The following is a 245,145-nucleotide window of genomic DNA, read 5'->3' on the forward strand; positions in this document are numbered from 1 at the left end:
AAAAACAACAGCGCTGAAGGAAACTGAACAACAACATCGAAGGAAACCCCCAAATATACCACCTACAAAAAGGTATTCAAACTAAACGGCATACATAAACAGAAAAGCAATGCAGAAATTACAGATGAATTAGTATACCAAGAAGCGGACATTTTAAAGCTTGCAGACTCGAGAACAGCCAAGGTAACAATGCGGCATCAGTACTGGTGGAATTCCATGACAATTCCGCCACTGCTTGTCAGATTTGGTACAAACGGATATTTCTACAAACTGGAGTTATACATGAACAAATCAAGATTTTGCTAGGCATGGGAGCATGACGCTAGAAAATGACAATACAAACCGAGGTGTGACACCTGCGGTGACCAACATGCCGATATATTCACATACAAAGGACAGAGATGTGCTAACTGTCGGGAACTGCATCATCCCAAGTCAAGTGAATGAACTGTCGGGGATAGCATACTCTCACGTTTTGTGACTGCATTTACACCATAAGGGAAATAGACATAATTCGCCTAATGGAAAAATAACACTTAACTTACCAAAATGCAAGGACCGCAGTGAAGAAAATCAACCAAGGAAGAAAACCTTATCCTAAATAAATGTCCAACGACATGCTGCTTAAGAGTAAGTCTGCAGTAAGAACTACACCCCCTACAAAGAAATGACCCACAACAAGCTATAGCATCAACGAATATATGCAATGATCCACAGCAAGCTATAGCATCAACAAATATATGTAATGATCCACATCAAGCTATAGCATCAACGAATATATGTAATGATCCAACGCAAGCTATAGCATCAACGAATATATGCAATGATCCACAGCAAGCTATAGCATCAACCAATGAATGCAATGATCCACAGCAAGCTATAGCATCAACCAATGAATGCAATGATCCACAGCAAGCAACATTTACGACCCAGGAGAAAACAACCCAAATGTACACTCAACTTACAGACAACCAGACAGAATACATCATATGTGGAATTTTCAACGCCCGCAGTGAACAATGGGGAGGACACCACATTGATAAAAGAGGAAAATTAATAGAACAATGGGTCTATGAATCCAATTTAGTGATCCAAAGAGCCACTATCGATCACCTAATTAAACAAGAACAGAGCATAAAACTAGCCTTCAACGCAAAACGGAAAATGTGATCGCTATCTCGTAGCGATCTTCCTCGACCTAGAAAAGGTCATTGATCTAGTATGGACAAATGTCCTAATTGCGAAATTAAACCATTACGGAATTACCAGCCGCGTACACCAGTGGATATCCAAAAAGTAGAAAATGGCACATCACAGGGAAGTGTTTTAGTTCCCAATCTATTTGGGTACAGGTCAAAACGTACCAAACCGAAACGTACCCAAGTCAAAACGTACCCACATTAAAACATGACCCAAACTCGCTTTAAATAACTGTATTGTGTTTCACATGATAGAGACCGGCTTGATGAACATGACCTGCATGACTTTTAACATACATTTATAATTTGCAAATCAAATCCGTCAGCAGCGGGGGTGGGGGGGGGGACAGACCACTTGTCTGAAACCTCATTTGCTTAAAATATAAGCTTCTTCAGAAATAAAAAAATAGGTCACTGCTAACCTGACCGAGAGTTTTTATCGAAATTTGTGTTTACATACCGGATGTCCCGCCCCCTCTGCTGCTATCAATTTATCCAAAAATTTTAAATTTTATCAAGTCCAATACGATGTCTTGTTCTAGGATCATGCAAATGTATTGTTATAAACCCGTACTGGGCTGATTGTGCTTGTGAAAAGAAATTTCTGAATTTAATTATATCCATGTCACCGCTACACCAAGTTTGATGAATATTTCGCAACGTGTGCGTATCAACTCCATTAAACATAACTAAAATATTACAGTTATTTCTGATTACTTTTGGTATTTGTGTGTATCTCTGAGTAACATAAATCACATAAGTGTTTTTATGTCTGCAACGTGAAAAAATTCTGGCAGGATTTGATTGTTTGTCCAGCATCACATCATCGTATACAACTAAATTATTAATAAATCCGTCTAAAACATCAACGCTCGGAGCTTCATCAATATCGGTTATAAACTCTATAACATCATTATCTTCATCCAGTAATCTTGTGCTTTCATTGAAATCTTTAAGTACATCATAACATCGTTGATCATCTACAGACGGGGCTACTAAATACAACTTATTCCACTTTAACCATCTCATTATCAGATTAAGTAATAATTGCGTCTTACCCGATCCAGATGGACCTATTATTATCATTCTGATCGAATTGGGCAACGCAGGATGGTGTTTAACTGGCTCTTGTCTTCGTGTCCCTGAGAAATCAATTATATCCATATATAAATGATATCAATCTATATTGTTTACGTTGTAGAGTTAAAACTCCAACTAATGATCTATCTACGGTTACAACAAAAAATGCGAGAATAACACATGGTGGAAGGTGTGCAGTATGTAACAGAAAAGTTTTCTTTTTTGCCCCAAAAAGATGGTGGTGATATTGCTAAATTAATGTCAAATTTCCCAGGAACAGCAGCAGGGGGGGCGAATCGGACATTTTGTCCAATCGTTATTTTGCTTAATGATTACTTTCTGCACTCAACGATCTAGTGTCGTCAGCGCCTGGTAAAAAAAAAAATGACGTCGTCGTTGGGGGATCGTCCAAACGTCATTTGGTTTAATTAACACCTTCTGCGCGTCGATCCCCAGCGTCGTCAGCGTCCGGTAAGCACATCGACGACCGCGTCGATGTCATCGCCTCCTCTGCTGCTAAGTGGTTATTTACAACTAACCGAATATTTGGTCAAGTCCGATACGATATCGTGTCCGAGGATCATGTAAATTTATCGTTACAAATCCATGTGGGGTCGACTGAGCATGACTAAAAAAGTTTCGAAAACCATTAAAGTCCATGTCACCGCCACACCATGTCTGCCAAATATTTCGTAGCGTGTGTGTATCAACGCCGTTGAATACAGCAAGAATATTACAGTTGTCTCTAATTACTTTTGGAATCTGAGTGTATCGTTGAGTGACATATATCACGTCGGTGTTTTTATGCCTGCCTCTGGAAAATATCCTAGCTGGGTTTTTTTGATTGTCTAACATAACATCATCGTACACGACTAGATTGTTAACGTCGCCATCAATATCATCAATACCTGGTGCATCATTGATATCCGTAATAAACTCAATAACATTTTTTTTAGCGATCGCTGATGCATTCTCGTTGAAATCTTTCAACACCTCGTAGCATCGTTGATCATCTACGCTAGGGGCGATTAAATACAACTTATCCCACTTCATCCATCTCATTATTAAATTAAGTAACAATTGCGTCTTGCCGGATCCAGATGGTCCGATGATAATCATCCGGATCGAGTTTGGTAACGCTGCAACATGCTTAACTGGTTCTCTTGTTTTAGTCGCCGAAAAATCAATTATATTCATATCTCTATACATAAATTATGGATCTATATTGTGTGAAGTGTAGAGTGCGTACTGGCACAAATGATATGACAACCGCTACAACAAGAAATAACAGATCGGCGCTTACTGGTAAGTGTGTACAATGCGGTACAAAGAAATTTAGATTTATTTCTATTAGACCCGGAGATGTTTTAAAAAAAAGCGAGGAGGTGACATCGCAGCCAAATTGGCAAAACTCCCCGGAACACCGTGGGCAAAGTATCCAGGAGAAAAGCACCTCCCAGGATATAACTACTGTGGCCCCGGAACACGATTAGATATCAGACTCGATGATCAAAATCAGCCCAAACCCGGTGAGTATCCAATAAACGCTATCGATAAGGCGTGTCATGCTCATGATGTTGCTTACAAAAGTAGCGATCTGCAACAGCGTCATATCGCGGATGTAAAATTAATTCACGCGTTAAATGCTATTCCTGATAAATCCGTCAAAGAAAAATTAGCCTCATGGTTGGTAAAATCGGCTATGAAAGGTAAATTAATGATTGGAAGCGGAGCTTCTCGCGCTGGTAATTGAAAACGCTAGCGTTTATAATAACAACATGGAATCCATCTATTATTCTCCGAGAGGATACTGGAAAGGAAAGGCCGCAATTGGTAAACTCGCAAGCGCTGCAAAGGTAACAAAGGCCGTTGCGGCTAATTGGTTATCCAAACAGGCTATATGGCAAATCTATCTAGCACCGCCTAAACAAATCAACTTTTCGCGCTTTGATGTCAGCGTACCTAATGAAGTTCATCAAGCTGATATACTATTTCTGCCGCATGACAACGGTTACAAATACGCGCTAACCGTAGTTGATGTTGCGAGTCGATACAAACAAGCGGAGCCGTTAAAAACAAAGTCGGCAACTGAAGTAGCCGCTGCGTTTGAAAGAATTTATCGAAGAGGCCCTCTGCGCTGGCCAAATCTATTACAAGTTGATCCCGGTAGTGAATTTCGCGGCGCTGTTTTATCAACGCTGAAACATCATAGCGTCGCGATACGACGAGGTCATACTGCGCTACATCGTGATCAGGCAATTGTTGAACGATTCAATCGGACTCTTGCTGAACGGTTATTTGGATATCAATACGCGAAGGAATTCATCCAAGAAAAACGATCTCGTGAATGGGTTAAAAGGTTGCCAGGTGTAATTGCAGCGTTAAATAACGAGATTACCCGAGCAATCAACATGAAGCCCAGCGACGCGATTAAATACGAGTATATACCCGGAAAATCAAAAATAAATAGCGTTTCCAAGCCGATTCTCGGCGATGTCACTGTTAGATATCTGTATGAACCAGGAGAGCTTGAAGGCGGTAAAAAAAGGGCTACTGATCCTATTTGGAGTGTTACCACACATAACATATCAACGATAACACGATCAACTGGTAGATCACCGATCTATAGACTGGATTCAACTGCTCCTCAGCGCGGATTTACACGCGAGCAACTACAAGTGATACCTAACAATACTCAATTGCCACCACGTGGTCTTAACTAGCGCCGTTGCGTCTATTGCACTCAAGACAGGTCAACCTCACATTGTTTTTGACATGACCGAGACTGTTATCGATCCTATCCACGGTAAATTGGCGAGTGTCTTTATCCGAATAACGCCAACTCATTATACAATTGCAACTCGCGCAGTGATTATTCTGTTGTTGTCGTAACGCAATTATTAATTCGGCATCAATATCAAAACGCCGCTGTTTTTTTTTATCCTGTTGGCGGTAACCCGAGAGTTTTCTATCAATGACGCTTGCATCGATGGTGACTTTGTCGCCGGCTTCGTCAGTGACTCCGTCAATAACAATTCTTCGAAGCTGATTTATCCTTCGTACTCTGGACACTGCAAGATAGACTAGATTCGACCATTCGATGCGATTATCAACTATCCAAACAATTGTGTCCGTGATGGTTAGTCCCTGCGAGGAATGTATTGTTGTTGCGTATCCTAGCGTCCACGGGGGTTTATCAGCACGTAGCGCGTCCTCGACGACACCGATATCAACGAGCACGATATCATTCAGCACGAGAATTTGTTTTTTTGTCCCCGACGCTGTCGGGGCTGGAATTTCAACTTCAATGTTCTGCCGCCGTGTGTCCGCGGGTCTATAACATAATGGCACTGGACGCGTTGGAAACTTTTCCTTATGCAACGTAAACAACTTCCGCTGAAGTGTGTCTCTGACTATCTTTCTACTCGCTACAATCAAATCGTTTGGTCTCCATGTTTCCCAGAATTCATTTAACGGCGTTTCCGGAATCACCTCGCGGATTATTTCACACTGAACTCTATCCGGCTGTAATCTGATTAATTTTTTAACCTCGCGCAGTTGTTCATCAAGTGCTCGGTAATCAGTATCGGTTTCTTCATAATAGTCCACAAAACCCTTTAACCAATCATGTGGGCCCTCGCCGACAAATGGTGGTGGTTGACCATGGTCGCCACACATGATTACCGCTGTATTCGCGCGCAGCAACCACTCAAGAAACATTTGTAAAGTATCTAACGAAACAGTACATATCTCATCCCAAATGATAACCCCAGGAATAAATTTTTCCCCCATTCGATCAGGAGTCCACTCACCGCCGCTGTATCGAAAAAAGCTGTGATAAGTAACGGCGTCAACATTTCGTTGTTTTATCTCTCGCGCTAGTCTATGGGTCGGTGTAAGCACGATTATACTTGCCCGCGTTCGAAATAATTCAATTGCCCGAGTCGTCTTTCCTGACCCGCCACAGCCGCTTAAATAAACTGTTTTGTGTCTACAAATTGGATCAGAACACGGTGGTGCATTAGACCATTCTGATAAATTATCACCGCGTAAGTAATTATTTTCAACGGTGACATTTGCTGAAGGGGAATAATCGCGTCGTATTTCATTTTTAATTCTCCATATACCCCAACTCTCGTCCGGACTAGTAAACTCGGCTATGTTTTCCTTGTACTTTACGTCTATATAAAACGAATCAACTGCTACTCTAACCGCGGTATCGGGGAATCTATTTATCATCGAGAATAAATTGATAGCGGCATAACCCAGCATAGACGCCCTCAAATGCGGGTATGCTGGGCTGTCTCCATCGCTGTAGGTAACAACTGTACCCAACCTCGTTCCATTGGACAAGAAAGCTGTTTTGCAGTTCACGTATCTATTTTTTGCCACTGCGTCCTTGATTACGAAATCATATTCTGCGTCATCTATAATCAGCCGTGAGCAATATCGTTTGTAGTCGCAGTTTTTTCCACCTTGTGTGAACTTACCGATTATTCTTCTACCGAGATCTTTTGCCTCGCGGTTTCGTTGGTTAAATATCCTCCTGGACCATTCGATGATATATTCCTCGTCGGCATCAATGTTTTTTCTGGACTCGTCAATTATGCTATCTAGACGCTCCGGTTCTGGTAACCAGACTTCAGTCTGTGCCCGGTATGATATAATCGCGTCACTGACAATCAACGAAACTAGCATGCTACAATCAATCATATACCGTAGCAGCGCTATTGGCAGCCACTTCTTTTCAGCCATGTGTCTACCGATCCAAATATAGCAACAGCGATGGAGTCCTGCCGCGAATTCAAATGATACTATGCGAGCGAATCCGGTTAAATCAAAATCAGGCAGTGGTCCATTAATAGCAACACGAGTCATTTCATGACTGGGGTGTCCAAATCGTCTAAAGTACTCGGCGGCGGATCCATACCCGAGAAAACTCGCTGGATAACAGGCAACCATATCAACCGAGATCATAGCGTCGCGGTTGTATTTAGTGTTCCATAATCCACCGTGATAATACTCCAAACAACTGGATTGTACATCCGGCAGAAATTCCTTGCGCGTTGGTCTCCACGCATTTTTCCTTGCTGCAACATGAGCCGCAACCGATGGAATCGTAAAACAATTTGTTAGCAGTTGTTCATCATGCTCCTCAAATTCTATGGCGGTTTTTTTCATCCTGTTGTGAAATGCTTCAGTGCGATATAATTCACCGTTTGGCCTTACAAACTGATCAAAGGTATCCGCATCGTTTTCAGCGCTGCGAAGTAACCACACTGATACAGGGTCGTTTTTACACAAGTAGGCAATAGCATCAAATAGTTTCCTCTCCGCGAGAAAACCGTCCTTGGAGAATTGTTCTCCCAGGAATTCTTCGGGTATATACTTTACTGTTCTATTCCGTGGAAATATTGTGATCACGGGCGTCCATGCGTGTTCGTTATGATCGATAATTTTGATTGGGGCTCCCTTTGATTTGTACTTTGATTCGTGTAATACTTCACCGGTTATCGTTGTAACGGTTATTGGAAATCTCAGCGATGTTTCTAATCTCGCTATGTCGCTGATGGTCGCTCCACGCTCTTTTACGGTTAGTTCCCACTGGTTGATTTTGCTACGTCGTAAATCAGTCAATTTGTTTCCTCGACATGCATTTGTAAAATGCTCTATTATTCGTTCTGCTACACAATTTATCCCCGTTGACTGTTTCATCGGTTTCAGTTTTCCGATATCAGGTTTCTTATTTAACGGGTATATTCCATAAACAACTGCTGTTTCAGGATACGCTCGTTCATAGTATGGTCTGTCAATTCCGGTTAACAACCCCGGCTTGGAGTCGCGGCTGACAGTGACTGTTTTCTTGTCGCTGAAAACTGGTTCAAATTTATCACGTATGATCCAATCGCCTGATTCCACCCGGACAATGAATTTTACTCTGAAGAAATACCTTTTACCGTCAAGTTGTGATATTATCATTGCTGCGCGGTTGTCGTTCATGGTAGCATCAACAACACCATCAATTCGAAATGTTGACCAACTATGAGATGCACCATCACGTTTGAATTCATTGATACAATCGCGTATTTTATTCAACAGGGTTTTATCGTTTATTAACGCTTTTGGTGTGTCCTTGAGGACTCTATCGAGATTGAACTTAATATTTTTCCAGGGCTTAATTACTGCTAATCTCTCAAACTCATCCATATAATTAAAACAAGTATTTAAATAAAAGAATATAGTATAATGAATAAATGCAAATGGTTGATGATTGGGTCGACAACCCCGTGCAATAAATCATGTAGAGGTGAATTCTGCGGGTATCATTTACAAAGCGTTCGTAATGGTTCTCTTGGCCCCCTACCGTGCTTGGTTTGCCACGTCGGTGTAAGAGGAAAATCGCAGTTGTGTATCAATTGTGGCGGAAAGCGATACAGGGAACTAAAACGCTATTATGACAAGCGAATTAAAAACGCCGTCATTGACCCCACCGCCGACTTCGTCATCAAAACCCCCCAAGACTACGTTGAAAGATTCATAATTAAACCAAATAATAAATTAGACAAGTAGTATTATTATACAAATGGACCAAGAATTTCAGCCGCACCCCCTGCTCGTCAATTACGAGGCATCTCGCGACGGTATTGTTAGAAACCGCAGACTGAAGAAGCCGGTTGGATGGAAAAACAATCACGGGTATTTAATGTTTACTGCTGGAGGGAAAAAATATCTCTGTCACAGAATCATCTATGAATGTTTCCACGGATTGATCAAAGATAGTCTCGTTATTGATCACATTGATTCTAATTATCAAAATAACAGACTGTGTAATCTGCAAGCCATCTCTCAGAGTGAAAATAGTAAAAAAGGCCAAACTGGTAAATACTCAAAGAAAGCAAAACCCGTAAAGTCATTTGATACAACAACTCACGAGGAAAAAATATTTCAGTCGATGAATGAGGCAGGAAAATATTTTGACATTTGTATCGCCTCAATACAATTTGTTGCAGAACGAATATATCAAACAGCGATCTCAAAAAAGACGGGTCATAGAATTCGATTTTCATATATAACATCAAAGGGAGATAACTCGTTTTGTGATAGCGTCGCATGACAAGAGTTATGTCCCTTGAAGTCCAATTAATGTTGCGATTAATTAATCATTTTACGATGAAAACTAATGAAATACACGCTATTATCTAACAGCTGTATTCTTTTTTTTAATGTTTTATTCAAATATTTGGTTTCATTTAAATGCCGTGAAACACCATTAATAAGTATTTAAGGATTTAACGATTCAAGGGAATTCAAATTAACACACACCTTGTGACTGACGCCGCTGTATTAGTCACTTTATATACAAGATGACTCGTTATAAGCCTGGGGCTTTCGAAAGCCAATTCAACTAATCAAAACTAACCCACGCTCTTGACCCGGGCGTGTGGTTGTCTTTTGTTCACAATCATGCAACCGGGTTAATTTAATTGGGTTGCTTTTGATTGGTTGAATTGGCCGTAGAGTTCCGCCCCGCCGTTTTATGTTTGTGCTGTCTTGTGCCGTCCCATCATCCATCAATCATTTCATTGTAAATATATTCATCCATGTAGTGATGTCCCTAAGCATATCTTCTGGGAGGTCTACGATGACGTTTGTCACCCTAGGCCTCCCCTCCCGGAGATGTATGTTTAGGGTTCCAAGATGTGAATGTCCTTAATTAAGTATATGTGTATGCCTGTAATCTGCCACAACACTCGAGTGGAGATTTACGGCATTGTACCGTCCATGTATGCCTGTAATCTGCCACAACACTCGAGTGGAGATTTACGGCATTGTACTGTCCATACAAAAAACGGGGTCAAAAATGACCCCCAATAATTTTATTAAATTTTATTAAAATTTTTGATATTAGAAATAAGATGTTTTATAAGAATAATGAATATCGAAGACATCAATAATATATTAACTGAGATTTCAAAATTAAAAAATCAAGGAATTGAATTATCTGATGGTCTCGACAGTGAAAAAATATTATCCGATTATGAGATTATTAACGAACAGTCGAAACGGGGGCGTTTTACCCTGGCCCGCGAGTACTTTTTTATAAAACGATTACAACATACGATTAATGAGAACCTGTACCACAATGACGCAAATGCATTCATTGGACTATTCACTGCCGTTGAAATAATACGAAAAAAACTCGGACGTGTTTATGAACGACGCCGGGAGATTTCTAGTAAGATCAAAAACATTAGAAGGATTATAGACGAAAACTCCGTGGAGCCCCCGATGGTACACTCGGCGGAAAATTAGAAAATTGCGGATCAATTTACAATAATGGTAGGTGAATCACTTACTACTCGGCTAGCCAGAGAGCGGCTAGCAGCGCTTAAAAAGTTTATACCGTTACGAGACAGGGTGAGAGAGAAACTTCAAACGCGACAACAAATGCAAACCGATTTTACTGTTGGAAGCGAACAACTCTTTGCCCCGGTAACTAAAGCGACTAAGGATGTTACAGCGGCAACTGTACCCGTTCTTGGTGCGCTTGAAAAGATAGCGGCAGAGACAAAACAAACAAAAAGGTCTTTAGAAACACTCCCTGCAAAAATAGCGGCTGCTACAACACGGAGGCCACCACCACTCGCTATAACCGAACCACAAGAACCTTATGTTACAATGGCCGACGAGGAAGAATTAGGTGCTACTGCGAAAGAACCAGAAGAAGAAATACCCGAAGAAACACCCGAAGAAACATCGAAAGAAAAAAAGAAAGAGGGAAATATACCCCGTAATGTTCTTAAAAAGTCCGCAATAGATCAAATTAGAGACATCGACGACGATGAAGAATTAGTTAATTTTGTTGCTACAACATCAACTAAGAGCATTCGAGATGAGTATATCAATGAAGGTTACAAGAAAAAAATAACCTCGACGGAGAACTGGGCAAGAATAGTGTATTTAGCGAGTAAACATAGAGAAGCATTACCACATCGTGGTGATCCCGATTACGATAAATTCCTCGAGAAAGTTAAGAGTAGAACACCAAAAAAAGGAAAAGGATACCCTGTTGGTAAAGAATCATACGGCGTTACCTGCCCTAATAGTGTTCTCAGTGATATATCACGGCTGGAAGTACTAATTGGAGGAAAACGAGCCGGAAATAACTCTACGGAAATAATCAATGAGGCCGCTGATATTTGCAAGCGGTTATTTGCAGGCGGTATTATGGACATTAATGTATATCGAACGCTCATAGACGAACTCGTGGATGATTAATTGGAAAACTGGTGTTTTTAATAAGGATGATCATACACTACAACCATGATAAACCAGTACTCGTCTACGTGGTAAACTCGCGATTGCCTGTTTACCGCGCGTACTATGGAGATGGTCTCGGTAGCACCATTGCGGGGTTATTTACAAGAATGGCTCCAAAAGTAGCGCCGTTAGCCAAACAATTAGGAATGAAGGCTATTGATGTTATTCGTGATAAGGGTATTAGTGCCATTGGAGATGTTGCCGGAAGGGCGTTTTCTGCCGCACGAGACAAACTAATGTCGTTGGTGAAATCCAAGAGATTTTCAAAAAGAAAACAGAAACCACCGGTAATGCCATCAACGACAGTGATGCCTGCAAATGTCAGTAAAGTAATAAATAACGCCGTGGAAGAAAAACTAGAGTCGTTGGCGACGACTCAGTCGTTGGCGACTTCGCCATCCGCCGATGCGGCAACCAACGCGCTCATGAACGCGATAGCGGGGAGTGGTTTAAATTCAAAGAATTTACGACGAAAACGACGTTGATGGATTTCAATTGAAAACATCAACATGATAAATAATAGAATGTTTGCGCGTACCGCTGATCCCGCGTTTGATATGGACGCCCCAGTACGCAGGGATGATTCTGTCCGTGATTATCAATATTATTCTTATTATGCAGCGCAACCTGACCTACGATCGCGAATTGAACTTCAAGTCCAAGATACCAGTAAATATTTTTTGCCGTGTGAAGCGTTTATCGAAATCGAGGGAGAACTCGTGACAAATGCCGCCGATAATGCACCATACGCAGATGACCATCGTGTTCGAGTTGGCTTCGTCAACAACGGTATCATGGCGTTATTTGAGAGCGCCAGATATCTTATTGACGGGCGAGAAATTGAATCAATAGAACGCGAGGTTGATGTTGCAACGACGATAATTGGGTTAGCGAGATACTCGGATGATTATACAAGATCGGCGGGCCCATCTATGATGTTTGCGAAGGACACCGCTAATAGCGCTGATCATCTTCAGTACATCAACGTGCTGGCGAAAAAAGATATCGCAGGTGATCAGGCTGAAGCAGCCAATCCAGACCGCAGAGCAAAACCGGACGCTGATTTCACTGTTACAAAAAGTCTTAACGATAATTACAATATGGGATTCGCAGCACGAGTAGGAATGTTGCAAGGACCACGCCGACAGTTTTCATGCGCGATTCCACTCCATCACATATTTGGATTCTGCAGAAATGTCAGAAAAGTTGTCTATGGGGCTAAGCATACAATCGCGCTGACGCGAAGGGGCGATGATAACAATGCAATATGGCGTGCTGCTGGCGTCACTGCCGGTAAAGTCGTTTTAACTAAAATGGCATTGTGGATGCCGGTGCTGACTCCATCAGTTACCACGGAAGCACGATTGTTAGCATTTATGGAACAGGGAGGGAAATCGTTGTTGAGTTGGCTAGCGGTAACAACTGATGCTAAAGAGGATAACGTCGCCGATACGTTTACATGGCACCTGGCGTCAAAACAGGGTGTTTCAGCCCCGCGTCATATATTCATAGCGCTGCAGAATAGGGAACGATTGGGTAGTCAAGAACGCAGCCATATGATATTTGATCAATTAGGAGTCAGGGATGTTTCGCTGAGAATAAACGGACAACAGGAACCATCCGAGGATATACAGCTTAATTACGGCGACAACCATATCGCACGTGTGTATCATCGATTGCTGTCGTATATGGGTCGTGATCAAAACGTCGACACTGGTTTGCAAATATCACAACTTGATTTTAAAAACCTGTATCCGATTTATTATTTTTCGCTGGAACATCTTGATTTAACGAGACAATCCGTCGTTGATATACACTTCCGAGCTCGTATAGCCCCGGGTGGTGTTAATTATAGAGCGGTTGCTGTCATTCTCAGCGATAAATCAATGCTGCTAGAAGGCGTTGGTGGACGAATGAGAATCGTTGATGCGCCAGTGGAAAACATGTAATTGAAAGCACAAAACGCGTTTACAATAAATGTCGTATAGTGTCGTCAGTGTAGAGTTGACTGATGGTCAAGTCAAGAAATTACGATCAAAGTCGGCTAAACAATGCGGAACCACAATAACGCTGAAGCCGTCACAGATGGCAGGTGGTAATCATAAGATATCGTTGACGGCGCGTCAAATAAAACATTTCAATGATGCGATGAAGAATAAAAAGGGTGTTCAAATAGATTTTTCAGCCGCAGCAATTAAAAACATGGAAAGGACCGGTGGGATATTTCCACTGTTAGCTGCGATTCCAGCGTTGATTGCCGCGGCCGCACCAGCAGTGGCTAAGGCGGCGGCGTTAGGAGCCGTTGGTACCGCGGCGGGAATGGCATTGAAGAAGGCAACCGGGAAAGGCTACAAAAAAAAACGACCCGTGGCCGGAAAGGGTCTAAGACTACCGGGAACCCCGTATTCATGGTACTCGGGAAAGGGTCTAAGACTACCGGGAACCGTTTATTGACTCGGGAGTCTATGACTCCTGAGTCTATGACTCCCATGTCTAATTTTGATTTAATAGGCGCCGCAAACGCGTTAGCGATAAAAAACTTCAGAGGTGTTTTTATGAGGGATCAATTACCGGCGGCACCAAGGAATATTGAAACCGGCATAATTAACCTCGATGGATCCTCCGGAGCGGGAACTCATTGGGTTGCGTACGCGATTGATCCGCGTGCGATCGTCTATTTTGATTCATACGGGTTAGCCCCACCAAACGAATTCATGCGGTATATCCGGGCGTGTTCAGCCCGGGCGTGTTCAGCCCGGGTTTTTTATTCCACGCTGCCAACACAGCGATTAAGTGACCCACCGATATGTGGCCGTGAGGTATTGAACGTACTTGCGGCGATTTCATCATCGCGAAAACCACCTCATGTGGTTGTAAACGAATACACTAGTGGGGTCGTAGAAGCTCAACGGATTTTAGAGAATAACATTTACAATAATAATGATTGATATTTGGGGACGATCGGTTTCGGCGCTGAAAGAATCCACGGAAACAGCCGCCACCGATGACATAAAAAAACTAATTGAGGATGAAATCGCTGATACGTTGAACTTAACCAGTGTTGACCCAGATGAAATAGTTGTATTTCAAGACCGCCAGGGTAAATTGAAATCCGGTAATGTGTCACTGAATGATGTTTTAATACGACAGCGTGATGCCGACGAGAACACTATCGCGCTGTATACCAGCGACGGACGACTCAAACCGGGTCGAAATATAGTGGAGATAGAGAGAATGATAGAATTAATCCGAGACGGTGGTATAAGGTTGAATAGATCAATAATCGAACTCGAAGGGCATGTGAAAACAACTATCGATAGATTTTTTGGGTACCCGATAGTATTCGAACCAAATCTTGCAACAATAAAAAATACTATTTTGGAGTTTACGACGCTGTCGGGCCAATTTTACACGTTACGAAAAAATGTTAACAGGATCGATGACAACTTTGATAAATTCCTTGGTAAAAAAAATACCAAGCCGGATGAAATCACAATAACTATAAATGATATCACTGCGTATGGACAGGAAATAGAAACAATCAAAACTGATGTTGCAACAAACAAAAAGGGTGTAGACGCGCATGAACGGGAAATAGAAATAATCGGCGCTAATGTTGCAACGATCATAAATAATGTAGACTCGCATGGACGGAAAATAGAAACAATCAAAACTGATGTTACAACGATCATAAATAATATAGACGCGCATACACAGGAAATAGGAATAATCAAAACTGATATTGAAGCGAACAAAAAGGGTGTGGACGCGCATACACAGGAAATAGGAACAATCAAAACTGATGTTGAAGCGAACAAAAAAAATGTAGACGCGTATTGGCGGGGAATAGGATTAATCAAAACTGATGTTGCAGCGAACAAAAAAGGTATAGACGTGCATACATATGAAATAGAAACAATCAAACTTGATGTTGCGGCGAACAAAAAAAGTATGACCGAGAATACACGGGAAATAGAAACAATCAAAACTAATGTTGTAACGATCATAAATAATGTAGACGCGCATAGACAGAGAATAGAAACAATTAACACTAATGCTATAGCGAGCAAAAAAAGTATAGACGTGCATGAAGGGGAAATAGAAATACTCAAAATTAATGTTATAGCGAACAAAAAAAGTATAGACACGCATATACAGGAAATAAATACACTCATTACTAGGGTTGCAGCGAACAAAAAAGATGTGGACACGCATATACAGGAAATAGGAACGATTAAAACTGATGTTGAAGCGATTAAAGACGGACTACCGAGAGTAGCAGAGCAATTCGAAAAAATAAAAATCCCTCATGAGAACATCATCAACACAGTATACACAATTCGGCATGGATCATTCGATTGGACTCCTACACAGAATACAGTAAATATTACCGCAACTGTTAAGGGTATTTATCGATTGACACTGGTTTCAATGATGCAGTTTAATATATTATCGTCGAGTTCATCCGGGTTTAACAATACAATATCAACAATTATAGACAGGAACGCAACTGAACAGTTTACAATTTATGCCGTTGATAGAAATCTAGCCCGGGCAAACATTACATGGTATGTGGAATTTGCAGCGAATCTAAGTAATTAAAAACACTAGCCCTTTTAAAATAAAAATGACCACCAAGGAAGTTGAATCAGAGGTATCACCGACGTCACATCAATATCGATTCGATACCGCAAAAGAATTTTCCGCGAACTTGAAAACGCTTTCCGAACAATACCGTGTAAAAATAAAAAAATACCGTCGTAAAATAACCGCCATCGACGCGGTCGTGTACTCGGTGTCGGGTATAGTAGCTGGCGCCGGTGTTATTTTATCCACGGTGACCACGATAACCCCGATCGCTGTTCCAATCGCTGTCTCCGCGATGACAACAGTTGCTGGAATTGCCAACGCAATCACTAGGAAGATATCATCGTGTTTTCAGAAAAAACTCAACGAGTATACAGTAAAACATCAAATAGTATCCGACGCATACTCGAAATTATCCGGGTTGATCTCGTTATCGATTGATAATTTGTTCGTATCCGATGTTGAATTCTCCACGATGGTCCAGTTGTATAGCTCCGCGATGTCAAAAATCGAGGATTTTCAACTGGAAGCCGAAACCACCTGGTTGTTGAAATTAGACACTAAAGACAACGAATAATAATAATGTCGCTGAACCCCGAAGGGTCTCAATTACTTCAGCGGATCGCGGAGAACACCACTCCGGTACAAACAAGTATGATATCGATAACATCAACGAAACCCGAATTCAGTGTGAACTTCCCATCACCGGTTCCAGTAAAGGAAATAGCGCTGGCAAAATTGCGAGTATATCACAGTTGGCCTAATATCCGAGCGGACGCATTTAACGGACAACAACCTAATAACTCGCTGGTTTTTGCACGGACAAATAAACCCGATGGGACCCCAAACTGGGAGGAGGTTACAATACCAACTGGGTCATACCAAATAGAGCAAATCAATAAAGAATTTCAACGCAGAATAAAATCGATCACAGGAAAGGAATCAAAAATCGCTATTACGGTTCATGAACCGACGTTATCGTCGACGATTGAAATAAGCACACCGGGGTATATGGTTGATATTTATAACAGTTCAATAAGAACCATACTAGGATGGCCTAAGAATCCACCCGCGGACACCCCCCCATCAACTATCCTCAGACACGATAACGGAGATGGTGGTAGGCATATTGCCCCGTACAACGTAAATATCGCATCGGTGATAGCGATTAATCTAGTGTGTGATGCTATCGAAGGAAGTTACCAGGTGGATACCAAGCAATCAAATCAGGCTCAACAGGGATATATCCTTTATTCATTTTCACCAACAGCCCCTCCGGGATTTTTAATCGTTGAGAGTCCGATTAATCCGGTCTATATGCGATGCCATGATCGGTTTTTAACGAGAATTAATTTTAGAATTACCGATCAGTCAAATAACCTAATTGATCTGCAAGAGGAGGAGTTAGTGATCACTCTGTTTGTAAGATCATTGTAAATAACCACTTAGCAGCAGGGGGGGCGATGACATCGACGCGGTCGTCGATGTGCTTACCGGACGCTGACGACGCTGGGGATCGACGCGCAGAAGGTGTTAATTAAACCAAATGACGTTTGGACGATCCCCCAACGACGACGTCATTTTTTTTTTTTACCAGGCGCTGACGACACTAGATCGTTGAGTGCAGAAAGTAATCATTAAGCAAAATAACGATTGGACAAAATGTCCGATTCGCCCCCCCTGCTGCTGGAACCCCATGGGCTAAGTACCCTGGAGAAAAACATCTGCCAGGAGATAATTATTGTGGTCCTGGTACTCGACTTGATATCAGGCTTGACAATCAGGATCAACCAAAACCAGATGAGTATCCCATAAATGATATTGATAAAGCATGTCACGTTCATCATGTGGCTTATAAAAATAAAGATCTGCAACATAGGCATATTGCAGATGTGAAGTTGATTCGTTCGCTAGATTCCATAAAAAAATAAAAATATCAGAGAATCGTTAGCTAATTGGTCAGTGAAATCTGCGATGAAAGGTAAACTCATATTAGGAGCTGGTAATTAATTATAAATGGAATCAATTTATTATAGTCAAAGGGGATATTGGAGGGGTAAAGCAGCAATTAGTAAACTCGCTGATGCAGCAGCGGTTAAACAGTCTACTGCTAAAGCATGGTTATCCAAACAAGCAATATGGCAAATTTACATACCATCACCGAAACGAATTCAGTACGCGTATTTCGATGTTAATGTTCCTAATGAAGTTCATCAAGCAGATATTCTGTTCTTACCACATGATACTGTACGTAGAAAAACATATAAATACGCGTTAACTGTAGTTGATGTTGCAAGTAGATACAAAGAGGCAGAACCATTATCAACGAAAACATCATCTGAAGTAGCCGATGCGTTTGAACGAATTTATCAACGAGGACCATTACGATGGCCACAGCTGCTACAGGTTGGTCCTGGCAAGGAATTTCTTGGTCCAGTATCATCGTTGATGAAGCAACATAATATCAAAATCAGACGAGGACACACTGCAATTCATCGTGATCAGGCAATTGTTGAACGATTTAATCGAACACTTGCTGAGCGGTTATTTGGATATCAATACGCGAAGGAATTCATTCAAGATAAAAGATCTCGCGAATGGGTTGCAAGATTACCAAGTGTGATAGCCGCGTTAAATAATGAGATTACTCGAACAACAAATATGAAACCTATTAACGCAATTACCAAAAAAAATATACCTGTACAACGACGTCATTTTTCAGCCCAGTCAGTACTGGGTAATACCACTGTAAGATATTTATATGAGCCCGGTGAACTTTGAAGGTGGTAAAAAAGAGCGACTGATCCTATTTGGAGTATTACGACACACAAGATATCTAACATAACAAGATCCACTGGTAGACCAGCAATCTACAGACTAGATTCAACTGCTCCTCAACGTGGATTTGTACGTGAACAACTACAAATAATTCCCGAGGACACTCAATTACCACCGCAATCACTTAACTAGCACCCCTACGTCGATTACATTCAAGACAGGTCAAAATCGTGTTTTCTCGTGTATGGCCAAGATGGTTATCTTTCCTACTACGGTAAATTGTCTTGGATCATTTTTCGGATACCGCCATAACATTATGCAATTGCAACTCGCACAGTGATTATTCTGCTGCTGTTTCAGCGTATTAATAAATTCAACGTCAAGATCAAAGTCGCATTTATTTTTTTAATCACACTGTTTATAACCAGCTAATTTTTTTTCTTATTATATCGCTGTCAGTATCATCATCATTGATCACTGACTCGTTCATGATAATCCTTCGTAGTTGAGATATTCTTCTAACTCTAGATACAGCGAGATAAACCAAATTTGACCACTCGATACGATCATCGACGATCCAATCAAATGTATCAGTAAATAGTTAATCCCTGAGATGAATGAATCGTCATCGCGTACCCTAGCGTCCACGGGGATTTATTTGTTTTTAGCGCATCCTCAACAACATTGACATCAACTGTGACAATATCATTTAATACTAAATTCTGTTTCTCGATCTGTCCTGGTATATAAACATCAATATTTTGCCGCCGTGTATCTGCTGGTCGATAACATAACGGAACTGGCAACGTTGGAAACTTTTCTCGTTGTAACTGAAACAACCGCTGCTGAAGTGTGTCTCTGACTATCTTTCTACTTGCAACTATCAAATCGTTTGGTCTCCACGCTCGCAGAAAGTCTTTCATGGGTGTTTCTTAAATCACTTCACGCGTTACTTCACATTGAATTTTATTTGGTCGTAGTCTCATTAATTTCTTAAACTCCCTTAATTCTGGATCAAGTGCTCTATGATCATCAGTCACTTCTTCGAAGTGGTCAACAAAATCTTTCAGCCAATCATGTGGAGATGGTCCAACAAAAGGAGGTGGTTGACCGTGATCGCCATACATTATCACAGCAGTATTTCTTGTTAATAACCAATCAAGAAATCTTTTTAATATTTCTAGCGGTACTGTACATATTTCATCCCAAACGATAATCCTCGGAATATATTTTTCACCCATCCTCGAAGAAGTCCATGCATCACCCTTCCATCGGAGGAAGCTGTGATAAGTGCACGATTGTACTCCTCGTTGTTTCATCTCTCGCGCGAGTCCTGCGTGTAGGCGTTAAAACAATCATATCTGAATTCTGAAATAATTCGATTGCTCGAGTCGTCTTACCAGAACCCCTGGTCCGTTCAGATAAACCGTTTTATTTCTGGTTATTGGATCGTACACCGATGGTGCAGAAGATAGTTTTAATGTTTGATATTTTTTACAATAAATATCTTTAATCGTAACATCAGCTGATTCGGAATAATCGAGTATGTTTTCTTTTTTTATTCTCCACGAACCCCACTGTGCACAAGTATCGATATGTAGTTGTTCTAATAATCCTGAATATTCTTTATTGATATAAAACGAGTCCGTGGCAACTCTGAGAGCAAACTTAGAAACCTTATTTATCATCGATAACAGATTTATCGAAACATATGCGAGCATCGATGATCTTAAATGAGTATACTGAGGTGACTCACCATCCATGTAGCTCACGATTGTGCCTAGTTTAGTTCCATTTGACAAGAAAGCTATTTCTCGACTATAAACCTGTTTTTCTTCGTTGTATCAGCGATTATAAAATCTAACTCAGCATCGTCCATGATCAATCTTGTACAATGTCGTTTATGATCGTATGATCCTCCTTGAGTGAACTTGCCAATTGTTTTTCTGCCAAGATCTTTCGTAATTTTATTCTCGTAATCTGTTTTATCCGGGTTTTCATCATCAGAATACTCTTTTTGTTGTGGTAACCAAACTTCGGTTTGTTTACGATATGATATAATTGCTTCGTTTACAATCAACGATAATAACATCGCACAATCAAGCATATACCGTAACAGTACTATTGGTACCCACATTTGTTTCTGAAAAATTTTTTCCAAACCAAATATAACAAATTGGATGAAGTCCCATAGCAAACTCGAATGACTCGATACGAGCGAATCCAGTCAGGTCAAAATCCGGTAATGGTCCATTTATTGATACTCGTGTCATCTCGTGCGTCGGATGACCGAATCGCTCAAAGTACACAGAACAATCTCCGTATCCAAGAAAACTTCCAGGAAAACATGCAACCATATCAGCCGAAATAACTTCTCTGTGATCGTATTTAGTATTCCATAATCCACCGTGTCCGTATTCGACACAACTGGATATTATATCATTGAGAAAATCAAATCTAGTTGGCTTCCACGAATTTTTCTTTCTAGCAAAATGAGCCGCAACTGACGGAACAGTAAAACAGTTGCTCAATAGTTCATCAGTATCATCAGTATATTGCAGTGCAAGATTTTTCATTTTCTCGTGGGGCCCCGAGTGGTCGAGTGGTCTAAAGAGCTTACCGTTACGGATCACTGCCATCTCACCTCTGTCTGCGTGAGGTCGAGTCTCAGCCTCGGCTAACGTTGGTACGTGAGAAAGCCTGCCAGTAGCTTCTCGTGGGTCGGTGGTTCTTCCCGGGGTTTTCCAGGGTTCTTCCTCCACCAATTATACTGGCCGCCATGTATAGCCTATCTTGTGCTGAAAAATGGCGTTAAACCCTACAACAACAACAACATCATTTTCTCGTGGAGGAGATCTTTTCGATAAATAACGCCATTAGGTCGTACAAACTGATCAAATTTACTTTTTTCTTCGGTACAAATACTTCCATCTGATTCGTCGTTAGAACTGTGAAATAACCATACTGACACAGGATAGTTTTTACTTATTTCGTTAATAAAATCAAACATATCTCCGCGATAGTATTTAACAGTTCGATTTCGTAGAAACACTGTTACTGCGTTAGTCTACGCGTGTGCGTTATGATCAATAATTTCTATCGAAGCTCTTTTTGATTTATATTTTGATTCAAACAATATTTCTCCTGTTATCGTTGTAACAAGATAACCGGGTGGGATATTTCGGATTAACAACAGAACACGTAATGACGACACATATATATGATTTAATGTGGCGATTTGTATGAATAGTGGATTATGAAGATGTGTGCGTATTTATAATCCAAATATTGGATCTATTTAACATAAAAACGCACCGTTTCAAAGATGGAAAAAATATACAAATAAATTTAGTTCAGTAACCCTAAAATACAGGATAAATGATTTCACAAATGATTCAATAATGGAAAGATGAATATAGTTCACTCAAATAGTAAACAATGTAAGTCTTTACACATAGTAAAAAAAATGTATTCGCTCAGGTAGCGAAATTATGTCACTAAACAAGAACGGATATACAATCTATCCTTCCAGTCCTGAATACTACACTGGGTCTTACTAACCCACAAATAGCATAAAGCTAAAAATACATGTGTGGAGATGCACTCCGTCACCCGTGCACCATATCCGCTCCACAGCTCCTCCGAATCAATTTCACAACCAATATAGGCTCCGGACCCTCGGTATACTATGATCACTTGAAACATTAGACCCTCCGGATACTTGAAATATTAGACCCTCCGGACCCCCTGGTCCTTTGACGGCTCTACAGCTGGGTCACCTTAGTCCCTCTGGACACTCCGGACACTAGACATTAGACGCTCTGGCACCTTAAACGCTCCGGACACACGGACGTTTCTACCCTCTGACAACACCGGACACCCCGGATATTCCTACCATCAAAACACTCACTCAGCTGAAAATATACCCGATACAGTGTACTACACTTGATACAGACATAACGTAAGGACGTTATACATGGTAAGTTAAAAAGATTATATTATAATGGCAATTACAAAACAGGTTCAATAGTAAACCTAACCCTGCTTGATAAGACAATAGTAACAATTCTTTTAAAAAATGTAGCTTTACATTACCAATATAAGTCCTGCCCTATGTCGCAACAAGAATAAAAAATGCACGCATTATGGTATGTAAAGAAAACTATAACAAACATGCAAAGGCAAATATGGTAATACACTAGTTATCACTTAAAACCCAAAAATTACCTACCCCTACAGCTGGAGTTGTGCGAATCCTTTTAGCAGGCCGCTTGCTGACAAAACCATTAGTATTGTAAAGGTCCTTTACATGTAGTAACGTATTTATTCCTTTAGAATTTTCGTTATTCTTTATCAAAGGCACCTTGCACGTGTGGCACAGGACGAATCGTACTCACGATTTCGAAATACATAGACCATATTATAATCACCCTCGGGTATCGTTGTACAGAGAAAAGAAACGAAACCCGAGTACATGTATTTAATTAACAACCTTTACACCATTCCGTGACAATCGTCGCTACGGTTATTGGGAACTTTAGTTTTTTTTCTCCTAACTCAGCCACATCTTTGATTGACGCCCCGGTATCTTTAACCATTTCTCCCCACGTGTTTATTATTTTACGTCTTTTATCCGTTAAGCCGTTTCCACGAGTCGAAACTGTAAATTGTTCTGTTACTCGTTCAGCCACACAGGTTATTTTTGAAAATTTCATCAGCGCCAGTTTATCAACGTTGGTTTTTTTATTTATCACATAGATTCCATAAATAACCACGGTCACAGGATACGCTCGCTCATAATACGGTTTGTCAATGCCAGTCAATACACCTGATTTGGAATCTTTACTTAGTACGACAGTTTTTTCACCCTTGTGTACAGGATCATATTTGTCACGGATAATCCAATTACCTGTTTCTGTTAGCACGACAAATTTTATTCTGAAAAGATATTTGCGATTATCAATGTAGTTAATGATAGTTTCTGCTCGTTCGTCATTCATTGTAGCGTCGATGACACCGTTACGTATAATCTTGAACGTTGACCATACATGAGATGCACCATCTGTGTGAAATTCTTTCTTGGCGCCGTGAATTTTATTAATCAAGCTTTTATTTTTCGGATCATCCAGATCTTGCAGCGGTAGGTCGGGAGATATTCTGTCGAGATTAAATTTATCTGCGCTCCAAGGCTTGATTCGGGACAATCTATCAAAAACGCTCATATTATATTTCAAACAAGTATTTAAATGAATATATCATATATAATATCTCGATGCAAATGGTTGATGATCAGTTCATTAACTCCTTGTAATAAATCCTGTAAAAACGAATTCCGCGGACAACACCTGCAGTGCGTTCACCGTGGAAGCTTAGGACCAATACTTTGCCTGCGATGTGGTGTTGGAGTACGAGCAAAAACACAGTTGTGTGCACGCTGTGGTGGAAAAAGATACAGAGTACTTAAAAGATATTATGATAAAAAAATAATGACAGTGATAGATCTATAAAATCCGTAGAGGACTATCTAAATAAGTTTTCAGGCAAATTATCATTTAGACAAATACATTATATATAAATGAACCAAGAATTTGTCCCACATCCCATCATCAAAAATTATGAATCAAATCGTGATGGCGTGATCAGAAATTGCAGGTTGTAGAGACCAGTTGGTACTGTTAGTAATACTGGTTATCTCCAGTTTACTGTTGATGGGAAGAAAAAATTTCTCTGTCATCAATTCGTATTTGAGGTTTATCACGGAGAGATCAAAGATGGTCTTGTGATCGATCACACCGACGGAGATAAACTTAATAACTCCTTACAGAATCTTCAGGCTATTACACTAAGTGAGAATTCTGCACGAGGGAACGTTGGTCGGTTTAAGAGCATTGGAAAGAGAGTGATTAAATCTTTCAATGTGGAGACCGGCGACGAGATGATATTTCAGTCAATGAACGCGGCTGGCAAATATTTCGGTATTCACCGACGTTCAGTCCAACATGTTGCAGATAAGATGATCAAATCATCGTTTCATCGTTTTCATACCGGATGGGAAATTGGATTTCGTTCTCTTATATTCCATTGGTGTTAGATACAGATAACGGAGATAACTCTGCCGCGATTGTGCAAAAATTGATGATGGAGTTACTTTATTTATTAACTATTATTTAATTTTTGGGGGTCTGTATCGTACTCGTATACTACTGATTTTTCAACTTGAGCGAAAGGGAGATAATTCTGTAAACAATATATTTCTCCGTAGATTATGATTTTTATGGTCGTAATTAGTTAATTAACCATCTACGTCGTAATTAATATCAATAATGTAACGTAGAAAGACATTTATGGTTTCTAACTTACAAGCAGAAAAAATAACTGCAGTTACATTGTATACAATATAGCAAAACTATTTTTAGATCCGTTGCAGAGATACATATAATATATTTTATCATTTTGATACTTCTATCGTTGATACGGCAAAAACCCAGAAAACTCCCCATTTATGGAGTTTTCCCGTGTTCCTCCACTATATATACTGGCCTTATATGTTGTGTTTTGCCTCTAAGCTTGCTAGGCTGAGGTGGCAGACTAGAAGTTATGGGGTTTAATGTTGTGTTTTGCCTCTAAACTTGCTAGAATGCAATGGCAATCTAGGAGTTTATATGGGGATTATGCCCTTGAACTCGTAGAATGCGGTGGCAAGCTACGAGTTCTGAGTTGTATTGTCCTTAATTAAGTTTGTGTGTGCCATTGAACTCGTAGAATGCGGTGGCAAGCTACGAGTTCTGGATTGTGCTCTGTTCACTGAACTTCTAGAATACGATGGTAGGCTAGGCGTTCTGGGTTGTATTATCCTCACCAAATACACCCTCTTGAGCCTCTAGGTCGTTGTTTCACGGGTTAGGGGCTCTCATAGGAGGTTGTGTTTCGTGTGCCCGCTAAATTCGTAGAATGCGATGGCAAGCTTACGAGTTCTGGGTTGTGCTGTCCTTATATGTATCCCTGAACTTGCTGGAATGCGATGGCAAGCTAGAAGTTTATATGGGGATTATTTTGTTTTGTTAATATCAATGATATTTAAAAAAATAGAATAATAAATTACATATCAGAATAAAAAAATATTTCAGATTATAATAAAAAATATTTCTCAATAAGGATCGATTTGCATTTTTCGACACTGATAATTTTTACCATCGATGATAAAAATGTGGCGTATTATTAATATTAAATATGTTACTATCGCCATCAATAATTTTTATCATGGATGATAAAAATGTTGGCAAATTTACCCCCGTCAATTTCTGAATAAATGAAATATTTCAGAATATTTCAGATTATAATAATTATTGCAAAACTGATTGATTTACAAGATTTTCAGTACCATTTACCCCGTCAAAATTAACAAACTGATTGATTTACACGATTTTCAGTACCATTTACCCCATCAAAATCAACAATCTGATTTATTTACACGATTTTCAGTACCATTTACCCCGGCAATTTCTGAATAAATAAAATATTTTAGAATAAAATATTTCAGATTATAATAATTATTTCAGAATAAAATATTTCAAATTATAATAAATATTGCAATTTGCACAATTTTAAGTACCAACCACCCCATCAAAATCAACAATCTGATTGATTTGCACGATTTTGAGTACCATTTTACCCGTCAAGATTTAAAAAAATGATTGATTTACACGATTTTGCGAGTCATTTACCACATCGATTTCTGAATAAAAAAATATTTCTGAATAAAATATCTCAGATTATAATAATTATTTCAGAATAAAATATTTCAGATTATAATGATTATTGTAATTTGCACAATTTTAAGTACCATTTACCCCATCAAAACAAACAATCTGATTGATTTGCAAAATTTTAAATGCCAACCCTCCCATCAGAATTAACAATCTGATTGATTTACATGATTTTAAGTACCAACCACCCATCAATAATAAAATATTTCTGAATAAAATATTTCAGATTATAAAAATTATTTCAGAATAGAATATTTCAGATTATAATAATTATTGCATTTTGCACAATTTCAAGTACCAACCACCAGCAGCAGGGAAGTCGTACAGACCAGGTGGCTCAGATAAATTTAACCCTCCCACACAAACTTTATCCGTAGAAGCCTCATAAAGCAGAAATAACGCCTCCTGCGCAAATTAATCCGCAAAATTTCAACCCAAAGTGCATTTTTAGGCATAAAAAAATGGCAGCTTTTTTTGGGGGGGTATTGTAAAATTTGTTTGCCATAATTGAATTATGGTGCAAATTCCGGTTGCAATTTTATGAGTAAATTTGATCAAGACCAACTCGATACCTACTACGCGGATCATGAAGATTAATCGTGACAAAACCATGTGGTGTTGCTTGAGCGTGACTGAAGAAATTTTTAAACTTATTTATATCCATATCGCCATTACACCAAGTTTGATGGATATTCCTTAGCGTGTGAGTATCAACGCCGTTAAATACTGATAAAATATTACAATTATCTCTAATTACCTTCGGAATTTGCGTATATCGCTGCGTCACGTAAATCACATCGGTGTTCTTGTGTCGGCCACGCGAGAATATCCTGGCCGGATTAGTTTGCTTATCCAGCATCACATCATCGAAAACAACAAGATTATTAGTATCGCCGTCTAAACTTTCCACTGATGGAGCCTCATTGATATCCGTTATAAATTCTATTGTGCCATCCTCAGTTTTATCGCTAAATTCCTTTAGTACTTTATAACATCGCTGATCATCAACAGATGGTGCAATCAAATACAATTTATCCCATTTTAGCCATCGCATTATCAAATTTAGTAATAGTTGTGTTTTTCCAGATCCCGACGGGCCAATGATTATCATTCTTATCGAATTTGGTAATGCCTCGGTGTGCTTTACTTGCTCGCGTTTCTTTGTGGCTGAAAAATCAATTACATTCATGTTATTAGAATATTATGGATTCATATTGTGTTAAGTGTCGCACTCGAACTGCTACGATAAATCCAATCGAAGTCGTTACACGCAACAACAGAAATGCAATCAAGGGAGAATGTGAAGTTTGCAAGACAATTAAGTTTAGATTTGTAAAAAAAAAAGTAGAACCGGAGGAGACATCGCAACCTCCTTAACAAATCTACCTGGAACTCCCTGGGCGAAATATCCCGGAGAGAAACATTTACCAGGATATAATTACTGCGGACCTGGTACAAGGCTAGATATAAGACTTAACGATAATAATCAACCAAATCCTGGCGAGGATCCAGTAAACGCTATCGATAACGCATGCTACTATCACGATCTTGCATATCGCAGCGGAGATTTACAACAAAGACATCTCGCTGATATTAAATTAATTCACGCAATAGATGCTATTCCTGATAAAAATTTCAAAGAGAAATTGGCAACTTGGTTAATAAAAGGAGCAATGAAAGGTAAATTAGTACTAGGTGCTGGTAATTTATAATGGAGCAAATATATTATTCTCCGCGAGGATTTTGGCGAGGAAAATCAGCAATAGACAAACTTGCTAAGGCAGCAAAAGTAAAGCAATCTGTCGCTGAATCGTGGCTATCGAGACAAGCAGTTTGGCAAATTTATCTTCCTCCGCCTAAGAAAATATCATATGCGAGTTTCTCTGTCAGCGTCCCTAATGAAGTCCATCAGGCTGATCTTATGTTTCTTCCTTACGATACCGTTGACGGAGTTATATACAAATATGTTCTGACGGTTGTTGATATTGCAAGTAGATACAAGGAAGCGGAACCGTTATCGAATAAAACAGCAACAGATATTGCTAAGGCGTTTAGCGAAATTTATTCACGATCTCCATTAACATGGCCGAAGCTTCTCCAGGTTGATCCAGGTCGAGAATTTCTTGGCGCGGTTACTTCACTGATGAAAAAGAATAATGTTAAAATCCGTCGCGGTATTGTAGGTGTTCATCACAATCAAGCTATCGTTGAGAGATTCAATAAAACTCTTGCAGAACGATTATTCGGATATCAGTACGCGAGAGAATTTATCCAAGATAAACGATCTCACGATTGGGTAACAAGATTACCTCACGTGATTAACGCGCTAAATAACGAAGTAACACGAACAATATCAATGAAACCCGCAATTGCAATTACAAAAACAAAAATACCACTAAAGCGAGATTCTACTATTCCACCTGTGCTAGGTAGCGTTATTGTAAGGTATTTGTATAAGGAAGGAGAAGCCGAGGGTGGCAGAAAAAGAGCAACTGATCCAAACTGGAGTGTTACGACACATAAAATATCAGCTGTAACAAGATCATCAGGAAGGCCAGCGATTTATTTTCTAGATTCACTAGCGCCACAACGCGGATTTACCAAGGAGGAATTACAAATAATTCCAAATGATACTCAATTACCACCATCGTCGTTAATGTGAAATTTAATTCTACCTAACTGAGATAATTTTCTTACTCGAGACACGGCCAGATAAACTAAATTTGACCAGGAAATTCTATCATCGACAATCCAGACTTGACCATCTACTGTCAATCCCTGTGATGAGTGAATCGTTGTTGCGTACCCGAGTTTCCATGGTGATTTTTCGGTATTTATCGCATCATTGACAAGATTAATATCAACGAAAATAATATCATTTAAAACTAATATTTTTTCTTCTCCGCATGGCAAAATAACATTGATATTTTGTTTCCTAGTATCAGTTGGCCTATAACACAACGGCACCTGCAACGTTGGAAATTTCTCACAGTGAAGCTTAAATAGTATTTCCTGAATAGCATCGCGAATAATTTTTCTGCTAGCAACGATCAAATGATCAGGACGCCACAAATTTAGAAAATTATCCATCGAAGTTTCGTCGATTATTTTTCTCATCACATCACATTGAAACTTATTAGGTTGCAACCGAATCATTTTTTTAAACTCGGTCAGTAAAATATCATTAGATCTATAATCAGCGTCAATCTCTTCATAATAATCTACAAAATTTCTAAGCCACCTGTGAGGAGATTCACCATCAATAGGATCAGGTTGTCCATGATCGCCGCACATTATTACTGCAGTATTTTTTTCTTCTAGCCAACTCAGGAATAATTTTAACACAACTAAATTTACCGTGCAAATTTCATCAAATATTATAATCTTGTTGATATATTTATTTCCCATTCGAGCTGAATCCCACAATCCACCGCTGTACTTGAAATAACTATGATACGTACAAGAATTAACGCCACGTTGTTTTATTTCTCTCGCTAGTCTGTGAGTTGGAGTCAACACGATCATATCAGAGTTTGAAAATAAGTTTATTGCTCGTGTTGTTTTACCACTACCGCCAGGACCATTTAGGTAAACGAATTTGTTTCGTGAAATTGGATCAAAAACTGATACTGCTGTTGATACTTCATCGCATTTATCTTTATGAAATTTATCGCAATCTTCTACATCCGCGTCCTCACAATAATCTAGAATATCCTCGTTTTTTATTCTCCAAGTTCCCCAGGAACCATCGGTAATTAAATTCTCCAACCTACACTGGAATTTCTTATCGATATAAAATGAATCCGTTGCAACTCTTACCGCGATATCAGAAAATTTATTTATCATTGATAGCAGATTGATACTTACATAAGCGAGCATTGATGATCTTAAATGAGTATACTGCGCGGATTCTCCATCGAGATAAGTTATCACTGTTCCTAATTTTTCTCCATCAATAATAATATTTTCTCTGTTGCAAAATATTCCACGCGATACTGTATCGGCAATAATAAAATCCATCTCAGCATCATTGATAAATAACCTAGCGTGGCGATGTTTATGATCAACTGATCCTCCTTGAGTAAATTTACCAATTATTTTTCTTCCAATATCTTTCGCGTTTTCACAATCTGTCGGCAACCACACCTCGGTCTGCTTTCTATACGATATAATTGCTTCACTTACCGTCAATGATATCAACATCGACGAATCCAACATATATCTCAACAATACCGTAGGGACCCATCTGCGTTGAGATAAATGCCGACCAAACCAAATATAACAAATTTTATGCAAATTTTCAGCAAATTCGAATGAAGTAACATGAGCGAATCCGGTCATGACAAAATCGGGTAACGGTCCGTTAATTGCAACTCTAGTCATCTCGTTAGTAGGATGACCGAATTTAGCAAAGTAATTTGCACAATCGCCATACCCAAGGAAACTTCCAGGATAGCATGCGCTCATATCAACGGAAATCATATCTTCGAAATAATACTTGGTATTCCATAATCCTCCATGGCCGTATTCGATACAGCTAAGTTGAATATCATTAAGAAATTCATTTCTTGTAGGTTTCCACGAATTTCTTTCTCTAGCAGCATGAGCAGCAACAGACGAAATGGTAAAGCAATTTGTCAGTAATCGATCTGGATTTGACGAATACTTCTCCGCGATATTTTTCATCGCTTCGTGTAATATTTCATCTCGGTAAATATCTCCGCGTGGTAAGATAAATTGATCGTATCTTTCTTCGCTAGAAAATAACCAAATCGATATTGGATCGGACTTGGCTAATAGTTTGATATATCTAAACATTGCATCGGAACTATCTTTGGATTCCACGGGATAAAACTTAACAACACGATCTCGCGGGAATATCATTACCGACTGACTCCACGCATGTGAATTATGATCAACAATTTCGATTGGTGTTCCTCGAGAATTATACGGCGATGAATATAATATTTCACCCGATAGTGTTTTAACCGTAATAGGAAATTTAAGTTTCTTACTCAACGCAGCAACATCATCGATTGATGCGCCATCAACAACTGTCTTTGCCCACGTGTTAATTTTATCCAATCTCAATTGAGTTAGACCAGATCCGCGACGAGCATTTTTCATGTGCTCGATAACTCGCTCAGCCACGCAGTTTATTATCGGAGATTCCCTCATCGCAGGTAGATTTTTCACATCAGGATTATTATTCAGCCGATAAATTCCATAAACAACAGCACTAGAAGGATACGCCCTAGCATAATAAGGACCATCAATCCCTAGTAGCAATCCTGGTTTCGAATTTTTATCAAGAACAACATTTTTCTTACCGCCGCGTACCGGATCTCGTTTATCACGAATAATCCAAATGTCATCGGGCATTTGTGCAATAAATTTTATTCCGAAAATAAATCTCTCTTCTTTGTGTGAGTTTTTTATGTGTTCGATTATCTTTTTCGCTCGCTCCAAATTCATCGTAGCATTAACGAAGTTAGTTTTCCATGTCGACCAAACATGAATCGCTCCATCATCGAAAAATTCCTTCTTCGCACTATCAACTTCAGGAATGATATATTCTGCCTCATCAAGATCAAATATATCCATTATTATATTTTAGACAAATATCTAAATATAATGAAGCAATGCGCGTGGATAACAGTTGGATCAACAAAATCATGTAACAAATCCTGCAGAGGTGAATATTGTGGTGCTCACATATACGAAATTCGACGAGGCAACAAAGGACCACAACGATGTTTAGTTTGCCAAGTTGGTATTCGAGGAAAAACAAGATTATGTTTCTCTTGTGGAGGAAAGAAATATCGTGAGTTACGGAGATATTATGAAAAAAGATCTTCCTCAGTGATAAAATGCGAAGAAGATTATATTAATCGTTTCAGAGCAAATTACGATTTAAACAAACAGAATATTGTATATGAATCACAAATCAACGATCCCTGCAATGAAAATCTCACACGAGTATAGATCTCATCCTACCATTAAGAATTACGAAGCATCTGCCGATGGTAATATCAGAAATATCAAAACAAAGTATCATCTCGGTAATGTTTGTAATTCGGGGTATTTGGCGTGTAACTTCAACGAGAATAAAAAAATAAATTATCTTTCTCACAGATTTATATTCGAGTGTTTTCATGGAATCATCAAGGATAATTTGGTTATCGACCACATTGACGGAAATAAACTTAACAACAAACTTTCTAATCTTCGCGCGGTAACTCCGAGTGAAAATGCAAGATTTGGTAATACCAGTGGCGGACGGCGACCAGCTAAGGCGGTTAAATCGATAAATCGAGAAACAGGTGAGGAGATCGCTTTCGAATCGATGAAATCAGCTGCGAAATATTATAATATTAGTTCAGCATCGGTGCGGCGAGCGGCAGAAAAAATAATCCACGCTACATTTTCATATAATCTCGGCAATTGGATCGAATTCTCCTATGTACCAATAATATTTGATTCGGAGAGTGACGAAGAATAATTGAATATCTCCGCAAAACAAAAAAAAAATTAATTTTGAAAATTCTCCTGGGTTTTATTTATTTTTTTCCCCCAGAAATATTTCTGGGATACAGATTTGGAAAATCTCACTTGCGATTTAAAAATCAGAGATTCTCACGATTTCACCAAAAGATTGATACTTACAGTTTCTCCTCGTATATCAAGTAAATTTCCTTTCTGATCCGTTAGTTTGAAATTTATTCTTGACAAAAATCGATTATGACATCGCAGGTAAAACGGATTCATTGGTTCTTTTATTATCAAATAACCAGGAGATGCGCTAGGTGAAAATGAATATAAAATAAAACCCTGATGGGCTTGATTTGATTCTGACGAATCCACGTTGTAGCTACCCTCGACAACATCCGCGTGAAGATAAATCGCGATAACTTCCGTTATATTAACGATACCCGGCGATATGTGCCGTCCACCTTTGTCAGGATCGTTATTGTGTTTAAGAATCAATTCTGAATGTATTTTTTTGGTCCATGCGGCATGTAATTTCGGAAATAAATCATCGATGGTATCAGTGACGGATTTTCTCATCGCATCAAAATCAGAATTGGGAAATTTGAAATTTGGCAGTGTTTCCTCGGTTAATTCAAATACTCTCATGAATTTTTGTTTCTCACCCGAGTTCTTGATCAACTCGAATTTGCTAATAGGAAGAACATAGTCGGCAATTGATATATCGTCGACTATCGCCCGAATAAACATATCATGATAATATTCAATATCATTCGCAAGTTGATTTAAAATTTTCACGTGTTTTATAATTTCGTTACATGAACCAGATTTATTTAGGATGCATTCATGAAATGATCCTCGTAATAAATTTAATTGTAATTCGTGTTCTTGAATAAACTCGTCTAGTGTTCTTCTTACCAAGATACCGTCTATGGGGGCTATTATCCTGTTAATGTGGGTAGCGTCGAAGATTTTCACATCTGGGGGGATTTTAGGAAGAGGCAGCCATGAGAGAATTCTTTCGTTAATAAAAGTGAAAGCGAATATTACTAGGTTAATTTTGTGGTTATTCATGAGATTGATGGCGCTGTGGATCAGAGGTTTGTGTTTGATATCTCCATACCATCCTTCGTCGGTTGTAAAATCTTCCTTTTTTGGTTCCGGTAGTTCTGGAAGGGTTTCATCATACCAACCTGGAATAATAACATCCGATTTCTTTGGTTTTATCAGAGGTGCGACCTCGGGCCAACCTAATATATTTCTAATCGATGATTGGTAAATATCTACCACGTACGGTGATTTCACTTCTATCATTGACGATAGTGTTGGATCATGTGAAGATATTTTTATTCCCGGAGTAGCATCGCCGGTTAAATTTGATATTCTAGTGGTAAACTCATTATTCAGCTGATCAATTTCGTAACTACCGGTTGGTATACCAACGACGATCCAATCGGGTGTTCCATCGGGTTTATTTTTATTTGCAAAAACAAGTGAATTATTTGGCATCAAATTACCGAATGATTTCGATCTAACATTAGGCCAGCTGTTGTAGACACGCAACTGTGTTAATGCAATTTCGTTAACGTTAATTGGTGTTGAGAAATTAATACTAAACTCGGGTTTCGTTGAACTTAGCGATATTAACGTTGTTGTTGGCGGTGTCGTGTTTGTCACGATCTGGGCTAGCTCGGACATTATTAATATTCATTTGTTCAATCTCCGAGTAAATACTAATCATTGAAGAAAATTCTAGATCGGATATAATACCATCGTTGAGACTTTCAGAAAGTAACAATGATAACTTCGAGTACGCATCATTGATTTTAGCAAGTTTATTTTTATATGATGATAACTTTTCACTTGTGCACGAGGATATCTTTTTTGCAATGATATTAAGAACACCCGCGATTGCTGTTGTTGACGAGATTATTATTGTTGCTACGATTGGCGCTATCATTGTTACCGCGGATAAAACAATACCCGCACCAGCGACCACAGCAGATACCGCGTACACTGCAACATCAATGATAACTAATTTGCGCTGGTATTTATTTATTTTTATCTGATAATCGTCAAGTTGTTTTCGCAACGAATCCTGCCATGATCGCGCCTGATTGTAACGGTAATCAGATGCGGTCATTTATTAATCTACGATAACAATTACGGGATTACCATGTTTATCCTGGAATACCAACTGTTCCCAATCCCGATAAATATTCGAAAATTACAAAATAATCCACCGGTCCTGTGGTGGTTCTATCTGGCGGTTCCAGACGGCATGATGTACCGACATCTTTTTCTAGCGAAATAATAAAAAATCCAGGATGGAATTCATGAATTCTACTGCCACTTTCCATTATCACGCTGAATTTTATCTTGGAAATAACATATACTCGATATACGCCGGTAATTGGCACGGTGAAATAAAATCCGATACTACCGTTTTCAGGGTTCCAATCATAATTGTATGTCTTAAACACAAATGGCACATTGCAGACAATATTTTTTGTTTCTACTTCCTTTGGTATCGAAATTCGCGATAATCTTCCAAGGTTCATTGACGATATTTTTGTGGTTATTTCGATAATTTCTTTACCTAATTGCTTTACGTCAGTGGCGTGACCAGTTTTATCGACGGATTGGTCAATCTTTGCTATTGTAGCGAGAAGTTTCGTGTTTAAATCTTGAATTTTTTCGTCGTACGTTGATGTATCGACTTTTTGACGCGCTAATTCACGTACCACGTTAATTTCATCGTTGATGGATTTTATTTGTACTTGCATCGCGTTAATCCCCCTGGTAAATTCAGGAACAACAACATTACCGAGTTTAATAATTTCCTCGTTGATTTTTTTGTTGAGATCGTCGATCGATGGTTTCTGACCAATCGAGATATTTACTTCGTTAATTTTGGCAAGAATATTAGTAATTTCCTCGTTGATTTTTTTTATTTTTTTGTTGAGATCGTCGATTGATGTTTTATCGATTTTCTGACTCATCAAGATATTTACTTCGTTAATTTTGGCAAGAATACTAGTAATTTCCTCGTTGATTTTTTTTATTTTCTCGCTAAGATCGTCATGTGATGCTTGATCTGATGCGGAGGAAGTATCAGTTGATGTTTTTATATTCTCGTCAAATTTTTTGCTAAATTTAGCTAAAATATCGTCAAGTTTTTTAAGATCGTTATTTAGTTTGTTAAGTCTTTTTGTCATTCTATCTTGAAGTTCGTCGTGTAATGCTTTATCGGCCTTCAGGGGTAACTTTGCTATAATATCGGCGATATCAACAACAGATTTTAATACCATCTCCGATTGGCGAGTAAATTGACTAATGTGATCACGGTATTCGTCTCGCTTGATTATGTCAGTTATTTTAACGTTACTAGTTTGTAATCGCCCTTCTGTATTTTGAAATACAGCAACTTCGCCAGGATCCACCTCTGACAGCGATAAAAGATTATTAATATCACTCTTGGTTGCAAACTTTGATGTATCGATGTCGACTGCATCTTTTTTTTCTTTCCTAAAGAGAGACCTACCGTAAATGTCAACCATGATATTTATCTACGGTATATTCAAATAAAATTTTGCGAAAAGGACGAGATGATTTTGAAATTGCATCAAGGACGTTAATTGTCTCTGGACCGCATATTGGTGGATCTGCTAATGTTTGTGTTGGAAGTGTTGAATACCAAACCGGAAGTTTTAATTTTGACACGTATTTGATAAATTCATTTGGCGGTGCTAATCCGTATGAGTCGAAGTAAATAACTTCGCGAGGATTAATCGCGTAAGCAACCCAGTGAGTGCCAGGGCCGGAATTTTTATCGAGATTTATTATTCCTGTCTCGGTGGGATTTGGTTTATCTGGTAGTTGATCTCGCATAAATACGCCTCTGAAAAATTTTATTTTCTTTTTTTTTGCTTCACTGATTAAATCTAAATTTGAGGTTGGTAGGCTCGACTTAGACCGGATCCGTACGGGGGTCGTCTTAGGTAAAGGCCGGATCCTTGTTGCGTCTGCAGCACTTTTGCTAGAAGAGAGAAGGGGGAGATAAAACCTCCCTTTTTTTTACGATATCCTCTTCCAACAACTTTTCCTGCTATTGCGGAACCTATCCCACCAAGTGCACCTAATCCTAATGCTTTTGCACCTGCTATTATCCCAGGTATAAGCGCAGCCAATGGAAAAATACCACCTACTTTGATCATATCTCTGATTGCACCTATCGAGAGATTCAAGCGAATACCAGTATTTGCTGATCTGGCTCTGGTGAAATGTCCGTGTTGATTTTTAGTTAACGATAGTTTGTTAGGTCCACCGTGAAGTTGATTACTTTTTAAGGTTAAACTTAAACCTCGTCGCGCTGTTGTTGCTGCATGAAGTTTTTTCACCTGACCGGGGGTCAGAGTTACGCTGACGTGATCGTATGGCATATTAATAATCACTTAATCTAAATTTAGAATTTTGTTACATGTTCTCTACGGGTGCATCGATAACTCTCATTCTACCACTGATACCCTCCAGGATCATTGTTCTATCACTAAGAATAACCGCGATTGCTCTTGCTGGTCCTCCTGTGTTAATTCTGGCTTTGAAATGAATATCGACAACCGACTGCTTTACTAAATCGAGATGTTCCAGGGAAAAGTAATAGATAGGATATAATGTATTAAAATCTAGTTGTGATATTTGCAATCCGGTATCAATATTTTGATCGCGTCCCATAAAACTTAGTAATCGATGATACGCGCGTGCCGTGGAATAATTTTCAAAATCAATGGATATTTCCTCTGATGGCTCCTGTTGGCCATTTATTCTCAACGATACGTTTGTTGCCCCGAATTTATCAAATATCATATTACTGTGATTTTGATCGTCTCTGATCATGCTTTGCAGAGCAACAAAGATATGTCTGGGTGCGGAAGAGCCCTGCTGTGACGCAATTCGCCAGGTAAAAATTCCGTCCATATTAACATTTTCGTTGGAGTCAGTCATTGTTGTCAACCAAGACATGATGGATTTTCCTCCTTGATTCATAAATGATAATAATTTTTCTTCTATGATCATCGACGGTGTTATTGCTGGCATCCACAAGGTAATTTTTTCAAGGACAACTTTACCAGGATCACCAGGATCTCTCCAAATGGCTCTGTCATCATTGGCATCTCGAACGAAAGATATCGTATGCTTCGCTCCGTAAATAACTTTTCTGAAATGTCTGCAAAATCCAAAAATATGAGATAATGGAATTGCACAGGAGAATTTTCGTTCATCTCCCTTCAACATATTTTTTCTTATGGCAAATCCAAGATTGTAATTGCCATTGGGGGCAATCATCGCTGAACGAACATCAGCGGGGGCGCCAGCGAGGTCTACCGGTCTACCAATATCAAATGGTAAATGTTCAGGGTAGTTGGAATTATCCTTGGCAAACATCATACTAGGACCGGCTGATCTGGTAAAATCATCCGAGTATCTTGCTAGACCTATGATAGTCGTTGCTATATCAACGTTGTTCGTAATTGATTCAATCTCTCTTCCATCAATCATGTAAGTGGCATTCTTGAATAATGCCATGATACCATTATTGACAAACCCAACACCAAAATCCACATCGTAGTTGGTACCATCAGCTGCCTTTACAATTTTACCAACAAATTCGATATACGCCTCAGATGGAAGAAAATATCTTGTTGTATCGTGGACTTGAATTTCCTTCCGATTTCTTGAATCTGGCTCAACTACATCGTACGAGAAATACTGGAAATCTCGCACTGATGTGTCCCTACCTACTGGCTCGTCCATATCAAATACTTCATTTGACACTTGTGCGAACATTTATTATTAATAATATCGTCTAAAACGAAGACCACTACCTGAAACAAAACTTGTATTTGCTAAATTTGTATTAGCAACATTCTGTGCTGGATTTATATTAGCAACTTCCTGCGCTAGATTTGTTATAGCAGCTTCCTGTGCTAGATCATTTATTTTTTTATTTGCCGCATCATTTATGACCTTACTAACTTCGGGTGGCATTTCTCTGGTGCTAGGTAATTTAACAGGTTGCTTTTTACGTACTAAACTTAATATTTTATTTTTGATAGCGTTGAAGCCTTTACTGGCCAAATTACCGATACCAGAAACAGCAGTCTCACCTATCTTTCCTATCGCTTTCAATCCTAGTTGTTTGATCGCGGGACCAATTTTAGGTGCTATTCGCGTGACAAGACTTCCAATGATATCGCCGAATCCATTACCGTGAATATATTTGTATACTGGCAATCGAGAGTTTACTATGCGGACCTGATTAGGTCTGCGTTGATGTTTATGAATAATCATATTATTTCAATTGTGTTGATTTAATCGATGAGTTCATCGACAAACTCCTTGTAAATGTGAGAATCGATGATACCACCACGGAATAATCGCTGACAAATATCTGATGCTTCGTTGACTATCTCACGGGAGTTATTTCCTGCTCGCTTTCCTCCGATTAATACTTCAAGACGAGATACATCGTTGACAACACTATCGGGACAAACTGAATATCCACTTCCTGTTTTTTTTGTTTCTGGAGATTCCAATGGCGTTACGTAAAATAAATCGTCTGACGGTGTTGAAGATTTCTTCTCCTCTGATGGTGATCCCGGCGATGTCCCTGACGACGTCCGTGGTGAATATATTTCTGGTGGAGATGGGGGAGTCCCAGCCGGGTGTCTTTCTAGTTTTTTACCCTCAGGATCGTATAATAAATATTTCTCAGTGGGACCCCTGTAGTTTGAAGCTGTTGGTTCCGGAGGTGGGTCCATATACCAGGGGCGTTCTACGTGAGGATAAAACTTTTCACGTATTTCAGGAAGTTCAATGGAGTGGCGAATATCAAAGGAGGATGAATCAGAACTTTCATCTTTAGGTGACGAACTTTTACTTTTAGGTGACGAACTTTTACTTTTGGGTGGCGAATCCTCAAATTTGGGTAGTGAACCCTTAAATTTGGGTGTTGAAATTTTTACATCTTTCCTTACTTGATAATTAACAATATCCGACAAAAATTTTGAAAAATCATCATCTTTAAAATTTACTGGTTTTCCTAAACTACCAAAATAAACTATCGCATACCAAACAAGATCGTTGATTTTATCAACATTAATATCTTTTTTCAAATAAATTTTTTTAGTTTTCAAATCAGCTTTTGAAGCAATTACAACTCTCGCAACATCATCTTCACGAATTGCATGTATGTTATCTTCATCCAAATAATTATCAGCAGGTAAACTAGGATCAGGAATAAACCAACCAGATTCATCGTATATGTATTTAGGTACAATTATCGGTTCATCACTCTGATCTTTTTTCTTTTTCGATTTTCTCTCTTTTTTCTGTGGTAGAGTTCTCTCTTTTGGTCTAGCTCCTAATTCCTCTGGTTGAAATATTGGCTCCTGTGGTTGAATATCTTCCTGTGGTGCTGCTTTTCTTCCTCGTTTTTTAGGTGTTGGTCTAACTTCTAATTCCTCTGGTTGAAATATTGACTCCTGTGGTTGAATATCTTCCTGTAGTGTTTCTTTTCTCCCTCGTTTTTTAGTTTTTTCCTTCTTCTCCTGTTGTTTTCTTTCTTTCTCCTCTTGTTTTCTTTCGTCCGCTACTTGCTTATTAAATCTTTGTGTATCTCTTGCCGCTTCTAAAAATCTTCTGTAACGCGGATCCGTTACTACACTCACATGTGTTTTTCCCGTATAAACTTTATATACCATGCTGTACCAATTATCACGAGTTCCATATCTTTTTTTTCCTATTGGAGTCAAATATTCATTTCGATCGCTAAAATAATTTTCCGCAAAATCACCAATTTGTTCTATAGTATACAATGCCGAGAGAGGTCGCGATATCATATCCCATCCCTCCTCGGTAAAATTTTCTCTTAAATTCTCAATATTAAACTTTCCTTTTATCATTAAAGGTTTTCCTCCAGGTTTTTTTCCTCCAGGTTGTCCTCCATCATCAATTGCAAGTTGTTGCGCCGCTGCTGCTATTGCTAATCGCTCGGGTAATGTTCGTGATTGATCCTCAATACCTTTCAACATAGGAAATATTCCACGTTTTCTGGCATCTGGATCTTTTTCGTCGCCATATACAACCTGCTCAATTGTTCCGGTCACTGGCTTCAACCATTTTGCCGAAGTTTCTGAAATTCCATGCTGCATATCTTCGTAACCACGAACATTTCTCTTAAATAATTGTTTTGTCGGAATGAACTTCTTTAATGCCGCTAATTGCTCTCGCGCTAATCTGGCAGAATGAGGTTCTCCAACTGTGCTAACTTTTCGACTCATCTTATTTTCAACGATATTGTTTTAATGTGAAATAAAATTAGTATCCGCAGTCCGAATTTGCAATAACAAACAAATTTTACAATACCCCCCCCAAAAAATGCTGGTTTTTTTTATGCCTGAAAATGCACTTTGGGTTGAAATTTTGCGGATTAATTTGCGCAGGAGGCGTTATTTCTGCTTTCTGAGGCTTCTACGGATAAAGTTTGTGTGGGAGGGTTAAATTTATCTGAGCCACCTGGTCTGTACGACTTCCCTGCTGCTACCACCCCATCAAAATTAACAAACTGATTGATTTGCACAATTTTAAGTATCATTTACCACATCAAATTCAACAAACTGATTGATTTACACGATTTTGAGTACCAACCACCCCATCAGAATTAACAAACTGATTGATTTGTACCAAACCACCCCATCAATTTCTGAATAAATAAAATATTTCTGAAAAATCTACGATTTCACATACAGATTTACAATTAATTTCTCTCCCCGTAGGTTAATTAAGTGTCCTATGTGGTCAGTTAGTTTAAAATTTATTCGTGTTAACATATTAGCATGACACCACAGATAAACAGGGTTGGTTGGTACTTGCACGATCAAATCCCCAGGGGGTACTTGTGTGTGAACGTGTATAAAATGTATCCTTGTTGAGCCTGATTCGACTTTCCAAGATCTATTTGATAGCTGTCTTCGATCACATCACAAACGAGATTAACCGCGATTGTCGATGTTATATTAACGATTTCTGGTGAAATATGTCTGCCGCCGCCGTATGGATCATTGTCATATTTGAGAACAACCGGAGGTGGTGCTATTTTTCTCCATGATTTGATGAGGAAAGTTTTCGTTGATAATATCGTTGAGTGACTTTACTAGTTTGTCGGCATTAATCCCCGGTATTACAAATGTTGGTAATTGTTGTTCAATTATTTTGTAATGATTGAGAAACAACTGTTTAAGGGTCATTGTTGTACGTGGTTTTGTATAACGATCAAAGAAATCATCACCGTAGCGAATCATATTCCAAATGACAGTTTTATTGACGTATCTAAGATCTCATATAACCTGATTTAGATGTTTTATCGTCTCAATGATTTGTTGTTTCAAATCATCACTGTAGTATTTTGTGATGTCAGAAAAGAAATTTTGTAGTTTGTTGATTGATTGTCTAAATTCAGAATTAACAGGATCGAAATATGACTGAATAAATCCTTCATTGATGATTGGATTCATTTTATCATCATAGGTATACAAATGTTCTATTATTTCAGGAAGCTGTTCACCATCAGGAGCAACAGTAATTATGATAAATCTAACCTGTCTCCACGGGTATTTGCCTCGATATTTTGGAATTGTTATAAATTTCTTTTCATTTATTGTAAAATCATCCCGACGTGGTTCTGGTGGTCCATGATATTCTGGCGCAATATCAGGCCAACCTAGTACTGATCTTATCGATGATTGATAAATATCAACGGTGTAATCAGGAGAATGTATCTCAATCGCAGAAGATAGCGTTGGGTCGTGAACGTTAATTGATATTTTTGCTTCTTTTCCGGTTATTGATTTTATTCGACGCGCAAATTCTTCATTGATCTCTTCAATTTCATAATTGCCAGTGGGTATCCCAACAACGTTCCAGTCAGGTGTTCCATCATCTTTATTTTTATTAGCAAATACTAGCGAATTATTTGCTGGTGTACCATTAAATGATTTCGATCTGATATTTGGCCAACTGTAATATACTCGTAATTGTGCTAGTGCAATTTCTTTTACTGGAATCGCAGTTGGAAAACTAACATTAAAATCAGGGATTAGTCGAACTTACTGAGATCATCATTGTTTTCAGTGGAGTTGTGCTTGTCACGATCTGCTGGAATAGCTCTAGTGATGTCATTACTTAATATATTTGTGCCTTTAATGCCAGCATAGTTGTATATTTTAATCATTTCTGTAAACTCAAAATCATATATAATTCCATCATTAAGACCTGTTGATAACAACGAAGATAACTTCGAGTATGCTACCGTCGCCGTGTGCAACTTTATCATGTAATCGGATAATTGTTTATTCGTGCAAGTACTTATCTTTTTTGCAATGATATTGAGCACGCCTGCAATTGATGTTGTAGCTGAAATACAAATTGTTACGGCTTTTAGCGCCATCATTGTTATCGCTGATAATAATACGCCGGTGGACACAACAACAGCAGTAGTTAAGTGGGCCACTTTACCGTCAATGGGAATTAGCATTACAAGACCCCTTGGGCAACTCTAGCGTCAAGGGAAATTTAACATGGAGAAAAATCGTGGGCAACTCTAGGGACAATGGGAATTTAACATAGAGTTTGGGTCTGTCTAGGGACAAGGGAAATTAACATGGGGAATAGAGTTTGGGCTTTTGAGATTTTTTTTTTTTTTGAAAAGTTTTTTAAATTTAAATTTAAATTTAAATTTAAAAAAAGGGGTAGGCAATGGAAAGGCTATCTCTTTTCGAGAAATATGGCTGGCCCTGAAAAGGGCCTTTGGGTTTATGTTAATATTAATATTAACATAGATGGCATCTGTCACATCTTCTTCTTCTTCTTCTTAAACTCCTTCTAACTGCCGGTCCATACACAAGTACCCTCTTGAGACATCCTTGTCTTTCTATGTAAACTCTCCTCATCCATTGACTAGTATCTGTCCTATCATCAACAGTCCACTTGGACCGGACATACATGAGCATGTCCGTCCTAAACATCATGGAAGACACAAGGGTGGATGACTCAACTGTGGTCCACATCTTGAAGCGACGAGAACAGGTGAATCAATGCAGTGAACTGCGCTTATTTATAGGTTCAGGAAGTATTGAAACGGATTGAATTCATTCACCAATCCGAACACGCGTTACAAAATTCAGTCAACTCTCATCCAATCCGAAGAGAGCAGTCTGTGACGTCACGTGGTCTATATAGATTCGTTAGCGCTTGTGTGTAGTCAATCTATGCGACAGTGATTCAACATGACGGAAACTCAGAAAACGATCCATTGGGGTGCTCCAGCAGGGGAGACTGTCCAAGGGAACCCGGACTTACTTTCAGAAGAGGTACATTGGGATTTTGTGGATTTTCTTACCTCGCAAGAATTTGTTCCGGAACCTTCGTTACCTTCTTTATTACCGCAAGTGGAGAATTTTAGACAGAGACAGAAAGAAGAATTCGAGAAATTTATGCAACGACAAAAGGAAGCGGAACAAGCTTTTCTCCTACAGCAACAGCAACAGCAACAAGAAGAGGTAAGAAAAAAACAACAGCAACAACAGCAAGAAGAAGTAGCAGCAAAGAAACAAGAGGGTGAAAATCAAACGGCTACGGTACTGTTGGACATTTTAGCGGAGTTAAGAAGTCTGAAACAAATGTATCAGACTTCTTTATCACGACCGAAGAGAATACGACCTTCCCGAGCTAAACACGCCAACCCTGTGACTAAGCCTGTCGTACCACCCTTAGTGATTTCAACCCAATCATCAGAAGTAGGCCTTGGCCGTGGCAAAGGCTTAAGGCAGTTAAAGTTGATTGGTTAAACTCACTCCTACACCATAAAGAAAAAGGCCCTTTTCAGGGCCAGCTACATTTCTCGAAAAGAAATACAATTTCAATTTGCCAATAACTCAAAAATAAACCCACCAATTTTACCCTTATAGTACGTGTCTGTGTATGAGTGCGTGAGTGTAGCTTCTTATTTTACAATCAAAACTCAAAGACACTTACCTTATATCATTCATGAATTCTTTTATCCATTTTTTTACAATCCAATTCACAATTCACCACAGAACACTTTAAAAAGTTCGTACACTTCTTTTTCATTATTTAGTCTCTCTGTTTTTTGAATTTCTTCACCGTTTTTTCCTCATTTTCTTCCCTTCTTCTTTTCTTCTCCTGTTTCTTTGCCTCTTTTAAATAGAATTGTCTTCTTTCATCCTTTTCTTCCTCTGAAGAATCCCTCTCTTCTTCCGAAGAATCCCTCTCTTCTTCTGAAGAATCCTTCTTTTCTTCTGACTCCTCTTGTTTCTTTTTTGGGCAATCTGGAGACCAATGTCCTTTTTCTTTACAATAATAACAGGTATCTTGACTTTTGTCTTTTTTAGCCCCTGTTTTTGTTCTTTTTTGACGGTCTGGACACTCTGAAGACCAATGCCCTTTCTTCTGACAGATATAGCAAGTATCTTGACTTTTATCTCGAAAGGAAGGAGAGTAGTCTGTCGGCTGGTCTGAAGAGAATTTTCTAATGACCCCTCGCAAAGCTCTGACGAAACGTTCCATCTGGGTAGTCTCTTCCATCGTTGTGCTCAGCTTGAGAGTGAAATGAATAGTGAAAGGACAAGACACACACCCTTTTTATATACGCTGGTTTGCCAAGACTATAAATTAGTCTATGGTGTTTAAACTTGAGTCATTTGACGTTTTGCACTCAAGATGAAACGATCCCATTCATTCGAGAAGAAAGAAGAAGAAGAAAGTAAGAGGCAGAAACGTGATCTATCGCCTCGTACCAGGGCTGAAATCTTGGCACAAATTCATGCCAGTGATTTTGAAGAGGACATGAGTGAACCAGAATCCGAACCCTCTAAACCAAGTTCACCACCCTTAGTCAACCCTGAAAAGTACTATTCCATTCGAGAGACGGAAAAGCGCTCCTCTAGAAAATTTAGAACCACGGCTTACACCTACACGGTGAAGTTTAAAGTTTTCAAGTCCGACGTACCCTTGGAGAAAGCAGAAGGGTTTATCACCGAGATGTGGGATTCTTTGCTCACCGCACTCAAGCGACAATGTCAAGCCAAAGAAGACGATCGCTTGACACTATCCATAGATCACGACGGTTTGAAATCCCTTGTTTGGATCGAGTTTAGCAGACCCGCAGAACTGACCCCTTCCAAAGTCATGGACAAGATACAACACGTACAACAATCTAATGACCAGTTTGACATCACCGATGGTAAAGCCACACTGAAAATGGCCCACGTCTCTCCTCCTCAAGGGACAGGACGCAAAAAGATGTTATTGGTGGACGACCTTCGCAACACCAAAAAGAGTCTCGTCCGAATTGACAACCCTCAAGACCAGATGTGTTTAGCCAGGGCCATCGTGGTGGGACGAACCTATGCCAACAAGAACGACACGGTAGAATGGAAAAGAACCTGGAACACTATTCAACAATCCGACCGAGCCAAACAACGAAATGAAGCAGAACTCCTGTTGCAACAAGCTGGCCTGTCCAAAGACACACCCTGTGGCATTCCTGAGATGCAAAAATTGCAAGATGCCCTAGCTCCACGCTATACCTTGAAAGTGCACCCTCAAGAAATGCGCGGGTCTCTGTTGTTTCGAGGCCAAGACTTTAAGGACGGAAAATACATTCATGTTTATCATCACGATGACCATTTCGATACCATTACCAGTATCACCGGATTCCTGGTATACATATATTACTGTGAGAAATGTGACTATGGTTATAATAATCGAGAGCAACACAAGCATTGTGGATGGAAATGCCCAGGACGTTTGGCCTCTCCACCCTGTCTGAGCGAAGAACCAGTGCCTTGTTCGACTTGTCTGCGCCCGTTTGTCAGCCCTACCTATTACCAACAACATTTGAAAACACAAGGTTCACAGAAGAAATGTGCTTGTCAACTCCTGAGATTGTGCCCCACGTGTAGACAAGGCATACGTACAAACAATGCCAAGGCACACGTATGTCGAGGAAAGAAAAAATGTCACATTTGTCACCACATCGTGGAAGTGGAACACCAATGCTACGTGCAAAAATACCAACCCCCACCAGAGAAAGAGGACGGTCACAAGAAGAAAGGCAATTTCATCTTTTTCGATTTCGAATGCATGCAAGAGACTGGCATTCACATTCCTAATTTCTGCCTGGCTCATCGAGCGTGCGAGAAGTGCATTCAAGAACCTATCTTCAGTCATTGCTCTCACTGCAGCAAGATTCCCGGAGGGCGTGAAAAAATCTTTCGGGGACCAAACACGTCAGCCGATTTTGCCCAATGGGTCTTAGACCCCATCGACAAGACGTGGAGCCAAGAGGACATCGAACGTTACGGAGATTGTCATCGTCATGCCACAGTGATGGCTCACAATTTCTCCGGATACGATGGACAGTTTCTTTTGAGGTACTATACAGAACATGGCACCGAACGTCCTAAAGTGATTTTGAACGGAGCCAAAATCATTTTCATGCAAGTGGGACAAGTGCAGTTTAAAGATTCGATGAGTTACTTGGCCATGCCTTTGAGCCGAATGCCTAAAACGTTTGAATGACAGAAATGGCTAAAGGGTACTTTCCACACTTTTTCAATACGGAAGCCAATCAACATGCCGTTCTACCCCATTTACCTGAGGCTCACTATTACGACCCGGACAACATGCGTACCGAACAACGAGAAGCTTTCTACGCTTGGCACCAAGCTCACGCCTCGGACCCCTTCGACTTTCAGGAAGAAATGCTAAAGTATTGTCGTTCCGACGTGGACATTTTACGGCGTTGCTGTGGAAAATTTCGAGAACTGTTCATGGAACACGGAGGGGTCGATCCTTTGAAAGAAGCTTGCACCATTGCCAAAGCGTGTTCCTTAGTGTACCGCCAACGATTCATGCCTGAAAACACCGTGGCTGTCATCAGTCCTCAAACGACCCACTATGTCAAGCGTCAATACTCGGTCAAAGCCCTACGTTGGTTACATTACTTGTGCAAAAAGGAAGACAAATGGATTCAGCATGCCCGCAACGGAGGAGGCGAAAAGACCATCGGAACGTATTCGGTCGATGGCTGGGACTTAGAAAACCCCAAGATCGTGTACGAGTTTAACGGTTGCTTATTTCACGGATGTCCCGTCTGTTACCCTGACCGTGACACTAAAAATCAGTTTTTGCAACGAACCATGGAAGACTTGTACCAGGACACTTGTCAGCGACGCCTAAAGTTAGAACAGCAAGGATACCAAGTGGTGGAAATGTGGGAACACGAGTACGATCACCGTTTGAAAACCGATCCCAAGTTTAAACGCCTCGTGGAAAGTTACCAGTTCATGGACCCGCTGAACCCGAGGGATAGTTTGTACGGAGGAAGGACCAATGCCACCTGTTTGCTGTACCAAGCCGACGAAGAGAAAGGAGAAGAAATCAAATACTTGGACGTGTGTTCGCTGTATCCCTACGTGTGCAAATATTGTCGCTTTCCTGTAGGGCACCCGCAATTGTTCACGGAACACATCGACCTGAAAAACATTCGACAATACGAAGGCTTGATCAAGTGTAAAGTTTTGCCTCCCACGAACCTATACCATCCCGTCTTACCTCACCATTGTCAAGGCAAACTGATGTTTCCATTGTGCCGTACTTGTGCCGAAACGTGCAACCAGGACCAACCTTGCCATCACAGCCAGGAAGAACGTGCCTTGACGGGAACCTGGGTCAGCGTGGAATTGTTCAAAGCTCTGGACATGGGATACCAACTGTTAGAAGTGTACGAAATTTGCCACTTTCCCAAGACACAACAGTACCACAAGGGTGACCCTACTCAGAAAGGCATTTTCGCCGACTACGTGGATGCCTTTTTGAAACTGAAACAAGAAACCAGCGGCTATCCTTCCTGGTGTCACACTCCCGAAGACCAAATACAATTCAAAGAGAAATACTACGCACAAGAAGGCATCTCTTTAGACCACATCGAAAAAAACGAAGGCAGGCGATCGTTTGCCAAAGTGATATTAAATTGCTTGTGGGGTAAAATGGCACAACGACCGTGTTTACCCAAGACGGAATATTTGACAGAACCTTCCCGCTACTTCCAGATGATTCACGACAAAACCAAATACATGAAACACGTGGACGTCGTTCGAGAGGATTTGATCTTGGGCAATTACGAAGAAGATCTAGACTTTCTACGAGACGACCCTTTTGGAAATGTCATCATTGCGGCTTACGTGACAACTCATGCTCGCTTAAAATTGTACGAAGCTTTAGAACTGTTAGAAGAACGCGTCCTGTACTTTGACACGGACAGTTGCATTTACATCCATCACCCGATTCAACAGCACCCTGACATCGAAGGAGACCGTTTAGGAGCCTGGACAGACGAGCATCCCGACGACAAGATTCTAAGTTTCGTCAGTGGTGGTCCCAAAAATTACGGCTATGAATACCGGGACAAACAAGGAGAAGTGCACACGACGTGCAAAGTGAAAGGACTGACTCTGAATCATCGTACCAGTCGAGTGGTCAACTTTGGGGTATTGAAAGAAGCCTTGCAATCGGGAGAGGATGGAAACTTTAAAGTGACCACCTATCAACCGAACAAGATTGTACGTTTACCCACTCACCACATCGTCAGTCGACCCTTGGAAAAAGTCTATCAAATTGTATACCAGAAGCGAGTGCGACTTCCCAATCACTTCACCTTACCGTACGGTCACGTCGGTATTGGTCTGTATATAAAAAGGAACCCTAGGCAAGATCGATAGTTCATTGTTCATTGAAGTAACTTACCATGTCGTTGACGAAGAAGAAACCAGATTGGTTAGGAGTCAAATGTTGGACATCACCGAGACCAGGGTTTTGAGGCTTGGACACAAGAGGTGGCCCAGTATGCACGAGAGTTATTCAAGGAAAAAAGTTACTTTTCAACCTGTGTTAGTGACGGTGCCAGAAGAATCCGTCACCCAGGACAGGACTGTCGTGGACAGGCCTTAAAGACCCTTTCAGGAGGACACTTGTGTGACCTTACCCCTACTATAGAACTGGTTAGAACTTTACCCAAAACATGTTGTACAGACACTTGTGTTTATTCCACGTTCATGGTTATCATGTGCCTTTTATTCTTGTACTTAAGCCTTTGGCTTTTATGCATTTTTGTCTTTCGTATTCATGTTTGAAACATTCAATAAACGTGTTCTGAAAAAGAATATAAACTCTTGTCTTGTTTGTTTTCGTGTCACAAGTGACATTTCTCACACCATGGCTACCTCTGCTGTCTCTACTCCCTCTTCCTCTACTGTCAAAGTCATCGACGAACACTTAGATCGTGCCAGTTGGGAGGCTTTGTATCTTCGCCATCCCTTTAACATGCTCATTGCTGGACCTGGCGGTTCAGGCAAAACTGAATTCGTCAAACGTTTGATCGAACATAAACATCATTTGATCGATCGACCCCCTCAACGAATCGTGTGGTGTTACAAAGAGTGGCAATCGGCGTACAGCCTCTTGCGAGAAAGTCAAGGCGATTCCATCGTGTTTGTGGAAGGCATTCCTAAAGAAGACGACGGCATCGTCTCTGACTCCCGTCTAACCCATTTGGTCATTTTCGACGACATGTTAGGGGAAGACGAAGAAGAAATTAAACTGTGGTTCACGCGCAAAGGGCATCACCGTAATGCCAGTGTCGTTTACATCACCCAAAATTTGTTTCAACAAAGTAAAGCCCATCGCACCATCAGTCTCAATGCGCATTACGTGGTCTTGTTTAAAAGCCCTCGAGATAAATCGCAAGTGCAAGTCTTAGCCAAACAGTTAGGAACGCCTTGGCTGACTCAGGCGTACGACGATGCCATTCAAACGCCACACGCCTATTTACTCGTCGATTTGAAACCTACGACTCCCGAGGATTTGCGATTTCGTACCCACTTGTTTCACCACTGGTGCCAAGACGGAGGGCCTGTCCTGTACACGTCTCCGTCCTCGACTTCATTTCACTCCCCATGAAAAAAATCTATAAAAACCTCAGACCCTTTTTCGTCTGTCTCACTCTCAGTGCGAACATGACGTCCCTTCAGTCGCATCTTCCCGTCAAATTGATTCGTGCCTTGTATGGCATCAGTCGAGAAAAAGATCCACAAACACGAGCTCGTGTCTTAGAAGCTAGTCTCAAAGAAGTCTTACGATGGTTCACGGTGACGGCACGTGAATTACTCCAAGGAATCATTCAGATTCCTCATCAAACCAAACGCTTTTTCGATCGAAACAAAGTCGCTTTGGTCCAACTGGCCGATCCTCGCATCGACACTCAAACCAAAAAACAAATCATTTTGAAACCTGGAGGGAGCGGTACTCTAGGAGGGGTCATCATTCGCTCACTCTTAAGATGGGATCCTAATGCCCCCAAAGTTATACCCAAGACAAAAGTCCAACGAAGCCCCAAGAAGAAAAAGACCAGGTCCCCAAGGAGAACTTCTCCAGAGGCAGGACCCTCCTCTGACCAGACACCACCCCGGAAAAAGAAAAGAACCCCCCAGAAAAAGAAAAGTCCACAGAAAACTAGTCGCAAGAGAGGCACTTCGGCCAGGACGCAACCTTACACTCGCAAACCACGACCTGCCACAGCGGTGACTGCGTCTCCGGCAGCTTCACGTTTGTCCACTTCTCCGTTAATGACACCCAGAACTGAAGAGTACTTGGAGACGTTGATCACACCAAGAACTTCTCCGTTGATGACCCCCAAAAGAACTTCCCCAGTGGCAGGACCTTCCAATTTAGTGGCAGTGGCTGCTGCTTACAAAGTACCTTCTCCCAAAATCAAAGTTCAAGAAAGATCGGGCATGTTACAAAGTTTACTGGATTTGTCCAAGCAAGAACTGGCTCGATTTAGTCCGTTACGTACCCCTGCACGACGTGTCATGCCTGTCCTCAAACTAATACGACGTAAAGACAATCAGTGGCGACGCGTTCCAGTATAAAAAAGGCCTGTGACCAAGTAGGGTATCAGTGTTTTTTGGTGCTCCTGAAGACTCAAAGATGTCAACCTCCAGAAAACCCCAAGGAAAGAAAAGGAAAGGACTGCCACCACGTTTAGCCAAACATGGGGACATGTTATCTGTCCTGTCCAAAGGTTCTCCACCCCTACGAAAAAAACTCATTGAAACAGCCTCCAAAGAGGTCATCGATACCGTGTGCGAATGTTGTTTGAACGTTTTGAAAGGCACGATCCCTTTGTCCAAACACCAGAAACAATGCTTAGGCAAACATCGTCACGTTCTTCGCCAAATGGTTCAAAAGAAAATTCCCATTCGTCAAAAAAAGAAGATGTTAGTGCAACGTGGAGGTATTTTACCTCTCTTGTTAGGCCCCATACTGAAAGGAGTCTTGGGAACCATGTTGGGAGGACTAGTGGGAGCAAGATAAAAAGGCCTCGGAAGTTCCAAGATCTCAGAATCGACCCCTGACAACCCCATGGAAGGACGAAAACTAGCTTTAGTGCCTTACAAACGATGGATGGAATACCATCGGTGGCAAGAACAACACACCCCGCATTTACCTCCCAATCCCAATTTGAGCGAGATGTCCCAGTTACAACACGAATTGCAGTCCTTGATGGATCGCCAAGATTTGTCCGAAACAGAAAAATCGCAAAAGTACGGTCAACTCTTGCAACGACTGCAACTCTTTCACCAGAATGCTTTAGACGAAACAGCTCTACCCACTCTGAAAGATTTTAAGACCTTCATGAAAAGTCCAGCACCATCACCAGTACCAGTACCACTACCAGTACCACCAGTACCCGTGACCAAGACAGAAAAAGGAGAAGAAGAAGAAGGGTTTCAAACTCCACCAGAAAAAGTACTCAAGTTAACAACACCACCTACCTCCAGAATTGGATGGATTAAAAAGATGATGGCCACCCCTTCTTCCTCACAAGAGAAAAAGAAAGTGAAGACAGAAGTGAAGACAGAAGTGAAACAAGAACCGATATCCCCCACTCAGACATCCTTCTCCTCTTCGACACCTATTGCTGGCCGCACACGCAAAGCATTGCAATCCAAGAAAATACCCCAAGAGAAAAAGAGTAGCATCCTCCAAGGGTGGGTGTCTTATTAACACACCAACCAACACAAAAAAAGGAAAAAGTCTTAGCCAGCATTTACTACGATCCCTCCCATCCTGCAGGTTACGCAGGATTTCAAAAATTGTATCGTGCTGCCAAAACGCAACTGAAAAGTCTCCGTTTACCTCAAGTGCAACGATGGTTACAAGAACAAGCTACCTACACTTTACACAAACCCATTCGACGCAAGTTTGCCAGAAGTCGCACCCGAGTGGAAGGCATCGATCATCAATGGCAAGCCGATTTAGCCGATGTCTCTCATTTGGCCAGCTACAATCGTGGCTACAAATATTTGTTTTGTGTCATCGACGTCTTTTCCAAATTTGCCTGGGTCGTGCCCTTGACTTCCAAATCGAGCAGCGAGTTAGTGCGAGCCCTGCAACGGGTGTTGAAACAAAGCGGTCGTCACCCTCTTCGATGGCAAACGGACAAAAGCACCGAATTTCTGAACCAAGCTTTCCAAAAAGAATTAAAGAAACGTGACATTCATTTTTTTACCACCGAGAATCCCGAAACCAAAGCCAGCATCGTGGAACGTTTTCAACGCACTTTGAAAGAACGCATGTGGAAATATTTTACGCATCACCACACTCTGAAGTACATCGACATCTTACCGCACCTGGTGCAAGCGTACAACCAATCTTACCATCGAAGCATCGGACGTGCCCCGCAAGACGTGACTCCCGACAACGAAGTGTTGGTGTTTGAGCGTCTGTTTGGTACGTCCCCGACGAGGGCTGTCCCCGAGAAAAGTGGAATGTTGGCCGTAGGAGATTGGGTGCGCATTGGCAAAACCAAACGCACTTTCGACAAAGGTTACTTACCTAACTGGACGACCGAATTGTTTCGCGTCACTGGACGAGTGCATGGCCGTCATCCTGCCGTCTATAAATTGGAAGACATGAACGGAGAAGTGCTCAAAGGAACGTTTTATTTGCCCGAGTTACAACGTGTCACCAAAAAAGAAGACGACGTGTACGACATCGAAAGCATTCTCGAACGCAGAACCCGTAAAGTGGGAAAACGACGTGTCAAAGAAGTCAAAGTACGTTGGAAAGGATATCCACCCAGTTTTGATTCTTGGATCGACGCTTCGCAAGTCATCGACTATAAAAAGAAATGACCATCATGCCTTTTCACACAGACGCAGCTACGTCGACCACTCCTCCTTCACCCATTTCTTCTGTGCAAGATTTACAAAAACAACCCTTGTGGGTGTGGTGTGGAGAACGTGTGCCTAAAACGCAAATCGTCTCTTTTTGCCAAATCTTCGTGGTGTATTGTGTCATCGGGGCAGCCATCGCCAATTTGAGTTTGCAACAAGGAGACAAACAATTGTGGACCATTTTATTGAGCAGTTGCATCGGTTACCTGCTTCCTAATCCCTCCCTGAAATTCACCTCCAACGGGAACCACGGGAACCTTGTGTCCAGTGCCAGTGCCAGTCACCACTCCAACCACAACCAGAACCCCATTTTGGGCGGAGACACGCCTCTGCCGTCCACTAACCCCTCGGACAGCCACAGAACTCTGGAATTATGAGTCACCAAAACCAATTTTACTTAACCTTACCCAGTGACAGTTCCATGGAGGTGTTTCCCAAGAACACGTTGTGCTGTTACACGGCCAAATTACCTCATGCCATCCCCTTAGATCACGAAGCCCATTGGGAAGTGGCTTTAGTAGAAATGATTCACCCGACCCAAGTCCTCAATGTCCTTCCCAATCAAAATTTTTTTGATGTGGAAGTTCATGACGAACAATTGCAACAGTGGATGGATAGCAATGTCAAATATGACAAGAAAACCCGTACACAAAAGTACACCACCTATCACTTGTTCATTTCCCCAGGCTATTATTTTAGTGGTCAACATTTGGTCAGCACCATAGCCTCCAGGTTTAATGCCGTGTTTCTGAAAGCTTTGGAGCATGTTAACAAAAGTGTCACCATGGAGTACCACAAAACAGCTCGTCGCTTCTTGATGAAATTTGAACGGAGTAAAATCCTGTCCATTTTATTTTGTCCTGAATTGTATGACATGTTGGGCGGAGACATGAACCTGAGAATGAGAATGATGAAGAAAAGCGAATTACCCATCGTTTACGACAACGAGTCTTTTAGCAAGTTATTTCTGCCCCGGTAGAACTGAACCAAGGACTGAATTTGATGTTTGTGTACTCCGATGTGGTGGAGTATAACGTGGTGGGACACACCTCCGTACCGTTACTGCGTGTCATTCCTTTCAATGTTGATTCTGCCACGAGGAAGGTGGAAACACTTACCACGTCCACCGCGAATTTGTACATCCTCACTATTTGCCTGTCAGTAAATCGTATTTGGACACGGTCAACATTACTATAAAAGGAGATCTGGGACAAAATATTCCATTCACCAAAGGAAAAGTCACGGTGAAACTCCATTTTCGAAAACGGTTCTCTCACGACTCGTAAGTAAGTCATGTATCCAGTGTACCGACGGGTTGCTCGACAGCGAGGACACCGTTTAGGAGACATGTTAAAATCGGCCTTTCGTTCGGTGGCCCCAGTGTTGAAACCGATGGTGACACGCGGATTGCACGCCTTGAAAGATGCGGCACTGACGCAAGGCAAAGAATTTCTCCAAAATGTCATCATCGACAAACAAAACCCTAAAGAAGCCTTCATGAGGGCAGGCAAAAATGTCTTGCTGCAAACGGGCAAAGACATTTTAGGCCAACGAGAAACACCTATAAATGCCCTGCACGCTACCGAGTCAGGCATTCAGCAAGGACAAGGCAGAAAGAGACGACGAAGAAAACACCCTTTCACCAGACTTCAAGCTAGAAAGGCCAAGAAAAGAAGAACCGTTGGAGACTTAGACGTTTTCGATTATTGAGAAAAAAGAGACAAAAAAATGATGCACCGAGAATCTTGCGCTTGTTCCAAGACGGAACTGGATCTGTTTGCCATGCCCCCCACGATGATGACGATGCAAGAATCCCAGTGGGTGGAATTTCACCCCGTCTCCTCACTGACCGATTCCGCTCCCATCGAGTTTGAAATCAAAGGACAGCCCGAAGATTACATCGATCTGAATAGCAGTTACTTGTACCTGAAAGTCAAAATTCTAGATAAGACTGGAGGTGCTATAGACGATGAAGCAGTAGCTCCCGTCAACAATTTCATGCATTCCTTGTTCAGTGGAGTGGACTTGTACTTGAATAACAAACTGGTCAGTAGCAGCATGGATACTTACCCTTATCATGCCTACCTGGAAAATCTCTTGACGTACGGAATAGATGCCAAGAACACTCATCTCAATGCCTGTGTGGTATGGGAAGCTGACGAACCTACCAAGTTTGAAATATTGGAAACTGATGAAAAGAAAGACAACAATGATGGATTTCTAGAACGAAGAAAGAGAATCACGGGAGCCGACACAAGTTTAGAACTGATGGATCGTTTGCATTTGGACATGTGGTTGCAAGAAAAGTATTTGCTGAACGGGGTGGATGTCCGCCTGAGACTGAATCGTAGCAGTGCCGCTTTCCATTTGATGGCTGATAGTGACGGTTACAAAACCAAAATCCTAGAAGCCAGACTCTACGTACGCCGTGTGGAAGTGTTACCTAAAGTGGGAAACGACATCAGTCAGACGTTGAGCAGAACGACCGCCAAGTATCCCATACGACGCGTGGAAGTGAAAACCTTCACCATTCCCAAGGGACAGCGATCCATGATCGAAGATCATCTGTTCCAAGGACAGTTACCCAAACGTTTGATCGTTGGTATCGTCGAGAATACAGCCTTCAACGGAGCTGCCGAAAAAAATCCTTTCTACTTTCAACACTTTGGCGTGTCCAAAATCGAAGTCAGTCGCGATGGCAAGACCTTGTGTACCCGACCTTTCGAACCTGACTTTACCAAGAAGAATTACTTGAGATCGTACTTGTCCCTGTACGAAGCCACCGGACAGTTAGGAACCAATACCAGTCACGGTATTACGTACGAGGATTATGCAGGAGGCTACGCTTTGTGGGCTTTCGATTTCACTCCAGACCAAGGCAGCGACGAGGGACATTTCCACCCTATAAAATCCGGCCAGATTCGTGTGGAAATTCAGTTTAAAGACCGAGACCCTGATGAAACGGTGAACGTCATCCTGTATGCAGAATTCGATAATACCATAGAAATCAACAGTTTGAGAGAAGTCATCCTAGATTACTAGAAACCATGGAAGACTGTTATCCCTCTTTACCTAGTGGAGAAACTTTTAGTGTTGGATTATTGTTAAAAAATGTTAGAGTTGTTGTTGTTTAGTGTTAAGTGATTTTTGAATAAAAAATGTTGTGTTTTGAAAAAATTGTTTGATGTTATATTGTTGGATTATTGTTAAAAATGTTAGAGTTGTTGTTTAGTGTTAAGTGATTTTTGAATAAAAAATGTTGTGTTTTGAAAAAAATGCCTTTGTCTTTTGTTTAGCTATAAGAATGTTGGATTGATGCTCTTTCATTTCTTACTATCCCTCTCATGACACTCACTAAACGTTGCGACTCAAAAACCGTGTGGGGGATGTTTTCCTTCACGTCCGCCCTTTGACTTTAAGAACCGGGTTGTTTCCAGTCTAACCATCCATTGTCGACTCATCCTCCTAAGAAGATGTGCTCCAAACTAGCTAAACTCAACGAAGCCTACGTGAATTTGTATAGGGTCAGACACAGTCTGATACCGAAGCCAGAAGAAATAGAGAATGTGAGAATGTTAAAAATCACTGAAGACCTGATAGAAGAGCTCTTCAGAGAAGAAATGAACAGGGAAAAAGAAGAATGGACAGAGAAGTACAGACTTCAGAGACAGCAGCAACAACAACAACAACAAGAGCAGCAGCAGCAGCAACCTGAACCTGACAGAGGCTTTGTCGATTGCCGTATCGACACCAAAGAGTTCTTCTTTTCTTTCCGAAGAAGCAGACCTATCGCCAGAAAGTCTATCCTCAGAGGACATCGCATTCTTAGAAACTAAAAAAAGAATGCCATAGCAAACAAAAAAACAGCCCTTTTCAGGGCTACCCCAATACTCTAGAAAAGAAATAACGATCGATTTGCCAGTGTGTGTAGGTAGAGTAGTGTGAAAATAAACACTAACTCTTTTTTAAAAAATGTGAGGGTATGTGTTTGTGTGTTAGTAAGTGCTTAAGTAAGTTGGTATGAATAGTAGATTAAAATCATGTTTTTTTGGTGTTTGAGGTGTATATTTGGAGTTAGATTGGATTGCTTTGAGTATGTGGATAGTCTAATGAAGTGATTTATAAAAAATTTTAAAATAGTGATGGGTAGCATAAAAAAGTGAGTGAGTGTTTCTTTTAGGTCCGCGCGTTGTTGTTTTTGGTCATGATGTAGGTAACATCAATTTTATGTTTTTTAGGGGGATGTTTTCCTTCACGTCCGCGCTTTCACTATAAATTGAAACTCGCTGGGCAGTCTAGCTACCCTTGTTGATTGATCAACACCAAAAATGAACACGAGACTGTCTAAACTGTTGGAACTTCATGTGCATCTGGAATATGCCAGGCGCCTGTTGAATGAACTGGCCGCGGAAGCCATTGTGGAGGAGGGAAGGATAAGAGAGGAGGAGGAAAGAAGAAGAAAAGAAGAGGAGGAGAGAAGATATAAAGAAGAAGAAGAAGAGGAAAGAAGATACAAAGAGGAGGAGAGCAGAAACAAAGAAGAGGAGGAGGAGAAGGAAAAGAAGAGAAGAAGAATAAATTTCAGAATCCCAGAGAGCGAAAATTGGGATTCTGAAGCGACATATCCTGCCTCTGCTCTCTCCCCCAAAAAAGTAAAAAGTAACTGGGGGATAAGATGTGTATGTGGCGCCAGGCCTGGAAGGTGCCACCATTAACCAGGTGTCCATGAAGTTCCAAAAAAACAGCCCTTTTCAGGGCTACCCAATACTCTAGAAAAGAAATAACCATCAATTTGCCAATGTGTAGGTAGAGTAGTGTGAATATAAACACTAACTCTTTTCTAAGATAGTGTGAGGGTATGTGTTTGTGTGTTGGTGCTTGTAAGAGCTAAGGTATGTTTGTGGGAATAGTAGATTATGGGTTTCTTTATTGTTTCTTAGCGTAGGTGAAGAGTATAGTTAGGGTTCTGTAACCGCTCACGTACGATTGTGTGGATAGTAGATTATGGATTTTGTTTATTGTTTCTTAGCGTATGTGGAGAGTATAGTTTGGGTTTTGTAACCGCTCACGTACGATTGTGTGGATAGTAGATTATGGATTTGTTTATTGTTTCTTAGCGTATGTGTTTGTGTGTTTGTGTTTGTGTGTTTGTGTTTGTACCCGCTCACGTACGATTGTGTGGATAGTAGATTATGGATTTGTTTATTGTTTCTTAGCGTATGTGAAGAGTATAGTTTGGGTTTTGTAAGCGCTCACGTACGATTGTGAGGATAGCAGATTATGGATTTTGTTTATTGTTTCTTAGCGTATTTGTTTGTGTGTTTGTGTTTGTGTGTTTGTGTTTGTACCCGCTCACGTACGATTGTGTGGATAGTAGATTATGGATTTGTTTATTGTTTCTTAGCGTATGTGAAGAGTATAGTTTGGGTTTTGTAAGCGCTCACGTACGATTGTGAGGATAGTAGATTATGGATTTTGTTTATTGTTTCTTAGCGTATGTGTTTGTGTGTTTGTGTTTGTACCCGCTCACGTACGATTGTGTGGATAGTAGATTATGGATTTGTTTATTGTTTCTTAGCGTATGTGAAGAGTATAGTTTGGGTTTTGTAAGCGCTCACGTACGATTGTGTGGATAGTAGTAGATTATGGATTTGTTTATTGTTTCTTAGCGTATGTGGAGAGTATAGTTTGGGTTTTGTAAGCGCTCACGTACGATTGTGAGGATAGTAGATTATGGATTTTGTTTATTGTTTCTTAGCGTATGTGTTTCTGTGTTTGTGTTTGTGTGTTTGTGTTTGTACCCGCTCACGTACGATTGTGTGGATAGTAGATTATGGATTTGTTTATTGTTTCTTAGCGTATGTGGAGAGTATAGTTTGGGTTTTATTATATGAAATGAAAAAGTAGGGGATGTTTTCCTTCACGTCCGCGCGTTGTTTGGCCATGATCTAGGTAAGATCAATTTTACGTTTTAGGGGGATGTTTTTCCTTCACGTACGCGCTTTAAGTATAAGAACCCACAGTATTCGTCATTCAAACCATTCTGCAAAGAATAAAAAAGAAGATGGCTTCTAACCAAATGGACAAAATACAAACATTACAAGACGTTTTAGACAACTTAGGAATGATGGAGCAGATGTTGATAAGACTGGTTGAAGACCATTATTCCTATAGTCCCCATCGTGTAAAGATGGAAATTAATAACTTAAAAAAGGTAAAGGACAAGATTAGTGGTGTCATGAAAGAGATAAAGGAGGAGAAGGAGGATGAAGAGGAAAGAATAAGAATAAGCAAATGGAACGAAAAGATTGAAAAAGAAGAAGAAAATGAGAAGAGGAAGAAAGAAGAGGAGGAAGAGAAGAAGAAAGAAGAGCAGGAAAAAAAAGAAAGAAAAGAAGAGAAAGAGTGTTGGAGATAAAATAAGAACTTGGTGGAGAAAAAGAAGAAACTAGAAGCAGAAGAAAACCCAAAGGCCCTTTTCAGGGCCAGCCATATTTCTCGAAAAGAGATAGCCTTTCCATTGCCTACCCCTTTTTTTAAATTTAAATTTAAATTTAAATTTAAAAAAAACTTTTTAAAAAAAAAAAAAAAAAACATCCCAAAAGCCCAATCTCTATTCCCCATGTTAATTTCCCTTGTCCCTAGACAGACCCAAACTCTATGTTAAATTCCCATTGTCCCTAGAGTTGCCCACGATTTTTCTCCATGTTAAATTTCCCTTGACGCTAGAGTTGCCCAAGGGCTCTTGTAATGCTAATTCCCATTGACGGTAAAGTGGCCCACTTAACTACTAACAGCGGATAACTAGTCGTCTTCGATATTTCTTTATTTTTACCGTGTATTGTTCAACTCGATTTTTTAAGTTCGTTTGCCATTCACGTGCTTGATTGTACCTGTAATGTTGCGATGCTGAGGTACTCATTATATTTTATACAGTAACCAATTGAGGTGTTTCAGCTACAAATTCTAGACACCACCAGAAAGATGTTGCGGTTAATTTCTTATCAGCTGCTTTCAGAAAAAATACTTCTTCGCTTTCTTTATTTAATATGATAGACACAACTCCAGAAAACTTGTCGGTGGAATGATGCCATGGGTACGTTGTAAATATCTCGAATTTTGCAGCACTGAACACAGACAGCCTGTACACACCAGTGACTGTTGCAGTATATTTAATAGTTTTATTTTGCTGTGACCATGTTGCGAATCCAGATGATACTGTGCATACAATATTGGTAATATGCCCGGGAGTTATTCCGGCTCGAATTTTAATCAGACTAATTTTGCTAACGATATCAGGAATTCCACTTACGACATCTTCTAGTGTTTTTTTAGTTGTGTCTAGGTTAGTTTTGATATCAGAAAGTTTTATGTCAACGGCGTGCGGAGTGCCGAAGAATTTATCGATGGCTTCATCGGTTTTTTGAAAATTTCTTCGAAATCTTCCAAAAGCGCCTACGTGCACATCATACTCGGCCCGCAACGTGGATAATTTACCATCTACGGTGCTGTACTCAGCCCGCAACGTGGATAATTTACCGTCAACGGTATTGTAGTTAACGTCCACATATTTTTTCGTCGCGGCATCTTCGTCGGATGTTGGATCTCTTAACACTGTTATCTTGTTTCCGTTCATGCTGAGTTCACCTGTCATTGTGTCGCCGGTGTTTTTTAAGCGATTAGCAACACTTTTTGCAATGTCATCTCTGATGGTTGTAAACGATATACTTGAATCCCTGATTCTACAACCGTCAGTAAACACAGGGATGTTATCCGTGACCGCACCGAGTACTCGTCGAACTATATCATTCCATTTGATGTTGCTCGTTTTTAGTTTTCCGTATCGTTCCTGAAAAATAACAACCTCATCTGGATCAACTCCAGCCAGGTTCATAATATCAGCAAGTTCATCTTTAGTCGCGTACTTCGACAAATTAATGTCGGAATTTTTTTTTCTTACTGGTAGAAGATCTTCCGTAGATATCAACCATTATAATTTAAGATCTTTAAAACGAAGCGGTTACTTGTGTAATCATGCACGACTTTATGAGGTGCCGCGGAGACTTTGATATAGCGTCGAGTACATTAATTACTTCACTGCCGCATATTGGCGGATCCGTCATTGTTTGTGTTGGTAGCGTTGAATACCAAACCGCTGCGTCAAGTGGCGCGACATGCTCACGAGGTGGAGCTAACCCGTACGAATCGAAATAAACAATTCCACGTGGATCAATTGCGTATGCGGTCCAATGAGTACCAGGTCCTGAATTATCATCGAGATTAATAATACCTGTTTCAGCGCTGTTTGGTCGGTCCGGCAATTGATCTAGCATAAAAACACCTCTGAAGTTTTTTATTTTTAGTTGTTTAACAGCATCAAGTAAATCAAAATTTAATGCTGCAATAATTAACGAAGTGTTCCTGGAAGCCTCAGACATCTTCCCGAACGAGATCCCGGTAATCTTAATCCGGTCCCTCTTTTTTTTAATCCTCGCCTTGTTGCTTTCTTTAATACCATTCCAGCAGCGGTTCCAACAGCACCTAATGCGGCTGCTTTTGCTACGGCAGGTGCCGCTGCGGCAATTAATGGTGGAATAGCCGCGAGAAGTGGAAAAGTACAGCCTGTTTTAATTGAGTCTTTAACCGCACACGCAGAGAGATTAAGTTTGACGCCTGTTTTTGATTCTTTAGCGCTGTTGAAATGTTTAAGTTGACGTTCTGATAATTATAATTTATTTTGACCACACGTGATCTGATCTCGCTTTAGTGATAATTTCATTCCGCAGGTTTTTGCTGAATTTGATTGAAGGTTTTTAATCTGACCAGGAGTCAGACTGACACTAACGTGATGATATGGCATTTTATGATAATACTCGTGTTTTTAAATAACGTGATTAAAGATTTTCAACTGGTGCATCAATAACCCTCATTCGTCCACTACCACCTTCAAGTAACATCGCTTTGTCACTGAGTATAACCGTGATTCCTTTGTAGGCGGCACCACCACCTGGCGGGTCACTAACACGAGCTCGAAAGTGTATATCAACAACAGATTGCTTGGATAAATCAAGATGCTCCAGCGAAAAGTAATAAATCGGATACAGATTTATAAACTCTAACTGTGATATTTGCAGCCCAGTATCCACGTTTTGATCACGTCCCATAAATGACATCAAACGATGATATGCACGCGCTAAATGATTTTGACCAAAATTTAACAATATATCTTCAGCTGGTTCTTGATGTCCATTTATCCGCAAGGAAACTTCATCAACTCCAAGTTTGTCAAATATCATATGTGAACGTTCTTGACTATTCGTCCGATTATTATTTTGCAGCGCAATAAAAATATGTCGTGGCGCAGAAACACCTTGCTGTGATGCTATATTCCATGTAAATATACCTCCAACGGTACTTTGAACTGCATCTGTGGTTACTGTTAACCATGATAGCAATGATTTACCGCCTTGATCCGTAAAAGAGAGTCATTTTTGTTCTTCAGCAATAGATTTAATCATTACAGGCATCCACAATGAAAGTTTCGTTATATTTACTTTACCAGCATCAGCAACACCAACACCTCGCCAGACTGCATCATTATCATCACCTTTTCTTACGAGCACAACTGTGTGTTTAGCTCCAAAGATGACCTTTCTAACATTTCTGCAAAATCCAAAGATGTGAGACAGTGGAATTGCACATGAAAAATTTCTATTATTTCCTGACAACGCTGCTCGGCGTGTTGCAAATCCTAAGTTGTAAGTTGCATTAACACTTCCTATAATATCAAAAACATCAGCTGGTCTAGCTGCATATTCAGGACCATCAGCAACTGGTTGTGGATCAGATGCAGTATTTCGTGGTGTCCGTATTTTAGTATATTGAACAAGATCAGCGTGGTTAGCAATATCCTTAGCAAACATCATTGTTGGACCGGCTGATCTTGTGTAATCATCAGAATATCTCGCTAGACCAATTATTGTTGTAGCAATATCGACATCCTTCTGAATTGATTCAATATTTTTTCCATCAATCATGTATGTGGCGCTATCAAACAGAGCCATAATCCCGTTGTTGACAAAACCAACTCGCAAATTGGCATCATATGGCGTATTAGCCGCAACATTCGTTACAAGTTCACCTTCTACTTCAATAAATGCCTCAGCGGGCAAGAAATATCTACTTGTATCCTGATCCTTTAATTCGATTCTCCCCCGCTGATTTGGTTGTCTTGCGTCATAGGAATAAAACTGATAATCACGTACTGATTCATCTTTGAGAACCGGTGCATCCATGTAAAATGCTGGGTCGGACATACGCTTGAACATTTTATTATAATTACCAATTTTCCAAATGGTGATCTAAACTATCGTTGTCTGACATGAAGAACACTTCCCGCCATTAAATTTGCAGTTATATTTCTTTCTGCTTCTTCAGATAATTCCGGTAGTTTTTGATTTGCGGCTTGATTTATTATTTTACTGACATTTGCGGGCATAACTTCAGTGCTGGCCAGTTTCATTGGGTTGCTGTGGTTTTCTTCGTACTAATCGAGATAGTCTGTCCTTGACTGTCGAAAACGCTTTACTGGCAAGATTGCCAATGGCGCCAGGAATTTTATCACGAACAGCCTCAATAGCCTTCATCTCTAATTGTTTTGCAATCGGTATTGCTTTTGGAGCCATCCTTCTAAACAGACCCTGAACAACATCACCAAGTCCATCTCCGTAAATTGTTTTGTAATTTGGCAGTCGTGAGTTTACTACCCTGACCATGATTGGTACGCGTTGAGCAGTGTGCACAATCATTTTTACATACTGATTAATTAATTGTTTAGTCGCTGTGATAATCATCAGTAATTTCATCAATAAGGGAACGATAAATGCTGCGATCCATAATACCGCCTTGAAATAATCTTCGACAAATATCAGATATTACATTAACAATTTCTGAAGAATTGTTTCCAACTCGTTTTCCTCCAATCAGTATTTCTAGTCGTTCTACGTCAGAAAGAACACTGTTATGACAGGCAATAAGACCACTTCCCTGAGTAACCAAAGGAAAACCGCTTCCAGTGGCACCTGATTCATCTGGAGGTTTTGATAGTTTTAGCGTTCTTTTTACATCCTGTAAAAAAAATCTTTATACTCGGGATCATTAGTATTAATACTTGAATTTTTTGATGCAAAATATAATGTGGGAACCCAAAGTCTAGGAGCTATTGATTTAACATATTCAGGTTTCACACATTTTTCTCTGATTTTATAATGAAACGCAGCAATATTAACTAATTTATCTCGGTCAGTAAAAGTATTAAGAGCTTCATCAGTAAATATATCTACAGGTTGAATATCTTTGTTTGGTTTTTCTGTCTGTTGTAGAGGTGGAGGAAGCTGATAAGAAGATTCTGGTCGGGAGGATTGCGATGGAGAAGATTGTTGTTGTTCTGCTTGTTTCAGTGCCTCTTTATAAAGTCTCTTTACTCTTTCATCAAGACTTCTGTATTCTAAATCATCATCTCTGGCTTGTTTTTTGTTTTTATATACACGATATATCCATTTAATAAATTTATCATCAGTTACTTTTTCAAAACTGGGTTTTAAAACATCAGATTTATTAAAAATACTAATTAATATTTTTTCAGGTAAGTAGTAAATGGGGGCACCCTAGCGTCAAGGGGAATTAGCATTACAAGACCCCTTGGGCAACTCTAGCGTCAAGGGAAAATTAACATGGAGAAAAATCGTGGGTCAGATTAGCGTCAAGGGAAATTAACATCGAGAAAAATCGTGGGTCACTCTAACGACAAGGGGAATTTAACATGGAACTATAGTGTGGGTCTGTCTAGCGACAAGGGGAAATTAACATGGGAATAGAGTTTGGGTTTGTCTAGGGACAAGGGGAATTGAATATGGGATTTTTTTTTTAAATTTAAATTTAAATTTAAATTTAAAAAAAGGGGTAGGCAATGGAAAGGCTATCTCTTTTCGAGAAATATGGCTGGCCCTGAAAAGGGCCTTTGGGTTTTCTTCTTCTTCTGCTTCTAATTTCTTCTTTTTCTCCACCAAGTTCTTATTTTATCTCCAACACTCTTTCTCTTCTTCTCTTTCTTTTTCTCCTGCTCTTCTTTCTTCTTCTCTTCCTCCTCTTCTTTCTTCCTCTTCTCATTTTCTTCTTCTTTTTCAATCTTTTCGTTCCATTTGCTTATTCTTATTCTTTCCTCTTCATCCTCCTTCTCCTCCTTTATCTCTTTCATGACACCACTAATCTTGTCCTTTACCTTTTTTAAGTTATTAATTTCCATCTTTACACGATGGGGACTATAGGAATAATGGTCTTCAACCAGTCTTATCAACATCTGCTCCATCATTCCTAAGTTGTCTAAAACGTCTTGTAATGTTTGTATTTTGTCCATTTGGTTAGAAGCCATCTTCTTTTTTATTCTTTGCAGAATGGTTTGAACGACGAATACTATGGGTTCTTATACTTAAAGCGCGTACGTGAAGGAAAACATCCCCCTAAAACGTAAAATTGATCTTACCTAGATCATGACCAAACAACGCGCGAACGTGAAGGAAAACATCCCCCTACTTTTTCATTTCATATAATAAAACCCAAACTATACTTTCTCATTTCATATAACAAAAAGCCAAACTATACTCTCCACATACGCTAAGAAACAATAAACAAAATCCATAATCTACTATCCACACAATCTTACGTGAGCGCTTACAAAACCCAAACTATACTCTTCACATACGCTAAGAACAATAAACAAATCCATAATCTACTATTCACACAATCGTACGTGAGCGGGTACAAACACAAACACAAACACACAAACACAAACACACAAACACAAACACACAAACACAAACACACAAACACATACGCTAAGAACAATAAACAAATCCATAATCTACTATTCACACAATCGTACGTGAGCGGGTACAAACACAAACACAAACACACAAACACAAACACACAAACACATACGCTAAGAACAATAAACTAATCCATAATCTACTATCCACACAATCGTACGTGAGCGCTTACAGAACCCTAACTATACTCTTCACCTACGCTAAGAAACAATAAAGAAACCCATAATCTACTATTCCCACAAACATACCTGAGCTCTTACAAGCACCAACACACAAACACATACCCTCACACTATCTTAAAAAAGAGTTAGTGTTTATAATCACACTACTCTACCTACGCACATTGGCAAATAAATCGTTATTTCTTTTCTAGAGTATTGGGTAGCCCTGAAAAGGGCTGCTTTTTTTTTTTTTGGAACTTCATGGACACCTGGTTAATGGTGGCACCTTCCAGGCCTAGCGCCACATACACATCTTGTCCCCCAGTTACTTTTTACCTTTTTGGGGGAGAGAGCAGAGGCAGGATATGTCGCTTCAGAATCCCAATTTTCGCTCTCTGGGATTCTGAAATTTCTTCTTCTTCTCTCCTTTTCTTCCTCCTCCTCTTCTTTGTATCTTCTCTCCTCCTCTTTGTATCTTCTTTCCTCTTCTTCTTTATATCTTCTCTCCTCCTCTTCTTTGTTTCTTCTTTCCTCCTCCTCTCTTATCTTTCCCTCCTCCACAATGGCTTCCGCGGCCAGTTCATTTAATATGCGCCTGGCATATTCCAGATGCACATGAAGTTCCGACAGTTTCTCCAGTCTCGTGTTCATTTTTGGTCTTGATCAATCAACAAGGGTAGCTGGACTGCCGAACGAGTTTCAATTTATAGTGAAAGCGCGGACGTGAACGAAAACATCCCCTAAAAACATAAAATTGATCTTACCTAGATCATGACCATAAAACAACGCGCCGACCTAAAAGAAACACTCACTCACTTTTTATGCTACCCATCACTATTTTAAATTTTTTTATAAATCACTTCAATAGACTATCCACATAAGCAAAGCAATCCAATCTAACCCCAAATTTACACCTCAAACACCACAAAAAAAAAAAGACATCATTTTAATCTACTATCCATACCAACTTACTTAACCACTTACAAACACAAACACACAAACACATACCCTTACATTTTTTTAAAAAAGAGTTAGTGTTTATTTTCACACTAATCTACCTACACACATTGGCAAATCGATTGTTATTTCTTTTCTAGAGTATTGGGTAGCCCTGAAAAAGGCTGGGTTTTTTTTTGTTTGCTATGGCATTCTTTTTTAGTTTCTAAGAATGCGATGTCCTCTGAGGATAGACTTTCTGGCGATAGGTCTGCTTCTTCGGAAAGAGAAGAAGAACTCTTTGGTGTCGATACGACAACCGACAAAGCCTCTGTCACCTTCAGGCTGCTGCTGCTGCTCTTGTTGTTGTTGTTGCTGCTGTCTCTGAAGTCTGTACTTCTCTGTCCATTCTTCTTTTTCCCTGTTCATTTCTTCTCTGAAGAGCTCTTCTATCAGGTCTTCAGTGATTTTTAACATTCTCACATTCTCTATTTCTTCTGGCTTCGGTATCAGACTGTGTCTGACCCTATACAAATTCACGTAGGCTTCGTTGAGTTTAGCTAGTTTGGAGCACATCTTCTTAGGAGGATGAGTCGACAATGGATGGTTAGACTGGAAACAACCCGGTTCTTAAAGTCAAAGCGCGGACGTGAAGGAAAACATCCCCCACACGGTTTTTGAGTCGCAACGTTTAGTGAGTGTCATGAGAGGGATAGTAAGAAATGAAAGAGCATCAATCCAACATTCTTATAGCTAAACAAAAGACAAAGGCATTTTTTTCAAAACACAACATTTTTTATTCAAAAATCACTTAACACTAAACAACAACTCTAACATTTTTAACAATAATCCAACAATATAACATCAAACAATTTTTTCAAAACACAACATTTTTTATTCAAAAATCACTTAACACTAAACAACAACTCTAACATTTTTTAACAACAATGCAACACTAAAAGTTTCTCCACTAGGTAAAGAGGGATAACAGTCTTCCATGGTTTCTAGTAATCTAGGATGACTTCTCTCAAACTGTTGATTTCTATGGTATTATCGAATTCTGCATACAGGATGACGTTCACCGTTTCATCAGGGTCTCGGTCTTTAAACTGAATTTCCACACGAATCTGGCCGGATTTTATAGGGTGGAAATGTCCCTCGTCGCTGCCTTGGTCTGGAGTGAAATCGAAAGCCCACAAAGCGTAGCCTCCTGCATAATCCTCGTACGTAATACCGTGACTGGTATTGGTTCCTAACTGTCCGGTGGCTTCGTACAGGGACAAGTACGATCTCAAGTAATTCTTCTTGGTAAAGTCAGGTTCGAAAGGTCGGGTACACAAGGTCTTGCCATCGCGACTGACTTCGATTTTGGACACGCCAAAGTGTTGAAAGTAGAAAGGATTTTTTTCGGCAGCTCCGTTGAAGGCTGCATTCTCGACGATACCAACGATCAAACGTTTGGGTAACTGTCCTTGGAACAGATGATCTTCGATCATGGATCGCTGTCCCTTGGGAATGGTGAAGGTTTTCACTTCCACGCGTCGTATGGGATACTTGGCGGTCGTTCTGCTCAACGTCTGATTGATGTCGTTTCCCACTTTAGGTAACACTTCCACACGGCGTACGTAGAGTCTGGCTTCTAGGATTTTGGTTTTGTAACCGTCACTATCAGCCATCAAATGGAAAGCGGCACTGCTACGATTCAGTCTCAGGCGGACATCCACCCCGTTCAGCAAATACTTTTCTTGCAACCACATGTCCAAATGCAAACGATCCATCAGTTCTAAACTTGTGTCGGCTCCCGTGATTCTCTTTCTTCGTTCTAGAAATCCATCATTGTTGTCTTTCTTTTCATCAGTTTCCAATATTTCAAACTTGGTAGGTTCGTCAGCTTCCCATACCACACAGGCATTGAGATGAGTGTTCTTGGCATCTATTCCGTACGTCAAGAGATTTTCCAGGTAGGCACGATAAGGGTAAGTATCCATGCTGCTACTGACCAGTTTGTTATTCAAATACAAGTCCACTCTACTGAACAAGGAATGCATGAAATTGTTGACGGGAGCTAATGCTTCATTGTCTATAGCACCTCCAGTCTTATCTAGAATTTTAACTTTCAGGTACAAGTAACTGCTATTCAGATCGATGTAATCTTCGGGCTGTCCTTTGATTTCAAACTCGATGGGAGCGGAATCGGTCAGTGAGGAGACGGGGTGAAATTCCACCCACTGGGATTCTTGCATCGTCATCATCGTGGGGGGCATGGCAAACAGATCCAGTTCCGTCTTGGAACAAGCGCAAGATTCTCGGTGCATCATTTTTTTGTCTCTTTTCTCAATAATCGAAAACGTCTAAGTCTCCAACGGTTCTTCTTTTCTTGGCCTTTCTCGCTTGAAGTCTGGTGAAAGGGTGTTTTCTTCGTCGTCTCTTTCTGCCTTGTCCTTGCTGAATGCCTGACTCGGTAGCGTGCAGGGCATTTATAGGTGTTTCTCGTTGGCCTAAAATATCTTTTCCCGTTTGCAGCAAGACATTTTTGCCTGCCCTCATGAAGGCTTCTTTAGGGTTTTGTTTGTCGATGATGACATTTTGGAGAAATTCTTTGCCTTGCGTCAGTGCCGCTTCTTTCAAGGCGTGCAATCCGCGTGTCACCATGGGTTTCAACACCGGGGCCACCGAACGAAAGGCCGATTTTAACATATCTCCTAAGCCGTGTCCTCGCTGTTGAGCAACCCGTCGGTACACTGGATACATGACTTAAGAGTCGTGAGAGAACCGTTTTCGAAAATGGAGTTTCACCGTGACTTTTCCTTTGGTGAATGGAATATTTTGTCCCAGATCTCCTTTTATAGCAATGTTCACCGTGTCCAAATACGACTTACTGACAGGCAAATAGTGAGGATGGACAAATTCGCGGTGGACGTGGTAAGTGTTTCCACCTTCCTCGTCAGTGTTCGTGGCAGAATCAACTTTGAAAGGAATGACACGCAGTAACGGTACGGAGGTGTGTCCCACCACGTTGTACTCCACCACATCGGAATACACGAACATCAAATTCAGTCCTTGGTTCAGTTCTACCGGGGCACGAAATAACTTGCTAAAAGACTCGTTGTCGTAAACGATGGGTAATTCGTTTTTCTTGATTATGGTCTTTCTCATGTCCATGTCTCCGCCCAACATGTCATACAATTCAGGACAAAATAAAATGGACAGGATTTTACTCCGTTCAAATTTCATCAAGAAGCGACGAGCTGCTTTGTGGTACTCCATGGTGACATTTTTGTTGACATGCTCCAAAGCTTTCAGAAACACGACATTAAACCTGGAGGTTATGGTGCTGACCAAATGTTGAACACTAAAATAATAGCCTGGGGGAATGAACAAGTGATAGGTGGTGTACTTTTGTGTACGGGTTTTCTTGTCATATTTGACATTGCTATCCATCCACTGTTGCATTTGCTCGTCATGAACTTCCACATCAAAAAAATTTTGATTGGGAAGGACATTGAGGACTTGGGTCGGGTGAATCATTTCTACTAAAGCCACTTCCCAATGGGCTTCGTGATCTAACTGCGTTCATTTAATATAATTTATTGTGACAGTGCTGTCATTGATGATGATGCCGTTGGAAACGCTAGCGTTTCCCACAGTGCTATCATCGTCATCGTTGTCACTGTCAATAAAATCACTGTCAGAGACATCTTCATCTTCATCACTGACAACAAAATCACTGTCAGAGACATCCTCGTCATCATCATACTTCTGGTAATTCGAAGATTTTTTGGACATTATTATGATATGATATTATTCATTGAAAGTCCTTGAAAAATACTTTGTATTTTTACGATGGAAATCGTTTCACGATGAAAATCTTAAGATTTTACCAGCAGATTAATACTAACAGTCTCCCCACGCAGGTCCAAAAGTCTACCCTGCTGGTCAGTGACTTTAAAATTTATCCTTGTCAGCGTAGGGTTATGACACCGCAACGATACCGGATTGATTGGCTCTTGCACAATCAAAAATCCAGGTGGCTCTCTAGGAGTAAATGAATACAGTATAAACCCTTGCTGGGCTTGATTTGATATTGTTGTGTCTATGTTGTAGCTGCCATCGATTACGTCACATACAAGATTGACCGCGACAACATCAGTGACTGCTACGATGCCCGGAGAAATATGCCGGCCATCGCTCGCTGTGGAATTATTGTGTGCTAAGATAACGGGTTCTGGTAGTATTCGTTTGTGTTGTGCAAGTATGTCATCGAAGTATTCATCGACGATATCAGTGACGAATTTTCGCAAGATGACCGGGGAAACATATCCTGGTAATTTAAAATTCGGCAGTTCAGCTTCGGTCAGCGAGTACTTATCCAAAAATTGTTGTTTAATGATGGAGCTACTGTCGGTTACTACCTGAATCATTCGTTGGTTAATATATTCCATATCTGCGGCAATCTGATTTAATATTTCGATTTGCTTAATAATTTCTCCACGTGAACCTGTTACATCAGAAAGATGTTCTTGGAAGCGTTGCCGTAGATGCGCTAGTTGCGCACGGTGCTCCACATTAATAGTTTTAAAAAATTCAGTAATTTCGCTCAGATAAACACGAAATCCTAATCCTCCCACTCCCGTTGAATATGTTGCACGAGTAAAAGTCCACACAATATCGCCGCCGTCACTAAGAGGCGGGATCCACCTATCCACCGTTGCACCTTTTATATCATCCAGACGCGGCCTATAACCGGGTGTAATTCCGTGATATGACTTCGCGTCAGTGATATAATCGGATTTTTCGGGTGCAACGGGTGGTGTCAGTGGTGCTGGTGGTGGATTTCGAGGCCATCCTAATACTGTTCTGATTGAACTGTTATAGATATCAACGGCGTAACCCGGTATTGAGAATTCGATGATCGTGGACAGCGTTGGCTCGTGTGCAGTGATTGATATTTTTGCTTCTTTTCCGGTGATACGTTTTATTTGACGCTGTATTTCTTCGTTGATTTCCTCTATCTGATAACTCCCAGTGGATAACGCAATGACGTTCCAATCTGGGGTTCCATCAGCGTTATTCTGATACGAGAAAACAAATGAGTTATTCGGCAACTGTCTGTGAAATGATGTCGACCTGATATTGGGCCAACTGTGATATACTCGTAATTGTGCCAACGCGATTTCACTTACTGGAATTGCAGTTGGAAAATTAATGCTGAACTCTGGTTGCGTCGAGGACACTGATATCATTGTGGTCCTTACCGGAGTTGTATTCGCGGCTATGTCGAGCAACGCTTGGCGCTGAATTATCTCCATCGTTATTATGATTGTTGGTTTTCAAATGAAAACCGTTTGCGGTTTCAGTATTTACCGCGCGCTCATAGTCGTTATATATACCGGATATCAGCGTGAATTCAGAATCTGATATGTTGTTGTCGTCTACGCTGGATGATATCAACGAGGACAATTTCGAGTAGGCGCTGTTGGCCGCGTTGGCTAGTTGTTGATACTCGTGTAATTTTGTTGTCGCGCACGAGGATATTTCTTTTGCGATGATGTTGGCGACTCCCGCAATCGTCGTTGAGGCTGAAATTGTGATTGTGATAGCGATTGCAGCAGTTACTGGTGTCAGCGCAGACAATAGCACACCCGTGGATGCAACTACCGCGGATACCGAATACACTGTTATGTCCAGCGCGGTCACACGGCGTTTATATTTTTTTATTTTTGTTGCGCATCTGTCAATGGCATTTTTCAAAGTTGATTGCCATTCGCGTACCTGATCATACCGGTATTGCTGAGCGCTTGATGACAGTGTTGTCGTTGATGCTGATTTCATTTTTATTATTATTTACGTAACCAACTGAGGCGTTTCTGCGACGAATTCCAAACATCACCAGTAAGATGTTGCAGTTAATTTCTCGTCTGCGGCTTCAAGTATAAATATTTCTTCGGTTCCGCTGTTTAGTATTACAGTTACAACCCCGGAATACTTATCGGTGGAATGTCTCCAAGGATATGTTGTGAAGATTTCAAACTTAGCGGCGGAAAACACAGACAACCTGTACAGGCCAGTGGCTGTTGCTGTGTATTTGATAGTATTATTTTGTCGGGACCATGTTGCGAATCCCGATGATACCGTGAATACGATGTTGGTGATATGCCCGGGAGTAACTGTAACGGGGACTTTAATCAAACTGGTTTTGTTAACGATCTCAGGAATTCCCTATATGATATCCTGCTGTGTTCGTTTGATCGTGTCAATGTCGGTCTTGATATCAATGAGTTTCATATCGACGACTGGAGGAGTTCCAAAGAACTTATCAACGGTCTCACCAGTTTTTTGATATTTCTGCAAAATCTTGTAAACGCGCTCACGTGAACATCATACTCTGCCCGCAACATGGCTAGTTTACCGTCAACGGTGTCTACGTATTGTTTGTTTGCGGCATCTTCGGGACCTTCCGGATTTTTTAGAACGGTTATTTTGTTGCCGTTCATGCTGAGTTCGCCTGTCATTATGTCGCCGGATTTTGCTACACGCGTCGCTGCGACTTTTCGTGCATCATCTCGCAGCATCGCAATTGATATCGACGAATCTCTGATTCTGCCACTGTCAGTGAATACAACGATGTTGTCCGTGACAGCTCCAATAACCCTGCGAATTATGTCATTCCACTTAATGTTACTGGTTCTTAGCTTGCCGTGCCTGTCCTGAAAAATAACAACCTCATCTGGGTCTATCCCGGTCAGATTTAAAAGATCATCAATTTCATCTTTGGTCGCATACTTCGATAAATCGATATCTTTTTTTTCTTCCTTGGTTCTGCTTGATCTTCCGTAAATATCAACCATTATCTGTTATGGGGTTGTTTAAATTTGGAAATCATTGATGATTTTTCAACGTGTATTCATGCACGACTTTATGAGGAGGAATCGCTCGATGTTTTGTTATCGCGTCAAGAACATTCAAAACCTCTTGACCACATATCGGAGGATCGGTTAGTGTTTGTGTTGGTAACGTTGACTGCCAAACTGGAATTGGAAATCCTTGGACGTATCTGAGAAATTCAACTGGCGGTGCTAACCCGTACGAATCGAAATAGATAATTCCACGCGGATCGATCGCGTAAGCAACCCAGTGAGTTACAGGGCCTTCCTTGTTGTCAAGATTAATAATTCCTGTTTCTGGATTATTCGGTCGTGCTGGTAATTCATCTCGCATAAATACACCTTTGAAGGATTTTATACGTAATTGTTTAGCAGCATTAAGTAAATCAAAATTACTCGCTGGAAGCTTCAACAGCAGAGACTGCGTCGTTGGAAGTGTTTTCAAAACCTTTTTGGGTACCATGACGCCGGAGTTCCAGGTAGTCTTAGACCCGCTCCGTATTGTTCCACTGGAAGTTTTAAACGATTGGGCTCAGGCATAGTTGTCTTTCGGGGGCGTCTTGTTGGTTTTTGTGTTCTTGTTTGTCTTTTTTTTAGACTTTCCTTGTGTAAAATTCCTTTTCCGGTTACTTTCTTTAGTGCCATTCCAGCAGCGGTTCAACTGCACCGAGCGCTGCGGCTTTTGCTACAGCTGGTGCTGCTGCGGCAATCAACGCCGGGATTGCTGCGAGAAGAGGAAATATTCCACCGGTTTTAACCATGTCGCTGACAGCTTTTGGAGAAAAATCAAGTCGAACACCGGTTTTTGCTTCCAGTGCCTTATTAAAATGTTTGAGCTGGGTCGTAGTCAACGACAGTCTGTTTGGACCACCAACAAGTTGATCTCGCTTTAACGTTATTGATGTCCCGCATGTGCTTGCGTTCTTTGATTGCAATTTTTTCGTCTGACCTCCGGTCAAGGTAACATTAATGTGACTGTATGACATTATATTTCAGAGATTGGTCTAATTGTCTACATATTTTCCACTGGAGCATCGATGACTCTCATTCGTCCGCCAACACCTTCAAGCAACATTGATTTATCAGAGAGTATAACAGCAATTGCTCTGAAACCAGCGGGACCTGCAAGTACGACTGGAGGTCCGGCCGCATCAACTGCTGCAGGTGGGAAATGGCCCACGTCAGCCTTGAAGTGTATATCAACGACAGATTGTTTGGTTAAATCCATATGTTCCAGAGAAAAGTAATAAATCGGATACCGCGATATGAAATCCAACTGAGATATCTGCAGACCGGTATCAATATTTTGATAACGTCCCATAAATGTCAGCAGACGGTGATATGCACGTGCAACCTTATTGTCGTTAAAATCTATACGTATATCTTCGGACGGTTCTTGATGTCCGTTTACCCGCAGCGAAACCTCTCTGACCTGAAGTTTGTCAAATGCCATAGGGTTTCTTGTTTAATCGTTTAATCTTTTATATTCTTGGAATGCAATGAAAATATGTCGTGGCGCTGATACTCCCTGCTGTGATGATATATGCCACGTAAAATGCCCGGCCCCGGAACCCACAATGGAATCTGTTGTTGTTGTCAACCATGATATTAATGATTTACCACCTGAGTCCATGAAAGAGAGTAGCCGTTGCTCTTCAGTGATCGATGGGGACATCACTGGCATCCACAACGCAAGCTTGGATAATACTACTTTACCATGAAGTGCTCTAGTTGCGGCAACATCAGCACCCGGACCGTGCCAGATAGCATCATTGCTATCACCTTTTCTGACAAGTACAACCGTATGATTGGCCCCAAAAATAACCTTTCGAACACCTCTGCAGAATCCAAAGATGTGAGACAGCGGAATTGCACACGAAAATCTTCCGTTATCTGATAACATTGATTTGCGCGCTGCAAACCCCAGATTGTAATTAGAGTTGGGAAATGATAAATTTTCAACATCAACATTAGCGTTTCTGGCATTATTTTGTGGTCGTCTCGAAATACTGGGTCTATGATCCGGATAATCAGAATTATCCTTAGCGAACATCATAGTCGGACCAGCTGATTTGGTGTAATCATCTGAGTATCTTGCTAATCCGATAATTGTTGTGGCAACGTCGACGTTATCCTGAATTGTTTCAATTTCTCTCCCGTCAATGCTATATGAAGCACTTTTGAACAGCGCCATGATGCCGTTGTTAACAAAACCAACTTGGTCATTTGCTCCGTATGCCGTATCATCGAGTTTTAAAATACTACCTTCGACTTCAAGAAACGCTTCTGCCGGCAGAAAATATCTGCTTGTATCATGAACTCGTAATTCAATTCGGCTCGGCTGATTGGGTGCTGTTGCTTCGTAAGAATAATACTGATAATCGCGCACAGATTCATCTTTAAGCGTTGGTGCATCCATGTCGAACGCTGGGTCAGATACACGTTTGAACATTATATAAAATTATCGTCGTCTAAAACGAAGACCACTTCCTGATATCAGGCTCATATTTATTTGTTCGGGTATTTGGTTTACTAGCTCCGCAAGTTTTTGATTCGCGGATTGATTTATTACTTTACTGACATCCGCGGGCATAAGTTCAGTGCTCGGCAATTTTACTGGCGGTGGTTTAACCGCTTTTGGTCTACGTGCTAACTGTAACAGTCTGTCCTTGATTGACGTGAATGCTTTACCCGCAAGATTAACAATTGCTCCAGGGGCTTTATCCTTGACAACATCAATCGTTTTCATCGACAGTTGTTTCGCAATCGGTAACGCCTTAGGGGCTATCCTTGAAAACAAACCCGTAACAACATCACCGAGACCATCTCCGTAGGTTGCTCTGTAGACTGGTAATCGTGAATTCACTACTCTGACTGGGCTGGGTCGAGTATCGTGTATGATCATTTTATTTAATTGTTGTTTTCTCTAACTAAAATTATTAGTCGCTGTAATAACCATCTGCGAGTTCATTAACAAGTTCACGGTAGATGCCGATATCCATGATACCACGCTGAAATAGTCGTTGACAGATATCAGCCGCTTCATTAATTATTTCTGGTGAGTTATTTCCGGCACGTTTTCCTCCGATGAGAACTTCTAGCTGTGATACATCATCGACGATATTATTAGGACAAGCAATAAAACCGCTTCCTGTTTTTAGACCATCTCCGTTTTTTTCGGATCCTTCAGAAGATATCATCCCTAGATCTTCAAGTACATCCCCCCTTTTCTTCCGGAACCTCTTCTATTTTTAAAGCAGAGAAAGATGGAACTAGTTTCTCTTTTTTAGGTCTTCCACGTTTTTGTTTAGGTTTCGGTTGTTGTTCAGGTGGCGGTTGATGTTTCTGTCTTGGAGTTTGCTTTTGCTCTTGTGATCGCTGTTCTTCTTCCGGTTCTATGATTAATGGTGCTGTAATTGCTGATTTTTTAGCACCTTTTTATGCCGTTTATCCTGTCTCGTTTGGATATCAAATCGATCCGATCCTGACATATACTCTCGATAAAATTGCTCACTTGTATCTAACCGTTCGATACCCCTTTTTATTTTATACACTCCATCAAGAAATTGTTGTTTTTTCATCTGTTGTTCGGCATTTTTTAGAAATTTTTCTCTTGAGTGATAAGCACGAGTAACCTCAGTACCAAAAGCGATTGCATCCTCTCTGGTATTAATTGGAAATTTTTTTATTTTATCCACAAAATCTTCAATAAAGTCTGTTTTGTAATTAAATCCCTTAATTGGTTTAGGTTGAGCTTGTTTAAGTTCTTCTATCGCCTGAAGCAAACTTTTCTGTGATTGTTCAGGACCAGCAGGATCAGGTTTTCCTACGATAGCCGTTGTAACCGCTTTGGTAGCTACTGTTACAGGTTTGAATAATTCCTCCGCTGCCTCTGCGAAACCTTCCTTTACTTGCTGTCTTACTTGTAATTTTTCTCTGACACTATCTCTGACAGGAATAAATTTTTTGATTGCTTCAAGTCGTTCTCGAGCTAGTCTAGTAGTAAGTGCTTCTCCGATGTTGGCCATTATTGTTAACTTAAATTTTTAATTCACAACAGAAATCCTAAAATGATTAGCAGCAGAGAGACTACGCCACCAACGTCGTCGTCGACGTCACCCCGCGAAGAAACATTTTTTATAGTGAGTTATCGCTGTCGAAATAACCCTTCTAGCCAGAAAAGAGGATTTAGTCATCATAGTTTCTGGCTAGAAGGGTTTATTTTGTGAAATAAGAACTTCTATCAGAAGAGTTTTTGATAGATGGTCCTGTTGGACGAAAAGGTTGGTGGGCCCAGTCTCTCTGCTGCTACAGCTTTGAGTAAATTTTTATGAAAATTCTTTCGAAATGTCTCTGGAACCGTAATTTGATTGGACACCTTTCTTATATGGGATGTATTTATATCAGCTAGAAGCTGCATAGGCGATGTCCTATCAACGTTACTTCCTATATTAAATTACATATTTGTGGCAGTACCACTGTATGTAGCAAGTTTTGCATTTCAAACAGATAACCTTCTTCTTGTCACTCGTTCGGAGACTTCAGCTGTTCTGAACGTCTGATTTGAATAAAAATAGGGCCTGAACAGTTTCAGTGTTGTTGCCTTTCGGGAATGCTACCATACTTTGCATGATAACTACAGAAAACAAATATCGCTGTTACCATTACTAAATTATTGAAAAACATTTGTATCCACCTTAGGGGAGTTAGCTTAATAATAAATCCACGCAGAAAGTGTATAAATGCAAGAAATATTTGGGAGAATAAAATGCTATTTACCAGGACAAATCAAATGTACATATGGCATTATTAAAAGAAACTATCCCATGAATGACTGAAATTTGACAAGACTGTATGTTGCAGCTATTTGGGTATATACAGTATATACAAGCTGATGCGTATATTTGGGTATATACAGTATATACAAGCTGATGCATATATTTGGGTATATACAGTATATACAAGCTGATGTGTATATTTGGGTATGTACAGTATATACAAGCTGATGTGTATATTTGGGTATGTACAGTATATACAAGCTGATGCGGCTATTTGGGTATGTACAGTATACACAAGCTGATGCATATATTTGGGTATATACAGTATACACAAGCTGATGCGTATATTTGGGTATATACAGTATATACAAGCTGATGCGGCTATTTGGGTATATACAGTATATACAAGCTGATGCATATATTTGAGTATGTACAGTATACACAAGCTGATGCATATATTTGGGTATATACAGTATATACAACCATGAGACCGACCCCCCCCCACAAAAAAACCGATGCAACATCCACTGCTTCCTATCCCATGCTTTTGACTGTCGCTTGATGTTTAGCACCTTTTGTACGAGATTTGTACGAGATTTGAAAGCACTTTATCCATAGACATCATCTTCGATGAACCGAATAAATGTCTCTATCTTTCTGTAGTCATTCTTTATATTCTTGATTTTAGAATTTTGTCTTGCTCTCCATCTTGGCCTCTGGGTGAACAACCGCATCCATGCAAAACAGACAGTTACCAAAACAAAAGTCTTATTTGAGATCACAATATTTTCATTTTTGCATAAGTTTTCATTTTCAATAGTTTCCTGAAAGAACTGCAGGACGATATTAAAATGTAAGCTTTCTTGAAGGTTTTCCAGGATGTCAGTGGAATTCAAGGGTTTCCAATGATCGTTGTGGACCTTTTAATTTAGTTTCCTTCAGGAAGAGCTGAAGCCTATTAAAGATTTTCAAGCATCAGTTTAATAATGAAACAACTATATTTTGGAAAAAGAAACTCCTTTTTCTCCATGTTGGTATTACCATCAGTTCAGGAGAATATAAGTTCTTCTGAGATTTTTCCAATATTTAGAGGTCACATTCATTTTCACTTAGGACCAACTAGATAGTGAGAATTGTTTCAGTGACACCCTCATGTTGAAACAACCATTCCTTCAGAAGTAGTAATGATGCATGTAGATTTAGGACCTACAAGTTATTATCAGAAGTCTTTTAGTGAAAACCTCATGTGTATATAATCATTTGTAAACATGTGATAGAAAAGACAGGTCAGCTCAGGACAGATCATATTTCCCAAATTTGGTCAGGAGTTGAACCTTGAAAAAGGGATGATTTTCACTGACCCGATGTTTAGCATGCAATTGGACAAAAGTTACAACCATAATAAAATATGCACATCGTCTCATCAAGTCAGTCCTATCACCGTAACTTGATTCCAGTCACTATAAATGTAACACAAGCATTTTTAGCATTTCATTGTTGGATTACATTCTTGATCTTAACACTTTGGAAAGGATGTACTGTTACTGGATCCACGTTTCCTCTAGGGTCAGTCTGAATTTTCCTCTGAATGGGAAGCGTCTCTTTTAGTGTCTGCATAGCCAATGCAACTCTACTAATTTCACCAAGAAGTTCAAATCATTTCTAGCCTTTAGGTTGATTCAGATTACTCTCTGCCTGCCAGAACTGCTAAAGATTGGTACTGTCTTGGTCTAATTCTGATGTCTTACTGTCAATAAGATATTTCACATGCACCACAAATACACACGTTATTACATCTTTGTGACTTTTAGCCTAATTTGAAGACACCTTTGTTGTTTTCATTATCAGCACAATCACCACTCTAATAATGGCAATAAAATCAGGAAAATGATTATCACTTACTAGTATTTTAAACTGGGACAAAGACCCCATTCATCCCAAGCATTGGGGATTACAATGGTAGTTAGCGAAATGTACTTTAGTTTGGTTTGCATTAATGTTTACAAAGGATTAAATCAAGTTCAGTGGTGTTTATATCAAGTTTTACGATGTGGTCGTTAATAATAGTGTCAAACGCATATTTTGCCTAAAAATCACAATCGTTTGTCGCGTTCTCCAGATGGTCACTTGTGAGAAATTATGGTAGACTAAGTTGGCAAATAGGGTCTCGGCATGTTTTACATTATCAACATTCAATGGAGATTCAGCAAACATAGATTTCACTGATGTCATATGTGTTATCACAGTTCATATACTTTTATGAGATCGGAATTCTGCATCATGTGTGATGTCATTCTTGCAAGCATAACAGACTTTAAAGTCAGCTTTACTGAGCAGGATTGCAACCAACACAATTCCCATTTACAACCATCATTGAATTTCGTGTGATATTTTCGTTGCAGGGAATTAGGTGTTTTGAAAATGGCTTCCTTAGACATCTCGACAAACTTTAAGCACAGAAGCCAAACCCATCCAGTGTTATGCAGCTTGAACTCGTAAGTAATCCAACCCAAATAAAATAACAGTTTTAATACTGTCCAAAATTACATTTGATCATAATGAGTACTGACTCTAATCAATTTTGACAACTATAAGCACCAAAGCAGAGAGTCAATGTAATATTTATTGTTTTAAGGGCTCTTTAGAAACTCAGTCAGAGTCAATAAACATATTTAATCATTTTCAAATTACTTTTGGTCACACATATTATAATCCGCCCCCACAAACTTCAAATAATGAAGCCGATAGGATCAATGGGTGAAATTAGCTATTAGGTCTTGCCTTGCTGAAGCCTGTTGAGTCACATGATTACAGGCAGTATTACTATAAATAGAATCAGAATATGCCCAAAAAATGGAAAAAAAATTAAAATTTTCAATATTGACTTTGCATATACTGGCGATTTCAGTAGTGAAGGAAGAGATATGATACACCCCTGAACACGGAAGACTCACAAAGTATGCATGTCCAGGAGAAGTAGTTAGTTATTATAGTATTTTTAAGATGGCTACCACGGTGACCACATAGAACTCTAGCGGGCATGATCTGCACCATTTTCATTTACAAGTATCTATATATCATAAGAAGACTTTTAATTTTTTTTTAAAAACCCACACATTACTATGGCTGTCAATTCAGGAGAAGTAGCAATCACAAGATTTTCAAGCTAGTTACCAAGGCAGTGATGCAGGTGATTTGATTTTGAGACTAACAAGAAATCATCTCTGTGTGAATAGAACCATCCATTAGTGGTGGATACAATGGATGACTGTTCAACACCATTTTGATTTCTTACCAACATGAGGAGTAGATATAACATGATTTTGTAAGATTTCTACCTTCGGAAGTTTTTGGATGTGGCATCTGCATGATTTTCATTTAGAACCAGCTAGAAAAGCATAAGAAGTCTTTCAATGAAATCCGATGATGATATGACCATCCACTCAGAAGAAGTATTGATACAAATTGCAAGATGACTACCATGCACTGCTAAAAGAGACCGCCGTAAAGCTGAAAGGCTTTGGCTTTCCACCAGACTCATTATTCATAAGCAAATCTATGAAGCCGCTAAGACAAATGTCACAAATATAGTCCATGCAGCGAAATCAGCCCACTACACTACTAAGATCATGGAAAGTTCCAGCTGCAAAGAGCTCTTCGAGATTACTAACAAGCTAATGTCAAGGAACAAATCTATACCACTTCCAACTACCTTCTCTCCAGTCGACCTTCCGGACATGTTTGCTAATTTCTTCCGTGACAAAGTACAAACCATTAGAGATACGCTTGACACCACAATTTCATTTGACTGGTCGTCACCATACAGATGGGATACAGAATTTGAGTGGCAACCATTAGCAGCATTTGAACCTGTCTCTATGGATTTCGTGCATACAGTCCTGACAAAGAGTGCACCAAAGTTATGTGAACTTGATCCAATTCCAAAAATCACTGCTGCTTGAGTGTTTAGATCCAGTATTGCCTTCACTAAATGATGTTATTAATACCTCTCTCTCATCAGGGGAATTCCCATCATTTTTCAAAACTGCCATTGTAAAGCCTCTGCTAAAGAAACCAACACTAGACCATACCGCCCAGTTTCTAATCTCCCAGTCATATAAAAAAATCTTAGAAAAGGTTGTTCTATCCCAGATTGTATCTCATCTGAATTCAAACAGTCATTTTAGCAATGTACAATCTGCATATCTTCCTTGCCACAGTACTGAAACTACTCTTCTAAAAGTAGTTAATGACATTCTCTCTGCTTTTGGATAGCGGAAAGATTACAGTCCTCACCATCCTTGATTTTTCTGCAGCATTTGACACAATAGACCATGAAATATTACTTCACCGTCTCCAGCATGTATTTGGCATTCATGATACAGCCTTACTGTGGTTCAAGTCCTACTTGGTCAACAGGACACAAATTGTATCTGCAAATGGAATACACTCCAGCCCAGTTGATATATGTTGTGGTGTTCCACAGGGGTCTGTTCTTGGACCCGTTCTCTTCATTCTATACATTCAGCTGTTCTCAAGTGTCATATATCATCATCCAGTGTCTCACGAACTGTATGCTGATGACACCCAAATGTACAAATCCAGCCACCCAACTGAAGTTGATGCTGCCATCCAAGGTGTAGAGGTGCATTTCTGATGTGAAATCATGGATGACATGTAACAAGCTGCACATGAATGATGATAAAACTGAGGCCATTCTGATCACAACACAAAGATTTTCTCATTTACATCCTTTACCTCAAACAATAAATATCAGCAAAACCAACATTAAATTCACACAATCAGTATGAAACCTAGGTGTTACTCTGGACAGTACTCTCACACTGCACCAACATGTCATGAACATATGCAAGGCTGCATATCTTGCGCTGAGACGCATCAGCTCCATTTGCAAATATCTTTCAGTTGATGCCACTAAAACACTTGTGTGTTCATTAGTACTTTCGAGACTGGACTATTGTAACTCAATTCTGTCTGGTTCATCTAAATATCTACTCCAAAAAAGTTCAAAACACATCTGATCTGTGCCCTACACTGGCTATCCATTCGATCCAGAATCAAACACAAAATTTGTTCTCTGTGCTACATTTCACTGACAGACTCTTTTCCAACATACCTATCCGACCTCACCTATGTGTACACACCAGCATGATACTTACATTCCTCTTCTGACAATCGTATACTCATTATTCCCACTATGAAAACAAAGTCATATGGACAGCGTTCTTCTGCATACCAGAGCCCAGCAACGTGGAATGAATTGCCCACTGAACTTAGACACAAAGACACAGTGATCACATTCAAGGGTGCTCTCAAAACTCACTTATTTCGACTGCAGGAACAAATTTAAAGACCTAATAATGTTTCCTACCTTAAATATTCTCAGCATGTTTTTTCTCTGCTTTCTAATTTCATGGTGTTTGTGTTTGTAATCGTATCATTATATATGTTTTTTTATCTTATAGGTGTTGTCTAATGTTGTAAAGTGCTTAGAGCTTCTAAAGTTTAAGCGCTATACAAAGTCCTCATTATTATTATTATTGTTATGAAGGTCATACTATTTGTGGGATCCTTTTTAAATTCAGGACCAACATAGGCATGTCTTTTAGTGGAAACTCTATGCCAATATCAAGGAGGAAAACAGGATACATGCAATGCCCACAGGACATCATTTTCATTTACAGCCAACTAGACCTTGGGATCAATGTCTGTCAGGTGTCATGGTAATCGTCTTAGTAGTTAGTAATAACAGACTTATGCTAATGGTTGGACAATGAACCACATACAGACAGACAACAGGTAAACATCTTGTGGTCTATGATCAACAGAGCTACAAATCAAATCTAGCCAGTTTTGAAAGGTTCTTTTTTTCTCCTGTTCTATAGAGCTATATTATGTGTGTTTATTTTCATCATTCTACATTGAAAAGGTTATTTACTAAATAACATGTCAAATAGTGTGTGTGTGTGGTTTGGATTTTTAATGTAGCTTTAACATTTTTTCAGTTATATCACTAGGATGTCTGTAGTGTGGCAGTTTATAGTGATGTCTAGTACTGGGGCATCATGCCGCCAGTCCGACTAGTCCTAACACTAACCTCTTAATGCTGAGTGCCAAGCAAGGCAGATGTTAGTACCATTTTTATAAGTCTTTGGTATAACTCGGCCGGGGATTGAACCCATGACCTCCTGCATCCGAGGCAAATGCTCTAACCACTAGGCCACCACAGCGGTTCATGTCAAATAGTAATATTCTTTCTAGTTGTGGGTTGTACTGTAAGATAAAGTCATTGTTGTAAACACATTCATAGTTTATACTGGGCATTAGATCAGCATCACTTTTCAATAGGATCAACTAGACATCAGAATATGATAAGCTCACTTGACCTTACAGTGAGGAAAGCTAAAAATGTTAAATTTGAACCTTAAATTATTTATCTTCTTTAGATGCAAGTCACTGTTACTTTCAACTTTGAGTCACCCCCATACCATGCCTTTCCCTGAAAGAGGAATTGTTTTTGTGAAGATGATGTATGCCAGTGTCATTTTCTTGCAATAGTGGATATAAATTATGGTCTTTTAAAACAAAAAAAAGTTCTTTGTCACGATGACAAAATGATTTGTGGTTATAAAACAATGTTCCCTCACAGACAGACTGATGGACGTGTACATCTGAACCACAACATCTTCGTCAATGACATACTCAAAGCCCTCTAAGTCATGTGAATGTAGCTAATTATAACTACTAAGTTCAGCAAAATGACAGATATGGTTTTTATATATGCATAATATTAAAGACTAATTCTCAGAAGCTTCTTGTGGGTAAGTGGTTCTTTCCAGGGTTTTCCCTGGTTCTTCCTCCACCATTTATACTGGCCGCCATGTATAGCCTATCTTGTGCTGAAAAATGGTGTAAAACCCTATAACAACATAACAACAACAAAGACTAATTCTGGCATGAGACAAAAAATTTTAACAATGTGAATGTCTAGATTTATTTTTTATTTTACAGGTTAATTACCAGATTAAAACTTCATTAGTTATTGACTAGACTGTTTAAATTGCATGTAAATAAAATTAACATCATTAAGTGTAGCATTTATTTTCCAACAATATTCTATGTTAATACAAATGGAAGACCATACAATGTAAACTAACAAATTTGCTTTGGGCATCAATATATTAAACACATTAATTATTCAAGCAATTTATCAAACCGTTTAAATATTCTATGCCACTGCTTAGAAAAAGGACATGGCATGCTAGTAACAAATTTAAAATTAGCTCAATGAATTTTGTATCTAACAAACTTATCTCAATCTAATAAACTTGTATGTATCTAACAAAGCTGTACATAACAGTCTATGTTCATAAAGCTGACATTACACAAAAAATGACATGGCATAAATATATAACATGGCACATTATATGCCCAACCCGTGTCTGATACTCCTCTATGTAGATAATTTAGCTTTTTTTATAGAAGAAACCATATTTATTCTTTCTGCCTGAGTAACCTTAACCTTTGACTCTCAAAATCACCAGGCTTCTTCCTTAATGTGCAAACCATCTAAAATGTTTCGGCCAGGTCTTTGATGTAAAACAAATGTTATTGTCCTGAAGAAAAAAAATTCTTCTTTCAGTTTGGGACTTTGATCCCAAATCAGCAGGTTTTTTTCCTTACCCCAAGTGTAAGTCATTCACAAAGTTTGGTCAGATATAACATGTAGAACTAATGTCTTGTGCAGAAACCAATTTTTATAAAATTGTTTTAGTCAGTAACCTTGACCTTTGACTACCAAATCAATAGGGTTCCTCCACACTAAGTGCAAGCCATTAACAAAATTCTGTAACTGTACATGATGAACTCCAGCTGTTGTGCAGGAACAATTTCTCTTCTTTCAGTCAGTGACCTTGACCTTTGACTTTCTGAGCCCAAAACTGATAGACCTTTTCCTTGATCCTGGTGCAAGCCATTCAAAAAGTGTGTTAATTGTAGAACTCAAGGCGTTTTTTTTATATAAACCATTTTTATTCTTTCGTTCACAGTTATCTTGATGTTTGACATTTTTGTCCTGAAATCAACAGGGATTTTCCTAGCTAGGGCCTATATGTAAAGTTTGGTAACCAAATGGTGAAGAAGGTGAGTTACTGTGCAGACACTGTTTTACTTCATCCAGTTACAGTGAGCATATCAGCTCAAGATCAACAGGGTTTTTCACAGGTTATCTACAAAGTTTGGTAACTGTTGATGGTGGACAACTTAAGTTGTTGAGTGGAAACTAAATTGGTAACATAGATGGATAATATCATAACATAATGCACTGCACCTTATGGTGGGCATAGAAAAATGTAGAAAAACAAGTTTGTTAACAGGAAATACAAACATTTTAATCAAAAGTGGACTACATGTGTCAACATAAAAGGCAAAAAGGCAGACTACAATTATTCACTGCTAATAATGGGGCTAATCTATAGACACCTATCACAGGTTGAAAAAGTTTATATATTCATACTGAAAGTCAACTATAAATGGTACTCAGTGGGTACTTATTTACCTTTCCATAAATAAAGTTTTGGATGATCAAAATTGAAATCAGGCTTCATATGAAATATAAATTCAATAAGAAAACAAATTTATCAAATTGCCATATTTAAATTGAAGATGACAACAAACAATTTTTAATGGCATTAGACTGCTATGAGTGGCATCCTCAAGAAGATAATCCTGGCAATTAATGACATAAAATGTGACAAAGCACATGGATTTTATTAGAAATAATGACAAGATAAAAACTAGAGCTGTCAATAAGCTGGAGCTCATATGATGGCACTTCCTTTACAGTCTTTGCATATACCATGAAAGATAAGTTGTGTGACCCATGTTTGCACTGAAATACTTTCATTCCAAGATTGACCCAAAATGCAACATGGTTACATTGGTGAAAAGTTGTTAATAACTGAATGGATGATAGTTCAAAGAAATGTTCAACAAAGTCTCTGTTTGTAGAACACTTATTCCCATGCTCACACATTTTAACAATAACCCCCATTTTGGGCCTCTTGGCTTATAGGATTAGGACTAACCCAGGTCTACATGCATATATGGAATTTCTCTTTTCATGTCCAGTATACAGATTCTGAGTATTAATGCCCTAAATCCTTAATAACAGATCAATGGCCTAATATTGATTACAATTCTGAATTCCTATTTTCATGCCTAGTAAGTGTATACAGTGGTCGCCTCTTGCACAGCCACCCCCACCTCCTTTATATGGTCAGTTTTCATGGCACCACCGAGTTTGTTTTTAAAAAAGTACCCCTCATGAGCAGTCACCCCTCTGATACAGCATACAGTCAGCATTTTATGCTAAAAATGTTGAATTTACCCCTCACAAGCAGCCACATTTTATCCGTGTCCATTACCAAGTTTTAATTCACATTGTAAAATGACAAATCCAATTATCTCTCCTGATGTCTGATTCCTCATGTCAGGTTTTCGTTCGGAAAGAAACGTTGGCTAAAGTACAGCATACCATGATGGTACATATTATATCATTATTTACAAATGCTGACATTTATAGGAAATGGGCTCAACAATGCTGTCATACAATTTTGAGCTTCAAACAATTCAGTTATTCTCTTTGACAATTACGACTGGAGTTAACAGTCAAGATCATAATATGGTCGATACAGTCTTTTGTGGATTCACACAAACTTGAACAAAACAAGGTGCCCGGTGAAGACCATGTATCACTTCCTTTATAAACAAGGCATTTCATCTCCTTTACAAAAGTTTCCTCTGCATGATTAAACTGCAGTACAATTAGCAACTTAGGAATAAATCATCACAGAACTTTAACATGTCATCACATAAATGGAAAATTCTTACTTTGAAAGACAATTAAGTACAATTTATTTGACTCAGCAACAATAGGGAGATTTCAAGCAATCTTGCTGACAAATTACGTTGTTGGTGAGAATCAAATAAACAACGTTATAAGGAAAATATTCTGCATCGGGGGGAAACGGGAGCAAGAGAATTATCTAAATGCCAAGCCATGTTTGTACCCAGATTTCAAATGGTTTTGCACTGTGCATGTCAACATTACCCCACTCACATTTAACGCTGAAGAATCAAGAACTGTTATGTTCACTTGAAATAGGTCCATTCTAAAAAAGAACGTTTACATATTTACTTTTAAATATGGTTATGAAATGCTTGGAAGTTACATGTAGCTTTCTTACTATGTACATTACATATACTTCTCAGAAATACAGTCCCCCTCTGTAAAGGCCACCTATCTTATATGGCCACTTTCCAGGTACATATGGGGTGGCTATATAAGATGGGGACCACTGTATATAGCTAGAGAGTGGTAATCTAAACAGTTGCAAAGTTAAGACCCAGAATCTAAGATGCTACGGGTAAGGATAGGCACAAAGGCTAATGTCAGTTGCATGTCAAAATGTCTTCACAAAAAATATCTTAGAACCATTCTTGACAGACTTCATCAACATTTTAAACAAAGCAAGAAAAAAACATATATGTGTATATCTGAATATGTTTTATGGAGGAAGCATAAACATGTCGTCCAAGTTGGCCCGACTCTCACCTGATGAGAGCTGCCTAATAGATACATGCAAGTGGCTGGCTGGGATATCGTTCAGTATGAAGTATTATATTGTTTCTTTCAATGCTGTCAATTGCACATTTTATAAAAACAGTTTAACATACTGGTTACATTGGACTAATTCCCTATTTCTGGTAGGTAAAAACATTGGTTTACTATGGTCCTATCCTTAATTTTGCCTGAACATTCTCTAATTTTGTTCTTAAAGAATTTCTCAAAAATTAATTTTGCACGTTTTGGGAATAAATTTCAACATGTAGTAACAGTAAATATTCAGTTCAAAGCAAAAATAGCAGGTGCATTCACCTTTAAAGTAAAAATCTTAAAGTGATTAAAAACAACAGAGTCAATCATCTACTTGACTGACCCAAATAACATTTCTTAATGGCTCTATGTGATGATGTAGTAAAATTATACATTGTTTCCAGGCTTCTCTGCATTTTATACTCCTGTGGATTTGGGGAAACAAAATGGCTGCATGTTACAAAAGGAGGCTAACAGAGGCATGAACAACAGTGGCTCGGTGGTCTGAACTGACCAATGAAATTCTACCATTAGATCAGTCCAGATCAGCAAACACGGTGACTGTGTTTTTTGGCATGGCAATTTACTTGGATTACCTCTGCACTATATTAACCTATATGTGTTGCTGTGCCATACAACACCAAACCAAGCAAATGTCTATTTTTCATTATCTTCATCAATATTTGTCACTGACGGACAGGACTTTAAGACAATTTCTGTTCAGTAGCTTCTGTTAGATAAAGCTGTTAAAATGTTTTTCCTTTCTTCAAGAGTGATGTGGCCATATTTAATGGCAAATCAATTTCATCTGTAAAAATGTAAAATGCCTTTAATGTTGGATAGAGTTAAAGCAAACAAATTAAAAAAGACACATCGAGGTCTTGAGACAATGTACATATCAAATGGCATCAAAATATGTTGAATCGTTCTTGAGTCATGCAGGTTTCAATAAACTGTTGTAGTAGAGATGTAATATTTATGGGAAAATTTTTAATAACTCCTTCAAAACAGGCCCTAAAAAGAAAAAATCTTGAAAAGATGCATCTATAAGAAATAGGTAATTCACCCACCAAATTACATCCAATTATGTGTAAGAGCTGCAATGTTATGCTGGTTCCAAGAAGTGTAAAAAGATGGGCAGACAGACTGACACAGAAAGATGGACATAAAAGGCGATTACCCACACCTCGATGCAGGACCCCAATGAAAACTGGTTGGATAAATAGGAATAATTGAACTCCACCACAGCTGATAAGAGATACACAATATAAAAAAACAAATGTAAATTAAAAAAATCTATTAGGTATGGTGCTAGATTTGTTACACTGGACAAGTGCAAATGGCTATATACAATGCTTTACACTTAATGTTTATTTACCTTAACATGGCACCATACAGACACTACTATGCAGAGGTGCTGTAAAACAACTACAAACATACTAAACAAGAGACCCACCTTTATCTAGTCAAGGTGTAAAAAACTGTAGCACTGATGTTAACTATAACACTGAGGTTAATCTAAAGTGTGGATGGCCATACAGATATGCAAGGTGATCACCAAGTCAAGTTTCCTTTAAAGTGGGCTTCACAATATCAGTGAATAGTCATGCAGCTTGAACAAAGTTAATTCAAACGAGAATAAAGATTACCATCACTTCCAGCGGTTACTCATAACAAAGTGCACAAACCCAGATCTACCAGTACATCATGTGATGGTAGATCTGGGTCTATGCAGTTTACAGCTGATCCCAATTTATAAGTGAGTACCATATTTCACGTATTTTTCTGTACATAACACTTTATAAAATCCTTTCAATTATTGCACATAGAACTTTACTAAGGAGATTTAAGTTTGCACAAAAGATAAAAATACTGTATTGCCATTTCATTATTGATAGCCTTGCTGATTTGTTCTCTTCTGTTGAATCTTGCCCTCTATCTGGTTTAAACTGGAATAACCTGCCCAAGCTCTAAGCATATTTAATTAGCATGTAAATAACGCTGTGTAGTTAACACATGAATAATGCTACATAGCACATGGATAACGCTGCATAGCCATGTGGTTCTTGTGACAATGTATATCATAATAAAACAAGAACATATCATTGATTTTGAGCTGTTAATTGTTAATAGAAAAGAGCAGTCTCATAGTATGTGAGGAAGATCACAATCATCAGGTAACTGAAAATATAGATTACAATCAACCTGTCACCTCTTTTTTTCTCTGTCTCCAAAAGCTACAAATAAAAACCACCCTGAATAAATATGCTCTTGCACACTGACACAATGTCTCCCTCTCTAACTAATATCAACAAGTCTTCGTAGTACCTTTATTTTTGTTGTAATTGGATTCTTGAGTTGAGAACAGAATGAGACAACAAATTTTACATTTATTTTGTCCGTTAGTACTGTTAGGTTGTCGAGTATTGTGTTTTCTGTGGACCTTGTCTGGGTACGAACCCTTTTTTTGTTGCACACGGTCAGTACCACAAAATGATAATTATTTATTTTACATTTAATATTTCATACTCTGAAATTAATAATTATTTTTTTGTGTATGAAAATTACATGAAGTACAGTATATATGTTTTATTTATTTCTGCTTTGTAAGCAAATACTGACAGAACAGTGGGTATATGGCCTAAAGTGAGTGTGGAATGAAAGTTTGATAAATTGTAGAGCAATATTTATGGGAATACCAATCTTGTGTCAAAGTTCTGCAATCACAAATGAGTTTTGCTTGGTCAGTGGTAAAAGAGACCATGGCAATCATACAACTATTACTGGTTTCTTTGAATCCTGGTATTTATATTTAATTTGCATTATTTCTTAGTTAAAAACAAATAATTCATTATATGTTATTGTAATGTAACTTTGAATGCTGGACTTGTTCAAAATCGAGTTAATTTTCAACTTGACTGAATTATTGATTTAATTTGTTAAAACCTATACACAAATAATGCATAGCTAAAATATTCTTTAAGTGTATGGGTTATCAGATCAATATTAATAAAAGTAAAAAGTTTATTTGGGTCCAAGTCTAGGTTATTGGAATCACCCTACAATTTATTTGGATCTGAGTCTAGGTTACTGGAATTACCCTACAATTTATTTGGGTCCGAGTCTAGGTTATTGGAATTACCCTACAATTTATTTGGGTCTGAGTCTAGGTTACTGGAATTACCCTACAATTTATTTGGGTCCGAGTCTAGGTTATTGGAATTACCCTACAATTTATTTGGGTCTGAGTCTAGGTTATTGGAATTACCCTACACTTTATTTGGGTCTGAGTCTAGGTTATTGGAATTACCATACAATTTATTTGGGTCTGAGTCTAGGTTATTGGAATTACCTTACAATTTATTTGGGTCTGAGTCTAGGTTATTGGAATTACCCTACAATTTATTTGGGTCCGAGTCTAGGTTATTGGAATTACCCTACACTTTATTTGGGTCTGAGTCTAGGTTATTGGAATTACCTTACAATTTATTTGGGTCTGAGTCTAGGTTATTGGAATTACCCTACAATTTATTTGGGTCTGAGTCTAGGTTATTGGAATTACCTTACAATTTATTTGGGTCTGAGTCTAGGTTATTGGAATTACCCTACAATTTATTTGGGTCTGAGTCTAGGTTATTGGAATTACCTTACAATTTATGTGGGTCTGAGTCTAGGTTATTGGAATCACCCTACAATTTACTGGTGTACCTGACATAGTCCAGGTTATAGATTATAATTTTTAGCAACAGACTTTCTAATAATAACCAACATTTTATTTTGCAAACATTAGAGACTTTCTACAAGGTTATTTTCCATTAGGTTATTTGTGTAGAAAATGCTAATTGTGACAGGAGGTCTAGAGGAAGACTATAAAATCTTATTACTGGAAAGATAATTAATTTGTGCTTTAAGATTTAGCAGAATCAATTTTGTATTATTGTTGTGTCAAGAAGTTCATTTAGGCTGGAATTTATTTCTTCAAATTTTCTCTGGAAACACAGGGTGCTCAATAAAAAACAACATTCATAGACAGAGGCATTCAGTACGATTTATACAGAGTGAATTCAAACCCGTTATTAAACTACTGTGTTTCTACAAATGACTGTTGGCACATAAGCATTATACAGGTCATCACAGGTACATGAACACTTTCAGCATTAAACTTAATTTGGATTTCCACTAAAGTCTATTCAGAACTTTTATTATAAGGACTTGTGTCTGTAGTTTTAGGATTATTATGTGATTTCATTCACAATACCATAAGTTCTTTTATTTTTACATTTTCACTTTGTATTCTAGAGAAATAAATTATTCGTTGTTTTTTACAAAGCTTGTTGCTTTTCACTCTTTTCTGTTACTTATTTTAAAAGCTTAGACTTGTAACACCTCAAATATTAGATCATGTAAGAAAATATGTTTGCTGATCAGAATAGTTATTTTCAGTAACTTCAATTACAAACGAAAATAGCATCCGTGTTGTCAATAATTTATCTTACTATCACAACATTCTGAAGCTAGAGTCATGAGTGGCTCACATTCCCAAATATGTTAGAATAACACACGTTTTATTAGGACAGCATAATAATACATTGTTCACTGCTTGGTGTCTATATGCTGATAAAATTACTTGGTGTCTATATGCTGATAAAATTACTCTTTCATATATTAGAACCACTGTAAAAATAGCAGACCTTAATGATATCATAAGCACAATCACATTGCAAAGTGTCATCAGATACTCATCTGTCATAAGGCTGCCTCACAAACTCTATCACACACACACACACAGAAGGATGGCATTTAATATTACAAGCATCTTGGCTTTGGGCACCATGAAACCTGGCACAATCACTTTACAAAGTGTCATCAAATACTCATCTGTCATAAGGCTGCCTCATAAACTCTCTCTCTCACACACACATACAGAGACAGACACAGAGGAGGATGGCACTGAATATTACAAGCATCTTTGCTTTGGGCACCATGAAACCTGGCACTCTTGATGTTATTACTATATGTCACTGGTGACAGCAGCATGATGCTTGGCACTCTTGATGTTATTACTAATTGTCAGTGGTGACAGCAGTAAAATGAAACCTGACAGTCTTGATGTTATTACTAGATATCACTGGTAACAGCAGCATGATGCTTGACACTCTTGATGTTATTATTAGATGTCACTGGTGACAACAGCATGATGCTTGGCATTCTTGATGTTATTACTATATGTCACTGGTGACAGCAGCATGATGCTTGGCACTCTTGATGTTATTACTAATTGTCAGTGGTGACAGCAGTAAAATGAAACCTGATAGTCTTGATGTTATTACTAGATATCACTGGTAACAGCAGCATGATGCTTGACACTCTTGATGTTATTATTAGATGTCACTGGTGACAACAGCATGATGCTTGGCACTCTTGATGTTTTTACTAGATGTCACTGGTAACAGCAGCATGATGCTTGACACTCTTGATGTTATTATTAGATGTCACTGATGACAGCAGCATGATGCTTGGCAGTGTTGATGTTATTACTAGATGTCACTGGTGACAGCAGCATGATGCTTGGCAGTGTTGATGTTATAACTAGATGTCACTGGTGACAGCAGCATGATGCTTGGCAGTGTTGATGTTATAACTAGATGTCACTGGTGACAGCAGCATGATGCTTGACAAAAGCAATGGCTGATAATTCCTTACAGAATTCCTCAATAACTATTATAGCTTCCAGTCGGTTTTGTCCTTCCATCCTGCACAGAAAATAAGAAACTGCTTTTATTCCTGTATATATCATTCTCCATTTTTACACCAAAATTAAGTTATTTTTTATCTTGGATAAATTAGACTGAGACATAATTAGACTCACGATAGCATGATTAATATTCTATATTATTCAATTAGTCAAATTAGTCAATTAGTCAAAGTGACATTTGTATCACAATTATGAGAATCTGTTACCATCTATGCTCACACACAAGTCCAACTGCAAACATCACTGACCCTGGTCTTCCATATCATAACGTGCATGCAGATCAGGGTCTATGCTGTTTACTGATTACTCTTAACATACTGCATTGATCAAAATCTGCAGCAATGGCAGATCTAGTCTAAGCAGTATGGGGCCATCCATTTAGTATGTAGGCATGAAGGGGGGTAACCCAGTTATGCAGCTTATTTCTTTGATGCAGCCAGACATTCAATGTTGGTGGACTATCTGTTTTATTAAACACACTAACATTATTAATCCTTTATCGTTTCTGCATGGATTAAATATAGGCCGATCTATAGAATTCAGGAGGTTGGCATCGAGCGTACGTACGCAGGTGGGGCGTGTGTGTAAAAAGGTATACATGTGTATGGGGGGAGGGGTCAAGCTTCGCCAGATTTTTGCGTACATACTAAATGGATGGCCCCTATGTGGCTGGACTTGACTTGTAAGCATCAAGCAGAAAATATGGTCTTGCCTTTTAACCCCTGCTTGCTCATTTCAGTGGCAATAAAGTTAAATTATTTATAGATTTTAGCATCTCTAACTTAAACTTGGACTACTGTAATGTTATTAGGAGGCTCAGTGTAAAAGTACATTAGCTGATATAAGGAAAGGTGCCAAAAAAGTAAATGAAAAAATTAATAAATTAAAATAAATATGAAGGATATATTAATAATAATAATATTAATATTAATAATAATGATGATAATAATAATAATAATAATAATAATAATAATAATAATAATAATAATAAATTTTATTTAGAGAGGGTAACTCAATTAGATATAAGAACTAATTGATCTGAAGACCTTTTATGTACAATATAATTATGTGTACAAAAAATACACAAGTTTTCCACCATCTTCAATAGCCAGTTTTCCATTATGGTCAAGGTAAGTGGACTCGAATTAAAGTTATGCAAAAGCCTTTTTTCTTTTTTCAGTCCAAATAACTTTGACCTTTGGACTCCAAATTCAAAAGCTTATTTTCTCTCTAAAGTGTATGTTATCCACAACAAACTCTGAGGAAGGTACATAGTCAAGAACTGAAATATTTGTGCAGAAACATTTTTCTTCTTTCAATGAAGCGATCTTGACCTACGACTTTCAGACACCCAAATTGATAAGCTTCTTCCTTTCCCTAAGTGTGAGCCATCCACAAAGTTTGGTTCAGGTCTGCGATGTAAACTAATGTTTCTATCCAGAAATCACTTGCCTTCTTTCAGACACAGTGACCTAGGTCTTTAGACACCAAAATCTGAGTCTTCCTCCTTACCCCAAATGCAAGCCATCCACAAAGTTTGGTAATTACTGATGGTGGAAAGTTGAGTTATTGTGCAAATACAAAATAGGGAACAGCTATATAGATGGACAGATGGACATTGTAACATAATACAATTCCTTACACAGCTGTAGCAGGTGTATTAAAAACGTCATACTATTCCTCATGAAGAATGTCACATTTAATCTTGCACACATTATCATGTTGTGTTTCTGTTGGCAACAAAATCCTTTCTAGTTGATTTTCAACACTGATTACTGGTATTTTGTCCTTTATTCACTAAATATTTTGAACATTTTTTAGCATAATCTACATAATAGTATTATCTAGCATTGAAGAACTCTTATTACATACACATTTACATACAAAGTTTCATCTTACAAAGGATTGTAGAACTCTCACTACATAAACACTTACATGCAAAGTTTCATCTTACAAAGGATTGTAGAACTCTTACTACATACACACTTACATGCAAAGTTTCATCTTACAAAGGATCATAGAACTCTTATTACATACACACTTATATGCAAAGTTTCATCTTACAAAGGATTGTAGAACTCTTATTACATACACACGTACATGCAAAATTTCATCTTACAATAATTTTGTTTTGAATGTCATAATATAAATGATTACCAGTTATGGAAATCCAAAAGCATGGCTACCATAAAGAATCCAACACAAAAACCTTTTCATGTTGAATGGTCAGTGACACACACATCACTAAACTCATGACCAGCTAGGCACACTCACCCTCCTTGACCCAAGATTGGTTCTAAATCACACACAACACTCAAAGCAATCTTTGTGCTCTTACACAAAGGTTAGCCAAAGAAAGAAATGTTATGGGAAATTACCAAGTACTGCTGCAAAAATATATAAAATCTGGGACCTATAACACCAAAGTCAGGCATAAAAACTACTTGGTATGGTCTGGATCAAGCCTCATTGCAACCAGAATTTCTCTCCTTCCTCTTACATTTGAAGGCTTATTTGACCCTGTGGTAGTGGTACATGGATTACATTGAGTGTTAAATCTTAATGTAACGGGAGGAATGACACAGTCAATGTACACATGGCCATCTCCCTGACAAGCCTAGTCGGTCCAAACATTTAGTCTAGTGGTTAAGTGTGAAAAGCTCTGGTTTTTCACCTCAGTAACAATTATGCTTTACCTGTTACTTTAAATTACTCAAACTGAACACCCCATCACCTGGTTGCAAGAGTATACTGATGCATGCAGTCTCTGGTAGTCAACCCCAGGAAGTTAAAGTACGGTGACTTTGAATTCCTAGCCTTTCATTATGAAGGAGAAGGAAGAAAAACACAAAAAGCTTGTGTTCCATAAAGCAAATGATTCAGCAAAACAAACTGTACCAAGAAAATGAACAGGCAGAAAAAGCTTGCATAAAAGATCCTACACGAGTGTTTATTAGATATGAACTTGATAAAATGATTGAACAACATAAAACAACACAAGCTGCTTGCAGGAAGTGGCATATAGACTTCTTCAATATAATTCTGGATTTTAGTGTCAAACGAACAAGAGTTTGCTAGATCATAAATATTATCACATAATTAAATAAACCTTCCATAACTCCATAAAGTTGGTATGTGGCTTGCTCAGCATCCTCAGTGTGAGGTTATACTGTGATATGATGTTATATATGATGTGGTTAGGTGCTAAAATCTATGTCAACATGGTCATGTTGGTGTATTTATTCAAATCAAATTAAATATTTACTTTTGTTTTAAAATTTTACACAAATATAGTTTAACCAAAATCTAATCAATCCTGATTGTTGAATAATCTGCACCTTAAATGTCATTAAAAAAAACTTCCAGAGGAAAAATATTGATTGCTATGTATTTTTACAATAGTGGCCAAGGTTCTACGCTGGGTCAAGAAAAAAGGATATCATGTCTATCATATGAACTAAAGGCGTGATCCAGTACAAATGAGATTGAATGTTGCATGCCATGGTGTCACAATGAAAACTGCACATGCTGAAGGAAAACCTGTACAACCTTTACACTGTGACATCACAGTGTGCTACATACAGTCTGGTTTGACTGGATCAGATGTTTGGTTTAACTCATCCATAACTGTCCACATACTTTACTACTTATTTTGATATTAATTTTTCTCTGGGTGTATAAATGATTTTTCAAGGGAATATGGATGTATGAGGATTCAAAAATAAAGTCAATAACTGCCATGTAGATGTATGTGTAATCAAATTCTAAACAATGACACCCAATAACTGCCATGTAGATGTATGTGTAATCAAATTCTAAACAATGACACCCAATAACTGCCATGTAAATGTATGTGTAATCAAATTCTAAACAATGACACCCATTAACTGCCATGTAGATGTATGTGCAATCAAATTCTAAACAATGACACCCATTAACTGCCATGTAGATGTATGTGCAATCAAATTCTAAACAATGACACCCAATAACTGCCATGTAGATGTATGTGTAATCATATTCTAAACAATGACACCCAATAACTGCCATGCAGATGTATGTGTAATCAAATTCTAAACAATGACACCCAATAACTGCCATGTAGGAGTATGTGTAATCAAATTCTAAACAATGACACCCATCAACTGCCATGTAGATGTATAATCATATTCTAAACAATGACACCCAATAACTGCCATGTAGATGTATGTGTAATCAAATTCTAAACAATGACACATATTACTGCCATGTAGATGTATGTGTAATCAAATTCTAAACAATGACACCCAATAACTGCCATGCAGATGTATGTGTAATCATATTCTAAATAATGACACCCAATAACTGTCATGTAGATGTATGTGTAATCAAATTCTAAACAATGACACCCAAAAACTGCCATGCAGATGTATGTGTAATCAAATTCTAAACAATGACACCCATTACTGCCATGTAGATGTATGTGTAATCATATTCTAAACAATGACACTCAATAACTGCCATGTAGATGTATGTGTAATCAAATTCTAAACAATGACACCCAATAACTGCCATGTAGATGTATGTGTAATCATATTCTAAACAATGACACCCAATAACTGTCATGTAGATGTATGTGTAATCAAATTCTAAACAATGACACCCATTAACTGCCATGTATTTGTATGTGTAATCATATTCTAAATAATGACACCCAATAACTGTCATGTAGATGTATGTGTAATCAAATTCTAAACAATGACACCCAATAACTGCCATGCAGATGTATGTGTAATCAAATTCTAAACAATGACACCCAATAACTGCCATGTAGATGTATGTGTAATCAAATTCTAAACAATGACACCCATTACTGCCATGTAGATGTATGTGTAATCAAATTCTAAATAATTACACCCATTACTGCCATGTAGATGTATGTGTAATCATATTCTAAACAATGACACCCATTAACTGCCATGTAGATGTATGTGTAATCAAATTCTAAACAATGACACCCATTATTGCCATGTAGATGTATGTGTAATGAAATTCTAAACAATGACACCCATTATTGCCATGTAGATGTATGTGTAATGAAATTCTAAACAATGACATGTAGATGTACGTGTAATGAAATTCTAAACAATGACATGTAGATGTATGTGTAATCAAATTCTAAACAATGACACCCATTACTGAAATAGTTGGTACTTAATGATTAGATGACCTGTATAACTTGTACTGTAAGTGTCCTCATTGTTATGTCAAAGTATGAGATGATACTTATGGCATGATATATACAATATGGTTATATACTAAATATCAACACTGTCATGTCATAATGACATAACATTTACGACATGATGCTATATACAATATGGTTATTTGCTAAATATCAACACTGTCATGTCACAATGACATAAGATTTACGACATGATGCTATATACAATATGGTTATTTGCTAAATATCAACACTGTCATGTCATAATGACATAACATTTATGACATGATGTTATTTGCTAAATATTAACACTGTCATGTCATAATGACATAAGATTTATGACATGATGCTATATACAATATGGTTATATGCTAAATATCAACACAGTCATGTCATAATGACATAACATTTATGACATGATGCTATATACAATATGGTTATATGCTTAATATCAACACTGTCATGTCATAATGACATAACATTTATGACATGATGCTATATAAAGTATGGTTATTTGCCAAGTGTCATCAATGTCATATCGATCCCCAGCCGAGTCGTACCAAAGACTTACAAAAATGGTACTAACAGCTGCCTCGCTTGGTGCTCAGCATTAAGAGGTTAGGACTGGTCGGCTGGTGTCATAAGCTTCTACCATATTCAATAAGTATGTATAGCATGCAAATACTAAATTTATTAAGCTGAAACAGAACATAAAACAGCTCTTCCCTGAGTTTCAAAAACAAAAGTTTTGTGTTTTGTAAAACAATGCAGAAAAAAGTTCAAAAATTTAAATATTGGACAAACTGCCTTAACTATATTTAAAAAACTGAATCAGCTATATATGCAAACAAACATCAAATTTAATTTGTCTATGTCACATGGTTTTCACCCAATAAAGACAAAGTTCAAAACTTTACTTGAAATAAAAATAAAAAATTGCTTTAATTGTTTGAAAAAATCTCGAGGTAACAAAATATGCTAACAAACAAACCTACCATATTTCATTGGTCTATGTCACACATTTTAGTGCAACTGGGTTAACAAGGTTTTAAGGAATAAAGGTAAATTTACAAAAAATAAAGAAGTTGCTTTAGTGGCATAAAATTTAATCAGGTCATCTACATGACTAGCAAACTTCAATTTTTTACATCAAGTAGTTTTGTGCTAACAAGCTTCTTGCAATGAACATAATGACACATGGCTGGACAGTCCAACAAGACTAAATTAATATACCACCTGCAAGCAGTGAAGCATATAAAAAAAGAGATGACTTGATTCCCTGGATCTTAAACAAAACAAATGAACACATACCATGTACCATGGAAGGGAAAGCGGGAACAAATACATGTTTAATATATGAACATGGTGCAAAAATGTACTTTATCATAAATAAGGATACAGTGAGACAGCATGTGCAGACAGCATGTACAGACAGCATAATAAATATCTATAAAGCAAAATATTCTCAGATCTGTCCCTATTTTCTCACCCCTTTTTGTTGTGCATAAAACTGAGCTCAAGCTAAAGGTATGAATAGAACCATATTTAAAATAAAGTTACAGTCATGGAATTTTCAAGATTATAACTTTTGTTCTTCTACAGGTATGCTAAATTTTAGAAGCAAAGCTGTACTTCAGGATTCCAGTTTGGTGATATGAACCCAATACTAATGTTGCATGCTTAAAAGCTTCAAGAAAATGGAGGCCTTTTATATACAACAATAGTTGTCAGAGACACAACTAAGCTCGCCTATGCACATGGTGAACAACATGAAAGATATGTAGTCAAATCCAACTTTTGGAAAAATTTCCGATTAAAACAAACATTTTTTACTTATTAACCAGTGTATGGTAATGCGTGTTAAGTACATGTATTCCTGGTAATGTGTGTTAAGTACATGTATTCCGGTGTAATGTGTGTTAAGTACATGTATTCCTGTGTAATGTGTGTTAAGTACATGTATTCCTGTGTAATGTGTGTTAAGTACATGTATTCCAGGTAATGTGTATTAAGTACATGTATTCCTGGTAATGTGTGTTAAGTACATGTATTCCTGGTAATGTGTGTTAAGTAAATGTATTCCTGGTAATGTGTGTTAAGTACATGTATTCCTGTGTAATGTGTGTTAAGTAGATGTATTCCTGTGTGAGACAGAATCATCTTAAGATTTTTAGGAGGACATTTGTTTTCTGTTTGAATTTTACGCAGTTTTGTATGTTCAATAAAAATTTTCTTGTTTGTTAAGTCTGTTGTATGTTTACTGGACCTATCTGATAAATATCTGTGCTGGCATCCCATTCAAAGTTTCCCTGCCTATTATATTAATAGAGTGGCTAGTAAATTCAAGGCTTTGGTTTCAACACTTTCTATCAACAAACCCTCTAATGTCAGCACAATGTATTTTACAGTGTAAACAATCATTCTATTTTATTCATAGTTGACAGCTTATACAACAATTAACATATACAAAGCAAATTTATCTAATATAAGATAATGAACATTATTGGGGCGGGGGGAGGCTGCTACTTTCTCTTGAGCTGAGATATTTTTTATTTCAGTATAAATTTTTTTCTTCCAAAAGTATAATGGCAATAATATTCTGTCATTTTGCAATAAATCTGAGAAAGATATTTTTTTAAGTTATTGAGAGACTGAAATTTTAAAAGTAAAGAGTTAGGCACCTGTCTCAGAACAACAGATTGATGGACCCTAATATTGTGGTTTACTATGGTATGTATTGCATGGTGTTCAAATATACTGTGGTATACCTCAGAACAAAATTGTTTCTGATACCCAGCTCAACAGCACACTAAATTCCATGACGAATTAATGCATAAAGCATAAGCTCCCCTGTTCTTCATAGTTATGTTTTGATATCAATTCTTTAACAACATCTTAAAATTTAGTGACTTTGTTCCTAATTTCTATGTAAGAGTTAGCCAATGTCAATTCCAAAGATCCTATCAGAATACTTCAACAACAGCTCATACTGGATTTCTAAAAATCTACTGAATCTGCATCAATTGTGAAAATGTCGAATAAGTGCTTTAACCTTTTTCTGTAAGTATTATCCCCCTCCCCAATATTATGAATGTTAATCAAATTAAAATACAGATGTGATATTTGGTGTTTTAGTTCTATAAAACAATGATGTAAAATAATGACTGGAAAATATTCTCCATGTCAGAATATTTATAACTATGTAAGACATGAGATCCTGAACATTTCAAACTTCCCACACATTTGAAGCATATGTCCATCACATATATAAAATATAAATTGTATGTAATTATTATACATAATGCTTAAAACTAAAACATTTAAGTGCCAGCTATCATTTGGACAAACTTAGGTTCACTTTTTTCATGAGTGAATCAAGCATGTGATTTGCTTAATAATGTTTAACATACAGGTGGAATCAAATATGTTTATCATGTATTGAAAATTATTACAGGTAAAAAATGTGTTGTCTACTGTTGATAGATCTAAACTGTTTTCTACAGGTAAAACACGTCTACTGTTGATAAATCTAAAAAAATTTCTACCTATGCAGTAACTTTGGCAGTGATTGAATATGCATCCGCTTTTATGAGATTTCTTTTATGTAGATATTTTTTTATTGTTATGTAGATATTTTTTGTATTGTTATGACATCTTCATAATCAATTCTGACAAGATTGTAAACAAATAGCAACATGTGGTTTTCTATTTCTCAATCAGCTGGCTTTATGGCTTAGATATCAACAAGAGTTCCAGAGAACACAGTATACCAACAAGCAATAATAGTTACAAATTTCTACCAAAACTTTGCAACATGCATTCAGATTGGTTAAAATTGAATCATGTGACACAGAAAAGCAAGAAGTTATTATTTCATACCACGAAAAACAAATTAGCTATATATTCATTAATAATTTTTGTGTGCTCTGACAGCACTTGTAAAACAATATTTGAAATATAGTTCTGTTATTTATTTATTGCGATTCAAGATTTGTTATTATTTGTACAACTATTTTTAATTATAAGCAAATGCCATTCAAGTATAGCGTTTTATTGATTTTCAAGCTTGATGACTTCATACATCTTGTAAAATATGAAGTTCAGTTCCTAAACGTACCACATTATGTGTGTGTGTGTGTGTGTGTGTGTGTGTGTGTGTGATGTTGATTTTTAATGTAGCTTTAATAATTTTTCAGTCATATCGCTATGATGTCTGCAGTGTGGCAGTTTATAGTGATGTCAAGCACTAAGGCATCATGTCGCAGACATGTAGCATGATGTCCCACCCAGTCACATTATCCTGACACCAGGCTGATCAGTCCTAATACTAATCTCTTAATGCTGAGTGCCAAGCAAGGCAGCTGCTAGTTACCAATTTTTATAAGTCTTTGGTATCACTCGGCCAGGGTTCGAACCCATGATCTCGCACATCTGAGATGGAGGCTACAACCACTTAGGCCACTGGAGCAGTTGTACCACATTATATCTGACCCGAGAAGCTTTAATAACACTAGCCTTTAACACTGAATGTGTGATGTCCAACACAACGATGGTACCATTATTACAACACAAGCCTTTAACACAGAGTGTGTAATGTCAATGATGAAGATGGTACAATTATTAGCTCTTAGAAATGTTTTATGTCACAATTTGCTAAATGAGGCTTAGAAAGAAAAAAAAAACATTTTAAAGTAGACCTTAACATTGTTGGGTACATGCTGTTTGCAAACGTGTCCCTATATTAAAAGCATATAGGTTGGTACAGTATATCCAAACTCCCAACAGATTTCACAAAAAGTGTTATAATGCCCCTAATCCTTCCAATGGAAAATCTTGCTTTTGGGATGTGAAGTAGAGCAATGCAGAAAACTTTGGATGAATCTGAGGTACAAAAAATAAAGCACTGTGATGTGATAAAGTTGAAATAAAATTGATACAACTTACCTGCAGTTAATACCATAAATATGGCCCCTCAAACTGTTGTATAACATATGCCATATATTAGTATTTGAATCAACTTAAGACCAAGGTGTGTACATGAATGTATGCATGTCAAAGCTGAACAAAGAATTAAAAGTTTAGCATCAAGAAAACAGTGATGCTTTCTTTTCATAGCAGGTTCAGGTATGTCTTAATTTTAAAGAATTTTAAATAGTAACCATAACCAATAAAATTTCCCCTTGCAAAAAAATACAAAGGAAGAAAAATAAATTCCCTTTTATTCACTGATAACTGCAAAATACATTGTAACTTAAAGATATAATTCAGACCTTGTCTAGTAGCTAGCTGGAAGCAATCTTACACAGATGATGGGAAAAGTAAACTATTTTTCCCAAAATAAAACCACTTTTTTCAGTACAAGGGTCCATTCTAGAACTAAATTTAGGGAGGAATCTCCTTCTTTATAAAGGGGATACATTTTGTAATATTTAATGAATTTTAATGAAAAAATCACACACACACACACACACAACTGTTATTGTACTATGTCTTTAAGTTCTGCTAATTACTCAGGAAGTTAAAGACACATCATCTGATTTATGTTATATCCATGATAACTAGATAGGACATCTCTAGTATGACCTCTATAAAATCCCTGATTATAAACGTTTACATTTCATGGATAAGGTTAATTCCACCACAGCAGGTTAAAATCTAAGATGAAAAGTTAGACCAATCATCTGTAAGTAAGGATGACAAGTGTACTGAAAACTTGCTTTAAAATCTTTGCTTCATCATCCCTTGGTCAAACAATCAACTCCCTTTTTGTTAAACCTACTTTTTATTTACCATATATACTCCCATATGAGGGAGATCCAACTTCAAACTACACAGTGCCAGATCTGCTGTCACATAATGCATTATGGGTAATGTTGTTTGCAGTTGGACCTGACTTTTCAGAAGGTGTAATTGGCAGCTATTAAGCAAAAAGCTTTAACAATGACTTTAATCTTAAAAAGAAAACCTTAACACTGATTTTAATCTGGGGTGAACATGCATATGGGCATAAAAGTCAAGCTTCTTTAAAGGCAATATAAATACTGTTTGCCCCTATATTTATTGCCTGTACATAAATACAGCCTACATACCTTAGGCAATAGTGCCATGAAACATTTGTCATTTGGCACTATATTTATTAATCTAGTTATCATCCTAACTGGAGAATGTGACTGAAGCATTAAGTGATGATAAATGTTAATGTTAGAATATTTATCCTATAAGTATAGTGTAGTACTTACTCGATTTTTTGCAAGTAGAAAAATGTGGAAAACCAAGGATGGTCAGATCAAGGTCTGCATGTAACATTTACAAAACAACAGTACAAGAGATGAGACTTTATCAGAAGTGAGGGTGGCAAAAAATCTAGTAAGTATTAAATACAAACAATGCATGCAAAAGCATCTAGATTACGTGGATATAAGTATGGTTAGCATATATATATATGATCTGCCTCATCTAGTTGCTTACAGGTTCCTTTTCCTTGAAGAAAAAGAGAAAACAAATATAACATGGTTATACAAATTAAGCCTATGCACATATGACATTATAAATGCAAGCACATACAAATCAAAGACAAAAAAACAATAATGGTTATATTTCTGCAAGATGCACTTCTACATTTCTGCAAGCTGCATTTCCTCCAAAAACAAAGTTAAATTATAACAGTACCAGAACAATGAACTTTTTCTATTTACAGTTCTTTGCTACTGAAAACTAATGTGTTGCCATTGAAATCTACCCGATTCTACAGTTCAGCCATCTTTGGGGAACCCTGGTATTACTGACCAAAAATACATGTAATATTGATTACTCTGTGACATGGTGGTTTTGAAGGTGAGGCAAACTTGTGTGAACAGGTACTGATGATAAACATGAGAGTTTAGATTTTATTCTGGGTTAAATCACACAATTTAGATGGAATAGGTTTGAAGTCTAATATGTTAATCATGCAATTATATTATATATCGGACAGTGAGAGCATGCTTTGCCTTGCCATCCTTCGGATTAGAAATAAAATGGTTGTTTTTTGTTTTATGTGCAAAGTTGATCCTTTTGTCACTTTGATTACTTCATTATTTGTGTTCATGCTAAACAATGCATTGAAAATGCCCCCAGCTCACTCCACTGAAAATGCATTCCTGCTAAACAATGCACTGAAAATGCCCCCAGCTCACTCCAAGTTGCCCACAGGTACAGTGGTCCCTACAGATTTCCCATCTTTTTTTCATGACTCTTGTGTATATTTATTTCATGACTCTTTCATGACTCTGGTGCAAATTGTTTGATGAGTATTTTGATGATTCTGCTAAATACTTTTTCATGACTTGTTCATGGTCTGGTTGTTATGTACATTTAATTTTGTATTATTTATTAGTTTTTTTTCCATGGTTGTATGTTGTATGTTACTGTAATTTGGACCTGACCTTGTCCAATATCAAGTTCATTGTCCACCTGACCTGTAACTTTTATTTTGGTAAACATACATAGCTAATATTTTCTCTAGGAGTATGGCTTAAATATTAGGATCATTATCAACAGAAGTAAACATATTTATCTTGGTGTGGGTCAAGGACATTATGCTTACCATGACATAATCTTCTAGAATGGAATTTTTCATCAAGTAATTTTTTTGAAAACAAAAAATGGTAATTGTGACCTAGGTCAAATAGAGGGCTTTATAATCTTGTTTATCTAGAAATTATTCATTAGTGCTGTAAGATCTTGAAGCAGAATCAGTCATATTGTTGTGTTCAGTATTTAATCTGGGCTGGAATTAATTATTTTTATTATTATTTTCTGGAATTACAAAGTGCTCAATAATATTCTTGGAATGAGACATTAATCTGGAATTATAGTGAATTTAAATACAGACTTCTTGCATAATATTACTGTGATTCACCAAAAGACTTGGCACATCATTACTCTTCAGGCTATTAGTACATTAATATATTCAAGACTACAGACCACTACAGGCACATTAACACTGTCAGTGTTGGATTTTATTTGAAACACCACTAAAGTTTACTCAGAACTTTATTCATTAAGAAATGTGTTAGAAATTCTAGGAGTATTTGGGATTAAATTCACATTACTGTTAGTACATTTTAAATTTTTCACTTTGTATTCTTGGGACATAAATTATTAGTTGAATTAACAAACTTGTTAGTTGTTGCTCTTTTATATTACTTTGTTTAAGACCATAGAGTCATAATACTGGTGAACATTCTCTCATGACTCTGGCATACATTTTTGACCAAACATTTTAAGTATTCTTCAACAGAAAAGTCATAAAATTATGTCATACTATTTTATTAATTAACTATTTTTGCCAGGCAATGCAGCTCTACAATAATAAACTCCGCATTTAACTAGGCTTTATGCATTAAAATGAGTCTGAAACAAATAAAGAAAAGAAACTCTTTTATCGGAGTATTCCTCATTCATTCAGAACATCAACAAAAATATGTATCATCAATAACTGAAAATGACACATACAATTGTGTCAAATAAATGTAATCCATGCTGACTTTGATGAAAATGCTATCAGCAATCAATGAAACACTGTTTTATCTGCACAGGAATTGTCTGGAAAATAATGTACATTAGACAAGCACCTGAAATTTCAATATACAACTTGTCAACAATATCTAATCATGCAAACATGATGCACATATCAATGCAAATTCTGATACAGTCGAGCCACATCCATCAGACCGCTGTTTACTGACAACTACCCTCTTATTCAACAGAATGATAGCAGTAAGTCATTTTTGGTCCTTTGAAATGTCCAATTAGACCGACAGAAAAAAATGTGTTTGTGGTTTTACAATTAATCCTACCTATCACCTGTTAAATCTTGACACTTCTGCTATTAAACCTGTCAAAATTTTTGAAAACTTCGAGGGGGTACCCTTGATCCTAATGATTTGTTACCCGATCAAGGGGAAACTGTATTAAATATGTACAAACCTTAAGTCCACATTTTTTTAAAATTCATAGCATTCTATAAATCTCACTACCTAAATGTGAAATCAAGGGTTGTCACATGCGAAAAGAAGCTATGGGATTAAGGTCAGTTATTTACTAGAAGAGGCAGATCTCTGCTTGGCAATGAAAAAGTATTTGCAGCTCAGTCAAAAGAACTGTCAACTTGAGAACAAAGTGAGTGTTGCCTTTGTAAGCACTGGCAGAAAACTTGTATACAGTAAATGGGTACCCTATGACTCATTTATTACCAGGGTTATTATCAATGGGCATGCACCCATGTATCTTGATACCTGATGGCACCTTTATTTGCTATTCTCTGAAATGTCTGCAAAAATACTTCTCTGAAAAATGATGAACTCAGTGCCAAGTAATAGAAGGTGGTTATCTGAACTCAGTCCTAAGTAACAGAAGATGGTTATCTGAACTCAGTGCCAAGTAACAGAAGGTGGTTATCTGAACTCAGTGCCAAGTAACAAAAGGCTGTTATCTGAACTCAGTGCCAAGTAACATAAAGTGGTTATCTGAACTCAGTGCTAAGTAACAAAAGGTGGTTATCTGAACTCAGTACCAAGTAACAGAAGGTGATTATCTGAACTCAGTGCCAAGTAACAGAAGGTGGTTATCTTAACTCAGTGCCAAGTAACAGAAGGTGGTTATCTGAACTCAGTGAAAAGTAACAGAAGGTGGTTATCTGAACTCAGTGCCAAGTAACAGAAAGTGGTTATCTGAACTCGGTGTCAAGTGACAGAAGGTGGTTATCTGAACTCAGTGCCAAGTAACAGAAGGTGACCTATAAAAGTGAATTCATGGATTTATCATATAAATGGATTTAAAGTGTTAACAATCCGGACTTTAATGGATTTAATTAAGACAAGCTAGAAGTTGCCAAATTATTTGTGACATGTTCCAATGAATAATATATATGTATTTTACATTGGTTCTGTCATTATTTTTAATATCCATCTATCTATTTACCCATCAATCTATCTAATATCCAGTTGTGCTTTTGCTGTCAAAGCACTGTGTGACAAAGAGAAATATTTTGGACATTTACTATAAATAATTCTGACATTCATCTTGGCGTGTTCCTTTATATCAGATGAAGCATTTATTCAACATCTCCTGGGTAGGGAAGTTTCCAGTGGTATTGGCTGAGATGAGAATGAAATACAAAGAAATTTTAAAATGTCTGCTTGAGTGTTTGCTGAATTTGTAATGCATGGATTCTTTTCTTAGTAATAAGATCAATTTTCCTATTATTCAGATTCAGAAGACATGTAGTCATAGAAACATGACAGTTGTATCTTCTCGAGTTTTGTTTATAACACAACATATAAAATACTACTTACTGTACAAAATTAATGATGTGTACAATAATTAAGTACTAGAATATTTTGCAGGAGTACACTTTTACAATGTTTTATTTTTTTTTTCCTCTATTAATTTTTCTTGTCTTTTTATCCCCTTTTTCCAATGTTTCCTATGTTTCCTATGTCCTGATTATATAAATATGGAAAGCCATTTTATTTCTGAAATTAAGAAAAAAAGATCGATTATAATAACCTTTCAATGCAGTTAGAAATGATTGGTTGAACCATAATCTCAACAGCTGACAACTGAAGGTCTTCAAATTTAACAGTGTATGCTGTTGAATACTATGACCATCTGTCAGTGTATTTACAATAATGTAGCGAAAATCCACTTTTCTTGATGAATTACTATGTGTTTCATTTTGCCACTTTTAATCTTGTGTCCCAAAACTTTGAACAAAAAAAAGTAGGAGACAAACATGAACCAACAGTGACAAACAGACACTGGATCACATTATATGCGTACACATAATCATAATGGGTTACACAAATGTAAATAACTAATTATATAAATACGGAAAGCCATTTTACTGTTTAGCATCAGATTTACAAATCAACAATGCCTCTAAACTACTAAAAGATAAAATTAACTAATGATTCAAAATCTAACTACACTGTAAATTGCCTACAAGTCAAAAGCTTTTGATGCTGTGCTGTTTTCTGCAGCTTGGTGTGGAACCCCTATGGAATGAAAGCATCAAGTTCCAAGTATCATTGCACCACATGATTTTATGCACAATTTGCATCATGCAGAAAAAACATCACTGTCATTTTCCAGTAATTGAATGGCTGCCTAATTGGAAGAGTTTTAATATTGCTAGTCATTTTCACAGACTCGTAAAGGAATCTTAATCCGAACAAAGATTGAAGCAAACACAATGCTAACACTGTTAATGATGAGACTGGTAAAGGAATCGTAATCCAAACAAAGATTGAAGCAAACACAATGCTAACACTGTTAATGATCAGACCACATAATACTTTTATTTCTATGAAATGAATGATAGAATAAAATACAGGATGTCATTAATCTGCATACTTTCTCCACTGCTAGGCTGGCCTAACAAGAATCCTTTGTGCAAAATAAAATGTGTGGGTTCATCATTTTTTCACATTTTTAGGTCTTTCTTGTTCAAAATGAGGTTTTTGAGGTGCACTGCAGACAATGATTACAGCGAGAACAGCACTTTGTATGGAACTGCTATATAATGAAAACAGAAACTGAACTGTGGTATAGCAGGAATAATCAAAATTTGTCAAATAACAGTGTTTTAGAAAGGAAATAAATAAGCTTCATTATGTGTTCTTTCAACTCATATTGTTATAAACTGATAGAAGTTTCAGCATGGGTCCATAGTGAGATCATGTTGTTTGAGGAATCACATTACAGTGAAGTACATTAAAAAAAAAAGAAAGCTGGAATTCATTTTATTCCGAAGTGTATGTAACTCTAATCCTGTGCATTACACAACCTTTGGAACATATGTTACCACATTTTCATTAATCTGAACCCATAATAACTCTCCAAGAACCTTACACTTAATTACATCTACAAAGACTGAGGTCCATATAAAAGCACAGATCTTACCAGTGGCAATTTGGTTTTTTGGGGAGCATTTTAATTTTTCTGTGAGAGAGATACATTATCGAGAGCTTGTTACGACGAATATATGAAGCATACTATGCCACTTTACGATTCTTGGTACCATATGTATTTCTGTGAATTGATGGAAAAGTGTAACACAACGGCCACTTTGTTAGCATGGCCACTATTGGCAGTGTATATAGTTTCATAATGGTTTTCATTAAGGCATTTAACTTGCTTTTATATCCTATACCATTTAGCACTATCAAACTTACCTGTGTAAGTTTTGTGAAACCCCCATAAGTTTTTTCCTGGCAGTGATCAGTTTTTGACCCAGATCTGGCTCCACCTCAAGCTGATGTTTTATATCTTGTGAGATCTAAAGAAAACAATAGAAAAGAACTGTATTTGTGTTTATAAAATAATTATTCCCAGAAAGAGGAGTCAGAAGATCAAAAAACTTAATAAAGCTTACATGCAGTTTGTACTTGTTTATAAATGGGTCCTACTGCAAACATAGATCCTTTCCTGCAATCACATAATATGCCAGCTGAGTCTATGTCGTTGTTCTACACTTCTATCCTAACAAACAACATAGATCCAGATCTGTCATTGCATTTGGGTTTGTGCAGTTTGCAGTTGTATTTGACATTTAAGTGAACACACATGGTAATAGCATACAAATCTAAATAATTCACCTATACATGCTAGCCAACCCTCACGTTTAAGAGAATTTGTCTTCTCCAAAGGTCAGAAAAACTTACAAAGAAGAGGCCGGCCTATTTGTGCCAGATATCAGTCAGATGACATGAAAACTTGTGATATCAGTCAGATAGCATGACAATGTGTGAATGAAAGTTCACACACACAGACAGAAATCACCATCCAAAGCAGCTGCAGTGGGTCAGTGGTAAAGGCTGGGCTCATGACCAGACAGTTTCTGGTTCAATTCTCACTGTCTGATCAGCCTGGATCTTCCAGTAATATGCATGGATATCGATGTTGCTCATAAATGAATTCATTCAAGGTTTTGATGATATAAGCTTACAAATGTAAGATCTGATAAGAAACAAATTTTTTCTAATATATAGTTTCTTTGTGAATCTTACCCAATCATAATAACTAAGGAGAAAAGGTAAGCGGTAGAGGGAGGTACATCATCTTACCGCAGAGATGCCACCTCTGGACCTCTAAGGTATGTGTGACAGCTTCTAGGTAACCCAACTGGAGAAGACTCCATCTGATGGGGAGTGATTTCCGAAAGGGAAAATTTTCCCTCCCAAAAATCCAGCAGAAGCTGAGAAGCCACATTTTATAATGCTATTCAATGTCCTGGAAAGGTGACCTGTTGCACAATGACTATAGGTCCAACCAGATTGAGTTAATCCCTTTGGGATGGCATTAAAGAAAGCAACAGGTCACAGAATCAAGACTTCCCCAAAAATGGGAAAGACTGCCAGGAACTCCGCATTCATGGTACAGTCAAGGTCTAAGACTCCCCAGGAAACATCACTGGTGCTTCCAAAGTCCAATTTTGATTTACTTGATGCTGCTAAGCAATTAAACATCAAAAACTTCAGGTGTTTTTATGCGTGATCAATCACCGAAACAACCAAACCGTGTTGAAACCGGTATCATTAATCTCGATGGAAGTTTGGTCAAGGTACTCATTGGGTTGCATATGTGACTTACCCATGTGGAGTTGTTTATTTTGATTTGTATGGATTGGCGCCACCTAAAATTTTTTTAAAAATATGTGAGCAGGATGCAAAGCACTCCACCAATCTGGTATTCAACATTACCAACACAGACAATAACCAATCCACCAATCTGGTATTCAACATTACCAACACAGACAATAACCAATCCACCAATCTGGTATTCAACATTACCAACACAGACAATAACCAATCCACCAATCTGGTATTCAACATTACCAACACAGACAATAACCGATCCACCAATCTGGTATTCAACATTACCAACACAGACAATAACCAATCCACCAATCTGGTATTCAACATTACCAACACAGAAAATAACCAATCCACCAATCTTGTATTCAACATTACCAACACAGACAATAACCGATCCACCAATCTGGTAATCAACATTACCAACACAGAAAATAACCAATCCACCAATCTTGTATTCAACATTACCAACACAGAAAATAACCAATCCACCAATCTTGTATTCAACATTACCAACACAGAAAATAACCAATCCACCAATCTGGTATTCAACATTACCAACACAGAAAATAACCAATCCACCAATCTTGTATTCAACATTACCAACACAGAAAATAACCAATCCACCAATCTTGCATTCAACATTACCAACATAGAAATAACCGATCCACCAATCTGGTATTCAACATTACCAACACAGACAATAATCGATCCACCAATCTTGTATTCAACATTACCAACACAGACAATAACCAATCCACCAATCTGGTATTCAACATTACCAACACAGAAAATAACCAATCCACCAATCTGGTATTCAACATTACCAACACAGACAATAACCGATCCACCAATCTTGTATTCAACATTACCAACACAGACAATAACCAATTCACCAATCTGGTATTCAACATTACCAACACAGACAATAACCAATCCACCAATCTTGTATTCAACATTACCAACACAGACAATAACCGATCCACCAATCTTGTATTCAACATTACCAACACAGACAATAACCGATCCACCAATATGTGGCAGTGAATTAATTGCTGTACTCGATGCTGTGTCAAGGTCGCTGATACCACCTCATAAAGTTGTGCATGAGTATACATCTTCGCCTAATATTTTAAGCAGGTCTTAGTAAATACAGTGGTAGATATTTACAAAAAATCTTCTCGGAGTTTTACTCAGGGCAAGCCCCAAGGTGAATTATCCAAATATGCAACCCTTGACCAGATCAAGAATGAACTTGGCTGATCTTTTGAGTCTCGCAAATGTGGACCAAAATGAAGTTGTTTTTCTGGATCAGCAAGGACGGTTCAAGACAAGCAATATCCCGTTGAGAAACAATATTCCAAAAGTTCCATGTGGAAATGAAACTGACTTAGTAGTGTTTGCCAAAAAAAGTAAAATTAAAAACTCGAATCAATTTTAACACTCATGGGAGAGATTACTGAACACATCAGAAATATTGGAGATATTATGTATGGCGATCTCAACAGGAGCAAAAATACAATCACCTATGTGAAAGAACCAAAATCAGATGATCATGTGGCAACAAAAAGATACGTAGACAGTAACAAAGCCACGATCAGCACTGAGATCAATGATCGTTTACTATCCACCGGTGATACAATGACTGGTTCTCTCATTATGGATAATAATAAAACTACTGGTCTTTTGGAGAACCAGAATCAAATGACACTGCAACAAAGAAATACGTCGACAATAGCAACATCCCGATGATGAACTCGTTAATTTCTATCAATGATGGAATGATATCGTTTAGATCTGAATATTCTAATCATATAACCGCATTTACAAATGTTCGTAGAAAGACAAATAGAACCATTAATGAATTTTTTGGAAATCCATCAAACATCATGCTGCGGTTACCAGTATATACAGGTTCTCAGTAATTGGCGTTACAACATTTACAATATCTACCACAATTTCACAGCATTATCCAGTCCTGACTCCATCAGGCGGATCTTCTGGATCTATATCAGCAGTACTGGATCAAAATGTCGAGGAAACATTTGTGGTAAAACCCGAACAAATGAGCACCCGTGTTGTACTATTGGTGTCTTGAATTCGTTGCCAACCTGCCACCTACTTAAAATTTAGCATTTTATATAATAAACTCCTCAATCGATTTTCAACGTGATGTTGCAGCGCAACATTACAGATATGATCAAGTATGTTCGTGGCATACCCAACTGAAAAATATCATCGACGAGTATACAGTAAAACAAAAGAAATACTGCAGACATGTTGTTGTTACTGATATAATTGTGTACTCTGCATCTGCAGTCATTGCTGGAACAGTAACGGTCATCAGCACATTGTCAATGTCAAATGTGATAGCACTAGTGACAGGAATTGGTGTTTCAGTTGCAACAGGAATTGCTTGATATTTTTAATAAAGGAAAAAAAATTCCATGTGCACGGCTGATAAATTACATGAATATAAAACAAAGTTGCACACGACAACACATGCATATGCCAAATTATCTTTGTTGATATCATCAGGTCTCAACGATGGAATAATATCAGATCAGGAATTCAGAGAAATGATTAAGATTTACCCTGAGGCAATGTCGCAGTTGTCAGGAGATAAGGTAGAATCTAAATTCTTGACACAGTCATTGCCTATGAAAAACGATATTAGACCTCCAATATAAAAAATAATAATGTCGCTAATGACTATGTCATCAGAATTAACAGATCATCACTAATACAACTAAGTAAAAAACCACGATGATATCAGAAAACTCAACCAATCCAGAGTTCAATGTTAGCTTTCCAACTGCAATTCCAGTGAAGGAAATGGCATTAGCACTATTAGGAGTATATCATAGCTGGCCAAATATTAGATCAAAGTCATTCGCTGGGTTGCAAGCAAATAATTCACTGGTATTTGCATATAAAAATAAACCCGATGGAACCCCCAATTAAAATGTTGTGAGTATACCTATGGGCAGTTATCAGATCGAACAAATCAACGATGAATTCCAGCACAAAATCAAATCTATCACGGGAAAAGATTCAAAAACTGCTATTACGGTTCACAAACCAACGTTATCAACCACGACAGAAATAAAATCTCTAGATTATGCCGTCGATATATATCAGTCGCCAATCCAAACTGCTTAAGGATGGCCAGAGATAACACCTGTTCATCAAGCACCACCAGAACCCTGACACTTCCCCACACAGAACAATTTAGTCTTAATATACTTACTGCTGAATATTGCAATGAAAAAAATATGCAGAAACAGTTAAATGAGCTGCAGCTGTATATGACAGAAATCAAATTCTGAATTATGCACATTCCTGTTGTTCAGAAATGGTTGTGTTAACTCCAACTCATTGGCTCGCCAGAGAAATCAGTGAACATGGAGTTTAATTTCAAACTTATCACAGTTCCTTTAGATGGAAAGGAAATACATGGACTCCTGAACGAATGGGTGTAAAATACATTCCCAAGAACATTATTTGGGATGAAATATGCACGGTGTCTTTAGATGTATTAAAAATGTTTCTTGATTGGTTATTGACTCGGAATACTGCTGTTACTATGAGTGGTGCCACCTTTTGTTGGATCATCTTCGCATGAATCGCTAAAACCGTTTGTAGATTATTATGAAGAAATAACTAATGATTACTGAGCGCTTGATGCAGAATTAAGGGAGTTTAAAAAATGGACTGCAGCCAGATAAAATATAGTGTGTGTGTGATTTGGATTTTTAACATAGCTTTAACAATTTTTGAGTCATACTGCTACAGTGTCTGCAGTATGGCAGTTTATAGTGATGTCTAGCACTGGGGCATCATGCCACAGACATGTAGCATGATGTCCCACCCAGTCACATTATCCTGACACTAGGCTGACCAGTCCTAACACTAACCTCTTAATGCTGAGCACCAAGTGAGGCAGCTGTAAGTACCATTTTTGTAAGTCTTTGGTATGACTCTGCCAGAGATCGAACCCCTGCATTCGAGGCGGACACTCTTATCACTAGGCCACCAGTGAGGTCCTAAAATACAGTGTGAAAATAATGCTTGAAGCAATTCCAGAAACTCCTATGAATGAATTTTGGAATATGTGGAGCCCAAATGATTTAATAGTTGCAAGTAGAAAGACAGTCCATGATACACTTCAACAGCAATTATTTCTGTTACATAAAGAAAAGTTTTCAGGTCTACCTGTACCAATGTGTTATTGCCCAGCAGATACACAATGGCAAAATACTGATGTTGAAATTCCTGGAATTAATGACAAAAAAATCATGTACTAAATGGTATTATTTTGGTTCCTGTGAGTGCTGTTGAGAGCACGTTACGATCGATAGATCTCCATGGATGCTAGGATATGCTATAATGATTCATTCATCACAAGGATTATCTATTTCCAATACAAATATTTGGATTGTTGATGATCATACTGAATGGTCAAATTTAGTTTATCTGGCAGTGTCTCGAGTCAGAAGAATGTTTCAGCTGTGGAGGGTTATCATAGACTTCACTGCAAATAATAATCAAACTACCAGTAAGGAAAAAATGAGCTAGTTATCAGCAATGTGACCCCCAAAAATATGCGCTGTTTTGATCTCGATGCTGAATTTATCACGACACTGAAACAGCGACAGAATAATCATTGTGTGAGCTGTAACACGGTAATGTTGTGGCAGTATTAAAATAATAATCCAGGACAGTTTACCATGAATAGAATTAATAGTAGTCTTGGTCACACGCGAAAGTGTGATGCTGACCTGTCTTGAATATAATCAACATCGTGACCCTGGTGCACTGCTTTCACAAAAGTGAAGACAGTGGTAATTGTGTATCTTCAGGAAAATTACTTGTAATTGTTCACATACAAATCCACGCTGAGGAGCAGTTGAATCTAGTCTGCAAATTGCAGGTCTACCCGTGGATCTTACCACGCTGGAAATTGTATGTGTGGTTACATTCCAGACTGGGTCAGTTGCTCTTTTTTTTAAGCCCTTCAAGTTCACCAGGTTCATATAAATATCTGACAGTCACAAAACCTAGTACTGGCTGTTTTGAGAAAGAGTCACATCGTTATATTGGTATTTTTGTGTGTGTGATCACATTGAAATTCCACGAGTAATTTCATTATTTAACGCAGCTATCACACTTGGTAGTCTTGGAATCCATTCACGAGATCTCTGGTCTGCCTGAACTTCGTTAAGGGATATTTGCTGCACGTACTAAAATCCAAACAATCACTCAGCAAGTCTTGATTAAATCGCTCAATGATTGCCTGATCTCGATGAATTGCAGTGCGCCCTGTCTGATTTTGATGTTATGTTGTTTCATCAGATATGTTAATGCACCATGAAATTATTTGCCACGATCAACCTGTAGCAACTGTGGCCATCACAGTCTGCCACGATAAATTCATTTAAATGCAGATGCAACTTTAGTTGCTGTCTTTGTTGATAGCGGCTCTGCTTCTTTATATCTACTTGCAACATCAATAACAGTTAACGAGTATTTGTATGTACATGATTGACGTCTATCAATTTTAATAGTATCATGTGGTAAAAACAAACTATCTGCCTGATGAACCTCATTGTGTGTAGTGACATCAAAATATGCATACTGAATTTTTTTTAGGTGGTGGTAGATAAATTTGCCATATTGTCTGTCGAGCTAACCAATTTGCAGCAACAGAAAGTGCCGCATCAGCAAGTTTACTAATAGCTGCTTTACCTCTCCAACATCTTGGGATATAATAAATCAATTCCATTATAATAATAATAATTGGCCGACTAATTACAAGCCCGTAGGACTAGTTTACTTTTCATCGCAGATCTTGCCAAAAAAATTAGCAAGCGATTCTCTGAGAGATTTATTTACAGACTTTAACGTGTGTATCAACTTCACGTCTGCAATATGTCGTTGTTGCAAATATGGATTTTATATGCGACATCATGAATGTGGCACGCTTGATCAATCACATTTACTGGATACTCTCCAGGTCTTGGGTGATTTCGCTCATCAAGTCAGATATCAAGTTGGGTTCCAGGACCAAAATAATTATATCCAGGTCAATGCTTTTCACCAGGATACTTAGCCCATGGAGCTCCTGGTAATTTTCCCAGTGAAGTAGCGATATCTCCACCTGTTTTATTAGAGATAAATCTATTTTTTTGTACCACATTTTACACACTTGCCTGTAAGTGCATGCTTTTTATTCCTCGTCGCTACTGTTGTTAATCCACTGGTGGGGGTGAGGGCTCTGCATCGAACACAATATAAATTCATATTATTTATTATATTTGTACAACACAGATATCATTGATTTCTGAGCGACATGAAAGCAAGAGGCAGTCAAGCATCATCCAGCGCTACCAAATTCTATCAGAACAATTATAGGTCCATCTGGGTCTGGTAAAACACAATTGTTGCTTAACCTGATAATGAGATGGCTCAAGTGGGATAAGTTTTATTTAGTGGCACCATCTGAAAATGATGTGATGCGACAACGTGCTTAAAGGTTTTAATGAAAATGCAAAATTGTTGGACGAGGATGGTAATAATATTATTGACTTTATTACCAATACTGATGAAGCTCCATCTGTGGATGACCTTGATGGATTTATTAATAATCTCATAGCATACGATGATGAGATGCTGGGCAAACAATCAAATCCAGTTCAGATATTTTCTCGAGGCAGAAATAAAAACACTGACATGATTTATGTTACTCAGCGATATACACAAATACCTAAAGTAACCGCAATCTTCTGATTATTTTTAATGGAGTCAATACACATACTCTGTGAAACATTCATCAGAACTGGTGTTTAGAGGACAATGATATGATTAAATTTAAAAACTTCTTTTCACAAGCTCAAGCGATTCCTCATGGATTTATCACGATAAATTTACATGATCCTTGGTCGCGATATCGCATAGGTCTAGATAAAATTTTGGTTGAGAGCCCTGTTACCTTTTTTTTTTTTACCACACACATGGTGACAACCCTGATAAATATATTTGACACAAAAAAATAACCCAGTTAGAGGCCTCAGTGACGCTTGCATATTTTTCACCTGTCGTAGGAAGGCTTTATCGTGCAAATAAATCTGATCTATTTACCCTCCCTACTTTAGCATTACTGACGGTTGTATTTTTTTACCCTCCATAGGATCTTTATTTCAGTCTGAAATTCCGGTCTGTTCATCCCTCCTGTTACTCAAATAAAAAGTCAGTGCCTGCAACCACACTTAATTTTGAAGCATAATCATTTATTATCTACTTTCCATACCATAGTTTAATTACAGCTGTGACAATAATCACATACCTTTTGAAAGATACTGAATAAGGTTCGGACTCCTTCTTTCCATGGTAGAAATGGGTCTAGCAGGAACTCATGAAGGTTCGGATGTGGAACAAGCGCCAGTTTGGATATTACTGAAGTCAACTGAAGATTGACTGCATAACTTTGATCCATTAAATGTGATAGTTTGTCTAGCAGGACTCGAAGAAAAGCACCCTCATAGAATGTGTCAGATTCATATCCTTCAGTAATGCTGGGTTCCTTTGGATAGCCCCATCGTGCACATATGGCTGCCATACCAGCAAACTGGTCAAAGATATATATAAAAAATTAGAATAATCAGTATATGATGAGAAGGTTTTTGTTAAATGGACAAAATTTCCAGTTCAACATACATTCATTTAATTTGTGCAGTTGTGAAATTTCCTCCTTCTCATTTTAAGACTCAGAAGTTGACCAGTTTAACCACGTCATGACCTATCATTAGTTTGCTTTTAATCCTGTCAGGTATTCCAACCATCAATCCATTGAGTTTTTGTGAAGATAAGATCAATTCTCATGGTAAAAGGCTATATTTCAATGAACAATATCTTGACTTCTGATCACTGTGATTTTACCTCCATTATATTAAGCAAACTAAATGTATGAAATAATAAATTCACAAGTTTCCAAATCAGTTATTACAAACATTATCAAAATTGAAACAAAACACTGGTGTCCTTCGTTTAGAGATAAGGAAACCTGTATACACTGGATGATTGCATACACTGTATACACTGGATGACTGCATACACTGTATACACTGGATGACTGCATACACTGTATACACTGGATGACTGCATACACTGTATACACTGGATGATTGCATACCTGTATACACTACATACCTGTATACACTGGATGACTGCATACACTGTATACAATGCATACCTGAATACACTGCATACCTGTATACACTGGATGACTGCATACACTGTATACACTGCATACCTGTATACACTGGATGACTGCATGAAAATGGTTTATGTATGTAGATAAGTGTTACCAATGTATGTATGTATCTAGCGATTTCTGTACTTAATCACACATCTGCACAATGTTGGCTACACTACTGAGTAAATTTAGGCAGCCTAAAAAGGGTCATACAAAACAAAGATAATGGCTACAAAGTGTAAAATCCCTTAAATTAAAAAGTCAGATTTGTTCTATAAACCTCATGAACTTCACCACAGGATACATTCCAGGTTAAAAGGTTGTTTCCATTAGTCACCTCTCATGACATGCAAGATAGCATATAAGACCTATTACATGTCCCAAAGCAACAGAAGGAACATGAAATATGTTGTTGCTACTGTTTTTGGAGCTGATACTGCTGCGGTTTGTTAAAACATGCTTATGTTTCACTGTGTAGTAAGCACACTGTACAATGATCTCTGACAATATGCCCCTCAGTTAACCACAGCCCCTCATACAGTATTCATATAGTCAAGGTTCCTAAAACACCACAGCCCCTCATACAGTATTCATATAGTCAAGGTTCCTAAAACACCACAGCCCCTCATACAGTATTCATATAGTCAAGGTTCCTAAAACACCACAGACCCTCATACAGTATTCATATAGTCAAGGTTCCTAAAACACCACAGACCCTCATACAATATGCAGGTAGTCATGGTTCCTAAGACACCACAGCCCGTTATACTATGTGCATATAGTCACGGTTTCTAAGAAAATAACTTTGTTCCACTTGATTTTAGTTGTTGGTTCATGAGAATAATTATGAGGTTTCATATATTTTATGTGGAATTGTGTACAGCATATCCATTATGATACAGACATGGTTTTATGTACAGCATATCCATTATGATACAGACATATGTTTTTGTATACAACATATCCATTATGATATAAAAATGTAGTTTTATGTACAGCATATCCATTATGATACAGACGTGGTTTTATGTACAGCATATCCATTATGATATAGACATATTTTTGTATACAACATATCCATTATGATATAAAATGTAGTTTTATGTACAGCATATCCATTATAATATAGACATATTTTTGTATACAACATATCCATTATAATATAGACATATTTTTGTATACAACATATCCATTATGATATAAAAATGTGGTTTTATGTATATCAATTATGATATAGACATGCTGACAGCACGACAGATTCTAATGTGTCATCACTTTCATTTATGGCTTCCATGAATCAAGTTAAAGTATTTATTTCTTAAAGATGGAAGAGTATTTTATACCTGTTTGTGAGCATCTCTGAGGTACATATCATAACCACTTTCCACTGTTTGGTAGCTTGACTTCAGTTCCTCAGGTAAAATAGACAGGAAACTGTAACGATAAATGCAACAGTTTGTAAGTATGGTGTGATCTATAATTAAGTATGCATGCATGTATGTATACGATCTAATGGACTATCCACATAATCCTAGCAATATAATGTATAGGATTTAATGGACTATCCACATAATCCTAGCAATATAGTGTATAGGATCTAATGGACTATCCACATAATCCTAGCAATTTAGAGTATAGGATTTAATGGACTATCCACATAATCCTAGCAATATAATGTATAGGATCTAATGGACTATCCACATAATCCTAGCAATATAATGTATAGGATCTAATGGACTATCCACATAATCCTAGCAATATAGTGTATAGGATTTAATGGACTATCCACATAATCCTAGCAATATAATGTATAGGATTTAATGGACTATCCACATAATCCTAGCAATATAATGTATAGGATTTAATGGACTATCCACATAATCCTAGCAATATAGAGTATAGGATTTAATGGACTATCCACATAATCCTAGCAATATAGTGCATAGGATTTAATGGACTATCCACATAATCCTAGCAATATAGTGCATAGGATTTAATGGACTATCCACATAATCCTAGCAATATAGAGTATAGGATTTAATGGACTATCCACATAATCCTAGCAATATAATGTATAGGATCTAATGGACTATCCACATAATCCTAGCAATATAATGTATAGGATCTAATGGACTATCCACATAATCCTAGCAATATAATGTATAGGATTTAATGGACTATCCACATAATCCTAGCAATATAGAGTATAGGATCTAATGGACTATCCACATAATCCTAGCAATATAGTGTATAGGATCTAATGGACTATCCACATAATCCTAGCAATATAATGTATAGGATTTAATGGACTATCCACATAATCCTAGCAATATAGTGTATAGGATCTAATGGACTATCCACATAATCATAGCAATATAATGTACAGGATCTAATGGACTATCCACATAATCTTAGCAATATAGTGCTGATTTAATATATAGTTCTAAAATTATTAAGGATAAAATTACACAAATAAAACCAACGTAGGTAATAAGCCCATCCAAAAATAAATTTAATAAGTGGCCCTTCAAGATAAAAGGCAATGATCTTACAAAGACTGTAATAGATAAAAGGCAATGATCTTACAAAGACTGTAATAGATAAAAGGCAATGATCTTACAAAGACTGTAATAGATAAAAGGCAAAGATCTTACAAAGACTGTAATAGATAAAAGGCAATGATCTTACAAAGACTGTAATAGATAAAAGGCAATGATCTTACAAAGACTGTAATAGATAAAAGGCAATGATCTTACAAAGACTGTAATAGATAAAGGGCAATGATCTTACAAAGACTAATAGATATTAAGGTTAAAAACTGGTAAAATCTTCAGGAAGATAAACCCTTCTTTTCTCTTATAAGATAAATGATAAATGGTAAAATATGCCAACATTTTGTTTAAGTACATAAATGAGAACGAAACACTCTTAAGGGGGTAAAGTCCTTAAAGTAAAGGATCAAAATTAGATTTGAAAATCGCATAAATTCAGATTTTTCTGGCAGAACATCATCAAAACTACTTAATTCTATCCACTTGACAAGAATACCGTTAGTGGACACTAGCATTCTGGTCAAGGTTCACACTTTAGAAGGTATGGATGGGTCTACATGTGTGACACAGTGTTGTATCATCTCTATGGACTGTTGAATGTAAATGATGCCACTCTCCAATGGTGGGTTGGATCCATTTGTGTAACATTTAAAGTCCCTATAACGGATCTTCCATTCAGCAAATGGCTGCTTTTGAGATACTGTACATTTGAGATTGTATCTGATACCATGTCAATTGAAAGAAAATGTTTTCAAAGTATTAAAAAAAAAAACAACAGGTACATGACAGAATAGAAAATGAACCTAATGGACATAAAAAGGTGGACAAAAGTTACAGCTTAGGGGTCAAAGGTTGAGAAGATACAAAATGAAAATAAAAGCAACATGAAACACTATAATGATGCATACGTTTCCAGAACAAAAAAGAACATGTTAAAATAAAACTCTTATACCGGTAGGTTTTATATATTGAAAACATTCTTTCTAATTGGTTTGAAAGTTGGTAGTTGACAGTACATCTTGTGGCAAGTCAAACAATGCCCTAAACACCAAACATTTAAAAGAATTTCTGCAATCACTGCCAATCCAGTCAGTCTAGGTGCATTCAAAAATCAAAACTCTTTTGAATAAGAAGTGATCAGTCATCTATAAACTGCAATGTGAAAACCGCTAGAAGCATGGACACAAGAGTAAAAGAACATTGATACACTGACAGAAAATCCCTGACAGCAGTTGGTGAACATTGATACAGTGACAGAGAATCCCCGACAGCAGTTGGTGAACACTGATACACTGACAGAGAATCCCTGACAGTAGTTGGTGAACACTGATACACTTACAGAGAATCCCTGACAGCAGTTGGTGAACACTGATACACTGACAGAGAATCCCTGACTGCAGTTGGTGAACATTGCAAAGAATCAGGGCATACTATTTCTTGGGATAACATCAGAGTACTTGGTAGAGAGAATAATACTATGAGGAGGAAAATAAGAGAAGTTATTGAAATCATGGAGGGGTAGTGAGTGTTGAACTATGATTCCAGATTGGAACTTCCACTGTTGTACAGATGAGTTTTGTCTCATGGTCAACATTTAGTTGATCACATGACTCCAGTCCAGAAGTCATTCTTCTGATGAAGGTCTTGTGATAAAGTCAACCTTTAGAAGTCATTCCACTGATGAAGGCCTTGTGATAAGGTCAACATTTACAAGTCATTCCATTGTTGAAGGCCTTATGATAAGCTCAACACTTAGAACTCATTCCTCTAATGAAGGCCTTGTGATAAGCTCAACACTTAGAAGTCATTCCACTGATGAAGGCCTTGTGATAAGCTCAACACTTAGAAGTCATTCCTCTAATGAAGGCCTTATGATAAGCTCAACACTCTGAAGTCATTCCACTGATGAAGGACTTGTGATAAGGTCAACATTTAGAAGTCATTCCTCTAATGAAGGCCTTGTGATAAGGTCAACCCTCAGAAGTCATGCCACTGTTGAAGGCCTAGTGATAAAGTCAACATTTACAATTCATTCCTCTGATGAAGGCCTTGTGATAAAGTCAACCTTTAGAAGTCATTTCTCTGATGAAGGCCTTGTGATGAAGTCAACATTTAGAAGTCATTTCTCTCATAAAGGCCCTGTGATAAAGTCAACATTTAGAAGTCATTCCTCTGATGAAGGCCTTGTGATAAAGTCAACCTTTAGAAGTCATTTCTCTGATGAAGGCCTTGTGATGAAGTCAACATTTAGAAGTCATTTCTCTCATAAAGGCCCTGTGATAGTCAACATTTAGAAGTCATTCCTCTGATGAAGGCTTGTGATAAAGTCAAATGCTAAGGAGTCATAACCTATTATGCTACAGAAAGTTATATGTTCTTAGTTTCACTGCCAATATACACAATCAGTTCTGAAAGTGAAATGAGATTTTAATATGAGTTGCCCTGTTAGGTGTTTATGGGTCAAGCCAGGCTTTTGCATTAAGCAACATCTGTTGAGGACAATCCATTATCAAACTGAGTTGATGGAACACATTTACAGCGTGAGTGTTATAATGCTCATGTTGCCATTTTATACTGGATGAAGTCAACCAAAACAAGTCTTTGGCAAACAACAAAAAAATATTAGAAAAATAAAAAATTACATTTGGAAGAATAAAAGTGTTTTTCAAGACTATCCTAGTAAGAGTTGAGACAAATGAGTAAATATCCAAGAATCCTAGAAGATCTATTTAATTTGATAATTGCATGTTGCAATTGTTGTTTGAGAGTTAAGTTTTGAGTAATAACAAAGCAATCACAGTTCTCAACTCCTGATACTGTCTCATTGTTTTAGCAATAAAAACCGGTAACACACTGCACAACTTGGGATCAACCAGTAATAGAAATAAAGTACACCATTAGCTTGTTAAAGGTAATGATAAAGGAAAAACATGCTTTCATCTTCAGACAGTTGGCAGAATTAACAAATCACTTTGATAAAATCAATGGTCATCAGAGTTACGTTGAAACACGTAATTATATGTTTTTATTTTATTTATTGCTGGACAGTATATGTAATTACATGTTTTTATTTTATTTATTGCTGGACAGTATATGTAATTACATGTTTTTATTTTATTTATTTCTGGACAGTATATGTAATTACATGTTTTTATTTTATTTATTGCTGGACAGTATACAATGGGAGACACAGTCATGTGCACCAATTCCTATTCTCAATAAAGTGGATAAGCTTGAGTGATATGAAGTGTTTAAATATGTAAGCTGTAATTTTTGTACTCCCTTTTCTGGTAAACTAAACTGAGTTTACATTTATTTGTGACAATGCCATCAACATGTCTGACACATATGTCAGACATACGTTCTTATTCAATGGCATATTTCCCTTTGATAAACTCATTTTGGATGTAGTTTGGTCTACTAACCTATAATCTGTGTAGAAATCATGGTCTTTCACAATTAAATTACAGACCCAGTCTAGGTGATTTACTCCACAACATACTGTGGGAAAAAATCACCATATCTGGAGTTCTAATGTCAAGATCATTTAAGCATTTTGAAAGAAAATATCGATTATTTTTCAGATTTTCAGAGGCAAGATAACATGAATAGCTGTATATTATTTTGGTGATATATTCTGCACACAATGCCAGGCTCCATGCTATGAAACAATACTGATATCAGTACTGGGTCATAACTGTAGAGAAGTTTCTACTTGGATTCATCACTGACAGGCATATGACGACAAACAAATGGAAAAACCAATTAAAGAGATAATAATTTTTTACCTTTTAAAAGAACAATGAAACGTTATCATGGAAGTGTTCTTTGTTGGCAAGCAAGCATATAATGCAATGCACTGAAAAGCCAATAGTGTTAATCTGAGATAAAGTGAGATGCTTCATTTGCATTAACAGAGAAGCATACTGAAGTTCAAGTTCTAATGATCATAGACAAATTTGTGTATGTACCCCAATTTAAGTCTGCTACAACCTGTGTTAAATTCATTGCTTTATGACATTTTTACATGAGGTATCTAATATCTCTAAGGAAAGCAAGTTTATGGTAAAAAGCAATTTCTATAAAACTTGTCTCATTTACCACAGGGTAACAGACCCACTCTGGTATTAAGATAAGAGTTTTATGTTGTCATATATTTTACAGACAACTTTAATTTTTTTTTAAATCAACCTATTTTCTTTTGAAACTTCATTTAAGCATATCTGCCTTCAATGTTCAAAAGTATGCATACTTTTTGATCCATAGCAAACAAAAAGTAATCAAAGTACAATGAGCAGTCAGCTCCTGGATTTAGGAATTTCACAATGTTGGTAATTTTTTATGTTGAGAAGGGTGACTAACAATATACTGGTAAATTGTTATGTTGAGAAGGGTGACTAACAATATACTGGTAAATTGTTATGTTGAGAAGGGTGACTAACAATATACTGGTAAATTGTTATGTTGAGAAGGGTGACTAACAATATACTGGTAAATTGTTATGTTGAGAAGGGTGACTAACAATATGCTGGTAATTTTTTATGTTGAGAAGGGTGACTAACAATATGCTGGTAATTTTTTATGCTGAGAAGGATGACTAACAATAGGCTGGTAGTATTTTTATGCTGAGAAGGATGACTAACAATATGCTGAGAAGGGTGACTAACAATATACTGGTAAATTGTTATGTTGAGAAGGGTGACTAACAATATACTGGTAAATTGTTATGTTGAGAAGGGTGACTAACAATATGCTGGTAATTTTTTATGTTGAGAAGGGTGACTAACAATAGGCTGGTAGTATTTTTATGCTGAGAAGGATGACTAACAATATGCTGAGAAGGGTGACTAACAATATACTGGTAAATTGTTATGTTGAGAAGGGTGACTAACAATACGCTGGTAATTTTTTATGTTGAGAAGGGTGACTAACAATATGCTGGTAATTTTTTATGCTGAGAAGGATGACTAACAATAGGCTGGTAGTATTTTTATGCTGAGAAGGATGACTAACAATATGCTGAGAAGGGTGACTAACAATATGCTGAGAAGGGTGACTAACAATATGCTGAGAAGGGTGACTAACAATATGCTGGTAATATTTTTATGCTGAGAAGGATGACTAACAATATGCTGAGAAGGGTGTCTAACAATATGCTGAGAAGGGTGACTAAATATATACTGGTAATTTTTTTATGAGAAGGGTGACTAACAGTATGCTGAGAAGGGTGTCTAACAATATGCTGAGAAGGGTGACCAAATACATACTGGTAATTTTTTTATGCTGAGAAGGATGACTAACAATATGCTGAGAAGGGTGACTAAATATATACTGGTAATTTTTTTATGATGAGAAGGGTGACTAACAATATGCTGACAAGGGTGTCTAAAAATATGCTTCCCCAAGGTAATGAATAAATAAATAGAGGGGCTTGAAAATATGATGAGCAACTTTCATGCATTCAACTGATATTTTTGGTGCAACATATTATACTTCAGTGTGAATCCCACAACAGGGCATCCCAGAAAAAACCCTGAGGTACTGAGGTTTTTGAAAAAGTTGTCATCTGCCCTTTTGGCCATTTAACCATTGAATAGCATGGTAATCAGTCTGTCTAAGAAATATTTTTCGACCATCACTGCTAATTTACAATTTCAGAATCAAAATTATTCATCAGTCAAGATTAACAACCAATCATTACTGAACAATTAGTGAGATTATGCTGCATGTATAGAAGAGCTCAAAAGTGAGACATCCAAGTCTTAGTTATACAGATGATTATGCTGAAATGTTTTTCCCCATGTCACACACAAAACAAGTATCTCAATGACCAAGGCTTGGGAAACCCATGACCCAATATCCCTTAGTACAAATGTTTTAGATGAAACTATTAAAAGTGTTGGGTTATTTTATAAGTTAGGGATGGACTCTAAAACTTAATGAGTGAAAGGGAGGATTCCATGCTGTTCCAGAAGGGCTCCTGATCATAAAAAGGAGCACCCAAGGAAATGATGAGGGAATGGTGCAGATGCATCACCAGTTCTTAAGCTCTGTTACTCTGGTTCTGACACAGGGTGAAATATCAAGTCCTTATTATTTATATAGTGTGTTATAATCCTATGTCATATACACATGGACAAAATCCAATGTCATATCTACATGAACATAATCCTATGCCATATACACATGGCCATAATCCTATGCCATACCCACAGGGGCATATTCCTATGCCATATACACATATTCATAATCCTATGGGATATACACATGGACATATTCCTATGTCACATACACATGGACATAATCCTATGCCATATACAAATGGACATAATCCTATGTAATATACACATGGACATAATCCTATGTCATATACACATGGACATAATCCTATGTCATAAACACATGAATATAATCCTATGTCACATACTCATGGACATATTCCTATACCATATACAGGGCCATAATCTGTTGCCATATTAACATGGACATAATCCTATGTCACATATACATGGATATAATCCTATGTCATATCTACATGGACATAATCCTATATCATATTCATATGGACATAATCCAATGTCATCTCCACATGGACAAAATCCTATATCATGTATACATGGACATAATCTTATGCCATATCCACAGGGGTATAATCATATGCCATATACACATGGACATAGTCCTATATCACAAACACATGGGCATAATCCTATGTCACATACACATGGACATAATCCTATGCCATGTACGAATGGATATAATCCAATGTCATATCCACATGAACATAATACTATATCACATACACATAGATATAATCCTATGCCATATACACAAAGACATAATACTATGTCACATACACATGGACATAATCCTATATCATGTACACATGGACATAATCCAGTGTAACACACACACATACATATTCCTATGTCATGTACACATGGACATAATCCTATGTCACATACACATGTACATAATGCTATGTCACATACAAATGAACATAATCCTATGTCATATACAAATGGACATAATCCTATGTCATAAACACATGGACATAATCCTATGTCATATCACCATGGATATAATCCTATGTCATAAACAAATGGACTTAATCCTATGTCATATACACATGGACATAATCATATGTCATTTACACATGGACATAATCCTATGTTACATACACATGGAAATAATCTTGTCATATCCATATGGACATAATCCTGTCATCTCCATATGGACATAATCCTATGTCACATGCACATGGACATAATCCTATGTCATGTCAACATGGACACAATCCTATGTCATAGCCACATGGACATAATGCTATGCCATATACAAATGGACATAATCCTATGTAATATACACATGGACATAATCCTATGTCGTATACACATGTACATAATCCTATGTCATAAACACATGAACATATTCCTATGTCACATACTCATGGACATAATCCTATGTCATATACACAAGGACATAATCCTATGCCATATACACATGGACATAATCCTATGTCATATCAACATGGACATAATCCTATGTCATATACACATGGACATAATCCTATGTCATGTACACATGGACATAATCCTATGTCATGTACACATGGACATAATCCTATGTTGCATACACATGGACATAATCCTATGTCACATACACAAGGACATAATCCTAGGTGACACACAGAGACATAATCCTTTGTTATATCCACATGGTCATAATTCTATATCATGTACACATGGACATAATCCTATGTCATCTCTACATGGACATAATCTTATGTCATATACACTTGGACATAATCCTATTTCATGTACACATGGACATAATCCTATGTCACATACACATGGACATAATCCTATGTCACATACACATGGATATAATCCTATGTCATATCCATATGGACATAATCCTATGTCATCTCCACAGGGACAGAATTCTATGTCACATACACAGGGACATAATCCTATATCATGTACACATGGATATAATCCTATGCCATCTCTACATGGACATAATCCTATGTCATATACACATGGATATAATCCTATGTAGTGTACCCATGGACATAATCTGATGCCATATACACATGAACATAATCCTATATCATATCCACATGGTCACTGACACATACACATAGTCCAAGCTTACTCTACAAAGTTTTCCTATCATATGAAAAATTAAATAGTTAAATTACCTGTTGACAATCTTGTGGACCTCTGTTCGGGAATAACTGGATGAAAGAGGTAGATCTGAATCATTTTCTGAAAAGGTTCACATAAAAACATTTGATATAATAAAGCACTTATATAATTAAAGTATTTTTTAAAAATACATACTAAGAAGAGTGACTGTGTGTGTATGTGTGTATGTATGTGTGTGTGTATGTGTGTGTGTGTGTGTGTGTGTGTATGTATGTGTGTCTGTTTGTTAGGATTTAACAGTATGTCAGCACAACACTAGCTATATGGTGCCAATGAAGGAATAAGTTCTAAAAATGTAAATACAAAGAATTAAGAGGCATCACATAACCTGAGTGAAGACACCTTATGCCCTCAGGTAAAAGGTATTTTAAGCTGGTTTCTTAGCTACAACAGCCTTCTGAGGAGGTCAAAGATAACAAAATATGTCAATTTTGGCAAATTTAAAACATTCTGAGTTTGCATGTTTCTCTCCCCTCAGTTATGTAATTTTTTGTGTGCAGTATTAAGTGAAGTCAGTTAACCAAAGAAAACATACTGCATGTTTATCCTCATAGTTATAAAAGACGGGTGGCAATTGGGGGTGAGCTCAAATTTATGGGTTTCCATAATGCACTTAATATCAAAAATAAATGGAGGCATGTTAATAAATACTTTAAGCAGTGTTTACATAATGCATTTTCTTTTTAAATTACAATGCAGAGGTATATACATGTATAAGAATATCTGCAAAGAAATAGCGTAAGTGATAGAAGTACATGTGTACTTACAAACTAGTCTCATTGTAACTATAGTTCCACCAAACCATTATAAAATGATCAGAGAAGCCTATCATCCTTACATAAACAATGTGCCATAGTTCAAATCAGGATGCGTGTATATACATAAACAATGTGCCATAGTTCTAATCAGGATGCGTGTATATACATAAACAATGTACCTTAGTTCAAATCAGGATGCGTGTATATACATAAACAATGTGCCATAGTTCAAATCAGGATGCGTGTATATACATAAACAATGTGCCATAGTTCTAATCAGGATGCGTGTATATACATAAACAATGTGCCATAGTTCTAATCAGGATGCGTGTATATACATAAACAATGTACCTTAGTTCAAATCAGGATGCGTGTATATACATAAACAATGTGCCATAGTTCAAATCAGGATGCGTGTATATACATAAACAATGTACCTTAGTTCAAATCAGGATGCGTGTATATACATAAACAATGTGCCATAGTTCAAATCAGGATGCGTGTATATACATAAACAATGTGCCATAGTTCTAATCAGGATGTGTGTATATACATAAACAATGTGCCATAGTTCTAATCAGGATGTGTGTATATACATAAACAATGTGCCATAGTTCTAATCAGGATGTGTGTATATACATAAACAATGTGCCATAGTTCTAATCAGGATGTGTGTATATACATAAACAATGTGCCATAGTTCTAATCAGGATGTGTGTATATACATAAACAATGTGCCATAGTTCAAATCAGGATGCGTGTATATACATAAACAATGTGCCATAATTCAAATCAGGATGCGTGTATATACATAAACAATGTGCCATAGTTCAAATCAGGATGCGTGTATATACATAAACAATGTGCCATAATTCAAATCAGGATGCGTGTATATACATAAACAATGTGCCATAGTTCAAATCAGGATGCGTGTATATACATAAACAATGTGCCATAGTTCTAATCAGGATGCGTGTATATACATAAACAATGTGCCATAGTTCAAATCAGGACGCGTGTATATACATAAACAATGTGCCATAGTTCAAATCAGGATGCGTGTATATACATAAACAATGTGCCATAGTTCAAATCAGGATGCGTGTATATACATAAACAATGTGCCATAGTTCTAATCAGGATGCGTGTACATACATAAACAATGTGCCATAGTTCAAATCAGGATGCATGTATATACATATATGACTCAATAGTGCATCAGCACAATAGGCTCTATACAGTACACATTAAAAGTTCAAAAACTTGTAAAGAATTAAGATTTTTTTTTAAAACGTTCTTCCAAATATGTAAACATTTAGCAAAAACATAAAATATAAAACATAAAGGTGTTGAAATTCTTTAAAAGGTATTTAAATACAAGAGACACACAAAAAACAAACTCTTTCAAATATAGGGTCAAGTCTGTTAAATAAAATTCATTCATAAAAAATCCCCCTAAAAATCAAAGACATATTTTTAGGGTCTTACTTCTATCTTAGAATGTGCAAGCTGAAGGCAACAAAACTGAAAATTTTCCCTCACCAATTCTGCATCTGTATTTGTGAATACATCTACAGTTTTCGAGCAGATATAAAGAAATATTTCGTTACTAGGTGGAAACATTTTACTGGAACGAGTGGCAAAGCCACGAGTTACAATACAGAATGTTTGCACTTTATCAGTGAAGTATTTCTTTACTACTACTCAAAAAATGCAGAATCTCTTTTATTATATATTTTTGATGGCAAAAACCTTCAATTTACATGGATTTGTTTCTCCATTCTGCAATCAATAGCTGCACTACTATAATGATAAAACGAAGTTCCGAAATTTTACAATAATTTCAGTACACATACATTTTACAAATTTAGACTGAATATATAATGCTTGTATATTTTGTCAAATGACTGAATATTTTCATACAAAATGAAGAGATTTTGATTTTTGTTAACACATTTCTTCCATTGTGAACTTTACTGAGGTGTGGGTAACATAGCAACAAGAAAGAATGATGATCATTTTGTACCCAAGGTGATGGTCGTTTCGTATCCAAACAGACTTAGAGCATAACATTACCAAACAACAGATTTTAATGGTTGTGAGTTTACTTGTAAGGATTTTGCTTATTATTTGTGTATGTTTGCTTTTAGACATGAACTTTGTGTGTTAACAGGCTTGCAGTCTATTGCAGTAACAGATAATGCACACAAATTTGGATTGTCACTTAATTTCAGTTTATAATCAACACTAATCAATAAAGTTCGGGAAAAATGGCCTACGATAGTTGTAAATTTGGTAGGACTGCTTCCTAGTGGCCTGTGCTCTAAGGACATCCCTGTATCCATTTGTTGGCTGCCTTGCAAATCCCTCCACTATAGCTGAAACTGTGAGGGATGGAAAGAATGTACCTTAGTGGCCTGTTGTGAATTACATCAATCTGATCATTTAAGAGATGATTAGATGATTACGGTTGCAAGCTTGGCCTATGATGGGCTTTAAGAAAGGTGGAGGTAGAGAGCATTACATCTCATCCCACCGGTTGTAGGATCACAGCTGCTGTTATGGTCACGGCCAAATAAGTGGGCCACTCTAAAAACAGGCTTCCTCACATGTCCAGCTGAGAGAAGGTAAGCCCTGTTCCACCTACTAAAAGATCACCACAGACGTTAGATGCAATGTTCTTCCCACAATCTTGATGTTATGAATCAACTAATGTGTATCCAAATGAAAAACTGGTGTTTGTGGCTTACAGAACTCCTGACAACAATTCAAGGGAAGGCAAATGTGAGGGAATACCTCCATAGACACTTGCAATTGATGAGGCAACCCACACTCTCAGTAACTCTGTCTCTGTCAGATTGTTGAAGCAATTGAAAGTAGATTCTACTATAGTCAATGATTAATGGAATCTATGTTGAGTTTTGGACTGAGACAATGAAATCCCAGTTAAGGCTAAGCTGAGTGGGGAGACAAATAATGCAACCCCACGACTGGGATATCCTTGTCAAAGTGAATTCTTTTCAATTTTTGGAGGTCCCTTGGTAACTCACACCCTCGCTTATAGTGTGGTTTATGTTTGTGGACCCCATTGTGTGCGAGTTATCGAGGGACAGGTGTAATTATCTATCTGGAATCTAGCTACATATGCCAGTCTTAGAAAAGAAAAAAAAAAAATCAAGAAAAAGTTATAATTATTATGTGTTGGAAGTACTGCGCAATGAGCATCTGAAGCCATATGCTTTTGTTTATACTGTGAATTAAGATATGTTGATCAGGGCAATGGTGTGACCTGTTGACCCCAAGTTCTATTCATGAGAAAACAGAAACATAAAATCATTTGACATTATTACCAGACACCAGTAAATGTTTAATTCATGACATTCTTGGAAATTTATATTTTTTGTCCTGGAAATATGGCAAGTGTTGCTATCACTAGTGCTATGATAAGCTGCATGGAAATCTTTTTGTGGAACAGCATGTGGACTGATAAATGAACCATTCTGGTTGGTAAGTGCAGTTTTCAAATACAACTGCAGTACTATATTTGATTCAATTGGTGTAGATTGTGAGTGTTTGACAAAGTTATAAGAAACCAGTTTGACAAAATGACTTTGCAGTAGCACTTGTAAGAGTTTGGTTTTGTGTAGCCAGTGACATGTACTGCCTGTGTGTCTGGAGTTCTACCAAATAGCTTGACACGTGTGTGTCTCAAAATGTTTTGTATGGTGTTATCAAAATCTGATGCTCTTAACTTGCTTTTCTTTTTTTGTATACTGTTGTTATTGTTGGTGGTGGTGGATTTTATAACTCCATGAGGCACAGCAGAAGATATTAAGGGTTTCTTTTCAAAAGTAGTTCCTAGTGCATGGACACCATGACTGAGACGACAGGTCTGAGATAACCAGAGATAACGTTAGACCAGGCAGGTGAAGTATAGAGGAATGAGGAAGACTGACAGCCAATGGGCAGAAAACCTCTTCAGTCCAAGATCGTAAGACCAGTTTCACTCATAGTAAGATCTAATAACTCTGAGGGAACTTGACACAGGTTTTTAGGGTTAAGGTAATGAAGCCAATGTCTCTTGTTCTACCTACAAAGAAGAAGAATGTCGAGCTTCGAATAGATGCTACAATATCCACTGTGAGGCAATGTTACCTGTAGGAAAGCCCCAATGAGGTTCTATACAGGTAAAAGTCAGTAAAGCATCACATATAGAACCATGCTAAACTAGATAATGGAGAAAACTGACATGTATCCAGCTGTAGCAGAAATTATACAGCATTATTAAATGAGTTTTCTTTATCATAAAACAGACCTACACATATTAATACAGTTATAGCAATGTGAAGGGACACCATTGCAAGGTGTTCAGGTATGTACCCAAGGTGCCTAAGTGAGTGAAAACGGCAAATTTCTAACACTGAAAAGTTAGAAACTTTTTTGATGATGATTGAAAGAACAGAAAGTTGGAAATTTATTGATGGTGTACACTTTCCTTCAGAGATTAGATTCCTCAAAATTGTTTTACAGTAAAAAGACTTCAAAACTGCTTGTATGGCTTTTGTGAGGCCTTTTCGTCTGTAGAGTGCTTGCTAACTGGCATGAGTGTAATAAGTAACTGATGAATTCACTGGATTTGGTACTAATCCAGGTATCAAAGGGAGATCACTCTAAATAACTCTTGTGTGGGCAGATAACTTCTAACTTTCTAGCAGAAACGTTTTAATGTGGGAGGACTGGATTTGCAAGGTAGGTTGTAGTAATTCTCCAAAGGTATTATGATTGGGTTACATATTTGATGAAAGAAGAAAAACTAAAATAGGCCTAAATATGGAAATACAGGTCTGAAGAACATAACAAGGGTATATATACTTCCTAAATTGAAAATAAAGTAGTTCCAAAGTTATATTGCCACTGGGGCAATTTAAAGGGTATTGCCAGTGTGGTGATATAAATTTTCTCCCACTGATATATTTCAATATATAATAAAATCGTTTTGTCACAACTGCCACAAGTGCAATGTTTCATGAATTTCCATCAAGAAGTTGAATGGGATATATGGTAACGGACAAATGGAATGATGAATGGACAAAATGGCAAACTGATGACAGGTATTAAAATATTTTCATATTTGAAACTAAAGCATGGGAATAACCAGTAAAGTATCTTACTACATACCCCATGGCTAATGTTCAATGTGTATTTCTTTACCATACATCCTGAACAGAACTTTGTGTTTCCAATGATAGTCATACACTTATATTTTTAGAAACACTTTTATAAATCTCACTTCATTTTAAATTTCATTCACACTAAATCTAAAACTAATTAGAAAGCATGTATGTAATAAATACAAACCACATTCATGTTTGTTTCAAGTCGGGAGAAAGACATACCAACTCAGAATAAAACTTGTAGTTTTGTGTGTGTGTGTGTGTGTATATATATATATATATATATATATATATATATATATATATATATATATATCTTTAATGTATATATAAGACAGAGAAAAGCTATTCTACTATCTTCTACACAAGTTTACTAATAAAGCACTATGATACCTGCTGTTTCTGTTGCTGATCTTGCGTTATTTTCCTTTGGCACATCATTAGAATGTTCTACTTGGATGCACTGACTGCTCTCATTGTACTTGCTGACCTGCAGTTCAGTATTACTTTCTGACTGAATATTCTCCTTTAGTCGAGCAGAGGAGTTTTCATTTGAACACTGCCCTGAGTCTGAACTTTCTGTTTCTTCTGATTCTTTTGTATCCCTTAGATTTTCTGTTGACCCTGTGGAATATTTCTCCTTGTTAACATTACTTTCTATTTGTTCTGATCCTTTCATGTCCTCCACATCTGGAGAACAAGCCTCTTTTGACACTGTTGAATGGTATTCTCCTTTGGCATTACATGAATTTGTTTCTTCTGTAATCTCTTTAGAAGATTCACTTAGACTAATTGTCAAATCACTAGTGGAATCATCATTTAGAATGCCGTGGTAAGATTCAAAACTTGTGGATTTCTTGGCAACATTTACAATGGAACTAAATGACTCTTGACTATTACTATTATAGTAATTCCGTCCAATGAGATTTCTCAGTACTAGATTATGTATACTGTGTTCATCTCCCTTCAGAAGAAGAGTTTCAAATAATTTCAATGTCACTAAGCACACCTGAAAAGAAAACATATTACTTAAATATGGCATAAAAGAAAACATGTTACATAAATATAGCATAAAAGAAAACATATTACTTTAAAATGGCATTTAATTCCTTAAGTTCACCAATACACTTTCTCTCATCATATTTTGTTAAAAAAATTCCTTTGAGCAACAAAATTACTTAGTACATTTCAAAAAGGAAAAGAGCATTACATTTTAGGTCTTGTAATTGTCAATCAAAGAAACAACTTGCATTTTGACCAATTCTATTTGTCAACAATGTATCTTACTGGAAAATTGCAAAGCATTATGGATACAATGAACTGGAAGACAAAAACAATACCATCTTTGTATTGAATAGGTCATTGAGCAGGTGTATTTGGAAATTTAAACAAAATAACCAATCCAATATTTTTTTTTTATTTTTTATTTTTTTTTAAGAAATATTAATAAATTGTTATAAGACACAACAATAATACGAGGGATGCCACTGTCCAATGATGGATTTGATGTTACAGAGTTTGTTTTAGTGTGTCACATTTCATGCATTTTACCAAGAATATAATACATGCCTATTTATTTAAATCAAGTCAGTATATGGATTCTCATACCTGCCAAAATATATCGTACAAAGAACAATTTTTTTTTTACTCCTGAACACCCTGACATGGTCTCATTTATAAAATCACAACCTTCAGTAATCTTGTGGAAAAACAATAGAGATACTCCTCTTAACACCATCCCCGCACACCTGTACAAATATTAAACAGCCATGCTCATGGAAAACTATCACCATCAGGCAGTTCATCCAGCTGAATATCATAGAGGCAAAAAAAATGTACAGGTGGCCAGAACAGACTACACCTCTGCCCGATAATTCATGCACAATGGGGTCCACAAACACAGACTGCCCTATAAGTGATGACGTGAGTTACCGTGGGACTATAACAATTTTAAAAAATCAGCTTAAACATCGATAAACCCGAAGGGGGTGGGAGCAGGTTAGGGAACTGGGCTGCTTAATGACTTAATCCTCGTTTTACAATCATGTCGATAATAATTGTTAATAATGCACTTTTTCTAATGAAACTGTTCATTTTCCTTTATAATTAACATTTATCTTCACAACGTCAAACATGTGAAAGATCAATCCTACTGGTTACTAGAACCATCATGCAGATGCGAAAACGTGTATCATGTCACTGCTTTTGTTTGGATGATTTGTCTGGTTCCCGGAGTAGGTATTTAACAGTATAATGCCAAGTCAGGAGTCAAAGTAGCAGGGAACCAGACCACCTGTTGATATACCACCAAACATACACAATAACATTTATAACAGTGTTTGATTGATCAAATGAAGTGAGTTCACCTGACATATGACTGGGGCCAATAGAATTAAGTCTGTAGGATTTGCATGCCTTTTAACTTTTCTTTTATTCCACCTACTTTATTTGATTCAAAAGACACAATTAACGTGACAATAAGGATGCCAGCTTTTAATTCAGTGCAACAATACAACAAATACTTCCTCAAGTCAGTTATCAGCACTTAATTAGGTTCTCAGAGAAATGCTTGCGGACATAGCTGTTACGGTAGATTGACAAATTTTATGTTTAAATACACACTGCATTTATGATGATTACACTTAAGAGAAACTAAAAGATAGAAATAAAACACAAATTTCACTTAATACAAATTATTTAATTGGCATTTAAATATTAATGTACTGCCTACACTAAGTGTAAGTGACATTTTCATTGATCAAAATTTCCTTTAATATCTTTAATTATGGTGTACTAAAAATGGTATTTGAAAAGAAAATGTAACCAATTTATGACTTTTTTTTAAAAGTTGATTATTTAAAAATGTTGATTAAAATTTCCTGGTCCTATATACCATTTTTGACCATAAAATGAGCAATATACAACATTTCAGTTACCAATTTTGATCGCAATTTTCATGAAGTTCAAGAAATAGGGATCAATTTTTGGGGTATTTTCTGGTTTAAAGAAAAGGATCCATGCCTGACCCCACATTATAAGAGGGTTCACGAGTTATCAGGGGACGAGTTATTGAGGGAGTGGTGTACTTAACTGACAGACAATGGTTGATCACTCTTGTGTAAGAGATCATTAAGCTAATTTGCATAGGTAAAGTATGTGAAGCTAATTTGCATAGGTAAAGTATGTGAAGTGGAACAACCCAATTAATTTCAACTTGGGTACATCAAAGAAATGCATGCTGAGGAAAAAGGTTATTACATATTTCACTGCCTTAAATTCACTACTTTGCAATCACTGGTGATGTTTCTTTAAAGTTGGACCTTAGTCTGCCTATACAATGTAAAACATGGTTAATTCGATAGTTGTAATATTATGGAGATGTCAAAATGCAGCTGATATTCAGGGAATGGTAAACATTCTCTGCAGCAAGTCCAGCAACACTAAGTATTAGAACTCCTGGTTCATGGAGTTTGACTTTGTTCAAGCATTTTATACTTCTGACATAATGCAAACACTATGTTGACATCTGCCATTCTTGAGTAATGCATACATCTGTCACATAGCAAACACCACCCTACATCACGGCACAAGCAGAAAGAATATTTTCAATGCCAAAGAAAATTTAAACAAGATCTTCAGGGATTTTTGAAGAACAGTACCATCCAGTCCCTAATGAGTGCAAAACGTGAACGGTAATGACACCTGCATCCCCTTCAAACCACCCAATGAACTACTGTCAGTATATTAAACATGTAAATACTGTATTCTACAGTTCAACAAATCTTAAACATGAAACTTTATTTTTTATTTAATGGACATATGGCAGTGATTATATGAGTATATGTACACGAAGAAAAGATGTATATTTGTTTGTATTAATTTGAATTTCCAGTAATTTCCTAAAGTCTCATACAAGTTGATAATTTATCCCCAATCATACAATGTCACTTATTTGAGGCATGCACTCTGACCCTCTTTACAAGCACAAAACACACTTTTTGGGTCTCAAGAACCACCAACATTGCAGTAAAAAAGAAAAGGCATAATTTGCCTGCCAATTGATTTACCCACAATGCTTTGCAAAATGTTGACAAGGTCCGTTATGAAATTACAAAGTACAATGCCACCTTGTTTAGTGGACCCCCATAAAAGGGTCATATGCTCAAAATAGACAACATTTAATGTTTAAGGATAATGTGACTGGATGGGACATGATGCTACATGTCTGCGGCATGATGCTTAGGTGCTAGACATCACTATACACTTCTTTCCGGGGTTTTCCCTAGTTCTTCCTCCACCATTAATACTGGCCGCCATGTATAGCCTATCGTGTGCTGAAAAATGGCGTTAAACCCCTACAACAACAACAACAACAACAATCACTATATACTGCCACACTGGAGACAGTGTAGCGATATGACTCAAATGTTCAAACTATCATACACAAAAAATAACTATTTCAGAGTACAAAAAATTACATGTAAAATAAATAATTATCATTTTGTGGTACTGGCCATGAATGAAAAATAAAGGGATTGTACCCAAACAAGGTCTACAAAACATAATACTCGACAACCTAATGGTATGAACATACAAAATAAACATACAAATTTTGTTCCATTCTGCTCTCAACTCAAAAATCCATTTACAATAAAAATGAAAGTTCTCTAACAGACTTTTGTTGTATTAGTGAATGAGAGCGAAAAAAAGAGTGAGAGAGAGAGAGAGAGAGAGAGAGAAAAAAAAATATGGCTGAAACACTAATGGCATAGTACGCAAGTTCATCTGCATTTAGAGCATACTTTGTAGCTGTTAGGGTGTTATTTTGGCAAAATGATTAAGATAGTCTGCACATGTATTAGTTAAAGGTATTAGTTAACTGTAAATTTGTATGCAACGATATGAGCCCACGTTGTCCAGAAATCCAGTGCAGCTTGTAATCCTAAAGCAACAGTGACCTTGTTATCAAATTGCAGTAAACAATAATAGAACTTGAAATAAATTGTTTTTAAGTAATGCATTTGTATAAGAGCAAGAATGAACAATATTATGTCAGTTTGCAAGACAGTAATTTATTCAAGGCGGTTTTTATTTGTAGCTTTTGGAAAGAGACTGAAAAGAGAGGTTACAGGTCAAATGTAATCTGTATTTTCAGTTGCCTTACAATTGTGATCTTCCTCATGTACTAGGACACTACTATATTCCATTATCAATTTACACCTCTAAATCAACAATTCATTCTTGTTTTAATTAAAATATACATTGTCACAACAACAACATGGCTATGCAGTGTTATTTACATGCTAATTAAATGAAAATATGTCGATGTGCTATCAAGGCCATTGTCCATACAGATGTTGTAAGGACAAGTGATCAAATGCATCACTTGTTATTTGTACTAACCAATAAAGATAACAATAGAGGGGTGTATCGTAGAATAGATTTGCAGTAAAATGTTAGCTATATCCGAGTCAAAACAGTACAAGCACATAACAGATAGTATAAATATTAATCAATTTAACAGTTACTTTCAAATTTATAATAGAAAATGAAAAGATTTTTTTATTATAAGTTTGTATGACTATAATGAAACAATAAGACTAGTTGACCTGTGGTCTGTGGTCTTCACTTTAGCATGTACCAAGATATAATTTTTGCTGGATAAGAAAACATCAAAGGGCTTTTGAGCTCATTTTAAAATGCCTTTGGTGTTTTGTTACAGGTGATGGACTTAATAAAGAGATCCAATTAATGATAATATTTAAGAATATGTTCAGTAAAGGTCTTTGTACAGTTGTTAAAAAACACTGGTAGATATTGTAATGACAAGAGAGTTTATGCATCAAAGTATTTTCTCACCTGTATAGAAGGCAAATAAGGGTGGATCGATGAACGAGAGTAGATTAAAAGAATTGCCATTTCAAAGAGAGATTATTTAAGACCTTTCTGGATGATAATAAATGGTGATTATTTCTTTATTTCTTGATCTCCCATTTTATTATTCACTGTGATACACAAAGTTAAATAAATCGGTCAGGTAAGTTTTATTTCAGGCAAAAATAGTTACGATTTTCATTTGTTATTATATGAAACATATTCTCAACAAAAAAATGTATTCATTGTTTGACGTATTTATGTCACACAATGGTATATTTTCAAAGCCATTTGAAATGTGAACTTCTTTTCGATTCAAATAAAAAATCAAAATACGTAGTTAAAAAAGTAATAAAAGAATTAAATGTTCTGGGAACTTTTTGCATGTCGTAATTGTTCCAAGCCATTTGAAATGCGAACTTCTCTTCTTGATTCAAATAAAGAAAACATCAAAATATGTGGTTAAAATGTAAGCCAGATAAGTTTTAATTGAGGCTACAAATAGTTGTTTTTCATTTGGGATTATAACAAACCTATGCTCAGAAAAAAATACATCGTAGTGTGAAGTATCTATATCATAGGTCTGTATTTTTTAAAAAGCTGTTTGAAAAATGAACTTCTCTTCTTGATTCAAGTAAATAAACCAAAAAAAATTAAAAGTGGTTAAAAAATTAATAAATGAAAAGATAACTGACTTTCTGCATGATCATAAATGGTGATTCTTATTTCTTAATCACTTCTTTCATTATTTGATGCTTCACTTAAGAACTTAGTCAAAGTTATTCAATATTTATATCATACACTTAGCAAAACAATACTTTTGTATCATACATTTAGCAAAACAATTCTTTTGTACCATACACTTAGCGAAACAATACTTTTGTATCAACCACTTAGCAAAACAATACTTTTGTATCATACACTTAGCAAAACAATACTCTTGTATCATACACTTAGCAAAACAATTCTTCTGTATCATACACTTAGCGAAACAATACTTTTGTATCAACCACTTAGCAAAACAATACTTTTGTATCATACACTTAGCAAAACTATACTCATGTATCATACACTTAGCAAAACAATACTTTTATATCATACACTTAGCAAAACAACACTTTTGTCATTGGATGTCTCTAGGTCGTACTTCTGCAAATTTTTGAAGCTGTTTGAAATGGGAACCTTCCCAATTTTAACATTGGAAAATAAAGAACAATAAAACATGAAACCCTAATTATATATGATCATATTATTCTCAATAATTTTTTTAAACACAAAATGGCAACATGATATTTTTTATTTATTTTTGCAAACGTAAATCTTCTTAGCAAAACTTTTATGTACGATAATTTAAAGGATTTTCTGACAAATACAAAGTGCTATGTATGAAAAAATATGATACATTTTAAATATTTATTATTTTATAGCTGGATTGTGTAAACAAAATTAAAGGGTACAAAAAATTACATGCAATATGGTATGTTAAAAATCCAAACAGTCATGTGATACAAGATTCAGAGACTTTTTCAGGACAAAATTTCTAAATTATACATACATAATTAATTTGCATTCCATGTCACAAAAAATACACATATTCAAGAACTTGTGTCTATTGCTACACTAGTTCACCTCAACAATAATGAAATCTATAAACTGAAATTTAATTGACCTATCTGTGCAGAACTGAAACATGAATACTTGCACTGCATGATCTGTTGTGTCATCCTCTGAATCAATCAACTGCTCTGAAAATTTGATTTGGTTGAATCATAAAGTATCTGTCTATTTAGCACTGGATATTAGAAAAGACTAATGAGTTTTTGATACAAATGAAATGAACTGCATCTACAGTTGTAAAAAATTTAAAGAAATTTGAAGAAAATATTAGTCAATTGAATTGTTAAGTAGTTATTCTTGTTACTGTATTTACCAATGTCTTTTTTTTTAAAAAAAACTGTCAGTGATATTTAAAAATCTGTATCATTTTCATTTTTATGATCAAATAGTTTTTTAAGCCCACACTTCATGAACCTTTACTTTTAAAACAGAAACTTATTTTCAGATGTCACTGAAAGAATGCAAGTATCCAGATTCCACTATTTTCTGTTAATCATGACAGCAGAATACTTACATCCTCTGACAAGTGATTACATCTATCTATCAATCTTGTCCTGATCGCATGGGTATCACCATCTGGCTTTTCTAGAAACCTGTCTTCACCCAGAAGGAATTTGGAGAATTCTCAAAAAAACATAAAAGTCATATTTTAACAACTGGAAATACATAAGAAATATAGTCATATTTGAACAACTGGAAATACGTAAGAAATATAAAAAAATAAGGCAAACTGGCCTTATGAGGTAGGAAAATGATGACAGTAACCGCCCCAAGACTTTATAGTCTTCAATGAACAATTTATACAGTGAATTTCTCAGATACACGTCTTCTGATTTACAAGTGAGATCCAACATTGCAGACGAATGACACAGACACTCTAAGACAAAAGGTTTATACATGAACACTGCTTATGTCATTACCTTTCAACAGCTGATCTGAACAAATCATCCTCACGATCTTGGTGACGTAAACAACAGCCGATATTGCGCCTGATTCTGACCTTTAAAAAAAGAGGGAATTTAAAACAAAAACTCAAATAACATTTTCTGATATCAATTTCTTATATGATGCTTATGTTTCTACAGCATGAAAGTATTATTAGATTGCCAACTTAAATGTCACAATCACTGAAATTAACCTTTCTTTAAATACACAACTGCACTAGAACTTTACGCAATTTAAAACACGAACTTGATGTATTCCACATGATTTATTCTTTTACCCAACTTGATAACTTACTAAAAGTAAAACAATTTTGTTTTGAGGACAGATTTTAATGCATGCAAATTCAAGTTTAGAACTCACAACTGTAGAAGAGCAGGTTGAAGCGTTGTCACCATGAAGTCCTTGTGAATCGATATGGCTAAAGCCTCACCCACTACTGGATTGGCAAGGGAGATAAGCTGATCACAGTAATCCAGCCAAGACAGAAAAGACACCAGGTGGCGCTTTCCCTGGAATGTCTGCTGATCCTCACTTAGAGTTATGACATCCATTCTGAAGCAAGAACCACATACTAGATTACCGCTGTGCAAGCAAAGTGTAAACTCCTAAACATGAATCCCCCACCAAAAGAAACACATCTGAAGTAACGTACAGACTAATATGGAAGATTGATACCAAGACAATGAAATTTGAAAGTCTTGCAAAGTTATGTGCCAGTCTGGACTGGATCTGAACAATTTACACACTGGATGCAAATCTAAGATAATGACAATGCCAATATGTGGTGGAAGGAAATATTACTTTTCCAAACTCATTTCCACACTGCAAAGATCAGATCTCTGTTTATCACACATCATGGCTATGATCTCAGCTCTCTCAATTTTTGGACAGATTCTTGTGTATTTAAAAAAAACAAAGGACACATTTTTTCTTTAAAATGACAAATTTAATTAAATTTGATTCCATATAGCCTTCAGAATGAGAGTAAAGTCACTGTCCGACATTTTAAAGTCAAGGCACACATGAAAGATTCATAAAGACACTGTTGATTATAGTTTGCAAGTGTTGCAGAAATCTAATTTGAAAAAACAAACAAACAAACAACACATCATATGAAGAAAACAGAATCAAGCAAAATGAAGCATTCCGAATAACTTACACATAACTGATCATGTACCAGAAACGAATGAAAAGGAACAAACCAACTGTTCTGATTATAATGGCATTTTATATGCCGGAAACTTACGTTGCAAATTACTATAAAACAAACCAAAAACACTCTAGCTGTATGCCAGAAATTGATATGTAACAAATTACAAGAAAAGACTTGAAAGGACCAAAAAAAGCTCGCATATAGCTTCAACTTCCACCAAACTTTTCTTTTGATTTATTTCTTTTACAAAAAATCATGATTCGTAAACAGACACTGCAAGACTTGTGCTGCCTGGTGTTATGTATATTTAATTTGTATCGTTTGTTCACTTTTCTCCATGATTATTTGCTATGTAAATCTGTTTTTTGTAAATGACCGTAATCCAAAATCATTAATGCTTTATCTGACCAGTGATATTTATTTCATAAACAACATTTGAAATCATAATGAATTCATACTAGGACCGTCTGGATTATATTACTGTGTTACATCGAGACTGTTAACAAATTGTCACATGCCAGGTCTTTGGCACATTAGCACTTTTCAGACTACAGGTTGTTGTTGTTGTTATGGGTTTTTTTTACAAGATAGGTGGCCAGCATAACTGGTGGAGGAGTAAGTGTGTGTTTTGGATTTTTAACGTAGCTTTAACAATTTTTCAGTCATATTGCTACAATGTCTGCAGTGTGACAGTTTATAGTGATGTCTAGCACTGGGGCATCATGCCGCAGACATGTAGCATGATGTCCCACCCAGTCACATTATCCTGACACCAGGCCAACCAGTCCTAACACTAACCTCTTAATGCTGAGTGCCAAGCGAGGCAGCTGTTCGTACCGTTTTTGTAAGTCTTTGGTATGATTCGGCCGGCGATTGAACCCACGACCTTCTGCATCCAAGGCGGATGCTCTAACCACTAGGCCACCAAAGCAGTAAACTGGCGGAGGAAGAACCTGGGAAAACCCCAGAAGGAACCACCGACCCATGAGAAGCTACTGGCAAGCTTTCTCATGTACCAATATAGGTTGAGCCAGAGACTCGAACCCATGCAGACAGAGGTGAGTTCTGCTTGGCCTCTCAGAACCCCAAGACTATAGGTACATCAACATATTCAATATCATAACTTATTGAAGCACCACTGGAATTCAACTGGAATTCTACACATTTGAACTTGTGCTAGAAGTTATAGGACTTTAAAGGATTTAATACGCAATACTGTTAAGTTCTTGTTAACTTTTCACATTGAACTTTAGGAAAATCAGATTTTTAATTATGTTTCTCCAAGAATACTTACATAATCACATTACACAGGAATATTAGCCTGCTACCTCATGAATCCAGCCCTACTAAAAGATGAAAATCATCTTTTCCTGTCTATATCAACAAGGGCAGTAATTATTGTCCATTACATCCCCTTGGTATCGATAGGTGTCACTAGTTTTTAGCTGAGAGAGATGTTCAGATGGTAAGGTGCATGGTTGAATTTTTAAGTAATGTGATTGGGTAAGTATTCTCAGAGAAACGTAGTTTACTTAATAATTTACTTTCTTCTTCAAATATTCTCACCAACCATATTATATTAGGTGAATAAGTAATAGAAGGAGGGGATGCTGAGCATCCGACCTCTACCTCAGGTATCCTTCCTGAGAAGAATAGCTGAATTCACCCATGTGAACAAAAACCCGTTCTCCTAATTATATAAGCAATACACCCTTGGGTCATTGGCCTATGACCCTAACATATGGTTAAGTAGACGATTATTAAAATCTTCTAACCTACAACAATTCACCAGCAAATCCAGCAAACATAACAGGCTGTGTTCATTGACCTAGTTGGGGCTGGTGGCCATCTGTACTGCTGCCAATGGACCTACCAGATTCAAGGTTTGCCTGGATACTGGCAGTATAGAAGATGGTCCAGCAAACATAGGTACCAGCCTTGCAAAAGCCTGACTGGACAGATTTCTCACTGTTTAAAAAAAGAGCATGTTGCCAACGGTACGGTTTGATGGATGACTCTATCACTTAAGACCCCCACAAATCATAGCTGGCTGGACCGATTCAACGAATAGGTCTCCATGTAGGAATGGCTGGATGGTCAGAGACAACTTGACAGCAGGCTGTGAATTCACTAGTTTTCATGTGTAACAATTTTCATGGATTTTATGGACAGCACCAACCACAAACATAAAGACACCCAACAGCGTCTTTCTTCTACTAAAATAAATGCTCCATTTCCAAGCCCATGAATTTAAGTCCCAGTGTAAAGGTCATTTTTTGCAAAACCACAAAAATTGATATCTCCAAAATACATGAATTCACAGAACTTGCTTAAAAGTCAAGTCCAATTTCAAACTATACAGGCGAAAAGCTGCCATCACACTGTGCACCAGCAGATATGGGTCTATGTAGTTTGTTAGAAGTAATCAAAAGAACAGACAACATTATGCCATGCAGATCAGGGTCTATGTTGACTGCAGTTGGACTTGACTTTTAAGTATAAATGGTAGGTTTTTATAAACTCACCCCCATTTAACCTCAAGGCTTTCAATATCTATTGGATTAACAACATCTGGAAGCTGTTTGAAGGTGCGTACAAGCCTGCTCGTGAATTCACTGCAGAAATCTGTGTTGTGGACAAGACAATACGCAGCAATTTGATCAGGAAAACTGGAGCACAGCAGCAATCCCTCACATGCCTTGACTGCCACACGGCTATCCTGAAATTGAAGGAAATAGCATTAGTCAGCTGATCGGGTTTCCAAAATAGTGTTTTGACCAGACAGCAGCAACGTACTCGCTTTGCAACTCTTCTGTGGTCCAACAAGTGCCAAGATAAACTATACCTCACCAACAAACAGTGATGCTATTTATTGCTATTATGATGCACCATCGTAGTTTTTGGTGTAAATAATAATATCAAGAAAAAATGTTAACCATGGTATTGCTAGTAATCTACATCACCTCCATATAGACAACTTGTTTGTTGTGTTTTAGCTTTGTCCATTAATCCTTTAAATCTTACTGACCTTGTGCCTAAATTGTCATGCAAACAGCCAATCACCAAGTGTCAGCAAGAAGAAAACAATGGAAATTTGAAGGAATAGGTTTTTTAAATCAAGAACATGCCTACCACTGTCCCATCTATGACAATTAATGTAATTCAGAAGGGAAAACAAAATTTGTATTGGGCAAATTAACTGAAATTCTGCTAGTAGTATGTACAGAAAATCCCCAATGTTTAAGGTCAAAAGGCAAGTTTTTGTCCATAGAACAGAAATCATTATGTGACAGATATTTATTGTACCATGGAGCAAAAACTGACCTCATTTCGATTCAGGTGACTTTAAGCAGATACCCATGGTTATTAGTTGATATTTTGTGCAAAGAAGTAGATGTTCACTTGTGTGTATAATACCTGGAAAACAAATGTAATTATACATACTGTCATCTTTTGATGTTAAAAAAAGATGCATGGCAAATGGAAACAATAATGTCATCTTTTGATGTTAAAAATAGATGAATGGCAAAGGGGAAAAATAATGTCATCTTTTGATGTTAAAAATAGATGCATAGCAAAGGGAAACAATAATGTCATCTTTTGATGTTAAAAATAGATGCATGGCAAAAGAAAACAATGTCATCTTTCGATGTTAAAAATAGATGTATGGCAAAGGGAAACAGTAATGTCATCTTTTGACGTTAAAACTAGATGCATGGCAAAGGGCAACAATAATGTCATCTTTTGATGCTAAAAATAGATGCATGGCAAAGGGAAACAATACAGCCAAATCTGACAACAAATGATGACCTTAGAATATTTGTAGCTGATATAGACGTTTAAAGACTTCATCAAAATAATGATAAAATATGCATAAGCGCTGAGAACAAAATCAGTTATATAAAATTATAATTTGTCCTGTGACCTTGAAAATATCAAATAAAAAATAACTCAAAAGATCTTGGGATCTTCGAAAGGCATCTAGATATACAATTATGTCAGGTTTAGCTCTATTCTAGAGATATCTTGTTCACATGCTAAGTAAGCTTCCCTCATCCACCCACAATAAATTCAATTTCCACTATGTATCCTATGACCTTGAAAATTTGCTCAAGGTCATAAAAAGCTAATCATGTCATGGGATCTACATAATCATATCTGGTCTAGTTTGTTCAAATAAAAATGGACATAAATGGGCATATCTTCTTTACAAGGTGATGTCCTTTACTCATTTACAAGCTGGTGCCATCACTAAACACAAAATATCTCCTTGTGACCTTGTAAACAGAGCACAATCAGCACAGCCTTAACAAGTCTTGGAAGCTCTTCAAGACATCTAAATTTCTCATTATGGCAGCTTTGGTTCAATACCTTTAACAATATCTTGCTTACAAAGTCAGTGTAAGTACCTCCTGCCCACCAGCTCCAGAATGCTAGAAAGAGACTGAATCATCAATTTATTTGAGAAAATGTTTAAATTGTCACCTTAAAGTTCAATGTAGATTTCTTGTAATGAATACAGAAAAAAACATGAGCTTGAAAGTACTTTAAATCAAGATGCTTTTGCATAAGGACTGTTAAATTTAAACAAACATGCTACCCTGGAAACTTGCCTTCAAAAATATATGCCAGTGTTCTCTGATTACTTAAACAGTTCATATGAAAACACAAATTTCTAAATGAAAAGCGCCTTCTCTTACTCCCAACAGAATGTATTTAACTACTCTTTGTCTATTAAGTAGTCCTGAGCAGCAGAGAGGGCAAACAGACTCTAAATGGTTCACCCGTATTTTCGCAAAATACGCCTTCCTGGGAAATCGCAAAAAAAAAAAACAAAAGCACGATATCCAGCATAAGACAACTCCGTTGATGACAAATTGGCTTACCTGGACATCGCCGATGGTTTTTTTTTTCTTTGCGATACCCCGAAGGAAAATATGCGATTGTGTTGGTGACAATTTGGAGTCGCGCCCTCTCTGCTGCTATAAATTAAATCATCGCTATATCAATAATGGCAAATATCAAAGAAGCATGTTCTGCTAGGCTAGCTCGAGAGCGACTAGAAGCAATCAAAAAATTTCTTCCCATGAGAGATTCTGTAAGACAAAAACTTCAAGAACATCAGCGAGCACAAGTTGAATTCGCAACCGGCCCAGAACAGTTATTTAAACCCGTAACAACAGCTACTGAAAAAGTTGCAGCGACTACTGAAAGAGCTATATGGGGAGATATTAAGGATAAGGAGGAGAGGAAGAAAGATATTCTTTCAGTATTAAAACAAACCGCTGAGCAGACTGAAAAAATAGCAGCGAGAACTAAAAAAACAAAAAAGATTTTACGAGATCTTCTGATATAGCTGCAGCTCAACCTCCACCCATTGGCGAGGAAATACTTGAGGGTATTGGTAAAATTCGTACTGAATTTGCCGACGTGAAAAAAGAACTTGCATCTAAACCAATAAAAGAAAATATTGGACTGATTGCAAGATTTAAGGATGGTTTTGTCGAGGATATTAGAAATACTAAAGGAGAAAAATTGCCTGAAAAAATATTAATTAGTATATTTAATAAATCTAGTGTCTTAAAACCCGGTTTTGAAAAAGTAAATGATGATAATCTTATTAAATGGATATATCGCATACATAAAAACAAAAAACAGGCCAGAGATGATGATTTAGAATACAGAGGTCTTTTTGAAGAAATACAGAGACTTTATAAAGAGAGTGTGAAACAAATAGAACAACAACAACTCTCCCAGCAGGAACCTTCATATCAACTTCCTCTACCTCTGCAACAGATAGAACAACAACAATCTTCTTCACCGCAGCAAAGGTTGATGTCGGAATTTAAAAAGTCTGAGGAGCTACTTAAAAAAGCAAAAAGGGGAAGAAAGATCACCCTTAAGACTATTTAAGAAAAGCACGGAGACAACAGAAGGAACAACCGGAAGTGGTTTGGGAAGTGGTTTTATTGCTTGTCTTAACAATATCATTGATGACGTGCAACGATTATAAGTTCTCATAGAAGGAAAACGAGCTGGAAATAACTTACCAGAAATAATTAATGAAGCAGCTGATATCTGTTGACAATTATTTTCAAGGCGGTATCATGGATACTAGTATCTACCGAGAACTTATTAACTCGTTGATGACTATCATAGTGACTAGTTGTTAGATAAATGAATAATTAAATAAAAATGATCATACACACTTCTCATCGTGGACCCGTACCGGTCAGGGTGATAAACTCGCGATTACCAACCTATAAAGCAACTTACGGAGATGGACTCGGTGATGTTGTTCAGGGTTTATTCAGAAGAATAGCTCCCAAAGCAGTATCGATCGCAAAACAATTATCAATGAAAGCTATTGACGTTGTTCGTGATAAAGCTCCTGGTGCTAATGGTAACATTGCCAGTAAAGTGTTTCTGGCAATCAAGGACAGACTAGCACGATTAATACGCAGACCACCACCATCAGTCAAATTACCAAGCACTGAGGTGATGCCTGCAAATGTCAGTAAAGTAATAAATCAGGCCGCAAATCAAAAACTAGCAGCGCTGATAAATCAAGGAGCTGAAAAAATAAATATGAGTCTGATATCAGGAAGTGGTCTTCATTTTAGAAGATAACAAATTATAATAAAATGTTTAAACGTGTATCTGACCCAGCATTTGACATGGATGCACCAGTACTCAAGGATGAATCCGTGCGTGATTATCAGTATTATTCTTATGAAGCAGTATCGCCAAATCAATGCGGACGAATTGAATTACGAGCTCAGGATACAAGTAGATATTTCTTGCCCGCTGAAGCATTTATTGAAGTCACAGGTAAACTTGTAACAAACGTCATCACTAATACCGAATACAGAGCAAATGTCAGAGTTGGATTTGTTAATAATGGGATCGTGGCGTTATTTAAAAGTGCTGCCTATATGATTGATGGAAAAGAAATTGAGACAATCCAGGATAAAGTTGACGTTGCTACAACGATTATAGGCCTAGCAAGATATTCAGATGATTATACTAAATCAGCTGGCCCGACTATGATGTTCGCTAAGGGTAATTTTGACCGTCCTGCTGGGAGGCCTAATATTGTAAGACGACCAAGAAACTTTGCCGACAACGCTGACGCTGATGTATGGCGGGTGGTTCATAGCAATCCAGATCACAATTTAGGTTTTGCCACATGTCAATTAATGTTAAAAGGTGTTCGTAGAAGATTTTCATGTGCAATTCCACTATCCTATATCTTTGGATTTTGCAGAAATGTCAGAAAGTTATTTTTGGAGCCAAACACACAGTTGTTCTTCATCAAAAAGAGGATAATGATGCTATCTGGCGAGAAAACGGCTCTGCTGATGGTAAAGTAATATTATTTAAACTCGCGTTATGGATGCCGGTAATGTCACCATCAATCGCTGAAGAGCAGCGTCTACTTTCTTTTATGGATCAAGGCGGTAAATCAATATTGTCGTGGTTAACAACAACTACTGACAGTAATCAAAATCCTTCCAATGGTTTATTTACTTGGCATATATCATCACAGCAAGGTGTTTCTGCACCGAGACATGTCTTTGTTGCTCTTCAACTGGTTGAACGATTAAACAATCAAGAAAGAAATCCAATGGTATTTGACAAACTTAACGTCAAAGAAGTATCTTTAAGAATAAATGGGCATCAAGAACCATCCGAGGATATATAATTGGATTTTGAAAATAATTATGTGGCACGTGCATATCATCGCTTGATGACATTTATGGGACGCGATCAAAACAAAGACACTGGTTTACAAATATCACAACAGGATTTTACTATGCTGTACCCAATTTAATACTTTTCGCTGGAACATCTTGATTTAGTTAAGCAATCTGTCGTTGATATACACTTTCAAGCTATCATGCGTTCAGCTGATAATTACAGAGCAATTGCTGTTATACTCAGTGACAAATCAATGATACTTGAAGGTGTTGGTGGACGAATGAGAGTCGTTGATGCGCCAGTGGAAAACATATAGACAATTAGATCAATTGCGTTTATTATAAAAATGTCATACAATCACGTTAATGTCACCCTGACTCCTGGTCAGGTGAAGAAACTACAAAACGCAAGTGCAACTGGGGCGACGATAACACTAGAGCATGATCAAATTGCTAGTGGTGGTCCAAACAAGTTATCGTTGACTAAAACCCAACTAAACACTTCAATAAAGCGAAGTGGGCAAGCAACGGAGTTCAAATTGATTTCGCTCCAAGAGCTATCAGCAACATGATTAAAACCGGTGGTATATTTCCTCTTCTCACAGCGTTACCAGCGATAATAGCTGCTGCTGCCCCAGCTGTTGCAAAAGCAGCCGCGTTAGGTGCTGTTGGAACCGCTGCTGGAATGGCATTAAAGAAAGCAACTGGAAAGAGAATTTTATACAAGGAGAGCTTTAAAAAAAGATCATCACGGACACAAAAACCAACAAGGCATCCAAAAAAGTCCAATATGGTTCAGCCGAGTCATCTAAAATTACCGGTGGAACAATACGGGGTGGGTCTAAGACTTCCAGGAACTCTGCCTTCATGGTACCCAAAACGGTTTTAAAAAATAGCGGTGTCACACCGATGCCGTGATGAAAAAGTAACTATGGCACCGCTGACGGTAAATTATCCATGTTGCGGGCCGAGTATGATGTTCACATAAACGCTTTTGCAAGATTTCACAGAAATTTTCAAAAAACCGATGAAGCCATAGATAAATTCTTCAGCACTCTGCTCACCGTTGATGCAAAACTTTCTGATATAAAAACTAACATTGATACAATCAAGAAAACACTCGAAGATGTCATAAGTGGAATTCCTGAGATCGTTAACAAAATTAATATGATTAAAATCCTACCTGGAGTTACTCCTGGGTATACACGGTATCATCTGGATTTGCAACATGGTCAAAACAAAATAATACTATCAAATATACCGCAACAGTCACTGGAGTGTATAGACTGTTTTTGTTGAGTGCTGCAAAATTTGAGATATTTACAATGTATCCCTGGCGACATTCCACCGACAAATTTTCCGGAGTTGTGACTATCATATTAAATAGCGGAACCGAAGAAATGGTTAAACTGGAAGCAGCCGATAAGAAATTAACCGCAACATCTTACTGGTGGTGTTTGGAATTTGTAGCTGAAACACCTCAATTGGTCACTGCGTAAAATAATAAATGGCCCCCCTGACAAAGTCAACGATGGCAGCGTCAACAACAACATTGGATGCACAACAATATAGATACGATCAAGTACGCGAATGGCAGTCAGAGTTAAAAACCATTACTGACAAGTATACGCTGAAAGTAAAAAATATAAGCGGCGTGTAATCGTCCTGAATGCTATAGTATACTCAGTATCTGCGTTAGTTGCATCCACTGGAGTAATATTATCAGCGCTAATGTCAGTAACAACTGCAATCGCAGTAACAATATGCATTTCATCATCAGCGGCCGTGGCTGGTGTTTTTAATATAATCGCGAAAAAGATATCAATGTGCACGAGCACAAAATTGCACGATTATGTGCACGAGCACAAAATTGCATGATTATGTCATGCGGCTAAACACAGCAACAGCAGCATACTCAAAATTATCATCACTGATATCATCAAGCCTCAACGATACAATGATATCAGATTCCTAATTCACGAGCATGGCAAAGATATACGAAGACTACAAATAAGTCCACCATTTGAAAACAACGAAAATGAATAATGACAGAATTACTTCAGCAAATGGCCATAAATACAACTCCAGCAAGGACCACAATGATAAGAGTGAGCTCAACCAAACCTGAAAAACATTTTACTTTTGATTTCATTTCTACGTATTTGATTTCCAAGTAAATTTCCATGTATCTCAAGGGAGTCTTACTTTCATTTTCGATCGATTCACGATCTGACATAATTTTTCTTAATTGTCTCACATGAGAAATATTTTCTTTGCTTCATATTCAAGAGATAATTCCGACCTAATTTTTTTCAAATTGCACGAGACAACGAAACAAAATCTTTTATTCATGTTTCTTCTACTGTGGCTAGTGACTGATACATAGCCGTCTGAATTTTCTTTATAAATCTATATTGTGATTGTAGAATATACTGCCCTTGTTGTTTATCCTCCTGCAGTGTTTCAAAGTCAGAAATAATCTTTTCAGGATTTAGTTCATCGGATATATTTATGCCGTCATGTTCTAATTTTTTAATAGCAACAATTACATCATTGATATTTTCGTATTTCATTATACCAAATATTATATATTTAAAAGAAAAATATTTTAGACCAAAAATAAACAGTAGCTATGATGAGCAGTTATCAGTCATGGATCCCTGCACTGGCCTGTGTGTCTTCCATGGGATCCTTTGTTTGAGACTTTTGTCTTTGTTTGAAACTTTTGTCTTGTTGAGACCTTTCTTATGGTCTTCTTGGCATCCCATGATCGTTTCTTCCTTGACTCTGTCAAGGGCCACATTCTTTCTGTATGTTTTTCTGTGGGGTACCCATGTGACTTAGAGCTTATGCATCAACGCTACTGTTTATTTTGGGGCGCCAGCAAAACGAAATGTTAGAAGGCTATCAGTGCACTTTTCATGTACCCCCCACCCAAGATCAAACCCCGGGTGAGTAAAACATACTCATCACGCTGTTTGACATGATGAGAGGGGGGTACATGGGGCTGCTGCTGCTGGCGCCCCCAATTATATAGAAAAATCCTATAAATCGGTACCATCGACAATATGCCTATTACGAGATTCGAACCACCGACCCCTTGACAGAGTCAAGGAACAAGAGTCGGCTGCGCTACCACTGCGCCACATAGCTCTAATCTACTGATATAGGATTTAAAAATTATTATGTAGTTAAGCATTTACAGACAGTTGACAATTTGCAGCAGAATTTTAATTCTGAATTTTATTTCTGAATACACAAGTTTGTACCCGTTAAGTCAGATTTGATAAACCTGAAAAAACAAGTATATTGTCTGTGAATATTTATCGTAAACGCCTACCTGTACTGACAATCCTTGATAAAATCTACGGAGGAGTAATTGGAGATGTTTTAATTCTGTGCTGTAATCATACAGGTGACACGAAGAATTGTTTACCTGTAGTGTGTATACAATAGACAGTTCGCCACACCAAAAAAAAAAATAATAGAACCTGAATTTAGTTCTACTTTTTCTGGATAATATATCACCTGTAAAGGTAATGATGTGGGTTGCGTAATCTCAAGGGAAGGAATTCCATAATTGACTTTTACACAATCGCTGCAGAGTTATCTCCGTTATCTGTATTTACATAGGAAAACGAAATCCAGTTTCCAAGCCGGTTTGAAAAAGTTGATTTGATTATTTCATCTGCAACATGTTGGACCGAACATTGGTGAATACCAAAATGTTTGCCAGCCGCGTTCACTGACTGAAAAATTCTCTCTTCGCCGGTCGCTATATTTAAACATCGAACTGCCTTAGGCTTTCTGCTCTCCCCAGCATTCCCACATGCAACATTCTCGCGTTGTGTGATAGCTTATAGGTTAGATAAATTATTGTTAAGATTCTCTCTGTCAATATGATCGATCATAAGAGCATCTTTGATCTCTCCAAAGAAACATTAGAATAAAAACCTGTGATTGTAATATATTCTTTTATTCCCAACGATGAACATAAAATAACCAGAATTATTAACAAACCAACTGGTTTCTTCAGCCTACATTGCATAACTACGCCATTATGATTTGCTTTATAATCCTTGATGATGGGATGTCTGACAAATTCTTGGGTCATTTATACAATAATGTATTTGTCTAATTTACAATTTGTCTGAAAACTTAGATAATCCTCTTCACAATCTATAACTCTACCCCTGACAGAGTCTGTTTTTTTATATCATAATATCTTTTGAGTTCCCTGTATCGCTTACCACCACAATGAGCACACAACTATGTTTTTCCTCTAACTCCGACATCATATCGGAGACATGGTATTGGTCCTAAACTACCACTATGAACACATTGTGAATGTTGCCCGCAGAATTCCTTTACACATGATTTGCCACATGGAGTCACATATCCTACCTTAAACCATTTACACTGATTTCTTGTTTGAGACATTGTATATATAATATTTTTTATTTAAATGTTTGTCTTAATTACATATGGATAAGTTTGAGAGATTATCCAGAATCAAGCCCTGGAAAGCTTCTAGATTCGATCTTGACAGACTAACCCCTGACTCGCGGAGGCGAGCTCTGACTGATCTGATTGATATTATCAGAGGTGCCAAAAAAGAATTTCGTGATGATGGAGCATCTCACGTGTGGTCTACATTCAAAATTATATGTGACGACTCTGTCATTGATGCTACAATGAATGATGCACGAGCGAAAATGATTATCGATTACCTCAATCAGAAACACCTTTTCAGAATAAAGGTTATTGTGCAAACAGATTCCGATACATGGATTATCTGTGACAAATGTGACCCTGTCCTTGCTAATGGATACAGAAGCGTCAATAAATCATGTCGCTGAGTTATCAAGTAAATTAAAATTTCCAATACGTTAATGGGAGAGGTCTTATATGAATCGCCGAATTAGTCAAGAGGGGGAGAGGGGCACGTATTGAAATTATTGACCATAATGTGGAATGTTCGATGTTATCAACCAGATAAGTAAAAACAATCCCGTGTCAGTGTGGTTGTTTAACAGTTCCGAAGATGGCGAGTATGATCAATTTGTAAGACCCAATGGCATCACAAAATAAGTGCAGTTTAAAGTGTCTGAGGTAAAGTTAGTCTGGTTCCATGACCAATTCTACTGAATCTAATATAAAACCCAGATCCAAATGGAACAGGGACAAACCAGTATCTGGATTTTAATGCAAACATTCATATTTCCATATACTGTGATTTTATGCTCTAAGTCCATATTTTAAGGGTGATTTCCACAGCAAAATCATCATGCCCCGGCATATATAAGTCCATATTGTACAGGTAATTTCCAAAATCATCATGGCTGGCAGGTCTGCCAATATGCTGATATAGACCTCATTCATGACTTAAACTTGACCAGTCCTAAACTCGGACATGAATTGCCAGAAGGATCATCAAAGGAGGAATGAAGGCTAAGATTTTCATTGGAGGTAAAGCATACTGATGTAATAAACAAACAAACATGAATAAGAAAAGTGTATATTCTGAGCAGACTTTATCCCCAATATACTACAGTCATTATAGTTATTGGAATAGTAAAAAAGCTGCTGAAAAAATAGCAAATGTGCTAAAAGTTACTCAGTGGATTGCTTGGCCAAACAAGCATTGTGGCAAATGTACCTTGGCCAAACAAGCATTGTGGCAAATTTACCATGCCATAAAAGATTTCCTGTAGATAGTTTCATTTTTTGTTTCTGCTGACATAAAAGTATGTGTTAACCATTACAGATGTTGCCAACAGATATAACAAAGTGAAGCCATTGATGTTAATAGATACAGTGAGTGTCGCAGATGCGCTTAAATGTATTTATGCCATTTACCATTAAAAACATGGTCATGGCTGTTAAAGGTCATTTGAGGTAAAGAATTTCTTGTAGCTGTTGCTGCATTGTTAACTAGAAATCATGACCATGCTATTGTGGAACAATTTAATCATAAACCTTCAAGTAGGTAACATGACTTCCCTCAGTCACAGAAGCATGGAATAATGAAACCACAAGCGCAATCGGATTAGAACCCAATGAGGCAATCTGACAGAAGAATGTCATTGTTACTTATAAAATGATTTCACAAACACCACCATCAGACCCACTTGGAAACAATTTGATTCAGTATCATCACGCACCATAGGTGATAGAAGGCAGGCAATGTCTTGCCACTTACCTAATATGGTCCACTGATGCATTTATAATTTCTAGCAGAACTGACTGAAGTCACCAAGTAGAGCATTTGTTTGATATGAATTGCAAGTCAAGTCTTTTCTGCAGATACAAATTGGATATAGAAGACTCTGACCTATAGCAATAAGCCCTGTCCAAAATGCCCATAATAATACTACTTGTGACATTCAAAAACTGAAACATTAAATCTTACAATTGTTAAGAAACTGATATGGACACAATGCTGACTGTATTTTGCTATCTACTAGTGCCAAAATGACAAGAACACTACAGAATACCCAGGTTCTCTTGCATTATTGTGAAGATTAACTATAAACTGATAAATTGAAACATATATCATAGGGATAGTTTTTTTTCTCCCTTTGTTTGGATTGGAATTTATGGCACAGCAACTCTACCAGATATATAGTGAAAAGTCAAATGAAGCACAGTGCCTTGCCCAAGGGCACACTACTATAGCCAACCTGGGCTGATTCCATAGTAGGATTCAAAATGCACTCTTCTGATCACAAATCTGGTGTGTTAACTACTGTTCCATCCTTAAATCCCCCCTCCATTAGCTACCTTTTACAACATGTGGGAGGGCAAATCATGCCTATTCTACATAGTAAAAGTAAATGTGTAAATATGCCACATTTCCCAGATGACAAATCCATGTATTATGATAAGGTTACCCTATGAAGAGATCTGTCCAGTAATAAGCTCACCCCCACTTGCTAATTTTCATCACATTTACAAGTAGACCCTTGACTTATCATGGGATAATTTGGCACTTACAGCACTGTTGGAGAGGCTTAGAAGGGCAGTGACCAGACCAAAGTCCTGCTTTAGTCTCTGTTCTGGAGATGCAACCACAGAAGAACCCTGCTGCTTTGGAGTGGAAACACTGGCACTTTCAGAAACTTGACTTTTTGGCATCTGTAGGAGAAATGACAATACATCCACAGATTTAATGGCTGCATTATCTAACTGGTTGACTAGGGTTGAAACAATACACCCATGTTATGCATTGATACAGTTCAAAATACACAGCCTACAATACAATACATTATCATTTCACATATTAACTTGATGGTCTTTCCATCTTTAGAAGCTCTGTCAGTGGTAAGTAATTTATGTGATTTATTTCCATCATGCAGATACTTAGTATCTATTTTTTCACCATTTTCATCCATGACAAGGTAACAAAAATACTTTCCAACAGACTACCTGTTAGTTGTCACTGATTTTGTATTCAACATTTTATGCCATATAAGGTTACTCCATTTGATCAGATGCAGGACTAACCGTAGCCACCAGACAGAAGTATTTTGATTACATAAATATCTTTACTTCTTAATTTCATTTCTTTTCTCAATAGGGATATATAGTTATGTAGCACATGATCCCACAGGGCTATATTGTTTAAGAAAAGAAAAACCAATTGCATACTACTTTTAAATTGTCTGTATTTTAATTTGGCTTGGTGTTCTGCCTTTTCTGCATCTGCTGAAAGGGTGACCAAGCAGCATGCTGTCTATTTTTGTCCATCCACCATGTAAACTAGACTCATATTTAACAGTATTCTTGGGCTCAAAATCACCCACTAGTAATTTTTCCCAGCTCCAATAATCTGATATATTTCATAATTTTACAAATTATTGTCACCATAACTATGATAAGCCAGTATTTGCCAAGTGAAATCATCATCTGAAGATGAATAATGCTGGGAATCAGCCATTTCGGGGTTTCTGTGTAGCCCATATTTTAAACACATATTTGTTGTTGTTGTTGTTCTAGGATTTAACGCCATTTTTCAGCACAAGATAGTGGCAGGCTTCCCCACGTACCCACGCTAGCCGAGTCTTGGACTCAAACCCACACAGGCAGAGGTGAGATGGCACTGACTCTGACCCTACACCCCAACATAATGTCCAAATTTCAAAAATGGGTTGGCAAGGGTCTGAGGAAACATGTACTACTTTATGCCAAAAAGCTACTGCAATAAAATAATTCCTGTGGAAATGGCCGGGGGGGGGGGGGGCAATATTACAAACCATGTCACTTGTTAATAATTTGCGGATGGAGGGTGAGTGTTGTCAAGTCGTTTTTATTTTAACTAACAAAAATGAGTGCCTGTACCTGGAACAGCTGTCTCGGATGAATTTTCAATTTGAAGAATAACAAGGCAAATGATTAATGCAATTCTGGAGTACTGTGGAAGACTAAAATAGACTGCATACAGTAAGTATCATTTTGTAATGAATTTCCACCACTTGTGTCAATATATGTATCGATACAGCAAAAGTATCAGTGCATCAATATAGTGATGAATCGTTCCACCTTATGGTTGACAGTCCTAATTTTTGTCAGTAAAGTGAAATTTTCTAGATTTTTTTTAAAATTTTGAAATAAATACTGGTGTTTATGATACTGACCTACCAAGAATTTCATTTTCAACAATCTACCTAAATAGTGTCTCAGAATGTGCTATACGTAAATAGTCTCTCAGAATGTGCTACACCTAAATAGTGTCTCAGAATGTGCTATACAGACTTTACCTAAATAGTGTCACAGAATGTGCTATACAGACTTTACCTAAATAGTGTCACAGAATGTGCTATACAGACTTTACCTAAATAGTGTCACAGAATGTGCTATACAGACTTTACCTAAATAGTGTTTCAGAATGTGCTATACAGACTTTACCTAAATAGTGTCCTAGAATGTGCTACACCTAAATAGTGTCTCAGAATATGCTACACAGACTTTACCTAAATAGTGTCACAGAATGTGCTATACAGACTTTACCTAAATAGTGTTTCACAATGTGCTATACAGACTTTACCTAAATAGTGTCACAGAATGTGCTATACAGACTTTACCTAAATAGTGTCACAGAATGTGCTATACAGACTTTACCTAAATAGTGTTTCAGAATGTGCTATACAGACTTTACCTAAATAGTTTCAGAATGTGCTATACAGACTTTACCTAAATAGTGTCACAGAATGTGCTATACCTAAATAGTGTCTCAGAATGTGCTATACCTAGTGTCTCAGAAAGTGCTATACCTAAATAGTGTCTCAGAATGTGCTATACAGACTTTACCTAAATAGTGTTTCAGAATGTGCTATACAGACTTTACCTAAAGTGTCTCAGAATGTGCTATACAGACTTTACCTAAATAGTGTTTCAGAATGTGCTATACTACTTTACCTAAATAGTGTCCTAGAATGTGCTATACCTAAATAGTGTCTCAGAATGTGCTATACAGACTTTACCTAAATAGTGTCCTAGAATGTGCTATACCTAAATAGTGTCCCAGAATGTGCTATACAGACTTTACCTAAATAGTGTTTCAGAATGTGCTATACAGACTTTACCTAAATAGTGTCCTAGAATGTGCTATACCTAAATAGTCTCTCAGAATGTGCTATACAGACTTTACCTAAATAGTGTCCTAGAATGTACTATACCTAAATAGTCTCAGAATGTGCTATACCTGGTGTCTCAGAATGTGCTATACCTAAATAGTCTCAGAATGTGCTATACAGACTTTACCTAAATAGTGTCTCAGAATGTGCTATACGGACCTTACCTAAATAGTGTCTCAGAATATGCTATTCAGACTTTACCTAAATAGTCTCAGAATGTGCTATGCAGACTTTACCTAAATAGTGTCCTAGAATGTACTATACCTATATAGTGTCTCAGAATGTGCTATACCTAAATAGTCTCAGAATGTGCTATACAGACTTTACCTAAATAGTGTCTCAGAATGTGCTATACGGACCTTACCTAAATAGTGTCTCAGAATATGCTATACAGACTTTACCTAAATAGTCTCAGAATGTGCTATGCAGACTTTACCTAAATAGTGTCTCAGAATGTGCTATACAGACTTTACCTAAATAGTCTCTCAAAATGTGCTATACAGACTTTACCTAAATAGTCTCTCAGAATGTGCTATACAGACTTTACCTAAATAGTCTCTCAAAATGTGCTATACAGACTTTACCTAAATAGTCTCTCAGAATGTGCTATACAGACTTTACCTAAATAGTGTCCTAGAATGTGCTATACCTAAATAGTCTCTCAGAATGTGCTATACACTTTACCTAAATAGTGTCCTAGAATGTACTATACCTAAATAGTGTCTCAGAAAGTGCTATACCTAAATAGTGTCTCAGAAAGTGCTATACCTAAATAGTGTCTCAGAATGTGCTATACCTAAATAGTCTCAGAATGTGCTATACAGACTTTACCTAAATAGTGTCTCAGAATGTGCTATACGGACCTTACCTAAATAGTGTCTCAGAATATGCTATACAGACTTTACCTAAATAGTCTCAGAATGTGCTATGCAGACTTTACCTAAATAGTGTCTCAGAATGTGCTATACAGACTTTACCTAAATAGTCTCTCAGAATGTGCTATACAGACTTTACCTAAATAGTCTCTCAGAATGTGCTATACAGACTTTACCTAAATAGTGTCTATACAGACTTTACCTAAAGTGTCTCAGAATGTGCTATACAGACTTCACCTAAATAGTGTCTCAGAATGTGCTATACAGACTTTACCTAAATAGTCTATACAGACTTTACCTAAAGTGTCTCAGAATGTGCTATACAGACTTTACCTAAATAGTGTCTCAGAATGTGCTATACAGACTTTACCTAAATAGTGTTTCAGAATGTGCTATACAGACTTTACCTAAATAGTCTCTCAGAATGTGCTATACAGACTTTACCTAAATAGTGTCTATACAGATTTTACCTAAATAGTGTCTATACAGACTTTACCTAAATAGTGTCTCAGAATGTGCTATACAGACTTTACCTAAATAGTCTCAGAATGTGCTATACAGACCCTACCTAAATAGTCTTAGAATGTGCTAAACAGACTTTACCTAAATAGTCTCAGAATGTGCTATACCGAAATAGTGTCTCAGAATGTGCTATTCAGAGTTTACCTAAATAGTCTCTCAGAATGTGCTACACAGACTTTGAGAAACAAAATTCATGAACTTTCACTGACCATTATTTTACAAACTTCATGACTGTTTTCTTGGAAATAGGTCATGTAGTTGCAATAAATAGAAAACTGTGAAAGTACACAAAGCTCTATGATGGACAAATTAGCTCTTTCACTATTCATATGCAGCAGTCTTTCTATTTAGAATATTCTCAATTTTTTATGATCAGTGGAATTAGAAGATGATGATATATATTACTAATGTACCTTTTATTGTTGTATTTTTATTTTATTTTTTAACGTACTGGAAAAGTATAATCTACACACAGGAAAGTGTAAGACATAATTCTGTGAAAAAAAGTATAATGATTATGGCAAAACCGTAATGGTTGGCATGTATGCCATTACCAATTCGGTCCATATGAATTGAATGTGGAAATCATGACTGTCAGTTGGCCCATTACAGATTCAATCTATACAAATGTAATTTTATTTTTAATTAATTGCCACAGTCAGTTCATCAAACCACTCTGCATTTGTTGTTGCTAAAAAATTAATTAATTAAATACTAATTGTTGTTCTAAATTTTAATACTACTATATCTCATAAAAGAAAATAGTATTAACAGATGTCGGATCTATCAGAACGAATGTCAAGATAGGTAGATTGTTTCTTTTGTTTTCATCAAAATATGTGCAGCTCTCATTGTGACATGGCGGCATATGATATTCAATTATGTTTGCACTGGATCACACATTCAGGTTGACCTCATCCAAAAATGTCTACTTTTTAACTTTTATTTTTCCCCCATGTACTCTTTTTCTGTTTAAGGATCTAATGACACTGATTGAAGTGAACTAACTAATGACACTGATTAAAGCGAAACAAATTAAGCATACTTCAAGGAAGAAATTAACTAAGTATGGATCCATCTTGATTTTCGCACAAATTGTACACAGATACTGGATTTCCTGCACCTCTGTTGGGGCTGCCTTCACCTCACCACACACTCTCACCAACCTCTGAAACAAAGTAGCATTAAAACTAAGGATAAAGCCACAAAAAAGCATCTGATATTAGTGTTCATTTCAAATAGAATAAATAAAATGAGTAGAATAATTGTTATTTGCAAGCCCTAACAGACAAAAGATTTACATGTTTCAATGAGTAATATGATTTCATATGAAATAAGCTCAATGTCAGACTGTTTATCATAAGTAAAATCACATTCTTTATTCAATATGCATTCAAAAAGAGTTAAAATGACTCAGAAAGTTTGAATATTTCACTCTTCTTTTGTCAAGTCAATCTTGATAATATTATACATCTAATAATGAAAATATGAAATGAGTTGTGACCAATGATATGAATGAGGTGATGTAATAAACAACAGTGTCTGCTTTTGATCATTAAGTCTAATTTCTTCATATCTCATTCTACCTAAAATATATGAAGTTGGCAAAATAATTTACATCTATGGTAGAAATTCATTGCTTGCAATCACAAGTCAATAAAATGACTAATTGTTCATATCCTTTGATTTTTCATACACCAGTAATTACAATTATCTGGTATTGAGGTACCAGAGAAAATGATACGTTTTTGTACATTTGAAGAGATGATCAAGTAAACAATGTAGGAAGAAGAAAATTGCCTAAGCAGGAATGCTCAAACTGTAAAACTTTATTTTGTCCAATTACTGTAGTACAGTAGAACCTGTCTCAAGAGACCACCCCTTCTGCCAACAGAAAGTGGATCTTTCAAGCTAGGTGGTCTCTCATACAGGTCAGAATGCTAGATAAATGATTAATCAGTGCATTAAGAATATGGTCTCTCAAGACGGGTGATCTTTCATGGCAGTAGCCTCACAAGGCAGATTTTAGTGTACTTATGATGCATTCTATGTTCCAAGTTACATCAAAATAGTATCCAGAAACTAAGTTAAGGAAGATCACGGTTGCATGAATATAGGTAAAAATGACAGTTCTAGAAACTAAGTTCAGGTAGATCACAGTTGCATGAATATAGGTAAAAATGACAGTTCTAGAAACTAAGTTAAGGTAGATCACAGTTGCATGAATGTAGGTAAAAATGACAGTTCTAGAAACTAAGTTAAGGTAGATCACAGTTGCATGAATGTAGGTAAAAATGACAGTTCTAGAAACTAAGTTAAGGTAGATCACAGTTGCATGAATATAGGTAAAAATGACAGTTCTAGAAACTAAGTTAAGGTAGATCACAGTTGCATGAATATAGGTAAAAATGACAGTTCTAGAAACTAAGTTAAGGTAGATCACAGTTGCATGAATATAGGTAAAAATGACAGTTCTAGAAACTAAGTTAAGGTAGATCACAGTTGCATGAATATAGGTAAAAATGACAGTTCTAGAAACTAAGTTAATGTAGATCACAGTTGCATGAATATAGGTAAAAATGACAGTTCTAGAAACTAAGTTAAGGTAGATCACGGTTGCATGAATATAGGTAAAAATGACAGTTCTAGAAACTAAGTTAAGGTAGATCACAGTTGCATGAATATAGGTAAAAATGACAGTTCTAGAAACTAAGTTAAGGTAGATCACAGTTGCATGAATATAGGTAAAAATGACAGTTTCAACTGAAGAAGCACCTACATATCAAGCTGCATTACTCTTCAGGCAAGAGTGTCAGAGAAAATGATCTAAACAAAAAAGGGTTACATAGGCAACAGTGTCAGAGAAAATGATCTAAACAAAAAGGGTTACATAAGCAACAGTGTCAGAGAAAATGATCTAAACACAAAGGGTTACATAGGCAACAGTGTCAGAGAAAATGATCTAAACAAAAAAGGGTTACATATGCAACAGTGTCAGAGAAAATGATCTAAACACAAAGGGTTACATAGGCAACAGTGTCAGAGAAAATGATCTAAACACAAAGGGTTACATAGGCAACAGTGTCAGAGAAAATGATCTAAACACAAAGGGTTACATAGGCAACAGTGTCAGAGAAAATGATCTAAACACAAAGGGTTACATAGGCAACAGTGTCAGAGAAAATGATCTAAACAAAAAAGGGTTATATAGGCAACAGTGTCAGAGAAAATGATCTAAACAAAAAAGGGTTATATAAGCAACAGTGTCAGAGAAAATGATCTAAACAAAAAAGGGTTACATAGGCAACAGTGTCAGATAAAATGATCTAAACACAAAGGGTTACATAGGCAACAGTGTCAGAGAAAATGATCTAAACACAAAGGGTTACATAGGCAACAGTGTCAGAGAAAATGATCTAAACAAAAAAGGGTTATATAGGCAACAGTGTCAGAGAAAATGATCTAAACAAAAAAGGGTTACATAGGCAACAGTGTCAGAGAAAATGATCTAAACACAAAGGGTTACATGGGCAACAGTGTCAGAGAAAATGATCTAAACACAAAGGGTTACATAGGCAACAGTGTCAGAGAAAATGATCTAAACACAACGGGTTACATAGGCAACAGTGTCAGAGAAAATGATCTAAACAAAAAAGGGTTACATAGGCAACAGTGTCAGAGAAAATGATCTAAACACAAAGGGTTACATGGGCAACAGTGTCAGAGAAAATGATCTAAACACAAAGGGTTACATAGGCAACAGCATCAGAGAAAATGATGTAAACACAAAGGGTTACATAGGCAACAGTGTCAGAGAAAATGATCTAAACAAAAAAGGGTTACATAGGCAACAGTGTCAGAGAAAATGATCTAAACACAAAGGGTTACATAGGCAACAGTGTCAGAGAAAATGATCTAAACACAAAGGGTTACATGGGCAACAGTGTCAGAGAAAATGATCTAAACACAAAGGGTTACATTGGCAACAGTGTCAGAGAAAATGATCTAAACACAAAGGGTTATATAGGCAACAGTGTCAGAGAAAATGATCTAAACACAAAGGGGTTAAATAGGCAACAGTGACTTAGTTTTATCTTAAGGACAATGCTTTTCATGATACATCTACAAAGCCAATGTATATTATGCTGCAAGCAATATGTTTGAGATTTGGGTTTTTAACATATCTTTAAAAAAATTCAGTCATATCGCTACAATGTCTGCAGTGTGACAGTTTATAGTGATGTCTAGAACTGGAACATCATGCCATAGACATGTAGCATCATGCCCCACCCAGTCACATTATCCTGGGACCAGGCCGACCAGTTCTAACACTCACCTGTTAATGCTGAGGGCCTAGCAAGGCAGCTGTTAGTAACATTTTTATAAGTCTCTGGTATGACTCAGCCGGGGTTCGAACCCGTGACCTCCTGTATCTGAGGCAGACATTCTAACCACTAAGCCACTGGTATGGCCGTCTTATCATGTGAAACAGCTCGGAAATTTTTTGTTATTTTTTTTTTTAAATCAGGAGACTGAATATCATTGAGAATTAAAATTGTCGTAATGAATTCTTCACACTGACCAATGAAGTTATTCTTCTTCTTGGGGAAATGAATCAGTCCCGACATAGCCTTATTGTACAGGTCAGTTGCAAGCAGGGGATGTAAAGTGCTTGTATATATGAAATCTATCAGATAAAATGAATAAACACTGTTTAAGGAAAGCTAATAACATTGACAACATATCATAACGCACTGGCAGATCAGGATCCATGTTGTCTGTTCTACTGATTAGTCTTAACAAACTGTACAGACCCAGATCTGCCAGCACATTATGTAATGGTAGATCTGGGTGAATGCAGTTTAAAGCTGGATCCAATTTATAAGCAAGCATATTTATTCTACATATTAATATCAAATTAACTAAGCACCTATTTATCACCTTAGAAACTATAGATATTTTTGTTCAATAGATTTACAATATTTCAACAAAAAATAGCCTAGCAGTATAACTTACTGTATATACTCGCTTACAAGTCAAGTCCAAATGCAAACACAACAGACCCTGATCTGCCATCCAATAATGTGCTACACAACAGACCCTGATCTGCCATCCAATAATGTGCTAATGATTACTACTAATAAACTGATATTTGGATCTGTGCAGTTTGCAGCCGGACTAGTCTTGTAAGCATGTAACTATATACATGAAGTAGCACATGTCCCTTCTACTTTGTGTAATGTTATGACATAATATAACAATATGTAAAATAAAAAATAATGGATGGATTTATGACACAATTATTAAAAAAATTTACATAAATCTCTCTGTACTTCCAACCCCACTAATTCACATCATATGGCATGTTACTTACATGGACAGCTCTATGAACACTGATGTGTGGTAATAATGGCTGCTTTATCCTGGACAGCAGTCTTGTAAAGAATGCAAGCACTATCTGCTTCATCCCTGGCGGATACTGAAAATAAGTCAATCACAATGTTTTTAAAATCACAGAACTTTCACAAATATGGTAATGATACTGAATTTTCAAAGCCGTCATTAATTCCTGATATTGTATGTTGTGAAAATATTTAAAGAAAAAAAAGGACTGAAATTTCAACTTAAAAATACTTGGTAGTACATTTTAAGTCGAAAAGAACTCATGTTCTGCTGGTACAAAATAATTCATATCATTCTCTTAAGCTCTTTAATTGCCAAGTATTGAAACCATTTCAGTTTGATATTCTTGAGAAACTCCAACATTCTAAATTTGGAAACAAAAACTAATTTTTATATTTGAGTTAATATATTCACAAGATAGCTGTAAAGTGCTGTCTTTTGACCATGAACCTGATATAATGGATAGAAGATAATTCAAATTAACAATAATTCTCAGGTAACATCAAGATATACATGTTCAGTTTGTTAAAATCCATTGAAACCTGTTGCTTTATCATGCTCACATTTCAGCAAGTAAAGTTAAAAGCCGAGTCAAGACCTTTGACATTAATGATCAACATCAGAAAGCTGACTATCAACCTTTTGGAATGCAACTAAAATGAGACAATCTGGTAAAAATATAAGTTCATTTACGTATGTACAAGGCACTGTATTCAGAGGCCTAATAAAGCATAAAAATGCAAACAATGACCTCTGACTTGACCCCTGAGGTCAATTAGGTCAGGCTGTAAAACTACTTCACAAAAGTCAAAAGACGTTGGTCACTCAGATCTGCACCAATCGTATTCTGAACAAATTACATACACAAGAAGTGCTCTGTGAAAATGCCACCATTCATACAAAAAGTAGCAGTGATGAGACTTTGGAGATGATTGCTATAGTGCCATGTTGATGGCTGCCAATTTCATTCATTTGCAAGTGTTTTTGTGAAAATCCCAACACAAACATAACTTCAGAAACAGTAACTATATAAAGCTTCTCATGCTGCCCATCAAGACATTCATTTTCTGGTTGGGTCATTTATTTACAGGAACAACTAAATATTCCAAGAAGTGTTGTTTTGTGTAGGTTTTTATCTCAATATAAAAACTTGATGGTACAGCTCTCTATTCAAGAGAGCAACTACTGTATAATGAGATAATAAAAATTTTGGAAGGTCACATTGGTATCAGCACCTTTATTATTTAGGACAAAATTTTAAAAAAAAAGGGTATTTAAGTGAAAACCCTATGTCTATACGATCAAATCAGTTATGAGAAGTTGCCATAACAAGATTTCATGCTACTGTGCTTGACATACTGTAAGCCTGATCAGACCATTTTCATTTAGTTGGGTGTTTGGTTAATTTCAATTGCACTTTAGGACCAACAACATATCACAGGAATTCAGTGAAAATCCCATGTTGCTACAACATTCTGGAGGAAAAAGCAATAACAAGATTTTCACAACGGTTAACATGAGGTCTAAACATTGCCATTTTCATTCAGGATGAACTACATGAGAAATCTTTATGTGAAAAGCACCTGTCAATATGCCCTTCTGTTTCTTTTCAATTTTTCATATCAGTTGTCAGATTTCAACTTAATACCAACCTGACCTCTTATTCATTTATGGACTTTCTGTCAATGAACATACTGTATGGCAGGTAATTTTTATTTCCTCATTTTTATTAATTTGTACGTCTCAAGTAAACATTCACAAACATTATCAACATATTCACTTGGGTTCATAATCCATAACAAAACAAAAATGTGTACATTTTCAGTGCAATTTTTGGGAAACAGAGTTCAATTTTCAGTCACTCTTAACATGAGAATTATATGTTCACAAAAACAAAATACTTTATCACCAATCATTTCTTTCTGGTGAATTTGACAAAACGTTATCCTAAATTTGAAAACAAGTTTATGCACTGTTGGAATTGTTTCTGCAATCAACTACAACACATTTTGTCCCTCTTAAATTAACACCAGCTCTTAACTGAATCAGTAACCAACATACGATGTCACAGATCCTGTCGTACATGGAAAGAACACTCTTGGCAGGGGCACTTTTGATAACTACTAAATTGATTGTATCTCACAAAAGACAAAATTTAAATGATTTTGTTCAGTCTATACATTCTTACAAGCTCTCTCATATAGCTTAAACAAAGAGTTTAGTTCTACTTCATATTCAACAAACAGAGTTAAAAAAATTCTACCATTATAAGTCACTGCATTTGTATGGAAAAATATGAACAAGTTTTTTTGGAGAGACATACTGCAGGACTTTGGGAGTTCAGTATATCCATCCAACAAAACAAGTTCATATTTTCCCATGCAAATGCAGTAACCTTTTTATTATATGCACATTTTCCTATTGTACCAAAGGCTTAATTTTATAAACAAAAATACACTACAAGAAACAAAGTGTCAGAATTTATGCTGTATTCTAAACTAAATACACAAGTGCATATTCAGCAGTACACAACAAAAATATTACACAATGTGCACGTAACTCCGCCCAGCTAAATTTGATCTTAGTTGCACGTTCAACATCACTTTTGAAAGAAACTGTCATTTTCGTCTTATTAAAACTGAAATTTAGAGTCATCTTGTCAATGAATGTGCATTGCAACAAATTTTCCAATTGGTCTGGAATGAATAGATTTTGGTATTTTTGTCGATTCTACTAAATTCTGTGATTATGGATTGGATTTAACTGTGTCCATTCTACATGAAGTAACCTCTGATTTGTGCAGTGTGGGAGCAGCATCTTGGCTCATCTGTGTGTGTGTTTCTGTTCTATCACTGAATGTTTGGAATCATAATGTGGGAAAATTATGAACTCTTTCAACTGCAATTATCAAAAAGACGCTTTGGAATATAATGTTCATTTCATTTTGAGTGCACTAAGGAGGATGTAACTGCTCTGGGAATGTAGTCAAAATTACAGTACCATTTTGAAATGTGTAATCAAACTTTACAACCCACAACATAGCTCATGTAATTCGGATTTGCAGAACTAACAAAGTACATTTTGAGGAAATTCAGTATGTAAAACAGTTAAGTATGTTTTTTGCCATTCTTATTACCAGCTAAAGCCATGCTTATGCCTTGTCACTTGCATGCCATTTGCAGGGACCCCAGCAATTTTATGACCTGTCTGGTGCTTATCGTTAGCCTAATTCTGAAACACTGGATCAAAAAAGTTAACACGGAATATTGCAAAGCAGCTGGTATGTGGCAGTCCACGAAACAGCTGCTTTAGTTAATTCAAAAACAAATTTAATCAACCAAAATGTAAAGCATCTACTACATGAGTGTACATGATTTGTTTATAAAGTAATTCCTAATATACTACTATTGGGCACACATGTTGTGCAATATGAAGATGGTCAATATCGTAAACTATTGCACGATTCTGACAATGTAAAGTTAATGGAGACAAAAATGAGCACATAATAATGCCAGAGTATTATAATGCATGTACATAAAGGTGTAAATTCTAAAATTTGCCAAGTGTCAATTTTCTGTGACCCTGACAATGAACCTTACTGAGATGATTTTTGTGTACTTGGGTGAATCTATATTCCAAATCTAATGAAATTCTATTCTTTGTCAATCAATTATGTATAAATTCTCACTAGATTTTCTTACCATAATGACAGATTAAGTGATAAATTAAAACTAAAAAGATGTCCAAAAATTATATTGAGCAATTATCCAAATACATTAAAAAAAATATAATCTGGTGCTAATTTTTATGATTATAAATCCATTATAAATGCCACAAATTACATTGCTACATAGAGAAATTCCCACAGAATTCCCTCCTAAAATTCCAACAAGCCAAACTGGAAGCAAATTATGACTTTGTGGAGGTATCCAGGTTGATTATTAATAAAATAATTAATTTTAGTACTTGTTTCATTCTATGAATCAAAAGAAGACTTCTACTAAACAAAAAGTTGCAATTTTGCCGGTAACCTATTTTTTATTGTCATTTAGGGCATTTCTGGGCATACTGGGACTTACATCTGTTCTGGCAAGTGAGTACAGTGTCTCCAGAAGCTTATGTTGGAGGAGGTACTCAAGACAGGGACCATACATTCCCCTCTCTGTCTGACTGTCCTCCTCCTCCTGTAAAAGTATCAGCATTTGCTCCAGGTGTGCGGGGATGTTTGTCTGTTCTACTGGAACCTTCTCACCTTAACAAAACAAATGGTATTCATATATGATTATCTCAAATTCTTAAGAACAAAGCAATTAACTTGCATTTTTTTAAAATCACCCTAACTTTATCAGATGCATGATTATCCTGATTTCAATGCAGATCAGCTTGAAAGGTTGGGTTTGTTGATGGGGGCTTACAGATTGGTTGAAAATCAAATATCCCTCTCTAAATATGGCAGATTTTAAATCTGGTCCTCCTTTCATAAAAAAATATTTAATTCTGAGAACATACTGAAGTCAAATTGTTGAAACTAATTATTTAAAAAGCAAAACATCAGCTACAATCAACGGAACCTTTGTCAAAAAGAGCCAACTATTTTAAGGTGCATTCAAGATTTACACCCAACCTGCAGACTCAACTACAGTTGAAAGGATTAAAGAAAGGGTCTGTCTGTGGTGTTTATATCTGGTTTCATGACAGTTCTTTACTGCAATGCTGAAACACATATTTTGCCAAAACTAATGGTCACTGGTAGCACTTAACAAGTGCTCACTCCTGACAGTGCACTTATATATTCAAACATTGCAATTTTGGTCATATGACAAGTGGTTGCTCATGGCAACAACACCACAAATCAGATTTTACTGTGCATGCATGCTAACACATTACATACTCTCAAAAATCCACAGGGTTTCGCCCTTGAAAAAGGGGAATGTATGTACCATGCTGTCATGAAATCTGTTCACTAGAACAAAAGTTATCATCCAGAAACCAAAACTGACAAAAGCAAACCTGCCAGAACAGACAAAAAGCAATACACTGTAATGCCCACAAATTTTGTTGGCAGGATTTAACAATTAGAGTGTAAAATGAGATACTAATGAGAACACTTTCAAAAGCTAAACTACCTACCCCTATCTAGTAAGACTTACCTTTATTGTCAAAAAAGTATGATGTCACAGCTTTCCAATGAACAACAAATTCTTCCTGCAAGGACAGAGGGGGAGCCAACTGAAAAATCCAAAAATGCACACATGTAGCAGAAATGATAAGCAAGCCAAAAGTCTGAAATATTTCCCCAATTTTTTCAGTTTAAAAAATATTTAATAAAATGCATTACTATATGTACTCTCAAACTGTATGGGGTGGGGGCTAATTTTAATTATGTAATACTAACCTGCTACAAATGCTTTGATTTTCTTTTCCAGGACTTATAGTCCCCTTACTAATCAAATTGTTCCCTCCTCCAATTGGTGTTGCCAAAATATCAGAGTAACCCTTAATGGGCTGAAGAGATGTTTTCAACCCTTCCTTCTTCCCTTAGAAGTGAAAGAAAACCTTAAAGCCCTAACTGGGCAATGGAACCTATCTTGATCATCCCCAGCAGATACAAAAAAGAATGGGAAACTCAAAAGGCTGTGGAGACAATGAAGTAGCTGATTCTTAGCCAGAAATCCCAGTTGGCAAAGAGAAACACGATTTATATTTTGCTGTTGAATGGTAAACAACCATTTTCATTTGACAAGGCATGACCCTTCTCAATCTCATGAAGGACAGTATTAAAAGTCTTGTGGGTAAGGTTCCCAAAAAAACTTCACTCAAGGTTCATAAAGAGGTTATGAGAACACCCAAAAGATTCCATCTAGACCTTAGTAGTGAGATACCGGTCTCTGAAGCTCAAAAACCCTGATGAGATCAGCAAAACATGTCCAACCCATTGACAGACCCCCCCATGAGAACTTGAGTGTTTGAAATGGCTGCCCTATAGTCCAAAATAAGACTGCCCTATAGCCCATAATAAGGCTGTCATATAGCCCATAAGAAGGCTGCCCTATAGCCCATAATAATGAGCAAAAAACATTTTCCTTCTTCAAAAAGAGAAGAAAATTGGCAACTGACAACTTAGCTTGAAAACTGGTTCTAGTGGACTGATCACTTGAGATAAGCCAAGTGTGAAGATCAAGAATCTATGGGTTGTTGTGGAGGACAGATTCTGTGCTGTGTCAGCAGGTTCCTCCTCCATTTAAATTTCCTGGGTTCCTCTACCACTGGGACCACAGTGAGTCTTGCAAAACTCCTGATGAACTGTTTGAAAGGTGGGAAGGTGTACGCATACTGATGAACAAGTGAACACAAGCATCCACTACCATGGCCATCTGATCTGATACTGGACGAACATTAAAGGGGAACTTGATGTTCAGTCTCTTAGCAACAAGTTTACTAAGAGCCCCCCATCCCCCCCCACCCCGAGGAAAAGGGAATCTTCTACTGACTCGTGTAGAGACCTTTCTGTGATGAACACATGACCCCACCTGTCTGGACAAACTTCAAATAGCATATTCCTCTTGCCTGGAATATATTAGACTCAGAGTGTGACCTCCAAGGCTGCCCATCAGAGGAGGTTCCAGACTTCCACGCAAAGAGAAAGAGCAAGTGCACCTCCATGACATCTGAGGTACACTATCCTGATATGAAAAATGCACAAAACTTTGTCATTTCAGTCATCAAATTATAATTTTTAACCTGCTGCAAGGGAGGCTCTAACACTGTCAGCATTTTGGCATTTTGAATAAAATGGAGGTTTCTTTAGTAACATGGCTGCCATATCTGCATGGGTGTGTATATGTTCTCAAACAACTGATGTGATGTAGTTCATCTTAGATAATCTCAATAATAATGTAAATTGAGGAGTTACATCCCTTTGAAAACATTTATACAAGATTTCATCCTTTTTATCTGTCCATAAGTTTTTTAAAAAAATAAAAACTAGACACTGCAAATATTAGGCAAATGCAGACAACACAGTTTTTACTGAAATGGACTGTTCAAGAAACCAGAAACAGAGAGTGAGCAGTCTGTCTGCCTGTATATGTTGTGAGCTTCCATTTTTTTTTGAAACACCAATATGTTAGGGACTTCCTAGCAACAATCAGATAGAAACGAATTATTTCTAGTAAAATATGTTTCTTTGTTAATACTTTTCCATTCATAATACCTTAGAAGAATTACGACTACCTAACAAGTCCAGCCCGACCAGGTTAAAACAGTTTAGCTAATAAACTAAAGGTTAACTGCTGGGTAAGCAGTTAGACAGACTTATCTCCACTTGATACTATGACTGTCACCAAATCCTGTGAAATCATCTGTTGCTACTGAAGAGGAAGGCATGACCTCCAAATGGATGCAATTGCAGTGAGGCTGGGAGGGTATATGTCTGTTAGTATTTGGTAAGTATTATCGAAGAAACTTATTTTACTAGACATATTTGGTTTCGTCTTCAAAATACATTACCCAATTATAAAACCTTAGGAGAACAGGTAAGAGGTGGAGGAAGAAACATTCCCTTACTGCAGAGAGACCATATCTGGTCTCTTAAGGAATGTGAGATGGTTTCTTGATAATCCAACTGGAAATAGACTCCATATGATGGGGAGTGGCTTCGAATGGGAAAAATGTTACCTCCTGCAAATCCAGTAGAAATCCTGAAGCTGCATCATTATGAAACTGTTGAATGACCCATAAAGGTAACTTCTGCACCACATGTAAAGGTTCCTCCCAACTGAATTGAACCTTTTGGATGAATGATTTCTGATAAGACTGGAGAAGTATACTCGGATCTCCATCCCATGGCATGGATAATTACAGTTAGAGAACAGTTTCACTCACATGCAGTGTGTATGGCAACTGTCCTAGCTTTGTAAGCAAACATGCAAAGCAAATTCATGTGTGGGTTCAGTCCAACTGAGGAACAGATACCTAACTATATTCAGGATGAAAGTGTCCATGTTGATATATCATCCTTCCCCTCTTTTAAGGCAAAATGATTTCCTCAACGCAAAGGTGCTCAGTCTTCCTAAATACCACTTCAAATGGGTCCTGTAGATGACCTTGAAATGAAGTGTCCAGAATAGACAGGAATTATTAACAATGTTATTTCCCGTGAACAGTAGCCTGTTCTTGGCATCAAAGCAGGGAATTCATAAGTGAGACTGGTTCATCTTGTTGGAACTGCATCTAGATGGGTCCACCAAAAGGAAATACATTTGCTGATTCTGCCTGCTGATCATCAAAGCAGTGAGGAGGAAGGACTTATATGAGGTGAACTATTTAAGCCCTTTAGAGCCATTCAAATGATGTCTTGTTAAGCCAGGTAAATACCCTTGATAAATTCCACTTGAGCAAGGTGAAATCCAAAGTGAACAGAAGATTGGATAGTTCCCTGGTTTGTCTGATAGCCACCGTGTACCAGTGATTGTGGAATGGTAGGTTTAATTGCGATTGGTGCTGTTTCTCAACTACTAGTTGAAAAACAATGTTTCCAGTTGAACCAATCATAGAAAATTCTCCACTTTACATTCTAAATCCTATAAGCAGGCTGGGGTTATGTCAATGGGTTGGACATGTTTTGCTGATCTCATCAGGTATTTTGAGCTTCAGAGACCGGTATCTCACTCACTAATGTGTAGATGGAATCTTTTGTGTGTTCTTGGGGTATTTCAAGAGTCAATGAAGTCAGGTTTGGATGCCTACATTGATATAAAGTGCTCTTTTGTGCTCCAAAGAGATTACATTTCATTGCCTTCACATGCCTCTAAGGTGGATGGCCTTCTCATTTGATGGATTCTCTTGTAGTGAACACTGTTGTTCTTAAGAGTGTATTTTAATAAGATTCACATGTGCAGGTTCAGCAGCTCTGGGTGGAGATGAAACAACCTGCATCACAGTTGCTTAATGCAGATGAGGGAATATCTCAATTCCTAGCAATTCTGTTGTGAGATTGATGAGGTTGGTTAAAAACTGCCCATTTGAATGGAGTAATTAAATGAGGAGACACTCCGATTCTTTTGATTCCTGTGTCACCTTCTGAACTTGAGGTACTGGAGAAGTGCCATTCCAATCTAAAGAAAAAGCACTGATTACTAGGTCTTTTGGATCCAGGACTGGTTGAGACAAAGGTTAGGATTTTGCATTCCACCTTGAAACCAACAGGTCCATCACAGGTTGATCCCACCAAGTATCTATTGATGAAAACCAAGGGATGAAGAGACCATTCTGTTTGTATTAGTTTCTACTTGCATGACAAAGAGTCTGCCAATATATTAGCCAGCCTAGGATTGTTGACTTGAATTTGCTTGCAAAGATTTAGGAAGCGGGATGCCCACGTCTATTGCATGCGCATTGGTGGCTTAAGAGCCCAATATGTGCCAGGCACATCCGTCCACAGAGGCTGCAGGGAAATGTCTGGCTTGTGGTAGGTGCTGTCGATGGTTCCCGGTTTTTCCTTCGCCATCGTTTTTCCTCCAAGCTTGTCCATCTGTTTTGTTTAAAAGTGGCAGTAGCCTGGTAAACTGTACGCCGCCAGCTTTCACAGTCAGCAGCTTGTGATGCCCATTGGTGGTGATCGATGCCACAGGTGGTGAAAGTCTCTTACAAGGAGTCTTTATATCTCTTTCGAGGTGCCCCTCTGTCATGGTGGCCAGTGGACAGCTCACCATACAGTGCAGTCTTTGGCAGGCAATGATCCTCCATCCTGGACACGTGCCCTGCCCAGCGTAGCTGTATCTTCATGAGCATGGCCTCAATGCTGGTGATCCCTGCTTGTTTGAGGACTTCAGTGTTGGTGATGAAGTCAATCCAGTGGATGTTGAGGATGGTGCAGAGGCAGCGCTGATGGAAGCATTCAAGGAGGCAGAGGAGGCAGCTGTAGGTGACCCAAGATTCGGCGCCATATAGGAGGGTGGTCAGTACGACAGCTCTGTAGACACTAATCTTTGTATCTCTCTTGAGACTGGCGTTGTACCAAACTCGTTTATAGAGTCTGCCGAAGGCACTGTTTGCCTTGGCCAGTCTATTTCTTTGTCGATCTTGGCATCAGAGGATACCACACAGCCCAGGTAGGTGAACTGGTGGACTACATTAAAAGCTCTGTCTGGTCAAAGAAGATGCCTGGTGGCTGGTACTCTTCCTTGGTTGCAGGCTGATGAAGTACCTCAGTTTTCTTTAGGCTGACCTCAAGTCCAAAGAGCTGACAAGCTTCTGCAAAGCAGGATGTTATGTGCTGTAAGGCAGCTTCTGTGTGGGCAACAAGGGCCGCATCATCTGCAAAGAGAAGTTCTGAAGTTGCCTTAAGTTGAAGAGGTTGCCATCAGTGCAAAATCTGATATAGATGCCATCTTCGTCATCAAGGTCTTCTGTTGCATTTTGGAGCATCATGGTGAATACATGGTTCCCACGCTTTTCTAAATATAAATTTCCATGTCTTTTCCAGGATTTTCCAGAATAAAATTAATTTTTTCATTGTTAACAAATGGCCATTACTGAATGGAATTAAATAACATATAACATGCATTTTCCATATCTGAAGATGTTTCTCTTTCAAGACTCTCCAAAACATAAATGTCAAAAAAGATGATCATGTAGAAAACCACAAAATGAGTCACACGAAACAATTTGACTATATTCCCATAAATTGACATTTAAAGCCATTTTAATGTACAAAATACAAATTCTACCTTTACTTTGCTGACCTGCATTATGTTGCTACATGGAAACAACATAATAAGCATAAATTATTTTGTTTCCTTTCAAACCTTTAATTCTAAAGAATTCTAGAGCAATATGTGTGCATTTTATACAAAGTAAACATTTCAAATCACAGTATGAAAAAAAAAACAATAAATGCAAAGTATTAGAATCTTATTTTGTAACGATAAAAGTTTAACCCTGAAATTATGTGTGCCAATAAAATCTCAAACAAGAGTTTTCAACCAACCTAAACTCCTTAAGATGATTTGGTTAAAAATTCCATCATTTAAATACATTTACAAAAGGGTTGATTTAAATTTTGACAAAAAAACCTTCAAAATTGTATACTGTTGTATAAACAAGAACTGAATTTTCTGTAAAATCAGCTTGTCATCTTGTAGTTCAATAAACCAGTCCCTTAACCTGTACTGATGCATGGACTCTTATCGTTTCTTAATAAATAATAAAGGGGATGACAATTTCCAATTTCTCCTGCATTTATGATCTGAAACCAATGCTTCAAGCTACATGAAACTGTGTAATAGTTTCACACCAAATTTCAGTTAAGAAATTAAAAAAATTATTAATGCTTGTTTCTGCCGAATATTCCAAACCCATTTTTCACATTTGGACATTTTGGATGGTGTGTGGGTTCAGAGCAATTACATATAAACAATTTGGAATCTGCTGTCATCGTAAGATAGCTTACCAGCGGGCCTAGCAAACTGAAACTAGGTTATATCACCTATACCTGCATGAAATCAATAGGAAAATTATTTATTTTCTCAAAAATGTTAAGAATTATAATCATTATATCTCTAATCCGCTGACAGACTAGACAAAACTCAGCATAGATGAAACCTGACCTGGTACTCACCATTTGCGTTAAGTCACATGACTTCACAAATCTCAAACAACGACATCCGAAGTCCAATAGTCACGTGATATCAACAACAAACTCCTTTTTAATGTTGCTGTACAAAATTTCATTTATATTAAATGAAAGTCTGATACCTTTTCTAAAAACCAGAAAGAACATATAATTCTCAACATATTTATTTTGAGAACAACTACAAGAAACTTGTCCAGTCTGATTCATCAAGCAAAGTAGTCTGGTTCTCTGCTTCGTATGCTCCCTGCGTGAGAGCGCAAATGTCAACGTGGTAGTCACGAGATACAATAAATATAATTTCTGTGCTCTTTCGTTTCTGTATTTTTATTACAACCAGTATACGACTTTCATTTAATATATTTTCTACAATATTTGAAAATGACGGTTGTGAGATTCTGTGTGCTCGTGTGACATGCTATCAAAATCAATAGTACCAGCTAAAGTTTCATCAACGCATTAGTTTTATCGTCTTTCAGCAGATTAAAGATATAACGATATTAATACTCTCACCATTTCTGAGAAAATGAATAATTTTCATATCGATTTCATGCAGGTATAACTCGATTTAACAACGTTTAAGTCTGCTAGCCCATCCGCTAAGCGACTCTGCTTTAACGCCACCATGTTGGTCTCTTGTGATGCTAGACTGGTTTTCATACCTTCCATAAAATTTGAATATGGATATCAAGCTGTCTGTGAAACAAAAAGTCTACTAGATGAATCTAATCCAATGAGCCCTTGGATTGTCTCAACAAATATATTTATGGCAAGCACCCAAATGATCCATACTGAAACCTCCTAATATTCTGGCCTGAACTCTATAAATTTAACTCATGATCAGTTCAGTTATGTCTCAATTACGTAATTGTTTCAGGAATCATGTTGTGCAGGAAAATTCCTGGGTTTTTCCCGACTTTCGTCAATATTCACAAAATTTAAGGACTTCTCACGGTCAGGAAAAAAATTATCATTTCTCCCGACTTTTTCCCCGATTTCCCAGTAGCATGGGAACCCTCTGAAGAAGTTTGAGAACAGTGTGGGGGCTAAAACACAGCCCTGTTTAACGCCACTATCAATCTCTGTCTGATAGTTGCCCTATCAATAAATTGGGCATGCCAAACAGACATTTACAGTAGAAAACCTATGTTTGACGTTGATATTCTACAAAATTGTAAATGTTTATGATGTTATTTTTCTTTGTCTCATCACAACAAGCTGCTAAGATTGGGCTTGAAAACTAACTTCTGCTGAGAGGGAGGCTTTGTTGATTGATGACAGGAAATGTTCTTGTGAGTCTGCTGAACATCCCAGTCTAAATGAGATTACTGCTGACATATTGTTCGGGTACCATGCCCATCTTTTCTACATGGCAAATCTGACTTTGAAACTTAATAATGCTTTCTTTTCACAAATTGCCAGTCACTGACAGTCACATATGAATAGAAAACCTGATTGATGGCTTAGATGACCAAACTGCAATTCATAAAAGTTTAAAGCGGTCATTCCTTGGAGTTATAGACTGTTTGTACACTTCATTTGAAGAGAAATGTCACTGATTATTTAAAAAAATATCGTTGGCATCAATGAGCAGACAGAAAGTTAATTGAATACACCCTTTTCGGTGACAAAGGACTTTCACATGCTAATAATTCTGAAGTAATAGAAGCAAGAATAAAACATGCAATATTCGGAAATAGCATCGGGTTTCCAGCCATACTTCGAGAAAGGAATGATACCAATTCTGAAAAATCATGCTAACGTCTCTGCCATGGTAACAAATGTGGATGCTCACTGGACAAATAATAATGCAGGGTCTGCCAATAATATTGTGAAGATAGTCTCAACTATCCAGTGCAGCAATAATCTGGAAAGTTTCAACAACAGCCCTGCACACCAGACCGTGTCATATGCTGCTGTTAGATCAGGGGGCTGCTCTAGGTAATGGCACATAACCAAGATTCAATGGGCAGCACATAAAACACAACCCAACAACAACATACCTTGACAAGACTCTGGACAGGTCACTGACATTCTACAACCACCTGAAGAAAACTGCAGCAAAACTGAGCACTTGAAATAACCTAATCCATAATCTAGCTGGCTCAGTCTGGGGTACTAGTGCTCAGACATTCAAGACATCAGCATTATTCGACAGCCAAGTACACTCCTGTCTGACTCGATTGTCCTATACCAAGCTAAATGTCATCCAGCTCAATATAACAATGTGCATAATTTCTAAACACTATGTTCTACTCCTTTACCATGGCTGCTGGTACTCAGCAACATTCCTCCTCCACATCTCCATCACCAGGAAGCAGCCACAAAGCTGCCAGCTAAGATTTATGCCAGTGAGAAACTTCCACTGTACACGGACATCACTTCACATCCAGCAGACTGCTTGTCTTCGAGACATACAATCTGGTTAGGTCCGTTGCCAGAGGATACAATGGCTATTTCAGCATGGAGTGAGGAGTGGTCTTCGACAAATGTTGTAAACCAGGTCTTCATAGCTGAGCCAACTGTCTGCCATCCTGGCTTCAACCTTCCACAACATCTGTGGACCATCCTAAACCTTTTCTGGACAGGACAGGTTTGTTGTGCAGTCAACCTTGTTTGATGGGGCCAGGATACTGACTCTTTCTGTAGTTGTGGAGCTCTATATATATTGACCATGTCACACACTGTGAACAACTGCCAACTAACAAAGTGTGGACTGCAGGTATGCACCTTGCTGACAAAGACATGGCTGAGTATGCACTGCACATGATCAATATCTTGAAGATTGGAACCAACAGGTCAGCAAACAGACGTATCAGATCAAATAAACGTCATTTCCAACAATAAAGATGCACAAATATATACAAATGAATATTAGTCTGAATACTTCATGGTCATCTATGCTAGTGTTTTCAAGAGTTTTCCATGATTTTGCCTGGAGTACCATGGAATACCTACAGCTGGGTGGTTTCCTTGCCTTTAAAATGCAAACTCCTATTGTGCAGATGGTTAAGGTTGGTCCAATGGTCAAATGTTTGGCCTCCACAGTATTATTGTTATGGGAGCCCAATAAAGTGATCAAGGACTACGGTGTCCAAGAACGCCGTTACGGATCACTGCCATCTCACCTCTGTCTGCGCCGGTTCGAGTCTCAGATTCAGCCAATGTAGATATGTGAGAAAGCATGCCAGTAGCTTCTCGTGGGTCGGTGGTTCTTTCCGGGGTTTTCCCGGTTTCTTCCTCCACCATTAATACTGGCCGCCATATATGGCCTATCGTGTGCTGAAAAATGGCGTTAAACCCCACAACAACAACAACAACGGTGTCCAAGAAAGTACCCAAGAAAAAGTCCAAGGACTACAGTGTATGCTGCTGCATTGAGCAAATCACTTTCTCTTTGTATTCTACGTAAATAAATCATTTGTTTAATTTTATGAAGCTTGCTGCTTTTCACTCTATTCTGTAACTTATTTTAAGAGCATTGACTTGTAACGTAACAGTTAATTCAATGTGCCTAGATTGATGACCAAGGGACAAGTGCTGCTCTGCATCTAAAAGAACTCTGGGCAAAGGAAGGAGAAGGTAAGCTGTGTTCTGATTGTTGAAGATCAGCACAGATATCAGATGCAATGTTGATCCCATGGTTATGATGTTATCAATCAACTCATGGGTATCCAAATGGAGAACAAAGAAGGCATTTGCCAAAAAAAAATTTTAAAAATCTGTAGACCCTTGAAACTTGTAAATGATATAAGCAGTCTAAATATGCTAGTAACTTTTCAGATTGTTTGAAGCAACTGAAAGTAGATTCTTCCAAGACAATGATCACCTGATGTCGGAACTGTAGACCTGGCAGGTGATGGAGAGGAAAGAGGTCAGAACTCTGATGGAAGTGGATGTAAAACTTTTTCAGTCCAAGCCTTCTGGCAGATTTTCACTCACCATAGTAAAATCTAAACTAACAATGAGGGAACCTGAGGGCCAGTTTTCGTCGGTTTTGGAATAATGTATTGTTGTTGTTGATGTCTCTTGTGCTACCTGCAATGTAGCACATTATGGGTTCTTGGGTACTGTGGCAATAAAATGGGCATTATAACCTGTTAGTGCCACCTAGGTGAGCAGATAACTTTTACCTTTTTTACCTAAAATAGTTTTCACCTGGAAGTGCTAGACATCACTATAAACTGTCACACTGCAGACATCATAGCAAAATGACTGAAAATTTTTTAAAGCTACGTTAAAAATACAAATCACACACACAAACACAACCACAAATTACAAAATGTAATTCATTTTTTCTGAGTCCACCTAGGGCACTTGATACAGTCTGTGTGTGTATCCCATAAGGCCTTCATGTGGCCCCACTGCCCCACAAACTGTTTTGCTGACATTTTTTTCATTTTTATATAGTGGTGTGGTCCCTTGTTGTTGTGAAACTTATCACAAATAACCAAAAGATGGAAATTATCATTGAAGTATTTCCTTATTTACTGAAAGAAACAAGATATTCAAGTTCTGATTATCTGTTTGTTGTTGTTGTTGTTGTTGTGGGGTTTAACGCCATTTTCAGCGCACAATAGGCTATACATGGCGGCCAGTATTAATGGTGGAGGAAGAACCAGTGGAAACCCCCTGGAAAGAACCACCAACCCACGAGAAGCTACTGGCAAGCTTTCTCACATACCCAGATTGTCTGAATCTGAGACTCGAACCGGCGCAGACAGAGATGAGGTGGCAGTGATCCGTAATGGAGAGTGCTTTAGACCACCTGGCCACTCTGGGCCCCCATCTGTTGATTGAGGTAACATGCAAATACATGAATGTCAATGTGAGCATTGTATGAAGCTATAACTTATTTTATCTAGTTGAACATAAAAAATGGAGGAAACCATGTCCTCAACATTTGAGCGGGGCCTGTTATTGTTCCTAGAATATTGGGACTTATTCGTACCATACAGTTAATATTTAAGGTAAAGGTGTCTACCACCACAGGTAAAACAAGTAGCTCTGAATTCCCACAAGGAACGAAGTTCTAAGGGGGAGAAAAAAAAGAAGATACAATACGGTTTTAGAAATGAACGGACAGTAACAACACTGAGAACTATAAACACTGTAGAGAAGGAGAGACCACTAACTGTGGCATATTAGTTGTCCACAGGCATTAATTTCTCAGTCAAAATGGCTTCAGACGTCTATACAGTATGGTGTCCATGAAAAGAATGACAGCAAATGAGGGGGGTAATGATTTACAATATAGCCCAGATTGCTGTATTATCATGGTACCTGTTGTTATTTTGTACCTATTAAAACTGTTTTGTAATTGCTACATGGTTACAAATTTTAAAGTTTTCATGACATTCCCTCTTTCTATTCCCATTATAAATCTCCATCAATAAAACCGCTTATTGTGGCAGACCCAGATTAACTATCAATGCTTTCATATTCATATAGGATCATGAGCTGTTTTCTCATTTTTGGTTCTTACTGAAATTTCATGTATAGCCCTGACAAGACATGTATGTCACCATCGGTATATAAGCATCAAACTACAGATGACTCACCAGTTATATTTTGCAATCAAGACTAACATACTACCATGTCTGCCTATTCTGCGCATCGGGTAATTCTGCGCAACGATATGACATTCCCGTAAACATTCTATCATGTGTTGTTTTTGGTCGAAAATCTAATTTGTATTAAGAAAGAATGATCATCCTTTAATTAAGGAACATGACATACATAAAGTGTACAAAAAAAAAACCACATTTCCATTCTAAATGAATATGAAAATGTGATTTCTAAATGACAACATGAAGACCCATTCCATGACCTTCTTGAACTTGTAACCCTGAAAAACCTATTTAATATTTATCTTTTAGAATTGTACAAATAAATACATTATTTAAATAACAGAAATGTTTACCTTAGAAGAATACTGAATCTTAATCCAAGTTTCTAATTTTCCAGGAACTTGTCCCACACCTACTTTATCGTTTGCTTTTCAACTTGTCAACTTGCTGCTCAAACATATTCTCAAGAAATTCCTGGGTTTATGCTCTGTTTCTAAATTCTTTAGTAATTTTTTTACCATAAAGGAGATGTAAACACATTACATCCTATTCATTGTTGTTTCTCTTCAACATAATTCCGTATTTCATGTAAGATTTTGTACACAAAAAAATAATTATTAATTTCAGTGTACGAATTTTTTTTTGCAAAATAATTATCTTTTTACGGTTCTGACCGTGTACAAAAAATAAAGGGACTGTACCTGAACAAATTCTATGGAACACACACTACTCGACAACCTAATAGTACAAACGTACAAAGTAAAAGTATAGTTTCTGTCTCATTCTGCTCTCAACTCAAGAATCTAATTAGAATTTTAAAAAAGTTCTCAAAAAGATTTTTTTTTTGTTATTCTTAAAAGAGAGAGAGAGAGAGAGAGAGAGAGAGAGTGAATTATGTCTCAGTGTGAAAGCTTGTCTGCATTTTGAGCATATGCAGCTGTTATGTTGTGTAATGTTGGCAAAATGACAGTCCTACATGTAAAATGTATCACATGTTATTATGTTTTAGTGCACACAAATGTCAAAACATAAGTATCAGCATGAAGGTCTTACATGTAGGACTAGCAAAATGATTAAGATGGTTGAACATGTATTAGTTATGGGTATTATTTATTGGTAAATTGTATGCAACGATATGAGTCCACATTGTCAAGAAATTAAGTGCAACTTTTATTTTTACAGCAGCAGTAATAACATTATCAAATTGCATACAAAAAATAAAGAACTTGAAATCATGTTTTAGTTAGTGCACATGAGCGTGTGTGTGTGTGTGTGTCTGTGCGCGCATGTGAGAGAGAGAGATGAAAAAAAAATTCTCCATGAACAAGATCATATTTATTCAGGGCAGTTTTTATTTGTAGCTTTTGGAAAGAGAAAAAAAAGACTATTTAGAGTTACCTGCCAATTGTGATAATCCTCATGTATTATGACCCTACTATATTCTTTTATCAACAAACACCACTAAATCAACAATTCTCATTTTAATTACGATGTACATTGTCACAACAACCACCTGGTTATGCAGTGTTATTTACATGGTAATTAAACATGCTTAGTGCTTTGGTTATTCCAGTTGAAACCAGACTGAGGGCAAGAATCGACTGAACAGGTCAAATCAGCAAGGCCGCCAGTAGGGAAATAAGGCTCTTTTTTGGGAAATGAAAATATGTCATTGAGCCACTGAAGCCATTGTCTATAAAGAATTTGTTATAAGGACAAGCGATCATATGCGTTGCTTGTTATTCGAACTTGCCAATAAAGATAATAGAGGGTTATATCATTAAATAGGTTTGCAATAAAATGTTAATTATATCTAAGTCAAAACAGAACAAACACTTAAAAGATAGTATATGTATGTATATTAATCGATTTAACGCGAAGTACATGACTTTCAAATTTACGATAGAAAATGAAATGTTTTTTATATTTTACGTTTGTATGACTATAATGAAACATCAAGACTAGTTGACCAAGGGTCTGTGGTCTTCACTTTAGCATGTACTGAGATGTAATTTTTGTTGTATAAGAAAACATCAAAGGGCTTCCAAACTCATTTTAAAATGCACGTAGTGTTTTGTTACGGTGACGAACTTTAAGGAGAACTAATTGATGATAATATTTAAAGGTATGGTCTGTGAAGTCCTCTGTCCATTTGTTAATAAACACCAGTAGATATTGTAATGACAATAAGAGAACTTATGCATCAATCATTGTATTTTCTCACCAACAATAAATATTAATTTTTGTAAAAACAAAATAGCAATACGGTATTATCAATCTTTTTTTGCAAACGTAAATCTTCTTAGTAGAAATTTTATGTCCGATAACTTAATGGATTTTTCGAAAAATACAAAGTGATACGTACAAAAATATATGATACATTTAAATAACTGTGATTTTGATGACTGGATTATGTATGAAAAATTAAAGGGTACGAAAAAATAAATTAAATACTATAGCTTATGTTTTATAAAATGCTGAACATTTACTATTTTTTTATACAAGATCGGATTAGTTTACTTAATATTTTTTGACATTTAGAAGCATTAATACACTGAATTTTGTAAAACCAGCTAAAAACTTTACCTACTTCCTCGACAGAAATGCTGACAAAGAGTCCAAAGTAATGTGTTTCATTTCCATTGCCCAATGCATTAACATAACATCTTTTCAAAGCCATGTGCAGAATAGGCTGACATATCGCGAGTCATGAAAAAAATGGGTAGTATCCCGTTTGACCAAAATTAGTATTAATTTGGAATAGAATGTTCTACTGACAACTGCCGCTTTTCAAATGGTAAGGATTGCAGTATTTTATTTTCATTAATTAGTCAAATTTGATAAGTGTTTTGTGCCAATATTGGTGACAGAGGTCTTAGATGCACAGAAAAGCCCAACAGTGGTGTAGATATAATAAGTTTGTTAAGATTTTTGTATATTGTGATAAATGGAATTGCATGCACTTTACAAAAAAGCAAGGTTCTGGGTTTAATGGGTTTAGTGAAATCCCACTGAATGGAATCCTGTCCTTTCATTGGTTAAAAGAAAATTACAACATGCAATTATTTATAACTTATTTTTAGTTGGCTAATGAGAAGGCAGTATTCCATTCAGCGCATTGTTCTTGCATATTAAGTGGGTGCGATCATGGCCTTGTCGAGCAGTAGTGTGGGAAAATGGTCTGGCATTCCTTAGAGGTATGATAGTAAGCCAAACTTGGGATAGGCATACAAAGTTGAATGCCAGAGCTAAACATTGGTACCAAATTTGTTACGCTATGTGAAATGTAGCTTGAAATATCAGTGTTGATTCTTAAATAGGTTGCACAAGAAAGGAGAGAAGTGTCCTCCCTTGTATTATTTTATACCACATGCATGACTGACAGTTAAATCTCAACATGGTGGTAATTGACAGAATTATCCGGCTGTTACCGAACAGGATAAATTATGTCACAACTTTGAGGATATCAACTTGCCCACAGTGTATGCAACATGGCACTTGTTTGTATGGAAAGAATTTAAGCATGAAAGACGCAAAGAATGCGTGTTAGGGACACTCTCGTCACATTCAGGTTAGAAATTATAAATCAATGAATGAATTGACTATGTTCTGTGCACTGTTTATCACATTAAAGGTTTCCGTTATTGAATTCGGTTGGGGGATACAAACAAACGGGGAGGTATAGTCAGACAACAGACGTTCCGTTTGCCGCGACAATACAGCGTTTAATTATACAAGGAAATTATAGATACTTATCAGGAAATTATTTATTAATTTTGGTAGATTTCTAATCTTTCTCGATGCTTTGACTAATTTCAAGAGTCTGAATCAGAGAGTCTTTTTCATACTCTATACCACATTTATGAACACACAGGACGAAACTTAACAGTCGGTTCACACAGCCTGGCTTGGCTGCGGATGCTGACACTCTCTCATACAATTCAGTGGACAAACTATTTCGAAAAGTAAATTCTTACCGCATCAACTGCATGTTGCAGGATGCTTGAAAATTTCGAAAACATTTTCTTTTTTACAGACATTTATCCAACAACACAGAATTTCATCTTATTTTCGATGAACTGATGTAGTGACATAACGAAGTCTGACAACCGGAAACACGTAACACTTTATAACTAATAATCAGTTCAGCGAATGAATTTAATTACGGATCCGGATAGGGAATGGCATGCGTCACAATCACGGTTACCGACTCTTTCCTAGCTCGTTTATTCGTCGTTCGTTAGTCCTAAATATATTTTAAGCAACCAATGAGCATTATATGTCTGCTTGTATGTCATCGTTATATTTAGCACAGAACATCAGCAATATGATTACGATATGTCACTTTATTAGTGTGAGATGTTTTTAGTTATATGCTTATTCTGACATCAGATTTTACAATTTAATTCTCAATTGTAATTTCTTTGTTCATTTAAATATAGAATTTGTTAATTTTCAGTATGTATATTACCTCAAAATATTGATTTATCAAAACCCTATTGGAAATAAATTTTTTAAAAATAACTTTTATGGGTCATTACTGGTAGATCAACATATGTTTTACTCCTTCCTTTTTCGCCTAACAAATAGAAACAGTGTTTACTCCATCTCAATAAATGTACTCATATGGCATAGCTGGTGTAGTTGTGTCACATTCATAATATTTACAGTTTTGTTCAGTATGTGTTTTATGTGTATTTGTATTATAGTTGTTTTATATACGTGCTTTGTCACATGTTATGTGACTTATTAAGATTTATATATATATTAGTGTTTATATTCAATGTTGTTCCTACCTAGATATTATTATTATTATTATTATTATTATTATTATTATTATTATTGTTGTTGTTGTTGTTGTTGTTGTTATATACAGGGATTGAACGTTCAAAGAACTACTAGATATCACTTATTCTCTTCTGAGATACAAATATCATTGTCAGTGGTCGGTTGATCAGTAAGCTCAAAGGCCAACCAGAGCGAAGTCCGAATCTTTGACGTCAGTCCACAAATGGAGTAACGTCGAAAAGTTGTAATTTTGCCACTCCAAACACGGGGCACCGTTACTCAGCCTTACAAGCTTGGTAACACCAAAATCACACATCTCACGAGACTATTCAAAATGAGGCAAGGGGAACTTTTCCACGTGCGTAACATGACAGTAACTATGCAGTCTCGCGTAATGGACGTGTTCGTGTTACCTCTTTTTCCTAGGACAAAAATTCAACATGACAAATCTTTATAAGAAAAATAAGTTTGTGACTCTTTTATTTTCCATTGACCAACTTTTGATTAACTAAAAGCTCTTACACCAGATTGATTAAAGTTATTTTGTTAAAACCCATAGATACACGCCAAAAGCAACAAGGCTTTCATTTGAAATTGAGAGAGTTAATACACGTGCAAGAGACTGACGGAATTATTCAAAGAATTGCAAGATAAACTGAACAACGTTTCTGCTTTTACATTATAATGTCGCAAAGTTCGAACAAAATATATAGTTATGCACTGATGTTTATTAGTATTATTATTTGTAGTAGTTATTTAATCTGTGTTTATTTGCAAACATCATCATAGAAAGTATATAAAATATCACAACAATACTGCGGACAGAGCAACAAACATAAGTTAATTTCGAGTTCTCTACTCATTAAAAATAAGATTTATTTAGATGATATGAATGATATGAGTAATGAAACAGATAATGATAATTAAAATTGTGCTGTTGTAATAGTATCAGACAGTAATTAACAAGTATTGATTGCTGATACATGACTTTGCTGACGGTAGGGGATTTTTACTCAGATGATGTATATGCACCAGGGGTCATATCAGGAAAATATAAAGATATACCAAAAACATTGTTATCGCTTTAAGAATCCATGGACTGCACTGAATATCTCCGCTTTTGCCTCAGGCGATTGCAAGGGGTTGCCATTTAGTAACGAAGATATTCTATGTTTGGGACAATGTACGTATTGTACGCTTCCTGATAACAATATATTTGGTACATTCTAAAAGATGTTCTGCTGTGTCTGGTTGACCGCATTAGCAGTAGTCAATGACAAATGGTTTCCAAATCAGTTATCGTTTATTGAGCTGCATCCAAGTCGAAGTCAGGAATGGTTTTACTAATCTCTGGCTGGTACGTTTTATATATTCTTCTTTTAAGAGTAGCTTAAAAGAATACAAAGAAAGGTTCTTCGAGTTTTTCGAGAAGATTTAATTAAGTAACAAACATTGAAAATATTATTATTATTATTACAGAATCGAATAGCTGACAGGCCTGTCTGATAGAATATTTAAACCCGGGACACTGAGCTAATTATTTTATCAAAATGATGATGATGATGATGATGATGATGTTAGTAGTGAAAGTGGTCACCCTAGGGACAATGGGAATTACCATTAAAAACACCCTAGGGTCACTCTGGGGACTATGTAAATTTAACATTAACCACCCTGGGTCACTCTAGGGACAATGGAAATTTAACATGGGTAAAAAACCCTGGGTCACTCTGGGGACAAGGGAATTTAACATTGGAGAAAGGAAATATCCATGCTAGGGACATTCTAGGGACAAAGGCATTCGAACAATGGAAATTTAACATGGGAGATATTGCTGGGTCACTCTAGGGACAATGGGAATTGAACATGGGGAATAGAGTTTGGGCTTGTCTAGGGACAAGGGGAATTGAACATGGGGAATAGAGTTTGGGTCTGTCTAGGGACAAGGGGAATTGAACAGGGGAATAGATCGTGGGACTGTCTAGGGACAAGGGGAAATTGAACATGGGAATAAATCGTGGGACTGTCTAGCGTCAAGGGGAATTTAACATATAGAAATTGATCATGGTGGGTCTGTATAGCGTCAAGGGGAATTGAACATGGTGGGATTGTCTAGGGACAATGATGGTAGAGGGTCAAACACAACAGAGACAGAGACATACATACACTAGTACAAGCGTGAGATTTATATATAAAGCATTACCAAGACCTGAAATCTTGCTGGGGTGCTCAAAAATTTGCATAATTGTAATGATGCTATAAATAGCTATAATCAAGGAAATGCTCAACGACAAAATGGAAGTGACTAAAAGTAACGGTAAAATGACGAAATTGTCCCAGAATTTAAAGGAAAATAAACATATCCCCGAAAATTAAGTTACAATGGTTTAGACTAAAATGGATAAAATTAGTAACTACTTACAATATCAACTTGTGTGACGATCGTGGATAAACACCCAATTATCTATTTATAGCTATAATCAGCTAAAATTCCTATGAAATCTCACTATCTATTTATACTACAACTTGTGGGTTATTCCTTTGGAAAATCCCACTATCTTTTTATAGCCTCAGCTTGAGTGACGTTCCTGTTTATGAACTCTAGTACATATGTATAGCTACAACCTATGGAAATCCCCAAGTCCATATTTATAGTCTCGAAATTTCCAGCGTCAGTGACGTCACTGTACTGAAAACTAAGGGATAAATGTCAACAGTGTTGCAAATGGCTGACCTGAATACACGCTACTGCAGGTAGGTAGGTAGAGTGTATCTGATAGGGATAAAGTGAGTTTTATAGGGACAAACAGAGACCAATACACACACACCTACACACACACACAACGTACGCGCGCAGACATACGCACACACACACACACACACACACACACACACACACACACAGAGGGAAGAGGAAAAAACAAACCCCAAATATACTATCAACACAGAAGGGAGATAATACAAACCGCAAATAAACTATCCACACAAACGTACGCGAACGCATACAAACCCCAAATATACTATCAACACAGAGTGAAGAAGAAAAAGTTTTTTGAAAGCACCTAAGCCCTCACCTGCAATGACCAACTCTGCCAAACACCTACACCCCACCACACCCCCCACTCCCAACACTACAAAACCCATTTAACCCGTTATTTTATGGCATCAGTGTGTGATTTGGGAAACATCAAGACACAAAATGATGTATGAATGGACTGACTATTGTTTACGGACTTGCATGCCTAAAGAGCGTGCGTGAAGGAAAACATCCTTCCATTTCAATTCTAACTAAAACATGATCCAGAGGGATAGAGAGAGGTGAAAGAGCACAATTTCATAAAGTGTGAGTAAAAACAAAACACGCCATCCTTATTATACAATGTCAAGACCAAGAGACACTTACGTTTTCTTTCTGGTCTATTCTCTTTTAGAAGGTAGTATGAAATTGCACATCAGGGCCAACGCATCGGCTCACATTGTCAATTTTTCCATTTCCATGTCTTTGCTGGCACAAGTTCTTCATCATCTTCAATTTCTTCTTCTTCTGAATCCCTCTTCTCTGTTTCGACTTGTTTTTGTTTCTTCTCTTTTCTCGTAGGGCACTCTGAATTCCAGTGTCCTTTCTCCTGACAACGATATTAGGTATCTTGACTTTTGTCTCTCTTTCTTAGACGAAGCAGGTATTCTGGAGACAAATATCCATTTACCTTTGCAGATATAGCAAACTTCATTAGCACTTACACACTTTCGTATGACTCTCATCAAATCAACGACTAAAAGAGTAAGTTTTGTTGCCACTTTCGCATGTGAATTATGCTTTCGTATGACTTTTAGCAAATATTTGACCAGCAGGTCGATCTGTGCTGACTCTTCCATCTTCTTGATCGTTTGAGAGCGGAATGAATACTCTGACGCTAAGACACTCTCCTTATATACAGGGACCTGCTGCGTATGAAACCTAGTCAAATGTAATTTTGCAATAAGATGAAACGATTTCATTGAGGACGTAAAAGGCAATGATGTACCGTATCGCCTCACACAAAACCTGAAGTGTTAGTTCAAATCCGTGTCAGCGATTTCGAAGACGACATAACTGGGCTTTAATCAATGCTCTCCATTTATGCCACAAAACCACGAGTCCTGATTCACGACAAAAGAAATTTCGTTCGGTCCATAAAAAATAGTATCACATCTGAGAAACGCAAAAACGAACTTCCAGAAAACTGAGAACGACGGCTTACACCTACAACGTAAATGTATGAATTCAAGTAGTGCGTAAAACTTAGTCAAATTAAATTTTTATAGTCAAGACGAAACGATTTCTTTTCGAACAAGAAAGCAGACACCAAGCGACAATGGTAATCCGTGTCACACAACACTTTTCAAAATGTGTATTATCAGAGGTTTGTTCTAGCGATCTGCACGGTTAAATTAAATGTTGATGTATTTTGCAATAAGACGGACACAATTTCCATGGGATCGCCCATGGTACGATTGTTCGTGCATTAGTTTAATTTTTTAAAATATTTTTTTATATAAATCGCCTATAGGATAGACCCAGTAAAGCATGGCCATTCTCGTCACTGTCTGAATAGCTACTCAAGTCAATTCGAAAATAAGTATAGCCAATGAAATGGCTTACAACGGGTGATGCATTTTGTTCTAGGACTGTGTGGCATAATAATTTCTATGTTCTTGCGTTGTTACCATTACAGTGCAGACACTGAAATGTGAACTTACAAGCCCTCTTTGTGTGTGTGTTGTACCATTTCCTCTTACCACATCAAAATACTGAGCGTCACAGTATTGGTTCGCGTTTTCAAGCTGACCATTTTTTTATATCTCACTTAAACATTTCGACATAAACACTCACACTCACATCGGTAGAGTCAGAACAGACGTTTTACAGTACTGAGGGGCATGTTATCTTTTTTTTTCAAACTAATAAATTTGAGGTTTGTATGAAGTAAAGAAATGAAAGTACAGTGAAACTCAAGGATGATGACCCAATCTGTCTGTCTATTGATGCGTGTATTTACTTAAGAAGAAATATGACCTCTAAAACACAAAGAGATACGGCAAGCATGATTAGATTAAACACAACGATGTTTTCCTTCACGCTCGTGTAATTTAGAGTTTCAATCGTCTTTGAAGACAAACTTGGTCTCCTTTTGTAGGGCTTGAAATAATAAAAAAGCTGAAAAATCTTAAGCACTTTGCTATAGATAATTTCATCAACAGACTAAACAACATAAATACCGTTACAACAATAGAAAGTCTTAAATCTTCTATCAAAAAGAAATGCATGAAAAAAAATTAAAGATTAACGATAACTAACCAATGAAACCGAATTTAACAAAGGCAGTGACATGTGAAGAAATGCCTCTCATTTTGGAAAGGTAGGCGAATGTACTCTGTCATGCACCATCAACTTGAAAAAAATTATAAACAGAGAGAAACCTGAAGTCAAAATTCAGTTGTTTTTTTTTTCTTCAAAATTATTTCGTTTCTTTTTTCTTTTTTTTTGGAACAAATCTAAGCACTAATATAGAGTGGAAAAGGGAAAATGCACATACAAGCTTTGATATTTCTGAAAAATGAGGGGATATTCCTAATGTTCATAACCACCTATATATGCTTGGACTTGTCTGTGACTTATCCACAAAACAAGATGTACATATTTCTGGTCAAGCTGCAAGTGTGTGCGTGTTTTTGAAAATGGTAAAACTTGGATATACAATTTTCTCGTGACACTTATAAAGTGAAGAGTCTGTGCAAGTGTCAAAAGCCAAAGTCATATAAGTTTTGTATTTTGTACGGCTTGTAAAGATTTCCACTTTAGGAAATGTGAAGTATCACAAGTTATTATCACAAACAGAAGTGGAACATAAGGGCTTGCAAGAAAGAAAATAACCCAGACAGTTGGTGTCATCAAGAGTACTAAAGACGGTACCCGAACTTGCTTGCTTGCTTACTTGAATGAAAGTGATTTTCGCTCTAATGGAGCTTGTATCACTGGTTTAATAATGCACCGCATGATTTTTAATTACTCCTGGGGAAGGAAAGAGAGCCTCATTCCCCAGGCTTTTATGTACTCACAGACTATTTTTAAATTTAGCCACTGAGGTGTAGGACTAACTAGTCCTTAAAAACCTGACTGAAAGGCATTAAACATGAGTGGGAATTGTCTCACCACACACTCATTTTTCTGTCCGAGCGTGGTAAAGAGGAAAAAGGTGCTCAGCAAGACAGCCATGGATGTTAAGTACTCACCAAAACGCTAGCCCGTACTTATTTCAAATCAAGTCGTGTCAGTAGTTAATAGGGATAGTATAGGGTCTATGGGACTTATCATTAAAAACACCCCTGGGACAATATAGGGTCTATGTAAATTTAACATGGACAAAAATCGTGGGACAATATAGGGTCTATGGGAATTAACATGGCCAAAAATCCACGGGACTGTATAGGGTCTATGTAAATTTAACATGGCCAAAAACCCATGGGACTGTATAGGGTCTATGTAAATTTAACATGGCCAAAAACCCATGGGACTGTATATGGTCTATGTAAAATTGAAACAGGGAGGGTCTCTATTTTTTTTTTATAAAAAACATAATAAAAAAGGGGTAGGCAATGGAAAGGCTATCTCTTTTCGAGAAATATGGCTGGCCCTGAAAAGGGCCTTTGGGTTTTTCTTCTTTTATCTTCTTAACTTTTTCCAACATCTTCTTAATTTGTCCATCATTCCTTTCTTCTTCTTCTTTTCTGTTTCCGGCAGCCAGTCCGGGTGGCCCATGGCCGGGAACTTCTCTTGGATTTTCATCCAGTTTGTGTTCAGTTTTTCTAGTTCATCCTTTTTTCTTCTATTTTCTTCGTCTTTTCTTTCATTGGACCACTTTTCTTTGATCTTCTTGACCTCTTTGGTCAGCACATTCCTCATTAGTTCTTCAGCTTTCTTAAGTTTTTCTAACCCCCACTTCGCGAAACACCAATCTGTCCATTCTACAATGTCTTCTAGAAAGCACCTTGCATTCGTCACATGATCTGTTGCTTCTTTTAACTTACCCACTTTGACATACGGTGGGTTAATTAAACCTCTGATTCTCTTCTCCTCATCCTCTATCATTTCTTTCACGATGTTTACGGCTAAGTGCAGGCTGTTTACTTGTCTTGAGACGAAGTCTTTTGTCACTGCATACCTCCATTCCTGTTCAACCCTTTCTGCTACACTCAATCCATCTACCATCCAATACCAACTTCCCATAAGATCGTTGTATAAAGCTGAAGCTGCTGGCATCTTCTTGTTTGCTTATTCCGTAGAATGAACTCCAATGGCCAACACTGTTAGTTTTATACTGAAAGTGCGGACGTGATGGAAAACATCCCCCTAAAAACATAAAATTGATCTTACCTAGATCATGACCCAACAACGCGCCGACGTGAAGGAAAACATCCCCCTACTTTCTCAATTCATATAATACAACTCTAACTATACTCTTCACATACGCTAAGAAACCCATAATCTACTATTCACACAAACATACCTGAGTTCTTACAAACACTAACACACCAACACATACCCTCTCACGATCTTATAAAAGAGTTAGTGTTTATATTCACACTACTCTACCTACACATTGGCGAATTAATAGTTATTTCTTTTCTAGAGTATTGGGTAGCCCTGAAAAGGGCTGTTTTTTTGAACTCCAGATGCAACTATCTAATGATTGCACCTTCCTGGCCTGGCGCCGCACACGCATCTTCTTCCCCAGTCTCCTTTCACCTTTCTTCTGGGGAGCGAAGAGGGAGGATGATTCGCTTCAGCACCCCAATCCTCTGTCTCGGGAATATTGAACGACATCATCTCTTCTCTTTTCTTTTCCTCCTCTTCCCTCTGTCTTCTCTCCTCCTCTTCCTTCTTTATTCTTTCTTCTTCTATTATAGCCTCCGCAGCCAGTTCATTTACCAGGCGCCTGACATATTCCAGATGTATCTGGAGTTCAAGAAGTTTGCTTATTCTGCTACTATTCATTCTTGTGTTGATCAATCAACAAGGGTAGCTAGACTGCCGAGCGAGTTTCAATTTATACTGAAAGCGCGGACGTGATGGAAAACATCCCCTTAAAACATAAAATTCATCTTACCTAGATCATGACCAAAGAAAAAAAACAACAACTCGCGGACCTAAAAGAAACACTCACTCACTTTTTTATCCTACCCATCACTATTTTAAATTTTTTTATAAATCACTTCAATAGACTATTTACATACCCAAAGCAATCCAATCTAACTCCAAATATACACCTCAAACACCAAAAATGACATCATATTAATCTACTATCCATACCAACGTACTTGATCACTTACAAATACTAACTCACAAACACATACCCTCACATTTTTTAAGAAAGAGTTAGTGTTTATATTCACACTACTCTACCTACACATTGGCAAATTGATAGTTATTTCTTTTCTAGAGTATTGGGTAGCCCTGAAAAGGGCTGTTTTTGTTTGCTATGGCATTCTTTTTAGTTTCTAAGAATGCGATGTCCTCTGAGGATTGACTTTCTGGCGATAGGTCTGCTTCTTCGGAAAGAGAAGAAGAACTCTTTGGTGTCGATACGACAATCGACAAAGCCTCTGTCAGCTTCAGGTTGCTGTTGCTGCTGTTGCTGCTGTCTCTGAAGTCTGTACTTCTCTGTCCATTCTTCTTTTTCCCGGTTCATTTCTTCTCTGAAGAGCTCTTCTATCAGGTCTTCAGTGATTTTTAACATTCTCACATTCTCTATTTCTTCTGGCTTCGGTATCAGACTGTGTCTGACCCTATGCAAATTCACGTAGGCTTCGTTGAGTTTAGCTAGTTTGGAGCACATCTTCTTAGGAGGATGAGTCGACAATGGATGGTTAGACTTGAAACAACCCCGGTTCTTAAAGTCAAAGCGCGGACGTGAAGGAAAACATCCCCACACGGTTTTCGAGCCGCAACGTTTAGTGAGTGTCATGAGAGGGATAGTAAGAAATCAAAGAGCATCAATTCAACATTCTTATAGCTAAACAAAAGACAAAGGCATTTTTTTCAAAACACAACATTTTTTATTCAAAAATCACTTAACACTCAACAACAACATTTCTAACATATTTTTTAACAATAATCCAACATTATAACATCAAACATTTTCCTTCAAATACAATCTACTTTAAACAGGGCTGACAACGTTGTGAATGAAATTGTGATTTCCACTTTTGGAAATCATTAGGCCATTGATTGACACTACGTTTCCTAGCTTGAGACAAAAGATAAGCATAATGGTCACAAAACCATCGATCTACTTTCACATCATTTCTAGAAGAAGAACGAGGATCAAAATGAGTCACTAAATGTTCTAAGGAATAGCCCAGGCTGCGATGATGCAGAAAATACACATAATACTTTCCACACACCAAGGAATCTGTGCCTTGTAATTTCACATTATTGAATCGGGTGATCTGAGCATTTCTTCTCATAAAGTCAATGATATCGTCTTCCAAAGGGGGTAATCCATACGAATCGAAATATTCCACACATCCTTCTTGAGGAAAGTAGACGGCTACCCAGTGGGTTCCTGGGAGATGACTGTCGTCCGTGTTGATCACGTAAGCTTGATGGTCTTTAGGTTTGCGATGAGGGAGTTCATCTTTAGCACAGACGACAGGATTCCAAGAAGTCGTATACGAACTGTGGTTCAAAAGGTAATAAAGTTCCCAGGTATCCATTGTTTTACATGTGTTGATTTCCTTCTTCTTCACAAGTAATAATAAGTCGTCAATTCGATCCTGACTTTTTGCTTGAAAATGTCTGACGAATAAACGGTTATTCGTTCTGTTTTCTCACTCTGATTCAGGACAGCTTCGATACGATGGATCTCTTGAATGGTTAATGGTGGACAAGAATGTTCACGCAAGTCTTTATACCACTGGTGCAGCACGTCTTTGTCCGAGATGAGACTCCAAGCTTCGTCCAGATACTCGTCCAATTTTTCTTCTTGACTCAACATCAGGCATTTATCGTGTTGAATTTGACTGGGATGATCGTTTTGACATCCATAGCAATTTTTCTTGATCAATTCCGTCATTTTTTCGACCAAGTGTTTGGCAAAACAGGAGACTAAATGGGCTTCTTGTTCTGGCCATCTTGACTTCATCATGATCACGTCTTCTTCCACAGTCTCCTTACATTTCATGTCCAAAGTTTCTCCACTAGGTAAAGAGGGATAACAGTCTTCCATGGCTTCTAATAGTCTAGAATGACTTCTGTCAAACTGTTGATTTCTATCGTATTGTCAAATTCTGCATACAGGATGACGTTCAACGTTGGATCAGCAGGGTCTCGGTTTGCAAACTGAATTTCCACACGAATCTGGCCAGATTTTATAGGGTGGAAATGTCCCTCGTCGCTTCCTTGGTCTGGAGTGAAATCGAAAGCCCACAAAGCATAGCCTCCTGCATAATCGTCGTACGTAATCCCGTGACTGGTGTTGGTCCCTAACTGTCCCGTGGCTTCGTACAGGGACAAGTACGATCTCAAGTAATTGTTCTGGGTAAAGTTAGGCTCAAAGGGTCGGGTACACAAGGTCTTGCCGTCGCGACTGACTTCGATTTTGGACACGCTAGAGTGTCGAAACTCAAAAGGATTTTCGTTGTGAAGTCCATTGAAAGCTGAATTCCTGACGATACCAACGATCAAACGCTTGGGTAACTGTCCTTGGAACAGATGATCTTCGATCATGGATCGCTGTCCAACAGGAATGGTGAACGTTTTCACTTCCACACGTCGTATGGGATACTTGGCGGTCGTTCTGCTCAATGTCTGACAGATGTCGTTTCCCACTTTAGGTAACACTTCCACACGGCGTACGTAAAGTCTGGCTTCTTGGATAACAGTTTTGTATTCGTTGGCATGGGCCATCAAATGGAAAGCGGCAGTGCTACGATTCAGTCTCAGGCGAATATCAACTGCGTTCAGTAAATACTTTTCTTGTAACCACATGTCCAAATGCAAACGATCCATCAGTTCTAAACTACGTCCTTGCAGAATTTTATTTCTACGTGTGTTAAACCCCACATTGTGAGAATTGTCATCTTCTGTCAGGGCTGTGTCGCTAAACGTGCCTACACCTGCCGTGTCAGGTTTCCATACCACGCAAGCATCCAGATGAGTATTCTTGGCTTCTTTTCCGTACGTCAAGAGATTTTCCAAGTAGGCACGATATGGGTAAGTATCCATGCTGCTGCTGACCAGTTTGTTATTCAAGTACAAGTCCACTTCGCTGAACAAGGAATGCATGAAATTGTTGACGGGCGCTACCCTATCATTGGCTCCAGGATTGGTGTTGTCAGTTTTGATCACTTTGACTTTCAAATACAGGTAACTGCTATTCAGATCGATGTAATCTTCGGGTTGTCCTTTGATTTCGAACTCGATGGGAGCGGAATCCGTCAAAGAGGAGACGGGATGAAATTCCACCCACTGGGATTCTCGCATCGTCATCATGGTGGGGGGCATGGCAAACATATCCAGTTCCGTCTTGGAACAAGCACATGACTCTCGGTGCATCATTTTTTTCTGTGTCTCAATAATCGAAAACGTCTAAGTCTCCAACGGTTCTTCTTTTCTTGGCTTTTCTCGCTTGAAGTCTGGTGAAAGGGTGTTTTCTTCGTCGTCTCTTTCTGCCTTGTCCTTGCTGAATGCCTGACTCGGTAGCGTGCAGGGCATTTATAGGTGTGTCTCGTCGGCCTAAAATGTCTTTACCCGTTTGCAGCAGGACATTTTTGCCTGCCCTCATGAAGGCTTCTTTAGGGTTTTGTTTGTCGATGATAACATTTCGGAGAAATTGTTTGCCTTGCGTCAGTGCCGCATCTTTCAAGGCGTGCAATCCGCGTGTCACCATCGGTTTCAACACCGGGGCCACCGAACGAAAGGCCGATTTTAACATATCTCCTAAACCGTGTCCTCGCTGTCGAGACACCCCTCGGTACACTGGATACATGACTTGCTTACGAGTCGTGAGAGAACCGTTTTCGAAAATGGAGTTTCACCGTGACTTTTCCTTTGGTGAATGGAATATTTTGTCCCAAATCTCCTTTTATAGTAATGTTGACCGTGTCCAAATACGACTTGCTGACCGGCAAATAGTGAGGATGGACAAATTCGCGGTGAACGTGGTAAGTGTTTCCACCTTCCTCGTCAGCGTTTGCGGCAGAATCCACTTTGAAAGGAATGACACGCAGTAACGGCACGGAGGTGTGTCCCACCACGTTATATTCCACCACATCGTAATACACGAACATCAAATTCAGTCCTTGGTTAAGTTCTACCGGGGTACGAAAATACTTGGCAAAAGAATCGTTGTCAGAAATGACTGATAATTCGGGTTTTGTTTTTTGTTCTCCTCTCTTCCTCAGCTCCATGTCACCGCCCAACATGTCAAACAATTCAGGACAAAATAAGAAAGACATGATTTTATCCCCCTCAGGAAATTTTATCAGGAAGCGACGAGATGTTTTGTGGTACTCCAGGGTGACACTTTTTTGGGCAATCACCAAAGCTTTCAGAAACACACCATTAAACTTGGTGGCTATGGTGTTGACCAAATGTTGACCACTAAAATAATAACCTGGGGGAATGAACAAGTGATAGTCGGTCCACTTTGGATTTTCTTTGTTAGCGTTTTTCATGGTATATTTGCTATGGGTATCCATCCACTTTTGCACTTGATCGTCATGAACTTGAACCGTAAAATAAGTTTGATTGGGAAGGACATTGAGGACTTGGGTCGGGTGAATCATTTCTACTAAAGCCACTTCCCAATGGGCTTCGTGATCTAAGGGGATGGCCTGAGGTAATTTGGCCGTGTAACAGCACAACGTGTTGTTGGGAAACACCTCCATGGAACTGTCACTGGGTAAGGTTAAGTAAAATTGGTTTTGGTGACTCATAATTCCAGAGTTCTGTGGCTGTCCGAGGGAATATTAGTGGATGTCAGAGGTGTGTCTCCGCCCAAAATGGGGTTCTGGTTGTGGTTGTTGTTGGAGTGGTGACTGGCACTGGCACTGGACACAACGTTCCCGTTCGAGGAGAATTTCAGGGAGGGATTGGGAAGCAGGTAACCGATGCAACTGCTCAATAAAATGGTCCACAATTGTTTGTCTCCTTGTTGCAAACTCAAATTGGCAATGGCTGCCGCTATAACACAATACACCACGAAGATTTGGCAGAAAAAGACGATTTGCGTTTTAGGCACACGTGCTCCACACCACACCCACAAGGGTTGTTTTTGTAAATCTTGCACAGAAGAACTGGGTGAAGAGGGAGTGGTCGACGTAGCTGCGTCTGATGTGTGAAAGGGCATGATGGTTACTTCTTTTTATAGTCGATGACTTGCGAAGCGTCGATCCAAGAATCGAAACTGGGTGGATATCCTTTCCAACGTACTTTGACTTCTTTGACACGTCGTTTGCCCACTTTACGGGTTCTGCGTTCGAGAATGCTTTCGATGTCGTACACGTCGTCTTCTTTTTTGGTGACACGTTGTAACTCGGGTAAATAAAACGTTCCTTTGAGCACTTCTCCGTTCATGTCTTCCAATTTATAGACGGTAGGATGACGACCATGCACTCGTCCAGTGACGCGAAACAATTCGGTCGTCCAGTTAGGTAAGTAACCTTTGTCAAAAGTGCGTTTGGTTTTGCCAATGCGCACCCAATCTCCTACGGTCAACTCTCCACTTTTCTTGGGGACAGCCCTCGTCGGGGACGTACCGAACAGACGCTCAAACACCAGCACTTCGTTGTCGGGAGTCACGTCTTGTGGGGCACGTCCGATGCTTCGATGGTAAGATTGGTTGTACGCTTGCACCAGGTGCGGTAAGATGTCGATGTACTTCAGAGTGTGGTGATGCGTAAAATATTTCCACATGCGTTCTTTCAAAGTACGTTGAAAACGTTCCACGATGCTGGCTTTGGTTTCGGGATTCTCGGTGGTAAAAAAATGAATCTCACGTTTCTGTAATTCTTTTTGGAAAGCTTGGTTCAGAAATTCGGTGCCTTTGTCCGTTTGCCATCGAAGTGGGTGACGGCCGCTTTGTTTCAACACCCGTTGCAGGGCTCGCATTAACTCGCTGCTCGATTTGGAAGTCAAGGGCACGACCCAGGCAAATTTGGAAAAGACGTCGATGACACAAAACAAATATTTGTAGCCACGATTGTAGCTAGCCAAATGAGAGACATCGGCTAAATCGGCTTGCCATTGATGAACGATGCCTTCCACTCGGGTGCGACTTCTGGCAAACTTGCGTCGAATGGGTTTGTGTAAAGTGTAGGTAGCTTGTTCTTCTAACCATCGTTGCACTTGAGGAAAACGGAGACTTTTCAGTCGAGTTTTGGCAGCACGATACAATTTTTGAACTCCTGCGTAACCTGCAGGATGCGAGGGATCGTAGTAAATGCTGGCTAAGACTTTTTCCATTTTTTTTTTTTTTGGTGTGTTAATAAGTCACCCACTCTTCGGTGATGCTACTTTGGGTAGGACGAAAGGGTGGTTTGGAAACGGATTTACGTGTCCGATGGGCTACGGGAGTAGAAGTCGAAGGTAGTAGTGGAGGTGGAGGTGGCAATGGAATTGCTTTGGTCTTCTTTTCTTTTTTCACTTCTGGTTTCCCTTCTTTCTTTTTCACTTCTGTCGAAGGAGGCGTGGACATCATCTTTTTAACCCAAGCTTTCATTTCTTCTCGTTGGGGTGTAGGGGACAGGGTCAACAAGGATGCTGCAATCTTACTCGAAATGGGAGCTGCTGACGGTGTTTGAAACACTTCTCGCATCTCTTCTTCCTCAGGTCTTCGTGGGGTAGCATCTCTGGTGACCCCTGGGGATGGTAGTAGTGGTGGTGGTGGTAGTGATGATGGAGCTGGACTTTTCATCAAGGTCTTAAAATCTTTCAGAGTGGGTAGAGCTGTTTCGTCTAAAGCTTTCTGGTGAAAGAGTTGCATTCGTTGCAAGAGTTGACCGTACTTTTGCGATTTTTCTGTTTCGGACAAATCTTGGCGATCCATCAAGGACTGCAATTCGTGTTGTAACTGGGACATCTCGCTCAAATTGGGATTGGGAGGTAAATGCGGGGTGCGTTGTTCTTGCCACCGATGGTATTCCATCCATCGTTTGTAAGGCACTAAAGCTAGTTTTCGTCCTTCCATGGGGTTGTCAGGGGTCGATTCTGAGATCTTGGGACTTCCGAAGGCCTTTTTATCTTGCTCCCACTAGTCCTCCCAACATGGTTCCCAAGACTCCTTTCAGTATGGGACCTAACAAGAGAGGCAAAATACCTCCACGCTGCACTAACATCTTCTTTTTTTGACGAATGGGAATTTTTTTTCGAACCATTTGGCGAAGAACGTGACGATGTTTGCCTAAGCATTGTTTCTGGTGTTTGGACAAAGGGATCGTGCCTTTCAGAACGTTCAAACAACTTTCGCACACGGTATCGATGACCTCTTTGGAGGCCGTTTGAATGAGTTTTTTTCGTAGGGGTGGAGAAGCTTTGGACAGGACAGATAACAGGTCCCCATGTTTGGCTAAACGTGGTGGTAGTCCTTTCCTTTTCTTTCCTTGGGGTTTTTTGGAGGGTGACATCTTTGAGTCTTTAGGAGCACCGAAAAACACTGATACCCTACTCGGTCACAGGCCTTTTTTATACTGGAACGCGTCGCCACTGATTGTCTTTACGGCGTATCAGTTTGAGGACAGGCATGACACGTCGTGCAGGGGTACGTAACGGACTAAATCGAGTCAGTTCTTGCTTGGACAAATCCAGTAAACTTTGTAACATACCCGATCTTTCATGGACTTTGATTTTGGGAGAAGGTAATTTGTGAGCAGCAGCCACTGCCGCTAAATTGGAAGGTCCTGCCACTGGGGAAGTTCTTTTGGGGGTCATCAACGGAGAAGTTCTTGGTGTGATCAACGTCTCCAAGTACTCTTCAGTTCCTGGTGACATCAACGGAGAAGTGGATAAACGTGAGGCTGCCGGAGACGCAGTCACCGCTGTGGCAGATCGTGGTTTGCGAGTGTAAGGTTGCGTCCTGGCCGAAGTGCCTCTCTTGCGACTAGTTTTCTTCTGTGGACTTTTCTTTTTCTGAGGACTTTTTCTCTGTTTCTTTTTCTGGGGGCTTCTTTTCTTTTTTCGGGGTGGTGTCTGGTAAGAGGAGGGTCCTGCCACTGGAGAAGTTATTCTTCTTGGGGACCTGGTCTTTTTCTTCTTGGGGCTTCGTTGAACTTTTTTCTTGGGTATAACTTTGGGGGCATTAGGATCCCATCTTAAGAGTGAGCGAATGATGACCCCTCCTAGAGTACCGCTCCCTCCAGGTTTCAAAATGATTTGTTTTTTGGTTTGAGTGTCGATGCGGGGATCGGCCAGTTGGACCAAAGCGACTTTGTTTCGATCGAAAAAGCGTTTGGTTTGATGAGGAATCTGAATGATTCCTTGGAGTAATTGACGTGCCGTCACCGTAAACCATCGTAAGACTTCTTTGAGACTAGCTTCTAAGACACGAGCTCGTGTTTGTGGATCTTTTTCTCGACTGATGCCATACAAGGCACGAATCAATTTGACGGGAAGATGCGACTGAAGGGACGTCATGTTCACACTGTGTGAGATAGACGAAAAAGGGTCTGAGATTTTTATAGATTTTTTGATGGGGAGTGAAATGAAGTCGAGGACGGAGACGTGTGCAGGACAGGCCCTCCGTCTTGGCACCAGTGGTGAAACAAGTGGGTACGAAATCGCAAATCCTCGGGAGTGGTAGGTTTCAAATCGACGAGTAAATAGGCGTGTGGCGTTTGAGTGGCATCGTCGTACGCCTGAGTCAGCCAAGGCGTTCCTAACTGTTTGGCTAAGACTTGCACTTGCGATTTATCTCGAGGGCTTTTAAACAAGACCACGTAATGTGCATTGAGACTGATGGTGCGATGGGCTTTACTTTGTTGAAACAAATTTTGGGTGATGTAAACGACACTGGCATTACGGTGTTGCCCTTTACGCGTGAACCACAATTTAATTTCTTCTTCGTCTTCTCCTAACATGTCGTCGAAAATGACCAAATGGGTTTGACGGGAGTCAGAGACGATGTCGTCTTCTTTAGGAATGCCTTCCACAAACACGATGGAATCGCCTTGACTTTCTCGCAAGAGGCTGTACGCCGATTGCCACTCTTTGTAACACCACACGATCCGTTGAGGGGGTCGATCGATCAAATGATGTTTATGTTCGATCAAACGTTTGACGAATTCGGTTTTGCCTGAACCGCTAGGTCCAGCAATGAGCATGTTAAAGGGATGGCGAAGATACAAAGCCTCCCAACTGGCACGATCTAAGTGTTCGTCGATGACTTTGACAGTAGAGGAAGAGGGAGCAGAGACAGTAGAGGTAGCCATGGTGTGAGGAATGTCACTTGTGACACGAAAAACAAACAAGAGAAGAGTTTATATACTTTTTCAGAACACGTTTATTGAATGTTTTTTTCAAACATGAATACGAAAGACAAAAATACATAAAAGCCAAAGGCTTAAGTACAACAATAAAAGGCACATGATAACGATGAACGTGGAATAAACACAAGTGTCTGTACAACATGTTTTGGGTAATGTTCTAACCAGTTCTATAGTAGGGGGTAAGGTCACACAAGTGTCCTCCCGAAAGGGTCTTTCAGGCCTGTCCACGACAGTCCTGTCCTGGGTGACGGGTTCTTCTGGCACCGTCACTAACACGGGTTGAAAAGTAACTTTTTTCCTTGAACAACTCTCGTGCATACTGGGCCACTTCTTGGGTCCAAGCCTCAAAACCCCATTCTTTCCAGGCACGGACATCTGTCCAATGGGGATGTAAGTCACAAGCTACACACACATCGTCATACACGTCTTGGGTAGCTAAAAGTTGACGAATCTTTTTTCCTGTTGAGGTCGAGAAGTATCCAGATGAAACCGCAAGGCTTTGAGCAAAAGGAGTTTTTCGTGACCATTTAAGGCCATTGAGGTGGTAAGTACTGATCGTAAAGAGTCCACAAAGAATCGGCTGGTAAACGAAATCCCAGAAAACAAGTCACTAAGACACACACCACTTGCCGTCCCAAATTGAATGGATACAGTTCTTGTAATAATTGATGGTAATGATCCACGGTTTGAATATGGTCATTGAGTTCCTTCCACGGAATCTGTTGGATGACATGTGACATAAACCGTGGCATGGCAGCCTGTTTTTATATTCTCTTTTTTTCGGATGCAATACACGTACTTTCTAGCCAGAGATCTTCGTTCACCAGTAGCGAATCTAAATCTTGCATACTGTAACCGAAACGTCAGAGTTCGTTTAGGTGTTTCCTCTTCCTCTAAGTAGATTCCACGTAACAAATGTTTGTAATCCTTTAACTTGTCTTCCTCAATACGTTGCACTAGGTGAATCTCGAAGTAACCATAATTATGAACATGTCGATCATTAGCGACCTCAAAGTTTTGAACAATGTCTGACCATTGAAAGAATTTCTGACGAATCAGTTCTCTTATACCATTCAGGTACCAGTGGTTAAAGATCTGGTGACGTAACGGATGCAATTGTTCTTTACGTTTCACTTGTATTTTGACCAGCTCTCGGTAAATCCTTTCTCTCAACTCCACAGGCAAAGCACGAATGTTCTCTTGTAAATTATTCATGAATAAGTCAGTCCCTACAATTCACAAAAGTAATCCACATAGTGAGTAATTTCTGACCACTGCCATTCAGGGTAACGTCCAAGATTATCACTGAACTCTTCTGATGTAAACGGTCTAAAGCGATACAATAGGAGGAATGCACCCTTGACCCAAAGAAATCTAACACACTGGTTGACTTTTTTCACTTTCCTCTTACGAATTTCTCGACACAAAAGTTCTACAGTGACCCATTGAGATTTCACTCTGGCAAACCCCTGCCAAACTTCCTTGTAAATCTTCTCTTGTAGTTCTTTAGGTAATGATTCAATATCGTTTTTGAAATGAAGTTTAAATACTGGTCTCGGTGATGTCCAACATTTGACTCCTAGCCAATCTAGTTTCTTCTTCGTCAACGACATGGTAAGTTACTTCAATGTCTCGGTCCTACTAAAGGTAAGTAATGACAATTCGGTGACCATCGAGCATGTTCTACGTAGGCCGAATCTTGCGGTTCCCAGTGGTGAAGTGACACACCGCAACTGAAGCACTTGACTTTATCTCCTTCGCCCAAGTAGAAAAATCCGGCTCTGGCTAATTCTTCGGGGGTCGGTCCTCCCAGATACTTAGGCCATTTTCCTTTGAACGATTGAAGACGATTTTCAAAGTCGCAGTATTCCGACAAACGCACAGGGAACGAATATTCGTTTTTCACAGGTTCGTTTCGATGAGGGTTGAGTGACATGGGTAGGAATTTGCTCAGGGCTGGATGACATCCGTAGGGGGGTAGACGTGAAGGTGAACATTCCCCTTTAAAACGAAACCCAGTAAAATGTCCAAGAGGACGAGCGGCATCACTTTCGCATCCCACAGGTTTGACACGCACAGCATCACTTTCCATGATAGGGGTAGGGACACTAAAGTTCCCATGATGCTTTACGGCATCGCTCAGGTCACAACGTACAGCATCGTACCCATCGCAAGGCTCACAATCGCACTCGTCTGCAAACTCCGTTACGCAATTACAATGGTAACCACATGGACAATCGCAGTTTCCTTCCGGACATTTTCCGTCGCAATGCATGGGTCTTATCCATCCAATATTAGTCACACTAGAGGAAGATACAACTTTTTTACAATCCCCAAACTGGAACGATGTCTCTTTCAAAGTATTCATCTTGTTCGCTCGGTCTTGGTAGTCACAATGAACTATCGATCTTGACCATAGCCCCCTTTTTATACTAGTCGCAATGCAGTCTCCAGCTTGTACATCTTTCCTTTTTTACGTTTTTTATGTCTTGTTTCGGAAGGTACCGTCTCTAAGGTACCGTCAACATTGTACCGTAGTGTGATGGGTGGAAAGGCCATAGAAAGGTAAGGGCAGTGCGGAGACCATCGAGTATGTTCCAGAATAGCTGAATCTTTATAGATACATAGATCCATTCGTAACTTCAGTCCGCAAGCGAAACACTGTACATCGTATCCCAATCCTGACTCAGGTCCCAAGTAGACAAATCCTGTTCTAGCTAAAACATGCGAAGAAGGTAATCCTTCCCTATCCGTAGGCCATTTCTGAAACGTGTCCAATCGACGGGCACAATCACAATAGTCAGGTAAGAAGACTGGAAAATGGTAGGGTTTGAACTTGGAGTTCTCATCGGGTTTCTCACTCGATTCTTGCTGTGGCGAAGTCATCTTTCTGGTGGGTGGCTATCCTCTTACAACCAATGTTTTATACCAACGTGTCCATACGGTAAGGTGAAATGATTGGGAAGTCGAACTAGCTTCTGGTACACGATTTGATAGACTTTTTCCAGGGGTCGACTGACGATGTGGTTAGTGGGTAAACGTACAATCTTGTTCGGATGGTAAGTGGTCACTTTAAAGTTTCCATCCTCTCCCGATTGCAAGGCTTCTTTCAATACCCCAAAGTTGACCACTCGACTGGTACGATAATTCAGAGTCAATCCTTTCACTTTGCACGTCGTGTGCACTTCTCCTTGTTCGTCCCGGTATTCGTAGCCGTAATTTTTGGGACCGCCACTGACGAAACTTAGAATCTTGTCATTGGGATGCTCGTCTGTCCAGGCTCCTAAACGGTCTCCTTCGATGTTAGGGTGATGTTGAATCGGGTGATGGATGTAAATGCAACTGTCCGTGTCAAAGTACAGGACGCGTTCTTCTAACAGTTCTAAAGCTTCGTACAATTTTAAGCGAGCATGGGCTGTCACGTAAGCCGCAATGATGACATTTCCAAAAGGGTCGTCTTGTACAAAGTCCAGATCTTCTTCGTAATTGACCAAGATCAAATCCTCTCGAACGACGTCCACGTGTTTCATGTATTTGGTTTTGTCGTGAATCATCTGAAAGCAGCGGGAAGGTTCTGTCAAATATTCCGTCTTGGGTAAACACGGTCGTTGTGCCATTTTACCCCACAAGCAATTTAACATCACTTTGGCAAACGATCGCCTGCCTTCGTTTTTCTCGATGTGGTCTAAAGTGATGCCTTCTTGTTCGTAGTATTTCTCGTTGAATTTTATTTGGTCTTCGGGAGTGTGACACCAGGAAGGATAGCCGCTGGCTTCTTGCTTCAGTTTCAAAAAGGCATCAACGTAGTCTGCGAAAATGCCTTTCTGCGTGGGGTCATCCTTGTGGTATTGTTGTGTCTTGGGAAAGTGACAAATTTCGTACACTTCTAACAGTTGGTATCCCATGTCCAGAGCTTTGAACAATTCTACGCTGAGCCAGGTTCCCGTCAAGGCCCGTTCTTCCTGGCTGTGATGGCAAGGTTGGTCTTGGTTGCACGTTTCGGCACAAGTACGGCACAAGGGAAACATCAGTTTGCCTTGACAATGGTGAGGTAAGACGGGATGGTATAGGTTCGTGGGAGGCAAAACTTTACACTTGATCAAGCCTTCGTATTGTCGAATGTTTTTCAGGTCAATGTGTTCCGTCAGCAATTGCGGGTGCCCTACAGGAAAGCGACAATATTTGCACACGTAGGGATACAGCGAACACACGTCCAAGTATTTGATTTCTTCTCCTTTCTCTTCGTCGGCTTGGTACAGCAAACAGGTGGCATTGGTCCTTCCTCCGTACAAACTATCCCTCGGGTTCAGCGGGTCCATGAACTGGTAACTTTCCACGAGGCGTTTAAACTCGGGATCAGTTTTCATACGGTGATCGTACTCGTGTTCCCACATTTCCACCACTTGGTATCCTTGCTGTTCTAACTTTAGGCGTCGCTGACAAGTGTCCTGGTACAAGTCTTCCATGGTTCGTTGCAAAAACTGATTTTTAGTGCTACGATCAGGGTAACAGACGGGACATCCGTGAAATAAGCAACCGTTAAACTCGTACACGATCTTGGGGTTTTCTAAGTCCCAGCCATCGACCGAATACGTTCCGATGGTCTTTTCGCCCCCTCCGTTGCGGGCATGCTGAATCCACTTGTCTTCCTTGTCGCACAAGTAATGTAACCAACGTAGGGCTTTGACCGAGTATTGACGTTTGACAAAGTGGGTCGTTTGAGGACTGATGACAGCCACGGTGTTTTCAGGCATGAATCGTTGTCGATACACTAAGGAATACGCTTTGGCAATGGTGCAAGCTTCTTTCAAAGGATCGACCCCTCCGTGTTCCATGAACAGTTCTCGAAATTTTCCACAGCAACGCCGTAAAATGTCCACGTCGGAACGACAATACTTTAGCATTTCTTCCTGAAAGTCGATAGGGTCCGAGGCGTGAGCCTGGTACCAAGCGTAGAAAGCTTCTCGTTGTTCGGTACGCATGTTGTCGGGGTCGTAATAGTGAGCCTCAGGTAAATGGGGTAGAACGGCGTGTTGATTGGCTTCCGTATTGAAAAAGTGTGGAAAGTACCCTTTAGCCATTTCTGTCATTCCAAACGTTTTAGGCATTCGGCTCAAAGGCATGGCTAAATAGCTCATCGAATCTTTAAACTGTACTTGTCCCACTTGCATGAAAATGATTTTGGCTCCGTTCAAAGTGACTTTAGGACGTTCGATGTCCTCTTAGCTCCACGTCTTGTCGATGGGGTCTAAGACCCATTGGGCAAAATCGGCTAACGTGTTCGGTCCCCGAAAGATTATTTCACGCCCTCCAGGAATCTTGCTGCAGTGAGGGCAATGACTGAAGATAGGTTCTTGAATGCACTTCTCGCACGCTCGATGAGCCACGCAGAAATTAGGAATGTGAATGCCGGTCTCTTGCATGCATTCGAAATCGAAAAAGATGAAATTGCCTTTCTTCTTGTGACTGTCCTCTTTCTCTGGTGGGGGTTGGTATTTTTGCACGTAACATTGGTGTTCCAAGTCCACGATGTGGTGACAAATGTGACATTTTTTCTTTCCTCGACATACGTGTGCCTTGGCAGCATTGGTACATATGACTTGTTCACACGTAGGGCACAATCTCAGGAGTTGACAAGCACATTTCTTCTGTGAACCTTGCGTTTTCAGATGTTGTTGGTAACAGGTAGGGCTGACAAACGTGCGCAGACAAGTTGAACAAGGCACTGGTTCTTCGCTCGGACAGGGTGAAGAGGCCAAACATCCTGAGCATTTCAATCCACAATGCTTGTGTTGCTCTCGATTATTATAACCATGGTCACATTTCTGACAGTAATAACCGTATCCCAGGAATCCGGTGATATTGGTAATGGTATCGAAATGGTCATCGTGATGATAAACATGAATGTATTTTCCGTCCTTAAAATCTTGCCCTCGAAACAACAGAGACCCGCGCACTTCTTGAGGGTGCACTTTCAAGGTGTATCGTGGAGCTAGGGCATCTTGCAATTTTTGCATCTCAGGAATGCCACAGGGTGTGTCTTTGGACATGCCAGCTTGTCGTAACAGGAGTTCTGCTTCACTTCGTTGTTTGGCTCGGTCCGATTGTCGAATGTTCTCCCAGTCTCTTTTCCATTCTACCGTGTCGTTCTTGTTGGCATAGGTTCGTCCCACCACGATGGCACGGGCTAAACACATCTGGTCATGAGGATTGTGAATTTGGACAAGGCTACGCTTAATGCTGCGAAGGTCGTTCACCAATAACATCTTTTTGCGTCCGGTCCCTTGAGGAGGAGAGACGTGGGTCATGTCCAATGTGGCTTTTCCATCGGTGATGTCAAACTGGTCATTAGATTGTTGCACGTGTTGAATCTTGTCCATGACTTTGGAAGCGGTCAATTCTGCAGGGGTGATAAACTCGATCCAAACAGGGGATTTCAAACCGTCGTGTTGTATGGAAAGTCTCAAGCGATCGTCTTCTTTGGGTTGACATTGTCGCTTGAGTGCAGTGAGCAGAGAATCCCACACCCCAGTGATAAACCCTTCTGCTTTCTCTAACGGTACTTCGGACTTGAAATCTTTAAACTTCACCGTGTATTTGTAAGCCGTGGTTCTAAATTTTCTAGAGGAGCGCTTTTCTGTCTCTCGAATGGAATAGTATGTTTCAGGGTTGACTAAGGGTGGTGAACTTGGTTTAGAGGTTTCAAATTCTGGTTCACTCATGTCCTCTTCAAAATCACTGGCATGAATTTGTGCCAAGATTTCAGCCCTGGTACGAGGCGATAGATCACGTTTCTGCCTCTTACTTTCTTCTTCTTTCTTCTCGAATGAATTAGATCGTTTCATCTTGAAAGCAAAAAGTCAAATGACTCAAGTTCAAACACCATGAGCTTCTTTATAGTCATAGCAGACCAGCGTATATAAAAGGGTGTGTGTCTTGTCCTTTCACTATTCATTTCACTCTCAAGCCGAGCACAACGATGGAAGAGACTAACCAGATGGAATGTTTCGTCAGAGCTTTGCGAGGGGTCATTAGAAAATTCTCTTCAGACCAGCCTACGGACTACTCTCCTTCCTTTAGAGATAAAAGTCAAGATACTTGCTATATCTGTCAGAAGAAAGGGCATTGGTCTTCAGAGTGTCCAGACCGTCAAAAAAGAACAAAAACAGGGACTAAAAAAGACAAAAGTCAAGATACCTGTTATTATTGTAAAGAAAAAGGACATTGGTCTCCAGATTGCCCAAAAAAGAAACAAGAGGAGTCAGAAGAAAAGAGGGATTCTTCAGAAGAAGAGAGGGATTCTTCGGAAGAAAAGAGGGATTCTTCAGAGCAAGAAGAGGAAGAAAAAAGACAATTCTATTTACAAGAGGCAAAGAAACAGGAGAAGAAGAAAAGAAGAAGGGAAGAAAATGAGGAAAAGACGGTGAAGAAATTCAAAAAACAGAGAGACTAAACAAGGAGAAAGAAGAAGTCAATGAACTTTTTATTAAAGTGCTATGTTGTGAATTGTGAATTGGATTGTAAAAAATGGATAAAAGAATAAATGAATGATATAAGGTAAGTGTCTTTTAGTTTTGATTTTAAAATAAGAACGTACACTCACGCACTCATACACAGACACGTACTATAAGGTAAAATGGGTGGGTTATTTTGAGTTATTGGCAAATTGAAATTGTATTTCTTTTAGAGAAATGTGGGTGGCCCTGAAAAGGGCCTTTTTCTCTTTATGATGTAGGGGTGAGTTTAAGCAATCAACTTTAACTGCCTTATGCCTTTGCCACGGCCAAGGCCTACTTCTGGACTGCGTAATGTTGATGATGATGATAATGATTGGGTTGAAATCACTAAGGGTGGTACGGTAGGCTTAGTCACAGGGTTGACGTGTTTAGCTCGGGAAGGTCGTATTCTCTTCGGTCGTGATAAAGAAGTCTGATACATTTGTTTCAGACTTCTTGACTCCGCTAAAATGTCCAACAGTACCGTGACCGTTTGATTTTCACCCTCTTGTTTCTTTGCTGCTACTTCTTCTTGCTGTTGTTGCTGTTGTTTTTTTTTTTCTTACCTCTTCTTCTTGTTGCTGTTGCTGTAGGAGAAAAGCCTGTTCCGCTTCCTTTTGTCGTTGTATAAATTTCTCCAATTCTTCTTTCTGTCTCTGTCTAAAATTCTCCACTTGCGGTAATGAAGAAGGTAACGAAGGTTCCGGAACAAATTCTTGCGAGGAGAGAAAATCCACAAAATCCCAATTCACCTCTTCTGAAAGTAAGTCCGGGTTCCCTTGGGCGGCCTCCGCTGCTGGTGCACCCCATTGGATCGTTTTCTGAGTTTCCGTCATGTTGAATCACTGTCGCATAGATTGACTGCACACAAGCGCTAGCAAATCTATATTGACTACGTGACGTCACAGACTGCTCTCTTCGGATTGGATGAGGCTGGCTGAATTTTGTAACGCGTGTTCGGATTGGTGAATGAACTCAATCCGTTTCAATCCTACCTCTGCCTATAAATAAGCGCAGTTAACTGCATTGATTCACCTGTTCTCGGAGCCTCAAGATGTGGACCGACGTTCAATCTTCAACCCTTGTGTCAACAATGATGTTCAGGACGGACATGCTCATGTATGTCCGGTCGAAGTGGACTGTTGTTGATAGGACAGATACAAGTCTATGGATGAGGAGAGTTTATATAGAAAGACAAGGATGTCTCAAGAGGGTACTTGTGTATGGACCGGCAGTTAGAAGGAGTTTAAGAAGAAGAAGAAGATGTAACAGATGCCATCTATGTTAATATTAATATTAACATAAACCCAAAGGCCCTTTTCAGGGCCAGCCATATTTCTCGAAAAGAGATAGCCTTTCCATTGCCTACCCCTTTTTTATTATGTTTTTTATAATAAAAAAAATAGAGACCCTCCCTGTATCAATTTTACATAGACCCTATACAGTCCCAGGGGTTTTTGGCCATGTTAAATTTACATAGACCCTATACAGTCCCATGGGTTTTTGGCCATGTTAAATTTACATAGACCCTATACAGTCCCATGGGTTTTTGGCCATGTTAATTCCCATAGACCCTATATTGTCCCACGATTTTTGTCCATGTTAAATTTACATAGACCCTATATTGTCCCAGGGGTGTTTTTAATGATAAGTCCCATAGACCCTATACTATCCCTATTAACTACTCGTGTCACCAAAATAGACGACGTGTACGACATCAAAGGCATTGTCAAACGCAGAATGCCTCAGTGCTTACTGGCTAGGTCTGCATTTCTTGCTCCCGCTGCTGTTGCGTATATTTCTTCCCTCCACACCGAGTTCTGGGTCTAATTCTTTAAATTTCGTTGTACCCGAACTTACATTATCCATATTATCACCAACAAAAAAAAAAAAAAAACACAAACGCACAGACCGAAAAGAAACACTCACTCACTTTTTACAGAACATCACTATTTTTAAAATTTTGATAAGCGACGGAAACGAACAACTTAGAGTCACACTTTCTAACCAAGATAAAGAAATCATGTGCTGATAGACTCACTTCTGTATTTTTTCTTCTAACTGACTAACATATCATAGGCAATGGAATGTTATTTCTTTTCGAGAGTATGGGGCAGCCCTGAAAATTTTTTTTTGGGAACTTGAAGCTATGCCGATCGCTTAGGTTATAAGATGACGGCCTCCTCTGACGACAGGCTTTCTCACAGGATAAGGTCTGCTTCTTCGGAAAAGAGAAGAAGAACTCTTTGGTGTCGATACAACTGTTGACAAAGCCTCTGTCAGGTTCATGCTGCTGCTGTTGCTGCTCTCTCTGCTGTTTATAAAGTATGTACTTCTCCATCCATTCTTCTTTCTCCTTCTTGAATTCCTCCTTGAAGAGCTCTTCTTTCAGGTCTTCAGTGACTTTCAACATTATGATATTGTCTATCTCTTCAGGTCTCGGTATCAGACTTGTCATGACCCTATGCAAATTCACATAGGCTTCGTTCAACTTGGCTAATCTTGAGCACATCTTCGTAGGAAGATAAGTTAACAATGGATGGGCAGACTGGAGACTGCCCCGTTTTTATTGTCAAAGCGCGGACGTGAAGGAAAACATTACTACACGGTTTTCGAGTCGAACCGTTCAAATAGTGTTATGGGAGGGATAGAGAGAAGTCAAAGAGCATGAATCAGGATTCCTATAGCCAAACAAACCACAAACGCATTTTTTTCTTCAAAACACAACATTTTTTATTCAAAATCACTTAACACTAACCAACAACTCTAACATTTTTTTAACAATAATCCAACCATATAACATTTATTTTCAAATACCAAACATTTTTTTAATTCACACTCTACTTTAAACAGGGCTGACAACGTTGTGAATGAAATTGTGATTTCCACTGCTGAAAGTCATTAGGCCATTGATGGACACTACGTTTCCTAGCTTGAGACAAAAGATAAGCATAATGGTTACAAAACCATCGATCTACTTTCACATCGTTTCTTGAAGAAGAACGAGGATCAAAACGAATTACAAAATGTTCTAAGGAATAACCCAGGCTGCGATGATGCAGAAAATACACACAGTACTGTCCGCACACCAAGGAATCTGTGCCTTGTAATTTCACATTATTGAATCGGGTGGTCTGAGCATTTCTTCTCATAAAGTCGATGATATCGTCTTCCAAAGGGGGCAATCCGTACGAATCAAAGTATTTCACACATCCTTCTTGAGGAAAGTAGACGGCTACCCAGTGGGTTCCTGGGAGATGACTGTCGTCCGTGTTAATGACATAAGCTTGATGGTTTTGAGGTTTGCGATGAGGGAGTTCATCTTTAGCACAGACGACAGGATTCCAAGAAGCAGTGTACGAACTGTGGTTCAAAAGGTAATAAAGTTCTCAGGTATCCATTTTTGTTTTTTTCTTCTTCACAGGTAATGATAAGTGATCAATTCGATCCTGACTTTTTGCTTGAAAATGTCTAACAAGTAACCGTTTCTTCGCCTTGTCTCCCAACTCTGATCCAACAGAGCTTCGATACGATGGATCTCTTGAGTTGTTAATGGAGGAAAATAATGTTCACGCAAGCCTTTATACCACTGTTGTAACACGTCTTCTTCCGAGATGAGACTCCAAGCTTCGTCCAGATATTCGTCCAATTTTTCTTCTTGACTCAGCATTAGGCATTTATCGTGTTGAATTTGACTGGGATGATCGTTATGACATCCATAACAATCTTTCTTGATCAATTCCTTAATTTTTTTCTGTCAAGACTATAGCATAACAGGAAACTAAATGTGATTCTTGTTCTGGCCATCTAGACTTCATCATGATGGCTTCTTCGTCTTTGTCTTGGGGTTCTCCTTCCTCAGGATCTTCACATTCCATGTCCAAAGAATCCCTACTATATAAACATTGATAAAAGTCTTCCATGACTTCTAATAGTCTAGAATGACTTCTCTCAAACTGTTGGTTTATATCGTATTGTCAAATTCAGCATACAGGAGGACGTTCACCGTATTATCTGCGCGTAGATTTTCTGCAAATTGAAATTCCACACGCATCTGGCCGGATTTTATAGGGTGAAAATGTCACTCGTCGCTGTCTTGACTTACAATTCGTTAGAGAACCGTTTTCGAAAATGGAGTTTCACTGTAACTTTCCCTTTGGAGAATGGAATATTTTTTCCCAGATCTCCTTTTATAGCAATGTTGACAGTGTCTAAATACGACTTACTGACGGGCAAATAGTGAGGATGTACAAATTCACGGTGTACGTGATAGGTGTTTGCACCTTCCTGGTCATTGTTTGTGGTACTATCCACTTTGAAAGGAATGACACGCAGTAACGACACAGAGGTGTGTCCCACCACGTTGTACTCCACCACATCGGAATAAACAAAGATCAAATTATGTCCTTGGTTCTGTTAATCCGGGTTTCCAAAAGCTCTGTAAAAATCCATATTACTTTTGATCTTGGGGCTCAAATTGTTTGCGACCATTTCTGCATGTCCACCCAAAATTTCAAACAAACTACCATTGAACCTGAGGGACAATGTGTCCGTATCTTGAAATTTGATCAGGAGACGATGAGCCACTTTATGGTACTCAATCTTCACACTTTTTTTGGCTCTGTTCAGTGCTTTGCCAAAGGCTAAGTTGAACCTGTCCGCAATAGTGTCCACCAAATGTTCACCACTAAAATAATAACCTGAAGGAATTTTCAAGGTATAGATAATGAAGGCTGGATTGCTGGCTGGTCTTGTGTCCCCTAAAAACCCGATTTTATTGATTTCTTCCTCCAATTGGGCATTCAGGATTTCCACCTCGAAAGTGTTTTGCTTTTCGGTGATGTTTTTGATTTGTGTTGGGTGAATGATTTCCACTAAAGCCACTTCCCAATGTGCTTCGTGATCTAATGGGATGGCCTGAGGTAATTTGGCCGTGTAACAGCACAACGTGTTGTTGGGAAACACCTCCATGGAACTGTCACTGGGTAAGGTTAAGTAAAATTAGTTTTGGTGACTCATAATTCCAGAGTTCTGTGGCTGTCCGAGGGGTTACTGGAAGTCAGAGGAGTGTCTCCGCCCAAAATGGAGTTGTTGTTGGAGTGGTGGCTGGCACTGACACTGGACACAAGGTTCCCGTGGTTCCCGTTCGAGGAGAATTTCAGGGAGGGATTGGGAAGCAGGTAACCGATGCAACTGCTCAATGCAATGGTCCACATTTGTTTGTCTCCTTGTTGCAAACTCAAATTGGCGATGGCTGCCCCGATGACACAATACACCGCGAAGGTTTGGCAGAAAAAGACGATTTGCGTTTTAGGCACACGTTGTCTATACCTCACCCACAAGGGTTGCTTTTGTAAATCTTGCAGAGAAGAATTGGGTGAAGGAGTGGTCGACGTAGCTGAATCTATGCGAAAGGGCATGATGGTCACTTCTTTTTATAGTCGATGACGTGCGAAACGTCGATCCAAGAATCAAAACTGGGTGGATATCCTTTCCAACGTACTTTGACTTCTTTGACACGTCGTTTGCCCACTTTACGGTTTCTGCCAGTTAGCACTCCACCCACCTCGAGAACACAAATAACATCTAGTCAACAGCCGACTATACCTAACAAACAACCCGTCCCGGAAAGAGTGGTGGCAAAACAAAGGTCCAATTGTGTTAGACAAACGGTATGGCAAACTCAAATGTAATTATCGGAGGCACCACGTTCTTTTCTCACTCCGATACTACAGGCAATCTCAGCTGAAATAACAACCACAACAACAATAACAGCGACAGACACCATAGCAGCGGATTTGAAACTATCTACCTCAACTGAAGAATTAGTATCAGAACCAGAAGAGGAAATTGACGCGGTTGAGGAGGAAGAGGGGGACGCTGACCCTCGTTGAAAAGTACACCGAAATGGGGCTAGATCAAGCATTGTATGACGTCAACATAGCAGGGCAGTTTATTAGAGCCATACAATACGTTGCCTACAGATCTATAGACACCTTTAAACCAAGACCTTCTCAATGGGGATTAGGGGTCAGAGTTCTTCCCCAATTCTACAGACAAGCCTACACTGGATACCCCCTCAGTCAACTGGTAGAAGCCGCTGCTTACATTGCCGCCCATCATGGCTACGCATTTCCTGATATCAAGAATCATGAGACTAGGAGTGCGGGAAAGAACGTGAAAGCAAAAGAGAGACGTGTTACCTTCTAACAGAAAAAAACAGACTTTTTTTAGGGCTCCAAAAGATTGCTTTTTATTAAATAGGGAACCATATTCGGCTTGGTATCCCTCCTTGACTAAACTATTCTCGAAACAAACTTGACCCATTGGAACACCGCAACAAACTTAACTTTTTAAACCTAACAGTGACCAAAACTGGTATATGTCGCTTAGACATAATACTTTAAATAAGATCAGTATGGCTTTTTTATGTACACTAAGTATCAATATTAGACAGATGTGTTAGGAAATTTAACAGACTCGTTAGATTTGAACTAATTGCACAGGTGGTTAACACACATTATTGGTACTTATTATTGTCGATTAGCAAAAAACGGGACTTGATTTTAAATAAGTACGTGTGTGTGTTCGCGTACGTTGTGTAGATCGTATATTTGGTTGTTTTTTCTTCTTCCTCCCCAGTGTGGATAGCATATTTGGGGTTTGTATGCGTTAGCGACGTTTTGTGGATAGTATATTTGGGGTTTGTATGCGTTCGCGTACGTTTGTGTGGATAGTTTATTTGGGGTTTGTATTATCTCCCTTCTGTGTTGATAGTGTATTTGGGGTTTGTATGCGTTCGCGTACGTTTGTGTGGATAGTTTATTTGCGGTTTGTATTATCTCCCTTCTGTGTTGATAGTATATTTGGGGTTTGTTTTTTCCTCTTCCCTCTGTGTGTGTGTGTGTGTGTGTGTGTGTGTGTGTATGTGTGCGTATGTCTGCGCGCGTACGTTGTGTGTGTGTGGGTGTGTGTGTATTGGTCTCTGTTTGTCCCTATAAAACTCACTTTATCCCTATCAGATAAACTCTACCTACCTACCTGCAGTAGCGTGTATTCAGGTCAGCCACTTGCAACACTGTTGACATTTATCCCCTAGTGTTCAGTACAGTGACGTCACTGACGCTGGAAATTTCGAGACTATAATTATGGACTTGGGGATTTCCATAGGTTGTAGCTATACATATGTACTAGAATTCATAAACAGGAACGTCACTCAAGCTGAGGCTATAAAAAGATAGTGGGATTTTCCAAAGGAATAACCCACAAGTTGTAGTATAAATAGATAGTGAGATTTCATAGGAATTTTAGCTGATTATAGTTATAAATAGATACAGTAGCGCGTATTCAGGTCAGCTACTTGCAACACTGTTGCCATTATTCATTTAGTGTTCAGTACAGTCAGGTCATTCAAGCTAGAAATTTTGAGACTATAAATATAGATTTAGATTTTTTTACAGATTGTAGCTATAAATAAATACTATGGTTTTTAAACAGGAACGTCACATAAGTTCAACAGATTATATCTATAAATAGATTCATGTGTGTTTATCCACCATCGTCACACAAGTTGATATTGTAAGTAGTTACTAATTTTATCCATTTTTGTCTAAACCATTGTAACTTAATTTTCGGGGATATGTTTATTTTCCTTTAAATTCTGGGACAATTTCGTCATTTTACCGTTACTTTTAGTCACATCCATTTTGTCGTTGAGCATTTCCTTGATTATAGCTATTTATAGCATCATTACAATTATTCAAATTTTTGAACACTCCAGCAAGATTTCAGGTCTTGGTAATGCTTTATATATAAATCTCACGCTTGTACTAGTGTATGTATGTCTCTGTCTCTGTTGTGTTTGACCCTCTACCATCATTGTCCCTAGACAATCCCACCATGTTCAATTCCCCTTGACGCTATACAGACCCACCATGTTCAATTTCTATACGTTAAATTCCCCTTGACGCTAGACAGTCCCACGATTTATTCCCATGTTCAATTTCCCCTTGTCCCTAGACAGTCCCACGATCTATTCCCCTGTTCAATTCCCCTTGTCCCTAGACAGACCCAATCTCTATTCCCCATGTTCAATTCCCCTTGTCCCTAGACAAGCCCAAACTCTATTCCCCATGTTCAATTCCCATTGTCCCTAGAGTGACCCAGCAATATCTCCCATTCAATTGTTCGAATGCCTTTGTCCCTAGAATGTCCCTAGCATGGATATTTCCTTTCTCCAATGTTAAATTCCCTTGTCCCCAGAGTGACCCAGGGTTTTTTACCCATGTTAAATTTCCATTGTCCCTAGAGTGACCCAGGGTGGTTAATGTTAAATTTACATAGTCCCCAGAGTGACCCTAGGGTGTTTTTAATGGTAATTCCCATTGTCCCTAGGGTGACCCCTTTCACTACTGATGTTGATGATGATGACGATTGATAATGGCTTTCTTTCTCGTGGTTTTTCTTATCGATTCAAATTGTCAAATTCAACAGAATGATTGTAATTTTCTCCTTCTGTCCATCTATCATAGTATTGTTTATAAACATGCATTTGTTGGGAACAAAATAGTACGTCTTGTTGCTTTTTCCCCCCATCACAATATAAGGTCTATCACCAAATATAGTGACAAAACTTATTTCACTGATTCTATGACCTGAAACGGTATATACCAGAATTGTCAGCAAGATTTAACTAGTACAGTCTATCATGTTTTCCAATTCGTCAAAGAAAATTATTTTTGTTCACTCCAATTTTCTTTATTATTGAAAATGAGGCAAAGCAAAACAAATTACACTTACTAGTTGCATATAATCAAATGCCATAGCAAGTTATCAGCGACCCTTGTGGAATCTTCCTCTAGCTTGTTTGCAACAGTTTTGTGAACCTCATGATATGGAGTTACTACATTTCCATGAGCGTCCGCACATAGCCCCCCTCCCCCGGAAAATAAAGCAATGGGAGCCCTTGAACAATTCCCTTATGTAATATAGTTATTGCTTTATTGTAAAGCAGGTTGTGCTTTCAGGGCCGGCACCAGACCCGGCCAGAGTATCTGGCGCCCTAGGCAAGGTTAGATTCTGGCCCCCCCCCCCCCCCCGAAAATATCAATTTCAAAATTTATAAACAATATATTTTTTTTAAAAATGCGCCCCCCTGAAATCAGCGCCGTAGGCGGCTGCCTAGTTTGCCTATATGGTAGCGCCGGCCCTGTGTGCTTTGCATAGACGTTGCTGTTTGTTTTACAAAGTCTTCTCATTTACTGGAATCTGCCCATGCTTCACCTTTGTCCTTTGCGTCGCATTTTTAGTTTCTATTATTTAACTTTCTTACTGTTAGTCTTCGCATCTCACAGGCTTTGCCATTTTGGTGACGACTCCAATTTGTAAATGATATAAACGATACCAGTTAAGTAACAGAAAGCATATGACTGTCCACTTCTCAGAATGGATACGTGAGTCTAAAATTAACAGCCCTGGTTGTAGATGAAAGGGAAGCATTAGTACAGCAAGGAAAGTTTCTTTACACTTTTTGTCGATACTTTTCGACAGGTTTGTTTTCTTTGGGTTTAATGCCACTTTTCAGCACATGATATAGTATACATGACGAACAGTATATTTTGAGGAGGAAGAATCTTATTAAATTGCTGATAATAAACAGATCAAATAAAGTAATGATATCTTTTTTTTTCTCCATCATAATCCCTCATCTCATCTTAAATACAAATGTCTGCATCTTCGGCCTACCAAGTGTAATAGCAAAACAATATGAAAATAAAAGAAGTGATATTTTTCAAGTAATTTCCTTGGCTTGTGTACTGTACTTAGCAGATTGTTATGCTGCAAACATTAAATGTTGTCTGCGTGCGAACCATGTTAAAACAACTACGCATCAACTGCTCGATCTAGGTAAACAAGTTCAGAAGGCACGTTCCCTTTCATGAATTGGTGATCTGAACATTTTATACAATTTAATGAATATCTGCTTGCATTAAAACAATATAAATGCGATCCTATAGATTGTGCTATATGATTATCCACAGTAGTAGAGGGGGGCACTTTAGAGCCCAATGGGAGTCCTGAGTTAAACAGGATAAAAAAATTAAAGAGCGTGGTATGAAGAGCCACTTCTAACACTGTAACCGTTTGGGGCTATAAACTTTGAGGCTTTAGTGGCCCACACATGTTAACCTATGAACCATTTTAACATAGGATTTCCCCTTGAGGCTATATTTCTCCCTTTGAGGATAGTGTGGCCTATATTACTACTCACATGCTTGTGTGTCAACCATGTCAAACATTTGTAAGAAGTAATTATTCCCAAAATCATGTACATTATTATATAACAGAAGTTAAATCGATGAACAGGATATGTTTACAAACATAAAATACAGGATCCCATTAATATCAACATAATGCCGATATTTACTGAAAATTAACAAATACAAACAAGGACAATTTAATCCTAAAGAAAGAAAGTCTTTGAAAAAAGGGGGCACAACAGCTTGTTACCGAGACACACTATATACTTCTATTCCTTGATGACACATAATGGAAATGGATCAAAACAGGCTTTAACTTCAAAGTAATTTTAATTCGCCAGTAACTTCCATCTTACACTTAAATTCAGGTCAGAGACATCAAAAAGTTCCAGTATCTTTGTTAGACACTCAGCCTACAGTCCTGGAGGTGAACATATAAACTGACCTATATTAGAAACATGCCAACAGTCACAGGGGATCCCCTACAAGCTGCCACCACCTGCAGGTAATAAACAAATCTCTCTTACGGTATGTACGCTTGTACCAAACCCATCCTTGCTCTAATCCTTTGAGAAGAGACTTGGAGTTCTCATGCGGCACCTTCGAAAGAGACGATACAGATGGAGATACACTGATGGAGCTAGTAACACTATTGGAATCGTTGACAGAATAGTCCTCTTAAATAAAAAAAACCAAGAAAACCAACAAGCTAGTCCCCTTCATTGTAACTCCCCCCCCCATTAATCATTCGAACTTCTGAGGGGCATGTCTCAATAAGTTCATCTGATTGCGTATTGTAGACCTACATATCTCAAGGAACATCTGGTACATGCCAAGGTAATTTCAAACAGGACCATTCAGTTCAGAAAGTGAATGAAAAGTCACAGAAACCATATTCATAACAATACTATGCAAAAGTCGTGAATACTATGTTTTACTAATATAAATGCAAGTTAATCCCAACAGGCAAACAAAACAACATTTCACAGTATCAAAATCTACATTGATCAGTGCTTGGCTTTTAAATCTGCAAATACATTATTGTAATATGTATGTATTTTTTTTTCTTCAAGTGAATGGTTCTTTGAATTATAATCTTTACAACAAAATTCTCGAGACAAAACTTTACTTCACATCTTTCAGAATGCTCACAAGTCATGATGATGTCATTTTGGTCACTCGATATATTAGCAATAAACATTTGTGTAGCAGGATTGACCTAGTTATGCTATGATTTGATTAGGATTCAATTTTTCTTTCAATTGGGTTCATATTAATTTTTTTCTCACCAATTATAATCTTAACGGTTATTGTGGCACTACAGCAAAGTAATTAACATAAATCAAAATACGTTTCACCCATGTTTGTCAACAATCTAGATCATACAAATTGGAGCATCAAAGGCTAGTTTCATACGTCACTTTTAACAATAGTTCAAAGAACTATGTCAGTAGCCAGTATTTTAAAACAGCTTTCACTGATATGATCCTCACTGTAAATCTACAAGAGTATTCCACGATAATCCATCAATGAGCTGCTAGCTTTCCCCAGTATCAGGTCACTTATTTGACATCTAGCAGCATATATTTCTTCCAGTAGAAAAATTAAACATAGGTAAAAAAAACACAACAAATATTATTAGTTTGTTATGTTTATTGGATTTATATTGTGTTTGACTTTTATCTGTGACTGAGGGTAGAACTGCTACTGATCTGACATTTGTCATGTTTTCTTATTATATTTAAATTCATTTCAAGGCCTAAACTTGTTAACGAATTTAGTATGTTCTGGAAGCGAACTTCTTGAGAATAGTTTGGAATTTACCAATAGTTTTTCAGAGAATGATATTGCAACATAGGTCAAATGTATATAAAGGGGATGTATATAAAGAGTTCTTTGTAAATAAAATCTTCATTCCTGTTTTAAGTTCAGTCTGTGGACTGTTGTACTCAGATATAAATTCAGAAGAATTATTTCTTTTAATTATTCATTGAAATTACAAAGTGCTCATTGATTTCTAGGACCAAAACACAACTATAGGATTATTGAGAATTCATTCCAAGACAATCTGGATTATATTATTGTGGTACATCAATACATTCAAGATTAATATAATTTATTCGAAACATTTTATACGTTTCTAATTGTGATGGAACATTTAGGATTATTTGGGATTTAATTCACAATACTCTTAAAGCTTCACTTTGTTTTCTGAGGAAATAAATTGTTTGTTTAATTTTACTAAGCTTGCTTGTTTGCTTCTCTGTTACATAATTTAAGAAAATAGAGTTGTAATCTATAAACTGTATGAGAAGTTAAGTGCACGAAAGATTATTTTAAAATAAAATTCTTTGACTAATGTATTTATAGATTGACTGACTGAAAGGTGGATAAGAGCAATTGACCATGGCTCCGTTACTTGTAGCTGGAGCATACAAATATTTTACGGGCATATTGACCTAAATATATAATATCTGATTACATGCTTATGCATAACAGCGATAAAAATATATTAACTGCCAAGAATAGTTTGGATTCAACAATAAAACCTCAACAGCGAAACAATATAAGCTATCATAGTAAATTTTCACCAAAGGAAGAAGATCAATGCAAAAGACAAACTTGAAATTATTATTTAAACAAAATTAACTTTTCAGAAAAATGTTAATGACCCTAATTTACTATATAGTGTGTATTGAAAATGTATCAGAAAGGAATACTCAAACATAAATCAAAAGCCTGAAAGATGCATGGAGCTGAATATGTCACTCAGCGGAAGGTAAATACACTGGCTCAACATCATATCAAATGGGTGCTTCATATTAAGATAAAATATTTACATCAATCAATAGATGTATTGCCAAAATTATTCCTATAGTTATACGCTGTTAATGCTCATAAAAAGCAGAGTATTTAGAATCTGATACACTCATCTCGAACGCATGCTATGATTGTATAAAACAATGGATGGTACCTACAGGTACAGAGTGTTTACAATTTAGTCACTTTAGGTAGATTTCAGAGTATTCCTTATATAAAACTACATTTTGTCCTTTTCTGTCAATTCTGAAGATAAATACACCTTTGCTGTTACATTTTCTGCTTCACAAGAGTTTATATTTCTCAAATGTACATCGTTGTTCTACTGTATGCAAATAACATGTAATAATTGTAGTAAATAACATGTAATAACTTTATCATATTGTCTAATGTTGTACCGTTCCTTTTGCAGATCAGTCAGTAGAGCAACACGTTAGTGGCTAAATAATATGCATGTACCCCATTGGATGCATGAATTCAAATTACACATATTGCCAATGTTACGAAAGAGAGTAAATATTCAATAATCAGATTAAAATATTGTAATAATAATAACGTGATTATTAGAAGTTATGTCGTCTTAGTTCTTGATGTTTATCATATCTTCCATAATGAGATACTAAAATGTATTAGTGGGGGAAAATGATATTACGACAGCATCTTTGGCAGTATAAATTTTGGAATTACTTTATTTCCAAACCTATAGATATATCTGCACCTATGTAATTTATTCTACCTATATTTACAATATAGGCTTCTTTCATAATTTCCTTTCTCTTTTTCTTTTTCAGTTCCCTACTGCCAGTTCTCCCAAAGGATGAACATGTCTTAAATATATCTCTTAATTGTAGACCCTCCAGTTATATTTATGTAATCAACGAGGAGGCGCTAACACAAATGCCTAAAAACAAACAACAAATATGGAAAGGTCTAAACACATCAAGTATTATTTTTTGTTATTTATTAATCATAAATCGTGCAAAATTTAAGTAAGTGAATCTACATGACTGGATGTTTTTTGACATGCTGTGAATCACATCATACCCATGTTAAATTATAAGTTAAATGGTACATATTTTTAGGAAAAACTCTTTACTAAGTAAAAGTAAAATATTGTTTAAGTAACCATTTGAATACTCATCACAATCATGCACATATTTGAAAATGACAAATTCAGGATAGATGAGTGTTGATTATGAACCAAAATTAAATGAGAATTGAAATTTGCGTACCTTAACAGACTGCACTCTTGCCAAGACCACACAATTCACAAAGGAATTAGGAAAATAACAAACCAAAATACTTATAAGAAAAATCACAATTATTAAAATATTTGTTACAAAATGTTACTTCTGAAGTGAATCAAATACTATCAGTCTGTGATGTTTCTACAATGCTCCCAATCCAACAATATCCACTGTGTCAATCCGTGAACTAAATGTTCTAATGAAAATAAAAATCATGTCATTTTGTTATGAAAACAATAAATAATTGTACAAAATACACAAGTGGATGCATTATATGCACGAATTAAATTTGTAAATACTATCAATGGCATAAAATCCTTGTGAAATATTTGGAACGCCTTTTATCACATACATAGTACACATTACATATAGTTGTGCAATTTAACATGTTTGATATGACAACATGTAAAATATCACTTTATGCTATTCTGATTGGTCCAAATAAGCCAATTAAATCATTACGCAATATTCTCTTTATTGATTGGCTGCGGTCGCGTGATAGTTCTTTGTTGGTTTCTTTTTTTTACTATTACCACTAACATTCTGGCGGCTAGTTTTTCGAATCGGCTGCCCAAAGGGAATTGTGGAAATAGGATTATCTCTGTCTGATTATGGCTCATTTACTTCCCACATTGGGCTCATTGTGCAATATGCTGAAGAATGGCGCTAAGCCCCAAACAAGAAAAGAAATAAATAAAACAAAAGGAATTGGTCAACTGATAACATGCGTCTGGAAAGGGGTAGAGTGTATACCCGTAACAAGGAATGCACCTTGTATACAAGCATGGTTTAAATGTTAACTTATAGGAATAAATTAACTCCCCTATGTTCACAGAGCAATGTGGACATAAACCGGTCACCAAAGTGAAAGAACGTTATCCAACCAAAGCATGTTTACTCCGTAAAATACCCATTAGCATGTGATGCAATTTCGAATTTGTCCTTATCTACTGTAGTCTACTGTTCCAACTCGAAAAATAAAAATATCCAGTCACAAATACATTAAATCTGGAATCTCTGCATCTGTAATCACCTCTTCACATATCCAACAATTTGAAAGCTCAGAAGTGCAACTGATAGTGACATACTTTCCCTGTTAAACATTTCTCTACGTGAACTAAACCTATGACATCATAATGAACATGTGTATATATATATATATATATATATATATATTCTGTTTTTAATAATTCTGGTACTTACGTAAGATATTCTACTTATTTGTTCTTTAAATCATAATTGGTATAAAAAAAATAAAAGTAAATTTTACTACATATAGAACAATGCAAATAATCACAGGGACTATTTTTTATGCGCAACAAAAGAAAGATGCAGCGTTTGAGTCAGAATGAATGTAATTATTTCATTTTCTTTCATTCCTATTTCCATAAAAATATAAACTCTGTGATAAACAGACTCTCAAATGGGAAACGATGTCAAGGAGAACAGTTAGTAGAGGGACTGAGAAAAAGACTTTGATAGAATGGCCGTCATATTGTTGAAGAGTTTTAACAGTTCTAGCTTATGCAATGTTACTGTTGAACTTTCTAGCTGGTAGGAGTAATAATAGTTTTGTCCATCTGTCACACCTAGGTTATGTCCGTTTCTTATGTACCATGGCAGTGCAAACATAATCCATAACAACATGTCGAGTTTTCTATTATTAAGGGACTTAAACTCATGTGGATGTTAGGAAAGTACGTGAACTTCATTATATATTAGGCCCTATTTAGCTGTATTAACACGGCAAGTCAATAAAATAATATTTTAAACATTTGTCCTGAAGAAAAAAAAGGTTCTAAATTGAATTTTTGAAGTATAAATACACAATTTAGGTAGCAAACTATTATAGCAAACTCCACTTATGTGGAGGATTGCATGTCTCCACATTTCACATGGAATTTAGTATACCATTTGAATGCAGTAAGTCTTATGTGGCTTATTTTGCAATACATATACATGCATTTACAATCAAACAACATTAAGGCTGCATTTGCTTTTCAGATATAATCTACTACCTGTAAAAAATTTGCATAGTGGTGGGCCAATACAGCATTCTCTCAGCTCTGTGGTTCCACCAACATCTTTTTAGCCCCATTATATAATTAACTGATGTTACCAATATGTATTCTTTGTTTCATCACACCATACAATTGTCCATCACATCAAATTACTAATTTTTTACAATGATTCATTTGACCAATTTCAACTCTTCTGAATGGATGGTCATATCATTATGGGGTTAGCTTGAGATGGCTTCCTATGATGTCTGCTTTGTTCACAATGAAAATAGTGCCAGTATTGGCTACAACAGCAGCCATCTTGAAAATCTTGCAATCATTACTCCTCTGGCATGTAATGTCAGATGTCCAATATGGCTGCCACAGTGGCCATCTTGAAAATCTTATCACTACTACACCTGAAGGAAGCACCGGAATGGATTGATATATCAATAAGAAGTATGATGACATTTGTATCAAAAGACTTGTTCCATTTAGTTGTTCCTGTTATGTATATTTAATTTATATTTGATTTAATTTAATTGTTTGTTTGTTAGTTTAAAAATTTTTTTTTTCATTACTTGCTATTGTAATGTAACTTTATTTACTGGATTTGACATTTTGCAGAAAATCAGTTCAGTTCTTCGTAAACACTAATAATAGAAACTTTGTATCTAATGCTGACCTAGTTCCTGACCTTGATTCAGAAATCAGTGAGAGTTGATGTAAACAACATTTTTATTTTTTTAATTCTTTCTCACACTAAAATTCATAAATTGAAATCGAGGCCATACTTGGAGTATGTGACAAATAACGTGTAACAATTGTTTCAAACTGTTTTATTCCAGAGGATTGACCCACATCAGGGCAACTGTTTTGTGCCATAGCTAGATTTATTATTGATGTATTGAGAAAGAATAGTCATTCTTGCCATGACACTTGAGAAGTTGAAGTGTTTTATGTTGTGACCAGTTTTTTGGGCTAATTATTTTGTTTTCTTCAAATTATTTGGATTCCAAGAGATTATTTTCCCCTGGAAATACTTGTGCTATAAATTAATTCTTGGACAAGGACAGTTATAGAAATTTACACAAAATTCAAACACTGGAATATTATTTTCTGTGATTCAACAAAGAACTGTTGACACATGAGTATGACCCTGATCACAGCATACGTCATCACCTTCCATTTTGGATTTCATCGGGATTCGAACTAAGTTTCATTAGGACTTTTTAGTACTACAACTTCTATTTTTTAATTCTTGGATTACTCTTGGATTTGATTCATAGAACCTAAGTTCTTTTTCTCATTTTTACCTTGTTTTTCTCGGGAAATAAATTATTTGTTAAATTTTACAAAACTTGTTGTCACTCTTTTCTTGTTACATTCCTAAATCACAGTGGCCATATTCAATATCCTGACACTACTTATCTTGGCTGAGTGAAGATATCAGCAATGGATTTTCACTAAAAACCTCTTTTGATAGCAATCTTTAAAAGTTTTTTAAGATTACCTCTTTTAAATGGCTGGTCACACTATAATAGTGATTTCACCAAAAGACTTTGGATTTCTAGCTGGTCCTAAATGAAAATAACGCTATTCTAATGACCATTATGTACATCCTGTCAGTTATCACAACATTCCAACAGAAGACTTTTTTGATGTCTTCTTGGTTCTGAATGATAATGGTATCATTTTGACATCCAGCATGTACATTGCAGCAGCCAATTTGAAACTCTTGTTATTGCTGAAGAACATCAGGGATGGTTTCACCATTCAGCAATTAAGTGGAAGAAATGGTCTTATCTCAAATTTCTAGAAGTGGAATTCCAAACTGTTGCCACAGGCCATGGAAGAAAGAATGATACACACTACAAATGGACATAGGTAAGCATTATTTTTTTTTATATGTCGACTCCTATAGTACAATAATGATCATGTCTTGCATTTTTGGAAATTCTTTTCAGACACTAGTGTCTCTCCCTTTAAGGGACTCTTGTTTAAGACCATTTACTTTTCCCTTTATTTAAAAACTACAGTAACAGTAATTTTAGGAATATCTTTGTTAACTTTAAATCTGCAATGGTTAAATTAAAAAACTGTACTATATGTACTAGTTTATCAGTTCGATCAAACTGTAAACTTCGTAAACCCAGATCTGCTGTCATATAATGCACCATCATGGTTTAGGTCTATGCAGTTTGTTTGGAGAAATCAACAGAAAAAATACATAGATCTTACCTGTTAGCTCATGATGTGTCAGGAGATCAAAGTCTTTGTTGATTGCAGTTGGATGTGGCTTATAAGGACTGTATATGGTACATTGTTTGGTCTACCACATCTTAAATTTTTTTTGAAAACTCTGAGATTGGATTTCATCCTTGAGACTATTTGTGAACTGACATAAAAGATCAATTTTTCCAGAAAACCAGTCACTAAATCTAGTTAAGATTAATACACCTTTAATATGTGAGATTTAATTTCATCAAAACCATCTCTGATACCTGCAAAAACAAAAATGTGGACATTATGCTAATTTGTTCCTGTGTTTTGCTACTATCATCAAAGGTAGTAGGTCAACTGTCTTGAATTGTTTCACCACAGCTTCAGCTACATCAATGTAATTCTTGATAAATTCTGATTCCTTTAATTTCGTTTATCTCTACCAAGTTGCTTGTGATGGCACCTTGCAGCTTCAAAAAAACATCTTGAATGTCAATGTATAATTTTTTTGGTATTCCATTTGGATCCTGGAAAACCACAAGCCCATCTGAGTTGATGTCAACAACAACCTGGCTGGTAAACTTGGTCAAATCTGCTTCGGTGACAAACCTGATCAGATCCACACAGCACAGTATCAGTTCACTGAGATCTCGCATCCATAAATGTCAATAGGCATTTTATTCAGACTACTAAGCATCCAGTTGACAAGGTAAAATCATCAAGCACCTGTGGGCTTGGAGCTGATATAAACCTATCCTTTCGTTAGTTTCAATGGCAGCAGTTAAAAGGCAAGGAGAGGTCAGGTATAAACAACCACCATTTCACACAATGCTTAGTTGACTGCAATATCTAGTGTAAGGAGATAAGTATTTTGATGAATGCTGAGGGTGAGCCCTTTGTGCTAATTTGCATAGGTAAACTTCACAAAAAGAACAATTCATCTTATGTTACAGGCAAATCAAAGATATGCTTGATGTGTGTTCAAGAACAAAAGTTATTACATACCACTGCCTTGAATGAGAATGTTTCTACCACCCGTAGAATATTTATGAAATACAGCAACATTTCTGTCAGGTCAGATTTTACTCCTTATGTAAAGCATGATTATTTCAGTTGTTGGAATAGTGCTCAAGTGTGAATCATTTTTGAATCCAAACCAGGAAGCAATAAACTATCAGCAAAGTCCAGCAAAGATAAAATTCCTCATTTATGGAGTTATACTTTTTTAATGAAGATTTTAATTTTGTCATATTTTTTAGTCTCATAAGAAAAGTTAGATCATTCTCAATTGGGTGATTTTGCTTTTTCTGGTCATGTGCAATTACCCTCCCCCCCCCCCCCCAAGCACTTGGGACCTTAAAACACTTCTTTAGTCTCACCTCCCCTAACACTGTCTGGGAATATGGCAGGTTTGCAGAAGATTGACACATTACATTTATGATGATTACATTTAAACCAAACAACAAAATAAAATTACTTGACAAAACTTCGTTTATTTATTTATTAAACTGCTGCCTGCAGTAGGTGTTGTCATAGATAAAAATTTTGTTGTTATTTATGGTATAACAAGAATGTTGTCTGTGATAAAATTTAATAAAATATATGACTTATTATTTTTGCAAATGGTTGATTAAAGTTTCCAGGTATTATCTGCTGTTTTTGATGATAAAACAAGTGATACATCAAGGTTTCAGTTACCAAATTTTACTGAATTTTTCTACATGTTCAATAAATATGGATAAAAAGTTTTGTATTTTCTAATAAAAACAATGGTATCCATGCCTGACTCTTTATTATAAGCGAGTTTTCGAGTTATCTGGGCACAACTAATCAAGGGAGTGGTGTATCTTAAATTGGTTGCTAATATCAAGAGGTCTTTTAAAAGCTCATCTGGGAAAACAAGAACAAAATTTGGTGTTTTATGGTAAAGCATGACTTTGAAGGTTATATCATGCTGAGGAAAGCAGAGCAAACAATGTATTTCTCAAGGATACACAATGGCAAATGATCTTTGCTTATCCAATCACTGGAATCAAAACCTCCACACTTCTAGCAACAGATTAAAAGGCTTCATTGCTAAGCAACAACATGAATGGTTTGGATAACAAATGCAACCAATGAAAATTTGTCCCCTGTGAAGGTGAGGAAAAAGATGTAGACAATATTATTAAATCTGAATATGACCATGTAGATGCAGCTGCAAAGTTTCTGGGCAGTCATGGAAAGTTACTGGACAGTCATGGAAAGTTACTGGGAAGTCATGGAAAGTTATTGGACAGTCATGGAAAGTTACTGGGTAGTCATGGAAAGTTACTGGGCAGTCATGGAAAGTTACTGGACAGTCATGGAAAGTTACTGGACAGTCATGGAATGTTACTGGGTAGTCATGGAAAGTTACTGGGAAGTCATGGAAAGTTACTGGACAGTCATGGAAAGTAACTGGGCAGTCATGGAAAGTTACTGGGAAGTCATGGAAAGTAACTGGGCAGTAACAATACCATATCTCAAGGGAATTAAACATGAAGAAAAAAGGTAACAAAATTTATCAGAGATCTTGACCTTGAAGAAAGCACCTTTAGTTGTTGTTGTTGTTGTAGGGTTTAATGCCATTTTGCAGCACAAGAGAGGCTATACATGGTGGCCAGTATAAATGGCGGAAGAAGAACCTGGAAAAACCTTGTGAAAAAAACAAACCCACAAGAAGCTACTGGCAAGCTTTCTCACATAGCCAAATTGGCTGAGCCCAAAACTTAAACCCACTCAGACAGGTGAGATGGCAGTGATCCGTAACAGTGAGCGCTTTAGACCACTATGCCACTCGAGGCAGCGTAACACAATATCTAGTGATGATGTGTAAAGTATCATCCTTAAATATCAGTTGTCAAGCAGAAAGTGTAATCTCAGTGTCAAGTGGAAAGTGTAATCTCAGTTGTCAAGTGGAAAATGTAATCTCAGTTGTCAAATGGAAAGTGTAATGAAAACATAAAATACTGAATTGTGACCTTACCCTTGAAGACAGGACAGCTAATTTAGTATGCAACATGTCTTCTGTGATAGCATACAAGTAAACCAGTTTCAAATGACTTTAAAATTAAGCAGCAGAAATGAAAGCATGATAGAAACATAAACAGAGTCCTGATCTTAAAACTTGAACTAGGATCTTCAAGGTCACACACACTACTGATTCTACTGATGATGCATAATTAAACCAAACTGTCATCTTTCAATTTTAAATGGATTTATGGTTATAAAACAGAAGGGAGAGTGCAACTGAAAATTTAAAATACTCTGCTGTACTCTTGATCATGAAGATACAAACCTTCTACTGATGTACACACCTTGACACACCTTCTATTTATGTACACACCTTGACACACCTTCTCTTGATGCACACACCTTGACACACCTTCTACTGATGTACACACCTTGACACACCTTCTACTAATGTACACACCTTGACACACCTTCTACTGATGCACACACCTTGACACACCTTCTACTGATGCACACACCTTGACACACCTTCTACTAATGTACACACCTTGACACACCTTCTACTGATGTACACACCTTGACACACCTTCTCTTGATGCACACACCTTGACACACCTTCTACTAATGCACACACCTTGACACACCTTCTACTGATATACACACCTTCTACTGATGTACACACCTTGACACACCTAATTCCTTAAAGGTAAAGAACAGAAACCTCTGACAAATGGACACATGGATGGAAAGGAATTTGGATACTATATTTTCTCTGCTTGTTTTGAAAAATCGCATGATTCAAAACTTGGGATTACCAAAGATTTGCTGCTACTGTAACCTTGTTACCTCCACTCATAAGAGAGAATTCAGGAATTAGGTGTTCCCTAACAATGTACATGATTTGAATTCTTCTTTGCTACAAAAAATTACACATACAACACAACAAATGAATGCACATAGGACAATTTTATTCAATGACATGTGCCCAGCACATATTGCAAAGACAATATTTAAATGTAAATAGTTAATAAAATACAAGAATTCTGCAGAATGCTGTCTTGCCTGCCTCACTAGGACATATTCCAAAAACTTAAATAAAATTATTAAAAGAAATGCAAGTCACTATAGTCTAAATTTTATGAAGGCAAATGTCCAGGCAGAAATGTGAATACAATCATCAAATTTCATTACATACAAGTCTTTCTATGAACATATTGTGAAAAAGTAGGAGTAAAGTAGGTGATTTTTAAAAATAAATAAAAAATATGGTAACTTTTGGGGAAAATAATGATCCTGTATACTGGAAAAATGTATGAAATTCATGTTAATCTCTGAAAATTAAATCCTTACTTGCTTTATCTTCAAAAACTTTAACAAAAGCACATTTTCACTCAAATACAGGCTGTCTCTTTTCTCCAGGTTCTCTATCTTCTTGAAGACCCAGCTGCACATGACAGAAACCACATCTGAACCTTCTTTACTGTTTGTGCAGTGTATAATCAATTTTCAACAACAGTAAGAAAAGTAGGATAAACTAGGGCTGCTGGAACGATGGACATCATTGTTGAAACTGAGCTAAATGCATACACTTCATGTTGACATTTACAATAATGATGACAACATCACTGCATTTGCCACCTGTGATTTGCAGGCAAGACACATGTACTGGCAAAATCAGAAGAAAACAAAAATGAATTTTAAAATGCATTCTCCAAGTCTGAGCCGAGTTCAGAGCCTCAGAATAAAGGTTAAGTTTATAGATCAAAAAAAGAAAGATTTTGAATATTAGGTACCATTAGGATTTAATTTTCATTGTACTTTGTTTCTCTTCTGTGATGCCCTTAATATAAAGGATAAATTCAAACATTAAGAAACGCATTCAATTTTCATGGTACTTATTAACCTGGAATGCTGTATTATCGCGGTACTTATTGTTCTTATCGGTAAATATTAAAACCGTTTTGCTATTGCTGTTTACTTATAATTTGTAAAATTTCCATGTCTTTCCCTCTTTCTATTCCTATACAAAATCTTTGTCAATTGAAGCATGTAAATGCAAATAAAACAGCATATGGTGGCTGACCCAGTTTAGTGTACCATGGGGGGGCCAACTCAACATTATCACATTATTTGCCTAACTTTTGTATGGTAGCACACAGTTATTATAATAAACATAAATTGCAACTTACCTACGAGATGGAATGTCCACACTTGTACTGGCAGAATTTTTGGACAATAAAGGAAAGGATCCAGTGATCAAATTGAACACTCAAATGTAATTAAAGTGGAAATCCATGATTAACAACATTAAAAAATTAAAAACAATTATTTGACTTTATATGAATTTTAAATGCAATGTGGGCAAAGAAATATAAATATGTAAAAAACTATTAGTAATAATTTTGTTG

General features: G+C 37.7%; 1 protein-coding gene across 1 annotated transcript; it reads right to left on the reverse strand.

Annotated features, from left to right (window-relative positions):
- Positions 1-87,250: 87,250 nt before the first annotated feature.
- Positions 87,251-195,498, reverse strand: LOC149795661 (FHF complex subunit HOOK interacting protein 2A-like). The gene is made up of 16 exons (XM_089965502.1): positions 195,365-195,498; positions 179,336-179,414; positions 178,265-178,437; positions 174,157-174,261; positions 169,828-169,950; positions 164,747-164,887; positions 152,576-152,769; positions 149,258-149,449; positions 148,873-148,952; positions 148,467-148,576; positions 140,855-141,470; positions 134,523-134,589; positions 125,111-125,201; positions 122,859-123,140; positions 114,095-114,198; positions 87,251-96,674 (listed from the first exon to the last, which is right to left on the reverse strand). The coding sequence occupies exons 1-16, from the start codon at positions 195,425-195,427 to the stop codon at positions 96,563-96,565; spliced, it is 2,532 nt and encodes an 843-aa protein (XP_089821628.1). The 5' UTR covers positions 195,428-195,498; the 3' UTR covers positions 87,251-96,562.
- Positions 195,499-245,145: the final 49,647 nt, after the last annotated feature.

Source organism: Sinohyriopsis cumingii, chromosome 7, assembly GCF_028554795.1.
Source record: "Sinohyriopsis cumingii isolate HCF-2022 chromosome 7, ASM2855479v2, whole genome shotgun sequence".
NCBI lineage: Eukaryota > Metazoa > Mollusca > Bivalvia > Unionida > Unionidae > Sinohyriopsis > Sinohyriopsis cumingii.

Coding starts and splice junctions, on each gene's coding strand:
- LOC149795661 (XM_089965502.1), bottom strand. CDS start 195,427: ATGTCTGTAAAAAAGAAAATGTTTTCGAAATTTTCAAGCATCCTGCAA. Junction 169,951..174,156: donor GTGTTCATAGAGCTGTCCAT/GTAAGTAACATG, acceptor ACTTTGTTTCAG/AGGTTGGTGAGAGTGTGTGG. Junction 149,450..152,575: donor AGCCTTGAGGTTAAATGGGG/GTGAGTTTATAA, acceptor TTCTTGCTTCAG/AATGGATGTCATAACTCTAA.